The sequence below is a fragment of the Peromyscus leucopus genome, chromosome 6, assembly GCF_004664715.2.
Source record: "Peromyscus leucopus breed LL Stock chromosome 6, UCI_PerLeu_2.1, whole genome shotgun sequence".
Lineage (NCBI taxonomy): Eukaryota > Metazoa > Chordata > Mammalia > Rodentia > Cricetidae > Peromyscus > Peromyscus leucopus.
The window spans coordinates 112,644,989-112,933,346 of NC_051068.1; the positions used below are offsets into that span (position 1 = coordinate 112,644,989).

The 288,358-nt window shown below is 38.3% G+C and overlaps 1 protein-coding gene across 4 annotated transcripts; it reads right to left on the reverse strand.

The window, feature by feature from the left end:
* Nucleotides 1-4,085: 4,085 nt before the first annotated feature.
* On the reverse strand, nucleotides 4,086-242,827 carry Bmpr1b (bone morphogenetic protein receptor type 1B). Of its 4 annotated transcripts, XM_028855394.2 has the most exons (13): nucleotides 242,744-242,827; nucleotides 160,454-160,518; nucleotides 150,168-150,263; nucleotides 52,117-52,276; nucleotides 40,773-40,875; nucleotides 40,177-40,279; nucleotides 33,619-33,715; nucleotides 32,540-32,678; nucleotides 24,189-24,381; nucleotides 23,121-23,418; nucleotides 11,138-11,313; nucleotides 8,962-9,092; nucleotides 4,086-4,460 (listed from the first exon to the last, which is right to left on the reverse strand). In XM_028855394.2, exons 4-13 carry the CDS (start codon nucleotides 52,257-52,259, stop codon nucleotides 4,335-4,337), a joined length of 1,509 nt encoding a protein of 502 aa, XP_028711227.1. In that variant the 5' UTR covers nucleotides 52,260-52,276; nucleotides 150,168-150,263; nucleotides 160,454-160,518; nucleotides 242,744-242,827; the 3' UTR covers nucleotides 4,086-4,334. The 4 variants fall into 4 exon arrangements, with proteins under 4 accessions (XP_028711227.1, XP_028711228.1, XP_028711229.1 ...); XM_028855395.1 differs by lacking the exons at nucleotides 160,454-160,518; nucleotides 242,744-242,827 and adding an exon at nucleotides 150,411-150,500; XM_028855396.1 differs by lacking the exons at nucleotides 150,168-150,263; nucleotides 160,454-160,518; nucleotides 242,744-242,827 and adding an exon at nucleotides 149,909-150,161.
* Nucleotides 242,828-288,358: the final 45,531 nt, after the last annotated feature.

Consider the following 288,358-nt stretch of genomic DNA (forward strand, 5'->3'; position numbering starts at 1 on the left):
GTCCATGAATTTAAGACTACCATCTCAGATGACACAGTCTACCTGTCCTCAGTCCAGCTCTTCAAAATCTGGATTTCAATCACACCCCGTCTCGGTAAGCACTAGCACATTGCACAAGCACTATCAGATGCAATTTCTTTCTTCTTAGTGACTGTGCCTTAGGCCCTACTCTGGAGGTCCATGACACACAGCCCTTTGGCAACAATTCTTCTTTTCCTGGGCACACTGATTAAACGCTAAGATGTTGTCTCTGTACCTCTATCTGGAGTAAGATTTTAAAAAAAATCACAAGCAACCAAAGCAAGGGGTGCCATGAACCTCTACTAAGAACTGAGAATAGCGGAGTGCTTACCTAGGCATCTGTGCAATAGGTGTTACTGTTGGTCTCAACTTCAAGGGGAAGAAACAAACTTCAGAAGTTCAGACTGAACCCTATTCTCACAGCACTGGCTCGAGAGTGAGCCTTGGTCCTCGTGCAGCTCTGGGATCTGCTGGCCCACATTTAGGATTAACAACCTCTCCTGGTCCTCAGTGTCGCCCACGGCCAGCTGGCTGCTTCCCCTGTAAGCTGGAATTTTCCACAGGGAAACTTTACACTTTCTTCATTTCTCTCAAACCACCAGCTAGCCACCCCACCCCCCACCAGACGACTGCGTTTCCTTAACAGAGAGAGTGGAAGGCATCCGTCCACACTCCCCTCCTGCTGCACAGTGCACACACTCGTCTGTTCTGCCTTCTTTACTGCCGCCGCCTTCTCCCTGGCGGTCATCGGGTCATTTCAAAAACAAAGACAAGACACAACTATGAGACAACAGTCATAGTTCTTCTATGGGGGAATGACACCATTTATTGAAGGAAATATGAAAACAGCTCATACACAATTTGTAACAAATACAATTGTTTGTTCCCTAACCCTGAATAATTACAGTATATACAAATTCCATAAGGCACTGGTTCCCCCTAAAGAACACAAATGAGACTTCTTTTGAAAAGAATACCCCCATATGGTACCAGCTTTTCTCCTTAAAAATACGGCATTAGTTTATGTAACAATTCATTCTAATTGTTAAATAGTGTCATTTTGATGCAGCCACTGTTTATGGGACTGGGGGTTTCTGAGGTGGTATAACCCCCAAAACATGTTCAAATTTTTTAAAAAATGTATTTTTCTCACCGCCTTTCCATCCACAAAGTGTGAGAACAGGTGAACAATATACAATTCTTGATAAATATACATGGCCCTAGGAACTTTACCGTCAGTCATCATTAAGTACTTGTTATCCTTGACTACACACCAATTGAAATGTGTCAAAGAATTCCCTGCAAATAAAATCCCACCATGTCATCTAAGAAGGTTTCTGCTTGAGGAATATAAAAATGGTCAGGAGTGACTTCGGGGTGGGGTACTCTGTCCAAGAGATCAGACATGGAGCTCACTGCTCTTCATTTGTGAGTTAACAATCTACATGCTTCCATAAATAAATATTAGGTTCCATTTAGGACTTTATCATCCATAATATTTTACTCTCTAATCCACAAGTTACTAGAGTTGTGCCAGACTCCAGGATGAACATATTTACATATACATCTATATTTATATAATATATACACACATACATCAACCATAAACTTGAACATACAAAGCTTATCTAACAATAATTTAGGATTCCTTTTGGGGGAGAGAAATTAGAAGTAACTCTTACTCTTTGAAAGAGCCCTGAAGGTAAGCAGCAGTCAATTATATTAATAATTTGCAGGAAGTGAAAGCAAAAGATAAAATAACTTTAATTTCTGATATGCTAGAAGTTTAGAAGTTATCATGGATTATTGGGAAATTAACAGGTAGCCCTTAACAACAACTTAGTTTTATTAAGTAGATTTTCATAGGACAGAAATTATATTCATAAATAAATTATAAATTCTTACTTCATTGAAAATTGGTAATAATTGAGTGGATCTTTTAAAGTATCTCAATAATTGCAAGATTTTCATATTGAATAAATAAGGTTGATAATTAGAAAGTAAGCCGTGATTTTTCCCTAAGCAACAAAATGAACAATGTGGATGAGATCTGGGCTCTCTTAAGTTTCTCCCCATTCTTCACTGGAACCTTAGAAATCTAGTAAACTTTATGTCATTAACAGCCTCGCCACAAAACATTCTGGTTTGAAGTTATCCACATTTTAAAAATCTACTGATAAGAAAACACAGCTTGACCTAAGAGGTCCCCACAACCTCAATTAAACCTAAGGAAAACCAAGAAAAAAAAATCAAGACATACTCAGTTAACTAGCAAAATGCTTCCTTAGGTGTTTATAGATGGACCTGTCTAGGCACTAAGGTTTTTTTTCTCCCAGGCTCAGAGGACTGCCACCCTTAGTTTACAAATATATGGGGAAACTGTCTGTGGTAAATACAATTTAACAGAGAAATGGATCTTCAGTGGCTCAGCTTCTACTGGCCTCAGTAAGAACAAAATCTGATGACCATTAAATTAACAATGTGCTGTTTTTATTTTTTCAAATTCAAGAATGGAGAAGGTTTTCTTTCTTAGTGGAAAACAAAACATGGCTCTGTGGTACCAGGCAGTGAATTAGAACAGAAAAGGGCTCTTCTCTACAGTTTTCCCAAACTCCGAGCACTGCTCACAGACACTGTAGCTCCAGGACCTTTTCCTGATCAACAGCCTACCAGCTGAACGTCTACTCCAGAGAAGAGGGAAATATTTCCTCCTTTCTCATGCAGCTGTCAATTTTTCTTAAAGTCTCCATCTTTTCAAGCACCCAGTGGTGAAATGTTTAAGAAAACACTGCCCCCTGGAGTATTCTGGAAGGAATGTCATTTTCTAAGGCAAAGTACTTCAACATTCCTTAATAACCAGTAAGTAACTTCTAATCATTAAGGAAGAAACACAGCAGGGAAATAAATGGATAAAGTTGCAAGGGTCATGTGGCATTTTCCACTTTACTGTGATCCTGTTTCTTAAGGAATATTGGCTTATCAGTGATTTCGCTCATATAGTCAAAAGTTAAAACCTCACAGGACTGAATCAGAAGATGTTTTTACACATGCCATAATGGAGAAACAGAATAAGTTAATAGTGAAATGCACATTAGAATGAATGAGTCATACCTAAGGTGTGAAACAATTAATTAAGAGGTCCCTACCGGATCCATATCTATTCTAGAATAAATCACAGCCGCCATGGTGTTTGATGACCTTCGTTAACTTCCCTCTGCTCAACCACTTGAAGCTTATTTTTAAATTGAAGTTTAGTGATAATAACCTAACATATGCTTCCTCTATGTCTTTTAAATCTGAGATTTAGAAAAAGACAACATACAACTATCTGTATCTAAACAAACTGTGATGTGTATACTTCTTTCCTGTGTTTCTGTGACGGGCTCTTATGCATATATCAGGAACAAGCCATCTATCTACACCTTCAATATCTGCCCTGCCTTACTGGCATGTTTTCCTAATCATTTCTATTTTAAAGTACCTCGTATCTACCATACTCATGGCAGTTTTATTTAATATTGATCTTCTGATTTACGAGAACAGAAAGCATGCCCGTGCCGATTCTCTGCACATGAGGAAGCCTTTGCTTGTGTTTAATGAAATGGAGAGGATTTACCTGAAAGATCTGTCTAATACAACCAGAAACAGGTATGGTTCTAAAGAATACCCACCAACACATACCTCTATTAGTGACATAAAACCTTCATTTGTTCCACACTGGCTGAAGCTGCAAGAGGTCCACCTTCAGGATTCCAAACTGTGGTCCCAGGAAGGTGGGACTTGTATGCATGTATATTCACACTGCCCTGGCAGCCTTCAGCAGGCCTGGCCCAAACAGGCTTCGGTGGCTGGGGCAGTGAATCAGGGAAGTTGAATTCTAATCTACGTTCTCAGACTGTTTGGGTTTATAGAGTGCAAGAGTATTTTGCCAATGGAAAAACATTCGGACTTCTAGGAAATTTTCTAGAAAGAACTTTTGTTATTATTTAAACTATAGTTGTATAAACCTTAAAACATCTACAATATTTGTTTTATTTTGGTAAAATTAAAGTATCTTTTTTTTAAAAAAATGGCAATCACAAAATACAGGGCTTTCTTAGAAAGCAACATGAATCATATCTTGAACAAGTTACCCAAATGGTTTCCCCTCCTTAGAAAGCCATAAGGACTCTGTGTCTCTGGGGCCTTCTATGTCTGTCCAGCTTGCTCCCTGAGAGGGGAAGTCTGAACCCACTGGGCAGTAGGACAATGTTCAAGGCTTGGGCTACAGATGTTTCTGTAAATCCTCTTGCTCGGTCCACAAATATCCAGCATCAGAGCTTAATGTCCTGGGACTCTGACATTTTGGCAAGTGTTTTCTTAACTCGCAAGGCTGTCAGCCTGGAGGCAGGATTGTGAGCCCAACACTCTGTCATAAGCTTCCCCATCTGCCTGAGACACTGAAAGAGAAAGAAATATTGTAGTGATGTCAGAAGAATGTACTCTCGATAAGGCACTCAATATTTGGCTTTTAGTTGGTGTTCATGAAGTCTGAATATATTTTTAAGGCACCAGTATATGTGGACACAAAATTCACTCAAACTCTTTTTTTGTGTGAAATGATCATGACTCACAACAGATTCTCATATCTCCCTGTGACAAAAGAAAAAGGGAAGCTTTGAGGATATGGAAGGATGACTTTAAAGACAATATTAAGCAAACATAATACCCAGTAAGTCTGAATTTTATAACATGTTTCAATATTTTATCTAATTCTGTACCACTCAAATAAACACAGCTATTCCTATATCGCCACAGTCTTTTCTAACAGTGGCACAATGTTGTACCACTTAGCAAGATTAATGATTTGCCTGTGGTCTATCAATTGTTCCTACTACAAAGCACAATTTCCCTTCATTAGAGATCAGCAGTGAAGAGCTTTCAAATGACACCAGTACCCACAGTCTCCTTCGGAAGACTGTAACTCCAGCATCTCATAATGCTCTCTGAACAGCTTACTGGAGCATACATACACTAGGAAGCAATGCAAGAACTACACACTGAGCCAATGAACCAGTTATTTTAAGTGAATTTACATGGACAGCTTACGTGAAGAACAGTGCTCTAGGCACTTCTTTTTGGTGGGCTCAGTACATGTTTGATAAGAGTCTTCTTTATCAGAATGTGCTTCAAATGCATCTGTAACACGAATCTTAAAAGGTCTTGTTAATAAAAACAAACCGGGGAGCCAGCTATTTGGGTGAACGCTGAAAGACCAGAGAAACAGAACAAGCCACAGCCAACCTCACCTTGCCAACTCCAAGGCCAATCCTGTTTCTATGAATCTTCAGACTGAATGCCTCTGAGTCCTCACCTCTGAGGGTCTCAGTTCAACTGCTGCTTAGTTCCTGTCTCCTCACACCTTATATACCATTCTCTACCCAGCCATGTCACTCCCTGGGATTAAAGGCCTGTGTGCTTCCCATGCAAAGGCATGAGATCTCACGTGCTGGGATTAAAGGCGTGTGCCACCACTGCCCGACTCTCTTCCCAGTGTGGCTTTGAACTCATAGAGATCCAGATGGATCTCTGCCTCATAAGTGATAGGATTAAGGGTGTGTGCCACCACTGCCTGACCTCTATGTCTAATCTAGTGGCTGGCTCTGTCCCCTGATCCCCAGATAAGCTTTATTGGGGTACACAATATATCATGACACTCATCTTGAATTTTCCAACATGCCAGAGACTCAGTTGTGGGTGAGTGAAGGTGGAGAGGGGGGTGGAGAGACACTGGAACAGAAGACAAGGCTGGAGTCCACGTTTTGTCCACTCACTTGATCCAGCCCAGCAGAGCCTTCCACACATATGTGGGGTTCACATTTAAACCCTTACAGGAGACAGATTAGCTCAAATAACCTCTTGGGATTCAATTTAATACACACACACACACACACACACACACACACACACACACTCACACTATTGGGTAACCAGTTTAGGAGCTCTTCCCTAAAAAAAAACCGCTGTCATCATGGTCAGCCCTAAAATCACAGATATCCAAATAACTTTATATAGCCTAAGCAGGTGGTATTTATATGGTTAGGAATACACATACGTGTGTGTGTGTGTGTGTGTGTGTGTGTGTGTGTGTGTGTGTAAAGCAGTAATTAAAAAAATGGAGGCTACAAATTTGAGAGAGAGCAAGGAGTACAAGACAAGGATTGAGGAAGGAAAGAAAAGGGGGAAACAATGAAATTATATTTCAATTTCAAAAATAAAAATACTGTTAATTTCATTTTTAATTGTGAGTTGTGTATGTGCATGCATGGGTACACATATCTATGAGTACAGAAAGGACAGAAGAGGGCACCAGATTGCCTGGAGTACAGTTACAGGCTGTTGTGAGCTGGAAACCAAACCCAGGTCAACTTCAAACGGAGTGTGCCCTCTTAACCAGTGAGGCATCTCTCTCACCCCAAGGACCCAGCACTTTTGTTGATGAAGAGGCCATCACAGAGAGGCAGGTCAGCAGAGTGCACCTCTATCATGTCACTGTATAGAAACCCCAGCCTTCAGAAAGAAGGGCCTGGACTTACCATGAAGAAATGAATCACAGTGCTTAAAAACACACAGAGAGAAAGAAACAACAGCCTCTATGCGAACATCACAGCTGACATATGAAATAATGTTCTCTGTTATGCAGGCTCAATCTTGACCGTTCACCATGTTGCATAATTGACAAAATAAAATTTTTTAAAAAAGGAATAGATTTGGCGCAGTACAGATATACAAATACTGCAATAAGACAGCATTACTGTCACCATCAAAATGAATGTTAGTGATGCAAATTAAGAATTTTGGCAACTACCTCTCACCTGCCGTGTGGCAGCATAGACTAGGGAGAGATGCCCTTCCCTTGACCCCTACTTATCAATGCCCGAGGAGGGTGGGAGAGCTGGCCCTGTAGTCATAAGAGTGGGAGAGCTGTCTCTGACCCCCCACCAGTTGCAACATTTGGGACTGTTGCCTGGGCAACACAATGGAGCCAACCCTGTTGGTGGAGGTGTGGGTGAGTCAGCCCCTGTCCTGTGGCAGCATGGGCAGAGCAAGTTGCCCTCCTTCCCATCCCCCACCCCGCCTATCAATGCCTGAGGCAGGTGGGAGAACTGACCTTGAGGTCACAAGAGAGGGAGAGCTGTCCCTACCCCACCAGCTGTAACACCGGGGAGAGCAGTTCCTGTACCTCACAGGGTTAACATAATAGAGCCAACCCTGTTGGCAAAGGTATGGGTGAGTCAGCCCGGAAGTTGTAAACATGGGAGAGCTTCCCCTACTAGTAGTCTGTCATGTGGCGGTGTGGGTGTGGGTGGGTCAGAGATGACCCTTTCACCCCTCACCCCTTACAGCCTGCAACAGATGAGAGAGCTGACCCTCCCCCTACCAGCTGTAGCACTCAGGAAATCTGGCTCTGTTACTTGCCTAGGCAACACAACAGAGCTGGCCAGGTAGTTGGAGGTAAGGGTGACCCAGCCCGAGGTTGTGAGCAAAGGAGAACTGTCCCCATTACTCATCTGACATGTGGCAGCATGGACAGAGGAGAAATACCCTCCTACCTCCCACCCATCAACACCTGAGCCTGGAGGAGAAGCTGGCCATGGAGTCTTAAGAGTGAGAGAGCTGTCCCTCACCCTCAGCAGCAGCAGCACTCGGGAGAGTGGCCCCTGTACCTCATAGGGGTGACACAACAGAGCTGGCCCTGATGGTGCAGGTGTGGGAGAGCAGACCCTGAGGGTATGAAAGTAAAAGAACTGGCCCCACCCCTCACTCATTGCTGCAAGAGGTGAATTGGCCAAGACAATGCTGGAGAGCTGCCCCTGGTAGTGAGAACGGGAGAGAACAGGCAGGTAGACCAACCTTACAGCAGCCCAGGCTCAGAACTAGGGTTATGACTTGATCTGCCCCAACATCCACCCCATCCATGATCTGCTGGAGCACATGAAGGAACCTGACCTGCAGACCAAAAGCTTCAGGATCTCCGCAACACAGGTCAACAATAAGATATCCAAGAAGATGCCCAGTGGAGGTTAGAATTGATAGTACAATAGTAACAGAGGCCTCAAACCAGACTAATGACTCTTTGCAATGTACACTTGCAAGTAAAGTACACAGACAAAAAGGAATTTAATGCATGACTTAATGTGTTACACCACAGCTTCCATGATGAGATTTTTAAATGCCCCTCCCCCCCATGGTGGTATTGTGTTTCCCAAAATATTGTATACCCTAATAAACTTATCTGGGGTCAGAGAACAGAAAAGCCACTAGATACTTAGGATAGGCAGTGGTAGCACACTTTAATCCTAGCATTCCAGAGGCAGAAATCCATGTGTTCAAGGATACAGACAGGCATGGTGACTCATCACGCCTTTAATCCCAGAAAGCAAGCCTTTAATCCCAAGGAGTGATGGTAGAAAGCAGAAAGGTATATAAGGCATGAGGACCAGAAACTAGAAGCATTTGCCTGGTTAAGCTTTTAGATTTTGAGCAGCACAGTTCAGCTGAGAGCCATTCGGATATGAGGACACAGAGGCTTCCAGTCTGAGGAAACAAGATCAGCTGAGAAGTTGGCCAGGTGAGGTTAGCTGTGGCTTGTTCTGTCTCTCTGATCTTCCAATGTTCACCCCAATAACTGGCCTCAGGTTTGATTTTATTAATAAGAACTTTTAAGGTTCGTGCTATACCCCCCCTTTTTCTTTTCCCTTTCTTCTCCTAAATTTTGTTTTATTTTGGGGGTGGTGCAAGGGTGGAGGGGAGGTGCAAAGGGACAGGGAAATGAATGTGATCAGGATACATGATGCAAGAGACACATAGAATAAATAAAAAGGAAAGAGAAAAAATAATTTTGGCAAAATAGAAATGTATCTAGAAGTCATCGATACCCTCCCCCAAGCCTGGCCTTACCTCATCACTACTCCACCGATTGGGGAATGAAGGCCGTAACTTCTTAATGCACACAATTTCTCTCATGTCCTCATAAGAAGGGTCACTGGGCACCAGGTCATGATAGGGAAGTTGGTATTCTTCCACTATACCTAAAAGCATGTTTTTTATTAATATTATTTCCTATGAACTGGTAAAAATATGCCTAACATACAACTTTCCCCAATTAACAAATCAACTATTAATATTAAATATAGGCTCTGGTTAACAATGAAGTAAATCTTGAAAAGCACCCAAATAACAACTTAGTTTACAAAAAATAATAGGAAACCCAATGACACATATTATCATAGGTCTGCAAGCCTCCCCCAAGCCAATGGCTAATTTTCAAAAGCTGAGTTAAACAGGCATACACAACATGCATGAACTAGTTACATTTTTAAGTCCATATTAAGTCTCAATGTAAAATTAGAAGACACATCTTGAATCAATGCCACATCACATGTAACTGCTTCTTATTACTGGCATATGAGACCAAGAACGCCATAAGTTTGGAAGAGTAGCCTACTTAAACAAATGTCAGATTCATTTATTTGTGTTTAATCATAAGAAGTTTTGTACATTCAATATTGGAAAGTTGTATATCCAAAAATATCATCAATGATTCATCTTAGGTTTGAAAATTATGTGATTTTCATTTTCTTCTTTAAACTTTCTATTTTATTTACCTCATCCTGTCTAATAGCTAATTTTACTTTTTAAAAATTTTGCCCTGTCCTTTAAGAAGATAGGCTATTTTAATATGTTCTTTGTCAACTTTATCTAATGAGCTCTTCATGTAAACCCTGTCCTCCAGTGATGGACAGAGTTTCTGAACAACCTCCTAGATTCTTTCCTAAGCTGCTTTTGGTAGAAATGCTGTCACTGTTGACCTGAACAGGATGAAACCATTGAGTTCTAAGATGATTTGCTAGAGCATTACATTCATTAGGATGACGGCATATACCTATGAGTACTAGGGAACCTGAGGCAGAGTTCACAGCTCTGCTTTCAAAGGTAGGCAGGACTGCATAGAGAACCAACCAGGCCAAACTGGATTACAGAGTGAGATTCTGTCTCAAAAAACAAATAACAATAAAAAATTTCACTGGGGATTTATTCAGGCAAAATCTGGGGTGTGTGTTATGCTTCTGTTTTTTGTGTTTTTGAAAATTCAAACTCATATAAAATATAAAGGACCCAAAGATTCTAAACTTTTTTCAAGCAATTCAAACTCATTGCCTGTTTGTCAGTCGTGGACACCTGCTTTGACTACACAGCATTATTGCATTCCGTCTGTGTTTCTTGTTCTTCTGTTTGATTTACTGTAATCTCAGTACCCAGGGTAATGAAATGTTGGGCCCAACTCACAAGAGACATCACTTCATCTGAGCACTTTCTAACTCTAAAGACACTGACCTAGATACATCTTGAGGGTGAAGACTGTATCTATTTAACTCATTACATGGATGGATTGATGGATAGTAAAGGTAGGTATAAAAAACTACATGAGACACAGGTAGAACCAGGGGCTGAAGAGATGGACCAGTGGTTAAGAGAACTTGCTGCCTTTGCAGAGAACCAGAGTATGGCTTCCAGAACTCATGTCAAGCAGCTGGTCTTAATTAGAAATTCTTATGCTTGTGGGAAAATCATTATGAACAATAATAATATTTTCCTTTTGACAAAAAAAAAATGAGTGTTCAGGAATGGGTGTCCTACTCTCCAGTGTCTCTGGGCTACGTCTGCAGAGGAAGCACAGAGAATGCGACAGTGAGGTTGGGAATGAGGTCCAGCAGGTAGGCAAGGAGAAGCAGAATGGGGTAGGAGAGGAGGGGCTTGATGTGTTGGAGAAAATCTAAGAGAGAAGTGTGATGGTAGAAAGAGAAGCAGAAGGTGATGTATGACAAGCCAGGGGAAGCTGGCGGTGAGTCCAGAACCATGCATTCACTAGTCAGGGTAGGGGAGGAAACAACCACTCAAAGATCGTTCTGATAGATATTTCCTGGAAGGTTTGGACAGCATCAACAGGAATAAAGGGGAAGGGAAACAAAATCTGAGACTGTTTGTAATACACCAACTTTAATCCTTTCTGATCAGAAAGGTTTTGTAAACATCTCCCAAGAGTAGTAGCTCTTCAAAGACATTTCCTTCTTACCTCCAGAAACACATCTCCTTGCAATCTCCCAGAGGATGAGTCCAAAACTGTACATGTCAGCCATGATATAAGACTGGAAATGATTTCTATTCAAGCTCTCGTCCAGGACTTCTGGAGGCATATAGCGCTTGGTGCCAACCCGTGTGTTGGGTGGAATGTCAACCTCATTTGTATCACTGAGGGAAAGCAAAGCGAGCAGGCATTGTCAGCACTGGAGAGGCTGCTGTGGCTCTCAGAAAGAGCATGTCAGTGGCAATGCAAAAAGAAAAACGTTCAGTGAACAAAACAATTCCTCAAACAATGTTTCTCGGTGAAAATTAAACATTTATAGATGAAACATACAGACCATATGCAACTAAATAAGAATGAAGCCCCAACACACAGAATTATATTGCTACAAAATTAAACTGTCAACTATTATTAAATATCTAACAAAAGCTGTGCACAGTTCTACATTCCAAACCCCTGGAATGTAGAGCAAGAGAATCAGGAGTTCACGACCAGCCTCAGCTATGTAATGAATTTGAGATCAGCCTGACTTACATAAAACCTGTCTCAAAAGATAAAATAAACAGTGCCAAATAAATACCCAAAATGTACCTTTCTTCTCTGTACATTTTAATTAGTTTCCTCTTATAACTGGTAAGTATATCTATCAACTTGTTTTAAACATCTTAATAATATTTTATGAGGGAGGAAAGTATGCCAGAAATAGGTTTAAAGGGAAGCTAGAAAAAAAGTGTCATGTGGGAAAGCATCACCTAACACACTGCATGAAACTGGTAACTCCCAAAGAACTAATAAAGAACAGTTTCCCTCCTGCTATCCCTGCTGATAACTATTATCAGTGAGTTCAAAGGGGGTATTTCATTGACATGTTGCCTGTGTGTGTTACGATGTGTCTTTTTTAATTATCAGAAGAATTTAATAGTGGTTTCAATTATGGAATTTTAAGGATTTAGACAGAAAAAAATATAGGAAAAAGGATAGCTCTAAGGGCTCTAATTATATTCAAGAATATATACTGAGAAAGGAAAGCAAGAATCATCTTAGGCTAGGGCACCCAAGAGTGGATCAGGAGAGCTGGAGATATTCTGGCCCCAGGGGGTGAAGATTTTTGACAGCTCCACTCTTCTAGCTCCTTTATGTCTATTTGGATCTAGAAGGATGAGCAGTGTTTGGGGAATGTGTGGTAAAGATACATATCTGCTGGGAAACTGAAATGTCACTGCTACCAAACAACACGAGTAAGATCCATCTCTAGACTCTTCCCCTTCATCTCCAACTCTTCCCCTGTCAACTAGTCCAACTGAAAATGATCAAGGTTCTCAATGTCCATCATCTGCAGACAGCAGTTCCTCCCACATGCTTGGGATGGCCATTCCTTCTCCATTTCCTTTGCCACCCCTGTGTCTCCCAATAGTATTTGAATAGCATCTTCCCTATAATTAGCAGAAAATATCTTCCCTAGAAGTATCTGGATAAGTATCTAACAATGTAAAGACTTTAAGTTCCTGTAAGTACTGAATATCTGCCACAGTCATTTGATATGACCCTGAAGATGAATGCTCTAATTCATTTCACTCATTACAAAGCTTACATGCAGTAGGGAAAAAAAATGAACTGGGAAGAATGAAAAGGCCTGCTAACAGTAACCTTTGCTATGGATAATTTAAATAGAGGTATAAAACTGCAATATAAAAACCACAAAAATGAATTGGAACTTATATCCACACAGATAGATGGAATTTTATTGGGCAAGCAGATTTTGTGAAAGATTACTATTAAGATAACAATAAATGCCTTTACCACCACATTTAAACAGCAAACATGCAAATTGTAGGTAACTCCTTCTGGATACCATCAGATTTCATATTCTCTAAGACAGAGTTCTGCCTCTTCCATCGGGCATGTTTCTATGTTAGAAAGTATAGTGGATCAGGGACTTGCTGTGAGATTGCATCTCCTAGTAACATCAGAGGCTATACATCAAGCATGAGCTGAACAAGGATGACACCAATGAACATGCTAAACTGGGTGGAGGAAAGTCCATGGAGCCATGAACCATACACAGAGTAGTACAGGCAACTGAGTAAAGTTGGGAGCAGGAGAGGTGGCCCTCCCCAGGCTAGAGTATACCAACTGGTTGTCCAGTTCAAACTGTCAGTCGTGAAAACACACAAATAACGTTATATGGACTCAATAGGTCATATTTAGGAATATATATGTATATATAAATATATGTATGCAATAACAATCAGTGGGGGGACAGGGGGCAATATTTTGGAGAAGAGTTGGTATGGTATATAGGAAGGGTTGGAGGGAGGAAAGAGATGGAAGAAATGCTGTAATGAAATTATAAACTCAAAATATACAAACAAACAAAAGAAATCAATTAAGGGATAACCTCTTTGACATTCAGTAGGATCATACCTGTTCTCAAGTAATAGAAAAGAAAAAAAATGAGCTTCTATTAATCTTTAAGACCAAAATTGGAAATCAAGTTGACCACTGATGTGTCAAGAATAAAGGAAGAAAAAAGAAAGTGGATTCAGAAGCTGCTATGCATATAAAAAGAGGGTAGAGACAGGGTCACCAAAAAAAGTCAAAGAGAAAGAAGGGAGCAGAGAAGGTCAGGGGCCTTCAGCTTATTCTAATCTCCTTTCCTATGGAGGAGTGCAGAGCATTGAGCAACAAAGTCAGCAAGAAAAGATGCACATTGTAAAAAGGGTGCAGGAGTGGAGAGACTAACTCCAACCCGCGGGGTGACTGCAGGTGCCACTGTGGCTACACATGTGAGCTGCCAAATCATCGGACTGGACATAGGAAGTATAAACAGGATGTCGGTTACTTCTAGGAGACAGGAAAAGGAACAAAACAGGGAAGGGAACAATTGACCTTTGAAATGCCTTATGTAAGTGTATAATATATTATAAATACAAATATGCATTATTAAATATACCATAAGTATATTTAATATAACCCAGCAGGATCAATGACTAGAAAGGGTATATTTTAAAGACTAAGGATAAACTATAGGCATAAGACCTTGAAATTCAAAAGTGATTTATTAGATAAAATTAGCTAAGAAAATGGATGTCTGCTAAGAACTGAAAATACTCTGTCATAAATGTGGGTCCTGCGTTAAATATCAAGGAAACATGAGCTCTTTACCTTTCCCATGGAGAAAGGTGGGAGGTTCTCTTTACCTTTCCTGTGGAGAACAGTGGGGTTAATCCCAGAGGCTGGTGATGGAGGCAACGGCTTTAGAGAATTACAGGAACAGACTGTCTCAGTTATAATTTCATAATTAATATCCCCACTAGACCCAACCAAGCTTTTGTTCTTCTTAAGGTGTATACCAAGGAGTTATAAACTTAAGCAGAGTTAGAAAATAAATGTGACTTGAAGATTAATAATGTCGATGCAAAAGCCACAGCTTTCATCTTGAAGGGGAAAGGGGGGTTATTTTGAATGACAATAACCCAGGAACAAAGATTTAGGTTACTCCAAACTCCATGTTGCAACATGGAAGTGGTTTCATGAAGTGTCACAGTTTTGCAGAACAAAAAAAGGGCAAAGGTCAAGGCCTGTTTAGAGTACATTAGTAGGCACACCAAAGACAGAGTAACAGCAAGGTGGGGGAAGCCTTCTATCAAGTGTGTGAAAAGTGTAAAGAGGGTATGTCAAAGAGGAGACAGGTCCTGAGAATCCCGACAGGATGTTCCAGATAGGAGTGCAGAACATTTTTTTTTCTGTTTTTGATTTTTTTTTAAAACAGGGTTTCTCTGTATAGCCATGGCTGTCCTGGACCTCCCTCTGTAGACCAGGCTAGCCTTGAACTCAGAGATTAGCCTGCCTCTGCCTCCCAAGTGCTGGGACTGGTGTGGGTGTGCATGAGCCAGGGGAGGGCTTGAGGGCAGGAAAAGTGGCCCTGCCTCTTGCTGGTCACCAACAGCATACTCTGGAGAGTAGGTCCTGCACCTTACCCGAGCAACACAGTAGAGCTAGCCCTGGTGCAACGTGTGTGGGTGAGCCAGCTCTGAGGGTGAGAGCAGGAGAACTGGCCATGCCCATTGCTGCCCGCTGCACTGGGTGAGCTATCTGGGGCAGGGATAGAGAGCTTGCCCTGCTGGTGAGGATGAGGGAGAGCTCACAGCTGACCAAACCAGCTACCACCCAGGCCCAGAAGCAGGGCTGAGTCGGTCCATCCCAACATCCACCCCATCTATGAACTGCTGGAGCATCTATAAGGGGGCCGGTCCTGCAGATCCAAAACTGCAGGGTATCCATGACAAAGGGCAACCACAGAATATCCAAGAAGATTCCCAGTGAGGGCCCAGTTAATAGTATAGCAGAAGCCAGAGGCCTCAAACCACATCAATGACTCATTGCAATGAAGACTTGCAAGTGAAGATGTATGAACTAAGGGCATACTGTGTGACTCACTGGTCCACACTATAGCTTCCATGATGAGATGTTTTGTTTTGTTTTCTTTTCTTTTCAATTTTAATTTTTTGTGGGGGAGGATTGAAATGGCAGAAGACAGATGAGAAGTGATGGGCAGATGAATGCTATCAGGGTGCATTGAAGGATCCAGGAATATAGAAATATAAAATCATAAGCCTAAAAAAATAAAAGCTGACAGTCATCAGCTCTAAAGGCTAACTTCTGACAATGGCTCTCTGCTTTACAGCCCGCTCCTCTGTCACAGCCAGGGGTGAACTTTTAACTCCCTAGCTCCTTATAGCCAACAACTGCCTGGACTAAAGTTAACTTTTAATAGTTGTTTCTACTTGACTCCTAGCATACACCCTATGCCTGATGCTTACTTTATAGAGGCTTGAAACCCACCCCTGGGGCCACAGGTTCAGAATCCTGAACTCTGGCTCTGTTCTCAGCTTGCTGATAAGCTTTTGGTGCCCCTTGGTGATTTTCTTTTCTTTCTTCGATTTTTCTGGAATAAAGTTTGCTTCTGGTTTAATAGACTTTGGTGGTCTGTCCCCATTATTTCGTGACCCTGGACCCAACAGCATGATGTGAAATCCACACATACACAAAAAAAAGCTTTAAATTAAAAATGCAGAGGATAAAGACTCATTTTCTAATATTTAAACAGAAAAGGAAATATATGCAAGGTGACCACATTGGGAAGAAGAACAATGAGATCCAGCAAATCTCCCAAGCCCATCTCTAAAGTAAGATCTAGTTTAAACAGAGGGCCAAGGATGTGCACATCTAAGCAACTGTTCAAGGTGTGGTATCACTCACTACTGATCCACTCTTGCCTGGGCTTCATTCTGATGAGTTGTTAGAATTCTTTAAAAGTTCTTCCTGGAAGCCAAATTCCCCTCCGGCTCTAGCCCTTTCCTTCCCCCAGCATGAGATTCCTGGGTAAATTCCATTTCTTTGGGGTCAGTCGTTTCAGTATTCTGATAGTCAGGTTTAAAGACACAAATTTCTCTTTAGAAGAGTTTTTTTTCTGTCAGGCCTTTTACAATTCTTCACTTTCTGTTTTAGCACTTTGATATATACATATATTGAGTGGAATACATAAAGGTGGAATATAAAACTCATTTTATTTGAACTTCAAACTACCGAGGTGGCCTCAGGAAAGACCAAGGAGCCAAGTTTGCATTTCTGACTGGCTAGCAATGTTATGACAGCAAAAACAACCAGCGATTCACTCACAGGGATGACAAAGGGCTTCCGGAGTGTCTGAAATCAAGTGATTCTTCGAGCCCAGGCCAGGATGATGACAATATGGTGATATTTTAATTGTACTGAAATGTGATTTTATAAATAAAGTTGCCTGAGGGTCAGAGCTACTAGCAAGCCATAGCAGAAACTGGGCGGTGGTGGCGCACACATTTAATCCCAGCTCTTGGGAGCCCGAGCCAGGCAGATCTCTGTGTGTTCAAGGATACAGCCAGCATGGAGACACACACCTTTAATCTCAATACCAACCATAGAAGACCTGGAGGTCTGTACAGACAGGCAGTGACGAGGAGGTCATGTGGTTGGGTTTACAACCAATGAGAAGGCAGAATAGAAAGTCTATTAAAAGACAGACACTCAGGAAGTAGGTCTCTTGCTGAAGAGGAGAGCTGCAGAGTGAAGGGTAAGGTTTTTAGCTCTGACCTCTTGGGCTTTCATCTCTGCATTGGCTCTGTGTTTCTTATTTAACAAGACCGTTCATCTACAGAGTAAATGTGAATTCTCCTGGCTACTGCCTCTAGTAAGGAGGGAGACAAGGGGGAAAGAACTTGATGCTGTGTGGGCTCAGCCGAGATGCAGAGAAAGACAGGTAATGATGAGATATGAGCAGGACAGTAAGGTGCCAGGCAGGACTACTATGCCAAGAGGATCAGAGGAACCAAGCCCACAACTGGGAAATGCATGTGACCACTGGCTTCATTTAGAATGCTGCCACACTGGGAAAATAAAGATTGAAACCTTAACTTGCTGTGGGACGGTCTATATGTCAAATTGCTCTGATTGGTCAATAAATAAAACACTGGTCGGCCAGTGGCCAGGCAGGAAGTAGGTGGGACAAGGAGAGAGGAGAATTCTGGGAAGTGGAAGGCTGACGCGGAGAGACACTGCAGCCGCCACCATGACCAGCAGCATGTGAAGATGCCGGTAAGCCACCAGCCACATGGCAAGGTATAGATTTATAGAAATGGATTAATTTAAGCTATAAGAACAGTTAGCAAGAAGCCTGCCATGGCCATATGGTTTGTAAGCAATATAAGTCTCTGTGTTTACTTGGCTGGGTCTGAGCGGCTGTGGGACTGGAGGGTGACAAAGATTTGTCCTGACTGTGGGCAAGGCAGAAAAACTCAAGCTACATTAACTGGCTTCATTCTCTTGGGCAGCCAGAGCACTCTTTTACCCAGGCTGATTCAATCCCAAGTACACTACCTGCAGGGCACCCTTGAATACCCACAGGCTTAGTGAGTAGGTGTATCTAATGTGTTCAGTGCATGTTTAAGGTCAAGGGAAAAGTTTGAAGGTAGAGAATAAGGGGGTTTTAAATGATATCTCTGCTAGCCTTAATATACATTCAATATCTCTTGTACTAATTATGCTTCCCAATCAGAAGTCTGAACCAGCAATTCTGGCAAGAAGAGTGAGTCATGGAAAATCCTGGTCAGTAGCTCACCGCAGTGCACACTCCCCAGGGACACAAATTCTGGACATGAGTTTTCTAGACTGGGTTGATTAAGGTGAGATGACCCCACACTACATGTGGGCAGCACCATTCTATGGGCTGGAGTCCTGGACTGAACAGAAAGGAGTCAGCATCCATCTCTCCCTGCTTCCTGCCAGTGAGTGGAATGTGCCCTCACCTCCTCACCACTCTGGCTTCCCTGTCATGGTAGACCGACCTTCAAACAGTGAGCCACAATGAGCTTTGAGTTTCCTTTTGTCAAGTACTATACTGAAGCAGCAACAACAAATAGAACTAAAACAATGTTTCAAACATCAAATTCCTAAATATCTCAATGCATTTCAGAACTTCAGAACTAAAACTCCAAACTCCAAAGAAGGGAAGATGGGGACACCTGCTAAGATATTTACTGGGAGTGTTGACAACATCACTAATGAGCTTAGTTCTATGAATTTGATATCAGGATTTAAAAAGCTATAATAAATACACATATTATATATATATATAATATATGTTCTGTACATATGTACATATGTATATAATGCATATGTGTGTATAAGTGTATATATATGCATGTATATGTGAATGTGTTATGTACATACATTATATATATAATATATATGTATCAGTGTAGAAAATGACATCATAAGGGCTCAGAAAATTCAGTATCTGCTAGGTAGAGTCAATCCTTTTCTGTATTTGGACAACTCACAAGCATCAGTGGGAAGATCTATAAAACAGCCCAATCTTGTCACTGTAGGTTTTCTGTTTAAGATTTAACATCTGAGAAGCCCTGATCCAGGATTTATTTCTTCTATAAGAAAATGTTGTATTCACACAGTGAAGGACTGGGAATCTGCTTGAGGGAGCAAGTCACCCAAGCTGTGTGCATTCCTTCAAGGCAAGTCATGTGACATTGCTTTCCCTCCCCAGGGACATCAGGGATCTTCAACATCACCTGGATTACATCTCCTTTAAGCAGGAAATGTACCAGCAAAAGAAGCCAATGAGAGCAAAAGTGTTATGTGAACAGAAAGTCCCTAGGGCACCAACGGAGCTCTTTGTGATTCTCAAGTTCCCTGGGAACCTTCCAGAAATTACCCCAAAGCCTAAGAGACCACTTACTACCTATACAGAAACAAGAGTGAAGATTGAGTTCTCACAGGAAATTCACATATGAACATGGGTTAGCTTTGACTCCGTGTGAAATAAAATACTCTATACAGCTGCACGTGGACAGATACCCAATGCACATCATTATGAAGGGTAAAAATCAGAGAAATATGTAAAGCAAGGCTTGTACCCAGCACTATAAAAATGGAAGATGTCAAAACTCTGCCAGAGAGAAAATAAAAATGTCTGAGATCATCCAATACATCCTACATCTGCCTAGGGAAATGAGTCTGTGAAGCCAGCCTCCTCATCCTCTCCTTTGATGAATAGGACATTGTACACCTAAGATATCTCAAGTTATCCCTTAAGAGCCTGCTCCTCTTCCTAGAGTCAGGATCCCCGTGAAATTGGAAAGATCATTTAATTCATTACTGTTGCTGGAGGGTTTCTCTCCAGGTTCCCCAAGCCCCGCAGTCCCACAATCCACTTATAAAATAATCACTCAGATGCTTATATCACTTATAAACTGTATGGTCGTGACAGGCTTCTTGCTAACTGTTCTTTTATCTTAAATTAACCCATTTTTATAAATCTATACCTTGCCACGTGGCTGGTGGCTTACCAGAGTCTTTACATGCTGCTTGTCCTGGCGGTGGCTGCAGTGTCTCCCTCCTCAGCCTTCTGCTTCCCAGAATTCTCCTCTCTCCTTGTCCCACCTACTTCCTGCCTGGCAACCTACTTCCTGCCTGGTCACTGGCCATCAGTGTTTTATTTATATAGAGCAATATCCACAGCACATTACTCTAAACAAACATAAATTTCAGAAACAAAAACTCAGTTTACTTTAAGATCCACAAGGAAGGTGTTACTTTACTGTCCTTACATTTGCTGATTTAAAACAGTAGCAGTAATTCTCTATGTCATGTCAAAAGGGAAATTCATGGTGGATTTGACATGGCTTTGGTTCTCAAGGTACCTATGAGTAGTAGGAGAGATGAGGCATACTCTAAAGTAACAATAACTGTAGGTAGATATGGGCCAGAGAATTCAGAAGGTGGTTCCTCTCCTCTTAGGTGTGGATGGGTGCACTGACAAAGAGTCATTTTGGAGACTTGGGAAATGTACACGGAAAGACAGGATGCTCCACGCTAGGGACTCTATATGTTTTCAAAAGCAAAGCATCAGGCAGTATGGGTATGTGAGGAGAAAACAGAGAGGTTCAGTATTGCAAAAGAAAGACAAATCAAGTATGGGTACAAAGTACAGTTATGAAGGGCATAGTCCAGAATGTGCAGATTCTCTGAGGCTAGAATAACATGCTTTTCTTCTTTACATTCAATTACCTAGTATGCAAAACTTAAACACCTTCACAATCATGGCAAAGACACTGGGGATAGAACCTTGACAGACATGTGCTCTGTTTACTCTCTGCCAGGAGGGAGAGATAAGAAGCCAACAATCACTGCAGCAGTGTGAGAAATGCCTTGACACTCGGTATAGGGCCGCTTATGAGTAACAACAGATGTCCGTGCACTCTGAAGATCAGTGGTGGTTAAACAGAAAAGGGATGTAAGTTATACAGATAATATGAAAAACAGCACTTGAGGGTGTGAGAAGCAGATTGTGTTCAGAAGCAGCATGGTGGGAATAAATCTTGAGAAAAGCCCAACATCAGAAAAGAGTTCACCACAACAAGGGACCCTAACTACATTTTAACCCAAGGCCACAGGAAACGGTGAAATTATGATGACATTCAAACTGCACTTCGAGGAAATAAATTCTGCAGCCTGAAGAAAAGACTGGAAATCAGAAAGACAGAAAGGAAGTAATTGTACAATGCCTTACCCAAGGATGTAGGTGAAATAGTATAGTGCGGTGAACCATAATACTAAGGTCAAGCATGAATTCCAAAAAGATAGAACTCACTCAACTGTACAAATAAAAATTCAGGCACTCTAAGTTTTAACCTGGTTCAGTCAAATTCGAAGCTAGAAAAAAGGTGAGACATAGTTTGACATGTCACACAGGGAAATATTTAAAGGTGGAAGATGAGTAGAAGCGGTCTCAGGAGAAGAGGCAGCCTGAAGCAGAGAGACACACTGTGCAGTGCTGAGAACTCTGCGCTCCAGGGACAGTGGTGTCACAATGAGCGAGGGCTTCTGGTTGCACGGCGATGGTTTCTTAATAAAGCAGGCCAGGGGAGGGGACAGCAGAGGACTATTACCCCTTGGAACTGCGTTGGAGAAAGTTAACTAGGAGAGGAGTAGAGTCTGGGGACTAGAGGCACACCAGATGAATTACTTATGTACGTTTGCTTGGCTGTTGTAGAGTAGACTTCAAAAGGGTTGCTGTTCACAAAAATGAATTCTGAAGAGAAACTGGATTTCATACATTAAATCGTTAAATAGTGTGAGACTCAGGCCTCAAACTTAAATTTATAGCACAATTCACTTTCTTTGTTAAGTTTTCATTTGTCATCTCTACATGGTGAAGCCCTCCACTTATGAGCTCGTTATTAAACCACGTCTCAGATTTTACATTCAGGAGAAAAATGGAAACCCATTAGCCCTTTCTTGTAATCATCTCCCCAGCTTTTCCTTTTGTCCTTCTCTACATGATCTAGAATCTTCCTTAGGAAATATTCAAAAGTAGAGTCAGAGATGTACTCCAGGGTCAGCCTGGACTGAGTATCCTAAAGTAGTTATGCAATTGTTTCTTCACTACTAGTTCCCAGAGGAACCTTTTTCTTTCCAGGCTAGAGGAGCCATTTCCTCTAAGTCACCCCCACCTGCTGTGTCCAACCTCTTCCCATTGTAACAAGATGTCTGTCGCCATCTACAAAGTTCAGACTGGAGAACTGGACAACTGAGTTACAAAAACAAAAGTGCAATGAGAGCAACAACATTTTAAATGTGTGGCTTGGCACTGGGTTACAGGGCTGGACACATGTCCTAGGTTAAAAAGAGCTACACTGATTAAAGAGAGATAGAGTGCCAGCTCCAGTGTGAAACCCTCTCTACTCTATAGGGGCTATCAATGTACCAAGAGGCCTGCAGGGTCTGCATACCACCACCAGCAAGTCTGGGTATGTGTGTCCAGGTGCTATGTTCTCTATTTAAGCTACATTATAATAGTGCTTTGTTCCTTAATAGTTACTAGTTAACTATTATGGTTAATAGCACTCCTCACAAACATTTATGAAGCTATCCTTACAGTACACACAAGTAAAGCATGGCTTTTCCCACCACATAGCTACCGGTTCTTCCTGAAATCTACCCTTATTTACAAATGTTATGCAGAACTCTGGCTGCAGTTTCTCAAGCATCATCTTAGTTAGGGTCTCTATTGAAAGCAACTCGAAGAGGGAAGGGTTTGTTTCACCTTACAGCTTATAAGGCCATTCAGAAAAGTCAGGGCAGGAAGTCAAGGCTGGAACCTGAAGGCAGTGACTGAAGCAGAAGTCATGGAGGAGAGCTGCTTACTGGCTTGCTCCCCATGGCTTTCTCAGCCTTCTTTCTTATGGGACTGACCCAAACACACCATGCTACCAAGAAAATGGTAACATTTTTATCTCTAAAAGAGTTGAAGTCTATGTTATGCCTCAACCACTGAGTTATCCTAGGACAGAGGTATAGAAAGTAACTAGAACACTCAGAAAGCATCTTAAAGTGGGCATCTGATGACTTGGATGCTAACCTGATGAACTTGACAGCCAAGCCCAGGTCTGCTATGCAGCAAGTCCCGTTTTTCTTCACCAGGATGTTCTTACTTTTCAAGTCTCGATGGGCGATTGCTGGTTTGCCTTGAGTACTGAAGATTTCCGTGTGTAAGTGGCATAGGCCACTGACGGAAGAGTAGGCTAACTTCAGCATAGACTTTGCATCTAGGGTGGTGGATTTCAGATAGTCATAAAGAGAACCATTTTCATGATAGTCTGTGATGAGGTATAACTGAGTCCAAGACCCAGTCCCTTTAATATCTGCAGCAATAAACCCTAAAAGACAAACAGTAAAAAGGATTAGATGTTTCCTGGACAGAATGAGCAATGCTTCATATGCTCAAATATTCTCTCTCCATATTCTTTGGTTTAACATCTTGCTCAGTTTTCTGACTATGCCTATGAGAGTGTTAAATTACTAATACCAAGCAGGGGTAATCAAAATCAGAGGGAGAAAGAAAAAAACAAGAGTTTGGATCTGAAGCCACTCTCTAATCAGTGGTACTGAATCCCTTTATGGTATTATAATAACAAGCAAGGCATGTTATATAAAATGCTTGAGTCAGGCCTTCTACTTCACTGACTGGGTCCTTTCCTATTCAAATGACCCAGGCAGATCACGTCTAGCCCAAGGAAAGGAAAATAAAATCAATTCTGAACATAAACTCTTACTACATATAAACTCTGCAAATAAAAATGCCTATAACTTTTCACAATATTTAAACCCAAATGTGGTCCTTCAAATTCATTTAAAAAAAAAAAACTTAAGAAATTCTAGTATTTCATTTGTACTTCCTGTTTCTGAAGGAAAAAAAAATATCACTGGTGAGTATTGCATTTCCAGCCCACCACCCATGCACAGAAGCACCACAGTCATGCTTCCCGTGACATCCTTTGTCAGAAGCTTATGGGCTCTGGACTCATGCCAAAAAGAGTGTCTGTAAGTTTCATAACAGGTCTAGACAGATGAGTTCATATGCAGATGTGGAGGGAAAACAGAAGAATGTGACAAAACCCCAACTATCGATGTGTAGACTGTGACTCACCCAGAATGTTTTCATGCCTCATCAGGACCGTCTGATAGATCTCTGTCTCTCGGAACCAGCTGGCTTCCTCGGTGGTGAAGAACACTTTCACGGCTACCTTTTCTCCACGCCACTTTCCCATCCACACTTCCCCATAGCGACCTTTTCCAATTTGCTTCACCATCTGAATTTGCTTAGCTATTGTCCTTTGGACCTGGCAAAACCCAAAACATGTTCTTAGTATATTTATGGCACTGCAGATATGTCTAAGTTTTTCTCCAGGGGGAGGGTGGGGGCAATGACTGCATGTAAAAATATGTAGTCAATATTATTATTTATACACATGAGTTATTTGTATTTATTAATTTGTGCTGTTCTCTTTTAAGTGTATTTCAGATGGATGGTTGCCAATTTTAAATCATCAAATACTGCTACCAAATCAGTACATGTTCCATTCTACCTACTGCAATTTTCATAGAGAAAAAAGACAAATGGTTTCACAGTAACTTATACCCAACAGAACAAAGTGTTCTACTGTTATAATTGATTAAATACCCTGAAGGAATTCTTGCCACCATATAACAAATCATGAATCTGTTAAATAAGACAAAAAATATTGGATGCAAAAGGAAATTTATCAAAATTCCAAAAATGGAGAAGAGCAGAGGAATCCAAACAAACAACAAAATAAAAACAAAATGAGGGGATAAAGGGGAAAGGAGAGCTCATAAGAAACAAAACAAAAAGAAAATGCCACTGTAAATGAGACTGAGCACTCCCAGCCTGGCAGGCTTGAACCCCTTTAGGTTACACAGTGGAATTTTTAGTTACAAAGTGCCAAGTAGCTGTAGAAAATGTTTAAGAAACTAAATGAAGACTAGGCAAGCAAGGTGAGATAGGCGAAAACTGTACATCTGAAGTGAAAGAGGCATTTGTTTCAGTGAAAAAAATGCAGACCAGAGACACAAAATAGTAGTCCATACAGAAGAACTGGCAAAAGCAGGCTAATATGCTGGAGAGAAGGCTTATTTAATACTCTATAAAACAGAGCTGAAGAATTACAAAATTCATAAAAACAAAGGGGGAAACATTGAGTGAAGCAGCATGGAAATTAAATGACTCTGTCTTCATGGTATTTACACCATCTGTACTTTATCAATGGTTTCCTGTCTGTAAGGAGTAACTATTTGAGGCAAGTTACATAATCTTGAAAGTAGAATTAACAGCCAGGACTGGGGGCACACACCCATAATCTCAGGACTCAGGAGGACAAGTGGGTAAACTGGGAATTGACAGGCAGCATGATCTACAGAGGAAAATCTGTCTCAAATAAATAAACAAGGACACTAGCACATGATACTAGCAAAATCCTACCATAATAAATACAAAGCCCTCTTTGTAGTGATACATCAGGTAAAAGCTTAACGCTTTCCTTTCTGTTTCTGTAATTTCTAAGATCATTCATTTGTGATAATCAATCCACATAATCTAGAATTCTCTCACTGCCTAGTCCATGGGCTAGCAGCCTAAATCTCTCCTGCATAACAGATTCTAAGAATTAGGATACGGATATTATTCTGCAGATTCCTTAAGTAGGATTCTTCTGTGGTTTCCATGATGGGTGATAAAATCTACTGAAGAGGCCCCAAGTTCATTCTTAGAACTGTTAGTGACACTGATAACAGAATGAAATCCTGTTGCAAAAGGGTATTTTTTTTTTATAAAGTTAAAGTTTTAAAAATTAAAGAATTACTACTGGTCTAGGAAGCACAAAGTGAGGTAGAAATAAGCAAACAAGCAGATGTGTAAAGTAGCACTCCTCTCACAGAGTTAGGCATTCGGGATGAGACAACCTTTGGTAGACTATATGTCCACTACTCCTGACAAGATGAGAGAAGCATCACGAGAGCACTAAGCAGCTGAGAGGCAGCTGCGAAGCACTTAGTTATCCACTTGGAGGGAAACCTACCATAGTTACCAAAGCATATTCACTTTACAGATGCATAAGCATTGCTCTGTGAGTCTATGGAATCCTGCCTAACAAACAGCTCTGTTTCTTTTCTAGCAATGAGTGGTCTTCTCTAGTGAACACATTGGCAGCAGCGGCAATGTCAGGGGGACAAAAAAATGGACCTCCAAGACACTCAGTCATTAACTTAGACTTGGAAATGGAATTTTACTCACATTTTAGGATTATATCATCAAAGAACCTGAACATGTCTTTAAAATTTAAAAACTGATTTTCAGTCTTTGATTTCACCAATGTTTCTTCTCTTTCTGCACATAAATTTCCAATCTAAATCATATGCACAATTTTTTAAAAAGTTGAGTGTGCAGCTAAAATTTACAAGAATTTCCTATAATTTCTAACTGAAGGGTCATTCAAAGGTCTGAGTGCTCAATGTTTGGTCTCCAGCTTGGTTCAAGTATGAGCAAGTGGGAACATTAAGACATGGGGTCTATCTCAGAGGAGCTCTGTAGGTCACAGGGAATGTGTCCACAAAGAGAATTATAGGACTCTCAATTTCTAGTTTCACTTCCTTGCCATGAGATGAACAGTTCTGCTCTGCCAGGAACTTTCACCTCAGTGGGCATTCATAAACCCAAAGAAAGAGAACAAGCAATGACAGACAAACCTCTAACCTTGCAAACCCAAACAAAGCTTTTTTCTACATTAGCTGGCTATCTCGGCTACCTGCCATAGAAAAATGACCAACATATGTCTGGAATATTTAATTATTGTAATTGTGATTCTAGAAAGAGAATTATATCATGTGCACTGGCTATAAATTATACACACACACACACACACACACACACACACACACACACACACACATCACTATTCCAATATTGTCATTTCATTATTTCATTTTATGGTTAGACATCTGTGTACACACATGAAGAAAAGAAAACAAGTTGTTATAAACCAGCATTCGATATTCTCTATCACTGAGTTAGCAACACACGCAAACATGTGTGTGTGAACAAACACAAATATACACATATATTTGGTTTAGTTAGGCTGAACTAATGCATATGGGAAAGACTTTTTACTAGGCTTCATTCAAGAGCTTTAATATTGAGCTGGCAAGATGGCTCAGTAGTTGGAAGCTCCTGTGCCCAGGAATAATGATCTGAGTTCTATTCCTAGATCCAGTGAGACAACAGGAAAGCATTTATTCCTGACAGTTGTCCTCTGACCACTTCATATCTGCCATAGTACATAAGCATGTAGCACATGAGAGCCTGTGCTTGCACATAAAATTAAAATAAATACAAATTTAAGAGTTTAATGTTGAGTAAAGAAACCACCTTGCTTCTACAGCCATACAACCCTGAAAGCGCCCAGTCTTGTCTGATCTTGGAAGCTAAGCAGGGTTGGGCCTGGTTAGTGCTTGGATGGGAGACACCTCTCCCTCCAAGGGATGGAGAGATGGCTCAGAGGTTAAGAGCACTGATCGCCCTTCCAGAGGACTAGGTTCGATTCCCAACACCCACATGGTAGGTCACAACTGTCTGTGACTCCAGTTCCAGGGGATCCAACACCCTCACACAGACACATATGTGAAGGCAAAAACACAAATGTATATAAAACAAGAATGAATGAATGAATGAATGAATGAATAAACAAATAAATAAACAAACAAATAAATAAATAAAAGCTGGGTTACTGTTTAGGGAAAAAAAGAAACTGCCTTGCATTTCTGTATAATGTCAACTAATAGGACATAAATAGTAATATTTTATTAAATAACATATACCATATATAGACATGTAAAATACTCCAAATGTTATATAGTAAATGTGTATATATACTACACAGAGAAGAAAATCATATTATATCTTAATTCTTCAAATAGTTCTATTATATCACTTCTTTTTGAAAAGAGAAGAAAAGGGCGTGGGGCACGCTTAATAGCATTTGGAGCAGAGCAGGCAATCTCTTGAGTTCGAGCAGTCTGGCTACAAGTAGGAAAGTGCAAAGCTACACAGAAAACCCTGTCTCAAAAAAAAAAAAAAAAAAAAAAAAGAAAAGAAAAGAAAAGAGAAAAGAGAAGAAATAGAAAGAGAGGTCTCCAAAAGTAACTTGGAAAATACTATGTCCACGTATATGTACATAGATGAAACATAAAAATTTCCCACTGTGTTAAGAAAATAAGTAACCAATCAGTTGTAAGGTATGAGCACCATTCCCTTAACAACACCACTACCACTCTGTTCTGCTGCCAATGTTTATCTCAAGCTCACATCTTAAGACTAGATATTTTAGCCATGATGCTTAGACTATATGACTTCTTTATGGATCTCCATCTCCCGGGAGCCTCTTTTCTATGATGCTATCCACATGTATTTCCTTATTCAACTAACATTTACTTCACATATTAAGAATGTCAGTAACATGGATTCTAGAGGCTCACAGTCTGAATTGGAATTTGGCTTCTCCATATACTAACTAATTGACTTAACTGGGTCTATATCCCTAAATTAATGCAAGGATATATTTCTAGTCCAGTCAAGTGGTACATAGTTGTTTGTTTGTTTTTTGATCAACCATGATCTGTATAAACAATGATGGTATTATAAGATTAAATTCCCTAGTGGTAACAGAACTATAGTACTTTGTGTAAAAATAAGCCTTTATGTTTACATGGCAATAAAATTGACTAGAGATGCATTTCTTAGACTATATCTCCATCATAGTGATCACATGGCTTTTTATCTAATGTGGCTACTACAAATAGTTAACAGGAACACATTTATAAAGGATAATCTCTGGATTAGACAACCCAGCCAATCTAGCAAGAAAAGCAATACTATTAACCATTCTAGGACACCATCAGAAGAGAAAGGCTGTGGTGGTATTGTGTTCCCCAAAATATTGTGAACCCTAATAAACTTGTCTGGGGTCAGAGACAGAACAGCCACAATATTAAACATGAGGATAGGCAGTGGTAGCACATGCCTTTAATCCTAGCATTCCAGAGGCAAAAATCCATCTGTTCAAGGATACAGCCAAGCACAGTGACTCACACCTTTAATCTCAGAAAGTGAGCCTTTAATCCCAGGGAGTGATGGTAGAAAGGAAAGATATATAAGGCATGAAGACCAGAAACGAGAAGCATTTGGCCTGGTTAAGCATTCAGGCTTTTGAGCAGCAATTTAGCTGAGACCCATTCTGGATGAGGACTCAGAGGCCTCCAGTCTGAGGAAGCAAGAACAGCTGAGGATCCGTCGAGGTGAGGTAGCTGTGGCTTGTTCTGGCTCTCTGATCTTCCAGTGTTCACACCAATAACTGGCCTCAGGTTTGATTTTATTAATAAGAACTTTTAAGATTAATGCTACAAAAGGCAATCATCAGTAATTACTAGCTACAAACCCTGTCGGCTACAGCAGTGACCTGCCTACAAGATATGCTGGTGCAATGGTGGCAATGTTATGGGAGTCACCAACAACTTTCTGATGGAGTTTAAGGCCCATTCCATGAGACTGAATCCACACTGGCCACTACTGAAGTGGCCAAGGATCTCAAGCTAGGTAAGGCATGGGCCTAGGGGAAAGCCTACTATTATTATTCCACCAGAGGAAAATTAACAAATTACTCCTAATGACATATTTCTATGCCCATAAATAACTATGTCACTCCACTCTCCTCAGAGAAGTTTCTTCTTGAAGTAGATGGGAATTAACACAGAGAGCCACAACTGGACAATATGCAAAGTGAGAGACTTTGGAGCACTCAGTCTTAAATGGAATATCTTCATCAAACCCCGTTACTCAGGGCTGAGAGATCTATGTGGAAAAGGAGGCAGAAAGATTGTAAGAGCCAAAAGTGGTGAATTACTTCAAAGAAACAGTGTCTTCAGCACAACATATAAAGTCACAGAAACAATAGCAGCATGCATAAATTCCAGCCAGACAAAATCCTAGCACTAAGAATAGGAAGTGGGGTGGCGCACGCCTTTAATCCCAGCACTCGAGCAGACCAGCGATCTCTGTGAGTTCAAGGCCAGCCTGGCTACCAAGTGAGTTCAGAAAGGCGCAAAGCTACACAGAAAACCTGTCCGAAAAAATCAAAAAAAAAAAAAAAAAAAAAAAAAAAAGAATAGGAAGTGGATACAGGGTCACATCCCTAACCAAGAAACTATTTGCAATTGATACCTACTGACAAAGGAAAAATCAGTTTTCTCCAATGGAATGTCACTGGGTATATCAACCATACTCCAGGGCAAATCCCAGGCCTAAGAGTTATTGTCCAACAACAACAACAACAACAACAAAACATAGTCCATAAATTTTTTTATGGGATTTTGCTTTGTTTGGGTATTTTGTAGTATTAGTTTTTTGTTTTGTTCTTTTTTGTTTTGTTTTCTGTTTCAAGAGAGAACAAGAACAAGAGAGAACATGAAGTTGGGTGGGTAAGAAAGTAGGGAGAATCTGGGAGGAGTTGGAGAGGGGAAAACATAATCAAAACATAGAGTATGAAAAAAATAAACAAAAATTAAGAATTCTTCCTTGAATTTGTTTTTCTCCAGTATTTTACTGCAGCAATAAGAAGCAGATAGAGAGAGAGAAGCCAAACATTGGTGATGGGCTGGGATATATAAACAAGGTCCCTGCGGATGGTAAAACTCTAGAGCTGAAAGCTTTTTACATCAAATGACTGAGCATCGTGTTTAATGGGTTGGAGAGACTCTGGGAAGGATAGGAAGTGAATACAAAGGAGTATATCCCACTCCCAAGTAAGGTACATCATTTAAACTGCAACATTATTAGTAAAAGGACAATGTCATGACGAAGGATACCTGGACTCTAGGCTGAGATAACTGAGACGTGCTGAGAGGTAAAATGAAGGAGGCCTTGAGCCATAAACTAGAAGAATGTTCCACAAAGTGATTGCATTTGCAAACATAGAGACATGTGTTTTATTTGGAGGAGAGCTGCTCAGAGGCAATGCTGGAGCTAGGGCTGCAGGCAGGGGAGCAGGAAGAAAGATCAGGAGTCAGGTGGAGTTTAAAAACTCTTCATATGAAGCTGAGAAAAGAAGATCTGCAGACGGTGGGAGGTGTTATTGCATCTGGGCCAAGATTAAAAGCAGCATTCAAAGAATATAGAAAGGCAACAACAGCTTCATAGGAAAAACTTTCTTAGGAAAAACTAAGCTCAAATCAGTAACATTTCCAAGAGGGATAATTTAGGGATATAGACCCAGTTAAGTCAATTAGTTAGTATATGGAGAAGCCAAATTCCAATTCAGACTGTGAGCCTCTAGAATCCATGTTACTGACATTCTTAATATGTGAAGTAAATGTTAGTTGAAGAAGCATCTAAGTCATTCGTACCAGTGGGTTTCACTATTTGTACTTAAAAAAAAAAAAAAAAGAATACTACACTAAAGAGTTACAAATACTGCAGTTAGAATTGCTACTCGTGAATTAAATCATAAAAATAAAAAACAGAACCTGGGCAATGTTTAAAGTCCTAAGTACTATCATTCTGCTTATCGTGACTAACATGGCTGCACATGCAGAGGTTGTTCTCTGTTTGATCTCAAAACTGAACTATGAAGGTAAATCCAAGATGGTCAGATGAAACAAAACAAGTCCAGAAGACATGCAAATCAGAATCAGAGCCTGAAGTCAGACAGTCAATCTCCAGTCTCTAAGGGGCCAGCAAGATGGCTCAGTGAGTGAAGGGGCTTGCCACTGAGACTGAGTTCAATCCTCCATAACCCAATAGTGAGGAACCAGTTCCTACAAGTGGACTCTGACTTCCACTCAGAACTTGAACACCATGACATGTGTGCACCCACACATGTTCATATATGCCCCACCTCTCTCTAAAATAATAAGGCTTCCTCTGTGGTCTATAGAAGAATCAAACACTTTTCTTAGCCAAGAAAGTGACCTGGATTTTTTAATGGGTATGTTGGATTTGGATATGTTCTTGTTGAAGTTGACAGTCCCTACTATCAGAAATTCAACCTCTCCTGAATGGATGACACAGACCTCAGCCTGAAACCTCAGCCTGCAGCTGAAATGCAGCTTTCCTTCTTTGCAGATGTCGGGGGTAATACTTTTGCCTTCAATAGCCAGGTCAAAGTACAGTAAGGCTATCCTCACCAAAAACATTTAATGTTTCTAACTCATTCTTCATCAGGATGTCTGAGGGTCTGGCTTTAACCAGACACATATTAAAGAACAATAAGCTCACTGTCTGTATGTCAAATGTTATCAGGAAGCCCCACAGCTAAGATCTGACACCCAAGGGCACAGAGCCTTCTTGTCTACTACTCTGTAAGAAAGGTGAAGCAGACAGACATTCCCCTCAGAACACATTTCCTTGGAATTCGTGTTATATTCTTCTCCTACCAGCAGAGGGAGACCTGATCCACTTCCTGAGCTCTGAGACTGCTCGATCAAGTCTCTCAGGGACTCTCCAGGAGGAATGTATGTCTCATCTTGCTCTAACCCAATGCTGTACCGAGGCCTGGCTTCTTGTCTTTTATACCTAAGCATGGACGAGGGAGATAGTATTAAAAACTTAAATGCAATGACAGATATAAAACATCACAGACAATCATGGAATTTAGCAATAAACATAAGATCAAATGCTATTTGCTACCCTTGGAATGTTTTTCATTCAATCATGTATAGGTTTTCTTTTCTATGTCTGTCAATTACTATACAAGCAGACTACATTCTGTTAGTATTTCCAAGTAGCTCCAATATCTGTTTCCAAGAAACATTTCCTTTATGTTCTCTAGGTAATTAAATATACAAGTTTTTTCATTTATAAAAGTATGTAAGGAGACTCTTTCACATACAAAAATGTACAAGACAATACAATAACCATGACATGAAGTTAAACTTTAAAACATGCTATTGTAATGTCTTCAAAAATTTATTTTAATCAACTAATTTATGAACTTATAAAATGTTATGGTTGAATATTAGGATTCTCAAATGATATGGACATTTAAACCTTTATATTTCACAAAGTAGAAAATAAGTTCTTGACTAAAAAACTTTTATATAACTAAACTTAGTTTATTTTAATGTTTGCTCTATAAATGTTATAATACTAGAGGAATTTTTTCGTCAGGAAATAAGGAATTACTAAAAGCACTCAGACTCCCATATGGTTTCTTCTTTGCTTAGAATTAAACCCAAGTCATAACTAGTCACTAAATTTTCCATTTATCCATGTTTCCTTAGGGATGAAAAATTTATCTGAGTGGTTGTGGTGTCTGAAACAGAAATGAGACAGCATCTATTTATAGCTTCACTCGGATAAGTCTTTGTTAATGGTAATAGACATTTTCAGATAAACCTACAATCTAGGACAAAGAAGGCCATGATGCAAAACCCAACAGGCAACAGCAGGAAAAAACACTCATGTAAGGATCTCATTATGCAGGTGAAACTCCATGTATCTGTCTAATACTTACCTGAAGTAACAGAACAAAATAATGAGGACCAATAGTAAACTACAGACAGTCACAGATATAAGTAAGGCCTTGTGGTGAATAGGTCCATCAACAAAATCTGAAAAAGAAAGCCACAAAACAGCACATATTTTTACTCAAAAGGGATCAACTCTTTCCCCAAAGTTGGATTAAAACATGATAAGCAAAATACAGGAAAAAAACCTTTAATATGCTATGAGAAAGCACACAGATATACTTGACATAGTCATATCTGAATGGAATGGCAGAAGTCATAGCACCAGCACAGCTGCTTGCCGAAGATCTAGCAGAGCTGAGTGGCCGGGTGGCCGCCATTCCTCCTTTGGTTTTCATCTTCGCCTGTTGTATACTTGAGGCACTTTTAATATTTGTACAATTTGGGGATGTTGGATTGATGGAAAATTCCTTATGAATCATTTATTCCTTCTCCCAGGAATGCTGCTTTTAAGTTTCCCCAGGAAAGTCCTGAACATACTTTTCCCCGGTTTTTAGGAAAATATCCTTATCTACTTGAAGGTCTTCCTTACACCTTGATGGTTGTGACACATAAAGAAGCCAGAGGTCTCTTCATGAGGCTATGAAACATTCTTGAAACACCTGTCCCTGTACTTACACAGGAATAAGTTATTCAAAACAAGGTAAACTTTAAAAGGTCAATAAGATTTGGTAGGCTAGAGGAATTGGCCACAGTTCAAATTAAAAGCCTCTTCCCACTGTACAACGAGACAAATCCATGGCATACAATTCTGCCCTACATAGAGGCATATTGATAAAAGTATGGAGTGCAAAGATGATAAAAGTATGAGATGTCAGGACCTCCCTCTCTTAGAAAGTTAGCACATACAGAGTCACAGTAATGTCATATGACCCCTTGGTCATATGTTGTTCCTTAACAACAGATTGCCAGGATTAGACATATAGACAAATGTTATAAAGATATAAACATTGTGTTATCCCAGAATTTGAATAATAAGTGTAGCAGTTTTGGCCTGAGGATTTTTTCTTGGGCACTCTGACCAAGAGTTATTAATAATAATAGTATTAAGAGTTAATAATACACTACTTGGGACATAGCAATGTGCCTGTAGAAGCTTGAAGATTTTGTTTTGGTCTAGCGTCCTTGAAGTAACCAAAGCTACCAGCCTAAGTACAGGATGTCATATGCCTTTGGATTCTTAAAAAGTGGGTTATAGGGTTAATGAGTAAGAATGATAACTCTGTTAATTAATGTTGTCAAAACTTGAGGAAAAATTATTGGAAATGGTAACTGTTCTGTCATAGTTTATTAATGATGACTAAAAATGAACTGAAACATATGTCCAAAACCAAAAATGATTATGGTTCTATGTTTTGGAATATCATTAATGTATTCCTGCTTACTAAATTCTGTATAAATAAATAAACACTCTGGTTGCTAGTTAGTCAGGCTGCAAGAGTCTCCCGACCACCATGGCCTGACTCACTTCCTTCCCCTGCTGACTCCTTACAACCTCTGCTGGGACCTGTTCCACTGGGGATGACTCCCGTATGCTTCCTCTGTCCATCTCTCCTAAAATGAAACTAAGAAGTATTCCATGTCTGATTCCTCCATTGCTGCTCTTGCACCCACCCATCTTCAGACTCTGCCCTCATCCAGAGCTAGACTCTGGCATGTACTCAAAACTGTGTGACTAGCTATGATGAATCCACTCAGCTAGATGTATATCTCAACAACATGAGTCTCCTCTATGGAAGGAACTGACCTGACACAGAATAAACCCACAAGAGGAATATGAGGAGCAAATGGGTCCCTGAGCCTAACAGCCAAGCAGGAGCTCATGTGATCCCAGAGTCAGGTTTGTAAGCGCTTCTCATCTAGCATCTGGAATATTCTTTGGATAGGAAACAAAAACAAATCTATATTCATTATAACCAAAGCTGCTTTCTGATGAATGCAAAGCATAAGGGCTCCTCAAATGTTGTACATTATATTAATTATATTGTACAATTATATTAATTTGTACATTATATTGTATATTATATTAATTATGCCCTTTAACAAATATAACTTAATTTTTCAAAATGGAATAAAACATTAAAATGGAAATGTCCGATTTAAAGACTGTTCAGTGCTCTTAAGCTATGGATCATTAAATATTGCTCATTTCGTATCAGCTCAAGTTCTTGACAAATCAGATTTGCTTAAAGCAAGCTTTCTCAAACATCAAGTGAATGTCTTAAGATATCAACGTGTGTTTACTGACATCAAGCCCAGAAATATTTATTCAAAATACCTTTTTGTGACCGAACATCCCAGGTGATTTTTATTCAGGTGGCTCAGGGTATTTAAACAAAAATGAGTTGAAACTAAGCCCAGTAGTACAGTAACATAATTAGCAGCTTTAGGAAAGGTACAACCGGTCCCTGAGAAAAGTGATGACTGCTACATAGCTGAAAAGGTAGGACTCTAAGGGATGACTTGGACCAGTACAAGAAGATGTTTTCCCAGCTGTACCCATATATAAATAGACATATTCAAAGTTTGGCAAGAGACTTTCTCTCACTCCAAATGTGATTTTTGCAATAAAAAGTAGTATATGCTCCATGAAAAAAGTTAAAGGACCAATTGACTAAAATAGATGAAATCATTACATCCTTAACAAGTAGTAGATGCTCCATGAAAAAAATTAAAAGACCAATTGACTAAAATAGATGAAATCATTACATACTTAACAAATTACTAACAGGAGCTGCATATGTACCATTACAGTTTCATTTCAAAGAACAAAAATGTTAACCAAGAGTATTTCACAAAGGATATGGCATCATCTTGTAATTGGATTCTTTTCTCTTTATTTTATGGAGAAAGCATTGCTATATAACCCGGGCTAGCTCAAACTTCAAATCTTTCTGCTTTAGCCTCCCAAGGGCTAAGATTACAATACTCCCACTATGCTGGTTAAACTATTTTTGTTTATAATATTGGGAACATTTCCCACAAGTTGTTTTCAAAGATGACACAGTACGTTACATAGAAACATCCTAATTAGAAACCAACCTTCTGTTGTGACATTAAGAAATTTTGTTATAATGCAGATTTTCTATAACATATACAATTATGTAACAAATAGACACACATCTTTGATTATGACAGTATCTACTATTCTTAGATGTCAAACTATTACTTCAGAGGACAGATATTATAAATCTTCTCATAATACTATCAAATATCCTTTAAAAAGACCAAACATTTTCTAATTCATTATCAATATAATAGTTTTAATTATTTTGAAATAATTTCAGCTTTGGACAAAATAATTCCAATATGTCCTTCACTCATAATTCTCATTACTTACATTTTGTCATGTGTGTTATAATTCTCTTGCTCTCTGATAACCCCTTACACAAAACTGTTCTCAGATGCATACATATGTACACACATTTGCATTCACATTGCTTTTCCATTATGTATTTTGAGTGCCTGTATTAATTTAGGCCATTTGAGGTTGCAGGACAATGTTGATATCCATCTTTAAATAATTCAGAGTTCTTATTACAAATAATAAGAACAAGGATACTGTCTCATAAATAGTTATATAACTGTAAGAATTGGGATAATAACGGTTGAAAATAAACTTACTTTGCAATTTTGCATAAAATTCTTGGATCAGTTATTGTAAACTCTAACCAACAGATCTTTACACTTTTTCTTGACAAATCTGATAACAGTTACTGATATCTAAAATATGTATTTAACACTTATGATCCATATACTACCTGCAAATATAAATGAAAGTAGGCTGCATCTCAAGAGACTAAATGGAAGTCATCAGAAAGTAGCTTTTTTTTTTAAATTATCCAGTTCAGAATTGTTATAAATGTCCCATAAAAAAAGAGTATAGAAGCTTGAACCACTGAAGTACTGTCCAAAAAGCCATCACAAACAGGAGTAAAAATTAGCACATACATTGTTTGGAACACATTGCTTAAAAAAATGTCAAAAATAATTGATAGGTCCTTAAAAGTAAATAGGCTACAACTGTATTAAGTTTCTTTCTTTTATGTCCTACATATACATGTAAAGACTGGAATCTTTGCTTATACTGGAAAACACAGCTTATATTCTATTTCCAATTTTAAGGACAACTCTGCATTTTTAGGAATCCAAAGAGAATATTCCTTCACTAAAATTAAATCTAACCACAGGATCACAATGAATTTCCAGCTCACGAACCCAGAATGTTTTCACGCTGATGCTATCATTTGGCTAAAACTGTTTCTCTTTGCCTTTTTATGTAGATGCAGAGCTCAGACTACACTGTGAACTGCTGGCCATGTGTTTATTACTCATTACATTTCTGACTTATGACAGGAATAAAACCACAAAGACATAAGGAAGTCTTTCTTTACCATCCAGCACTGTATTTAAGGCTAGCATTATTCTGTATTTTCCTTTTCTTTCCCACAATAACCCTCTTTTGCAGTTAAACCAGCTGCCTACTTCTCTTGGTTCATGAACTATGGATTCTTATCAATAAACCTGTATCCGTTGGTGATATTAGTCTTGTGCTACTCTGTCACTGTCTGCACTTGGATATTAACATGAATATTCCTGGGAGGAAACCCTTTCAGACTGAGGCCCTTCTGGAATAGACCATTTCTACCTACGCTGTCCCTCCAACTTCTCAGGCAGTGGAACCAACTGAAATTCTGCAGGCAAGTGGAGATCCCTCTGAGAGACAAGTAAGGATTGCCACCCGTTTCATAACAAAACTGAATCCTGTTACACTTTTTATACTGCAGTTTTTCATCTTCAAATGGGAATGTCCATTGCAAACACCTCATAGGGTTGTAAGACTCAAATGAGTTAGTTAATGAAACACCTAGTATAATACCTGGATACGTTAGTCATCTTCATTTTCATTTAACATTTTGTCTCACCCAATTAGTAAATTCCTGTTCATCCTTGACTCTTGTTCAGGGGTCACATCTCTAAGGCTATTGTGCTACCCTGTCATTTGATGCAGAACTAGCCCTATTATGTTCAGCCTCACAGTCCCACTGTCTATGTACTCTATGTATTCTGGAAGCCAAAACAAGCTATATCTCTGCAAAGTTGCCTTTTGTCAGGATATTCTATACAACAACAGAAAAGTAACTAACACAGAAATTGGTAACAGAGAAGTAGGTTTGTTTCAGTGGTGAAACTGACATGATGTTTTTCAGAGAGATGTGAAGGATTTTGGAACTTTAGACTGAAAAGTGCTGTGGGCAGGGCTTAGTGGGCCATTCTTGTGAATGCTTGGAAAACAGGAAGGTTGAGAGTAACATGAAACAGTGGAGACAAATCTCCAGAAGTTTCAGAGGGTCACAAGGATGCAAATGGCAACTGGACCAGTGGTCATTCATGTGATATTTTGATAAAGAATCGGCTGCATTCTACACATGTGCTGAGAAATTATTTGAGGCTGAATTTAAAAGAATAGGCTAATTTTTATGGCAGAGGAAATTTCAGGCAGCATAACATGGAGTCTGTGGCATGGTTATTCTTGATTACATTTGTGCATGTCTACAATAGAAAAAGAAAGCAAATAGGGCAAAAGAAAGTTTAAAATGTGCAGTTTGGGGGAGAAAAAAAAGTACTAAAAAACTTGAGATTTCAGTCAAGCCATGTGCTGAAAGGAGTCTATCACTATTCCTAAGAGCATCACCATTGACAAGAACCCTCCTGTGCTACACTGTAACAACAGGAAAGGTGCCCTGGAGACAAGATTCTACCAGGTTAGAGGCCCAATTTCTGAAAGGAGAGAGCCCAAGTGGTTCCCTACTCCAAAAAAGCAAATATCCAGGGATAATTTTCAATGGCCTCAGCATACAAAATCTGCTACAAACATAGCCCAAGGACATTAGGCTCCATCCTTAGCTGGTAGCAAAACTTCACATCCACACTTTACTTCTTTTCTATGCATGAAAGATATAAATATTGAGGATGCCATGGACTCTTCCACCAAAATTTCAGAGAGTGTCCAAGACTAGGCATCACAACAGAGTTAAAGTCCCTGTGAGGAGGCTGCAAAGGCCAATGCATAAAACTGTGAAGATGACGCCTATGTTTCCATGGAGACTCCAGGCTAGTGGAGATGCCAGAACAGTGGGATACCTGCCAGAAGAGTTGCATATGGGTGTAGAACCAGTCCAAGAAAGGGAGATATGCTGCATGTTGCAAAGCTGGAGGGGTAGAGTCATCTAAGCCATTTGAAAGAGAAGCCTGGTGGCTTTTGTTCTGCTGGGGTTTAGTCTTGCTTTACTATGTCCTGATTCCTCCCTTTTTGAAAGGGAATGCATACTCTATGCTGTGGATATTGAAAGTATATAATTTGGGTTTGTTTGCATATTTGTTGAATGACGTTCATGATGTCAGCTTGCCTCAGCCCTCTACTCCAGCAGTGGGTAATGAGACAAATTAAAGGCAAAAATAGCCATGGCACCAATGAATTTGTCAAGGAGAAAGAGTCCAGTGCTCGTCCTCAGTAAGCCAAAGCCCCTCTTCACCTGCCTTACCTCTGTTCTTCAGTGGAGGCAGAGTAGGGTGAAGGTCTTTATTGCATTCATTCCTTTCCGTGCAGCATTCGATTGATCTTCTTTGATGAGGGATGGGAGTGTCCTAAAATGGAACGCAAAAACTGTTAATGGGTTTCCTCTAAATTTCAATATCATATCATCTAAAATTTAACGGATTGTCACTAGAGAACACATTTAAAGTTCTAATAATTTTGCTCAAAATCAAAAATGTTACTTTCCATCATGAAATTTATTTCAAATTATCATGTACCATTACAACATTTCTGTTTCAGTATAAAATATTATTGTACTTGTAGTAAACAGCATACATTGAATAAAATAACCTAGTCTCAGTTTAAACAAAAGATAATCTGGATTTAAAGATGGTCTATATAGAAGCTAAGTAAGATGTTAATAGCTCATTTGAAAACATGGTTTGAAAATGAAAAGAGAATTGGCTAGTAAGAGTTTTCAACTATTTTACAGACTATTCAACATGGGATAGCCACAACAAAAGGATTGTTTTATTTTGCTTGAATACTTTTGAAAATTTAGTCAATGTAGGTTACAAAGTAAATTCAAGTTATCTTCCTTACGCGACATTGAAAATCTGACCCTTCTAGTCCTAGACATCCAGAGGTGACAACAGGCGTCCCAGAGTCATCTTCTTCTATCATTGTGAAGCAGTACCCATCTGTGCTAAAGACCAAACAGGTACATCAAGAGTGAGAAAAAAACAACACACAACTTAGGAAAATAAAATGAACCTAATACTATTGGCTTCATCACAAACAGGAAAAAGTGATTTTTTTTTTTTAAGACTACAAACTGTTGAGGACATCTCAATATTTGAATCTATGAAAGTGGACGCACCAATCATTAAAAACATATGTGAAATACAAATCTAATTAGTGTTATCAATAAATACTAGGAGACAGATATCGGGGTAAAAACCTGAAAGATTAGAGAAGCAGGGGAGCAGCCAATAGTGACTTCTTACCTCTGTTCCTCCAACCAAAAGATCTTGTCTCAGGCCTGCCTTACCACTTCCTGTCCCTCTCTCTACAGTCCTCCAAACCTCTATAGTTAGCTAGTGGATAGTTCTGCCCTCTGACTCCATTTGTCAGAACCTAATCAAAATATCACACAACACATATGGTTTCCCCCTTCACTTATAAACTCAGGAGAGAGAAAAATCAAAATTTCCATGTGTCATTGATTACCATTAAAAAGCATTTGCACTCTTAGCAAACTTACCTTGGCCCTATCATCTTTCCAGACAGACAACCTGAGGAAAATAGTACTATCCTCATCCTTTATGTGAGGAGACTAAGGGTGTGTGTGTGTATGTGTGTGTGTGTGTGTGTGTGTGTGTGTGTGTGTGAGAGAGAGAGAGAGAGAGAGAAGAAGAGGAGGAGGAGGAGGAGGAGGAGGAGGAGGAGGAGGAGGAGAAAGAGGACGACAATGTTGGAAACTATGTCAGTGAATGCAGGGGCTGGCTCTCTCATTGGGTGTAGTGCAGTATACCCATCTAAGGCATGGTGTTGAAGCCAGGCAGTAGTGGGGTCAGCTACTCCTGACAGTGGAGGCAGTGAAGGCTTGGAACTTGGTGCTCTGCTTTGGGCTGGGGGCACAGTTGATTATGGCAGCAAACACTGTTGGACATGGATAAGAATGGACAATAGGAAGAAAAGGTTTGACATAACAAAATTTAATGTTTCTCTAGATAAAATAATATTCAATTCTTCAATGATATTTAATTTTCTTACCAATAATTAGAAAAAAATAATATTCCTATTTTACACACAGGAGAATTGACTTGATTAGAAAATATGACTACTTAAGGTTGAATAGAAATAGTTACATCAGGCTTTGAATGGAGGTCCTCTTACTTCACTCCCACTTGTTATCTGCTATCCTGGGACTAAACTAAAAATAGTAACTGGTTTACACAGGACTGCATACAAACTGCGATGTTCTTTTCATAAATCAGCACTTATATTGTGGATTCTCAATGTAAGTCACAAGCTGCCATCTGTGTCCTTAGAAATAAAGTATGAAGCCACATCTCCCATCCTCTTCTCATCCATATGCATGTGCAGTGTCCAAGACAAATATGACAATGGAGTTCGAAAAGGTCATGGGAACAAAGCTGTGAGAACAGTATTAGCCATGATTTGTAGGTCTGTCTACTCGCATTAGTGGTAGCAGCATTCTGCCATGCATTAGCCCTTCAGTTATCATCAACATCCTTACAATTGTTTACTTAGTTTCTAAGTCTCAAGTGATCCGACATGTCTCAGTTTATAAAAACTAGAAGGGCAGAGTTGAAACATACTAATGAATGGCTAGGAAGAGCCAGTGATAAATCTGTGTTAGACTAAGGTCAAATGCATGAATACTGTTGAAGAAAAACTGCCTCTGAACAGCCTGTGCTCAAATTCTTTGGGGCTTCTTAGTCAACTCACTGAAACCTCAATGGGAGTGTAAAACACACAATACTTAAGGCAATAAATAAGACAGACCTTCACTCCAAACAATGTGAGTAAATACTACTCTTGTGAGTTTTTGATGTTTTTTGTCTATTTATTCAGACTATTAGTGTAAAGTATTTCTCATTTCAAATTCCTAGGCAGTAGAGCAGTCAACATAATACATTATATCTGAGATGATTTAATGTATTGCTCAAAATCAAAGTGTATAGAAATGAGTATCAAGGTAGTTCATAAGAACAAAGACAAAAGAAAATACAAGGAAAGAAGAAAGGAAGGAAGGAAGGAAGGAAGGAAGGAAGGAAGGAAGGAAGGAAGGAAGGAAGGAAGGAAGGAAGGAAAAGAAAAAGAGAGGGGGGAATAAATTTGTTGGTAACTTAAATACAAACACTAGGAAGAGTAAATCAAGCTTTAAAAATATACAAATCTGTTTGTAGACCTGAGATCTAAGGGAGGCTAACAACATGGCTCAGCAATTAAGAGCAACTAGCTTCTCTTCCAGAAGACCTGAGTCCAATTCCTATCAAACACACAGTAGCTAACAACATCTGTAACTTCAGTTCCAATTATCAAGAACCCTCTTCTTGCTTCTCCTGGAATTGTATGTAGGTGTGGTACATATACACACATGCAGGCAAAATATCCATACACATAAAATAAAAATAAATTTGTGTATGCATGTATATATTAGGGATAGAGAAGATAAAGGTATCCTGGAGAAAAGGTTCACTACACCATAAACCATAAATTCATGTAGAATTCAAATATGTGGAGACTAAAAAAGGAAGAGAGAGCCATTTCATTGTTTATCATCTGCAACACAGCAAAGGTAATTTATAAACTTATCAACTTCACACTGAAGTTTCTGTCTAGCACAGGGCATTAACTGGAAACAGGCGGAACAAGTCCAGAAGCCTAAGCACCACTTGAGAGATTTTAACTCTGTAGCAAGCTCAAATGGAAACAAGCAGATCTTGAGAGTCCAAGATGGCCAACTCTGCCCACCACCAAGATGTCTATATAGGTGTCATAAAGGACAATTACCCCCCATCAGTTTTTTTTTTAAATATTCTGCTGCCTAGGTATTCAAGGCTGTGTCATCATTCCCATATTGGAGGAAGTGATAAGATTAAAAATCATAAAGAAAGTCAAAATAGAAATATTTTTAAGAAGTGAAACACATGGATGAATGTAGGATGAATTGTCTGGCTACAGAAATGATTTTGAATGAGAAGGGCAATGGCACAGAATCAATTAATAGAAGTGTCAATTAATGTGCTGACCTTCTGTGTCACAGACGGGGAAGAACCAGTGACAACTGGACTGAAAATTGGGTGCATTGTCTACCAAGAAAATCAGTCATGGATTCTGGTATTCCTGTAGTTACTCAATAAAAATGCAAAACACTTGGCAAGTTAAAGGTTACATGAAGTCAAAGTAGTGATACCATTTGTTGCAATCCTTGGATAGATAGGTCTTCAGGTTCCTGTCTCTTTAAATTTGTACAGTATTCCAAAAGCAAAGGAATGTTTGAAACATCTAGAAGGTGGGAAGGAGACATTGCTTTAGATTTTCAGTGTCACCCAGTGAACTCATACTAGCAAGAAGGGGGTACCCCTGCTTTGAAGGTTTGAGGAAGTTAGTAACCCTTTGCTGGTAGGCATCTAGGAACTGCAAAGATTTTTAACTCCTCTCATTTCTGTTCTAAATGGGTTTAGAACAACCCCCTGGAACCCAGTTCCTCCATGAGTTATTGCTGAGGGAGAGAAAGCAATTTTATAAGTCATCTAAAGTGACAGCAACAATACCTTTATTTAAAGTGAGGGAAATAGGGCTAGGCTAGCAAGATAGTTCAGCAGTTATGAGCTCATGACTCCAAGCATTAACAGTTTTCCTCACTGATCAATACATAGCCCTGCACATTTTAAAAGCTGTACCAAATTCTCAAATCCTTGAATTTCCTTTGAGTTTAAATTTCAATCAGAATCCATTTTAAAGGGCTGACTGACTGAGAACACCCTGTCTTTGAAAATATCTATTTCACATTCAAGGGAACAAAGTAAGTTTTCAAAATTTGCAGCACAGGTAATCTTGTGGTACACAGTTTGTGCAGCTGCTGTTTGATCTTGTAGATGCTTCTCAAGTAGCCAAAGCCTCATGCAGCTTTGTTCAAGGCAGCTCTTTTCATTTGTGGAGCTCCCTCAAGCATCAGGGACCAAAGGAGGTCACATGAGGAAGAGGCAGTCTTGGTTTGAGGAGCACATGGATTACACAGACTCTGACTCTACAGGAAAGAAATTCATCAGCTTCAAGCAGCAGGGGTAGAAATCAGAAGCTGCCTAGTGTTCTCAGCTGACTGAGCATGAGCAAGGAATGAGGAGCAGTGGCAGTTTCCAAAGGTGCAGATTTCTAAGGGTTTTACTGATCCCCTCCCCAGCCTCTAAGATGAGTTGATTCCCACAGAGTCAGAAGGAAATGCAGGAATACTACTGTCCCCTTCTTTGTCTCTTCCTGTGGGGGATGTGAAGTTAACAGCATGGATGACAAAGTCTCAGTAGGAGTGCTTCCTTTGATTCTGTCCCCAAGAACAATGTCTTTCTCTATACAGCATCCTTCTCTAGCACTTACATTGATGATTTAGGGATGGGCTTATTGTTCTACAAAACACACATTTTTTAACACTGTCCCAATTGTACATTCACTAAATATCTCACTACCCTGTACAGACCCTATAATCTCTAAGAGCCCTTTAAAAGGACTCCTCTCTCCCATCTTTGAACTGGTCAATCTGTATATTAATATTATTGTCTGAGAGATATGGCATTTTCTTTTTCTGCTCTGAAATCTTCAGTGGATAATCTGAAGAAGTCCAATTCATTTTCAATTAAACTGGACAACAAATTGGTCCGTTTAGTCTTATTTCTGATGATGAGATGTACAAAAATAGTTATGCCTTATAAAATCTTCTATCATTGACTTGGAAATATAAGAGTTATGGCTAAATCACAGGTTCTAGGGAAGGAGTCAACATTCTCGTAACTATAATTGAAATCAACACCTCCTACTAGAAAAGATAAACTCAATAAACCTCGGTTTTTAGTTGGACTGACCAACACTGGAAATATTGGATGGCTCTAATGACATTTAGCATGGCCATTAGCTTTGCTTTCACTCTTATGCTTCAAGATATACAGTTAGCTAGCATCTGGGAGGCAGAAGTAGGTGGATCTCTGTAAGTTCAAGGCCAGCCTGACCTATAAAGAGAGTTCCAAGCCAGTGAGGGCTCCATAATGACAGATTGTATCAAAGGAGGAGGAGGAGAAAGAATGGGAGAAAAGTAATGGAGAAGGAGATGAAGGAGGAAAAAGAAAAGATGATGATGGATTTTTTTTTTTTTTTTTTTTTTTTTAGTGGCACTCTTACTCCCAAGGAAAAGTCACAAAACAACAGAATCTACTAACAAGAGTTTTATTAGGACAAGGAGAAAGGGATAGATGTGATCTGGCCTGTGGAAGGACATGTGAGAAAGGAGAAGGGAACATGGGGCCTGCCTTTTAAGGGCCAGCTTGCACCTGCGCACTCAGGCCCACATGCCTACTCCACGCATGTGCATAGAACACGTGGTCGCCTTGCACCATTATGCGAACAGGCAGCAATGAGCCATGGGTTACCCAGGACATATGACCGGAAATGACTAGGCAGAGATGACTAAGTGTCCCACCAGGCATACACAACCATGGGGTTATGGCTGGAATTCCTACCAATGATAACAACTACAATAGACACAAAGACAATAACTGAAAACATATCTACTTCCACTTTGAAGTAGCTAGTGTCATTTCTACATTCTTTATACAAACAAGCATGTTAACTTATACCTAAAAATTGCCCACATAGGAGAATTTCTAATCAGAAACCAGTAATTTAAATGTGGAAGTATTAAAAATCATCCCTGAAAGATAAATCAACAATAGCTATTACAAATGGATAGACACGTGTAATGGATTAAAGGAACTGGAGGATGGTCATGAGGCAGGAACAAAAAAGTGACTATCAAAGGCCATATCTAAAAAGAAGGGATTTAAAAACCAGGTGAAAGTATATTTAGAAAAACCATAAGCAATTCTGAGACAACATTTGTTAGAATGGGAAAAATGACACAGAGCATGACATGGTGAAAACCACCTAAGAACTGTGTCAGACTTTGCAATTCTCGAGGCTAAAGTAATGATCTGCAGTCCCACCAACAAAATCAGGAAGCAGAAGGACTACAAAGCAACATGACATCTGGAAGCATATTTAGAAGACAGACATTACCTTAAAGGAGAAGTCTCAATAGCTTTGCCCCGAACTTGTGATTACAGATACAAACACTGTACTCATACTAATGTTATAATCAGTCATGATTCTTTTGTCTTTTCTTGCTATACAGGCCAGGCTGATCTTGAGTTTGCAACCACCCCCCTACATTTATTTATCTAGTACTGGGATCAAAGGTGATCACCACACATATGGCTCAATAACTATCTATACATGCTAACTAACTACATCCTCTAGCATGCATGCCATAAGCAATAGAAGTGACATGAATTTTGGTAGGAGACACATCCCTACCTTTGACCTTGCTGTTGTCTGGTAAAACAACCAAGAGTAGTGAAGAATTTACAAACCTCTAAACTCCACCTATGTTTTCTAACAGCTTGTGAGATTTCACAATGGCTGTTAAGTATAAAGGATTCTTGGTTCTTGTCTCCCTTTTGGATTGCTTTCTCCAGGGTGGTGGAAGTGATGTTGAATAAGAAACCTACTTGAGACATTCAGCTTGATGGAGGGAGGGAATTTTGCCTGGTACAAAGTGTGATATTTTATTTGTGCACCCCAATAAAGCTTATCTGGGGATCAGAGGAAAAAGCCAGCTACTATATTAAACATAGAGTTCAGGCAGTGGTAGCACACACCTTTAATCCTAGCATTTGGGAGGCAGAGATCCAACTGGATCTCTGTGAGTTCAAGGCCACACTGGGAAGAGAGCCAGGCGTGGTGGCACAAGCCTTTAATCCCAGCACTAGTTAATCATAGAGGTCTGGAGGTCTGTACAGACAGACAGGAAGTGATAGAGCTGTACAGAAAGAGGGAGTAATATAGCTGGGCAGAGAGAGGAAGTAAGATTGCAGGGCACAGAGAGGTGTATAGGTGTGAGTATACAGGAAGTAGCTCTCTCTCTGGAGGCTGAGGAGTTAGTAAGGTGAGGTTGGCTGTGGCTTATTCTATTCCTCTGATCTCTCAATTTTCACCCCAATATCTGGCCCTGTTTTTTTTTTTTTTTTTTTATTAATAAGACCATTTAGCAATTCATCATACAACAACGCCTCAGAGTACACAACATATACCAGATTTTACCTAACTCATCAGATACTTAAAGCTGCTTTGCCTAAGGGTCCAAGAGTCAGGACAGTAAGTTGTTCCCTGAAGGTCTGTGAAGAGATTGAAGCAGAAATGGAAACTTGTATAGCAACTTGATATGATAAATTCATATCTGTTGAAACTTACTAAAAAATTAAAAAGGACAAATAATTTACAAGCTTTTAAATGGATGGTTTTAATAATACATCTTGAGTGTACTTTAGGCAAGTACTCATGCATAACTTTGTGTGTGCAGGGGGTATCTTTTAACAGAAAGGGCTTGGAAGTATTGCTTTGGAAGGAAAGAGTAGATTATGGGCTCATAGAACTGAGACAAAGTCACGTGCTTCTTCTTGGCCTTCGACAAAGAACAAAGGCAGTCCCTGTGATCCACACATGAGAAAATTCAACAGGACTCAGCTCCTCACTAACAAAATGAGTATCATCCTCAAGAGGGAATGTCCTCAGAGAACCTAACAGGGTTGGCTGCTGACCAAGAATTCATAACTTGGAGTCTTGGCCAAATTTTTATCATATCATCAAACTGACTAAGGGTAACTTAACCTTTCAGAACTTCACATTTCTTACCTGGAAATAAACAGGAACTACTGCATTCTTCACAAGAATTTTGTGATGATTTAGATAAGTGAAAATAAATATAGGATAATTCAGTAAATACTAGGTTTCTGTTGACTTTTACACGTCAACACATCAATGCTGACTGCAGTGGTATATTCACATTGTTTTGAGAGATTCTGTCACTATTGTTATGGAGTTTATTTCTGTTTTCCTTTGCTAAAATAAATCAAAAGTTGACAATCACATAATTAAAATCCCATATCAATCCGTTATTCATTTCTTCTACCTTAATATCTCTACCTTGCTCTGATTAATGTTATCAGTTCTGATTTCCACTTCCAGTCCCTGACTTAAAATTGCATTTAATGTAGTTGACCTATCTCCCTCTCTAACCTTAGTTTCCATGACTCTTATTTCTGTTTTTCCCCTAGTGTAGATGTAATAGTCTTATTAAATAAGAAACACAGAGCCAAATGCAGAGTTAAACGCCCAAGAGGTCAGAGCAGTAGCTAAGAGCTGAGACTTAAAACCGCCTTCTTACTCTTCCTGCCACTGCTGTCCTTCCCCTCAGAAAGAGGCTGACTCCCTGTTTAGCTGCCTTTGAAGAAAAGGGCACTGTACCTTTTCCAGATTACAAAGGCCACTTCAGGGATGATGCCATATTGTCCTGGCCTCAGAAGATACCTTTTGTTAAAGCCACAACCACACTTGTTTTGGCAAGAATCGGTAGTCCTTTGTTTAATGTCCTGTCTGTCCTGTTTGTCAGCAGTTGATTTGAGGATACTTTGTTGTTCGGTGGCTAAGTTTTGCCACAATGAAAGTTAACTCCATATGCAATTTCTTCAATGCCCATATTGGAAGGATGGTAGGGGCAGGAAGGGTAAGAAGGTGGTTTTAAGTCTAAGCTCTTAGCTACTGCTCTGACCTCTTGGGCTTTTAACTTTGCATTTGGCTTATTTAATAAGACTATTACATCTACACCCTAGGACATTCTTCTTGACCCACCTATTCAATGTCTCATCTGTTCTGCTCTAGTAGACGGTGTTCTATTACTGACCCTTGTCCATAAGCATGGCTTCCCTTTGATGTAAAGCTTCGTTCTACTACTTTATCTGGTTAATGAACGATCAAAACACAGGAGACAGAGGCTTTGGGAAGTTGTTTACACTCATAATAGAAAGTATGTCCTATATGTCTGGCTTTGCTGCTGTCCCAAAAGAAAGAAGAGATGTATGGCAAACCTGAGTCTAACAATCACCCTCAAGCCAAGGTTACCCAACCCAGCAAAGCTCAGCACCTCTAAGTGAAAAACAAACATTTCATTTGTAAACCTCTATGTTTTTAAGGCAGTGTGTTCCCTAGCCAACACTGGCCACTGCTCTATTTTGTTTTTCTTTTAGAGTTTTAGAATATTTACATATTCTTAATATGATATCTTGGGAATGGAACTTATATCCAGCCATGAAGTTTATTTATATCTTATGTGTCTTATATAAACATAGCAGGGACATAATTTTAAACAATATTTTTGGTGTGCCTGCATTCTGGCTGTGACCTATCACATGAAGTCAGGTGAGGAAATTTCCACTAGTAGCATCATGGTTGTGCTTTGAGAACATTTTAAATTTGTAATTTTTGGACTAGGGATACTAGTACAGCAACCTGTATTAGATTCCCTATCATGATAAACATTATAAAAGTTCTCTACAACAGTGGAAGCATTCAACTCAGTTTGATATGTCCTCCTTTCTGATGACGATCTAAGCAGTTACCCAGATACTCTTTCTGGACTCCCAAACTTGGAATCAATGGCCATTCCTTATGAATGCACACTCTGCTCGGACACTGGCATTCCCAGGAGCCATGATGTGTGGGTAGCAGAACCCTTTCTCTCTTGTCTTGCTTTGGTCTCAAGAGGCTATGGCTCTTCCCATACTCTTCCCTTACTCTAGAAGACAAGCAGATATCAAAGCCAGCAAAATGGATGCAGCTGCATAAAGATAAGTACAAAGGAAAATGCTTTACATGATTTGAAACTGAATTCTTCTTTTATAAAACGTTCCTGGAGGCTGCATACATATGAAGTAGGAATTCAGCTGACTATGACAAAACTATACCTGGAAGAAGCCAAGGACCTTTCCAGAGGATAAACCCAAGTTTTAAGGAATTTTGGTGATATTGGCTTTGGAATATTAGTTGTTTCCTGCTATGAATTTCTTGTGTGCTATTGTAGCTTTTCCATCCCTAGAACAGTGTGTGTGATCATTCATTGGGCACAATTTCCCCTATACAATTAAAATATTCGGATATACATTTCCCAACTGTGCTAAAAGCAGTCACACAGCCAGACCCCTAATTTCAGGCCTTTCTGTAATTATCATTAGCAACACCCGGCTAGGGCCATCTCTAAACAAAAGCATTTTATCTGAGATATTTCTCAATTCCTAGGACAGACTACAGACAGATAAACATTCCAGACGACCTGCTAGTCTCTTGATAAAAGGTAAATACTCACATGGAGACAACTGCCAAGGTCAGGCAGATGTTAGGTACAGAGTTTTGTTTCTTGTGCAAATTAAGCTTAACCCTTCTTTCTCTCATGCCTAATTGGTAACTAAAGACTTCCCCTTTAACAATTAACTCAGAACAAAAAGGCTTTTACATATACCAGGTACATCAAGCTATAACATAGGCTTCCTACCTACCAAGCTGACTTGCCCCACACAAGCAGAAAGCAGAGAATTGCACATTGTATGTGTATTTAAACTGGACTAGGGAGAAAGGAGGGGATGAAGATGGAAGGAACTTAGGTAGAACAATGAGAGGACCAGAAATGAAGGGACAGAGAAGAGCTAAGTATGAGAGCAGAATTGAAGCTGTGTAGAGAGAGCTGACTCAGAAGAATAAAGTGAATGGACTAAAGAGTTTTGTGTGTAAAGATTTATTAGAGAATCCCTCAGATTAATTAATCTGCTCCTAGTAGTGTCTCTTCTGGAACTCTGGGAGATAACTATAGAGGGGCTGGACCCCAGTTGTCTTTGTTAAAATAGGTTTTCAAATTTCATATTTCCAATTTTCTATTTCATAGCTATAAGTACTGTAACAATGTGTCTCCTAACATTTGTTGGATCAGAAAACTGCTTTTCAGAGCAGTTTATTAATCTGTTAGTGCAAAATATGTATGATGAGCAGTTAAGACAAGATGAGCATATTTACATGAAACTATGTTAAGTGAATATGGAAAGCACAATAGTTTTTGTTCATTGTTAAGGGGCCTGAGACCTGTGTTTTGTTTATGTTTAGGTAAAAGGGATGTCTCAAATACCATTTCAGGGTAAAATAAGATTAGATATTTCTCTAAATACAGTACCATCCTTCAGATCATATTCTTGGAAACATTAATGTATGTTTAAAATGGTATGTGACCATTTGTGGAAGTGAAGTTTGAACTGTTTCTATCACCAACCTGCAGATATTGTTGACTGAGTCTTCTGGACAGTGGTGGTGGCATTTACAACGCAGGACCTTGGGGCGAGGAGTGGGGGCTGTACTCTCGCCGTCCTCTTTCTTAGTGCCCACATTTAATTTTCCTGAGCTTCGTAAGAGCATGTTATCAATGGACTTCTCTGTAAAAGAATAAAGAGTGAGGATGAGGACAGCCTTTCAGCCTTCTGTCCAAGAAATAAAAAGACATTAAATTAAAATGAAAGTATTTGTGACAAAAGACAGATATTTTGGTGTTTTCATAAGAGTCTATTTATATTTCATAGGATATCTACTTATGTCTCATAGAGAGTAATAAATACAAACAATGCTTTCAGAATACAATTTTATCCATTAAATTAGAATAATTGTATTTAGTTGAATAAAAAGATTTCAATGAAACAGTACTGTAGAGAATGTTCTTAATTATTAATATTAATATTAATGATGAATAATGTGTCTCATTTTTCAGATAATAAATTCAAATCTTGAATTTTAACTAATTAATCTGCACACAGTCAAATAATGAAGCCAGCATTTAAAATCCAGATTGTCTGAAACCTAGCACTAGTTTTTTTTTTTTTTTTAATCATATCACAAGGTTGATCTGAGGCATATCATTGTATTAAATTGCTTTCTATAGTTGGGATAAAACACTGACCAAAACAAACTTGGAGAGGAAAGGGTTAAATTCACCTAATAACTCTGGGAATTGCAATCTATAACTGAGGAAAATTGTGGCATAAACATGGAAGCAGAAACTGAAACAGTATCCATGGAGAAATGATGGTTTCTGCTTACTTCCTCTGGACTGTTTAGCTACTTTTTTTTGCATAGCCCAGGCCCACCTGCACAGGGACAGAAACTCCCACAGTGGTTCAGAACCTCTTACATCAATTATCAATTAAGAATATGTTTCACAGACATGTTCATGGGACAAGCTGAAGGAGACAGTTCCACAATTTCGGTTCTCTCTTCCCTAGTGACAGTTTGTGCCAAGTTAACAAAAACTAACCAGTGCACTTGTCCACATTTAATATGCAAAACGTCTAGAAAAATAAAAAATCAGAAACCACATATCTCTTCTCTGTCAGCTTTTACATATGAAAGTGTTTATATTATTACAGGGATTCTTCTACCATCTTTGATGGGAGACACTATCTACACAGGAATGGTTTTCTGGGTTTAATAGCAGGTATTCCTATCTTCCATATAGTTGCCTTGGATAACTTTATAATACTCTGCAACACGTTTTATTATTCTTAAAATCATGATTATATCTTATCTGAAGAGATCAGTATGTGTATGTTACATGAAAAGAGCATGCATTAGTTAATATCTGTTATGCTTCAGGTAATGTGATCAGAGCTCTTACATACCATGTCACTGAGTAAATTATCTCCTTACCAATGTCCAGTTAAAAAATTCCTGTCAAACCACATCTGTGTGGACTGTAATTGTACCAAATTTCAACAAAATATTGACTTATAGATTGTTTGGTTAAAAAAACTAATGTTACATATCAAAAACAATAAATGTAATATGGCAACATATTGTACAGAGTATATTTGTTAAATTTTTTTTTACACGAGTTGAATCAGAAAATGAGGAATTTAGGAAAAATATATGTGATAACCTTCCCTATACTTTCTTACATTTTACACTAATTAGTCAAATTTTAGTGAATAATTTGTGTAAAAATCATTAAAACATGTCAAACCAAGTGGTCTGGGCAGATGGCTGAGTCATCAAAGTGCTCACTGGGCTAGTATGAGCACCTAAATTTGATCCCAAGCACCTATATTAAAAATGTGGTCACGGCTGTGCCTATAATCTTGGTGAGGGGGAAACAGAGTTAGGAAGACTCCCAGGGCTTGCTGGCCAGCACTTACTTAATCCATCCATATACTAGATTTCAGGATGTCCACATTCTTCTGTATGATAGAGGACTTGCCTGCAAGCCAAATTCTGAAGTGCAGTGAAATTAAACAGTTTCTCTTAACACCTCGTCTTGCAAGCCATTTGCTAAGAGTCTATTTACACAAGAATGTGGATACCTGTTTGAAACAGTCCATGTAGCTATGTCCACATATCACCCTGTCATAGTAAATTCATTCTTTGTAAATCTGGCTTAAATCATACTAACTTGATGACCTAAGTTGCCTCTAGGGACAACATGATGAAAAAGAGGATGCAAAAATATTACTTCCTGCTTCCTCCCATAGCAGACTGTTTTTCTTAAAAATTTCAAAACAAAACAATAAATATTCATTCATTATGCAGATGCCCTCCAGTCTAGTAACCATTCTCTCCCACTGCTGAAGGAGACTGGGAGCAGAAAGCCAGTGCTTACAGTACTAGACATTTTATTTTCCTTTTCTTCCCTACAAGTCAGGGACTTAAAAAACAAAGCCCAAAGAAGGTGGGAGTACTAGTTCCAATATACTGTGGACACTGAATCCTTCCTGTCTTCTTTCCCCACCAGGCTTTGCCTTCTTCACTGGGGAATTTAAGCAGGTCAAGAGCAAGCCAAAGGCTAAAGAAAGAGCAAAACAGCTCTCTTCCCCTTTTATCCCATAAGTGAAGGATATTAGTGAAAAGTTCTATCTGGAAGCTTCCAGGCAGTTCTTTCAGTATGACATACTCCCATGCATGAGTCACTAGTTCAGGGCCAGGAGATATCTGAGGAGAACCTCAAACATTGGGGGCCGAAGACAAAACAAATATACAGGAAAAAAAAAAAACTAGGAAGAAATAGATTCATGTATAAAGGCAAGGAACTGTAAAAACAACTGTTGTCAATACTCTTAGCTTGTTAATAAAAATAAAAAATAAACATGCCAGCAAGACAAAAGAGCATGGCTGTGAAAGGGGCATCATAAGGGAGGAGCTCCAAATGTATGACTGCATCGATGAAAATCTCAAAAGATCAGCTCGAACATAAGCGTGAGGAAAGTTATACAAAGAGACAAATACAGCAAGGAAGTGGCTCAGGGATGTTGTGGATATCAGCATGAGAAAATCAACACAGGAGACTTGAGAACACAGTAGCTCAGCAAATCAGTAAATCATGCACTGGCTATCACGAGCTTCAGTTTGAAAAGACATGAGTATAAGAATAAGACTCATGGGGCTGGAGAGATGGCTCAGAGGTTCAGAATGCATACTGTTTTGCATAGGACCCTGGTTCAGTTCACAGTGCCTACATTAGCTCACACCCAATTGTAGGAATATATGTGGGACATGCATATATATAAGTGTAGATAAAACATGAAATATATTTAAAAAAACTTTTTAAAAAAAGTACAGACCTGTACTAGTTAGAGTTTCTATTGCTGAAGACTAAAAGGCACTTGGAGGGAGGGATGTCGGGGGGCAGGGGAGATGCGGGGGGGGGGGGGGGGGAGGTATTTCATCTTTCAGTTTATAACTCTATCCAGAAAAGTCAGAGCAGGAATTTGGAAGCAGGAACTGATGCAGTGTCCACAAAGGAATGCTGCTTCCTGGCTTGTTCCTCATGACATGCTCAGCCTGCTTTCTTATAGCACCCAGGACCACTCGCCCAGGGATGGCACAGGGAGAGGCAGAAAAAAATAAGGGTCATTTGAGGGGCAGGATAGAAACATAATACAGAAGAAGTTTCCTATAAAATATATACATATATGAAGATGATTTAAATGAGAACATCAAATAATGGGAGAGATCAAGCCCCAACTGGCCATCTCTTGTCACCAAATGAAGCTTCTAGTACTGGGACTGGGTTACATCTATTTTTGACTTGTTGGCTAAAGGGGTCCCATGGGAATCACCAAAGGACCCATGTGGTTGCCATGACTATAGGTTGCTCTCCACAAACTGACAGGAAGGCCCCACTGCTGAGGACAATACCCACAAAATTCAGAGAACATGGAGAAGTTGAGGTGGTGTCTACATGAAGAACACAATCCCTACTTGTTCCTGTCCTTGAATCATTTGTGTGCAAACAGGAAATTTCATGATATAAAATTATTCCTTCAGAGATAATCTGCAACAAGTCAGATGTTTTATATATTTCAAGTGTATTTACATAATGATGTGAGGCCATCCATGTCTCCCACATACTTGTTTTAATACAATATAAAGATAACTTTCGTTTTAAATAGTGCTTTCAAGTTCTTTCTTCTCTCCAGTAGCAATGACATGTATGTCTCTTTTCATTCCTTCTTTAAAACATTCCCTCAACATCATGAAATCATGTTTGTACCAGTATCTCCTGCCTTTTGGCTTTCCATAATGGAAAGGGTAATCGCGCCCTTTCTCCCCACTTTGCTCCCACTATCTACACACATGTTTCTGCCTGCCCAGATGTGCTACTTGACTAGAAATATCAATTCTCATACTGTCTCATGTTTCTATCACATATTCATTTTCAAACTTTCAATCAGCACAAATGGAAAATGCATGCATCAATCTGTTAATAGGATATCATGAAGATTTCTGTCTCATGGTCTTGTGACCTGACTCTAACTAGGTATTAGATCTCATCTTACTGACTTACATTATGGGGAATACCTTAACTTCCTTGAAAGTTGGCAAAGGCTTATTCCTTTATTTAGGCCTTACATCGATGGACTATCTCTCCCAATAGATTTTTTGAGAAAGGTACATAGAAATCACTTTACTGATACCTTGAATATTAAACTACTTTTTAATGCCTTCACATTTGATTTATATTTTGCCCGCATGTTGATCTTTGCATTTTGTATACTTTTCACCCAAAATTTGTACCATTCTTTTTATTCATAATTCCATTTTTATTGTTTAGTTTTATTATGTATACACACATATATCTATACACATACATACAAATGAGAAAGAACTTAAAAATACTATTTAAAATGTAAGTGTCTCTACACTGTATTAAAACAAGTATGTGGGAGACATGGATGGCCTCACATCATTATGTAAATATACTTGAAATGTATAAAATATCTGACTTGTTGCAGATTATCTCTGAAGGAATAACTTTATATCATGAAATTTTCTGTTTGCATCCAAATGGGCTATAACATCTGTTTCTACATCTAAACGTATCTGTGGAGTAGCAAATCAGAACTGATAAGAGTTAAGAACTATTTAAGTGAATTTGCAAACTGTTTTTCTGTTCAAAAGAGGAAAGAATTTGTTTCACATCTTGATATGGAATGACAAACACCAATGAAAAACAAACCAGAAAACCAAAAACTTCATATTCAAGAAGATCATGTTTCCTCGTCCATCTTCACTTCTGGGAGTCATTGCTGAGACACTGCAAATGCCTTCTTGGCAGCGACACTAAGAGCACTAATGTTTTAATACCATGCTTTGCTTCATTTTTTTCTTTCTTTTCTTTCAAGATAATGCCTCATTATATAGCCCAAGCTGGCCTTGAATTCACTCTGTAGCCAAAACTGTCTTTAGCTTGTAAAACTCCTCTCTCAGCCTTCTGAGTTCACAGACTACAGGCATGGGCCAGCCATTCCCAGTTAGTGACCAACTTTTGTGTGCTTATGCGCATGTTCTCCAAAATTTTTGGAAAATAAACATACTGCATTCTATCCTGTTGATTTCAACAATCTATTTGTTTCAGGTTAAACATTCCTGAAAACTCCAAATCTAAAACATCTTCAAATTCCAAATCGTTTTAATGTTTAAATGCTTTCACATAATTCAATGTCTATAAAATTTCATGTAAAATTATTTTGAAATATTTTATAAATTTACTTTCAGGCATTTGTACAGTGTATAAGTGAAACGAAAGTTAATTATACCTTTAGACCTAGGTGCCACTCCAAAAGTATCTTGTTATACAGAAGCAAATATTCCAGAATTAAAGAAAAAAAAAAAGAAAAAGACTCTTAGACCTCACATACTTCTGTCCTCGAGTACCTTAGATAATAAAATCTCAGCCTGTAGCATTTTACAGATAGTCTTAGGTTAACCATTTCTGTTTACTAAGGACAAATACACAAGTCTAGTAACTCCAAGCACCCTTTTTGATCAAAAGCTGGCTTAGAAACATTGGAAAAATCAAGTAAAAGTTAACCCTCACATAAAGATGATGAAGATAAATTATTACTTTTAATATTTATGCGGGCAGAATGCAGGCTATTTTTAAACCAGAAAGACATTCATAAGATCAAGAGATATATCACTATCACTAGCTCATAATAGAGACAATAAATACTTCTTTAAACTTAGCGGTCAACCATTCTGAGTGAACATACAAGGTGGTTTTTATACAATGTGAACCAAGTAAACCAAAGAAGTGAGATGAGAAAATGACTTCTTCTAATTAGATTCACCAATAATCAAATGGTAAACTGACAATCTAACAGAACCAGGGAGAAGTTTCTTGTTTCTGTCAAAATCATGAGGGCAAGGAAGTCATTGATACACAAGTATGCAGCTGCTATTTATTATTCTATATATAGTTAATTCTGTAGGAATGAAAATCATTATATCACAGTTCACAGCCACCAGAAAACAAGGGACAAACAGTATAAACCAGAATGCAATACTGATAATATGCTTGGAAGAACGCAGATACAAGAGTATAAAGCATCAATACAATGAACAGACTACTAGACCCCTCACATGCTAAGTGTGGCCAAGAAAGGCTGCATGGCCTCTGAATAGCCATCCACAGAGGTGCAAAACAGTCAATTAGAAACTGCACGGCTTTAACATTATAATTGTGGGAGGGGATTTATAAAAGGGTTAGTCTCATATATCATATTACACTAAAAGCAAAATCCAGCCTCAAAGATAGAAGACAGGCATTCAGGGCCATAAACAAAACAGTATATATCAACTAATTCTTGAAAAGGGAAATTGATTAGATGCATATTCAAAGAATAATCATTTTGTTTAGAATGTAAAAATTTTGTTAGCAATGGTAGTAATGCTGAAATAAGAAACATAAGATTAAATATGTGAATATTCAGATGAACACAATAGGAATAATGAAAACGCATCCCAAATATCAGATGTTTCATTAAAAGAACATCTCAGCACTCATTAGATACCTGTAGTTCTCTGCCTAAGGGTTCGACTCTGTGAAATTTTCCCCCTCCTACATTAGAATGTCTGCTGTCCTTGTTCAGGTCTTGAAATGCTGACTGACTTCACTATTCTACAAGGTCTGCACTAGAGGGCAGGCAGGAGCAAGAAGAGAGGTGGAAAGCAAAAGTTTTCAATTCACTTGGGTAAAGAGGTAAATGGAAGAAAAAGTTAAAGCACTGAATCACTGGAATTTGATAATAATCCTTCTCATTTCCATTCATATATTTAATGATAATAATGTCAATAAATTTACATTTTCTTTTCAGTCAGCTATTTAAGTACCTGTTTGTTTTTTCGAACGTTTATTTATCTAAAATTCAGGAAAATGACAAAATGGAATTTTGGTTCCAAAATGATGAGGAAAATTAAATGTTGGAAAAATCTAGAAGCTTTCTTCTAAATACCCAGAGTCAAATGGGAAGATGTTGGTTCTTGGGGTGCTGTCAAGTGACAGATGTGGTCACTGACCAATGGAGCCTGACAAATGGGATCACCCCTCTAGCAACCTCCTTACTAATTGGCCTTAGTGACTAACTGAGCCTTTTTAAAGATTGTAGCAAACAGCAAATTGGTTGGCTAGAGCTTTAAGAGATGTGCTGACATTATAAAATAGGGCATTACCATTAAGTACCTATGCACATCTCTATTCCTTGACAATAGTTTCTTTCCCCATAAGTTCATACCCACATTACCACACCACTCAGGTTGTGTTGGATGATTGAAATGTCAGTGTTATTTATCACTTAAAAACCTGTGAGAGACCCCAAAACAACTGAAAAAAATTAAAGCTCTGGCCACTATTTTGTGATGTCAGATTATAATTTAAGTAAATCATAAAGAGATTAAATATTCAATCAATGTCAACCTACATTTGCAGCTACTTGTTTTGCATGTAACCAATGCAGCATTATGAGCCCAAGTTAGCATAGAAGGTACAAAAGAATGTAAAAGTATTTTAGCATCCCTCTTACGAAGTTTAAACAGTAGCCAGGCCTTTCTCTGGGCTTTACAGTACTTTTAAATTTAGAGAAATCCAATCAAAATGTTGATTTCAATAAATCATTATGCAAAATATTTTAGAACATAAATTAGTTATAAGCATTTTGGTAAAATCTTCAACATAATGAAGAGAAGAGGCAGCCAGGAAGCCACCATGATGTTTACAGACATTAAACATCATGCTGACTCCATATGTATACAGTAGCACAATCACTAAGATAAAAACCTTTATTTGTCTCTGTATTTTAAACTATTTAATATGTCAAGTCAGGTCAACAGTGTTGGAAAAGAAACTGAACCATGGCCTCTCTGATGTTCATGCCAAGGAATCAGCTAGATCTGGGTGGATTTCCATCTAGGAGCTGTGGTTTGGTATGTTTCCATCAGTGCTCTGCGTCTCAGAGTTCTAAGGCTACCAAGGTGGATGTTCAACTTGCCACTGTACCAGGTCTTATGCTGTGGTGCCACCAAAAATGCCCAGGACATCTTCACATATAACACCAATTTGAATAGGTTATATATACATATACATACACACACACACACACACACACACACACACACACACACACAACACACACACACACACACACACACACACATATATATATATATATATATATATATATATATATATATATATATATAAAGTATAACAATGGAGCCAGAAAAATAAGATGCTTGCCTGCCTTACACCAGATACATATTTCTCCATACAAACAAGTCCCCAAGAAAGTATTTAAGATCTTTAAGTTTCTAATCCTTAATAGGATAATTCCTAAAGGACACCATAGTTACAGCGCATATTGACCAAAAAACAGAAATATATTAATAATTAACATATCTAAACAAATATATCATAAGCTGGTACATGTATGTATATAGATAAACTAATCTTAGAGTTTAACTATTAACTACAATCATTACCTGTGCATTTAGCAGTTTATTTATGATGAAAATTAATTAAACAAAATTAGAATATTCAAAGTGCATGATAGAGTCTCAAGAAAACTCTGTAAACTAAGCAGTTTAGAATCTGCATGGCTATGCATAAAGCTTTGTTAGTTTTTGTTTCTTACTTACACATTATACCTTACAGAAAATTGTTTTAGAAACTAAACCAAAAATGGTGTAAATTACTAAAATATGCTTGCTTTTGTTTTTCTGAGGGTATACATTTTCTTATTAAGATAAATTATAACCATCTAGATAAAAATTGATTAATTACTAGTTTTTCAAAGCCTTTATTTGGGATAATATCTATGTCATTATATACACGCTTTTAAACTTTGTCTGTTAAAACCTCATTTGAAGGCTGGGAATGTAGCTCAATTGGTAGAGGACTTGTCTGGCATTGATGAAACCCTAGCATCAGATATAAATGGTCACTGTAGCCAATGTCTATAATCTCAGCCCTCAGGAGGTAGGGGCAGGAGAAGGATATGTTCAAGGCCAACCTTGGCTGTATAGGGGAGGGGGAGAAAGAAAGAAAGAGAAAGAGAAAGACTTATAAGAATGTAATTCTGACATTTATATTCTATAAATTGAGAGTTGAATGCCACACCAATAAAAGAACTTAGAATGTCAAAAACTATAAATAAATGATGCCACAAGGACTTTACACAACCACAACAGTTGACTTTAAATACTTTGGATAATGTTTGGCTAATGGTAGTGTCAGACCAATACACTCAATATTAAAGTTGAAATAATGTATAATTCAACTGTCATAAAGTAGAATAAGCTATAGACTGCCAGGGCAGAGCAGTTAAACTGCTCTCTCTTGTTGTTTGGATTTTGTGCATCAGATTTTTGAGTCCTCTGAAATGTTCCATTCCACCTTCTATGCCAAGAAACAAAAAGTTCAAAAGAGTGTGCATGTGTGAGTGTGTGTGTGTGTGTGTGTGTGTGTGTGTGTGTGTGTGTGTGTGTATGGGCATGTGCCAGGACTGCCTTTGTGGATCTTGTTTACATTTCTTGGAGAAGGATGCAAGAAGCTGTGAGATAGAAAACTTCTCTCACTACTACTCACTTGTGATTTCTGCATGCTTGATATATGGTTGCCAAGTTTCCTGGGCTGAGAGACATGAAAAGGAGGTACAGAATTACTAGGGTTCCCACTAAAAAGCCCAACACCGTGGGCAGCACTAATCCTGCACCTGTGATGTGTTATTCAGCAGTTAAGAAATGTGTCCCAGTCTGTGGTTGCCTAATGCAGCTCAGCTGTCTCCCTCAGTCCTCCCTTTGATTATGAGCTGGCCAGAAAGATTACTCCAGTCAGGCATTGAGCTATGTTCAGGATCCACAGCATATGACAGTGGAAAGGTGAAAAAGAAAATGCGAATTAAAAAAAAGGAAAGAAAAAAGAAGGCAGGCAATGACTACAGGGTAATATTATGCCTCATTTGCAGATTCCCAGATAGTTAAAAGCTTTCTCTGGCTTTATGAAAGTCAGAAATTAATTTGAAATTTGTCATTTAAACATTATCTAGAGGTCCACAAGGTTTACCTTTACAGGTCCCTTCTGTAATTCTAAGCCTTTCACACTGCTGGGAAAACTGAAGACGGAGCAATCAACATTGTTTCTATATTTTTAAAAATCAAATATAGTGTATCATTTGGTTTGACCCATTGAAGTTTTGGGCTATAAAAATTATATTTCAGATTTTATTATCCTACTGATATATAAAGGTGTGAGAAAGACAGAATAAAATACTGTAAACATTCCAGGAAAGCTAGAAAAGCCAAATCCATTTGGAAGTATCCATCATGCACAACCCATAACCAAGTACTGCAGACCTGAAGAGATGAAGAAGAAATGGCCACTCACTGTGCTCACAAAGCCTTAAGATCCGACTTGAGAGTGGCATACCTGTCCCCAGTTCTGTTACTTTTCTTTGGTCCTGGTTATATTCTCTCACACCAAAACTTTCATGGTATTCTTTTATATTCTGCACAAATGCCACACCACATTTCTGAGGCTACTTTCTGTGCTGCATTTAACAGCTTAAGACTTAATCTAAAAACCATGTATCTTTTCCTAATAGCAGAGGACTAAAAAAAAATTGTAGGCACAATAAAAGCCTGAAGAAAATGATATCAATTCCAAAATGTAAGTACAATTTATATGTATATTTAAAAAAATTGTTATTTTTGGTTTTGTTTAGAAACAAATTTTGCTGTCAGACATAACATATTTTTATTGAGAAAAGATTTCTGTGTATACATAGCATGTTTATAGAAGAATGATAAGGTGGAAATTATTCCTGTGTCCCCAAGAACATTCTTTGTTATCAGCATTAGACAAGTCTCAGCGGTTTTCTCTTACATGCAGATAGCACTATTAAAATACTGTATCATAATTCCCAAGCAACTCTGAAGGAAGACATGTGGTGCAAATGTTAGTTTTCTCCTTACTTTTCCCATGTATCCATGCAGAATGTACAAAGTAAAAATAAGAATAGTGTTATGGATGTATAAGGCTAGAATACATAGCTTGATAATTTCAGAGGGAAACAAAACACCATTTGTCCCCACTAATTATACTAAACTGGCTATTAAAGAGGTTCAAAAACTGCTCCCCACCACCATCTTGATTTGTGGGAAGAAGATTGCCAAGCAACAATTGTGCTGCCTTCTAGGCAGAAGCACTAGGGATGATCTTCAGTGAAGTTATGTTATTATAAACATTGTGCTATCTTAAATCTGTGTAAGGCACACACTGGGACGTTCTGGCCTGATGCTGCTCAAGCTGTCCTTCTTTTGATAAAAATAATTTTGGTTTTCAAAACATTTTCCAAAGTACTTTCAGTTTTGTTTTGCTTTGCTTGACTGTGTAACCCTCAGTGCCTCAGTGGTTTAGTCTTTGAAAGTCTCCCTGAATTTCTTTCCATTTCCTTTCTTCACGTATTGTTTTCATTTTAAAGGCAAGACTTCATGTTGCAGTCTAGGCTGGCTTGAAACATACTGTGTAGCCAAGACTGACTTCAAATCCAACAATCCTCCTGCTTCAGACTCTTTAAATGCTGGAATTATAGGAGTGAGTTACCACACATGGCTTTTATTTATTTTTTTATTGAATCCCCATTCTTCCATTTATGCCAATAGTATTCTCACACATTTTGCTCTAAATTAAAGATGTTTCCTTTCTTCTTTTCAAAATTATCAATATGTGGGTTATTATAATACCTAAACCACAAAAAAATGAGTGTAGGCTGAAAAATAATTGCCTTTCATAACTTTTCTTTCCACCTGTTTATGTATTTTGACTCACACCAACCTAAGGCAGATAACTTATATGTTGTATTGTTTCACCCTGAATATATTGGTAAATTGAGTATATAATCTCAAATTTCAAATGAAGGAAGAAGATAGGAAATATACACTTAGCATACTTTACATGAATAACGGAAGTAGGGGCTTCCAAACTATCATGATTCTAATAAGGGAAAAAAAGACTGGCTGTCTTCAACCACCACTCCAGTCAGAAGCTCTTTCACAGGCACAAAACCATGTGATGGAGAAAAATTCCTGACAAAACGTATCACTGGTATTTCAGCTATCAAACCCCAGTCATTCTATTTACTGGCAACTGTACTCTGTAAAAATCCAGCAAAGCAGGACTGGAGCAATGATTCATTCAAGAGAGTACTTGCCTGGCAAGAATGGGGACTTGAGTTTAGTCCCCCAGAACCCTCATCAAAAAAAAAAAAAAAAAAAAAAAAAAAGAAAAGGCAAGAAAGAAACGAATAATGATGGTATACATTTGAACGTGAGTGCTGGGGGCATCTGATGCCTAAGGCTCACTGACCAGTCAATCCACCTGTACAGCTCCAGGACAATGAGAGACTGTCTCAAAACGCAAGGCACCTGAGGAATGGTAGCCAAGGTCCTCTGGCCTCCACATATATCCCTGTGTGCCTGTATACTCCCTTACACATGTGTGTATGCATACACAAATCAGCAAAATTAAAAGAGGTCGGTAAAGTCTCTCAGCTCTCCTATACAAGTTGGGCTTGCTGGTTTAAAAGAACAGAAGTGGTTTGTTTAGGACAGTTGTTTTTGTGTCTCTAAAGAAAGCCTATGATGCCTTTCAGAACAAATAGACCCCTTAATAAGCGATAAGTTCACAACTGAATATATTTATTTTCTTTCTATCTTTTACAAGAGAGAAAAGATTTACTTTCATCATTAAAACCATAATAACTCTTTGGTAGTGACATGAAGTGTCTCCCTTTCTATCCTCATATTAATTGGCCTAAGAAGTATTAAAATAGCATTAGTTACTAACTAGGCAACCTGGAATAAAGTATATCTCTGCAGTTACTTCCTCCAAATTCTATATCCTACTAGCTCACTGAACATGGCAGCTTTGTGCATGTGAAAACCATGGACAAGATTTCCCTCCCTGCTTCCTAGCAGTGAGGAAGAAAGGAATCATTCTAACAGGTACCCGACCAACCACCTACCCACCCCAACTGTGCTAGGCTCAAGTCTCTGCTAAGTTCAATGCCTTCTCTCCAGCAGGGAGACAAAAGCAGAGAGATCATTAGTTACAGCATGAAGACTCTAGCTGATAATCTTGACTGTCTTTGAGAAATGTTCCACTGTAAACCATGTGCTGAAAGCCATTTATCTGCATTTTAGAATAAACATCAGAAACTACTCATTTAAACAGATTGTAAGAAATCAACCACTGGTGCTAAGAAAAAGGCAGCTTCATTTTGGAAGGAAGAATCTGTCAATTTAGTAAAACCCAGTGTGGGATGCTGAAGTACAAAAATCTTCAGTATCTTGTCACATAAAAATACATGTAACATACCGCCCATATTTTAAAAGGGCCACTAATTCAGTTATAAGAATTATTGCCGAGTGGCTTCAAACTCAAAGTACCTTTACTGAAGTTTGAACTTTGAAAATGACCCCATCGAAAACAAAACAAAACAAAAAAACCATTATTCCTCTTTTATACCTTACTATAAATATATTTATATGCATTTACCTATCAGTAACATGTTCATTCAATGCTTCAAGAAAACACTACACAGTTAAGTAGAACCTACCTCAGAACACTTGAGGTTCGATTCTGCACATGATTTAGCACAGTATGGAGGTGACAAAGGACCTTGTCAGAAGTAGTACATACAGGGACAATATGAACTTGTCCTGTCAGAAGACAAACAGAAATCTGCCTTTTCCACACATCCGCTGTCAGAAGCTTTTTAAAACAATTCTGAGATCAGAGAAGAGAACACACAGGTGTGTATTATGCCAATGAAAGGACCAGAAGGTGAGGGTGCAATCTGATCTCTGCTCTAACACATTCTTGTGGGCATTATAAACACCCTTTGAAAGAATAGTACATTAATGCTATTTTTTTAAAAACATCCCAGATAGCATGAGATCCATTCCCTAGCAATATTGTTCAAAGAAGCTCTGTCTCCAACATCAAACTTGCAGCCAGCTTCAAACAAACCTATACTATTTTCTCCAATGTACATCATGAACAATAAAATACTATCAGCACATACACTTTTGTTATATCACAAAAACTACAAAACTCCACAGGATTAAGTAGCAAATGCTTGTGAACTGGTTCATGCCAATGGCCGTAGGTTCTAAGGAAGGCCTGGTGCTCACTCAATGGATAGCATCATAAGCCTGGTGTGAAAGATGACAGCCAGTGCTTGCTAAAGTGTAATTACCAGTCTTCATACATAAAACAGCTGTCAGTCACCTTTGATTCAGCAGCAGTCAACTCAGAAGCCTCCACTAATCTGTGGTACACATCAGACATGGAGTAGAGAGGAATCTTTCTTTTTCAGTACATTTGAAGAATGGGTTTTTTTTTCCTTTTTAATTTTAGATATTTTCCTATCCCATTTTTTTTTGCATCTTGTCTCCCAACTCCAAATGGTTCCTCAAAAACTTAAAACATTCTTGAAAACTCAGGCTTCAACACCCTCTCCTCCCACTTGGTCTTAGAGCCTCAGAAACACCAGGTACAAAATGCCCTCCAAATGTTCTCTTGCCCCATCCTCTCCACAGCAACTCCTACTTGTGAGCTGCCTTTCATTTTCACAGGCTGTCTCCGGAGCTGTCCTGCCTGCCATTTGGGTGCTGGTGCTCTTCTCTTCTCACTCCCAGATTCCCAGTTAGTATCCCCTCCTGTGTTACATCAAAAGAGGAAATGATCCAGCCTCACTCAGCCCAGCTGAAGCAAAGCTTTAAGGACAAAGAGAATGTGAGTTTATTGGGAAGAAACAACAAGCGACCGCTGAGAGTCGGAGAGGTTTCGTTTACAGCTTTATATTAGAATGTAGAAACGTACATACAAAACACGTAACTAGGCACCACCTCTTACAATAGACCAAGTCACACGTGTAACAGGGTAACTAAACTCCAAACAGGTGTAGGAATCACGATTTCTAGCCTAAGCTGTGTCACTGACTTGGGAATCTACAGTATGCATTTTTTTTGGGGGGGGGTGGTGCGGGAGCCAGCACGAAGATGATGACTAAATAAGGCCCAGGTGGCAAGCACAGCGTCTCAGGAAACAATGGAAGAGGTCTGTCTATGGAATACTTATTGACTTCATTACCTGACTTGGGAAGACTTGGCTAAACACACCAGTCTAGATTAGCACTTTGGTCTGCAGGAAATGATTCTGACTTTACTGGTAATCCCATTCCCTGGAGGGGCAAATGAAGGATGCTAATGGAGGTCTCTAAAGAAGGGAACCACATGTATAAAGTAGGGGCTGTTCTGGTAACTTCCTTATATCCCCTGACATTCTAACACAGTACACCTCCACTTCCAAGCATGAACTTGGGGGAAGAACACATAAGTCTTCTAATATCTAAAATCACAATGAATAAAAACAGATCCAAATATGCCTGGCCCAAAGCTCAGGAAAGCATTTCTATTACACATATGAGATCGTATGAATATACAGGGTTCTTAATATATATTAGATACAGATGTATGTGTATGTGTGTCACTTACTTGACCCAGCAAACTTCAAGCAGATTTTAAAGTTGTGGTCTACATTTATTTTTTTACAGAATATTATGCACATTTCAAATTATTTATGCTTGTAAGCTTGCATTATTAAACTTAATCAGATGGGGATAAAATGAACTGAATGATTTTTGTTAGAAAAAGTGAATTGGGAGGGCAGTACATATAGCCATATTAGAGTGGCCTAGAAATAAGGTGTTTTAGATTATTTATACTAAATGTATTTAAATAAAAGTCATATTTTATTCTGATACATATTTACTAAGTTGATAATGTTTTTCTACTTGGTAACTGGACAGACTATGGGGTAACACAAAAAGATGAGAGAAATACTATAGTGTGGTAAACTGAAACCTTAACTCCATCCAGCACAAGGAGCTTTGGGTTGTGGGTAAAGAGAATAGGTCTCAATATGCAGAGATGGTACTGTGACCCAGTATTTAGACCCCCCAAGAAATGCTGTTTTGTTTCAAAATTATACTAGCCTGTACTGGAAGAAAAAAAAAGGTTGTCTGATCCTAATTATGATATGTACTTTCCTATTCTAAACATTTCCAGTTTGTTTTGCTTTCTAATTTCAGTACTGGGACTTGCAATCAACTCCAATTTTAGCTCATATAAAGCTTCTAAGACCTACAAGGTTTCTAAGGGCTGAACAAAAAAGAATAGAAGCAATAAAAAAAATCGGTCAGTGATCTCAGAAAGCCATGATTATCTACACGTGGCTATTTACCTTAATTTTTCTGCATTCATTGTAATTTGGCTTTTTGTGTTATTTTCATAAGCATCTCTGTGTGATGGGTAAGTAGAGTTCTTGCCAACGATTTCTCATTGATTTTGGTCAGACTACTGGAGGAAAAAGTCAAGAGAAAGAACAATTACATTAAATATGCTGCAGGTCAGGCTGGATGCACAGCTCAGTAATAGAGTATTTCTCTTTCTTGTGCAAGGCCCTGGGTAAAGTCCAGAGCAACACAGCATGGGGTGGTAGGAGTACTTCCAAGTCCCAGAATTAAAGCAAAATATTTCTCCGGGTTTTGATAATGTCTAGTTCACTGTGTGATGCCGATGAGTTCTGTGAAAGAGAGCTTCTCAAAATCTTACTTTGTTTTGGGCTTGGGGGTTGGTGTGACCATGCATCTGGAAGACATTGGTGACCTTGGGTATCTTCCTCAATTGTTCTTCTCCTTATTTTTCCAGACAGGGCCTCTCAATGATTAGACAAAACTAGCTGGTCAGCAAGCCCCAGGGATTCTTCAGCTTCATGCCCTCCATGCTGGAATTACAATACAGGTGCATTTGCCATGTCTGGCTTTCTAGGTTCTGAGGATCTGGAATGGGGTTCTCATGCTTGAGCAGAGAACACTTTATTGACTGAGTCATCACCACAATCCTCAAAATCCTGTTTGTTCCTTGGTGGTTTACACTTTGTCATTGGCAATCAGTAGTGTCATTTTCCTGGAAGTGACAGGCACTTTATTCATTTTGGAGGATACATCTATAAATAATAATTAGCACAGCCATAGTTCATCAGTCATTCTTCCCTGGAAACAGTTTGTTCCATGAAATCAGTCTTAAAAAAAAACCCTGATCTTCAGGATACTGAAGAGTTTCATCATACATATTCCATATGTCTACTGGCAGGAGAAGGTGGCATTCACTTAAGTGGATTTTAATAAAATTAATGTTTGCTGTTCCACTTAGGACATCCTTGACTGAAGCTTCTCTTATTTGAATTGTGTGTCATCACTAAGTATGTGCTGCAATGACGATGACATTTTGGTGGTTTGCCTTGCTCTTTGCCAAGGATCCATGCATTACTGGTTGTATACCGGCATTGCAAGTGTTAACACATCTTGATGCAACTATATTTGTGAATATACTTCAAGCCTTCTAGTCTTCAAAATTACAAATATAAATTTATATATACTTAAAGGTGAGTTGAGAAATATTAACTATGGAAGACACAGAAGTATAATGAGATTTGTGTGTGTGTACCACTACAATCACACACATATGCACAGGCCAGTTGAGTACCTTCTTCTGTCACTGCCTATCTTTTGGGTTGGTTTTTGTTTTGTTTTGTTTTTTGAGACATCTTTCAGTGAACCTAGTGTTCACCATTTCAGCTATTTTGTCTAGCCAAGAAGCCCAGAATTGCCTCTCTGTCAATGTCCTCCCCACCCCCAGAACCCGAGTTATAGATTACACACAGCTATGCCCAGCTTTTATGTAGATGCTAGAGATCTACATTCAGGTCCTCATGCTTGCTCAGCAAGCATTTTATCTACTGAGTTAACTCTGTAGCCCCAAGGCTTATTCAATGGAGAAAATATAAATTCAGGAGTTGGAGAGATGGCTAAGTGGTTAAAAGCACTGCTACTCTCCTAGAGGAGCTAGGCTCAGTCCCTAGAACCTATGCAGTGAATCACAACTGTCTTTAAATCCAGTTCTATCCAGGAGGTCCAATGCCCTATTCTGGTTTCCAAGTGTACACCATGCATGTGATGCATATACCTATACAGGCAAAATACTCATACATATATAACAAAAATGACTGTGGTGGTTTGAAAGAAAATGGCCCCCAAAGGGAGTGGCACTATTAGGAGGTGTGGCATTGTTGGAGGAAGTGTGTCACTGTGGAGGCAGGCTTTGAGGTCTCATATGCTCAAGCTATGTCCAGTGTCTCATACCATTTCCTGTTGCCTGCAAGTCAACACGTAGGACTCTTATCTTCTCTAGCACCATGTCTGCCTGCATACCATTATATCATATGTACCATGATGATAATGGACTAAACCTCTGAAGTATAAGCCACCCAATTAAATGTTTTCCATTATAAGAGTTGCCATGGTAATGGTATCTCTTCACAATAATAGAAACTCTAACTAAGATGGAAGTTGATACCAGGGACTGGGGTATTGCTGTGATAGTCCTGACTATGCTTTTGTTTGAAGGAATATGGACCTTGGCAGTGTGGAATAGAAAAGTAGTTCAAAGAAACTAGAGCCTTCATCTAGTGACTGATGGAAGCAGATATAGAGATTGACAGTTAGGCGCAGAGTCCAGCTGAAGAGAGGGTGGAGCGATTGTATGCGCAGGGAGGAGGTCCAGATCAAGATGGGGAAACTCACAAAGACAGTAGATCCCAGCTAGAGGGAGCTCACCGACTCTGGATGGATGGATGGGGAATCTGCAGGGGACAAAACCAGGCCCCCCTGAATGGGGATGACAGATGCATGGCTTGGTCTGTTTGTGGGGCTCCTGGCAGTGGGACTTGGAGTTATCCCTGGTGCATGAACTGGCTTTTTAGAGCCTACTCCCTATACCTTGCCTTGATGCAGGGGGGAGGGGCTTGGGCCTGCTTCAACTTGATATGCCAGACTTGTTGACTCCCCATGGGAGGCCTTACCCTCTCTTTAGAGTTGATGGAAGGTGGGGAGATGGGGGGAAGGGGGAGCAGGAGGAGGCAGGTAAGGGAAATTGTGGTTGGTATGTAAGAAGAATATATATATATTTGAATACTTCAAATGATGCTTAATGGGCCACACTAGTAGGAACATGGAAGACAGTGGTGCTGAGGGTGATTTGATGAACTGTGGGGGGATTACTCAACAGGTTTCAGAGGAGAAAGATATTGATATGTGGCCTAGAGACTGTTCTTGTAATACTTTGATGAAGAATGTGGCTGCTTTTTGTCCTTGTCCAAAGAGTCTGCCTGAGCTAATGTGAAGTTTTGGATTAATTCCTTTGGCAGAAGAAATCTCAAAACAGCCGAGTATAGACTCTGTCATATGGTTACTAGTGTTCATTCATGCTTATAAATATTTATAATGAAAAGCAGCAAGCTGAGCAGGGCAAATTACCAAATGTAAATTTTGAGAAGGAGCACCAGGAAGTAGAATAGAGCTAAACCCTGTGTTCAAGAAGATAAACAGATTAAGAAATGGAATAAAGGGAGTGATGATCTCAGGGTATGATCCCACCCAGCTAAGTTTCCAATTAGTGAAAAGGAATTAAAGAAAAGCTTAGAGCCAGGTGTGGTGGTGCACGCCTTTAGTCCCAGCACTCAGAAGGCAGGGGTTGGTGGATCTCTGAGTTGGAGGCCAGCCTGGATTACAGAGCAAGTTCCAGAACAGTCAAGCTTGGACAGTGAAGGACACCATGGAAATCAAAAAGCTGGTGAAGATATAATTGAATGAAAGGACAATGTTCCAGCCCCAGCAAGCAGCAGAACTTGGCAGCATTGGCCACATGCTTTTGGCTTTAGAGTGAAGGATAGAAGAAAGCGGTTATGGAATCTCCCTCCAAGACTAAGAAAAGCCTCTGAGGCCAGGAGTGTGTCAGGGGTGTCTCTAAAAGGAGGCCCAGAGAAACCATTGTGTGCAATTGTGAAGTTAAGGTCTGGATTGCCTTGGAGACTCCAAGATGTTGGAGGTGCCAGAGCCATGGGATACCTAAAAAGGAAAGCTGCTACCAGGGAGTAGAACCAGCCCAAGAGGGAGAATTATGTTTCAGTCAACAATGAAAGGAGTTGGAGATTCGAAGAGCATTTTGACATCAGACATGCAGATGGAGAGTTTCAAGTTTGCCCAGGTGGTTTTCAGTCTTGCTTTGGTCCAGTATTTTTTCACTATGCTCCCTTCCCTACATTTGGAATAGTAATGTGTATCCTGTGCCATTATATGTTGGAAATATGTAATCTGTGTTTTTTTAATTTTAATTTTACAGGTGATTACAGTTAAAAGATTATATGAATCTCAGAAATGACTCATAACTTTAGACTGTTAAACAGGTTTGAAACTGTTGTAGACTATGGGGACTTTTGAAGTTGAACTGAATGCATTTTTACATTATGATATGGCTACAAACTTTTGGGGATTAGGGAGTAGAATGTGGTGGTTTGAAAAGAAAAAAAAAGGGAATGGCACGATTAGGAGGTGTGGCCTTGACAGAGGAAGTGTATTACTGTGGAGGTGGGCATTGAGGTCTCATATATGCTTCAGCTATGCCCAGTGTCTCAGACTACTTCCTGCTGCCTGCAGGTCAAGATGTAGAACTCTCAGCTTCCTCTCCAGCACAAGTCTGCTTGCATGCCAATGTATAGCACTAGGATGATAATGGACTGACCCTCATAACTGTAAGCCAAGCAATTAAATGTTTTCCTTTTTAAGAGTTGCCATGGTCATGGTGTCTCTTCAAAGCAATAGAAAACTTAACTAAACAATCATCTTCTTTAAGAGAAAATAAAAATTTTGAGCCTTCTTAAAATATAATTATGTCTTTCCATTAGAAACCACAGATCACTGATAAAACTATTAAATGTAGCCGGGCGTTGGTGGCGCACGCCTTTAATCCCAGCACTCGGGAGGCAGAGGCAGGCGGATCTCTGTGAGTTCGAGGCCAGCCTGGACTACCAAGTGAGCTCCAGGAAAGGCGCAAAGCTACACAGAGAAACCCTGTCTCGAAAAAACCAAATATATATAATATATATATATATATATATATATATATATATATATATATATAAAATATAGTAAATGCACTGGGAAAAATCATGAATGAAAAGCTATGCTCTTGGAATTTTAGTCAGTCTTTAAATACTAAAATTAAACTACAGGTACAGAATTAACCCATCACCATTTACTTTCTTCCAGTTATGAAATTCTGATAAACCCTTAAGAAAGGATCCAATAGTATGAGAGTGAATCAAATACATACAAACATTCCCATTCTAAACGGTCATTTTAAAAAGGAAAAGTTCCTCAAATGTGATAGCAGTTGTTGATGGTGGAGGGAGTTATTTGTTTATCTGATAAGTTTTGGGGTGAATTTGAAGCTACCAAAGGGAGCAGCATCTTATGTTTCATATATACTTTTCCTTATTTGAACATCAAAGGACTAAGATATTGAGACAGATTTTCTTCTAAGTTTATGTTTGTGTTGACTTGCACTTAGTTTAAATCTTGATTTCTAAACAAAATTTAGTCTTTCAACTGTGCCTCAGGAATGTGGCTATTACATTGTATGATCTCCAGATCATGAAACTAAGAACAAAAGATGAGAACACAGATGAATTTTTCTCCCTTCTTTCTTTGATCCAAAATTTTCAAATTCAAAAACTGCAGGTTTTGACATAGATAGTAAATTGAATCATATTTTAGGTTAGAGAGCTGAACACTATATATAACCTGAGTTGGGAGAAGAATCTGAACAGTCTCCAAGGCCAATGAAATCAACTAGCACCTTGCAGAAGGAATCCCATAGGCTGCAGACCACGTCTAGCTCTGTTGATTAGTGGCTGCATGACTTCTGCAGCTAGCTCCTCTAGACCCTAATTTCTCTACCTTGAAAATAGGGACAATGATGAATATTTCTTACAGGTATGTCACTGAAATAAGTAGAATATTGTATATAGCATTTAGGGCATGGCCTTATGCACACAAGAGTATCTTATAAATGTCAGTTACTTCACTTACCAGAAAATACATGGTTTAACTTTTGATAATAAAGTTTGACTGTAAGATATGCAACTGCAGAGTGTTCAAATTTCACTGCAAGTTCATAAAGCTACAAGAATCCCGAATGAACAGAAAATGACACACCAGTTAAAGATACACAGGGAGAAGAGCACATTACAGAACGGGAAAAATTACTTCTTTATATGTATTATTGGTGATAATTAATACATAATGTATGTCCAATTTTCAGTCAACTTTAGCCATTTTCATGACAAGTACGTGTGGCATGATAGGAAAAACCAATACTCAAGCTGTGGTAGTGAGTAGAGTGCTGTCTCTGCAAACTGCATTTGGATCTCCAGAACCCATGTAAAAGCTGGGTGAGATGGCATGCACCTGTAACTCTAGAGCATCAGGGGCAGAGACAGGAAGGTCGATGGGACTTGCTGCCAGACAATCTAGCCAAACTGGTGAGCTCCTGGTTCAGTGAAAGACCCTGTCTCAAAAAATAAGTCAAAGAGTGACTGAGGAAGACTCCTAAGGATGATCTTTGGCCTAAACAAGTATGGAGGTAGGGAAGAAAGGGAGGAAAAGACAGACAGACAGACAGACAGACAGGTAGGCAGAGGGAGAGAAGAGAGAGAGAGAGAGAGAGAGAGAGAGAGACAGAGAGACAGAGAGACAGAGAGACAGAGAGACAGAGAGAAACACCAATACTGTAGAGCATAATGTATCACATAAACATACCAATATGACTCACTTACATTTAGGGCTCATTAGTATGTCATGTCAACTTTGTCTCTGGAGTACTTATAATCAGCAAGTCCTACATGCCATACACAATACACCTTATAAGACATTATGAAATTCTATATAATAACATTAGCTACTATTTTTAACAGCATTTAAGTATTTGCATATCATACTTATGATTTGCAAGAAACTCATATGAATATATACATGTATGTATTAAAAAGATACAGAAGTCATACTTGGATAGATAGTATATATCTACAGAAAGTATAAAATAGATTTCAAAGCTTGTCTTCATTTAACCATGTATAATAGCTCTCCCATAGATACAGCAGTCAAGCAATGCAGTTGAGTAATTTTACTGGATTCTAACTTCCTAATTTTAACATGAAGAAAATATAAAGATATCATGGATATTCTCTTCAAAATGTATGAATATATCATCTCAAAATTAAATATAGAAAACTTGTTGTTAATAGACCCTTTGTTGTATCAGGTCTACTGTGTTTAGCATGCTTCAAGCAGGAAAAATAAAAATTTCTGAGGTAATCCATAAATGGAAGAATGAAAATTACTGTTCACTAAGTGTCTGCCACAGGTGAAATATTGTGTTCAGATCTTGCATGTGTTTTCACATTGTTCTTACCACAGCTTAGGAAAATAACTACAAGTACTCTGACTTTTATAAATAACTGAGGCTCACATATAAAGTTTTAACTTCAAGCCAAGAATCTCACTACTCCATATTAATGTTTGAACTAGACCGAATTACAACAGCATCATTCATCAACAGTAGGTATGTCCACATTCTATCTGTTTGCCCCAACTTCTCTTGTATAAAGAAGACAAGCTCTTAGTTTTTGCTCTTCCTTTCTACCCATTTGTCCCAGTCCCTAATCAGTCTCCCTTTGAACTCCTAGCCCTCCCAATTCTACTGATGTCTTTAAAAAAAAAAACACAGCATACATGTATATATTTAAGAAACCAAATAAATAAATAAATAAAGCAAAATAAGCAAAGCTCCCATCTAAGGTTTAGAAAAAAGTCAAATGCAATTGTTTTTTTTTTTTTTTCCTCTTTGCTCTTTGGGGGCCCGCCACCCAGCTCCCAAAGACTTATTTTTTTCTTGTGAATGCCCGACCTTAGCTTGGCTTATTTCTAGCCAGCTTTTCTTAACTTAAATTATCCTGCCTACCTTTTGCCTCTGGGCTTTGACCTTTCTCTATTCTATATACCTTTCTTTACTTCTTACTCCTTGGCTGGCGAAGTGGCTACTAGGTGGCTGGCCCCTGGTGTCCTCCTCTCCTTCACCTTTTCTTTCTCCTCCCTCTTCCCGTTCTTCTCCTCTAGCCTAGATTTCTCCTATTATTTATTCTCTCTGTGTGCAATCCCCCCAACACCCATCCTTTCTCCTGCCTTGCTATTGCTGTTCAGCTCTTTATTAGACCAATCAGGTGTTTTAGACAGGCACAGTAACACAGCTTCACAGAGTTAAACAAATGCAACATAAAAGAAAGTAACACATCTTAAACTATATTCCGTAACAGTCAAAGGTTTTTAAGAACTGATGGAACCCATTTTTCTATCTTGATCCCCTACCCAGCATGCTCCCTGTTCATACCTTCTTATATATACACCACAGTTTTTATATTCTCATATTGTTGCTCATGATATTCTTTATCTCCAACAGCTTTCTTTCTTTTCCCATGCATGTTACAATTCTGAATCAGATGTATGTTTTTGTTTTAGTGTTTCCATGGAACTTTATCATGATATATATTTTATAATAACATTTTCAAAGTTGGATAAATTTTTTCTGGCATGTGTGTCTCTTAGTGAAGTTACTATATTTATCAACATATGAGTTATTCAAGTCATTATTAATTTGAATTAAATGTGTGCATTCAAACAAGTTATTTAGCTGAAATGAATAGTCATGTCCCCGTGTGTAAATGAGAATGAAATAGTCCTTATTTACATATATAGAAACCTTAGACCAGCATGGATTCTGTTTGCACCATAAAAATTGGGATAGTTCATATAATATTATTAGGCGCAGTATGCGAACAAAGAGTTCTCATTCTTCAACGTTAACTGGCCCACTTAAGGATTCAATGATGATTTAATTCTCTGCAAAACTTTTGAGACAATTTTAAATAAGTTTTGCATTAGCAATGTATCTACTGTCATAGTGTATGGGAAGACAACCTAAGTATGGTGTAAGACCATTAAAGAGCATTTGAAATGGATTCCTGCAGGGTACAAAATAACCCTGACCCCTCCAACAAAATGGTCAGTGTGCCTTAGAATTTTACTGCATATAAAGGGTTACAAATTCAAGGTAGGACTTGGGGAGGAAAGGCTCATTAACTGTGGTTTTCCACTTCTACACACACTTTGCAAACTCTTTTTGAATGCTTTCTAAACATTTTATAATTTACAGTATAAGTTGCATCAGACTATGCATCTTTTCTTCCTCTCCTATCTTTGTATGAGTCAACAACTCTGATCTTTTAGCTGTTGGTATTCATAATTAAATCCAAGTGGACATAAACTTGTGACAGTGACTGGATAAAAGAAGGGAGCAATGGAACACCCTGAGTTGGCAAAGAGAAGTCTTAATATAACACAGCAAAAAGCCAAAGACTAATGATCACGTATTTGAGGTGGTTTGAAAGAAAATGGCCCCCAAAGGGAGTAGCACTATTAGGAGGTATGGCCTTGTTGGAATGGCTGTGGGCTTACTGGAGTAGGTGTGGCTTTGTTTGAGGAAGTATGTCACTGTGGGGTGGGCTTTGAGGTCTCCTTGGCTAAAGCTACTCCCAGTGAGACAGACCACTTCCTGTTGTCTGCAGGTCAAGATGTAGGACTCTCAGTTCATTCTCCAGCACCATGTCTTCCTGCACTCAGCCATGTCACACTCACCATGACAATGGACTAAACCTCGGAAAATGTAAGCTAACCCCAATCAAATGTTTATCATTTATAAGTGTTGCTGTGGTCATGGTGTCTCTTCATAGCAATAGAAAAGCTAACTAAGATAATACTTGAATGTGTACTTGAAAAATGTGTAGGAATTAGTCATGTTCTCTAATATCTTTCCACTTTAAATTAGAGACTAGGTGGTAAGAATTATAAGGCAAACTTAGCCATAGTCAACAAGTAGAGTGAATATCCAACACAGTTAAAAGATGAGAGATACAGATACTGAGCTTTCATCAGGGTCATGTACATACAATAATAATGTGACTATAACAAAGTGCTCCTGAAATGCACCCAAAATAGTGATGTCTAAATCATAGAATATAATATAAGTACTTGGAACTCCATAACTAGACTATTGTTCCTAATAGGAATTACTGGAAAGAAATGTTTACTTAGTTCCTATGAAACAGTTGCAATAATTTGCAAAGACGCAGAGGAGCAGATGGTGAAAACGAAGATTCCAATGGAAATCATGACTGCTGTTAATATAGGAGGCACATCTTAAAGAACATGTTTGAGTTCAATAACACCTTCTTGCCACTTTACAAGTATAATCTCACAACACTATCTTATGTAATGTAGAATGGCCAATTACTTAAGAATAAGTAGTATAATTTTTAAAGAAATATGTTTAACAACACAATAACCATTTACTGGTTCCCAAGGCCATGATTATTTATACCAATGTAAAGTTTCATGGAAAAAGAAATACATAAATGAAGTCTCTATCACTTCTTTGTTCATCCTAATACATACTTCTAATTCATAAATGTTTATAAATTAGTAAGCAGACAAATAACTATACAGACCACCATCTGGTCACACCCAGGCATTTCTTTATTTCTATTTCTAAACAGGTGATTTGCATTCAATATAGAAACAAAACTAGCCAACAACCCTGACTTCAACACATTTTGTATTATATAAAGGGTGTGGCTTTGACAACATCTTAATATATATTTAGGCATTCTAATGGCATCCATGTAAATTTTGAGCCATGAGAAATGCTATAGTCCAGGACATCTGAAAGCATAATGGGAATAAAAACTCAGATGAAAGAATGAAATGAAGGAAACTAAGATATTACCTTATAAGGTGTTATCAGTGTGAGGATTTACTATACACTCCCTTGCATCTCTTCAGAAAGAGGAAAATAAGGATTTTTCCAAATGGTTGCAGTGTGGGTAGCTTGTCAAAGAGTTGAAAATGACAGGGAAGATTTCTCAAGCCGGAGAGGCAGGTGTGTCACTATTCTTAGTTCTGTTCATGTGTTGACTCAGATGATTCTTCCGAGAAGACTGTGGTAATGGCCACTGGTCTCTCTCTACACCACCATGCAGGAGTTGCTCTAATCAGAATGTGCTAAAGGTCACAGAGCTAGAACGAGTAGGAACTGGGATTTAAACACAGAGAGATTGTCTCCAACCCTGACCCAGCATTGAGAGGCGCCTTCTACCAAGAGTCTTTTTTCAAAGTGCATTTGTTGAGTGTTTCTGACCTGACTATTTCCAATGAAAAAGAATTTGAGTTCCTACTTGCCACTGCATTCTTTTTTGGTCTTAAAAGTGTTTTTATCTCTTCTTTTGAAGTGAATTTTAATGAGCCTTTAATTGTCAAAGGCCTGCATAAATATTCATTACACATTAAGAGCAGTTCTTTCCGTTGCCCGAAAGCTGGGAGACAAAAACAGTAAGGCTCTGAGGCAGAGCAGATGTGGAGTAAGATTGTGAACATTCAGATTTAAAGTCAGTGTTTGCCTCAATGCCTCATTATTATCAGAACACTTAATGATGTTTAATAAAAACACTCTGACTTTTGCCTTTATAAGTTGTCCTCAAGAAATATTGGTCATTTATTTTATCTTCCATCCAGTTCTGAATGGTCCAAAACTTTTAGGCAGCTTTTTCTAATGCCCTTTGTACCAGTGAATAGTATAATGGTTGTAATGTTGGGAAAAAACAGGTTTGACCTAAATCAACAAGGCAAGTCTTGCCACATGGATCTGGGTCTCCTAGGAAAGTGTTAATCAAAGTGTTGCATGTTCCGTAAACCAAACAGAGCAGTCAAAAGCCAGTTTCACACTCTTGCTTGGAGTGAGACCCTGGCTACTTATAACTGTCAAAGGGTAGGTGATGCCCACTAGGGATCCTGGCAATGCCCTGCTTCCTGAGGTCAGAGTAGGAATCAGCAACATTTACTCACTACAAACAAATCTCTCTGACCTACCTCCTCTGATTCACCACTGAAAGCAACCTGGAAAAGAGAAAGCCGTGTCTGTGGTTTCCAGCTGGACAGCAGTGACTTCCACTGAATAATTATTTGGTTTCCCTGACTGAGAAACATTGTGGCTAGGTGTCTATAAATGTATATTCCAAAAAAGACTGAACTTTTAATGAACTAGGTTATCACTGACATGTAACCAGGAATAACAAAATATTCAGTGAGATTTGGATTTAAGATTTGAGGTTTTTTTCCAACAGTAAATTAAGAGTATAACTATGTAGTTTTAAATGGATCCCCACTTTTATATAATAAGTTCCATTATAAACCAAATATAGATTACTTTAATCTGTTGTGGCATTAAACACTTAATTTAAATAAAGTTGTTAACCAAATAATTTTTATTTTGTCTTTTACTCTAAAATGATTAGAATCAACCAAACATACTTTACATTTTGTTGTCCATACATTTTTCATTTCCATGAGTTTGGGTGGGATTGTAGGGACAGAAGTGTGCCAGTAATGATACTTTAGTAAGATTAGTTAATTACATTCACAAGGGTTCTTCTCCATGCTGTCTTCTTTCCTCTCTTCCTTCCTGCTTCCCTCCCTCTGGTTCCATTTTTCTTTTCCCTTCCTTTTTCCTTGCTGTTCTTCCCTTCTGTTCCCTTTCTGATCCTTTCCTTTCTTCCTCCCATGGAAGTCTCTCACCTCAGCCTCCCGAGTACTAGTGCTAGAGAAATGCACTACCCTGCACAGCCCATGCTGTCAAATAGAAAATAAAATCAAACTTTGCTTACCTATCCTAACTAATAAGTAAAGAAACATTTTATAGTGACTATACTCAGAAACTAAAAACAAAGGGCTGCAAACGTAGTTTAACATGCAATAAATCTGAGAGATTGGGGCAGGAAGATGAGAAATTCAAGGTCATCTGCTACATAGCAAGTTCAAGGCCATCCTGAGATATATGTCTCAGAGAGACAGAGATAGAGACAGAGAGAAAGAGAGGGGAATGAATGAATAAATAAATCTAGGCAAAAACATAACACAGTTTGCCTGTTTCCTCCAAAACTAACTAAAATGTATCTGCCATTGTAACATAAAAAAAAAAAAAAAGAGTGAGCTTTAGGAGACATTTAGGACTCTACCCTCATGACTACACTAAGACCATTATCTCAAGAGATGAATTACTGTAATCTTTTTTACAGTATTTTTATTTTATAATTAACTTAATTTCACATATCAGCCAGATTCCCCCGTCCTCCCTCCTCCCACCCCCCAGCCCTCTCCCCCAACCCACCCCCAACTCCCACCTCCTCCAAGACAAGGTCTCCCCTGGGGAGTCAGCCCAGCCTGGCAGACTCAGCCAAGGCAGGTCCAGTCTCCTCCTCCCTACACCAAGGCTGAGCAAAGTGTCTCAGCATAGGCCCCAGGCTCCAAAAAGTCAGCCAGTTCCCCAAGGGACAGGTCCTGGCTCCACTGCCTGGGGGCTTCCCAAACAGTTCAAGCTAATCAACTGTCTCATTTAACCAGAGGGCCTGGTCCAGTTCCATGGGGGTTCCTCCACCATTGGTTCACAGTTCATGTGTTTCCACTAGTTTGGCTATTTGTCCTGTGCTTCCTCCAACCATGGTCTCAACATCTCTGGCTCATGTAATCCCTCCTCTCTCTCGCCGATTGGACTCCTGGAGCTCCACCTGGGTCTCGGCCGTGGATCTCTCCATCCCCTTCCATCAGACATTAGATGAGAGTTCTATCATGACAGCCAGGGTATTCGACCATCTGATCACCAGAGTAGATCAGCTCAGTCATTCTCTTGACCATTGCCACTAGTCTACAGTAAAGGTATCTTTGTGGAGAGATGGCTCAGCCGTTAAAGGCTAGGCTCACAACCAAAAATATAAGAGTTACCGTAATCTTAGTCAACTTTCTTTTGCAGTTTCCCACTGTGATGCCCTCTATGCTACCACATAGCCCAAAAGTCCTTTCTAGAAGTCAGTACCTGACACTGGATTCCTCAACTGAACTCTTGTTCTCTTGCTTACCCACAAACACTTTAACCATTGAGTCATCTTTCTGACCCTTCACATTATTTTTAAGACAGGATCTCTCACAGGTGCTTTTCTTTACCAATTGCCCAATATGGGGTATTCTGTTGGATCAACATAAAACAGACAGAAACCAGGCTTTGTTGGCTCATGTTTTATGGTTAATATTTGCTGTTATATTAAGAAAAAAATCAAGGAGGTTTTTTTTTAAGTATATATTTTCATGTTGGCTATTTAATAGATTATATTCAGATTAAACTTAATTTTGATGCCAGATATTAAGCTTCTTCACACAATGATCTTCTATATCTTTATGGATATTTTTGCTTTTCAATGATGTGGCAACATGTCCATACAACCATTTCACTCCTCACTTAGTACAATATTCAATAAATTATGAGACATTCAGTGTTCAGAGGCGCTTTGTGTTAGATGATTTTTCCTGATGTAAGGGCTCCAAGCATGATGCAGATAGATGCATTAGACTAAGTCTAGATGTTTGGTAAGTAGAGTACATTTTCTACTTATGATGGACTTAGGATGTAACATTCTCATAAATTGAGACACATGTGGATGGAAAAAAGTCTTGATACAACCACATAAATCTACTTTTAAAAAAACTGTCTCAGCCGGGCGGTGGTGGCACACGCCTTTAATCCCAGCACTCGGGAGGCAGAGGCAGGCAGATCTCTGTGAGTTCGAGGCCAGCCTGGGCTACCAAGTGAGTCCCAGGAAAGGCGCAAAACTACACAGAGAAACCCTGTCTTGAAAATCAAAAAAAAAAAAAAAAAAAAAAAAAAACTGTCTCTATTAAGGATTCATGACAATTGTCTTCTATTTCTTTGTATATACTTGAATATAATTAGTATATGTGTGTGTGCATATGTGTATGTGGTTGGGTATGCATGTGTGTCTCTGGAAGACAGAGGCCAATCTTAAGCATTTTCTTCAGTTGTTGACTATCTTGTATTTTTTTTATTTGCATGCATGTGTGTTCAGGTGCCTATACACAAGTGTGTGCCTGCCTGTGGTAGCCCAAGGTTGATAGGAACTCTTTCTCCTCAGTTCTTCTACCTTATTCTTTTTAGGCAGGATCTCTCAATTAAATGCAAAGCTCATCCACACTGAAGGTCTTCCTAGTGAGCTTGCTCCATTGATTCCATGTCTGTCTTTCAAGGCTGGAATCATAGGCAGGCTGTCACAGCCACAAAATTGCACATGGATTCTGGGGATCTGAACTCTTGTTCTCTTGCTTACCCACAAACACTTTAATTATTGAGTCATCTTTCTGACCCTTCACATTATTTTTAAGACAGACTCTCTCACAGAAGCTGGAGTTTGTCAAATAAGCTAAACTGGGTCACATCCTGCTACCACATCCTGCTTTTATGTGGATTCTAGGGAGTCACACTCCAGTCTTCAACTTGGATGATAAACACTTGACTGATTAAACCATCTCCCTAGCTACTTCTGTTTCTTTAGAATATCTGAGATGTTCTATCTCTGCTGAATCTATATATTCCTGCCTATAACACTTTCTGACTATATAAATTTGAGTGGATTTTAAATGGGTTACTTAAGGCCAGCAAGATGGCTCAGTGTATAAAGTGTTTGTTGCCAAGTCTGGTGACCTGAATTCAATTCCTTGAAGCGACATGGTATCCAAGGATAACTGGTTGTCTCAAGTTGTCCTCTGATCTCTGTGTGCACACATAAACACCAAATAAATGCAATAAGATAAAATACTAAAATAGATTATTTTAAAAATTAATTTTATGATTCAACTTGACTAGGGACAGGAGTAAAAAGAGAGACCTTAAAAAATTATGATGGGCGTTGGTGGTGCATGCCTTTAATCCCAGCACTCGGGAGGCAGAGGCAGGTGGATCTCTATGAGTTCGAGGCCAGCCTGGGCTACCAAGTGAGCTCCAGGAGAGGTGCAAAGCTACACAGAGAAACCCTGTCTCGAAAAACCAAAAAAAAAAAAAAAATTATGATGGCTTTTTGGAAGGTGTGATTCCAGAACACATGGTCTGAAAATTGCCAGTAAATGCAGGTGGAAACAGGAAAAGATTTCCAATGTAGTTTCAGACATATCTACCACTATTTACCAAATGGTCTAAAAGTGTGATTGGATCAATAAAAAAAGGTTGAAACATTTGACAAAAAGGCTACAGGTGGGAAAACACGCCTTCAAGGATGCCAAGATCTCAGATCAACTGAAAGCCAAGGATATGGGTGATACTACCATTGCCATCTCTATGTGGAAATTTTAGCCTAGAAAGTATTATATGACTATACGTGATACCTAAAGACACAGAGACAATCAAAAATGTGAGCATAGACGCATCACAGGCTGGCTGCACTTTCCTGACTGTTGTTGCTAAAGTTCATGATGTGAAGTAAAACAAATACACTCACATGAACCATGTTCGTCTGGCTTATAAATGGGGCATAAAAAAATCATCTAATAGTTCGTGTAAACAAAACGGATTCTATTGATCCACCCTATAACCTGAAGTGATGTAAAGAAATCATCAAGGAATTTACTACACATACTAAAATTAGCCAACATACAATACAGCTGAGCCCACAGCAGGTTCTGGCTGCAATGGTGGCAGCATGCTGGAGCCACGTGTTAACATCCTTCGCTCAAAAGATGAAGTCACATAAATATTGCAACGGCAGTAGAACTGTGCTGTGTGAACCTCAGAGTTGTGTTCTGCTATGAGTTCCAACTGATGAGTTCTTGGGTCTGTGTATCTACCAAATTGTTGGTACTGGAACTGTCTTTTGTAGTCTGAGTGGAGACCAGAGTTCTCCAACACAACATGGTGGTCTCCTTGCTCTATTCAGTATCACAAGTTCAAAGTTGACTAAAGTGTACCATAAAACATGGAGTCAAACTCTTCTTGGGGACTACATGGGCTTCAATGTTAATAACAAGCCTTACTAAACTAACTCGTTGATGTAAGCAGCTTCACTGCTCAAATGATTTATTCTGGACCATCTAGGGCAAATGGATGCTGGCAATGTCTCTGCACTGGATTATCATAGAGTTTATGCTCCAGGGGAGTTTGCTGAGATAAACCAAAACACTGCCGGATATGCTAGAGAGAAGCTGGAGATGGCCAACTTCTTACAAACTGTAATGTTGTCCATCATAATATATCTACATCAGTGTATTGAGATTTGCTCTAATCATCATCTTTTGGATCACTCTGCAGTCCATGACATGAGACAATTCCTGTGGGTATCACTGAAGCAGTAGACAAAAGACTGCCAGAGTTGCAAGGTCACCAGGCTGACCCAGAGAGCTGCAAAGGCTAAAAAATAAGCAGTATTATTAACACCTGCCACCCCAGGATCTGGGAGTGGTGGAAAACAGCTTGTTCCAACTGGGCATTGACATTTAATACTAACTGACTGCCTAAGGATAATAATGCAACATAAAATCTTAAAGGAAAATACTTGTGGGTCATTTGTGTGGCAAGTCCTAAATTAGTTTCTAAAAATCAGTACCTCATAAAGGAAGCAACTTGATTAAAAATCTGTCACAGTATTTTGAGACCCATTAAGAGAAATTTAGTAAAGGGGTAGGATTCTGAGCATTTCTATGGGGTGTTACTGTTTTTGTGTATGTGTGTGACTGGTGCAAAGGTCAGAGATCAACATCTATTGTCTTCTAAAATCACTCTCCACACACACAGGATTTGTCATTGAACCTGGAGCTCACCAATTTGGCTTTATTGTCTGGCAACCAGGCCCCTAGATCTGTTTATCTCCACTTTCCTACACCAACAGTGGGGTTATTATAGGAGGGCATCACAACGTCCATCTTCCCATGGGTGCTAAGATCTAAACTCAGGGCTTCATGCTTCAGTGCCAGTCTCTCTCTCTCTCTCTCTCTCTCTCTCTCTCTCTCTCTCTCTCACACACACACACACACACACACACATTAATAATAAATAAATATTTTAAAATACATTTTTTAATTCAAACTTAAATCTTAACTGTCCTGGTCCTGGTCCAGACCTGCTGGCCTCTGATATAAGCCACAATTTTAGACTTTCTGGGTCTCCACTTTGCCATCCACAAATACTGGGACTCATTAGCTTCTAATCATGTGATATAATTCCTTATAATATCTTTATATAGATACACACACGTAAGTTGTCTATGTCTCTGAGACATCACAAAAATGCAGTTATTCTAAGTTTAGGAAGTGTGTTAAATAGCCAGGTGTTTTGAATTTTAATTAAATATGAGCTATGTTGGATTTCTGAATTATGGGTCTCACAATTCCTCCCAATATGAAATCAGTAACTGTGATTTCCCCACTAGTAATAAACCAGAACCATGCTTTCCTGATAACAATCTAGAAAATATAGCTTCTGTGGCTTCTGAACCCCACTGAGTCTCCTATGAATGGCAAGAAAGAGAGAGTATTGACATCAGAGCTTACTGCAGAGTAGTGGTATAAGATGAAGGCGGAACATCACAATCAGCTATCGGGTCAAGGATGTCGTCCACAACTCAGTTGCCCTTATCAACTGAGAGATGATCATTGATTAGACTGGGTAATTTTGTCTTCATTTCTATAATTTTGCATAAATATTTCTGTTTCTATTCTGGCCCAGCATACCTCTGTATGAGGTATGAGGTAACCTTTCCAATAGCATGGTCCCTTTGAGAAATCAAATCGTTCAATAAATTTCTAGACTGAAGACCATTTCAAGATGCTTAACTCTCCTCTACTAAATAAGGGAACAAAAAGCACCAGAGGGATTGGCCAAACTTCAGATTCAAAATACAGAAAAATGTGCTTGTGAAGAACACAACTATTAATAACTGGGTATTGTTAACATATATACATGCCAAGAGATTTCTTGGAATACATTTAAACCTTTTAAAAATTGCATGTATTCAGAATGTTTTGCTAAAGAAGTTACTCATTCCAGTGAATCAAGGAAAAATGTACTCCAACATGTTTTCAATAAAAGATAGTGATTATAAATAAAATCAAAACACAGGGTTTAAGGCTAGCCAGACAAGACAAAGGTAACTTTTATGTACTCTAAAGGTACTTAGATATTGCATCTGCACATGCTGCTTCTTCATATTTCCATAGTGTAGCAAGAAAAACTAAGCAAGGAGAAAATATTAACAGAAGAATACAAATTTGTTTTCTCTTTTATAATAACATTTATATTACTAATATTTTAAAATATAGGCTAAGGACATATAAGTATGCCAATGATTGGAAATTCTTGCTCTGATATGAACATATGCTATGAGGCTGCTGGCTTACTCGAGGCTTTCCTCCCCATCATGATTAGGTTACCTGGGCCCGAGGCTTTATGTATTCAATTAATTTAACACTCAGAAAACTCAGTTATACATCAAAACTAACAAAATATCTGAAGCCATTCTTCCTCCTTCCTAATGCCTCTCTCTCTTTCTGAATCTGTTTTAAAAAATTCTTAGGGTCTCACTAAGTTGTCCACACTGATGTCAAATTCACCATGCTCCTACCTCAACTCTGCAAAATGCTGGGAATACAGGCACACACCACCATGCTCCATTTAATCTACTTTCTTTAGTATTCTTTGATGCAAAAAGCCATCATTCATCCACCTGTCAATGCCCCAAACCCTCAGAGATAACTCCCTTATCATTTTCACTAATTGTCCAGAATATAATAATTTCATCTTAATCTTCTATATATTTTTGTCATTCTTTCTTGCCTCTCTGTTGACTCTACTGAAAGGTGCCCTCATCATTTCTGCTCTGATGGTGATAACTAACATTTCAGTATTTCTTCTCTAGCCCTACCTCCCCGTAACTATCTTTATACTACAGTTAGAATTACATTTCTTAAAATATGCCCTCCCTCAATCTAGGCACTTTTTTGACTGAGCACTTTCCAAATTCCAGAATGACTACACACTGTCCTAATCCAAAAACATAGGAAAATAATCAGCATAATTCTTTACCAACACAGAGCTTTCAGTCACTGCAGGGAAAAAAAAAGTCAGAATAACATGAACATATGTAAATCTTTGGAAGTGCTGTGGAGAGAAAATAGAGAAAGCAGACAAGGCATACTGGAAACTGTTATTTCAGAAGATTTTTAGAACTGTCTCAATATTAAGTCATCTCTGCAAAGAAAGATAAGAAGGACAGTGACCCATGAAGAGAAGTAAGAAATGTTCTGGAGAGAAGACTAGCAAGCTGGATTGCCAAGTCACACCTGTTTATAAGGGAACAGTTAGGCCTAACTTGTTCAGCAAGAGGAGAAGTGAGATCAGAGGAGACATGGAGAGCTGATGTGAGAAGGCCTGTTGGAAACAGTCACTCTGACTGATGGGATAAGGATACAGGAAGCAAAAGCAAATCAAAAGCGGACAGGAGACTACTGCAGTCATTGAAGTGAGCGAGCACTGTAGAGCGTGTGTGGGTGGTAATACAAGATGTGAGGAGAACAGATTCTTTTAAGAACTCATTTTGAAGCTACTGTCATAACCTTGGTTTCCCAAAATATAAAAACCAAAGTCAAGTGCTTACATAGGGGTACTTTATTTGGAAATGCCATTCCAGGATGGCACACGAATGAATAGGTTGTGAAACAAAAAAGGGAAAAAGTAGGAATTAGGGGCTACTATCTAGTTCCTCTCTAACTAATGGTACCATGACATTTCTCAGTACCTCCATCCGTGACTACCCCTCATCCCCTCTTACTCCCATTAATCAAACTGCCCCAGGACCATTTTCTGTCACTTCTTGAAGGAGGTATATGGCCATGGGATGGTTTCTTCATGAGCTGTGCATGCTACATAAGAGGGGCAGCAGGACTGGGTGGTAAGAGGGAAGACAGTCCATTCCAACCTTCACAAAGCTGGCCACTGCCATCACAGGATGAATTGCTGCAATCTGGGGGCTGCAAAGCACAGTGACTGAAGACCCAATTTGGAGCTGTTCAAATAATTTTCTAATCAATTATATAATCATGCAAGAAGAAAAAGAAGGGTTAAAATGATGCCAACAGTTTTGTCTTAATCATTTAAAAAAGGTGGAACTGCCATTAACTTAAAGAGGGAAACAATGGGAACTAGAATTATGTTATTTTGCCTATAACTTATTACATGGTTCTATGTGACCCATGAGAAAAGTGCATGCTTCCTAATGTCAGTCACCACACACCTTCTCATCTGTCCCTGCTTTACCATCTCAAGTCACCTGCCCTTCAACAGCACTGACAACTGTTCAGTTCTCCCCCTTGCCACAGCTGTAAGTTCTCTCAGCTCCTGCTTGCGTGAGCCTTCCCACCTGGAATGTATTGAATTCTGTTCTTTTTCAAGATAGTGCCTTGCTAGCCTTTAGTTCTCAACTGGGTTGATACTTTCTTTTCAGTCATTTGTACACTGCTCTTTTCTCAAACTATTCTCTGTATTGTTATTCTCTCAACTAAACAATGTAGTCCCACCTGGGGCTATCTTTCATGAATGCACAGAGCATACAACAACATTAGAAAACTGTCTGTGTTGTAATGGCCTGATAAATGAAGAAAAGAGCTTCCCGTGTTTTAAAGACATAGTCATACTGCCCACAACTAACTTTTCATATGAAACATTTCAGTATTTTTATCTCAACTAGCAAGAGATTTTAACAGAGATATCCAAACACATATAAGTACTTAGCACCAGAGGGCAAACATAAAAACTAGGTTTTCTTATTCCCATCAAAAACATATACACCTTTCCCCCAAACCAACATCTCTTAGACAAGAGCTAGGTGTATCTAGCTCTTGTCTAGGGCATTTTGTAAGATTAGGTGGATCATCTAGGGCATTTTGTAAGATTAGGTGGATCAAGAAGAAAAGTGCCTACTGTATCCTAATACACACTGCCTATTGAAACACAATAACATGGCCTTCTGGTGGTAAACAAAATTCATTCTAATTATGATCAAACTACTATGATCATATTTTCATGATCAGATTTTTGTGAAGTCACCCCCACCTCAGGTCTATGGATAAAAGACTTCTTATTTTCCTGTAGGTGTGATGACCCATGTTCTGCCATATTAGGTACTCCAGAGCTTCTGGGAGGGCTATTTGATCATATACATTTAAGATCAGTCTAGTAGCAGGACTCCCGTGAAAGAAATAATCCCTTTTCACACACTGTCTCTTATCTACAGGACTCAATGACAAATTTTGGTAATATTTACTCAATGCTAGTACTCTGTATAGACTAGCAAACATGTGACATTAATTCTGATGAAAACTGTGACCATTAATTTTAGATTAAGCATAGGTTTTTATTGGGTAAACATCTTGGCTGACTAAGTTTTTTGAGTCTAGCCATTTGCATTTGGAACAAATGTGTTATTCCAGAAGATGCCAACACATCATGTGTTCTTGATATGTAAAAAGATTGCCAGAGAAATGAAAATATCTAAAATGCAAAACATATTTGGGAAATAATTACACAGTAAAATGACCTGAGGAATGTCCTTAGCTATTTTTTTTTAAAATTATTAGGGTACCTTGAGGATTTAAAAGCACGATCAGGTCTAAAAAAATACATAAAATGCTTTACATTTAATAAACAAAATAGCACACAAAATAAAGTACCTTTATAGCCAATAAAAATTACTCCTCTGAAACTTCCACATACCTACACAAGAATCATTTAATCAAAAGAAACTACAAGCCAATATCCTTTTTTAAAGTATATGAATTAAATCTGATCACAAATATTGTAGCATTTTTATTCTTATTCATATTTAAAACAGCAATATTTTCACTAGAAAAAATTAGGCAGAAGACTCTCTTCAACTCTATAGTAACCTCCTGAAGCACTCTACAGCTGCTCACAAACGTTCCCAGAATTCCCACTGCCTGTGGGATGAAGTACAATCTTTGCACCTGACACTGAGATTCCAACATCATCCAGGCAGGTACTTCTCAAACTTTACTGTGTGCCAAAATCACCTGTTAGCCTATTAAAATGTGTTTCTGAGGGTTTTAAGACTCAATAGATCTGAATTAGGATCTCAGAATTTCTTTCGTCAACTTAACAAGTTTCCATGTAATGTTGACAGTAGGACATGATTTGAAAGGTGTGGTCTTTTCACAGTCTAGTTTTGATGGCTTCCAGTTCCCCTTACCACATAAACCTCCAGCTCCTAAAATTCTCCCTTTTTAGCTTTTGCTCACTCACTCCAACCACTCTCTCTACAGGTACAACAGTGAGAAGGAAAGCACTTAATCTGCAGTGTGTAGGGTAAGTGCATTTCAAAATGTACCACACAATGAACTGCATTTCTGTATGAATGCTGCCACACTTGAAATTCAACCCATTCTGAGACAGCTTCAGTACGTGGTATGAATTCTCTGATACATAAATTTGAAAGCCCAAGGTTGATTTCCCTTCCTACCCATGGTCAATGCCATGAAAGAGAAAAGAATAAAAATAATATTTTACAAGAAATATATTTTTGTTATGACTATGAGATCCTCCAATTTCAGATGGGCTTGTCATTGTGGATGAGTTCTCAAGCAGGCACTATTCCATATGAAGGAAAAGGCAATTCAACTACATCACCAACAGAAATGAAATGAACACTCAGTTCAGGAATGAGCCTTCCCTCAGATAACTATTTCAGTGTAGGTTGAAGAAGCCATGTTAAAGGCTGATGGGCAAGTTAAATGGCCAGATTCTCAGTTACAAATAGCAGCTATCCAGTGAGATACTGTTTCCCTTGACCTGAGCAAGACAGAACAATTGCAGGCAGACTACTCCTGGTATATTAGCAAAGGAAAACAAACAACCTGAACCAAGACTAACAACTTAGTCAAAAACAGTTTTTGATATAAACTAAGTAATAAAATGATAAACTATCTCACTAAAATTTGAATTTTAAATATAAAATATTATCATTTATATCACGAAAAGCAAACAGCAGTCAAGGTGGGAACCCTAATTCAACATTTTGGTGTAGACAATATTTGCTAGAACACAGACTTCAAATAATAGAAAGACAAAAGAGAAAAAAACTCATGTTTTCTGGCTGACATGGAGTAGGAGACATATCTACTTGATTTCATTTCTAACTCTCTCCAATTATATAAAATTCTACAAATGTACAAAAAAGATCCTGTAATTATTTAATCTGCTCACCATGTGATGAATATTAGGGCTGTCTACACTTTGCAGCTATTTAGAATAATGACACTGAACATTCACAAACATGTCTGAACATACATTCTTATTTAGCAAACAACTTGATCACGTGTTAACTGCAATTTTATTACAATCATCCTAGCAGATGTGGAAACAGTATCTCACTAGGGTTTTGATTTGAAAGTCTATAATAAATAGCAGTTCTGATCATCTGTTCATTTATTGGCCACTGTATAGGTGTCACATTAAAAAGTTGTCCAATTTGACATAGAATAATTCTTTGTTACTACTGATTTGTAGGAATTCTTCATATCATTTAAATCAGTGTCTAGTATCACATGTATATAATTTTTAATCTTTTCTTCAATTCTATGAGCTATCTTTTCCCTTTCTTGGTGATATACTCTGAAACACAGAAGCTAATTTTAATTGATCAGTTCCATTTGTAAATTTTTATTATTGCTTGTACTTTTAAATGTCATTATCTTAAGGTTTCTTACTTGGCCTATGATCATTCTGCACAATTTTGATAACTGTGAATGACTGGTCACTCTTCAAACTTGGAAGAAAATTTATAGCTAACATTATTAAAGGTTTCAGTTTCTTCTCAACTTGCCAAACCTTGGTAATTCCAAACTGTTAATTACTTTGTCAGATGGCTTACTGGAGCTTGGTATTTCCTATTACTTGAGCTTATAATTCTTTTATTTAGCTGCTTGCCATATCTACATTCATCTCCTGTGAATAGCTTGGTCATGACTTTTGATGTTTACGTTGTTTTGCTTTCCATTTCTGTCCTTTTAAAGACATAGACAGCTGACAGTAACTCTGTTTCATAAGCCATGCAGCAAATTTTCCAAGAGGAGGACTATCTTGCTTTTTTTGTGGTTTGCTTCCCTAAACTATTAAGTTCACCATTACAGCATTCTAAAAATTTATGTCTTACATTTTTACATCTTCTTTTAAGTTGAAATCATATAAATAGTTTTCTTTAACACATATTTACAGTGTAGATAACAGAATCGACACAGTAGTCAGGCCATCTTAACCTAAGTACTACATTGTATTAACTTTATGACCTCCTTTGAGGCTCCTTCATGATTTATATAATGAGGTAAAAAAAGCACCAATGCTTTATCTTAATCCATAATCACATTATGTTAATTAGTAAAGCTATAAAAAAGCAAAATTAGCATGTTATTATATCTCAAGGGAAAGTATTCTTAGTTTTCTTTATGCCTGACCTCTAAAAATGGCAAACACGGTCATATTAAAAGAAATGGTTGACATGTGTATCCTTAAGTTGCAAAAGTACCAATGAATTATGTCAGTTATTGTCTATTACATTATTAATATTTAATAGAGCCATAAGTATGCTTTATTTTTTTTACTCTCAAACTCTTGATTATTTTGTAGATAATAAGGTAATGGTTCATTTAAGCATGAGAATAATAAAACAATCTATAGACTAAGAAGTAAAACATTATAGAACTTCTAGGGCATAATTTTGCCCATGTGTCTTATAAAATAAAAACAGATGATATGACATCTTCAATGGACCTTTAAAAACCTTTCTGGAGCAGATGTAAGAATCAAAACAAGCCACAGAACAAAGGACGAGTGTTCTCATTCAGCTTTCAAAACCAAAGCGTACACTTACACTCACTGGATAAATAATCAATGGAGAGGTAGAAAAATAGGATAAGCACTGCAGCAATGTCACCTACTAAAAACAATGGAACAATTTTCCCCAAACCTTCTACCCCAGCTGCCCAATGCCGTAAAATCAAATGCATAACTTTAGAGGGTCACTGTACAAGGGTATTCAGCAATGGAAAGGAACAATGACTACATAATTCTGGCATTAAGAAATGAATCTGTAGAGGTGTTAAAATTCACTCCCCAGGAGTAAAGCCAGAGATCAGATGTCTCCTTTGCAGGCAGAGATATTTGACATAATTTGTGAGCTACCTCAATAGACAAGTATTTCAAGAAGAGAAGAGAAAGCTGCTCCACCCTTATGGGTGGGTGGTATGTAAATTTTCCCCCTAGAATCCAAATGTGGTCTTTAATATTTTTATTATAGATACCTGAATGTTTATGAACAGAAAAATCAAACAAATATAAAAGTGCTTTGTCATGAGCACAAATGCTTTGAATAAAGTAGAATATAATGAAATAAAGAGGATAGGCAAAACTGAAGTCCCTGGCTCTGTTTCATTCAGACATTCAAATTGATCCTCTGAGGTGGTCATGTTTGTGCTGTAACCCATTTGTTAGATGCTCATGTGGCAAACACTTGCTTCAGATTTCTGTTCTGCCTCAGCTGTAGTCCTAAACTGAACATGTAAATTCCAAAGAATGAGAACTAACATTCTGAGATTCCAACTCTGCTCTACCTCTAGGAACAACAGTAAGACTTTTGCTAAGTCCCCAAAAATATGCACACCACTTGCCTCTACCAAAGATAAAGACATAGAGGCAGAAAAGTTTACAAGGACTCCTTCTAATAAGCACGTAAGTACCTCTAACATACCTTGCTAATGGGGTTGTTTTGAGATGTGGGGATGTTTGACACACATAATAGCACTTTATTTTCTGTTAAAGAAAACCCTGCGCTCCATCATCCCACACACAAACTACTTCCGTTCTTACTTGAAAGGAAATTCCTTTCAAGGTTCACAGTGCATTAGAGACAGCTGCATTGCTCAGCTCCCTGCAGAAACTTCAGAGCGCTGCAGATGTGGTTCGTGCATGACATGGATCATGGAACAAGACAATCCCAAGCATTTGGTGTCTCTTCTCTTCCCTCTTTTAATTTGATATATAAAGTAAGTGTAGGGTTTGTCTGAGTACTGTAAGTGCTGTATGCATGGGCCCTGAAGGAATACCAAATCCTGAATGCCTGAATGCTAATTTATAAAGCAAGATAAGGTTAAAAAGAGCACATTTCCAGTTAATGACATTTTAACGACATTCACTACCTATTAACTTCAAAGAGACAAACCTCACATCCACACAAACTCCCCGGGTGTGTTTCCATATTGCCCTGGAACTCAGAAGTGTTTGTCTGGAAAACTCAACCCTGGACTCAGAACCAGCAAAACAATACTCAACTAAGGTAGTAGGAATTCTGGCACAGGACTTTTCCAGTAGAAGAGAGTTATGACTTGATTCCTTCCCAGAACAGTCCTCAGCACTGCTAGACAGTGACAAACACATAAATTATTTTCATTGGGAACATGTTTAATGTGAGGAGGGGTGGGCACAGAGCTAGAGACAGTCAGCAATATGATGCTTTCTGAAGGAGTTCATGGAACTTCATAAACTCTGAAGACAGCACCAAGAGCCAAACAAATGTTTAATGATTATCAGGAGGGAGCAACTGATTTCATATGTGTGTGTATATCTATATACATATATGCATATACCTATGACTTTATATACCCACCCACACATTTAAAAAAGCAAGAAATTTTGGATTCTCATTTGATTTCCCTATCTCAGAAATCCCTCAGGTCATAATGAATTGTTTCAAAGGAACCAAGGCTTGCTACATATACCTTTTTCATAACTGAGGATGATATTTTAATGATTGTGAAGAGCTGTTTTTATCAAATAATAGGTCATGCTCAAGTTTGATAAAAAGCACTGTAACCTGGATAAGTAAGTTACTTTTCAAATCAATTCTATTCTTTTTAAATGCATGTAAACAAAACAGTTACATCTCTTGGAAAGGGGGAGGGACATCTAGAGATCATCTCTGCGGGAAAGAATGAACAAAATCTCCAGATTCATTAGAGAGAGAGAGAGAAAGAGAGAGAGAGAGAGAGAGAGAGAGAGAGAGAGAGAGAGAGAGAGAGAGAGAGAGAGAGAATGTGTAATACCCAGAGAAGTTATCACATTGGTTCTGTCCAGAGTTAGCACTCAGATATTTGCTTCATAAATTTGAGATCGAATGTTGGCACCTATATCTTAATGATCTATGGTGATTCTGAGGCATGAAACAAATAATCCTGCTGTGAGAGCCCACACTCTGTGCTTCAAGTTACCAAGGTGGCTGTCTGTGGCTCAGCACTGATTCCTTCTCCACAGCCACTGTAGCAAGCCTTGGCTAGGAGACAATGGAACAAGACAATCCTAGGCATTCAGTGCCCCTTCTCTTCCCTCTTTTAACAAACATACATACATACATACACACACACACAGACACACACACACATATATACACACACATACATAGACACACACACACACAACACACACACACAGAGAGAGAGAGAGAGAGAGAGAGAGAGAGAGAGAGAGAGAGAGAGAGAGAGAGAGAGAGAGAGATTTGTCTATGTACAGTAAGTGCTATGGGCATGGCTTCTGAAGAAACTCACCTGATAATACCTTGCCTCCCACTACTACTCAGGGCAGAAAGGGGCAGAAAATCACCTGCTTTTGAACTCAGGACTCCTCTGCCACTTTTAACAAAGCTGCCACAAAGAAAACACACTGGCCAACTGCTGTATTATTGTTGGCAAGTACCAAAATTTGCTTAAAACCTTTACAAATGAAATCCAGCTGCTTAAGCTCAGTACCAGATGTCTTCAACAATGTGTGGCTTTGATAGATTAAATTGAGCATAAGAGAGAGATGAAATATATGAAAATCTAATTTGCAAGATGTTTGTCATTAAGTCTATTTTTAAAAAACACAGAAAATTACATTTTTCACTGAAAAGGCTAAGTAGTATAGATTAACAACACATATAATTGCCAGTAAATTGCTTGTGCTAGGAATAAACTGCTTGGTATATACTCATAAAACCCAGGCCAAAAAACAATTGAAGGAATGCCACATATCTGTGAAGAAATGGTGATTTATGCTCTTTTTTTCTTTACATCCAGGCCTCATAACATGTTTTCACTCAGGGCATAGGAAATTAAGTAGGAACTATTTACTGATATTGTCTGACTTCAATAAACTCCAGCAATCCTATAAAAACAAATGTATAAGAAACACATGTGTGGATATGTATACTGTTTGGGATAAAGAATGTGATAGTAAAGGGTAATTTGTCAGGAACCTCAGCGAAGTGCCATCTGCCTTTGTCTGTGACTGTGTCACATTGGAGTTCCTCTCAGGCTCTTTTCCAGGTGGCTGCTCACCTGATTTCAAGAGCAAGGCTATGTCTAGAACCACTCAAATATTCCTACAAAAGCTGCCAAAACAGCCCCTAGTATTTCATGGGTAAATACAGTGTGATACACATAAAACATCAATTTTGTGTGTGTGGGTGGGGGGGGGGTTCTTTCAAAACAGACACATAAGAAGACTGTTGCTTTGCAATGGAATAATAATTCAAACATATTAACTTTAACCAAGGTAAATGTACTGCTGAGAATGTGTCCCACAAAATTGAGTAATCACTAAAGTAAAACATAGCCACACAAATCAGAAAGTTCTTATCCTTTAGATGTGAAGAGAGTATTCATCTAAAATACTGATCTAATTTTTCATTTTTGATAAAAAGGTAATCTGTTAGAGAGAAGTCAAAGGTTATCACTAGATGGAATATGGTTATGTTATTCAATTTTATAGCTGAATAGTTCTATAAACATAAAGAAAGGTAATTTCTTCAGCTTGCATACCCTGTCTTACTTATACATACATGAGAGTCAACAGAAATAGAAATATATTTATTTCTGTCATGTTCTGTTGTCTCCCTTGTGGCTAATATTCCCTATTGGTCATATTCCCACATTGTTGAGGCTCCACAGTTAATAAAAGGGTAGTCTAAGTCATGATTTCCACACACACATGAAACTTCCACTTAAATTAAAAAAAAAGATGATTATGGGATATTGTGTGGAACAAATACTTAAGAGGAGGAACTAATATGGACAAAAGCCATTTCAACACACACTCAGAAAATTTGTAGTGAGTGTATTAGACACATGTTAATTTTCATCTGGACCCAAGGTGGGAAAAGAAGCAGTTTCAGATACTATATCCCCAGAGTCTGCTCAAATGAGAGACATACAAGACCATCCCCAGAGTCTGCCCAGGGATCACAAATGCCCAGTATATAATGTGTTTCCTGAGACATCAAGTGTGTAACTACTGCTTTAATCGAGAGGTAAAATTGGGACCTACCAACCTGACAGGACCATTGTTTCTCACAGCTTTCTCACTGCTGTGTTCATGGATTATTCTTTCCACCACCATCTAGAATTTCATCTTTTTTTAAAGAACAAAAAATATTACATACTACACATCTGTCAATATAATTCTGTAGAAACCACTGAATTGTGATAGCATTAAAAATTAGTCTCTTGTTAATTAAGTTCAAGTAAGAACTATCATTATTTAAAAGTATACTTAATAAACACACTGCTTAGTGGCTAATAGCAATCCACCAGCAACAAGGGGATTCTGGGAACCCTCATAGTACTACAAGTGATAACAACATGTACATTAAATACTCCTTTTTGAAATGCTGGAGTCAGTGTCTAGGGACTACAACATGCTAGACACGAGATCTTCCACTGAGCTACACTCCAGGCCCGAGGTGTTTCTAATTCTAAGTTAAAACTAAAGCTTCTTTCACAACTGTATCTGCGCACAGTGCCAGTTACTGCCAGGCCATCTCAGGACTGGGGGATAAACATTCAAGCTGGGTTCATCTGACTGTTCTAAGGTCAGTAGCTAAACAAATTTCTCTCTCCAGATGTTAAAAATGAAAGACACTGAAATATTTATCAGTTAGCTCTGCAGATCCATGCTCCCCAAAATGACTTGCAGTACCAGTGCCTCTCATCACTGTAGGCCACATGAGAAATGAGGATGTCTAGCAGGGTAGGTACCTCTATACACCATGCAGATGCTTTGCACTCAAGAGATAGCTATGAATATAGGACACAGCTTTTCCTCTGAGATGCATGCTCCCATCAAGGAAGTGCATATGTAATGATAAGTCATATGTTAAAAGAAAATGAAAGCCTACAGCGGGGGATGATATCAAAGGACTCATTTAATTTAGACTGTCAAGAAAAAATTTAAAAATTAACCGAATGACATTTAAGCAAACAGGCACAGGCAGAGCAGAAAGGGGGAGAACTTTCCAGGTCTGTGTGAGAAAGGGGTCTGAATTTTCAGTATTTGGGTAACGGGCAGACAATGGAAAGTCTAAGGGTCTGATGCCCAGCATGTGAAAGCGGCTGCAGAGACTGAGATGAATTGTGGGCTTTCTGGTTCCCCTGCAGACCTGTGAGCTCCCTTTAGGTGTTTGCCATGTCTGCATTCAACTTTTCTTGTTTACTAAAATGTCTGTCCTTTATGACCAAAATATTAACACAAATAATGTGGGGTGAGCATGTGTGTGTGTATGTGTGTTTTCAAGCACATGTGTGAAAGTAAGTGCATGTGCATCGGTGTGTTTACATGGGGAAAGCAGATGTCAACCTCAGGTTTCTTCCACATGTACCATCTACACTGTCTTTTGAGACAGGGTGTATCACTGTCATTCAGCAGGCAAGGCTGGCTGGACAGTAAGCCCCATGACCTTGCCCCTTCCTCCACTGCACTGTGATCACAAACCTGTGCCATCATATTCAGCATGGTTCTGGGGCGTAAATCTTGTACTGACTCAGCAAGCACTTTACCCAGGAACCCATCTTCTCAGCCTAGTAATGTGATGTTCTATGGAAAGTTAAGAATGTGACTGAAGAGAGTAACTGAAAAAATTAGTTCTTACTAAACCATATCTTTCTTTCACAGTTAAGAGAATGGCGGAGGATTTTAGAACATGGAACAGGGTTATTCTTAGTGCAGAGTCACAGAATTACCTATGTGTTTCAATACTAAGTTTTCAAAGGAACTTATTAAAGTTGCAAAGTCACTACTTATACATGAAACCAGTAGAAGATGAAGAGTTCATCTAGACCTAAGCAGAAGAAAATCTGACCAACAGAAAATTTAGCTGACTAAGACAATCTGTAGAGTTAACTGTCGTCCCTTTTATTTATTAAAGATATGCTCAATTTCTTATATTGATTGAATATAAATAAAATAAACATATGTTTGAAAAGTTATGGAAAAGTATCCCCACACACCTGCTCCTGAAAGCTCTCAATAAATAAAAGATTTTTAAAATGTCACTTTGTATTCACTGGCTTCCAGAGGACAAAACGGTGCTCTGGAGTGCCTAATTAGTCTCTCAAAGGTTTTCACTTAGTTGTGATTGAACGTTTAAGATTATGTATGCCCACACATGCATACATATATACAACATGTATGGAGGTCAGTACTTTTTAAAGACTGCAACTTCTCATGAAAAGATGAAGCGAAATTATTTGACTCTATACCTAGCAGTTGTTAACCAATCCATGCTGGAGAGTTTAAGTTGCAAACTCTAGTTTGGTCACTTTCCTCCCAGGTAACTTACCACGGATCACGTTACTCCCATCTGTGATTTTCACCACAACTCACAGTTACTGCCAATTAATAGCCCAAGATTAATCTCTGGAAATGCCGCACAATAGCTCCCGTCGAGAACACTTTAAACACATGTACGCATGTGACAGCTGTGTTGGTCTAACAGTTCGGAGCTCGCACTATATTTCGCCATATGGTAACAAGGATCATTTTTCACTTAAAAATATGACCAAAACTTGGTCCCCAAGCTCCTCGTTTGAGACCACGTGCATGGCCATCTTCACTGCCCTCCTCCTGTTAGACTCTCTATTTCCCCCAGTTTTGCTTCAATGTTTCATAACATATTTTTAGACTATACACTAGTGTCAGCAAGGTCAGATACAAATATCTGACACTAGGAAAACCATATAGTATTGCCTGGAAGTGAAGAAACAGGATGTAAAATCTGGGTTATATAAAGTTATTGGGACCTTGGAGACCAAGATCTATTTTTACTCACTGGGTTTGGGAATATTTTGTATTAAAAACCAAAAACAAAATGACAAAAAAAAATCGCAATTCCTACTTCCTATCTTGGTTCTTTTTTTTTTTTTTTTTTTTTTTTTTTTTTGTCTATAACTGTCTTCAATAACATAGACATCCTCTGGAATTAAGTGTTAATACCCACTTTTAGTTTAATTTTACTGATATATAACCACACCAGAGAGGGAGAAGCTGTCAGAATTCTTATATAACCATTAATCAGGGATATGAATGAAAATTTTACCTTGATGCATGCTAATATGTGAGCCCAGACCCTGTCAGGAAGGGCACATGCTTTCCCTCCATGTGTGAAGAACAATAAACAGTCTACTGTTAGTTTTTAGGTCAGGGAATCTAGCATACTTCTAACATCACTTAAGTCCTTCAGCAGAACTTTTAGAGTGGCAGAGACCAAAGTAAGATTTTAATACTGTTTATATGCTGTATCAAGCCTTATGGTGTGGATAGTTCTTTAGTATGTTTTGACAACAAAGGTCATGGGGTGTGTGTGTGTGTGTATGTGTGTGTGTTCCACTCTAAATCTGTTTGAAAAAATAATGAACACCTCAGATTTTCCCATTAAGGGTCATATCTTCACTGTTAGGAAGGCAATATCACATTGAAAGGCCCACTAGCTTTCAAAAATTCACTTCTGAAACAGCCACAGTGTCCCAATTTAAAAGCTATGGCGTTCAACATCTCCACCAAGAACTGTCTTGCTTCAGTTTTCCTAAGCCTGTGTCAGCTCAAGTGGAATATCTGAGCTAAGATTTAAGTGCTGGGAAGACTTAAGCTGGTCAGTTACCCTACACACAATCCACCCACACCACTGTTCTACTTACAAAAGTCTTCACTCTTTCACTTATTCTGATTTCACACAAGTTGCGATCACCTTGGGGAGAGTAGCAAGGCTGTACACATCTTTTAGCACTTGCCCTCTTCAGACATCACTTCTCATCATTCTGAAACAGCTACTTTAAATAAAGATTTAAGATCTCAGCACATTAATTTTGGCTTTGCTGCTGGCTTCAGAGTCATGACCACTTCACGGATCTGTGCTTCACAGCAGTTTGTGTGTGTGAGATGTCTTTATTATCAAATGACTACAGAGTTAATTACTATAAAACATGTAAGTTGTCAAGAAATTTTGAAATTTAGTTTCTCAGTGGTTAAATTCATAACCCTTATCTCAATCTATATTCATCAAGGCAAAACCATTAGTAAAATGAAGTTTATTTTATACAATGTTATTAACAGAAAATTCATCATAAGAAGTTAAAGTTAATTGATGACTAATCTGGAAACATCGATCAGGATTTGGCATGTAACACTAAGATTCTTCACAATTTGGTCTTCACAATCTGAAATTCTTCATATTTCCAACTTGTTAACTTCCTATTCTTGTATAAACTAATTACTAATGATGAATTTGATAATTATAAAACTCCTGGTACTATTATACATTAAGTATTACTCTAAATGATTGCACATGCTCATTAAATAACTAAACCAATCTTGTGGGAGACACAATTACTAGCCCCATTTTATAGTAGAGAAAACTGAGACATCATAGTTAGCTATGGGACATGACAGAGCTAAGATTGAAAATGAGGCTTGCTAGAGCTGAGGTCCATATCCTCAGTTACTGTACTGCAAGGTAAGTGATTGCTCAAACACACACACACACACACACACACACACACACACACACAGATACATGCTTACACAAATACACATGTGCATGCCTGAAACACACACAGACACAATCACAGGCACAAATGCACATGTGCAGGCAGGAAGGAACCCTGGACAGGGAAGGCAGGATGACCTTGAAGGCAACAGGGACTCTCTCTGAGATTCTGCCTCCTCACCAGAGAAACAAGAGAGCATTTTTATACACGAAGTTACATTCTAAACTAGTAGTATATGGTTAACAGATTCTGTGTATAGCACATGGTCTCTTCTTTTTCTTGGCACAATTTGATGCCACATTCAGGTATTTATATTTAGAGAAAAATACTAAAGGAAAATTAAAAATTAGCTTTAGGCTGTAAGTATTCCCAATTTGAATAGAGGAATAAGAGTTCTGCCTCATAGGCACCATGCTTAGAGCTTTCCAGAATTGTCATAAGCACTATGTTTCCTTAGATTTCTCTGTTCTCTTCAAGGAATTATGAGATTATAACAGCTTTGGGAGAATGAGCTACCAAACTAGATAGATGATAAACCCAACCTGCCTTTACAACAATAGATATAACTGCTTTGATTTACATCATCCACTCCTTTTTATTTCAGAACATTTTTTCCTTAGAGTCAGGCCATAAAATCTAATATTTTTAACAGAAATGAAAACTTGGTGATTATAAAAGAAGTAATCCTGTCCATTCCTATTAAAAGTACAAGATAATCAATAAGAGATACTTATATGATGGTGTACCCAAATTTGTCCTATAAACAGCAGTCTAATTGTGTGAAGTTGAACTATAAATGCATTTCAGTCTTGCTCATAGTCCCTTTATCATTTGACTTCATTTTACAAAGCCATTATTTCCTCATAAATCCATCATCACTACTGTCAGCAGCATAGGGCAGTAGCTCATATTCATCAAGTTGCCTTCCTTCTTACTTAAAAAATAGTTTATTCACTCTTAGATTCTTTCACTCAAACAATTAAAACATTTTTAATTACTATATTTTAGCTACCTTGATGTAAGAACAGTTCTGGATGAATTATTATACATCAAACCCCGTTTTCAAATGCAGAAAAATGTTTCACACATTCACAAACTGTAACCACTGCCATTGTAAAGTCAGAGATTTGCTTAATGCAAACACACAAAAATTACTCTAGCCTTCAAGGTTAATTTACCAACCTACAAATTCTAACAGAATTCAAATTATAATGGTCAAAACAAAGTTTATTAATGCTGTCATGGTCTTAACTTCTTCATATACAAAATTTCATAGTTTGCTGGAAATTAGGCTCCATACTCGAAGTTTCAAACTGGACTGAAAGTAATTCTTGTCAGAAAAAAAAAAAAGAGAGAGAGAGAGAGAAATTTTAAATCACTTTACAATTATTCTAATAAATTACCTAGAGGGTTACTCCAGAGAAAGAAAGTAGTAAAAACACAGAGCAGTTGGAGGATGGGGGTGGGAAGTTTTAGCCACTGAACTTCTGCCCTTCAGTGTGTTAAAAGCCCCGAAATCACACATGAACTCAGCCCCTGCCAGCACCGCGGTGTGAGACAAGGATCTTACCCTCCTGTGCAAAGGCAGAAGAATAATCAAGGAACTGAGCAGCTGCCTGGCCAGATCTGGGAGCCAGCCCACTGTAGGAGAGCAGCCGCTGCAGGAGAGCAGCCGCTGCAGGAGAGCAGCCGCTGCGACCTGCTTGCTCTGTCTGCAGCTTCTTGCCTGGCCTCTGTGGATGCTAGTGTCCCTGCAAGCCGGCCAGCAAGCCTGAGACAGACCCAAAGACAAGCCTGTTACAAACCGGTTTTGTCACCACAGACTTCTGCATCACCTCCTGGAGAGGGCAACAAAGGCCGAAAGGACCCCTCCCCGATTGTTTTCTAAAGAAAGGAGTTTGACCCAGACGCCCACACAGGGCCAGTGCACAAGAGGCTCCACCCTGCCCAGGCAGCACCCCAGTCCCCAGGCTCCCACAGCAGTGAGGGAAGTCATGGCAGGCCATACCAACCTTTCCCTGTCACAAAAAAGTTTATTTCCTCCTTCCAGGCTTCTTTTTCTAACTAAAAAGTGTCACATTTGAGGGGAAAAAAAATGTGAAGACAAGAGGAAATAATAGTGTTCTTTTCTTGGATGAAATGACAGAGATAGTTGAACACATCAAAGTGATACTTTCCCTCAGTTTTCTCACACTGCGTCAACATTTAAATAGAGCAAATGAGTGGAATCTAACCCACAAATAGGAAAAGGGTCCCATACTGAAGATATCTTAGCCAATACTGCAAGTTGCCATACTCTGGCTACCTACTCATTTGTCAATTTCTCTAAATGGATATTGTTTCATTACCTGTACAGTACTATGAATATTACCAAGCTTATATACAAAAATAAATCTGTTAATTCTTTCATTTTTTTTTCATTTTAACTGTAGAACATTGTTTTTATAGATATTCATTTTTTTTCCAGGAGGCTGAATAAACTTCTCACAGAGAGGTTCTGAGAGAGAGAGAGAGAGAGAGAGAGAGAGAGAGAGAGAGAGAGAGAGAGAGAGTCTTGTTTTCTTTTGTTCCGAGACTGTTAATAAAACCAAGAAGTATAAAGGAATTGTCAGAGCCCACGGTGTCTGCCATGTTAAAATAGGTAGGCACAACAAAACCTCATCACTTTACTTGATCAAGATCTATGAGAAGAGCTGGGAGATTGTTCCCTGGGTAAGAGCGACTGTTGTGTAAATAAGAAGGCCTGAGTTCAAATCCTCACACCCAAATAAAAGCCGGGCTTGTCACAGGTACCTGTGGTCCAGCACTGTAGGGAGAGTCTGGGCAGTCAGATCAGACCCTTGGTTTCTCTGACCAGCCAGGCTGGCAAACCTCCAGTTCCCTGGGAGCCCTTGTCTAAAGCAGCAAGATAAAGAGCTATAAAATGATTGACATCACCTCATAACATGAAGAGTGACAGAGACTCTGACCACCACACTCACAAAGGATCAATGAGTGAATAAACTTCAACTGCTTCATCTACGACATCACCATGATATGTTGGATACTTTATGGAAAAAGTTTAGAAGAAAAACTGTCACCTTCCCCATCCCTTCCTGAGAGGTAAGGACTGTTGCTGGAGGAGGGGGTCATTGTCTTTAACTGTGTGGCTGCTGGAGGACTAGATGGGAAGAGGCGGGCTGTGGAAAAAGGAAGGGGGTACAAGACGGCAATAGGGCATGGGTATAACCCCAATATATCACATGTGTGTATAATGAACATGCAAACGGATGGGGGCCATCAGGAAAGAGGGGGAAGCAGACAAAAACCCAAGCAGTGGGATCTCTTCAAACCTTCTCTGCTGGGCTCAGAGCCACATCACCCTGTGGGTCCGCTGCCAGTTTGGAGCTTGGCCTAAGCTTTGGGCAATGACTGAATGGCTGAAATGTGGGACAGCTCCACTGTCACAGTCCCCCCCAAAAAAGGGCAAAGAGGACTTCTTCAGAGCATAAACAGCCCCCCACCAGAACTCCACTTTCTGAGTTAAACCCAGCTTATACCAGCAGCCATGTCTGACTTAGAATTAAATGCTGACTGATGTGGATGTACTAGCAAAGCAGTCAACACCACGGGAACATAAGAGCTATGAAAACAAAGACAGGGCAAAAGTGAAGCATTTTAAGACAATCCCCACCCCCCAACACACTAGCATTCATAGAAATTCAGAGTGGAGGATGGATTAGGATGGGCTGCAGATCACTGAGCTAGTATGCAGCAGCAGAGGAGACAGAGGAAGAAATTAAACGAGCAGGGCTCGAGTTGAGGATATTTCATTTGTGAAGCAGCATGGGGACAAGCCTTACTGGAACGGGCAGCTCCCATTCAAAAGTGGTTGGAGAAAAAGCCAGACAGAGTGGAACCAGCATGTGCAGGACTCTGAATGCAGGTTACAAAGTTGAGTCTATATATTAAAGGCTTTTCAGCAGTTGACTGGCTTGATGAATAGAACATATTGGGATTCTGGTTGTAGGGTACCGTCAGTTTCTGACTATGTGGGGAGAGATGATAATTAGATTTAAAATGTGAAGTTTCTATTTAATCAAGATTTTGCTAATGTAGATTTCACTTTAAAATATTAAAAAACTCACCCTGAATCTACCATTCTACATTGTTTTACGTGTGGTGTGTGCCAACAACAAGAATGTTCCTAACATACACAATCAGCTCCTAGACTACAGGGCTCAAAGAACAAAAATCTAATGAAACACCCACGCTTCTCAAGAAATCTGGCTCAGCAAAACCTCTAGACTTTTATATAATTTAACCCATTCTCCCTAAAGTATATCATTTCCTCAGCGTTCACATTTTAGTTTGCAAAGTCCAATCTAATTAAGCCTTTTCTATTTCAGCTTTTTCGTGGCTAAAGCTGGATTCCCCCTCTTCCCTAAGGGTAGTGCTGACAGCCACTGGGCAGCGTGCACTTCATGACTTTTTTGCATATTTCCTTATGAAGCTGTCATAGCTAACTCTGCTTTTATTTTACCTTAAAAAGAAGCTAAAAACTTTTTTTTCAATCTTATCAACAAGAAGGAATAGCAGAAAAGAGAACAACCATGGCTTACGTGGTAGGTGTTCTTCAGCTTCTACTAACAAAAGCAACTTTACTCTGCAGTCAGTTTACACACTGAGGGTTTGATAAATGCTCCAGAGGAAAAGATGATTTTTAAGATCGCATTTTACACTGGGCACCTCAGAGAAGGGCAAGGAGAGGTGTGCGGTTAGCACTGCCAACATGAGGGCCTGTCATCTTTCACATCTGCAGAATTGTCGTACAGAAGGACACACTCTAGACATATGGCAGCCCTGCACTATAATAGGGAGAGTATGAATGTGTTACCTGCACAACCCAGAGAAACTGTTCATACACTCAGGAACAGTGAGCTCTTGGGTCAGCTGTGATGACTGTTACAGTCAGTGAGCAAGTGCATTAGTGCACATTCCTAAGTCCAATGTGAATGTAGGAAGGCATCAGGGAGGAGCAGCAAAGTCCTGATGACGATGACTCTCACTAATCACTCTTCTGCCCACTGACACGAGGACTTTCACTACCCTCCTTTAATAGACCAAGACCCGAAGTTGCGCTGGCCACACTATTGCTGTGACAAGGAATGTTATTGTTAAAACAACACAAAATATGTCTTATTTTAAAATCAAGTTTTAAAATAATTCAAATTATACTTGGAAGAGTATCTCTTTGAATATACTTATTTTGGCTTAATTAATCAAATATTCATATGTTTGAAGCAGAAGAGTATTTATAAATTGAGATTACCTTGTTACCAATTTCAATTTGTAGTTTATTTTCACTTGGAAATTCTATCTTCCTGACTATGTTACATACATGATATAATGTGATATCTCACACTTTGCTGGGGACTTTTATTTTTCTGTGTGTTGCCTAGTGGATATAAGGACAGAAAAAGTCAACACCTGCCTTCAGGAAAGAGCTTCCCTCATCCTATAATGGGAGGAGACACCAGCAATGAATATGCAGCACAGATTCATGGTGCCTGAGGACAGGGCTGTAGTTATAGAAAGAGGCTTGAGAACTGGGTCTCCAGGGACTGGGAAGTTGGTGAACTGGCTGTATCACAGCACAAGCCTGAGGAACTGAGCTCTGATCCTCAGCCCGACACAGTAACATGCATCTACCTTTAACTCAAAAGCTGGGAGAAGGGGCACAAGAGACAGCTGAAATCTAAACCTCCTGTCAGAGAGCAATGGGAGAAGACACCTGACACTGATCTCCACGTGCAGGAACACACACCTCTCATGCACACCCACGCTCACACATACATATACCTAAATGAATGAATGCACACACATACACAAATAAGGTAAGGCTGAAAAATAAAATAGAACTGTATCTGCAAATATATTTCAAGTATAAAGAACTCGTGTGCAGAGAAAAAAAATGACACCAAATACATCTATGCATAAATGTTAGAAGTCACATCTGAAGGAGCTATGAGAAACTGAGTAAGTCCAAAGTTCCAGAGATGGGGGGTGGGGAGCAGCAGCTAGCAGAAGCCAGGAAGGGCTTTGCTTATACCCTAAAGTGGAAGCTTCGATTTCATCCTATATGCTTGGAAAGGAATGGTGCCATACCTGCAGACATCAGTGTGGCTCATCCTTCATTTCTCTGTTGCACAAACTGACAGCAACGATTACATTTTGTAGCTGATTGTATTTTGAAGCAAAGCACTAACTAAGATGAAGAATACTTTCTTCTCTATCTACAAGAATGTTAACAAAATCTTTCATTATTCTTAGCAGGAAGAATAAGGTATGTGCTACTGTAATTATCATCTGAACAGCTGTACTAATGTTGCTGGTAATACGATTTACTTAAATATAACTTCCAGGACACAGGTGCATCAGGATTATAGAAACTTCTATCTTCCTTTTAGAAGCTTGAGCACTTTGGACCACTATGATTCCATGAAGTTTTGTACTACAATATTTTTTTAAATTTGCATATGTGTTGCCCCCAGGACAGTACTGGTAACACACTGCATTATTCTTATTTTTAACTAACCATTTAATTCACATTAAAAAAAGAAACTATTAATATTCTACCATGAGAGGAAAATGGAAAGCAACTCAAGGAACAAAAGCATGTTCCCTGACTTTGGAGTTGTCTCTGGCCTCCCGCCTCCCAGCCCTGTCCTAATTTGCAGCATTCCACACCACTAGTCACTAACAACCCTGAGCTGCCTTCAGCTGTTCAGTGAAAGACCAACCATCACATCCTGACAAATACACAATCCCTTCCTCCCTCGCAGAAGTGACACATTATTCTGAGCACGTCTCCGCTCCGCTTTCATTGCTCTGCCAAGGTCCCCCCGAGTGGGAAGGGGTAAAAAGAAGAGAGCAAAAGATCCCACAACTTGTCTAAGCTGTTCAGGGGATGATTTGTGCCCTTATTTACAGGATCTGACTGTCACTGCAGATCTGCTTTCAGGCCTCGATTACATGTGATAAGGGCTGACCTTCTTTACGTATTCACACATTATGAACTCATGGAGAGCAGGCAGGACACAAAAGTCCTTCAGATGTTCTGGACATCAATCAAACTCACAGCATGGAGCCTGGAAACTTTTCTTCCATTTACTCAGGGAGAGGAAAGGGGACAAGGCAGACTTAATAAAGTTTAAAGCTATGCCACACTACATTTGGGAAGACTATTGTTATTAAAAGGGTACTGTTTAAAATAATTCTCTATAGTTACCACTAGCAACAACAAAAACTCCACACACAAATATAAACAGACAACCAGACTTTGTCCCTTCTTTAAGATCTCAAAACTTACTCTAAACTAAATGTCAACAGCCTTAGCAGATGTTTTTTTCCCCCTTTAAGACATTTTACTAAGGATATATTTAAAAAACTAAAAATGTAAATTTTCATTTAAAATATCTAAACTTAAAAGGTATCTGAAGACATTCACATAGGTAACAGAGAAAACACACTTTTAGGAAATACTTTGAACATATTAATATAAACTGGGCCAGCAGTCCATAGTCTGAATTGTTTTCCATTTAAAACAAATACTGTCCTTAACATTTAAAAACTCTAGTGGTATGGAGTAGTTATAATACACCCTCTGATGCAGGATGCTGTGTTGTTCTTCTACCATAGTACCCCATCACCACACACACACACACACACACACACACACACACACACACAAATTGAGGTCAATTTTGAAAAGAACAAATGAGTACCAGACTGTGTTCTATCATGTCATAATACATAGATATTGGGAGTGAATAATGTCATCAGCAGCACAAGCAAACTCAAAGATGCTTCAGTTAACCAGTGATAAAATGGTATCTCAAACCAAAATCATTTATCTAGAGAATGTAGACTACTTTTTGAAAACCAATGTCATGCTATGAATATGCATGGTCTGTGAAACACGCCCCCCCATATATACACAAGGTTTAAACAGCCACATATGAGTAAACAAAGCAATGGATATTTAAAAAATGGGAAGAAAATTAAAGGCAACTAAGACGATTAGACTATCAATTACAATTAACAGAACTAACTTGTTAAGGAAAACGCTACAGAAGAAACAGCCAACTCCAAGATGCATCTACATGCACAATCCATGTGTAGGTGTTTAATCTACCATTTCCTGTCAGTGTTACTCTACAAACAGCCTATGAGGGCAAATTTGCACCCTAATCATAGAGAATCAAGTGAGAGGTGATATCTGAGACCATTCTTACATTAATCACTTAAGGGAAAGCTCTCCTCTCATGAAGTGCAATTGAATGGGAGGAAGGTATTTTGGCAAGAGCCTGGAAGCAAAGAACCCAGGGAAGACGAGTTTACAAATCCCCAATCGACAATGTAACACGTGGAGGATGGTTATAGTCTGTGCTTTATGGGGAACTCCAGCTATTTGTTAGGCCCCATATTATATCCTTAATATATTTCCACATCTAGTCCTCACCTCATGTGGTAGGTAATCACACTTCCGTTTACAAATGAGAACACTGTGATTAAACAAATGGGTTCTGCAAATAAGTTATGATGAATAGACGCAGACACCCATGCTTCACGGGTAAGGATCACTACGCTTTTGTTCTGCAGAAGTAGTCAGTTCAGTAGGTGGAGGCCCCAGACACTCTGGGAGGCTGGTGAGATCCAATGATGGAACACAACTGATAGAACTAAGATCTGGAGAAAGAAAGGTTAGATAATTGTAATGAATCGAGAGGAGATTGCCACCAAACCCCTGGAATCCAGAGTGGTGAGACAACAGATCGAACCGTTCAGATTCATTTAGAGCTGGAACTCTTCTCCACAGCATGTGAATTATTTACAGGACTAATTGAGATAAAATACTTATATTATCTTTTGCTTGAAGACATTTTCTGTAAGCATTCTTTCCCATTTTCTCTTTAGCCATTCAATCCACCACACTTTCCAAAGGAGAGTGGGACTTGGGGTTGAGGAAATGGTTTTTTCTTCCTTGATTTATTTGTGTGATGGGAGAAAGTGAGGCAGCACTCCAGGCTTGGGGGAAGAAACAAGACAAAGTCTCCAGTACCAGGAAGTAGTTCTTTCCCTTGTCTAGGAAAGGATTTTCTGAGGATACATTTTGCTTCACTTCCAGAAAACTAACTCATAAATGACTCTTAGCTGTTGTCTGTATGCCTGTCTGTCTAAAAAGTGTTAGGTGCACTGTACCTTCCAGTACTTTGGCACCTGAACCCTGGAGGAAGCCTACTATGGGAACCCCAAGTTTCTGTGACAAATTGGCTTTTGAGAAGCTCTATTCTAAAAGGTTTCCAAGGCCTTTGTCTTTCTTACAAAACAGATGTCACAGCATCCTTGCACAGAAATTCAAAATCTCCAGTAAGACCTGTTTGCTTCTGATGTTAGTCAATGACATAGAAGATGAGCGGTCTCAGACCCAAACCAGTTGCTTAGGATCACCATCACTTCCTCATCCTAAAGTCATATATGCATAAAACTCACGGAAATCCAATGTGCACTGAAGAAGGAAGCTAAAATCAAACTTTAAGTGGGGGTGATACTATCAAAAGAATTCCATTTTATATTCTGTGTTGTCTGCAGCTGCCTTTGAGTGGGCTTTAGATATAAGGAGCAAGCATTCAACACACCAGTGCAGTTCTTGCTGAACCTACCCTACAAGGAAGAAGCTCGGGTTGTCTATCCATATACCATATGAAGATATCACCTAGAAAACCTGTTGTTTTCACTAATAGGAAAGTTCCTAAATGTAAGAAGTTTCTAAAAGTAGAATGAAAGACATTAGTAACAATGAAATTTTGTTCTTATTTAGCACATACTGACTTACATATTTATTAGTAGACTTGATTCAAAAAATTAATACTATGAAAAATATAAGGATTTGAGAAAGCTAATTTTTTATTGAAAGCTATGTTGAAACTCTCTGTACATAAAAATGCTTTCATGTGGAAGCAGCAATGATGTCATAATTCTTGGTTTAGATTTCTAACATGCTAAACTTCTTAATATTTCCACTGTCAATTGTCTATATTAAGATATTTTCCTCATGGCAGATGGGTGACAGCTCAAAGATGCCTAAAAACATATGGCGTCTCCCTCTTCAGCAGGTGTGCATGTGACACACCCATTCTCACAGCTCCCCTTCACCTGTCTCCAGATTCAAAACAGAACTTTACACAACCTCAAGTCTTTGTATGAAAAATAGCAGTTCTTGATAACCTTACTAAAGCCTTTTTACTAGATTCCATTGCAAGAAAAATTTAAACAAGGTTGAGGATTGGCTTAGTGTTTACCAAGCAAGTTTGTGTTTTGTTTTGTTTTTCAAAGTATATATTTTACAAATTTATATTTTAAATTTTATAAATTTTATTCCACTCATAGATTTTGTTCCATCACAGAATATTACCATAGGGGGAAAACCAGACTTTGACCTTAGTAGAACTCAGCACTCACCTGACATGCTGTAATGCTTTCTGTGCCAATGGCATTACAGTAACATCAGAAGATACTCAACATGCACAACATGGTAGAGGCAAAATGCTTGCTTACATTATGGAACTACGGAAAAGAAAATCCAGGGATAATGACATCAGATACAACTAGTGATGTGTCGACATGAAATCAAATCTCAAGTTGTCTTGGGGGAAGACAAGAAACTGAAGCCCCATTCGTGTCTCATAAGCAGCCTGCTACACAGTCATTCCTTCACAGATCAGCTTGCTCCAGCTTTCACGCAGTCAGCACTCCATGAGGTGACGACTCTCAAGGCCAAACACCCAGCCAGAGAGTCAGAACTTAGACAGGCAGTGAGTTAGCCTAAGGATTATGCCAAATGAAACATTCAAATTCAACCTTAACCAAAAGGAGTAAAACCTGTATTTATCCAGATGATTTAAGGGCTATTAAGACAGCCACGTGATCTAAACTATCATCATCACTTTGACTTGGAGGTCTCTCAGAGGTTTATGGTGGAAACTCTTCAAAGTGCTCAGCACATCTCATTAGCACCTCCTCCAAGGATGTGTGAAGAAAGAAGAACACAGAGGAAGTTCAACAGCACTAACTGCTTAACATTTACTTGCTTAAAATGTTGTTTTCAATGGACTGAAATGTAGATGAGTAGAAACTGACAACAGAACAAAACTGTCTGCTTTGCTCTGTGAACTTGGGTCACAATCCTTGGCCTTGTTTTCTGTGATCATAATACCATCTCTTTGTGCTGATCTTCACTCTATCACTTTCTAGAAAAGTACAGAGAAATGAAGCTTAAACCCTTCTGAATTGTGTATTTACATTAACTTCATGTTGAGCTACAGAAAACATCAGAGGGATGCCATTCTACCATAACTGCTTATGATGCCCTTGTAAAGTCCTCTGGTGGACTGGTGGTGGTGAGGGCTGCTCCCTGTGGTCTCACTTCTTCCTCTTATCAAATACATCCCTCATGTTCTAGCACAAAGCTTTGTGACAGAAAGTCCTCAGCCTAAAACTCTGTTTCCAGATCATATAGCATTCTTCTCATCTCTGCCAAATTGGGTTTCAATATAACCTTCTCACTGATGTCTACCTTTCTACCACCTTACATCACTCAACCATTCTCTACTCAAAACTTTAACCCCCCTTACCTCTTCACTGTTGTTTTCCATAGCATAAAATACCTAATCACTGCATAATGTATTTATTATGTGTTTTTTTTTATTGTTTGCAATACATCTCCACCCAACCTCAATGGAAGATAAGGATACCAAAAGCATTCAGACACAGTAATGTAGCAAGTGTTCAATAGGTCTCTGACATTCTTTTGTTAACTCCCAAGATTTTGTGTCAGGAATTATTCATATTTCAATTACTTTTCCCTTGCAAGTTCCTACTTGTCGTCTGGTTTCTTCCTTTACAAGTCTAATGAATTTCTCCATTATAAGATCCAGAGGTCACTTTTTCCTAATTCTCATGCTGTTCAAACCAGGCAATACTGTGCACAGTAATTACTTCCCTCCTCAAGATTCTCAGTCATTTGAAAGTAAACTGAACAACTTCCATGAGCTTGCATCCCCTAGAAGCCTTTCCTTGGGATTTTCATGGTGAAGACCTATTTATCCAAGCTGCTTCTTCCATTCACCACAACACAGATGATTGTGTTTTTTCCAAAAAAAAAAAAAAAAAAAAAAACTCTTCTCTTAAGGTTTATTCGCTTACACTATCTGGCTCTAAGTTTATATCACATTAACTACTGAGCTAAAGCTTTTCCTGAACGAACACCTCCTATTTTCAACTACAGCTGGAGATCTAAATATCCCCATTTTTCCTACAGCGGTTCAAATCTAATCTCTGCCAGTAAGTAGTTACTGACATTCCTTACAGCATTTTTCTGAATGTGGTAGACTTTTTGTTTAGTTAGGGCACAACTCTGAAAGCACAAAGGCTAAAAATGCCAGGGCCTCATTGTCCTTACCTCTGTATTTAAGACATGAGAACAGGACTGAAACCCTCTGAGTGATGTGTATCTGTCCCTGGCTTTGGAGCACACTAACAAGGGCCTTAGTGTGTTCATTTTGACTGGTGATTGTAGAAGCAGTGGCCACACTCCATGTCTAAAGAGAGCACAGACATCAGCTCTCAGCATGACATAAGGCACAAAGTAAAAGTAACATCAACTGAAATGCCCAAGAAAAGTTCTAGAAACTGTACCATTCTTAAGGGAAGGGAGTTTCATTATTCTTTTTGGGTTTGTTTCTCCCAAGCTTGGTTCTCTTATCTTTCCAGAGATTGTATGACCCTGCAAATATTCTCTGCATAAGCTTCATTTATACTTAAATCTAACATGATTGATTTCTGTCACTTTCAACTGAAAGATTTTAAAAGAAATACCCACAAAACAATTTTAAAAGGAAAGGAGTTACAGTGACTTTCTTTGATAATGAAGATTAGTAATAATTTGATAGTAGAGGGCAAAACTGTAGAGGCTCTTGTCTTTTAGTCCATCTGCCACTTTAAATGTAGATAACATTGCCACTTTCCTGTTTCATAATTAAAACTTCTCCTGCCATTTAGTGTAAACACAGTTCCAGCACAGGAGACATGAATGACCAGTTCAAGTTCAATGGTTCATTGCACATGAATATCCATAAATACCTCTTGACAGTCTTGGGAGTATAATGAACCTTGCAATTACTCAGCAGGCCATCACCACAATGCATGAACATAATGCTTCCAACCTCAAAAAGAAATTATACAAACAACACCAAGTAACTATTAAAGTTCACAGAGAGCTTTTGGAAGCTAATGAAATTCCAAAAGTTCCTCTTAGACATGTATACGTTTTTAGGCAGTTTCCCCTTATGCAGCTATAAGTATGGAAAATAATTAATAGAGAAAGGTGTTGGCATTATATACAATCAGGAGATTCCAATTAGCAGACCACTCCTTCAAAATGACACCAGTTAATTCCAGCATGGGCTCTCAGAGGGGAAGCGCCTCCCTCTTAGGAGAATGCCACCTCTGTGCTGTTTTTAGCAATGTCTCCCACCATCCTGTTTGACCTCCCAGGGAAATGCCCTGAGCTTTCTGTTGCCTCTGCACTAATGAGATCTTCATTAAGCAAAATAATTTAAGTAATAGTTTGCTTTCTTTAACTCTGGGGCAAAGTTATGTCTGCCGCACTTTGTGGTGTAGTTGAAGTCATCCAGTAAAAAGTAATAGGCAGATCAAAGACCATGGACATCAACACCAAGAAAAAGTATAGAACACAGCAAACATTCCATGTGTGTATCCATAGACAGAGACATTCCTCCCACCAATTTAATTATCTGTGTGTGGAGATAGCACAAGACATACAGTGAAAAGAATTATATTCTATTTAAGATTATTTATTTCATCTCCCAGTCAATAAGTTAAAGGCACCCCAAATGTCAAGGACACTGGATAGTATTCAACAAGTGAACTCAGGGTTATTACATTGTAAATAGTTATCCTGCGCTATTTACATCACAAAGAGTTTATAGTATGATGGGCAATTTTAGAATAGGCTTCACATTTATCTTCCAGTTCAGAAAGAGAAATGAATAATAAAGCAAGCAGAGAAGAGCACTCAGTATGCCGTGATGAGAAACGAAACTTCCATTTCTCCACCACACCTTAATCAGACGGTGGGTTTAACATTGCAAATTCCAGGAAAGCAACTCATAAAATGATTGCAATTTCTAAGTCTCACCAAGTTTTGATTCTTTTAGAACAGTGTTTACTTGACTATTTTTTTAATTTAAATGTTTTTCTGAAAATTTCATATATGAGCACACTGTATTGCCATTATTTCTACCCCTTCCTTTCCTCCCACCAATTCCACATATGCTCCCTATCTTAGATTTATAACCTCTTATTATTGACACATACATACACACATGCATATATGCACACACCTACTGTTTCACATGTCTATAGGTTTAAGGCTGACCACATAGCATTGGATAGCCTATCAGGGAGCTCATTACTGGAGAAAACTGATTCTTTGTCTTGGCAGGCATTAATTAATTGTTGCTCTCATTTAGGGATGAAACCTTGTAAAAATCTCCCCATCCATGCCAGCATGTCAACTGATGTAACCACCATGCAGTTTTGTTTAAGCAACCATATTGTTGAGATTTCATGAGTGCAGTTACCCTGTCATGTCTAGAAGTCACTAAATCCCTGATCCTCTGGCTTCTACAATCATTTCATTCCCTTTTCTGCTATGTTTCCTAAGCCTTAGGCATAGGGGTTCTACTGTAGATGTATCAGTTGGGATTAGTCACCCCATCAACACTTAGTCTCTGCATTTTAACAAGTTGTGGGTCTCTGTTAGAGCCTTCATCTTGATTGAGGGGGAAAAAAGGCTTCTTTGATGAGGGATGAAAGTTACACTAACTGTGGGAATAATGGCTCAGTGGTTAAGAGCACTTATTATTCAGCCAGAGGACCCAGGTTCAATTCCCAGCACCCACACAGCAGCTCACAACTATCTGTATTTTGAAAGTGTTAAATATTATACTAGTTTAGAAAAAAAAATGACAGTAGTAGTTCTCCTCTGAGGTCTTATGGCCTCTCCATGGGGAGTTGGTTATGTTTACAGTACCAGGTATGAATTCTGCCCTATGGATTGTGTCTTAAGTCCAATTAGACAGCTGTTGGTTACCCCAAAATGAAAATACCACTGTTGGACCGCTGAGGATATCTTGCTAGGCTGATCACTGCTGTGGTTTGTAGGCTTTACAGCTGGTTGGGACCATTGATTTCTTTACTCTCTTGACATCTTGAATAGTACCTTTTGGTACTGTGAGAGCTAATCCATAGAGGATCCATTCAGGACAGTTCCAGGTGTATTCCTCCCATAATCCTATGTCCGAAGTATGTGGTTTCTTCAGCAATAGGGCCTTACCTTCAAGTTCTGGGCGGTAGCCAAGGGCAATCACAATAATCTGTATTGCTTTAGGAGTCTATTGGAAATCCCCTGACCAAAAACTAACTTGAAATATTTTTATTTTGTTTTATTTTTTTTTAGGTACCATTATACCTCATGTGGTATAATATCATTGCAAATATATATGCATATGTGTATATATATGCATGCATATATGTATGTATATATATATATCACATATGTATTGTTAAGCTTATGAAATAATGTTTTCCCGTGAATTTTCAAACATTGTTAGTGCTATTTATCCCTCCTCCCCTCCCCCCAGGTAAACCCCTGCCCACTTTCCCTTTCCCTTCATAGTACCAGTATTCTAGTACCCCCCCCCATTGATTTTTAATAAAGGAACTCTAAAGAAAAATAGGAAACATTATTCTAAGTTTGTAGATAATTCTTTTCATCATGTTCTACACACAAGGTCATTTGAGTTCCTGATATGAAAGTACAATTTTTAAAGGGCAGTCATAGAAGAAACAAAGTTGTAATATAGGTAACTCTAAACAGTAATGTTATGGTTTAAATGCTAGTGGTCTCAAAAACATATTAATACTAAATTTATGCTGTGTTATGGTTTGGAGGTAAAATATACCTATGGCTATGGGTTGAGGGCTTTGTACCCCACTGGTATTACATAGTTGGCGAAGTTCTAGAAGCTTAGGAGTTGGGACATAGGCAGAGGAAGTAGCTCATTAGGGATGAGTCCCTGAGGGTGTCTTGTCTACTGTGCCTCCATGTCTGTTTCTCTGCTGCAGATAGGAAGTGCTCTGTTCTACAACTTCCCATCATGATAGACTGATACCTTTGAAATCATGAACCAAATAAATAATCACTCCTGCTAAGTTGTTTCTGTCAGGTACAAAGAAATGATTAAAATAGTTTGGAAAACAAAAATAAGTATAGCACATTTGACAATATTTAAGAAAATCATGATTAGAGATAATTCTCATAATTACTATCTTTGATCCAAAATAATGGAAACATGGTGAAAAGGCTCGAGGTCTCAAAAAAAAAAAAAAAAAAAAAAAAAAAAAAAAAAAAAAAAAAAAAAAAACCTTAGTAATATTAAGGGGAAGTTTTCCTCAAGAAAATAAAACATACTAGTAATAATATTGAGAACAAAGCATACCAAATGATAGGAAACAATAAGACTCATTTAATGTGAGCAGTCTGTAAGGAAACAAAGGTGTTTTGTAAGAGGCAGAGATTTACAACTGTATTCTGAGGCTTCAGCTTCTTGTAATTGAATGGTTAATATGGATGCTGTAATTTAAGATTGAATCATACATATGACTCAATATGATAAATTAAGATATTAAGATATAATACAATAAGTTGTGTTCCAAGTTCTACACAATGAACAGACATGTTGTGCACATGAATTCAAAAACAGCCCTGGCATAAAGACACATTTATGTGTATCACGTAAGTACAATAAAAAACTATGCTAACTAAAAGGAAAAGTAAGCAAATTTTAAATAAATTAAATATCTGCCAACTTGGCATTATTAAAATCATATCAAGTCTTTCAAATTCACAGCAAAAATAAGAACCATGTTCTTTATTTTGATAAAGTATTCTGTGATATATAGACAGTTAGAAAAACATTCCATGAAATGAGACTGATCTAAGTTCTATCACATTAAAAAAAAAAATGACACCTGAACATAATGAAGACAGTAACGTGTTGAAAATCACTGTAAAATATAAATGTTGACTCTAAGTTTCTTTTTCTCATTATCCTGACTGGTCCTGAAACATAGTCATGGAGTAATTGCTCAGAATTCAATAAATATGGTAAACAAGAAATGTTCTTCCTCTCTCAAGTCTACTAGGGATTTCTTGAGGACTTTTCCTTTTCTTGGGTCTCATAACCAAGCTAAGGTATCAAGATTAATTAGCACTGAATCCAAAGTGAATTCCATACTTAATCAACAATACGAAAACCCTAGACCAAGTCATCGTCAGGCAGAAAGTGCTTTCTCAAGGCAAGAAGAGACAGTTACCTGAGCCTTCGTTACACGGTATGCAGTGTGCAAATATAGACTCTAATATATCAGCTACAATTATCACTGTTCAGGGAGCTAAGTGTTTGAGCTTCAGGGGCAAAGTTACAGGATCAGTACTCCTAAATTCAACAAAACTATCATTTAGGAATATCACCCTGCTGGATTTTAATATATATCTGATGTGGCTTAATGGAAAATGCCCTTGACCTGTGGTCATAGAACCAAATTGTACTGAAATTTTGAGTAGGTCAGTTAATCCCCTTAAGCATCAATTCTCGCCATAAAACGAAAATCCTCTTATGCTTTGCAATACTTCCACACTGAACAACTGAGTTCTGGTTGTCAAAACATGCAGTTTGTTAGATGTCACATAAAACTGAAGTTCACACATTAAAACTTACATACTCACTCATGCATTGTATAAATTTGCATATATTAAAATACCATTGAGACGAGAAGTTTCATTTGTGAGCCCATGTTTCAAAACCACATCCTAAAAATATATTACACAATGCATATAAACACATTTAAAAAGAAGTGAGTCTTGAAGCCCTGCCATCACGGCTTCTAGGTCTGAGTCAAGTTCAAGTCTCTGTGACCTGAGAGTTGGAAAGAACATACAAATATAAAACATTTTACCACACTAGAAGGTTTTTTGGCAGGCACATGCTTAAAGGAGAAGGAAGAAGTCTCTGAGGGGTAGGAAGAAAATTATAGAGAAAAGCTTGGGACTGGATGGGTGTTGAAACAGGAAAGATGTAAAGTTATGTGAGTTCTCAGCCCTGTGAGCTGTGCTACCAATGAGAAATACTCTCACATTAAGAAGAATTAAACTGGGGAAAATTTCAATATAAAGCATAAATATAACCACACAACTCTCAGCTTGTATTTTAAGGTTTTCCGATGAAAATCCCAAACCCAAATGTTATAAAAGTGAACATTTTTTGAGCTCTGACATGACACTGCAAGTGAAAATTCCACACATGGAATTCTGTGATGGTCTGCAGTCACTATGCAGGTGTGCAAGAAACGCTGTAGAAATTACCTCCGGGCTACACGTATGAGGTAGGCACGAAGCACAAATAAAATTTCACGTTGGGACATGATTCTCATGCTCAAAATATGTCATTATCTATACATGGATATTCCAAAATCTAAAGGAATTCTGAAACATGCCTGGTTGTGAGCACTGGGATAGAAATAGTCAACCTGCTCTAAATGTAAGAAGTAAAGAGATCATTTGTAACTTTAGCGCATAGCCTGGATGACAGGGTGGTTTTCAGTTTTTACCTCTAACATGAATTCCCACAAATGATTGGTGATCTATAGCAAAGCTTTCTAAACTATTCTCACTTACAATACCTTTATCCTGGAAAACTTTTACATGACTCACATATAGATAAAGAAATATAAAACAGGTATATCATAAAATCAAAGAATTTTATTTTGAGACAATTCTTAGGTATGTACAATTTTACCATCTATTAAATAGTAAAGAAAAATTGTATACTGATGAAACAATTGAATATATTTGCATAAGAAATTAAATACTAGTTGATACTGCAGGATATGGAGTCAATATTTTCAGTGTTTTTCAGATTTGGTTAGCATTTTAATTATATAATTAATTGTTGATGCTGAGATGCTATTTTCATAAATACACAGCACAAGGTGGCAGAAGTACACTTAAGAGTTAGAAATTGTTACATTGTTGCTTTGTTAATTTGATTAATTAAATTTGATAATTTAAATGACATTAGAAAATACTAAAACTCTTTCTTAATTAAATTCCATCTCTATAGGAGAAGACATGAAAACTGCCCCCATTCACAGCACATGAAAGTCTTGAATTTGAGTTCCGCTGTTGAAGGCATGCTTATTGCCACTGCCGTCATGACACCATCCATGGTGCTGTGTGCACATGTGCACTGTGTCTATGTGCACATGGTCTGTTTCAGCTTCAGTAAAGTCACAGGCAACAACAATGGTGCACCCTGAAATCAACACCTTGAATTCATTACATGTTTGATGCTGAACTCATTTTGATGCTTGCACACTGAGAAATCTTTTACTGTTACCAAGGTTTCATGACCCCTACTTTCAGTTATATCAATATTTCTGTGTTCAAGACCGAGTCAGAGAGCTTGCACAGCTTGCAAGTCTTTCTTGCAGCCAAATAGACAGAAAAAATGTTTCATACTACATCATTCTCTGTCACTTAATCTAACAGAAGTTTCAAGAATACACTATTTTAACATCGCTTTCATGAAGTTTTAATTAAAAATTTAATTATAATAGTCTTTTCCTAAACTCAAATTTTAGGAATTATATTAGTGCAATTGATTCTCGGTACATGAATTTGTAAATGTCATAGAAAATACACTTTTCCCATCATGTAATATAACATTAATATTATGGACTAGGCTTGTTATGTGAAATGTTTAAAGAAGTAACATCCAGGGCTGGAGAGCAGCTTGGTTGGTTAAACAGCTACTACCCTTACCAAGAACCCAAGCTAGCATCTCAGCATCCAATTCAGGCTGCTCACAACGGCCAGTAACTCCAGCTCCAGTGGCTCCAACCCCTGCCTTCAGCCTCTGCAAACACTATAAACATGTACACAAGCCCACACTCAGAGTCACAGGTATAAACATGATTAAAAATAAATCTGTTCAAAGAAGAATTAACACACAAAAACCAAAGGTCACATAGAATTCAATTCCACATCTTATGTCTCATACTGAACATCTTTCAAAATCCAGTGGGGGAAAAATCTGTGCCAAATGATTGCAATGCCCTCCACAATCATTCAAAGAAAAGCACACTCTCATAGTACTGTAAGAATTATTAATAGAGCCAGTAGTTACTTATTTACTATGTTCAGAAAATCCCTGATTTGGAACATTTACCTACCTATGGTGCCTCAAAGACATTTTCTAAAAGCTAAGACTGCCTTGTGTCCAAATGGCGAGGGGGGGGGTCATATTTTCTTTCCCATTAGACAAAGTGTTCCTTTAAAAAACATATGGCCCTGTGCTCTAAAAGAAGTTTCAATCCACATCTATTTTTAGACACAGGTTTCCTTATAAAACGCACCACAGCCACAGAGCTGAATGAGCCTCCGTGTTCCTGTGAACAAAGCCTCTTGCCATCCAAGTTCTTGGGGGCGCCCCTAGCCAGGAGCATGTCTGATTTCTTCTCTCCCAGGGATAAAACATGAAAACACACTAAGCTGTTTTCTGACATATTATTCTTCATTACCTAGCAAGCTATTTTCAGAAATATATATGTGAGAAAAGCCCTTCCCATCACTCATATGAGTCCTTAAAAATAGCATGCTTCGCCAAACGCACCTGAGAAGGGGCCCAGCCAAAGAACAGACATCTGTGACTTTTTCAGTTAAGACTCTCAGTAGGGATGGGGTTCATTCTACAATCTCACATATTGTAGACTCAGAAATAATTTTATAATTTCTAATGGACATGTCATATACACAGTGTACATAAAATACTATACACTTTGTTTTATTGTTTCAACATTTCTGCTCATTATATTACTCGCCAGGTTTAAACTCCTCTTAAAAACTCCTAATATATAGCTACTTTACAGCAATCAAATGATGTAAAGCCTCATTAAACATCTAAAGGCCTGCAACAAGACACACCATTGCGTTTAGACTGTACTCTTCCCAAGCCAAGCCAGTACTTCGTTTCCTCCCATTGTGCATATAAATGTAGTGGAAAATGAAAAAAAAAATCCCTATAAAGGATTTGTAACTGCTATTTCCATGATACCTGAATTTTCCCTTCCATGAATAACTTTTTCTTCTGAAAACACAACTCACAAGAAAAAAAAAAGGCATCTGGAATGTGTTCTTGTTAATGAGTCCACACAGCCCAACATGTGCTCACACATAACATTCTTTTCATGGATACCATTTCTTCAGTGAGTGTTTTCATAACCCAGCGATCATGAGTAAGATGGTGTTTTATCAGAGGGAGCATCATTACAGAGATCTCTCCGTCCCAGCATCAGTGGATAATTTTTGGAAAGGGAATTGTGTTTAGCACTCCTTCAGCAGATTTCAGTAGAGCACCTCCTTCACAGTAAGAATCTTCAGACAATGCCAAACATCCCTCAGATGGGCAGACTACTCCCGGACTTGAAACCACAGACGTGGGGTAATGGATTTTCATTTTAATTATAAATGTAAATCAATACATATCGAGAGTCTTTGCTTAATTTCAAACACTGTCACATTCCATTATCATGCAATAAATTGCAAAGATCATAGCATCTAAGTCTATATAATATTTTCTTTATCATCAATTTTTTAAAAAAATTTATTGAAGTGCCAAAAGTAGAAGTAACTATTTTTGATTCCCAAAAATATTACCTAATGAAAATGTCACTCTTTCCTATTTGAGAAAAATTTGTTTTGGGTTTAGTCTGGCCCAAAAGGAATAAGCCTAGGGTGTTTGATCTGAAAAGTGAGCATGAACCAAGTCTTATAAATGGGTCCTCGTGCCATTTCCTATCGCAGCTCCTGTTTGTTTACATTGGAATTCTTATAAATGGAGTGTTATTTCCTTTCTACTAAGTTTCAAGGTATTAACAACCAGGGAGAGGGGTGTTTTGTTTTGTTTTGTTTTGGTTCCTCCCCTTTTTCTCTCACTCTCCACAAATAAATAATGCTTTGTATGGGTCACAATTAAGACTTGTTACCAAATTTCACAGCTATTAATATCATGAATTTATTTCACCTAGTTCTATTCTTACATTTGAGAGCATAATAATGTCTTTAAAATAGAAACAAGAAAAATATGCACCTTCTGGTAGGTCCCTCCATCCAAGAAGAATCATTTATCTAGTCACTTCACAGCTCAGTCCTGAAAATTCCTAAGCAAAGTGGGTCCATTTATTTTGACTTCCTGCCGAGGTGCTTCCTTCCAGAGAAAACATCACTCTAATATTTTCATCCATTAAGGACTCTTAAGTTTAAATATCTCTATTCAAACAAAATTTCTCATTGCAATCAAGAAAAAAAAGTACAACTGTAGCAATATGCTTTCATTCTCTGGGTTGAGGTGCAGTTGTCTACTTCTTTTTAAACAAGCACAAGTTTCATTCATTAGTCACTTGCAAACCTAGGACTTAGTATCTGCAGTGGCTAAGAAGGAAAAGAAAAAGAAAAAAGGCTAACTTTGCATGCAATGTGTAGCAGGGTCTGAGAGTTGAGAAACTGCCCTTGTCCAGTGAACCTCCAGTGAAAAAAATCTGTAGGAAGTTCATGCACCCCAACTGCACATTTCATTATAATTAAACAAGAAGATTATACAGGTCTTGCTGATGAGGATTATCAAAATAGAATGGGGCCACCTGCCCCTTGTTACTCCATTAATTAGCGTAGAGTCTGAAGTGGCAATTAACAATCAGCCACACAAAGCCCCAGCTAACAGGACACCAGCTGAATCTGAAAATTAACTCTTTGGTTCAGGATGCATTTCTAACCTCTACTGCATTGATTTTTCTGTGTAACCCACAACTGCACTGTAGGCTGGTTTCTTTTGGCAGCTTTGATGAACAGAAGTTCTATATCTTTAGGAGAGCTTTTCAACTGTATATAGTATCTTTGCATTAAATTAGAAATCTAATGTGGTGAATATGAACTCTAGGGAACAACTAGAGTATTGTGTAGTTAGCACTAACTAGTGTTCCCTGGCTACTAAACAGAATTTTATAAGCTTAGGCGCACACTTTTTAAGAAGTGAGCAAGTGGCTTCATTATTTGTTTCTTGAAATGATTATCAGTCACTTTTAAATCTGACCATTCACTCCTTTTAAAAATTAATTTTGAAAACAATGTATTCAATCCCTAGTTTGATCCACTGTCTGTTACAGTGATGTAATTCTAGTCTCAGATGACATGTTCTTAAGAAGAAACTCTAAAAATGTAACATACTAGCAAAAGCACAATGTGAAGCTCTTAACATTGTTATGTACACAAAACTTTCTTACATTCTTTAATAATTATTTCCTATTTCATCAGTAACTTTAACTTACATAATAGCATTTAATTTACTAAATGGGAATTGATTTTATTGAAAAAACAGTATTTTAATCAAAATTTAGAAAGGATTTTCCTCCACAGAAGGCATCACACACTTTTCAAGAGAGTAGTAGTTTTATGTCAGTGTAAGTGCATTACTCTCTAGAGGCACACTGTACAGAGTTCCAACACTGTAGATCAGGTGTCCCACAGCAACACTATGTGCAAATCTTGATGGATATGATATAGAATTTTGACCTTAGGAGAAAAATTATCCCAGGGCCATCTCAAGACCACAATTCCCCATATGAGTTATAGCATGCACTCTGAAAACTAAGAATATCAAACTCAAAGAGTAGCTAATAGTTTAGATTACATGTTTTACAGGATATTTTAAAGGGCACACTTAAATTCAGATGTTAAGTAGGAAGATTCACCACCTCAAAAACCCTCCAAAATGACCTGTGATTGATAGCACCTTTAACTGACTTGGTAATACAATGCTTTCTAAGCAAGAATCTGGGGGGGGGGAGCCCATGAACTTGAATATTTAATAATCACAGTTGATGATTCTAATATAGCACAGATTCTATTTCATCTATACCAATACTGGCCTTGGTTACAGTCAAATAAGGTCTCTATGCTGAGGTATGAATTTTGGAGATAATGGCTCTAACACTCTTTGGTTAAATGCCCCACCAACTTCCAGGTCCATGGAAGCAAGGACCACACCACTCTAGATTCTACCATTTTTCCATTCAAAAACTCCATTCAGGCCTGAAAGCCTAGATTTTTTTTTTTTTAACCAAAGAACTGAAGTGCACAATCATAGTCCAAAACATGTCAAGGAAAACTTGTTGGTGCCCATCTGAGAAAGATGTGTCCATATCCATGCAAAAAGAAGTTCCTTGTGGCTCAGTAACAAGTCAGTTGAAAAGGAGATACAGAGCACTGGACCATGATCCTGAAAGACCAGTAGTAACTTCTCCCAGTACCCATTCCAGTCCAACTGGGATCGGGCCTTTTGACTTCATTTTCCTTTAAGACACTCAGCACTTAAAAGTTCACTGTTGCCAGGGAGAAGAAATACATGCCTATCTGAAAAATGAAGAGAACCCTTGCCCATTCCTTCTTTGCGTATCTTTGGGAAAGTGTGCACAAAGAGTTTGGGAAGGACACAGAGATAAGTAAGTCTTGTGGGGACAAAACAAAGACCAACTTGACATAGAAAATAAGTGAGAAGTGCTTCCTGCAGATTTACCAAATGATTTGAAGAAGAGGTTGAAGAAGCAAAGAGGGAAATAAATCCATTTTCTTACTCATCTGTGTCTCACTAAAGCCAGTAGAACTCTCAAGAATAAACCATAGTCCTCAGTGGATAATGACAATCATTTTGAACTCTTCTGCTCTCAGTTATTTGCTAGAAAATGTCTTACATGTATTTTTCTATTGTGGGTAAGACTGTATACTTGTCATCAAAAGAAGAGAACTATTTTGTTAAGCATTTTAATGGTGAGTTCAATCTGTCTAACTTCCAAATGTTTTAAAAATGATCTCTAGTTCTCCATTGTACTCTTGCCACAGAACTTGGAAAGGTTAAGGGCAAGAGTACATCCAGAAACCGCTTTGAGAAAGCATGCTTCCCCCGCCCTTGTCTGTGTATAAGTGTATACATTCAAAATGCTTCATATAACCTACCTAGACCACATTCAGGATAGAAGAGTGAGAAAAAATGTTATGCTGACTCAAATATATGCTACTCTCCAGCCAGAGAGCAAGTGAAAAATACAAAAAAAAATGCATTTACCCTGCAGAAAAGCAATTTGTAGAGAAGCATATATATCTGGCAGTATAGTACACAGCGTCTATCCCACTTGTACATTCAGTATGCTGTGTGAGGTTGTGTAGTTTTAAGTAATGAAGAAATCCTAACTCCAAAAGATAGACAGTGGTAACAGGAACATTAATTTAATAGTGTGTCAGAGAGTATGGATATTTTCCCCTAATACTACTACAAAATTCAACAACTGAGAGTTTATTTAAGTACTTAGGATGTACACTGCAAAGCACACCAGTGACTATAATCTGTTACATCACAATCCTTTCAACTATCTTACACTTTGAATGGATCTGTGATCTCTACACACTGTTGTCAAGTCATGGTTAGATCATCTGGAAAATATCAGCTACTGAGTCAAGAGCTTCCAAGAAGAAATGCATTTCCTTATGCAACAGAAAAAGCCACATCAGGTAATGCCAGTATGGATACCATCAAAACGATTTTAAATATATGAGCACTCTCAAGGTCCTTATAGCAGCTGTGTGCATTCCAAAGATGGGGATTCTACTTTAAACCTCACATTTTTTAACAGTGTAAATACTGCCACTCATTTTTCTTTTGTCATATGTCCATCTAGCTCATTATCAGAAAATATCTACACAATATCAAAATATGAACTGTCGTAGTTTGTCAGCCATGTTTTCAACTTAATGTCTTCTATCGAGAAGGAACTAGTTTAGCAAGAATTTTCTGAGTAAAAGCATTGTTCTTTAATGAGTAGCAAGAAGACAACACCTATTTTCACTTCATCACATGGAATATTAAAAGGACAAATGACAATAAATTGGATGTATATTTTATAAGGATATTTTCAGTTAAAAGTCCATTTTCTGACATTTTTTATTTCTGTTTTCATATTAAGTGACAGAATATCAAGGCATACAGTGTGGCTTGGTGCCAAGACTTTGGTCAGTGCTAAGATGCCAGTACTGGAACTTAGTGCAACTCTTGAACTATTGAAGCAAATAATAAAATAGTGAAAAATTAAATGTCATTGAAAATTTTTTTATTAAAAAAAAAAGAAACAGTCTATAGGCTAAAAAAATTCCCTAAAACATTCTAAGATACCTCTAACAGCCTTTGCTCTGAAGTCTTCCCCCCAAAACACTGAGGATCTCAGGGGAACAAATAGATACTCCTGTACAATACAGAAATGCCCTGCTCTTAGTAGGATGCCTTCAGCAGTGTTTGATGGAAAGACAACAGGGAAATGAAATCATTTTGAAAGCACCAGCACTGAAATCAGGAACCTGGTGGTAAACTATCCCTGTGATAACAATCTACAAATCTAACTTCATTTCTAAGAGTTAATCTTCCTTATAGCCAACACAACAGAGAAGTAACAACAATTCAAAAGTACCAACACTGAAATCAGGAATCCGGTGGTATATTATACCTGGTAATAATAATCTACAATTTAATTTCATTTCTAAGACTTAATATTCCTTATGACAATCAGAAAGGAGACAGTATGTCTTCATTTGAATTCTGATGACAAAAATTCATAGTATATCCGTACATAATACAGAAAAATAAATCTGCCCCAAACATTACTTGACAGCAAGGTTATGGACTCTCATGTTGTATACCCTACAATATAAATTGAAGAGGAATTCTGACTGCTTTTGTTAGTTTAACATTAGTTGAATTTTGACATAAAATTGGCAAAAATCCATCAACTTAAATAAGTGAATTTCAAAAATTATTTCTTAAACAATAGTGACTGAATTCCAGGAAAGCTTATCTTTCTCAAACTAATTATTTCTTTATAGCTTCGCATCTAAATGTCTTGGGTGGAATTAACCCCCTGTAAGATAGCCTAGCTTCTGAATTTGGAGACAGCTTAATATTTAATAAATCAACAAATATTTATACTAATTAAAGAATTTAAAAGTATGAGGCACTATAGCATAGATTTAGGAATGGATGGCCAATATGCCTGATACTTACTTGTATCCTCAATTGTTGCAAAATTATTTAGTCATTCTTTAAACAAAGAATTATTTACTATTTACAATTTGCCAGGCAGCACCCTGAGGTTCAGACATAGTGTAAAAATCAAGACACTTACTGCCTAATTAATTCATCACCATAGTTTTTCTAACAACACAAACCTAGCAGCAGAATTCTCAAAACACTATACCAATTAGCCATTACTTATAAAATATGTTACCTAGATCTGGTGTGATATCTCTACCTGAAACTTAGGAAGTATCTGATACGATATTCAATGCTGAAGTCAAAGACAGTAGTTTCCACAAAGACAGAAAGCTAACCACATACATGAAGTAAAGAGTACAAGATATGTTAATTTTACAACATAAAATAAATACAACATACATCTCAGCGTGGATGCAGGGTAAAGACTCCAAACAGAATCTTCTATTTCATTACTTCTTTGTCCTTTCTTATTTCTTCTATTTTACATACCAATTGTACCACTCTAGCAGTGAGCAGTCTCTAATCTCTCCTTACCATCTTTAAGAACACTGTGTGCCCCTATAAAAAGAGTGTGTAAGACCTGAGAACCAGGGCAGTTTCAGTACCTGTTTCCTCATGCAACTTAGTCTTTGCATAGCACAAAGAGCTGGCCTGGGAGGCTTCTCTGCATGGGGTGGGCTCTCATCTGTGAAGCTTATTCATGTGGGTCTCTCAGTACTCACCCGTACCTGTAAGTCAGCCAAGGAAGAAAATGTCCATGTTTTCTCAAAGGAAAATCAGATAAAAATGATTTTATCCAAAACAAAATCAGCTGGAGGAAATACACTGGGAATTGGCCTCTCAGGGCTCAAAAAAAATTAACTATAAAAACAAAAGTCTTATTTTACATAATTGAGCTGGACAGATATACAGTCACTGTTTGGGAGAAAAATAACCTTTCAAATTCGTAGTTACTAAGTCTGTTTCTCTACCTTGTGTATCGTCCTAACTAATTTTAAACACCATACAAAGTTTTGTTTATTTGACAACATTCCATAATTTAGCACAAGACAAAGACATTTAAAAAAATCAATAACTTTGAGTATACAAAACATTACTTTTAAGATCTTCAAAATTATTTTAAGTTACCTCCCAAGAGCTCTGTCAAAACTGTTTTCTTCTTCTATCTGAAAAGCACCTATTTCTTTCCATGGGAGAGAGGGTTACTAACCCAAACCATGTTAATTATTAAGAAACTCTTCTCAAAGATTTTAGTCCTTCCTCCAAGTAGTATTTCATTATAGCATTTTTGTATAAATACTTATAACCCTGTCTGAGTTATAAAAGTCTATATTTAAGATATAGTAAATGAAAGACAGATGTGCAAAACACTGGGTTCACAATGAAGTTGTAAATGCTGCTAGCACTATAAATTCTGTGATTAAATTTAGTCTATTTATGCAATAAGGGTATTTACACAGCTGGCAATGTACCAAAAATAACTGTCACTATGCCTATATCAATTCCAAATCAATATTAATTATAAACAGCATGGGTACTGTTATATCAAAGTTCATAAAGGCTAGATGAAGTATGCAAGCTTAGAATGAAAAAAAAATGACTCATTCACATACGTGCCAAGTCATTCTCTCTTGAATTAGTCACACTGTGACTTACTGATATAATTTATAATTTATTCACCTGTGAACCTGGACAAATTATTACCTCACTTTCTCAGTTTGCCTAAAACATATACCTCTCTGAAAATCCTAAGTTTTGGGGTATTTTTGTGCATTCTGACACACACTTCTTTCATTGATTGCTTAGTTCAACTGTCAAAGATATTCAGGGGAACAGATATTAAAACCTTGTCAAGGACTACATATGCTAACTGGATGTGTTAAGAAGAAGAAAAACAGCAGTGGCTTAAAAGATATATTTAAATGGTTAATAGACTGGATTCTATGTGGATTGCCTTAGGATGAAGAATCGACACATTAAATTCATGACTAGATGACACTGCTCATTTTTATGACTTACCTATGAAATATTTCTATCACTAACCTATACATAAAAGATGAAGCAGATCAACCAAATTGTGACCCATCATCCCTTCTCCTTGGCAACCTTAATCTGGTCTTTCAGGGTAACAATACTGGCTGCTCTTCTAGAAGACCTGGTTTCAGAACACAGGTTGCAGCTCTCTGTAACTCCAGTTCTAGGGGAATGCAACACCCTCACACAGACATACATACAGGCAAAATACCAATGCATGTGAAATAAAATAATTTTTTAAAAAGCTGAATAAGAGAAAAAAATCATAATGTGGCCAATTGATTAAAAATTGATCAATTAAATGGGAGGAAAGCTAAGTTCAGAAACATCATACTGCTGTTTGATAGGCTAGTGGGGAGGATGATAGGAAGAGACCAGTGGAACGGCTGCACAATCCCTGACCTCTACACTTGTCTCTATATAGGAAGAAAGCTTCTATTGTATCCCACGATCATTTCCACTTTGTGTTACTCCCATCTAAATGTAAATCCCTACATAACAGGATGTGCATTTGCATAATATGAAAAGTCAAAAACATAAACTATGTTGCAGTGTTTCATGAGAGTGACCTGAACATCTCTAATGTAGGAATCTATTAAGTAATTTGATCTGTGTGGACATCAGAAATCCTCATGGAACAAGCCTTTCTTAGCTACTATCGAACATTGAGTGGAAATCTTTAAAATAAAACCTAGGCAATTCACACCAACGCTCTGGATTAAAGGGTGACTGCACCCTGGCTTCCTAACAATATTCCTCCCAATCACTAGAGCTTTAAAAGCTATTCTAAGAAATGAGACAAACAAAACTTCATATGAATCAAGCCACTTCCCAAGGAGCAGAGACTCTTAACTCCACTCTCTTTGAAGTTCAACAAGTACTGGGCTTTTTTTTTTTTTTTTTTTTTTTTTTTTTTTTTTTTTTTTTAAGTCAGTATGAACGTCTGAGTGCAAAGAACATCAAACCATTACAGGAAGGGAAATGGAACCCAAACCAGACTGTTTGAGGGCACTTGAGTACATACCTGTTACATTATTGCATATGAATAAACACATTTTATGTTTTAAAAAGGCAGTCTAGACGGCCTTTAATCAGTTACAGTCACACCCACATGAGACGATTTCAGTCAATGATGGAAGGCACAGAAGACGGTGAGCACACCAGTTACAGCCCTTCAGGAGAGCAAGCTTACACTGTGCAAACACACTTAATCATGTTTGCACACTGGCAAGTCGGCCATCTGTACACTTCTGAGAACACACCCCATTATTAAGGGACCATGGCTGTAGCACACTTGCTGACAGAGAAGTTATGTTTTATCAACATAACAACACTTAGCAAAGTGAGCTTGAGTCCATCATGGTGTCAAGGTTTATCACAAACTCCCATTTTATATTGGAAAGTAACTACTGTTCTGGCCACCATCTAGAAAAGCAAGTCAGCTGTGGTATCATACATCAATAATCTCATCACATGGGAGGCCCACGCATTAACACTACCCTCTAGCTGACTAGTGGGCAATCAGATTTATTTAAGGCTAGAGGAGCCATCTAAAAATAATTCGTCTGATCCATATAACAGTTCTTAACTATGTATCAAGACTGACCATGTAAGACTTTAGGGTGTATGGCATATGTGCATTAAAAAAAAAAAAGGAAGAAGGGAGGGAGGGGGAATGGAGGGAGGGAGAGAAATAGAGAGGATGAGATTGAGATTCTCTGAATAATAACTCATTATTATCTTACAGGCTAAAGCAACAAATGAATTGCATAGATTTTTTAATGCTAATTTTCAAGATGGAAATAAGAACTTAAAAAAAAGAGAGAGAGAATTTGCTCTTGAGGAAGAAGACAGACTTGGCAAGTTGTACCTGGCAATAGGACTAGAGATTCTGACACTGAAGGTTTTTGTTAAAACTTGATAAATGTCCAGGTAACCCCTCTGGTGTATCAACCTTGCTGGCAGACATGTCCCCAGAGAAGACAGGTACAACTAGAAGACAGGATTCTATTACCGGTAACACTTTAGGGCCTAAGCAAACATACTGGAAAACTTCAAAACAAAAGCTAGTCACAGCAGGAAAGCATGTGTCTGTTTTTCACTTTGCAGAAACTGTGCACTGTCAGGGCACAAACATAATGGAAGAGTGATGAGTACTGGACAAGACCCCACGGCTCTTAGTCCACAAAGTTACCAACAGCAGCAGTAAAACCTTGAGCATCCCGGTTAACTGCAATGACTCTAAGCATCATCACTTCCCAGCTTAAGGAGTAGGAGGACACCAAGGATGAAGGGTACTGAAAAACCACAGCGTCCAGAGTGAACAAAAGGAGCCTGGGAGAAGGCCAGTGCTAGCTCTGGGGTGGTGTGTGTGTGTGTGTGTGTGTGTGTGTGTGTGTGTCTGTGCGCGCATGCGCGCGCATGCACGCGCACACATGCGGGGTGTGTGTGTGTGTGTGTGTGTGTGTGTGTGTGTGGCAGCATCTGAGGAGATATGTGGGGGTGGGGGGTGGGGAGACTGCACTTAAGAAATGAGAAAGCCCTCTGGGGATTCCCAGAAACAGTATAGGGAAAAAGAAAGCAGAAAGGCAGACTCAAGGGTCCTGCAGCTGGACTCAGGAGAGCTAAAGAGCTCAAGAAATCTGAGTCCATGAAGAATCAAGTGAGGCATGGGCACAATCTTACCACACTACTACAAGAACAAGGGTCAGGGCATGCTACGAAATCAATACTAATTAACAGAAAATTAATTAACATTAAAAATGGATCTTCTAGACAGCTGGCAAAGGGGCCAGGCTATATACACACTGCAGGAATCCAGCTGACAAGCACCCACCCAAAACAAGGAGCATATTGAGAAAACTTAGCTTGAAATGTTAAGACTTTTGCAGAAAGATCAAGTTAAGACATCTTTTCTTCTATTTGCATTCAAGGCTCATTGGACCTCACAGAACAAGTGCTGGTTGGTTAGTGATGGCCTGTGTGGATGCGGCATTACAGTCGAAGCAGAGAGTATAACATCACAGATGGATGAAGGAAAAAGGGCCAAAGGGATATCGGGATTTTTGATAAAGTTCACATAAGCTTACACATCTCACTATCCGTACCTTACTGCCACAGAGGTTGAGGTCTTTAGGACTTGGTTGGGATTTCCCTGTGTTCCTTGGGATTCTTTGCTTACATACCAACACAGCTTATGCAAATCTTTAAGGAAATATTAGTTCTGCCCTACATTCTATTAAAAACTCTATGTGATAACTCTGTGGCTCTCACCAAAGTAGACTCCCACCAAATTCTCCACTCTCTGTACAGGTGTTCTCCCAGTAGAATCATGACATTCCTTTCTCAGTTTGCAGGAAAAAAGTATTAGGTAACATTCTCAGAACTTTCTTAATGATCTGCATTGATTACTCGTTATGTTACTGTATATCTTATCATAATTGATTATTTACTTCTTCACAGTTTCATATACTGTAATTGAGATGACCAAAGTTTAGAACTAACCAGTCATGTCAAAACACATGGCTTTTTACCCTGCCCTATCTCTTGCACTGTAACTTTCTCATGCATGAAATTCATACACATGCTCACTTCAAAGTATTTGGGGTCAGTGAGATCAAAAGAAGTAGTTAGTGTGAACATGATTTCACAATGACACACCTTCCAGAGAAGCCACAACATACAGCCATCTTAAATTATTTCTTTTAACTACAGGACCAAAACAATCATGGGAAAATCAGCAGATCATTTCTTCATTTAATCTGTATTTTTATTTATTCCATACCTAAGTTGTTTCCAAAAAAGGCAAAAGGTTAATGAATTGTATGCAGAAATAAAATTTATTTTAATGTCATTTCCTTTCTCACATAATTGCAAATATAGTTCCTGGAAAGCAGAACAGGGAAGAGATTAAACTATAGATAGGAAACCTCCTATCTGAATAACATAATGTATCTATTTTTATATTGATGTATTGTAAAAAAAAAAAAGGTGCAATATATTAGTGTGACATCATTTACATAAAAGACCAATAGAATCTAAGTGAAATTTTTAAAAAGCAAAATCTCTGGATAGAAGGTGAGAATTTAAACTACCTCAAGAACAAAGAATTATCTGCAAGAGCAAGCTTTCCTGGGAGGTTTTCGTCTGGCTGTACAAACAGCGAGCAAGTTACAAAAGTGGGAAATGCTGTGGGATGTTCTGTATGTCCTGTGGGAGCCCTTCTTGGGTTCCTCGTGGCTTTACCCAGCAGGTCCGCATAGAGGATGATTAGGACCATGGGTCTGAGTGCAGGTGTCTGAGATGGTCTGCACTTGGCTGTGCTGGGGGATGGTCTGTATGTCAAGTTGCTCTGATTGGTCAATAAATAAAACATGATTGGTCGTGGCTAGGCAGGATGTATAGGCGGGACTAACAGAGAGGAGAAATAAAAGAACAGGAAAGCAGAAGGCGGGGGTGGAGAGACACTGCAGCCACCGCCATGACCAGCAGCATGTGAAGATGCCGGTAAGCCACCAGCCACGTGGCAAGGCATAGATTTATGGAAATGGATTAATTTAAGCTATAAGGACAGTTAGCAAGAAGCCTGCCACGGCCATACAGTTTGTAAGCAATATAAGTCTCTGTGTTTACTTGGTTGGGTCTGAGCGGCTGTGGGACTGGCAGGTGACAGAGATTTGTCCTAACTGTGGACAAGGCAGGAAAACTCAAGCAACAGGGAAACGTGTCGAATAGAATCAGAATAGTCTACCTAGAGATGTATTCATTCTGTGGGGACTACAGACAAGGCCTGATCCTTCTTACAGAGACCAGAGCTGGGATTCTGGAGGACTGGATTGTGTGCCTCATCTGGAAGCCTCTGTACTGCTGTGTGACTTCTCAGAATGTTAGCATGATTAGGAGTAGGAAAGTTGAATATTTATTTTAAAACAAACTCACATATCAAACTGTATGTTTTCTGGAGTCAGAAAGAACTGGATTTCATTCTTACTGCATGTACTTTCCAAGCTGTATAATCTTACGCACTGGAGTTTAGCCTTCTTGAACCTCTATTTACTCATCTTTAAAGGAGAGATTATAAAGGCCTTTCTATACAATTAATATTTATATGTGTATTAAATGAAACAGTTATCCTGTGTAAAAAATATCTATGGCATAATGCTGATCAAGCTGCTATTAATTATAAAATGAAAGAATGGATGACTTATGAGCACTGAAAAAAAAAATGGCAATTGTGCCTGAATTTCCTATCATTAAAGTTTTTCTGCATTCTAGATATTTAATATCCAATGTTGAAAATCAAGAATATTTTCTTTAATTGCATAAAAGAACAGCTTTCTGATACAAGAAAAGAGGAAAGTGAAAGTGAAAGATATAGAAAAAGTTAAAAGGAAAAAATGAAAGAACTAGGGATGCGGCTGGGAACTAGAATGCTTGCCTGGCATGCAAAGAACCATGGCTTTAAACCCCAACATAGTGTAAACCATTGTGGCAGCATATGCCTATAGTCCCAGCATACAGGAAATGAAGGCAGAAAAATCACAAGTTTCAGATCATCATTACTATAGGGTGTTTGATACCAGCCTAGGCCAAAAGAAAGAATAGAAAAACTTTTTTAAATTAAAAAAATTATAAAAAAAAATCAGTAACAACTTGGTATCAGAGATAACCTACAAAACAACAAACATTAAAGACTAAGAAAAAAAATGAACTGGAAAGAAAGTGGGGAGAGGGAAGAAGAAATAATAAAGAATAAGAATAATCAGAAGTAGGAAAGAGCAAAGGAGGGAGAGGGATTGAGAGCACGCACTGTCCAGCTGGTACATGATTTCAAGCTGGCCACCAGCATATCCCAAAGCAAAGCATCTAAGGAAATGCCCAACGGATAAAATATGTCAGAAATATAGTAGGAGGGGAAATGTACAATTGGCCAGCTGTGTACTCTCTATGTATTAGGAAGTATTTGTAAAACAGTGTTTGATTTCATATAAGGTTTCTGGCTATTGGCATCAATTACCACCAGTAATACAGTTATCAAACAGAAAAATGTCTCACAGGAAGTAACTTATTAAAACCTAACCAAAAATTTTCATTGATTTGCTATCTTGCCAAGTGCTTATAGTTTTAAGAAACTGAAATCATGTCACTATCAGTATCTCATTTCTTTTCTACCAGATGAACATGATGTAAACAGCTGCAAATGTACCACGGAGGCATTTGCCCCTGCTCATGTGAAACTTACATTGCCTTTGGAATCTGACACACAGACTGCAGCAGCAGAGACAACAAAGGCATTCTAAATAACTCTATCTTCCAGAAACAATTCCAAAGACCTGCATGCAGGGTCTCCAAATATTTCTTCCCAATACTGGGCTTACAGACACAAACTTAATAGTAGCTATATTATTCATGCACAATTTCTCACAAAGATAATATTTCTGTAAAGTCTGTTCTAACATAAGTATTATGCATATATTCTCTAGTCTACAAGTATTTTCAACGGCCATGCCACACTGAGTCCAACACAGCCACCCTAACATGATCTAATGCTTAAGCCTCATTCAACAAGAAACATATTTTGGCCCATACTTATAAAAGGGTAAACGCAATACAAGCTGAAATGTAGCACAAAGATTTAAAACTGCACTATAAGCTCATGAAGCAAAGATGGCTTCACAAAGGAAGTGGAAACGGGTAATGATCCAAAAGAGGTATGAAAAAGCCTTATTGATAAAGTCTTTGTGGACCACAATGTCTGCGAACAAAGTCAATGTCACTATTTATGGATATAAAAGAGCTTTCCATGCTTCAATGAAGATGAAGAACATTTTAATTATCTCTGAAAATAAAGATATTCCAGGAGATATTTCAAAACAGAGAAATTGAATTTTTAAAGTAATGAAAAGCATATGAATGCAGTTGCTAAGAAAGGATGTCCAAAGACCACTTAGATTTGGGATTATCTGGTTTCATCTAAAAAAGTAACTACTGAAAATGAAAAAGAGAAATACAACTTCTTCAGAAAGCATAAATAGATACATAATAAAGAAAAATTGTAATTACTAGTAAGCCCCCCAAATTCAAGTTAAATAGTAATGAAGACACAAATCAAATTAAATTTAACTTTTAAGATATTAACACAGATTTTAAGAAGAGTTATAAGGACCTTCAGGAAAGAATTTTTAAAAGGAGGCAATTCAAACCCAGTGCAAAAGGCAGCAATCCACTGAGATGTGTTTACTCAAGGGTCATGAAACTTTCTTCAGTAATCTGGGAGGGATGGGAAGGAAGTGAGTTTGATTCTGTAAAGGAAGGACAACAGCAGAATGCACAGATTACTGGCTAATGTCGGACTTAACCTTTAGCTACTCATGAGACAACTGCTCCACAGGTGACTAGAGCAACACAAACTTGTAATGCCAACACCGGGGATAAGAGGACAGCAATATCAGGGTCAGGTTACACAGAGAAACCCTTGACATGGAGACCCTATTGCTGTTTGGGTCGTAGAACATTACGAAATGAAGCTGGGAAAGGTCTCAAAGTTTTATCCCTAATGATTAGCTTTCACTGTGCTTGAAGATGTTACAAAGCTACTGGGAGAGAAAAAGTAATCACCAATCATGAACACTGCAAGCTGAAATAATGACTGGTCTGGAAAGATATACCCACTTAAGCAACAGTAACACAAGCATCATTTTCTGATTGGACTCGAGTTCTGCTGTACAGGATAAAAGTCATACCTGGCACCAATATTAGCGTAAAAACTTATGGCTTGATCGGACATAGGCACTAGGAAAAAACTTACAAAACTTGCAATGACTTATTGTTATACCCACAGATGAGTGACTCTCTCATCCCTCATCTGAGAAGCTTCTATTTACAGTAAAAGGGGATGAACACAGTGCCCCAGACTGTGGACAAAGACAGAGTGAATGCAGAAGGTTCCGACCTTAAAGAATATATAAGTCTCATTTCTTCTCCCAAGACTCAGATATCACTGCTTAGGAGAAAGTAGGAGTGTTAAGAGCTTGCAGTGGTGGATGACTACAAAGAAATACCTTCCAAGCACAGCAGGGCAGCTGCACATATGAATGCATAGAAATTGTGGCAGCATGCACAAAACCTGTACAAGCTCAAGCCAGACCAAATCCTATCATGGAGAGAGCACACAATCCTACCCTATGTTTGACCGTTGACCGTTACTAGCTGCTGGGAGAGGGAGACAAGAGTTTTCTATAAGAGTGTAGCTCCTGGTATGTCAACCACTCTCCAGCAAAAGATCACATATCCAAGAATATTTGAACACAACAGTGGTCTTAAAGGACACAAGGCTGTGTGGGTATGGAGGGGCAGAAAACTGGGAAAGGTTTGAGAGAGCAGGGAAATATGATCAATGAATATTGAATGAAACTCTCAAAGAACTAACAAAAAAGAAAAATTAATTCACTTTTCATACCATCATCATTATAATAATAATAATTGCCGGGCAGTGGTGGCGCACGCCTTTAATCCCAGCACTCGGGAGGCAGAGCCAGGCAGATCTCTGTGAGTTCGAGGCCAGCCTGGGCTACCAAGTGAGTCCCAGGAAAGGCGCAAAGCTACACAGAGAAACCCTGTCTCGAAAACCAAAAATAATAATAATAATAATAATTATTATTATTATTATTAATAACATCTACCTCCTACTATTTCCCTCCAATACCCTCCGAGACACTCTCAACTTTATGTCATCATTTAGTAGTAGTCTCCAATTGGTAGCATTCAATCAGTGCTGACCAGGTAATATGGGTCTTGGGCCATCCACTAGGGCATGGGTAACCCACCTGTTTCACAGCCCCAAAGAAAGATGTTTCTCCTTCCCTTAGCAACAATCAACTGCCCAAATATCCTCATTTAGGAATGGAGACTCAAGTTCCCCTCTGTTATTCATGCTGGAATTTTGACTGGCTTGATCTTGTTCAGGTCTTGTGCAACAACCACAAATGCAGTGAGCTGATAATATGCCATGTCAAAGCCTTGCACCTTATCCTCCAACTCTTACATTCTTTCTATCTACTCTTTAGGACTGTTCCCCAAGCCTTGGATGGGGGAAAGTTGACACAGATGATCCATTTTCAGGTGAACATTCACAATTATTTATTCTCATTATAAGTGCCTTTATTTCTTGAGGAGCAGAAGAAAATCACTTTCTTATGCCCATATCTTAGAGTGTTTTCCTAATTGTTTTCAGAGTTCCAGGCTATATTAGAGCACTTGATCCATTTGGATTAATTTCTGTGTATGGAAGGAGATGGAATCTAGTTTTAGATTTCTGTATATGGGTATCCAGTCTTGATAGTACCATTTAATAAAGAGACCATCTTTCCTCCATTGTATATTTTTGACATCTTTGTGAAAATTAGAGTGGCTTTAACTGTGTGAATTTTTATCTGGATCTTGTATCCTATAGATCTGGATGTTTGTTTTTTTGTGCCAGTAACATGTTGTTTTGGTTACTGAGGCCCTGTTATATAACTTGAAATAGGTATGGTGATATCCCCAACATTACTATTATTGCTCAGGATTGCTTTGCTGATCCAGGGTCTTCTGTACTTCCATTTGAAGTTTAAAGGTTTGTTTGTTTTCTACTTGTGTGAAGAACATCATTGAGATTTTGATGGAGATTTCACTGAATCTATAAATTACATTGAAAAAATAGTAATTTTAGAATAGATTCAATAAGCATGAGAGGTCTTTCCATGTTCAAGTATCTTCTTAAAATTCTTTCTTTAATGTTTTAGAGTTTTCATTGTACAGGACTTTTACACCTTTTGGTTAGGTTTATCCTGTGGTATTTTATTTTATTTGAGGCAACTGTGAGTAGTATTGCTTTCCTGATTTATTTCTCAGCATGTTTGTTACCAATTTACATGGATAGTGATCTTTGCATGCTAATTTTCTGTCTTGCCATTTTCCTGAAGGTGTTAATCAGAACTGAGACTTTTCTGAAAAAGACTTCTGGGTCTCTTATTTACAGAACTGTATCATCTGTAAATGAGAGTACATTGACTTCTTTCTTCCCTTTTTATATTACTGTTCTAGCTGGAACTCCAAAACTTAAAACTGAAAAACAAATGAGAAACTAGACAGCTTTGACTTGTTCCTGACTTTGTTGGAAATTCTGAGTTATTTTTTTTCCCATTTAAGATAATGTTGACTACAGTTGGCATTATACAGCTGTTAATATGTTGAGATGTGTTCCTTTCATTCTTTCGGGGCTTTTTATCATGAGAGGATGTTGGAGTGTGTCAAAGGCCTTTCTTTCATCTATTAAGAAGAACACTTTCTTTCTATCCTTGAGTTCAACTTCTGTGAAGTATTGCATTTGCTGATGTACATTTGTTAAACTGCCCCTGCATTTTTGGGAGGAAGCCAATTTGACCATGCTGAACGATGGTTGTTGATGTATTCTTGAATTCTATTTTCAACTGTTTTCCTGTCGTTTTTTAGGTTTATTTGCCATATTTTCATGTTGCAAAAAAAGAGATGGACCTTTACGTTTCTTTTCTGTTATTGTTGCTTGTGTGCCTTTATCTGGTTTTGATATCAGGGAAATTGAAAAACACACTATTGAATGATGAGTGAATCATCAATGAGATCATGGAGAAATTTTTTTTTTAATTTAGAAATCCTAGAAACAAGAGAAAATTAAAACACATCCAAAAACCACAAAAAATGAGGGAGAGTTCATCATAAATGAATCAGAAAATGTAATACTTCCCATGAAATGAACTCAAGGAGAAGTAGAATAGATAACAGATCATCTAGGTAAAAGTAGAAAAGGTTTTAACATCCTCTAACATCCTTGAAACTAAAGTAACCATAAAAAGGAAGTTTAGAATATTAGAGATATCTCAAATAAATTAGAATATTAGAAAGATCTCAAATAAATCACAATACCGTAGAATCTTGGAAAAATAAGAAAAAGTCAAATTCCAAATAGTAGACAGAAAGGAATAATTAATATCAGACCAGAAATGAATCAAACAAACAAAACAAACAAATACTTACAAAGAATCAATGAAAGAGTTGGTTCTTTTAAAGATAAACAAGGTTCACAAATCCTTAGTCAAACTAACCAAAAAAGAAAGTAATAAAATTAGAAATGAGAAGGAATTACAAGACAAACCAATGTAATTCAGAAAATTTTAAGGACATACCTTTCAATCTTATATTCCACAAATTTGGAAAATGAAAATGGAATGGATGAATTTCTAGATGCACATGACCTCATGAAATTAAGCCAAGATAAGAACATGTAAATATATCTATAATAACCAATTAGATTGAAGCATTTTTTTTTTCCAAAATGTCTTAGTTAAAAGCACAGGCCCAAATGTATTCACCGCTGACTCTACCAGTCCTTTAAAGAATTAACACCAATAATTCTCAACTACTTCATGAAATTGAAAAGGAGTGCTAGCTAACTCATTGATGAAGCCAGAAATTCGAGAAATGCTTTTCTTTCAGATTCTTAATAGAATTCAGTTTAATCTAAAAAACATGTTTATTTTTATTTTATTAAAAGCTTCTACCAGCTGATAATTCAAAAAACAAATCAAAACAAAATTATAAATATGATAACCATTCACTCCCCAATAGATTTCCTAAGCTAAAATCAAAATATATAATTTTCATTACCTTTATTTTAGGTTTATTTGCCATATTTTCACATTGCAAAAACAAGTTTGTAGGATGTAAATATGACTGTACTACCAAGAAAAATAGGGAAACCAGAAAAGAAAGTAAGGGAATGCCATTCAAAAAAAATATTTTAAGTATACTTACAAGTGGAAAAGTACTTTAGCTCATGTGAGGACAGTAACTGCGATTTAACTTTCAGAAATTAATACTACAAAAGAGTCTAATACAGTGTAAAACATAGACTTAAACAAATTAATTTTAAAATATAATATACAGAATAAATATGGAAAAAGTAAATCAAATGAAAAAAGGTTGTATACTTTCCTTTGTGATTTATTTTTTAATTATATACTTTAAAATGATGTTTGTCAATTTTTGTTACCCATTTCTCATATGTTTGCCCATTTTTAATGTAAAAGAGTTCCAATTTAAAAGTTAATATATTTTATTTTATGAATTGCATGCCACACACAGCTACAGAAGAATATTGACTAGCAAGGCAAACTGCTAAGGTAATAATAAATAAGTAGTAAAGTAAGACTACTGATTCAGTAAAAATCCCTTTCTGCCCATTTCAACCACAAAGTTTTTTGACCTTTTCTCAGTAGCAGTGGTGGAGTTTTGTGACTTGCTTTGGCTATAATCTTTGAGATTATATTGAAACAAGCTTATGTTTCTGTCTTTGCTGAATAATGGGAAGTAGGTATATGTCTACATCCATGATCTAAGAAACCTCTATTCTCCCAGCCATCTCATATCATCTGATATTCCAGGAAGATCTATCAAATTTATAGCAGTAAACTTTCTGAAATGGTACCAGTTCCAATTCCAACTTACAACAGGACAGTTACGTGGACAAAATATATCTAAAAAGAAATTTCAAGCTGACTGTGGTCTATTCTAAGCAATTAAAAACTTACCACATTCTCCTATGAAATACCAATATTGTATTCATTCCTCAGACAGATACAAGTCAAGGTTAAGCAAACAAGAGTCATATTCAATGTCTGGAAGAGGCTTTTAAGCCTTAAATAGTAGTGAAAACAGTGATAGAGTAAAACCACTCAGAATGGTGACTTCCCATTGCTTGAAATTGTCTACCAAGCTTTATGTTTGTCACTGGCATAGGAAGTAGCTCTGGTAACAAGTACGTTATGTATTCTGGGTAAACAAAACAGAATTAAAAACGAAATAATTTTTATTTTTATTGAATTTCAGAGCTTAAAGAAACAGCTGTTATTTCTCAACTTTTTTAAACACTGACTTCCTTTTCTTTCAACATTTCTATTTTGAGAAGTGAATTCTTTGGACTTAAATAGAGTATCCCCTTTCGTGTTTGAGAATTCTTCAGCCATGCTTTTGTGTTATTTCCTTAAGTCCCTAACTGTCTCTGCAAGAGTAAACACAACTGAAGGAATGCCTTTACTGGGATCACTGGGAGCAACTCCATTCTGCAATTCTCATTTTCTCTGACTCATGAGGACAAACCTACTCTCCCCTGAAGCTTTCTCTGGGCCTTTGGGAAATGGGACACTGTTTACAGGGGAAATCATTTACTGTATCACAGCATTCAACACTGCAGCAGCAATTTATTGATTATATTATCAAATTTGGTCAAGATGATTGAGCAAATATTGGGGGCACATTCTGGATTTATATTTGATAGCCAATGTAATTTTGTACTTTTGTTCAACAAATATCTACTTGCTTGGATATAGCCCCTATACATGATCATAAATGATCACTATCTCTCTTCTCTGTCTCTGTCTCTCCCACATGTAATTGGTGCTAGGGGGGAAAAAGTACAATATTGTTACTGCCCTTAAAGTATTTATTCCTTCATGAAGAACTTTCTGTCCCTTCACCTAATCAATATTTTTAAAAGTATTAATATAAGAGGGCTATTTTTAAATGTATGTGTAAAATAAACATATTTTATTTCCTCTAATCGTGGAATATTTGTTATATTACAGGCATTGGAAAAGAACATAACAATAAATTTTAAATCCCAGACACAACTCATTTAGTCTCATAGAGGACACAAACACTGTAATCTGAGGTTCTTCAACCTAGGTTGATATGGAAGGCTAAGGTGACCCATGAGATTCCTAGACAGAGATGTTGCCAATGAGACTAAAACCCAGGAAAGGACTTTCAGGATGGAGTGGCAGCCCAAGAAATTCTTGAGAGAAACAACGCGGGGTGGACAATTTTGAAAAATATAAGACTTATTGCTAGAATAATAAACAGGAAAAGAGGGATATTCTCCTGGGTAGGCAGAGATGTAGATAACATTCCAGAAAGAATGGCAGAAGGTGAACATAAAAGTGTTAGCAAGATCAGAAAAACTCACAGTTCCAAGAATTGTGATCTTTTCCGAGGACAATGAAAGACCAGGGACAGGAGGAGTTTTGCTGGAATGTGCTGTTTATCAGAGTGTGGACTAACCCCTCCAAGGGGAGCCGGGCAGGCGCATGTGCAGTACAGAAAAGAAGACTGGAGGACTGAGAGCCACTAGAAGTGTCTATTAATATTTTGTGCCTACTTCATTATTGCTTAAATAGATGCTTACTACGTGAAGCAAAAGGCTCCAGGGTTTTTTGTTTGTTTGGTTTTTTTTTTTTTTTGTAATATGCCTATATTAAAATGGCATTTAAAAACATGATAAGCAACCAATAGCAAAATAGCAAAAGCCAAAAATAATATTCAAAATGTATCTCACATTTTAAAATACCCAACTAGTCTACAAATATAACCTATTTTGGCATCATCAACTAGTATCATGATTTCTATTCTTTTCTCCTAAACTGAAAGTAAAAAAACCTCTCTGCCATTTTTGTTTATTTACTTATTAGTAGTGACTTATTTGCCCTATTTTCTTTCAAAAAAGATTCAACATGGTGCTTCAGAAAGAAAGCCATAAGGAGGAGTGAAAAGAAAACTTGTTAAAAGGGATTAAAACTATGGATTCATGTAATATAAAAACAAAGCAGGATACTGAATGAAGAAGAAATTAGGATCTTCACCATGTAGCAAAGACATTTATTGATGGACTTACTCAGTTTCAATTTGTCCATTCTAGATCAACTATGATGCATTTTCAAAATAAACAATGTTAAAAATATAAATGAAAACTATTTACAAGCTGAAGGAGAATTTTCAAACAAATATAAAAAACCTGGATTATAAATAAATGACAAGCATTAAATGTTAACATGAACTTTAAGACCAGATATGGATTATTTCAGCCTCACAATTAATAAAGAACTTCTAAACTGGGCCATGATAGTGCAGGCATTAAGAACAACAATTTGCAAATGAAACTAAAGAGTTCTGCAGCGCAAAGAACACCAATATTCAAGTACAGAGGCAGCCTAGAGAATGGGAAGAATTCTTTACCAGCGATATATCTGACACAGGGTTAGTGTCTACAATAAAAAAAACAAATCTAAACACAATGAAAATGAGAAATCCAATTAAATCACATGGCATAGAACAGAGAGTTCTCAAAAGAATAGACACAAATAGCTGAGAAATATTGTAAATGTTCATCATCCTTACCAATCAGGGAAACACAAGTTAAAACTACTTTGAGATTTCACCTTCCTCCCATATGAACGGCTAAGCTTAAAACACACACACACACACACACACACACACACACACACACACACACACTCACACAAAGCTCACTGGAGTGGATGTGGGGAAAGCAAAACACATATTCACTGTTGGTGTTGATGCAAACTGGTACAGCCATGACAGAAATCAGTGTAGAAGTTCCTCAAAAATTGAGGAAGACATCTGTCAATCTGTCACATGATACAGGCACACCACTCCTAGGTATGTCCCCAACAGACTCTGTATCCTATTATAGAGATATCTACTCATCCATATTCAGGGCTGCCTTAATCACAGTAGGCAAAATATGAAAAAAGCCTATATGTCTCTCAACTGATGATCTGAAATCTTTTAAAAATTATACAAGTAGCCAGGTGGTAGTGGCACACGCCTTAAATCCCAGAACTCAGTTGAGAGGCAGAGGCAGGCAGATCTCTGAATTGGAGGCAAACTTGGTCTACAGAGCAAGTTTCAGGGCAGCCAGGGATACACAGAGAAACCCTGTCTAGAAAAAACAAAAACAAAACCCCAAGTTATGCATACACTTTAGGGTATGGTGACTGACACCTGTAATCTCCCCCAGGAAGCTGAGGTGGAGACCAGTGTAGCATGAACAGCAAGTACCAGACCAGTCAAGGCTACTACAAAGACCCAGTCTCAATAACACTTCTTAAGATTACATTAATCAAAGTGATTCTGCATAAATTCTGTCCTCATTCAAAGATGCTTACATTTCATTTAGAGCTATTCTAGCTGCTGTTTTGATATGGCACATCATATTTCAAAATGAGTTGCTTTTGGTTTGATAACCCTATGTAAATCTGTGCCACATACTGCCTCTTCCTTGTGTCTCTACTGGCACATCATTTAAATCCTATAGTAGTATAAATTTTGTTTTCAATATAAATATGTATAGCAATAGTACAGAAAACTCACTGGAACTCAAACCATCACCTAAAACATGGCATACAAAGTTTAAATTTCATGCAAGTATTTGTAGTTCCACAATCTAAAGATCAAACCAGTAACCTCCCATTGTATCCACTATATTATATTGCTAGCTAATTTTTCATGTACTTAATGCCATAGTTGTAATGAAGCAAAATCCTGACTCTCTAAACTACATACAATAGATAAAAAACATAAAAGCATAAACATTTCAAGAGTATTCTAAACAGGAAAGTACACAGAAGGTGGTTTCTGTGCTCTTAAGTTTTGTTGCTTTTAGTATGATCAGAGATAAGCATAATCGAGCATACCACAGCAATACGTATGTACACACAGGGAAACTTTTTAACTCACTACCTGCAGACAGGAAAACACCAATGCAATCCATAGCTGGAGATGCTGACTTGGGTTTAATATTAAGAAGGGGACACAGTTCATAAAAAGTCCAACAGCAAGTCATCTGGACAAGCAGGGACTATCTCAAAAATGCTTGTCTTTGATACTCTGTATAGGGAAGGCTATTCTTGTCACTCCAGGTTCAATCCCTTCCCCAAGACAGCAATAACTGTTTCAGTGAAGTTTTGTTTTGTCAAAATGACCCTATGTTGCCCATATCCCCTATCTCCACATTCTGATACTGTCTAGTAAGTACATCTCTACAAGTTGACATGCATTTTCTATATTCCATCTTTAGAGCACAAAACTTAACTAAGACTAATGCCTTAATATTATATAAAGTTAAATAGGAAGTTACCGACTGGCAGACTTCAGTCTGACAGAAATGAGAGAGCATGAAATCAATGTTCAAGCGTGGCTGCCACCACTAAGAAGGTCCAGGCATTCTCAACAGGAATACACAAACCCACACTGCCTCCAAGAACATTCGTAAGAGCAGGCAGCCCCTCCTTACAAGCTGTACCGAGTCCCACAGCCCTTTGCCCACTGATGCAAGGCAGCCAACAGGGAGATGGGCTTTACAAGTAAAAGCCAGCCTAAACTGGTTAATTACTTACCTCTTCACGTATGGCCCCGGTTGCTCCTTTAACTTTTTGTTTCCTCTCTTGTCATAGCTCAGCGCCAAATGGTTGTGATTCAGCAGAAGTTTGAACCTGACAGAAAGAAATTTTCTTCAGAACAAACATTCAAAATTAAAGTTCCCTCCACTGTTGTCTTCCCTGCCTGGCTCTGGGTGTGTGTGTTTCTCCTTGTCCCTCTGCAAGGCAGCTACGTAGTGGTCTATAAATATTGACCCTCACACTTGCTCAGAGCTCTCCTTGCTCATGGCACAGGTCTGTGTTACTGAACACCGTGGTAATACTCCGGCGAGGTTCTCAGCTGCTAGGACAAAGCAGTGGATTGGCTCACTACCCAGCAACCCTGTGCTTGCCTGGAAATACCATTTCGCTGCCAGCTTTACAGATGCGACGGGCCTTTCCTGAGCCCCAAATCAGGCACAGAGGGGCAATTATGAGGCTTGTCTGAAGAAATACAGCTTTTCTCAAGCAGGTGGAGAGAAGAGGGCCAGGAGGAGGGGAAGACAAGAAAGGAAATACTGCCTTTGTTCTGTCCAAACAACACCATCTCAAACCTTTATAAAATTCTTACCTAAATGCCATTCAATTAAACTTTGCAAAACTTGGCTATACATAATATGAATGACCTAAATCACAGGAAAGCAGTTTTATAATTGTTTTAATATTGCTTCTTATTTAAAAGGAAAAAAAAAGCTGCGGGGAATGAGTAATTGGCCACAGAGAGATTTTTTTTTGACATATGTTCACTTGCAGAATGATAGAAATGCATTGGAATGTATTATATTAAACAGATAAATTATGCATTTGGTGAAAGAAACTAAAATGTAATCTAAACATTATGTGAATCAACATGCTATGTTAACGTGTAGATGTATAATCCTGACAATTTGAATTATTTTACTTTGGACTCTTAGATTAAGGATAAACTAAGCCATCCCTATATGTAGACTGTGGGTAATATAAATTTCCTACTATCTATAATATGTAATATTCACATTATAAATGATTAGAAAATATATCATTCTATATTTTCATGCTTTTGCCAATAGATAATCACTTGTTTGTTTTGTTAAATTGTATCACTTAATTAAATCAAAGATGAGGGAATCTTCAGAAGTGATCTGGTCCTGCTCTTAAAGATCCACCCTCATCTAGTCTGTTAGTTTATTCAGCAGGTTCATGTGGCAACATAATAGCAGAGCCAAAACCAAAACCACAGCCCTTCCTTACTACTCAGATGCTAGGCAACTTTCACCAGGATAGTGATTCTCAAAACTCATCTTTAGCTTCATCTCTATGTGAAAACTTCCTGAAAGTCTTACCCATAAGAAAATATATTCACAGCCAGGTGTGGTGGCACACCCCTTTAATTCAGGTGCTCAGGAAGCAGAGGAAGGCAGATCTCTGTGAGTCTGAGGCAAGCCTGGAGTACATAATGAGTTCCAGGACAGCTAGAGCTACAAATTGAGATCCTGTTTCAAAACAACAAATGAAAACAAAAATTCATAGGCACAAAATTAGTGTAAAGGAGACAATCTGTTATAAGTAAACTGCCTAAAATTGTTACATACAATTAAGTTTCTAACAACTGAACCACATTGCCCATGCTTAATTCGGTAATTAATATTTTCACTAAGTTAACTCATTGCTGGGAGAGGCATACAGCTAGATACAGAAGCAGCAGCATTTCTGCTCTCAAAGTCCTTATAATGTAAGTTAGAGGAGTGGCTAGCTGCTAGCCAGTGCATGAGCTAGACAATGAAGAGGGAGGGGCAACTGAGCAAACGCAAGTAAGCAGACATGCAGCTAGCATTCCCTACCACAGAGAGCTTGTCATGTGATACCCCAGGCAAAGTTACTGAGGCACAGACAGGATAACAAGGTAAAGAAGGGCAGGAAAGGGATGGTGCACATGTGCACATGCACACAGCTCCTTCTGATTGGGGTACAAGCAAACAATACAAAATGTTTAGGGAAAATATGCAGTAGAGAAAGAAGTATGGACTCTAAAAGTCACGTTAGCAAACTTGGGGTTTCTATTTAGGGTAGGCTCCAAGATTTAGATATTTTTCACATATATACACAAAGAATTTTGAAAATGATGTAATTCTCATGCAATCACCAAGCTTATATCTTTAATTTTTAGCAGTAATGACATGATTACTTGCAAAGACCTGATTTTCTACTCTTCTAGAAATAATGACATTTTTAAAATAAAATTCAGCAAAAATACACACTCAATCCATTGTAATTTAAAATAACCATTGTCTATTTAGAAATAAAAAGATCTATTTAACAATTGTAAATTTTGGTTTTTTGTTTGTTTTGGTTTGGTTTTTTGTTATGTTTTTAAGCCATATTTAAGCACAGCATAATTTTGGAAAAAAGTGTTCTGATGATAATTAAACAGTCCTGTGTGTACAACAAAGCTTAAGACATCTTTACATTGAAACTCTTTACAAAGTACATAGGGCTTCTTCCATAAAGATGAGTACTGTTGACTCTGAAAGAGTGCTCACACTTTAGGGTCTAGGGAGAATGACTGAGGTAAACATAACGCTTGTGGAAGTCAAGATTGGCATGGCCATAAGATAGCATAGAAATCACTTGGGCTATTGTAAAGGACAGCCTATAAAATTTTGTTTTATATTTTATTTTATTGACCTTTTCACCATCTCATTTCTTCATAGAATTTTTGTGAAATACATATAACAAAACATTACTAATTTCATACATTGCTTCAATAAAATTTAATGTATCGGATTTTTAGTTATTAAATATCCCATGACTGTGGTGCACACACCGTGACACCACAGTATGATTTGGAATGGATGAGGGTTTCTTTTGCAAAAGAAATGCTTCCATTAGTAAAGCATTGCTCTTAACAAGATCAATATTAATGGAGTACAAGTAGATTTTGAGAAGGTAGACACTCCAGTGAAACTATCCATTCAGTTGCTAAGAGAAAAGAACTAGTGTTAAAAGTCTCCACAGCATGTGATTCCAGCTGCATGACATTTGGGAACAGGAAACAGTTCCACGGGTTACAGGCTTTAGGGGTGGGGGAACAAAGAGCACCAAGGAGGATACTACTCATAGAAGCACAACCACATGGAGGGATGTAATGGTGGCATGATGTCATGCATGTGCCAAATATACAGACGTTTTTAACACAAAGAATGAAGCCCTGAGCTGGAGAGATGGCTCAGCCCTTGCTATCCTTGCAGATGACCAAACTTTTGGTGTTTTCATGATAAAGAAAATAAAGCTAGGTTATTAAGTGGTTTGACAGAAGTCACATAACAATTCAGTCATAGAACTGGGATTGAACACCAGTCTATGACTGGACTATAGTACCACATAACACCTAGCTATCACTTTGTAAAACTAAGAACAGATACGACTCAGGCTAGAAAAAGAAAGGAACATGCCAGTAAAGACCAAATGGGCCTAATGAGCTTCTCTCAGAGAATGGAGAGAATTTTAATACTGAGTACTGAAAAGTGGCAAAAGGAAGGGACTAGCCAGTTAGAGGGTGGCCAAGGAGCTCAATTGCCTTTTCTTCAACTTGGCAAATGGGAAAAGAGCCTCTGAAAAGTCAAGGCTGGCTCTTCTTTGGGAAAACTAGGTTGTTGCCAAGCTAGGTTACAGGAAAAGTAGCAAGTTCACAATAGGGTGCTGGGAAAAGAGGGTAGTTTTAGTTTTAGTCACAATGAACTTGATATGTGTTGAATCCTAGTACATGATTAGTAGATGTTCAAATATGCTGGTCTATGATACAGGAAAACATCTATTCTTTTGCAATTCAAATACCATTAGCATATAGTCTCCATCAGAAACCATACAAGTTACTTAAAATACCACCCAGATCATACATTCATCATCTGATAAATATTTGTACTGTTTCCTCATTTTACTCTGTAGAAGCAATGGTCTGTAAATCCGTTTGTTCTTCTCCATCAGTGTGCCTTAGACAGTAGCAACCACACCTCTCTGTCTCTGCAGCAACTCATTTACCCTTTGGGTTTTCCTTACACACCTTTCCCTTGATAAACTTCTATGTGCATTCACCTTTTTGTATGTTCTTCCTACAGACCCCTTCTCAGCAAATCCCATTACTGCAGTACTCCCTAAAATGGGAAACTTCCTTCTCTGCCCAATAAAGAACAAGTCAGGTGACAGCACAGGTTTCAAGTTTCTAAAATGAGCCGTATATAATAAATACACAGTATTTGCTGGACACATGGCTGGAAAGACAATGGCCAGCTGTATGCCAACACAGTCATGAGATCTCTCAGTGTCACCACGTATAATGAGAGTCAGCCAAAATTGGTATCTTAAGGATCTGCTAAGGAAGAAAAGTCTAAACACACTGAGAACCTGAGAAAGAGAAAGGGGCTCATGACTGGAGTAATAAGGTGGGCGAGGTCAGCAATGCAAGAGCTTTGGACAAATCCAACATGGCAGGAACTGAAAAGAGCTCATCACAGAAAGTAGAGAGGTTCATGGCACGGAAGCCACTAGCATGTGCAACGTAAAAGCATTAACATGCTACATGGGCTATCTTTTGTGAAAAAGCTATAAAAGAGGAAGCATTGGAGCCTAAGCTGTTTTCCGAGGGATGGGAGGTCAGTGTGCAAAATTAGACAAGTGAAACAATATTCTTTTAAAAGCTTTCCCCACATGGAGGAGGGAGAAGGATGGGGTGATGTTTTAAAACCGCAAACAAGCATGGCAAAGGAAGCAGAACTTCCTATGGGGGGGGTGTCAAGTCTAGGGTCACCTCTCAAAGTGGATGGTGACCTACACACACGCCTTTGCCTCTTCGTTATTAAACTGGGATTACCATAGTGTGAGAGTCATTGAGATCAATTCATATTATTAAAGAATAGTGTCTCATTATACAGATATGCCAGAGTTTATATAACCATCCCTTAGCTGATGGACTTTTGAGCTGGATTCCATTTGGGCACCATTATGAAAAAGGATATTATAAACATTCAGGTTCATATTTTCTTGAACTTAATTTTTTTATTAATATTTGGTATATACCAATGAGTGAAAATGTTGTTTTGACTTTGGCCCAGTGACCGCACCTTAATCTACTACTTTTTCAACCACCAATTGCAACTCCATAGTTAACTAGCCTGCCCTGGTCACTCAGGCTGCAGTTCGGCCTGAGTTCTGTTCCCACAGATACTGGCTCTGTCTCTGCCACTAAAGGTAGCTTTAACTAAATTTCTATCATTCTATTTATAATAAGACTTGAGATTCAAAGGATGGGGTGAAAATCTGCTAGCTCAGAGAGGTTGAGCAGCACCTAGCTGACCTTCTCTTCTTGCTGGCATCTGTCAAAGAAAGCATCATTCTGCTCCACCAAACCAAAAATGTGCCACTCCAAATCCCTCCCTCCCCCTTCCAGTACATCTCTCTCTCTCACTCTCTCCCAGATGCCTCTGACGCTCTATGATTACTTTGTCAACTAGTTGCTAACTCAGCCTCCTGACCCAAGGTTAATTTTATTTAATTAATGCAAGTGCAAACTCCGGGTGTGATCGAATATCCCCCAACATTTAAAATGCTTGAGGGGAAAAAAAACATCCTGTGTGTTAGAACAAATATGTTCTAACATAAAAAAAAAAAAGTCAATTTGTTTTCTAAATAGTCTGTATCATTTCACAGCATGGTCAGGAGCTGGATAAAGGTTTGAATTTCTCTACACCCTGAAAAGATCTGCGGTCATCTCTTGTTTTTCATAGTAGAACTAGTAAATTTGAAGTCCAATCTCCTTGTCATTTCTATAGGGCTAGTGATAATTGAGCATCTTTTTCTATACTAGACATCCACTACATTTCAGGTGATACAGACCAAACAAGTGTATTTTCACGGCTCAGCAAAGCTGACCTTGCACAGACAGCACCACTCAGTTGTTAACTAAATAATATAGAAGATACACCAAAGATTCAACAATTAGAATTTTTTTATTTATGTATCGCTGTGCAATTTTTAAAATAAATTTAAATTTATCCACAGTTGCAGTAGACTATTTTGTAAAGGACAAAAGGAAATCTAATCTTGTTCAAAAATGTCACATTTACATGCTACTAAAAATATTTAATAGAAAAAAACTGTGATGAAGATATGGTTTTATTTATTTGAAAGTTTATTTATTTATTTGAAAGTTTTTTTTTTCTTTTACACTAAAGTTTATGGAAATTGAGAAGAAAACAAATACAGAGAAAATTAGTTAATTATATCTTCAGAATTGTAATGACCTATATGGACACATTTGGTTTGCTAATACACTAAAAGATAATGCTAGGAAACAGGTATTATACTCTGGTTGTACTAACACTTAAATTTAATGTTTCCTTAAAGTTAGAGGCTAGAAAAACAAAAAGCTAAGCCATGAATAATTTTGAATTATTTTGTTGACAAACTTAATCGGATATGAACAATACAAGTTTTCTACCCTACATAGGAATGAAACATATCTCAGGGGCAAACAGCTACAAGCAGAACATTAGTAATCCAAGACTGTACTCATTTTACACCTGAGAGAGTATGAGACTTTCAATATAAATGACAGGAAGAAGAAAATGCACAGTATACTTAGTTAAAAGGAAGGTGTGAGCTGTGTTCTCCTTTCTCTTTCCTTTGGGGACCTATTATTAGTCATATCATATACACTGTGACTTACCTTGAACTCTAAGGTTCTTTGTTCTCAAGTAATAAATACTTTGTGCTCCCAGGACCCCACAGGAAAATCACACATGAGTCTACTAACCTTTACTGCTGTCCTTTATTTGAGCATTTATCCATTATGAGTTGAAGAATTATTGGCTGCACAATTGGTAAATAGGCCATTTGTTCCTTTCAACTGGAACCATGTCATACATAAACGGAGATGGAAGAATATCCTAAATATGCAAGCCATAGCAAAGAAAGTGTGCCCTTTTCACTTTCGTTTGGCAGCACACCAAACTCATGCCAAATCAAAATAAAGCACCTTGCCATTAGCAAACAGAAAATGATCTAAACCCCACAGTGGAGAGAACAAACATAACCAGAACCAAAGCATATGCTCAACTGTACTTAGTTTAGCAAATCTGTAGCAGTAAAAACAATCAGCAACATTGTTATTGTCATGTTACAGTTGTTGCTACTTGGCTATGGTGCCAATTTCTCTTCTTACTTATTAATTGTACGTTAGGTATCTGTACCTAAGCTTCAAGCTGATATGGTTTTCTGTTTTTATATATGAACTTATAGAATACAAAAGGATTAATAAGGAGGAGGATCTCAAAAAGTGTTGTTTAACATAGTAAGCATTTATCTGCAATATAATTTCAAGCAGTTCCTATTTTTAAAATTTGCAATTATTAAAATATAACAAAGTAGGCATTTCATAAGAAACTATTAAAATTATTCCATACTAATTCAATATTGTTTACAACGATTACAAAATAGAAATTAAGTCCATGTGACAATAAGGCTCTAAGAAGAGTTTTAATATCCAGATGGTGATGGTGATCTGGCCTGACAGTAAGCTGTTTCTTTTTATCATAAGGTGAAGCTCAACTCTTGATATTGGTTTCTTTTTTTAAGATTTATTTTTATTATTTTTAATTTGTGTGTGTGTGTGTGAGAGAGAGAGAGAGAGAGAGAGAGAGAGAGAGAGAGAGAAAGAAAGAAAGAAAGAAAGAAAGAAAGAAAGAAAGAAAGAAAGAAAGAAAGAAAGAAAGAAAGAAAGAAAGTGTGTGTGTGTGTGTGTGTGTGTGTGTGTGTATACATGAGTGCAGGGGCCAGTGGAGAACAAACTATCATATCCCTTAAAGCTTGAGTTATAGGTCATTGTGAGTTGCCTGACATGGAAGTAGGGAACTGAGCTCAGGTCTTCTACAAGAGCAGTATGCATTCTTAACCATTGAGCCATATTTCCAAACCTGATGCCTTTTCTTTAGAAATGACTCATTTGAAGATTCTTTCATGTATATATACATACCCATCATTAGAAATGTACCATTAATCTGTTTTTCATTTTTTATTTAAAAAATATATAACATGCTGTGATTATATTCTTTCCCTACTCCTCAACTCTTCCCAGGTACTTTTCACCTCCTTAACATCCATTGACTTAATGGAATATTTATTTTTTAGAAAAAAAATCTGCACTTTATAAGGAACTGCAATCAAACTCAGGAGTAGCACAGGTGTCCTTTTCTACAGCAGGAAGGTCACAGAGGTCATCCTGAAGCCACCCATAGAAGACAATCTATATCAGCTCAAGGAAAGAAACAATGCTGAGACACTCCCTAAGCCAACTGGCCCTTCCTCCTCCAGCCAGGAGAGAGCAAAGACACCAGCTCAGCAGGGAAGGCCCATCTACAAAATTAATGTTGACTTTAAAAAATGTATCTATTAATCACCTAGCAGTACCTCATAAAAATATCACTGGATGATTAAGTTCAACTAGGCAGTGAAAATGGCAATGTAAATTAAGTCTAATAATTCATGAACAAAATTAAAACAAAAACAACAATGGTTTATTTTACTACTTCATAATCAGCATGCTTTCATTTGGTGGGATTGAAAACTACAAAATGAGAATCATCATCATTCATTTCAAGGCCAGTTTTTTCTAATCAAAATATATTTCAAAAAAATGAAGAGGAAGAAAGAAAGAAAAAGAGAAAACCAATTTTAATAAGAAATGAGTGAGCCACACTCTACTCTTTTTGATTCATATACAAATGTAATCTTCTTTTAAATTAGCTGCCCTAATAGACAAAAGCTGAAGCAGTCTTAGGTGTAGACAAAAATGACCAACAAATAATGAAAGGACAAAAGATGGAGAATCTACCTTATAGATTCATTAGAGCTGAAGGCTGCTGCATATAATACTGCTGTATATCATACATTTGCAAGAACTAATTAGGTTATGAGGTAAGTTGATGTGATCTTTTCCATTTTCAAGGCATTTGAAGACAATTTTGGAAGTGTTCACAATGTCACAGAGGTAGATGAATATGATGGAAAAATACACTCGGGCCTTTTTTTCCCCTGACCTGGTTGGTTTCATCATGAGGGTCAACCTTAGCCAACAAGAACAGTGCTGACACTGGCCTGAAGGCACGTGGCTAGAGGAGCACATGTCAGATGAAGAGTAGGATTACACTTAGTTTTCCATGACCCAACTAGAGACAAAATAACACATCTTATTATTAATTAGCTTGTTCACATTTTTGTTTTGTTTTAAAGGCCTTTTATGTCCAATAACTGAATAAAATAGTCATTTTACATAAATATTTATATCTAGAAAAATAAACAAACTGCATCCCATACTTGATACTTTAAAAACACCAGTAGAAAATATGAGAGAATATTTCCAAGTACAGAAAACACAAAATATGTTCTTAGGTTAATGAATTACAACTTTTCTGTTACTGGCCAGTTCCAAGTGGTGTAAAATTCTAGTAACTCACAACTACAAAGCCCTATATGTGTTTAAGAGGTGTAGTCCCCCATATCATCTCATTTTATGTTCATAACCAGCATAGTTGCATGTATTTCTATTTTATACACAGAGAAACTGAAGTTCAAAGAATCAGGTAAGCTAATAAATCATAGTGTCCAAGATTGAAAGAAAATCTCAATTCAGGCAGTCTCACAAAAACTCATGGCCCCTATAAATCTTCTAGTGTAGGAAAATATCTCAGTAGAAATGTTTTTCCTGTGATATAATATTCTAATTTGAAGCATGCTGAGCTTGAAATTGGCAACACACAGGCTCATATATCCACTGTTCCCCATTTTCAAAGAGAATCCAGAAAGTCAGGCTTCCCTTTCACATAATCTCAACAACTGAAACGATCCCCTTCTAGTTCCTGTCACCACTTCCCTTTTTTCCTTCCTCAGGCTTCCATTCTGTCGCTAAGCCTCCTCTGACTGACAGAAGGGTCAGACTTCTCAGTGCGGCGTACAGCCAGCCCTCTCCCTGATCACAAATGGATCCTACACTTTCAGCTTCATTTCCTCTGTGCCCATAACAGAAACCCCATGTTACACTCTAACTCTCCTCCACACTCTGTATTCACTTGAAATGCCACGTGCAGCACTGCCACACTGCTGTGCCTCTCCACATCCCCTTCCTACTGTCCACTCCTACGGGCTGTATTTTAAGCCAGAACCAAGACTAGCTCCAACTACATGTTAGTGCAGGTGCAAATTAGAAGAAAAATTTCCTGGATGCTCTGACTTCTTACCAAGGTTTCTCGCGTTCCTCTGAGGAATGTGGCAAACTGCTTGGCTTGCACTGATGTACTGTCTCCTGAAAAATCAAAGAAAAATATAAATAAAATTTCGTACATCTCACAAGCTCCCAGGAGCAAAATTCTAACATCACTGCACCTCTCAGTATGCCTTTGTGGAACCTAATGGTATAAAAAATAAGGCAATAAAAATATGACCATATGGCAGTCTCTGAAAAATATTGCTGCCACATAAAACCATGCATATAGTGCTTCTGAGCTTTTGAAGCGAAGACCAACTGTTAAGGTGATTCTAACAGGTATTTAAGTGCCCAAAGCATAACAACTGTACCTATGAAGCTAACAAAGCATCTTTATAGAGAAGTTTAAGTATTTACGTGTCCAAAGGTTGCTGCCTTTTTGGGGGGAGGGTGAGAGAACAGCAAAGTTCAAGGTACAGTGCTGAAAGTCGTCATGAGCTTATGAGTAATCAATAGCAATTAAAAGCTGCATTTTAAAACATGTGTCAGGTGTTACCGGAAAAGACATCTGTCTGAATAGCAGTTATTGAAAAGTTTATCAAAAATAGTAAATAATGTATAAAAAGTCCCAAGTGAGTGCTGAAAACCTTATTCAGATGACAAGCTGCCTATCAGTCGGAAGCCAGTACTCAGACTCATTGTCTCCAATATTGTTTCCACAATTTCCTAAGAGTACATAACATCACACTTCACTCTTTGGCTTAGGAAACCCTATTTATTGCACTATACTATTAAAAACTACTTTGACTTACTTATACTCCCAACAAATACCTTTTTGCAATCTTAATTACCACTTCTAATGCTTCTTTTTTAATTTTTTATTAGTTCCCTGAGAATTTCTTACATTGTATTTTAATCATAATCACCCTCCCCAACTCCTCCCAGGCCCTCCAACCTGCCAGCTTTGTGTCCTCCTTTATTTTCTTTATAGCCATCAAGGATAAGTTGTGCTAAGCACATATTCTTGGAAGTAAGGCCCTCAACTGGAGTGTAATCAAGTAATAGGCTTTAAGAAAACATTTGTGTTTACTGGATGCTTTCATTCAGTCAACATCGCTGAGTACCTGTGATGGGGTTGGTCACAGAGATACAGTCTTCTGACTCCAGTGGGTTTAGTAAGGGAGAAAGATGATGAGCTAATTCCAGCAACCACCATGATGCAGCAATATAAGTAAAGATGTAGCACAGAAAATATCAAAGTACTGGAGACAGAGCTCAGAGGTGACGTTTTTGAAGAGAAAGTGATTATCTGGATTCTGAAAATAGTGTCAGATAATCAGAAGCCAGGGAAACTTCCAAACTTTAAACATGCTGCAGGTGATGGGAAGACTAGGAATGTGGCCATTGGAGAGAGGAACTCCTCCAGGGGCAGTAATCAATCCAGTCATGATCACTGCCCTTAAACTTCCAATAATGGATCCATATTTTCTAGGTTTTACTCGTCTCTGCCTGTTCACATTTCCATTCATTTTAATCTAGATCTGTAACATTTAAAGTATTATCCCATGCTGCTTTTTTAGAGGAGTGAAAATATAATTATGCGTGTTACCATTATCACTTCTGCATTGGCATTTATCTTCACCTATTCAGAAGTATTTATTGACAACTGCAATCTAACAGGCTTTGTTTTAGACCTCAGAAAATGACAGGGAGCTAGTTGTCTGCCTGAGTTTGTATTCTAGAAAGAAGTGAGAATCAAAGAATATGATAATATCTCATAGCAAAGTATAAAACAATGAAAGCAAAACACAATACTGTGTTTTGAAAAGCATTATCTTAAGCTGAACCCATAGAGGTTCATGAAGGCATCATCAGCTCTGTGATGATATCAAGAAAGGACATTCCAGACAGAAAAAACTGCCCATGGAACATTCCACGGGAGAGAATATTCTCCCTCCACATGATAAGAAGGGTTGAGGTGGCAGGTGGAAGAGCACGTGAAGAAGTCCAATACTCGAGGCTGAAAAATGGAGTGTTTCCAGCTAGTGGTTCCTAAATATGCAACACATTAAAACCACCTGGAAAGTTTTCACAAATGCAGATATCTGAGTCATACCCATAAATGAACAGGCCCAGAGTCACTACAGTGATCCCAGATGCTAGCACTCTCTGAAGCTCTCCAGGGGATCCAGATAGATGGCCCAGCTGAGACATACTAATCTAAGCCAACATAAGAAATTGAAATTTTAGTTGAATGACATAACTATCCACTGAAAGGCAAGTTTCACTTAAAATTTATTGTTCACCAAATTATTTAAATTCCATCTAGACATTTAGTTAAAAGGAGCATTATACCTTAGGAATATATTTCTTTCTAAACTAAATTATCATTCAGAATAAAAATGACAGAAAGCATTGACTACTTTTCTAAATAATCAAATAATTTGGGTAAATATAGTTCCTTTGGATTGCTCAATGTAACTACTGGCTTTTATATATTCTTTCTGTAGATTTCTAGAATATACTGGCTTGTAATTTGTAAATAACTTTGTATCTGTTGAGAAGGATACACACAAAAAAAATGTAAGATACATTTTCCTTACTATGACTTTCTTTTTCAGAAGTGGTATCTCATTATGTTGCCCAGGCTAGCCCTGATAGCCTAGGCTCAAGCAATCCTGCTGTCTCAGCTTCTCAAATATCCAGAACCATAGGTACACATCTGTTGTAGAATACTATTTTAAAGTGTGTTACTTTTGTTTACGTTGCATTTGTTTAACTCTGTGAAGCTATGTTACTGTGTCTGTCTAAAACACCGATGGTCTAATAAAGAACTGAACAGCCAATAGCAATGCAGGAGAAAGGATAGGTGGGTCTGGCAGGCAGAGAGAATATATAAGAGAGAAATCTGGGAGGAAAAAAAGGAAGAAGAAACCAGAGAAGGAGGAGAACTCCGGGGGCCAGTCACTCAGCTACATAGCAAGTCACGGAGTAAGACTAAGACTTACAGAAGTAAAAGAATGGGAAAATCCCAGAGGGAAAATGAAGATGGGATAATTTAAATTTAAGAAAGCTGGCAAAAAACAAGCCAAGTAAAGCTGAGCACTTATAATTAAGAATAAGCCTCTGTGTGTGATTTATTTGGGAGCTGGGTACGGCCTCCCAAAAAGAGCAAAAACAATAACAACACACCTCAGTATCCAGAACTGCTTTTTAATTATTCATAACTGCTAGAGTAAATCTGCCATTGTGGGTTAGGTATATCAAGTGCAGGTCACATCCCAAGAAAAAGACCTATCAACTAACATCTGCTTTCACTACTACAAGTTCCCAGTGCCGCAGCTCCTAGATCTATTACTATGGCAAAATACATAACTACCTGAGGGAACATAATTAAAAATTTGCCCACTCAATGCAAGATAAGACTATGATACTACTCTTTACCCACCAAAACACATTTTACTCAAATTGCCTACAAGCTTGAAGATAATTCAAAAATCTTTAAAAAATCAGTTTGCAATTAATAAACAAACCACATGGAAAATTCCACTAGCATTCATAGTACATTCACTAATACCTAGGTTTCACATTACATCACGGAGCATGAACTGTTAAGGCAAGTTGCATCCATGACCTGGACTAAACAAATAAATTAAATCCTAACTTACTGCACTAGATCATACATTATTCCTTCTTTAGAACGCATTAAAACTACAGCTGATTATCTTAGTTTTGCTAGAGACATTGATTCATTTCTGATATGGCTGAATTATCATTGTTAGTAGCCATATCAATAGCCAAGAAAAGTGACTTCTTCAGTAAAATAATCATTGTGAACTAAGACAATTTACCCTGATTTTCCATTAATTTTTGCCACATTTGGTTCATTTTAAAGGGCTTTCCAAAACATGGTCCCTTGGAAGCTCAGAGACGTTCTGTACACATTTCACAAGTGTAGCCATTTTCTGGATCTTGGATCTTAAATGCTGTTGTATTCTGGCTCTCCCTCATAGCAAGCTGGGTGATGCTATTGCTGAAAGTGGAGAGGAATCCAAGGTAATAATGCAGTGAAAGGGCTCAGCCTGTGCAGACTAAACATCTAAAATAGCCCTAAATTTGCCAAAGCACACGTAGCCCACACACCCCTAGGGATAGAAGACCAGCTAGGCTGGCGTGGCCAAGAGTAAAGAAAGGCACACAGTTACAACCTCATCAGCTAAATGAAGGTTTTTGTGGCTCACATTCATGAAATTCAGTCACATGCCTATTGATACTTTACAAGATTAATTTTAGGAATCACAGGGACCTACCACAAAATAGCAATGCATATGTAGATTTTAGGAAGAGAAATAATTTTTCTTCTTTTTGAGTGACATTTTCCCTCTTTTCTTAAGGTTTTTTTTTTTTTTTTTTTTTTTTTTTTTGTTTTTTTTTTTTGAGTAGCTAGCCAAATAAAACTATTACCATTCATAAATTCTGTGTGGCTAAGAACTTAATGTAATTTAAAACATGTGCCACCCACAATCATTATTTTTGCTTTGGCAAAAGAAAAACATAAAAGTTAGGATACCATTAGATGCTATAAATAGAAATTGAATGTGTACACAACAAGATTTGATTGTGAAAAGCAGAGAGTTTTTCTTTTAACACAAAATTAGGTAATCAGCATTCTAAAAACTTTAGTTAACTTGTAAAGTGGATATTAAGAAATGTGGAAGATTTTTTATATTCTTATTCATTATGAATTCATGTAATGTATTTTGATTATATCCACTTCTCTCCCCTAACTCCTTCCAGATCAGCCCCCACTTCCATACCCACCCAACTTTATTTCCTCATTTTTTAAGCCTATCACTGTGGCAGAGTTTTTTAAAGATAGCTAAAATGATTTCTCCCACCCAGAACATTCTTACAGCATGTCTTTAAGGCTCCTCCCATGGGCAGGTGGGGGGGGGAGGTGGTGGGGAGACTGTCAGTTCCTTTTCATTCAATCTGGGAATTTATTACCAAGGCAAATGTGACATTCTATGACTTTCAGGCTAGATCATAAAATTTGATTGATGTCACACCTTACTCAACAGAACACAGCTCTGGAAAGTTTTAGCATTTGAACAGCACCCCACCCCAGAGGATACTATGCCATTACAAAGACCAAACTACCAACATGCAGAAAACAGCAAGTACCATGAGTCACAGTATGACTGGACAGCTCCTTGCAGCTTCAGGCCCTCCTGGTTCTGCCTCCAGACTACATCACTAGAAGGTGAAGTGTGGTGATAATTTGTGCTCTCACAAATAAAGCTTGCCTGTAGATCAGAGTGTAGAGCTAGCCACTAGAGGTCAGGCAGTGGTGGCACACACCTTTAATCCCAACACCTGGGAGGAGAAAACAGGAAATGATATGGCTGAGTGGAGAGAGGAACTTTCAGGCTGAGTATTCAGTAGAGGTAAAAAGTCTCTCTAGTAGCTGGTTCCTTTACTTTTCTGACCTTTCAGCACTCACCCGGATATCTGGCTCTGGGTTTTTATTATTAAGACCAATTAGGATTCATGCTACAGTGAAGTGTTTTTTAGAGTGGAAGAAAATTTAGTAATAAGTGCAGCCTAGTGACATTTGAAACAGAATATGTACCTAATGGGCTCTAGATATTCAGCTGAGGAGATGCAGAAGCAGAATCTGGGAACATTTGATTTCTTTTCATTATGTCATGGACAGAGCTGGGTAAGTTAAAAAAAATAAGCTGTATATTTTTTTCAGCAAAACTTAGAGAAACTATGTAAAATAAAGACAGGTTTGTTGGGTTAAAAACCACACTCTTCTGCACCCGTTATCACACTAGAGACGAAAGTGACAGCAAGTACCGGTGGCATTGACAGAAGACAAATAAGGGTGAGATAGTAACTCAGACAGTGCTTAGTACACAGGAATATGAGAGTCAAGACTAGGGTGCTGCAATGTGTTTAAAAGGTCTCCTATGACCCTTAAAGACACAAGAGCTGACTTTCTCTACTAAACAGGGCTACTCAGAATCCTAGGGTGCTGTTAATGCACCATCCTCACAGCAAATAATCCCGATAAAGAAGTAATTACCTCTAAATTAGGGGTGTGTAGCTTTTGCTAATACAGTTAGTTGTATTATGGTGTATATGGTGATTTATAAATTGACATATAAGAAACCCTAAAGATTGTTAAAGAATCATATTTTTTGGAACTTAAAGGCAAAGGAAGAAACAGAGTCATTGGTGGTAAACACTGGCCACACCTTCCAGAATAAAACTGATAACCCAAAGGATGGAATCCAGAGCACAGAGGTAAGAGCCAAGAGTCATCAGGAACAATTTCAGAGAAAGCCAGAGCCTCACTAAGCAAATGGCAATATGGCCAACAGGGTGGTTATTGGCTCTTTTCTCCTGTAAACAGGAAGAACAATTGGGATTTCCATAGCTGTCTAACACTGAATGTATGAGGAAGACAGGGAATTTTTCGTGTCAGCTCAAAGGTAGTCACAAGCCCCATCAGCTCAAAAATTTTCAGCACTCAAGGGCGCTTTACCCCTGCTTGCACCTTCCCAGTACCTTGGACTGAAAATGCATCTAATCACAGAAAGAGCCTGGGACTATGAAACAGAAACAATGACGTTTTGTCTACAGGAGAACTGTGAGTAGACGTGATCAGAGGATGGAAGATCACGCTTTCCAAAGATGAACACAGTAATACCCCTGTAATACTCCTTTACCATATGCATCCCTCAACTGGAGTTCTTGACCATAGTGTAGGTGAAGTTCTCTGATTTCATGAACTAAACAAAAGGGCAAGGAGTTTGCACCTTGTTCATTGTAATGTTTTCCCTGAATCAGTCAACTACTGCATTAGCTGCTGACTCCAACACTAGGGAGTAACCTAAATTAACACAGTAGACAAGCCCAGGTTCTACACAGAAAGAAATTCCAGATTGTTAGCGATCCACCCCCACCATGCACAGCCTCATCTGCTCCATTCCAATGCTGACCAAATAAATGCATGGGAAACCCTGACCAGATGCAACAGCCCAACTCTCCACCAATTCCTACCCAGCAGAAACTGCGAGACCAACATATAGGTGTAGATCTGTGCCACTATGGATTGCAACAGTCTGTTACATAGCTAAAATAATAGATGAACAAAGCAAGAGAGAACCTACCATTTGGGGCACATAGAAAAAATGTCACAGAAATTGCTAAAAATAAATATTCTGATAGAAAGTTTTCAAAGACAAAAAAAATTGTGATGGCTGATATAGATTGTCAACTTGACAGGAGACAAACTTATGTGCATGCTTATTAGGGATTATCTACAGTAGATTAACTGAGGTGAGAAGACCCAGCATAAGCCATCTATACACAAATGGAGACAAAACTAAGCATCGGCACTCATCTCTAGCCACTTCCTGGCTGCACACACAATGTGATCAACTGCCGTGAGCTCTTGCCACGACCATGTCCTGCCAGTATGACCTGTAAGTAAAAACAGAGCCCTCCTTCAAGTCACTTCTGTCATAGCAACAAGCTGGTTAACTACTATACCTGCCTATCAGTCTTTAAGTTAAACTACTAAGTAATATAAAAATGAGGCCATGTATTGAAATCATGTGATATCAGAGAAACATGGGCCTGCATAGCTTAACAGCTTTTATGCACTATTACCATCAATAACATTTCTACCTGAGAAGTCAACTAGGGGATTTCAAATGTGAACTCCCAGTTGTTTTTTTGACATTTATAGATATTCTTTTTTTTATTTAAAGTACAACTAGAAAAACAAAATGAAGAATCAGATATAATTGAAAGTCTTGTAATTCCAGAACACAGAGACCTGAGGCAAGAGGATAGTAAGTCCTAGGCAGGCTGGCATACTCACTGAGAAACTCCCAATAATGGATGGACAAATGACCACAACGTAATAAAACCCAGAATATTTGTTCCAAACCAGCCACAGAACGGATGCATGAGACCAGGAATGAGAAACCCTGGAGTTTAAGTGTAAAAATGCTGGCAGTCAATGCAGGAATAAATAAGATTCCATGGGGGAGAAAAGATTTCAGAGTTTTTCTATAAACCTTCTAATAATAAAATTAATTCAAAACTATGAATATATTTATAAAAAGGTGAAAGTATTAACATGCTTAATATATGAAGAAAATATACAAATTAGTGAGGAAAAGTGCTTCATAAGCAAAAAGCATGAAATATACAAGAGAGACCAGCAACCATGGCATTAATCTCAATCTCAATGAATGTGAGAAAATGGCAAAGGTCACATGAGACTGACTTGAGAGAATCAATACTAGCTGCAATAGTGTTCAGTTCTAGAAAGGGCTGGGAAAGAAACTCTCTTTTACACCACTGCTAGCAGTGTGAACTGACACAGGAACTCTGGCCAATAACTTGGGTGTATGACTAGAGTATTTATAAGGTCAGTGTCTTGAAGAACTTTTTCTCAGTGATTATATTTGTGAAAGTTTATCATGACCAACAGTTATAATATCAGTTTAAATTTTGTATCAAGTTATGCCTAAGCAAAGAGTAAAGATAACCAATTACTATCATGAAACTGACATTTATATAGAATTTACTGAGTTCTTCAAAGATGTGTGACTATTTCTAATGTATTAATACTTCAAAGTCACTAGCTTCTCTACTTTTTTAAACAGAGAGATTATAAACTAGTAAGTCCCCCAAAATATACCTAGGATAGAATCCTGCATAAGTCTGACTCCAATGTTTCTGCCCTGTCCAGTATATTTTTATTCTCATTAATTATCTGTATGTATCTGTAAACATTCCTGAACAGCATGAGATACAGAATGAAACCCTATTTCCAAACACCAAAACTAAAGTACATGAATAGATCAGACGTTTTAAACTCTTGAATTTTGTTATTAGACAATTAATAGCATCCTAATAGTGTTAAATGTTGACAGCAATAAATGTGCCATAATAAGCCGTGAACAGCCTTGGATCTGACTCTAGTGTCACTACACTCACTGAGACCAGGAATAAAGCAGGTGGGATAATGCCACTGTCTGCAGCTGATATTAGATCCACACTGTGCACTTTTATTGACTTAGTCCAAAATCAACTGAGATCTCAAATACCAGCAGTCCACAGATTGTGTGCAACCAACTACCCAATCCATGAACTGCTGTCAAGTTTCAACACAATGATCCCAGCTACCACCGATGGAGGAGAAAAGGCATGTCATTGTCCTGTCTCATAGGCACTCACATGCCTGACAAAGAAAAATCCCTAATTTTCTAAACAATAACTAAAACATTGTCCAGAACTCAATACATTATTATTCTTCTTAACTTGGCACTGTATTTTTTCTAAAAACCACTGCACTCTAAATCTTGAGGCAGAGCCTTACAATCCTCTCCCAGGTGGAGGCTCAGTTTCATCCAGGTCTTGTCAAGGAGAGGACTGGGGACCTGGGACAGGGTGCTGTCACCATTGCCAGCAACTCCTAATCATTTCCATTGTCAGTTTATTAACTGCCTGAGCAAAGAAAGCAAAATAAACCACAGAAATATAATTAAGTGGCTGACTGGAAGGATTCCAAAATGTCTGAAGGAAAAAAAGAAAGCTCCCTGAATGAAAGGCCACACGTGTGGCGTATACACATGTCGAAGCATGAGAACTACCAGCACGCTATCACCACCACCTTTTGTTGATACCTTCGAGTAACACACAAAAAGACAGTGATTGTTTAAGAACATGTGTGACCTCATGTGCTCGGAGCTATGCTCACAACAGTTTATACATTCTGTTTTAAGAGCTAGTCAATAGGACAATCCCTTGCTCTACAAAAATGCTATGCAATTACTAATGCAAATAGAACTAGTGTCCATTATCTGTAATGAGAGAGCTTGGTCTGCAGCAATCTCGGCTTTCTGTCTTGTTCTCTGCAGCTTCTCTATTTAATTTTTTGTCGTCATTACTCTGAGAAGATGTCAACTGTGTTTCTATTCTTATTTAGCAGAGTTAAAAAGTATATGATGTATCTTAAAAGGCTTATTGTTGGTGAGAAACATAAGGAGGGACTACCCTTTAATTCAATGCCCACCCCCAGCTTACAGGGTTTGCATGCAATACAACTTAGAGATATTCTGTCATGGATCCCTAGCTCCCTCCAATGTAGATACATAAATACAGTAGAGATACTCAAGTCTTCTTGCCTCCTCCCGTCACCTTCCCAGATAAAATAATTGTTCCATTCCAAGCTGGCTAATAAATCTTCAAGGTCCCTCTCTCCCTTCATGGAACTTCAACAATCAGCCCTTTAACTCCCCTAAACTATCTCTTTGGGAACAGCTGGCTCAGTTCATGAAAAGTTTCCAATATAAATCTGCCCTTTTAAATAGTTTCAGTAACTGGAAATAACAAAGTTAGTCATCAAACTTTGAGGTTTTCAACTTTTATGTCCACTTTAAATTTAACTAATAAAATGTAATACTTTTTCATGCATGAACATCAAATCATAAATCCTACTGAAGACACCTATGTCTCATATACATAGCCAGGGGAGGCCCTGAAATTACCTAGGTTCTGGGAGATTTTCCACATCATCCCACTAGAGTTCACTACTCATGAAATATACACTGTATAAAGGATGATTAGCCATTGAAAACATAACATTATGACCAATTTAAAATTGAATTTTTTCTACAATTTAAATATGATGATATGTTTGTTTTCATGCTGTGTGCATGTGTGTGTATGTGTTTTAGGAGTGCTTAAGTGTTGCATTTTCTTATAAAACTTAACTGTCGTGCATCACAATTATTCCTTTTTCTATGATTGCAGTTTTTCTGAAAAGAAAAAAAGGACAAATCTCTACATTCAAACGCAATTTAAAAACCCAAGCAATTATAAGTCAGAAATATCAGATGTATTAGGTAAGCTGGAAGCTAACTTTAGCTCCAACATGTGTCATATGTAATGTCTGCCTCAAACGAGAAAAGTTACCAGGGTTGTAAATCAGGAAAAACATGGTACTGGTTATCCAAAAAGGTGGTGGTGTTGCGACTTAACATGTGGTGAGAAAGATACTGCAACATGGCACAGATCAAATTTCATCCTCTTTCAAAAGTCAATATTTAAACTAAAGAAGCCCAAAGCCAAGATTTTGTGCTGAGAGACTGTTTGGGTTTGGTTTTTTTCTGCAGCTGTGTGGTCGCATGTCATTCTCTAAGTGCTCTCCTGGCTGATGCTTCCCCTAAGTGCCAAGGAACTCACTTCCCAATGTCCCTTTGTGTTCTCCAGCTCCACAGATGCTCCGTTGTTGCACCACAGGGCTGTTGCTTTATGATCAGAGCTGTCCAGTGATGTCAGATGTGTTTGCCATATCAATACCCCGGTGCGTACATGTAAACATGAAAACAGACACGCACAATTTGTTCTTTCAGTCTAAAGGACAAATCAGAATATGTTTTCTTTGAAACACATTCAACAAGAAGAACACTTCTCCAGTGTGCCACCAGATAAATCCAGAAAACTCAGTCTTGCAAAACTGGACCAGCTTTAACCAAAGTTACTGTATCTTTGATTTTTTTCAGTGTCTTTTGATGTGTGGAGCCAGAAGAATATTTGTAGAATTAGAAAAGAATAATATCCTGTAAATTTTGCAAATTCAATTCAAAATATTTTACATAACTCAGGTTAGAAAATAAATGGATTCGTATGGACTTTAAATATCTACAGTAGATAGTGCCCACCACCACTCAAGCTTAGAGAAGGTACTACAGATTTCTTGTGTTTTAAGAAATAACATAAAATAATCAACTCTGGTGCAGTTTTTAGTATAAGTCAGGTATCTAATACATGTTAGCTCAACTGATCTTCACAATAATACTGAGAAAGGGGTCCTTATTCTCATTTTAAAATGAAGATTTTCTTGGGATACTGAGGCAGAAGGATCATAAGTTAAAAGCTAGTCCAAACTATAAGCAATAACTTATCTGAAAAATAAATAAATAAATAATAACAAGAATAAGGAGTCTACACATGAACATGGGTCACACATGTAATCCTAGGCACAAAAAGAGGAAGGTGAACCTAGGTTAAATAGTAAACCCTGTTACAAGACAAGTGAGCGTGGGGGGGCAGGTATGACTAAAAGTGTGTAGACCTCCTTCCGATTCACATGTTTACATTCAGATGTCTGACTCCAAAAGCATGGCTCTCTTCTGCTCTAACAAAGGTAGCTAAAGAAGAGTCTAGTGAGTTGTTTGCTGGATACAAACTGGTCTACATTGCTATCTGGTCACAAATGTTCTTTTTTTTGTTTTTGTTTTTGTTTTTGTTTTTTCAAGACAGGGTTTCTCTGTGTAGTTTTGCGCCTTTCCTGGAACTCTCTTTGGAGACCAGGCTGGCCTCGAACTCACAGAGATCCGCCTGCCTCTGCCTCCCAAGTGCTGGGATTAAAGGCGTGCGCCACCACCGCCCGGCCACAAATGTTAAAAGCATACTTTCCTCTCTTTTCCATAACTTGAGCAACTCAAATCAATCAACAAGCAAGCAGTCAATGAGAGGCAGTACATAGGAATACAAGAAGAGGTTTCTGTAGTTCAGCAGATAAAACTATCAAAACCATCAATAAAAGAACTTAACACAAGCCAGGCAGTGGTGGCACACACCTTTAATCCCAACACTGGGGAGGCAGAGGCAGGCAGATCACTGTGAGTTCAAGACCAACCAGGTCTAGAGTGAGTTCCAAGATAGGCTCCAAAGCTACACAGAGAAATGAGAAACCATGAACAACACACTATTACAATAGATCACAAATAACTATCAAAAGGTCAGTAATAACCATATAGAAGAACATATTTTAATATTTTGAAATAATATTAGGAGCTTACACGGTATTCAAAATTGTATGGGATGAGATCTTCCTAGTTGCTTAGTAAAATGTGCACTGCTAAAGGATTTGGGGAAGATCTGTGCACCAGGGCATAATTTCCATCCTGAGGACAATAAACATCCATGCTAAGAACAACAAACACAAGCATAAAAGATGTCCTGGTGAGGTAGAAATTAGTTTGTTCTTACGAAATATTTTAGTATTAGAAGGAACAGAGGCAAGGCCCCACTAGTGATAAAAATGTGTAGCCTAGCTTCGATAACAAGGCTCGGCAAAACTGGAAATATTTAGATACACTTTCAAAACCAGAAAGAAACATGTAGAATGAATCTCTTATTCCAAAGATAAGGGAAAAATTAAAGTGTTAAATGGTTTGCCCAAACTCAACAGCAAAGTCAGGGCATGTGCCACCTGCCATAGCAGCCAATTCTGTATGTACTGTGATGTCCCACACACTCTTCGTCACAAGGGATCAGGGGTTCTATAAGTCATCGTAAGGGCATCATGGGTAGCTGGGGCATAGACGTTCAGCTATGGCATTTCTGCTCTGATCACTTTATGCACTGAACTTCTGACAGCACTTATTAAAGAAAAGAATACTTCCATATTAAAAAATAAACACTTCCTGGCTACATTAATTATGATCAAAATTGCTGACAACAGAAAAGAAAGCCTTTGCCCTCAACAAATTAATTAATTCAACTATCAAGTAACAAATGTTCAGTATAAAGAGTACATGTCAAAATCCCAGCTATGCATTGGGTGAGTAAAAATTGTCAGTCTGTTTTAGGGTTAGATGGAGGTGAACTAGAAAGTAGAAATCATTAATCAGCTATTAACACACACACACACACACACACACACACACACACACACACTGGCGTCATCATGAGGGGAAGTTACAAAACCAAGAAAATATGGTGTGTGAAGATGTCAGTCTAGTAGAGCTAAAGTGACTGCATGAAGCAAAATCCAAAAATAATTAAAAATGTCAGTGCCCAACAACCAAGCTGAGTCTGCAGAGCAGAGCCCATGAAGAACTAAGCAAGAGGAGGCAGGGTCATCGGACAGTAAAAGTAGCATGGGTATCTATCTAGGAAGGCTTCATAAAACACAGTATTATGGCCGAAGAAGTTTGACAGGAATAGTAGGGGTAGGGGAGAAGACTATTTCAGGTAAGAAATATCAACAAAGAAAAAAATCCTGGGTAGAAATTCCAGAAACTGTGAGTCTATTCAAGGACAGAGTAAAACGTGACTGATTCACAAAAGACATGTTACAGGTGGTTGCCACATCACACAACAGTGTTATATGGTGTGCCAATAAACTGATATCAATCCACATGACCTGCAGGGTGGAAGACTAGGAGCCACCAAGGGCTACAGTTGGGAGTGGCAGAACGGACCTGCCTTCAGAGAGCAGAAATGGGAAGACAGCTCCCAAAGCAACCTGGCAGAAGCTACTAGTTTGCAGACAAAAGTATTATATTTTTCTAACACATACTGGGATTTAAAAATACATCAAATAAGCCTATAAGATGAAGAGAAAAACATGTTGGCATGCTCGTATAGAACAGAAATACTAATAAGGATTTGTGAAGCAACCAGCTGAGCAAATAGAGGCACTGGCCATGCAAGCCTGTTGAGCTGAGTTCAGTGCTGTGAAGCCATAGGAAGATGGGAAAACCCGACTCCACAAAGTTGTCTTCTGCTCTCCACACTGTGCTGTAACAGGCATGAATATGAAAGTGTGTGTGCACACACACACACAGACATACACACACACACACACACACACACACACACACACACACACGCATACAATGATTACTCAATATGGTTAATTTTTACAAATATTAAAACAATTGAGAATCATAAAGGCAGGCAAAAACATACTATAACCTACAAGTGTAGGAACCAGGAAGTCACTTGAGTTTTTAATTTAGGAGTGACATCCTGTGAATGATGCTTGAGAGAGTTGAACATAATACAGTTTTTCACATCAAATAGGGATAACATTATGAATGATTTAGGAAAGCTTCTAATCAAGCAACTGAAGTAGTTTAGGTATGATGTGGGAAAAAAAATAGCCTGCTAAGAAGTAGTACAAACACAAAAGAAGACAAGATTTTTAAAAGGCTTTTCAAGGAAAATAAATGAAATCCCTCAGTTGACCACCCCAGGAATAATGAAAAATTTGCACAAGTCTGTAGCAGCGACAACACAGAAGTTCATTTTTCTCTTCTTCTAAACAAAATCCACAGGTAACACGCTGGTTTGGTATGGCTTCTCCTCAACGCTAAAAAGGCCCACACTCCTCTGTCATCATTGATTTGTGAGACTTCTGGCCCCTGTAGAAGGGTGTCTCTTAGCCTTTCCACAAAGCAAGGACGATTGGTGAGGAACCAGACAAGCCCTCTCTTCAGGGAAAACTCCAACTCACAAAGCCTTCCTACTTGCTTAGCTGTCTGCTGCCACATAAAACCCAGAAAAAGACCACACTTGTTAAAAAGTGAATGTCTCAGTATCTTAAGGTTTTATCACCCATTCTAACTACAGAAAGAAATATTTTCATACACCTCTTTATTGTTGGCCTGTATAAAATTTCTCACTGACTGAAAGGTCCTTCATAAACTTTCTCCTTCTGTCTGTAGTAATAAAACTATACAACACTATAAACATTTTCCATGTTTAACTCCAAGATACGTGGTTTTCTGGCTACAAACAGTGGAGCTTTTGTTTTTTTTTTTTTTTTTTTTTTTTTTTTTAAATTAGAGCAAACCCTAAAGCCCAATTTGTCTCAAAATGCCAAATATTTTCTCTTCTTATGTTCTAATGTGACTATTTCATATTCCAAGAATGTGTAGCTGTGAGAGATACTCACTGCACTCTATCTCTGCTAGAAATGGTTCCTTGACTTAAGGAATAAGACAAACTATTCTGCCCATTGAGAAAGACTTTAAAAATAAAGTCCAATCCAGAGGCTGTATATGCTACAAAGAAATGTCTACTAAAGCAAGAGTTAGAGTACTTTAGCTATAATGAGGAGACAGTTCTCTTAGAACTAGTAAATGCCCAAATAATGTTTACTTCTATTGGGTCATAATTTGACTTTCAAAAAAGAAAATGACATAAAGGACTGGAGAGATAGCCAACTGGCTCAGATAATACACGATGCCATCATGAAGATGAGAATTCACACCGCAGCACCTATTAAACAAACCAGGCATTCAGTGAATGTCTGTAATCCCTATGGATTATTGTGGCATCTAGCCTAGTCAGGGGGAGAAAACCCGTGAGTGCCAGGTTCGAGAAGAGACCTTGCCTCAAAATGAATAGGCAGAGGGTAATAAATGGGGGCATCTGAAACTCTCTTCTGATCTCTGTGTACACACACATATATAGGTATGCACACTGGCACACATGTACATACACTGTCACACAGAGACACACACCATAGTAATAGTAGTAGTAGTATTTAGTTACATGACTACAACAGCCATTAGTGTTTGTTAGTGTTATTGTGTTGGGTTGTATGAGGTTGTACTGTGCTTGAGATAGGTTCTCTCTATGTAACATAGAACTTATGATCCCCTTGTCTCAGTCTCATGAACACATTCAGCACACTACCCAGCCTAAAACTGATACCTTAAAGATTTGCCTCATCTCTAACCCTTCATATTTGCAAAAGAAAATACAAATTTAGCATTCTAAACCATTTTAATGAGGTAAAAGAGGTTATTGGTTTTTATAACCCTGCAATACTTCAACATGTAGACACTAACCCTCCAGTTAACACTACTTCAAAGCCTATTAAGCTTTTGACATGGAAAGCATGCAGACAATTCAATTAACATTTAATTCTTTGAAAATGAGTTTTTAAATTATCTTTCATTTTGACCTTTTCATTTTTTTATTTTTAAGAAGACTTCAAAAATAATAAATTCACAAAACTTTTCCAAGCTGCAACTAAACTCATACTCTCTACTCTAGATTTTATTGCAGATAGGTCTCAACTCACATAATATTTTTATTACCTGGCATTTTAATCAAAGATCAAAAACTTCACTGGCCAAAACATTTCCAAAACTCTGTGAAGTAAATTAACTTTATGAAATGGAACCCAACTACATATTTTCTAATGAAATTTTATATTACATTTCAAGAAAGAATGTTGTCCCTTATAAAGATAGCCAATGTGGCTCAGACAATAATAATGACAAAAATATTTAAGAGAAATGTGAGAAGTAAGAAATGTTTTAATACACCAATCACAATTTCAGAAGATTCCATAAAATGTTTACAGACTCTCTCTCAGGGGTTACTGGGGTGCAAAATGACAGGGTCTGGAAGGGTCCTCTGATCCTATGTTGTCTCTGAGTGTACAGCTGGGCTGAGTGATGACTTGAGAGATTCCTAATACCATAAATGCCTCTTAGCATGGGTTACCAACAAGATCATTTCAAATGTGGTGAAAGACACTGGTTTTAATCAGGTTTGCAACAGATGAATGTAGAAAGTGTATGCCAACCACACAGAAGCCTGTGGACTAAGGAACTGTGACTCCCTCAATTTTTTTTTCCCAATAATTGTCAATAGATGCTTCCTGGAATGAGAAAACCCCAGCCTTTTTCTGCAGAAAACAGTGGTGTTACATACATTGCTTGTTTTTACACCAAAAGCATGACAGAGTCTTCATATTAAGCAATAAACACTTTTTTTTTTCCTTTTATTTTATTTTACACTACCATTCAGATCTACATATCAGCCATGGATTCCCTTGTTCTCCCCCCTCCTGCCCCACTCCCCTTTTCCCCAGCCCAGCTCCCATTCCCACCTCCTCCAGGACAAAGCCTCCCCTGAGGACTGAGATCGACCTGGTAGACTCAGTCCAGGCAGGTCCAGTCCCCTCCTCCCAGAAAGATAGCTAACACTGCAGACCTGATGTTACGAGCTGAAATCTCTAAAATTCTTCTACTGAAATCCTCAGTGCCTCCGAATGTAACTGGGTTTGGAGGAAGAACATTTTAAAGGTAATCAGTTAAGATGCCAGTGGGGCTCCTATCAATATGACTGGTGTCTTTATAAGAAGAGACCTCACCAGGGATGCTAGAGAGATACAAACGCAAAGCTCATAGAGGACCACTCATGTGAATAGGCAGCAAAGGAGCTTCCTTTTTCATGGCAAGAATATGCCCCTACTGACACTATAATACTGGATTCCCACCTAGCTACCACAAATGTGAAAGAGTAATTTATTTTTAAAGCTCCATGCTCTGTAGTATTTTATTTTCTTTTTTAAATCACAGCCGTTGTTTTTAATTGAAAAAGACTTTCATGCAATATATTCCGAACATGGTTTCCCATCCCCTAAACTCCCTCAGGTCCTCATTCAACCACCCACAACTAAACAGTGCACAGAGAATGAAAAGTTTGAGAACACTCAGTCCTAAATGGGATATCTTCATCAAACTCCTCCATCAGGGCTCAGGGAGCTACGAAGAAGAGGAGGCAGAAAGACTTTAGGAGCCGGACAGCAGGAATGACTGGACGGAACAGCGTCTTCCGGACACAAGAGGACTGAGCACATATGAACTCACAGAGACTGTCGCAGAATGCAAAGAGCCTGCACAGATTCAAGTAAGGCAATGTCTCAGTGTTGAGAGGGGAAGTGGACATGGGCTACTACCCCTAAACAAGAGGCTATCTCCAACTGACATCTACTTATAGCATTTTCTTATGTCAGTACGGGAGTCTCAATAAATGAATATATAGTACCACATACTCATATAAATGTATGTATATGTATATGTGCATATATATATGTGGGGGGTATATATGTGTATATATAAGTGTACACAGACATATATACCATGTGAGTGTGCGTGTGTATATGTGTGGGTATGTGTGCGATGCTGTGGATCAAACCTGGGGTCACACACATGACAGGCAAGTCACTCTACCATAGTTAGATCCAAAGCCTTCTATTCTATATTACAATAATTTAATTCCCAACATTGCTCTGTGAATTATATGCTTGTCATAGGATGAGAAAACTGAAATAAATTATTTCATTTGTTAAAGATCTTACAAGTAAAAACTAAACCTAGGTTATGTTAAACTTACTACATGCAAATTCCCTAAATAGAATATTCATATTACTCTTACCAGTAATGTTTTTTTCAGAAAACTACTGAGTGATAATTGACTGAAATTTCAAATATCTCCCTTCTTTTTCTTTTAACTCTGTTTTCAAGAACATGGGTAGCCATATCAAGGAAATTTCTCTTTGTAACAGATAAAGACCGTTACAGAAAACCACAACCAATCAAAATGCAGAGGTGTTGAGTTCAGTCCCAATGGACACATCTGCAATACAACTCCTGCACCTAGGGCTCGGGGATCAGGCACATGGGTAGAAAGACTGTAAGAGCCAGGGGAACAGAGAGTGTGCTGGGAGACTGTGTCGCCTAGGAATGTCAGAAACTATACTCAAAAAGTTTCACCAATGTGACTGTCTAAACATGGACTGAACGAGGACAACAACAGACATGCTAAGCTCAACTGGGGAAAGCCTGCTCAGAAAACGACAGGAAACTAAGGAATGCTGAGAGCGGGAGAAACAGTCTTCCCCAGGAGGAGCACACTCAATAGACATGGTCTGCCCTGACAACATACGTACAAGAAATACACACACTGAGCAGGTTGTGTTTATGTACTTTGGAATGTGTATGTGTGTATGTACATATATTATGTTTCAACAATTACTGCAAAAAGAGGTCATGAATTTGAAAGAGAGCAAGAGGGAACATAGGTGAGGGCTAAGAAGGAGGAAAAGGAAATAGGAAAATGATGTAATTTCAATCTTAAAAATAAAAGAGATATTTTTTAAGGACATAGGTAGTAGCTACATAGCAAACTACTTCTGGATGTTGACATTCACGTGGTGACCTTGGCCCTATATATACTTTGTACTTCATCTCAAATATCAATATGACCACACAGTACCCAGAATCTAGTTAAGTTTGGGTAAGTTACCAGAATTTACTAATGAAAAAAAAAATCTTCACTTTGGCACATTTTAGCATCTTTTGGAAAGAGCTATCTTATAATTAGTCACACTGACCATGATCTTAGGAAAACTATAAGACATCTTCAGTAGAGTTATGAAAATTTACTACACTAAAGTTACATGCTACTTCATAGATTTAACATGAGTGCTCACAAGTTCATCTAGGAAGCATACATGTGATGGGTGAAAGAATACGGGGGGAGGGGCAAGACACAGAAAAATCAAGGAGCAAAACTAAGCGGAGCAGCACAAGGGGAAATGCCATGGTCGTGAGGAGCTGGACCCCAACATCCTCCAAGAAAAGAGATAAGAAGAAAGAGCCACAAAGAATTCCTCTACACACTCTTGCACATGAACAGTGAAATAGGATCGTACCTCTCTGGAGCCAGACGTCATACAGTATGTCCATAAAGTGGAATCAGTCTCACACTTCGCAATCACACCTCATATACCGCCAGGGAAGGCAGGCCTCCTAGGCGAGGCATCACGTTTCACAGCCACACTCAAATACAAGATTGTTAACACTAATCCACAGAAAGATCTGTGAATGAGCAGGGAGAATGATAGGCAAATACTCACATGCAATAAGGCCCCAATTAGAGAACTCACACTTGCCCTGTTGATTATCTGGTGGTGTGTTATGAAATGAATACTACAGTAAAAATCAGAGGATTTCAAGTGTATGAACACAGAAACCCGTAACTTAAAAGCCTATCTACCAACTTCAATCATGATAGTCAATATTCATCTTTAGTTATTTCTTAAATAATTGTTATTTCTAACAGAAATGGTGATTTTTCTTTGAGTCCACAGAAAGTACACCTACATCACATGAGAAAAAGATCTCCCAGGGGGCTGTAGAGATGGCTCAGTAGTTAAGAGCACTGGTGCTCTTTCAGAGGACCCAGGTTCAATTTTCAGCACCCATATGGATCACAACTGTATGTAAACTCCAGTTTCAGGGTATCTGACACCCTCACAGAGACATACATGTAGGCAAGAATATCAATACACATAAAATAAAAATAAATTAGAAAAACAAGATTTTCCTTCATACAAATCCGATTGAAACTGACATAGCCCCTTTGAAGAGTAAAAAACCCATACATTAAATCTTTAGTGATTGTTATAAATTTTTCATTTTAGTAGCAAGTATTATTGGAGAAAATGGGTTTCATTATCCATAGTTCACACATGTATACAATAGACTTTGATTATCTTCAATCCCCTATTATATCCTACCCCCAGATCATTTCCCTGCCTCTACCTCCAAGCCCTCTTTCATTTTCATGTATTATTTCTATTTAGCAACACACACACACACACACAAAATGTTTGTATTTTGTATTTCCATCAAATACTGCCTCCAAAAAGTTCAGATATGCTAAAAACCCTGCAGTTTACATGTTAAAATGTTTCACAGGATCACATTATCAGTCATTACAAAGAGAATTCTGATTTGTTACTGTCACCCAGGAATGCTATAAAGCCATCATAAAACCATTTTGTGAACTTGGTATTTTGTCATTTGCCATTTTTTAGAATGTTGCTCCATACAACCCTCCTAAGAACTTGATATCCTCATCTCTCCCCTTAGCCAATTTCCTGGTTACCACTGCATTGATAAGCACATAAATAGCATCAAGATAACCTGGAATTAAAAGACATCACCTATTTGTTGTATTTGGAATTTCTTTCCAGGTTTATTCAGAATATGTGTCTTACTTAAGGTTTCTATTGAAGAGACACCATAACCACGGCAACTCTTATAGGGAAAACATTTAATTGTGGAGGCTCGCTTACAGTTTCAGGGGTTTAGTCCATCATCATCATGGCAGGGAGCATGGCGGTGTGCAGGCAGACATGGTGCTGGCTACATCTTGATCACAAGGCAACAGGAAAATGGTCTCAGACACTGAGCAGTATCTTGAGCATAGGAAACCTCAAAGCCTGCTCCCACAGTGACATACTTCCTCCAACAAGACCATACCTATTCCAACAAAACCACACCCCCTAATAATAGTACTCCCTATGAGATCATGGGGGCACATCACATTCAATCTACCATAATATGCATCATTAAATCTCTAATTTCCATTGATGATCACCCAAATTTTAATCCCAAATTACTTTGTACTTTGTTATCTAATGTTAGGACTTTCCCCTGAATCTGACCCTTTGAATATGATGGCAAAGCTATAAATATTAATTTCAAAATAAATCATTTGAAAATAAGCATTTGTTTCCTAATGTTGGCTTTTACTTGGCTAACTAAGTTAGTAACTGGATCTGAAAATTATAAAACTGAATTAAGGCCTGCCTGGTAACCTGGGTGAGCAGGCGCTACTATGATGAACAAGTATGTAGTGGGAGAGGAGGAGCAGAGTGGTTCCTGCAATGTGGAAAGAAGAAAAACTTAAAATGAAAAGGTGGTAAGAAACAGGCTGATATGGGTGGCCTACGCTACCACTTTGGGCCTCATGATGTCCAGGTCTGTGCTGCCATAAGGGCCATGTCTGGGTATGTGGCCATACTGCAGCTGGGGAAGATATTGATATCCGTGGCCTGTGATACCACAGAAGGCTATGCAGATGCCAAGGATCTGGACTGCCACCTAAGACCATGTTGGTATCTAAGGGCCACGTTGTTGCTGATGCCATACCAATCTGAGTGGTCTGCACTACCACCCAGGGTCCATGGTCCTACTGATGCCAGGTTCTGTGTCTAGGTCTGTGGCCAGTGTTAGCACCTAGGGCTATGGGAGAGCTGATGCCAGTAGACTAGGCACCCAAGAACTAGTCCCACGCCCCTAGATGGCCACTTCAGAGGGAAAGCTGCCCATCCATTCCTGGGAGATCTGGTCCCAATGGCATGGGCTTGGAGGAGCTAATCCAGACCTTTGACAGCCCTGGGAGAACTGCCTTCCTCCAGGCTGCCACAACAGGAGAGCTGGCCCCACCCCTCACCATGTGCATGTCAGAGCTGGCCAGGTTGTCTTGGGCTCAGGAAAGCTGGCCCTGAACAATGCCTGAGGCGGGTGGTCCCAGTGGAGGCCCAGACTGACCAACTCGGCTACCACCCAGGCCCACATCCAGAGCCTTGAGTTGGCCCACCCCAACATCTATCCCATCTATCACCTGCTGGAGCGCATGAAGGAAATAATCCTGCACAACCATAGATGCAGGATTTCCATGACTGGGGCAAGAGCAGGATATCAGAGACAAGTTTCAGTGAAGGTCCAATATTGATGGTGTACCAGAAGCCAGAGCCTTGAATCAGACTAACCACTCATTGCAATGAACATTTGCAGGTAAAGCTGTTTGGGCAAAAGGGTATACTGCATGACACACAGCAGCTCCTAAGGCTGCTCAATAAGTGATGGAGAGGCAAGAAAGTTAGAGAAGTAAAGTGTTCTTCTTTTTTTTTTTAATTTTCTATTTTAGGGGAAGCCTACAAGGGTGAAGGGTAAACATGGAAGGACTGAGGAATGAGTGAGATTTGGGTGCATGTTGTGAAATTCCCAAGGAATCAATAAACAGAATGATGTGTTGTGGGATACTATTTTAAGGTGTGTTACTTTTGATTATGTTGCATTTGTCTAATTCTGTGAAGCTGTGTTACTGAGCCTGTCTAAAACAGCTGATGATCTAGTAAAAAACTGAATCACCAATAGCAAGGCAGGAGAAAGGAAAGGCAGGGCTGGCAGGCAGAGAGAATATATAGAAGGGGAAGAGTGAGAGAAAAGGAAGGAAGGAAGGAAGGAAGGAAGGAAGGAAGGAAGGAAGGAAGGAAGGAAGGAAGGAAGGAAGGAAGGAAGGAAGGAGACAGAGAAGGAGGAAGACATCAGGGACCAGTCACTCAACTATACAGCCAGCCACCGAGTAAGAAACAAAGAAAAGTATACAGGAATAGAGAAAGATAAAAACCCAGAGGCAAAAGATAGATGGGATAATTTAAAGTAAAGGAAAGTTGGTTAGAAACAAGCCAAGCTAAGGTCAGATATTTATAATTAAGAATAAGCTTCCATGTGTGGTTTATTTAGGAGCTGGGTGGCAGGTCCCCAAAAGAGCAACAACAAGCAAGTATGTTAATAAAAAAAAATAAAACTGAATTAAAAATCTTAAGCGCAATGCTAAAGTATCAATTCTCTATGGCTTATTTAAAATATGGCAGAGTGCCTTTTTTTAATAACACATTTTTTTCTTTGAGTAATTTTTTTCCTGGGTTTTAGATGTCTCACCTGTAATATCCTTACTTCAAATCAAGTGACATACAACAATAATGAACAACGGATACTAGTTTAGACCCATTCTTCTCTAATATGCTTGAGATTTGTTGGTCTCAACCTTATGGTCCTCCTGCCTCTTACTCCAAGTTAACCATCTGGCTTGGATTTAAAACTTGATGCTTTCAAAGTTACGATTTTCCTTTTATTTACAATAGAAATCTGAAAAAGAAAAATAAGCATTTTATATTCTTTAACATAGTCAAAAAGAAGTAATCCTCGCCTAACAAAAACAGTAACAATAGTCAATCAGAGTACATTGCGAAAGATTGATTAGAGGCAATAAATGTACTCAGCTACCTTTCTGTAGGAACACTCACTATATTCACCAAGGACTCAAATAACAATTGGTGAGATCACTCTTACTCCGAGTCTAAATTTATAATTCAATAGGCAATTACAAAAAGAATTCTTCTAAGAATTTTCCAATCTTAGGAATTTTGATCTGTTTAAAATTTTCAGCATAATTTTAAATGCCCCAGGAAAAGATATTAATACAAAATTCTACTAGACTTTTTCCACATGGATGGTATATAGCTTATACCACAAGTCACACTATTATTTAAAAAAGAAAAACTTGATGAGACAGACCTAGCATGCAAAGAAATTTCCAGGAGGTCTATAACAGCTAAACAAATTTCTTGGATAAAATATTTATTTTTGCTTTAATATAATTCAAAACAGAAACAGGTATGCCCCTTCTTGCATATCTAAATAATCTATAGATGTTGAACCAAAAGATTATTTCCCCATCATCAGAATAATAATTTTTTTTTTTTTTTTTAGTTTTTCGAGACAGGGTTTTTCTGCGTAGCTTTGGGCCTTTCCTGGAGCTCACTTGGTAGCCCAGGCTGGCCTCAAACTCACAGAGATCCGCCTGGCTCTGCCTCCCGAGTACTGGGATTAAAGGTATGCACCACCACCGCCCTGCCAGAATAATTATTTTTATAATAAGAATAAGTATGGTGCCTCCTCCAACATAGGAGGAAGTACCATTCTTATTCTGCTTAAAAGAAAGCAAATGAGCATTAATATGTAAAGAACCTGATCAAAATTTTCAAATTAAATTCAGATGAAGATATACCTCATTCAGGTATGTGTATTAGGACATGGGCACAAATTGTAATCCAGTATTATTTTAAGAAGGTATACTGAGCAAGAGGGAAAGAAAAAACTTGTTAGTCAATGTGATAACTAATTACTTCCCACTTCCACTGGTACATTGTGACATGTTCCACCCATGGAGTCATTTCATTACTAGATATGTTAATGCTTTCATAGCTCAGAATCTGGCTTCACTTGTTAAATATCAAGCTACCCCACCACTTACATGGAGCTAAGCAGTTGCTATGGTTCAAAGTGTAAAATGCACACAAGTGCCAGCTGTCTGTTATAATAATGATGTCATGGAAAAAGGCTCCAGTCTACTGCATGTCCCAGACAGTCCAGCCATTCAATGAATACCTCCATTCAGTGGACGTACATAAGTTGCACCATAAACATTATGGTAGCAATACAATAAGTTAATAAGTTCATTTAAACAATTGCTGTAGGCAAGTGATTGGGTTCTCTCAATAACTGCCTTTAACAATCTCCCTGGACACTACTAATGCCTCAAAGTAAAAACATCACTTCCCATTGTCTGATAAGCTACTGTGACAAGCTATGCCAAACTGACATATAAATCATTAAGCTTTTGAAAGATGAGTGTTTAAGGTCATCTGAATACATTACCTATATATAGGAACATATTATTTCATTATATATCTACATAAACATAATCAATTGAATCATGGTCTCCAAAGAAATGCAAGGTAATCATGCACTATTTCTTTCAAGAGCATACATCTACGTATTAAAAACCTACTAGATTTTAATACTACATCAGACACTGATGTAGAAGAAGAGTCTAGTTTTCTTTTTCTAGATTCTTCCATAAGAAACCATTGTCTGAGTTCCTAAAAAACTTTAAAAATACAACTATTAAATATTTTTGAAGATTTAATTCATATTTAGCTCTGTGTATTTGTGTGTATGTGAACAGGTATGTGCCCATGAGTGCTGGTGCCTATGGATACCAGAAGATGGCATGGAAAGATTCTCTTGGAGCTGGAGTTGGAGACAGTTTGTAAACCTGATGTGGATGCTGGTACCTTCACTCAGGTCCTCTGCAGTCTACACTCTCAACAACTGAGCCATCTCTAGCCCCTAACCATTTTATTATATACAAATTTGAAGAATTTTAGCTATACAAATCAGAAAAGGAAGAAATTTTGACAGCCAAATATGTAAATCATAACTGTTAGAACTATGGTGGTTTTATTGCAATAAAGATCTAATATATTTAAAATAGGCTAAATCTTGGTCTCAAAATTGATTAAAAAAAAACTAGTTGTTCGATATTCTGAATCAAGAGTAGATTAACTATGAAATTCCATTTCCATTGAACTTTCAAATGAAGAGCATTTTTTTAAAAGCTATAAAGCCTTGCTCTTCCATCACGGTAATTACAACTGATACCTGTGGTCTCAGTGTGGGAGGACCAAGCATTGTAAGGATGACGATGATAGCTAGGCTTCATCTCATTAAAGTGGGACAATTCTCTAAGCATGGCAAACATACTAATCCATTTCATCTTCAAGTAAACAAATACACCGGCTGCCAATATTATCCTCATAGCTAAAGCTCTCCCATTGCCCCACAAGTGGAAAGTGGAAGAGAAAGACACAAGTAGCCAACAGATTCCACTACCTACTAGCCGGACACTATACTAGACTGTGCACCCAAAAGGGCTGGACCAGAATTGGTTCACATTGTGAAGGTCTTCAGATTTTGGAATAAATGCATAGAATTTTCAAGTGATAGTTGTGGTGGTTTGAATTAAAAAAAAAAAAATAGCCCCCATAGGCCCATAGGCAGTGGCACTAAAGGGAGGTGTGGCTTTGTTAAAGAAAGTGTCACTAAGAGTCTCAGAGGTCTTTGAGGTCTCAGAAGCTCAGGTTGGCAAGTATATCACTTTCACTTCCTGCTACCTGCTGATCCAGACGTAGAATTCTCAGCTACCTCTCTAAAACCATGTCTTCCTGCATGCTGCCATGCTTCCTGTCATGATGACAATGGATTAAACCTTTGAATTACAAGTGAACTCCAATTAAATGCTTTCCTTTATAAGAGTTGCAGTGGTTATTGTGACTCTTTACAGCAATAGAACACTAAGACAATGGTATTCAAAAACTATGAGATGTGGTGATATTGTGTTCCCCAAAATATTGTGTGCCCTAATGAACTTATCAGAGAATAGAACAGCCACTAGATATAGAGGCCAAAAAATGGTGGCACACACGCCTCTAATCCTAGCATTCCAGAGGCAGATATCCCTCTGGATCACTGTGAGTTCAAAGCCACACTGGAAACAGCCAGGCATGGTAACAAGAGCCTTTAATCCCAGGAAGTGATGGCAGGAAGCAGAAAGGTATTTAAGGCGTGAGGACCAGGAACTAGAGACTGGTTAAGCTTTTAGGCTTTTGAGTAGCAGTTCAGCTGAGATTCATTCTGGATGAGGACTCAGAGGCTTCTAGTCTGAGGAAATAGGATCAGCTGAGAAATTGGCAAGGTGAGGTGGCTGTGGCTTGTTCTGCTTCTCTGATCTTCCAGCATTCACCCCAATACCTGGCTCCAGGTTTGTTTTTATTAATAAAACCATTTAAGATTCATGCTACAATCAGATTTGGAAACCAGTGGTGTAACTCATCAGCGGAACACTTGCCTACAGAGTACAGATGTGCAAAGTTCCCTATATCCTAAACTGTTAAATTGTGTCTACAAAATGCAAATATCTCTGCAACTCTCGAATAGACCCTAATTATCTGACTAGTTGTACTCTAGGTTTTGCACGCAACTCTAACACAATGTTGTTTAATGTGTGATATCACTTGTATTAATTATAAAATCAGAATTCTGTCCAATTCAGGTTATGTTACAAGGTAACAGTGATAGTTAACCCACCATAAAATGATATTTAAATATGGCATCTCTTACCATGTTTGACTGTATAACTACAGTTTAAAAATAAAATGTTCAAGTATGCTTATTTATAGCTGAAAGCAAGCCCTTTTTACCAGCAAGAGAAACAACTTTTATTTGGTTTCAACTGAGAATTGTTCTGTTGATTAATTACAAGCAAACAACAAAGTTTTATCGCAGTAGTATGAAGCATAAATATCCAGAAGTTCTGACGTCTGCTTTAAAACTGTGACAAAAGAATGATACATTCATAAAATTTCCTACTTTCTCCCAATCATTCAGGATTATAAACCACATAACTTTGCAGACAGAAAATGCACTGCATGTTTATTTCATCAAAGATCAAAAGTAGAAGAAATCTATATTCCATTTGAATAGACCATATACCTCTAAAATTTCTGAAAACTCAAGCTGTCTTTCACTGTGTCTTCATGCAGCTGTGAAAATAAAATTATTCTGACTCCTTTTAAATTACTCCTTGACGCAGCATAAACACTCCTGCCAGAATACACATTTTTTAAATCCATTTATCAGGACCAGCACTGCACACAAGGCAATCTCAGCGCCTCTGCTTCCTGCTTCTGTAGAAGCACTGGAAACGCTCAAATAAAGCTCAGCTGGCCTCACTCTTCTGTCTTTGGGGCTTTTGCCTTGTGTGTAAGAACCATGTGATCAGAGAACTCCTGCCATAAACAACCACAATAAAAGGTTAGTATGAAATAGACTCCAAACCAGTGGAAATATTTGGACAGGGCTGGCATTGACACCTTTTACAAAGAGATATGGTGATTGTGACACAAAACTGTAGATGGACATGTGAACATAACTTTTAGTACACATTAAAATTTTTATTTAAATGACTAACTAAAAATAGATTAGAATTAGATTCCAATTTTATTTTTCTTCTTGAAAACACACAACCATCCTTTAAAAATAAGAACTGAGAGGCTGGAGGGATGATGGCTGTCTGCTCTTCTAGAGGTCCTGCGTTCAATTCCCAGCAACCACATGGTGGCTCACAACCATTTATAATAGGACCTGATACCCTCCTCTGGTGTACAGGCATACATACAGATGAAATACTCCTACATATAAAATACATAAACCATAAAAAAGTAAGACCTGAGAAACAAATTTTTACCAATTCAACAATCCCACTCATGTTTAAAAAAAAAAAAAAAAGTCCTGTAAGACAGCAGTAGTCAGGCTAACATGGAAGAGGGACTGCTTACTAAACTTAACCCCAGACAAAGAACGACAAGCAATAAGGAAGGCAGAGAGCAGGAGAAGAGCTTTCCCTGGGGAAGAGTACACCAAATGGTTTTCTAATACCAAAGTTCAGCCCTGAAAACATACACATACAATTAACAATATGCAGACAGAGAAAGCTGCACTTATGTATGGAAGAACACACAAACAGATACAGATTCATATATAGGCATGCTCATATATGTAACAACAATTAAAGAAAGGTCATGAATTTGATAGATAGCAGGGGATAGAGGGTACATGGGAGAGTTTGGTGGAGGAAAGAGAAGGGGGAAATAATGTAATTATAAGCTAAAAAATATTAAAGTTAAAAAAGTGCTGTAAAAAGAGTACTTTTCTTTTTATTTGTTTATATTACCCGTACAACCTACTACTCTTTTATAATAACTTTCCTAATTTTGAATGTCTAAATATATTTCAAAAATAAATTAGAAACTGAATATAAAGGAAATAGTAATTTCAAGTCAATACTCTTTAACTTCCCAGTACTGATATACTCTAAGTAATTACATAAGTACTTGGTACTTTTTTGTCTTTTCATCATCTGTAAGATAGCAAGTGCTGGCCTAAGTACCTACGACAGCCTAAGTACATACAGTACACAGAGAAAGGACCTCAAGGGTTGAATAGGACTTCTCATCAAACCAGAAAAATGAACCAGGCCATTAAAATCCTCAACATCTCAGTAAAGTATCCAACTTTCTGACCCTGGGTACTCATTTCTAACCACTTGATAAACATTTAGTTCATCCTTACAATATGCTATTATCACACACTTCAAAATTCAGTTCAATTTTCCTGCCAGAGAGAAGTAGGAAAAAAAAATGGAAGCAGAGAAAGCTGTCATAGGCTCAATTGAACATCAGAGGCAGGGACAAATCCAGAGCTTGTGCATTGCTGGAGACAGATACAGAAACACTGAACTGAGTAACATGCAACCTGACAGCAATCCAGTGGATTCGCACAAGCACAGCCTGTAAGCACAACTCAGTGAGTACCACTTACTCCAAGTTCAACAACTCTCAAATGGACCCAAGCTCCAAGACCTTAAGCTCTGGCAAGATGGTAGAGATATGTACACCCAACAACTATAACATTTGGAAAATTCCACAAGCAATATTGAAAAATCTGAAATTTATGACTATGTCAGGTAAGACACCAACTAACCAAATTCGGTGTCTAACTGGATTCTGACAGTTCTTGTTTTATGAGTTAACAAATAACATTTGATTTCTGCAGCATAATAACAACCACAAAGGCACAGGGCTGTTGGTAGTTCATAGATAAAGTGGGGAGGGCATAGAATAAGATTAACATGTTCTAACATCTGATGTACAAAACAATTCAAGTCAACAGCACTAGCCAAGGAAGTCAGTTACTAGAACACTGCTGAAGTCCACCAGCTAATTCCAGAAGTTTGCTTCAACTGTAGAAAAAAAAAAATGTATTAACATGGCTCTAGTTTCAAAATCTGCAAAAATAAAAGGAAAATATCCCCTAGATCACACCTGGAAAAATTGGTAATCGAATCATAGAAATCAGGACATATAATCTCTATCATTAAACTTGGAGTATAATAAATGAAGCCTGCTTAGTGACATGCGACACTACAGGATTGTTTCGTAAAGGTTTTAGCAGAAAATCCTAACAAAGCTACAGTGGGCTATCGCATAGCCATCCCCATCAGTTGTCTCTGGGCCCATCTTTCATTAACAAGTTTATGTACTTTGCAAACATGACACATCCAACACAAATTGGCACCAGTTTCAAAACAGACACACACAATAGGCGCTGGAGCCTTTTCTGTGGACTGCAGACTTAAGTGTCACATCAGCCTGCTGTCAAAACCATTAAACTGTGTGGCAGAGTTTGGTTATTGTTACGAATTTGACCCCTAGCCTTGGACTGCTACTTAACTACAGTAAATTAATTCTAGAAAATTAAAAATTGCAGATATGCCTCTTTTTGAATCACAGAAGTTCTGAAGCATCTAGATCCTGTTGTATGATAGTTTGTGTTCTGAAAAATAAAGCTTGCTGGAGATCAGAGGGCAGAACTAGCCACTAGTTAACCATAGAGGCCAGGCAGTGGTGGCACATACCTTTAATCCCAGCACTTGGGAGGAGGACGCAGGAAGATCAGGAGTTCAAGGCCACCCTGTGTTACATGAGAATTAACCAGTCTAAAAGAAACAGAGCTGGTCAGTGAAGGCTCACACCTTTAATCCCAGCCCCAAGGAAGTGGAGACAGGAATATAAGGTAGAGACAGGATCAGCCCATTCAGTCTGAGGATTTGTAGAGACAGGATGTCCCATTAGGTCTGAGACTTCATAGAGGTAAGAAGAACTCTAGTGGCTGGCTGCTCTTACCCTGATATCTGACTCCGGGTTTTTATTGTTAAGACTAATCAGGATCAAGCTTCAAGATCTATTCCTGGTTTCCAGAATCTGTTGGTGGAACTGGGGATTCCCAGTTGGAATAATAGAACCACAAAAATAACAGATTCGCCAAATGGCACCAAAGACACACGACTCAACATTCCAATTATGGAATCAGAAAGTCCAAGACTACAATTCTCCAAAGAGACAGCTCTATGTCCATTTTATATCTATGTCAACTTCATGGAGGCTGTTCTTAAAGTGCCTTAGAAGCCCAAGAGATGCTGGCTCACTTTGCTTCTGCTTGTCTATTTTCTCTAGAGCATAAGTGATGTGCTAGCCATGGCCCTTCTGATCTCAGTATGTATTACTCACAGCTATTGTTTAGAAAATAGTCAAAAACAAGTCTGGACATCGTATAATATTCCTCTAACAGTCACCTATTCCATTTCCTGTTTAGAATTTTTCTTCAACATTTAGTCATTTATCACTGTGAGTTCATCTCTTTCTAACACATAGTATGAACTCTGCTCATATCTCAGTCATAACGTTACTTGCTACCTTAGTTCCCTCATCTCCCACAGGAACACTACCTACTCCACAAGGCCTATTTGCCATTCCCCACCCATATTAGGTGTGTACTTGTGTGTGTAAATGTCCACATGAAATTTCAGGTTGCAAATGACTTACTTGTACATACTGTACTGTGCTGTGTTTTGTGACTGCAGGTTACTTCATGTGTTTAAATCACATATGCCAAATGAAAACACAGCCTTACTGAGAACAGAAATCAACTCATTCTTATGATTCTTCTTCACACTATAAATTGGGTGATGCTAATCATACAGAGTAGACAATTTATTCATTCAATGCATGGTAATTAACTCCCCACCATGAATGTGCTGGGATCTAGAGGTGAAAAGGGAAAGAGAAGGCAGTGTCTAATAAAGGGTTTGGGATGAAAACACTGTGAGCAACTTCTAACAAGACTCTCCACAGAAAGTCAAACTCATTATTAGTTCAGGAAAAATTGTTTAATTGTTTTTCTCTCTTTAAAATGGTACTTCTCAATGTGTAAACAAGAAACAGATCAGGATTTTAAGGCCTAACCTGGAAACCACTCATCTACCTATGATCTTGGAATGTCTTTCAAACATATTAAGAGACAAGAAAATTCCATGTCCCTGACCCGTCTCTTCCCCTAAACCCCATCAATACAGAGAGAAGGCAAACACATCTACTCATCATGCTTTCTTTGAAGAACAGAAACAAAAATGTAATCTGAAAGCAGAAAAAGAAAATCTAACTGGGTCATGCTGTTTCTGTGGCATTTAAATTCCTGACCTTCTCTTGGAATCCCTTGACCCTGGAGTTCAAATTGCTGTTTTAACACCTCACCTGACTTTTATGAGCAAATTGCCACAGATAACTTAACATGCAAAATGGTTTCATGGCTTTCCATCAATGTCATGTGTCAATATCTTTGAGCAATATTCACACAGCAATGATTTAGATTATCAAGGAGAAAAATACTCGGATATCTGCAGCATCATATGCTGTAGTAAAAAACAGTCTTCAGTCTTTTCTTAGTTTATTCAAGTGACAGGCACACTAGGAACAAACCCTACTCTTCTATACTTCGAATCCTATACGTTCAGAAACAAATGATGGGTAGTGGGGAGTCAAGTGTGATACCTACATTGCAGTTTAAAAACAACAACAGAAGGAAGTGTATGTGAAGTCCATATCTCTCAGTGTGTTACAGGAAGCAAGACAGAACCTTCAGAAGGGCAGGGTGTTTTCTCTTTAAGTCAGATGCCCACATTTATCTACAATGTCCATCCTATAGTGAGAAGCATGTGAAGTCTTGCATATTCTTCAAGTAAAGTTACTACAGTAACTGCATTAGATCAACATGTACCCAGAGGCTCCCATCTCTCAGCTGAAACCTCAGATATATTTGACCACTTAATTTGACACCTCTAGTACCCTCACACACCAGTTACTCTATACCTTTGCTCCATTTCACTGTTTGAATTTTATGCTTCATTATTATGTGTCTTGTTGGTGTGTGGCTTCCACTATGCAAGCCTCAGCAGATGTCAGTCTTCACCACCGTATCCACTGTACATGGAGGAGTGCCTGGCATGGGCTCAGCAAACATCTGTGGATTAGTGAACATTTCTAAACCCAAAAACTACTGAAATGTTAAGGCACTGTTCTAAATAAAATCCAAACAGTAAAGTATTTCATCAATATAGGGAGATACAGTTTCCATAAGAAGACAGGCTGATTTGAATAGATTTGTTCAATTTAGCTGCCATCCAGCAACATGAATTCTATGGCCTTCAAATGTCAACTGCTTTCAACTACATTTAAAGTATTTCTAAGATGGAGAAATGAGGGAAAGAACATGAAACAAAACCAATCTCCTTGCTGAGAAAAGCATAAATTCCATGATGCCATAGTGAGAAAATCATCACACAACCACTTTTAGAGGTGTCCATCAAGCTTCCTGTTCATATTTTTCCCCCTGAGTTACAGTGGTTGTTATGAGAACATACCATATCAGAATAGATGATACAGAAATCATGATATTCTGATAATTGTGCTCCCCTGGAAGTCAACACCTTATTCATGTTTAGATCATAAACATGACAGTTTTATTTGTTAATATTGTAACCAGTAAAATAAGGGAACTGAAGCAACAACAACAAAAATCACACAGCATCATACAGCACCATACTTTCAAAAGCATGCAATGGAGGCAAGTTCCTTAAAAACCCATTTTCTAAAAACAACCCAGTATTCACTGTATGTTGGTAGAGAAAGAACACAAAAGTTGCATTTTCCCTACTCTGGATCCCAGGCTCTGGGTTCCATAGTATAGGCTGTTGTGTGTAATTCCCAGGTCAGGGTGCAGTAGACAAATTAATTAGTCTATTAAGTCTCGTTCATATCCTGGCACTGATGTTTAGGTTAGCACCTTCAGCTACACGTTTCTAATGCTTAACTGTGCTGCCATTTGTTCCTGAGAGAAATTAGGAATGAAAGGAAAAAGAAAACATGGCTGGGACAAGTTCCCACTGACCTAAAGGCAGAAACATGCATGTGAGTCAGAAGCAGATCAGTGTGTGCATAAAATGGAGAAAAACTCCAGTTGATAAGTTGGTGTTACTTTAAGTGATTAGGGGAAAATAAATGGCTTCGTATCTAAGGAAGATTTAAATGGCACTTAACACTCTATGAAATCAACCTGAAAAGGATGAAATAATTTGCTGTGAATTAGCACCAAAGTGAATGAACAATTTCATATGACAAACTCTGGAGCATTTCATGGGAAGATTATACACTATATATTTGTGGATGGTACAAATGACTAAAATGAGCCAGATCGTGTTTATAAAACATCCATATACACATAAGCTTACACACACACACACACACACACACACACACACAAACACACATACAAAAAAAATTAGGGAGGGATGGAACTCAGTTATCATGTATCTCACCAGTCACCACTAGCTACTGCATGTAAAAGAACCACATACCATACATAGCTTAAAAATTTAAAACTCAAGAAATGCAATGTTTGTTGACTATCATACTACACAACACCTTTGTATCAGCAGGCAGGCAGGTTCTCTTAAATTATCCCCTTCTCTTTTGTCAAGGGAGGGTATGGTACAGTGAAATGTTTTCACCATATCACTGACCCAGAAGTACACAAAAGATCAGGTGCTCAAAGCCAGTTTACGCATATGAAAACTGGGTGTTTAAAGATTCTTGAATACCTCTGAAAGCAGCAGTGAGAAATAAATAACAGAATAAACAGTAACTCAGTTTACAATGGCACTATCTCTCTCTCTCTCAACAAATATCTGTTACACAATAGAGTGGTTACACAACATGAGCACATACTGTAAAGTGATCCCAAAGTCTAAGCCACTTGAAATCCACCCAACATGTAGGGTTGCTCACCCAACATCAGGTTGCTAAAAGGCAGCTGCAAAAATGACAACTCAAGCTTTCTCCTGAACAACCTATGTTGGTGCTCAAAAGCTTGAGTTTATCTAATGTTCCACAGGATTAGGTCCATTACCTTGAAGATTGCTAAAGCATAATTTCTTGAGTTTCTTTTTCATAAAAAATCAGAAACACAAAAATAAAAAGTAGACTTTCAAAGACATTTAACACTTGAAGTGCCACAAAAATTAAAGCTCATATTCTTCTAATTGCTCTTCACAATATAAATAGCATGATGCTAAACATACAAAGCAAACAGTTCATTCATTCAACCATGATTCATTCTCCATCAGTTAATGTGTTGAGAGCTAGGGGTGGAGAGAAAAAGAGAAGGCAGTGTGTGCCCATGAAGAGTTTGGAAAACACTGCAAGAGAGCAATGTAGTCAGTACATTAAGGTATTAATGGAGAAAGTGGAACTGTATTACAGGAATTATGGAAAGACAGAGAAAGTGCCTAACTTTGCCGGAGAAGCTATCACAGAGAAAGAGGCATATTCCTGTAAACAGAATTATGGAGGGAATAAATAAATAAATAAATAAATAAATAAATAAATAAATAAATAAAGTCTTTGCCAGGGAAACAAGGGAAATGACAGAAGTGGAATTTAAGAAGCAGGAGGAACAGCAAATGCCAAGTAGATGAGCTTGCAGACATTTTTCAAAAACATGACATTTAATTAATTTAATATTCTAATTTACAATTTACTGAACTCATGCTTTTGAGAAATACTTACAAGATATATAATTTAAAAAACTCTTAGATTATGCCAGGCACACAAAGAAGTGTTAAATGAAAGAAATAAAAATATAGTTTATAAACTATACACATAGCTTCATTCCAATTTTAACATCTTGTGTATATTATATAGAAAACTTTTTGTATACAACATGAACACTCATACAAAGAAGAGAGAGAAAAATCAATCCCAAGTTGCCACAAATATTATTTGCATATAGAACTACACACAACTAAAGCAGTGGCTTATTTTTATTATAAAGCCAACATGTGTACCAGTTTGGACCAAATGAGGTTGCCGTCATTGAAGGTAGGGTTTCTCATGTTATCAGTGATAAGAGAAAGGGTGCCTTTCTCACTAATTGCTAGCTAAGACTCTTAACTTTAATCAAATCCAGCAAGTCTTCATAACCCCCAGGTAAATAAACATACCTCCTCCAGGCATAATTAATCTCTGTCCTAAAACTACAGTTTCTTAAGCCAGACGAGTGCTTTAATCCCAGCACTCGGGAGGCAGAGCCAGGCGGATCTCTGTGAGTTCAAGGCCAGCCTGGGCTACCAAGTGAGTTCCAGGAAAGGCGCAAAGCTACACAGAGAAACCCTGTCTCGAAGAAGAAAAAAAAAAAACAAAAAACTACGGTTTCTTAATAACATACATATTAATGCATTAGCTTCTTATATATGATACACGCTATTAAAATGTCAGTATTTCACTATCTAAGAATCTGGATTTTTTTTCCTCTGAGGCCAAAAAAAAAAAAAAATAGTAAGAGAGTGTGTGTGTGTGTGTGTGTGTGTGTGTGTGTGTGTGTTTGACAAACTCATTTATTTATGACAAATTGCCTTAAACCTGTTTCACATATGGCCATGGGTATTTTTACAAGCTCTGTTGAACAGAATCCCATCATTCAAATTGACAGTTATAGTTTCCCTAAAATATGTCATTTTGAAAGTTGGTTTTTAAATAGCATTTTGAATCAACATCGCCAACTTTCTAAACTGTTTCAAAAGATGCATTACACTCCTGAGAGCAAGGAGCATTGTTACATCTGCTTTTATAATCCAAACTGTTTCTTGAGCCAAGGCCATCCCTGTCTATTTCTCAGAGACACATTTCTGTACCATTGTCTCTCTACCTGTCTGTTTCCCCATTTTCATCCATCCTGATGAAATCAGAGCAAACAGCTCTTCTTTCTGCTCCATTTCTGTGGTTACTAGGGTAGTGACCTGAATTTTACCCCTAGGCTAAGCTAATTAAAGGTGGCAGAGAGAAGTAAGGCCCTATAGAATGCAAGAGAATGTTGAGGCAATGGTCAGACCTCTAAATGTTTATTTCTCAACTGAAACAGTCTTTTGGCCAAAATCTACAAAACTCTGACCTGCCTCAGGCGTCCTGATATGCCAGCCATTGGCATTTTGATGTAAACCCAATGACACTGGCAACACCCCAACTTCACCCTGACTCTATGAAGTGTTAAATTTCTGCTTCCCACCAGCCACCAAGTCACTATCTTGCATTCCCCTCATCAGATCTGGCTCATAGCTTTGTTCATAGACATGCACCATTCTGTGGGTGCTGGCATTTGATGGAAAACAAGTGAGATTGTACACAGTACATGGAGCTTGCCAAGCTCCCACGTATCTTTGAGTTAATTCCATGTGGAAGTAAGGAGAGAAGCAATAACAAAGGAGATACACACTTTCTATTTCTGTGGGTTTTCTTCGTTGTCTAAAAGGTAACTTCCTTGAATATCTGCACCAAGTAAGCCAACAATTTTCAAAATCATTCTTTTAAAATAAGAAAAAAATAAGTATCTCCCCTAGGTGGGAATAAAGCAGCAGGTATGCCTACAGCTTCAGCAAGATCTTCTCCACAAAGATCCCCAGTGCCCTGAGGGATGCCAACCATTTGCCCTGAAAACACACATACAAGTAACACTAGGCAGACTGAGCAGGTTATAGTTAGAAATATATATACATATACATATATGTATGCAATAACAATCTTTAAAAAGAGACCATGAATTGAGAGGAGAGTAGGAGAGGTATATGGAAAGTGTGGAAGGATGAAAGGGAAGGGAGAAATGTTGTAACTATATTAAGCTCAAAAAAAAAAAAAAAAAAAAAAAAAAGGTTAAACAGTTAAATAGAGGCTGTCCTGGAAGTCAGGGTGAGTGTGCAGTGGTGACAATGATAGCTACATCACACTCTCATTTGTAATTTTAGTGTCAGGAGTCACTAATTATTGTTAACATCGTTTTGACTCTAGATTATGAAGACAATTATGCCACAATAGTGTTTAATAATTGAGAGTCCATGAAGTTACAGGCCCAAGTTCTTAAGAGAAGTTTTTCTCCTAAATTGCTTTAAAGGGTAAAAAAAATATATATTTGTGATTAGCTCTTAGGGAATTAGTTAGAAAAGAGGAAGTCCAGAGATGAGAATTACTTGAAACTATTAGATATAGAAGTTGTTTTGAGAATTTCTTAACTGAAAAGAAAAAATAAAGTCTCCAATTTCATAACCTGATAAATGGATGTTCAGACACATAATGTATCCTACCTGGCTTTTATTTTAGGTTCCCCAAAACTAACAAAAAACGGGGCTCAGTTTTAGAGAGTCAAGGGACAGGCTTTGAGATACCAGCATTCAACCCTTTCCTGCTGGAACATGAGTTTTAGTGGCTTCTACCACACTATTTTGCACTTGTCTGTTGGTGGCTTTTAAAATTAACTTCACTTGAAAAACTTCTTACTAGGCAATGAATTTGCTTGAGAATAAGATTCAGGCTTTACTGATCTTTGTTTACTCATTAATTTATTAATTTATTTAACATTTCCACAGAATGACAACTAGCTTTATGCTAAATACTCATGATTATACATATATATACATATATACATATATATATATATATGATGAAAAAAAGCAAAAAAGGTCACAGTGCCTAGCCATAAAAAAAGTGTGATGCAAAGAACAAGAAATAGAGGGTTTTAGAGTCCAGCAGAGCAAACCCCTGGAGCGGAGAGATGAGAGTCTGCTCACCTGCACCAGCAGGCAATGCAGTGGATTCTTGCTATGGCGGAAGCTTTGACTAGCTTCTGAAGATGCTAGGAGTTACCCCTGGACTGCGTGATAGAATATACAGCAGATTCCAGTGGCATGACAGGTTTAGAAGTTGCATGCACTCCACAGAGAATGTTGGATTTTATTCTGAGTAACCACTCCAAAACAAGGTTTGGAAAGCTCATTCTTAACTATGAAACAGAGACTAGAATGCCAGAGTAAAACCAGGACAAGGAAAAACTGCTAGGAAGACATTATTGTGATCCTGGAGCCCTAAATAACCTTGGCTGGCAATAAAGAGCATGGTAAACACACCTAAGAAATACTGAGGAGATGGAACACAAGGACTCAAACTCCAAGTGAGGAAACAGAAAGCAAAGAACCGTGGGTATGAATAGGCTCCTCCTCATGGAAGATATCAAAACACCAGTGCAGTTTACCCATCATGCAACACAAGAAGAGAAGGAGCTCTGATGGAGAAAGGAGAAATATGTTTATTTCAGAATATTACACATATCAAGCTTGGCGCTACAGGACTTGCTACATGAGACGTCCTTTTCATGACAACCAAGGCAGACCTAGCCAGTGTTGTCACAAAATAGTCAGAAATTTAGAGATTTCAATTCAGATTTGCTTAGTTTAATACAATTTAAAAGTCTGCCTTTCTGTACAATAAACACAGGTGCTGCACAGAACTCTAGGAAATCTGTAAAGAACCTCCCATATTCATTAGAAAGACTTGCAGATGCTATTAAACACATGCTTAGTCATCAAATGAGACTTGTGCTTACTAGAGCCCCTGGTAAAATAGCACCTATGATGTCTTTTTCACTGAATTCCTACATGGTCCTCTCCAAAACAGCTACTTGCTCTGATTTCTTAATTTCTGTTAAAATTACAAAGATATTCAGCCTCCAAATCCCAGAATTATCTTTTAATTCCAGCCTCCCTGATCCTCTATATCCCATGAGCTACTGAACATAATGGATTCTACACACCAAATGAGCCACACATTGGTCTTTTTCTTTATGGACCTCTTTGCTACATACTCCTGTGTATCTTTTCATCCCAGGTCTGCCAAAGCATAGTCCCAAAGGGTCTCCACAAAAAACTCAGTACAAGTAACTGCTCTTCTTCTCTCCAGGCAGGCTAAGGGAATATACTCAGGACAGTTGTTTAAACCCCATTCCATGGCATCTTCTTCATGTGTGAATAGAAGGCCTGCTATTCCAGAGTCTCTCTCTGCCACCTCCCAGTCTCTGACCCTTTAACAGCATCCATACCATTTCTGCCATTTCTCTATCCCCTCTCACCCACATACTAATTCAACTCTCATAATAACCACAAACCTGGGTCCCTTCATAATCTCAGACACTGATTCCTTCATGATTTTATTTTTCCTCTTCTATCTCTGGCTCTGTATATCTGAATTCTCACACAGATGGTGCTTTATATGCTCCCTGTGTTATGTCTCAAATATTGTTTATTTTTGCTATTGCCTTATTTATGCATTAGTAATCTGGTCGCTCTACAGAAGAGAAAAATGTGCCATAGTTATTTCTCATCTAGAGGTACCCAAGAATTTGATCATAGCAAACACTCACTGTTTATTGAACTTAACCAAAATGTTAATGTGTTCATAGTTTTACAGCCAAATCAATTCATCAGTGACCCACTAGGAATGAACAAACTGGTCTGTACACAAGAGCTGTAAGTGTCCCCTCCATATTGCAAGCCTGTGATGTGCACTTATGTCCAGATCATTGATTTCATAAATCACTGTTGATATAACTTAAGAATTTGGGGAAATGGACTATATAAAATATAAAAATATATATTTAAATATAAAATATTTATATATATAAATATATAAAATATTATATATATATCTATATAAAAATAAGTTTTTGGATCTTGGGAAAAAATACATTTTTTAAAGTAAATCTTACAATCCTACCAAAAGTGAAAAATACCCTTTAACTTTCAAAGTAATGTGAAATAGCTTAATTGCACTTTATAAATAAATAAATAAAATATCAGAATGTAAGTTAATTAGAGATAATCTGTCTTCTCTATGTTATCTACTGGATTTTCACCTATGCACACCATTCAAAGGTACTATTTTTCACTATGTTTTTAAAACTGCAAAAAGCAAAGGTAGCCATTTATAATTCACATGCATACATAAACAGAGAAACACAATAAATCAATATAACACCAAAAGCTTCAATGAAAATAGTGACAGTTTTAAAATATGCAACCTAATATATAGCCAAATAACTCACAAAACTCAGCATGCATTGCTGACTTTGGACATGATCACCAGATTTAACAAGGTGTTCTTGAGAGAAACAAAATAAGGAAGGTCCCTGGAGCATCCACTCAAGATGGCAGATGCATCTGAACTCGAGGGCAAAATCCTCTAGGCTAATATTGTGCTTGGCACTAAATAAAAATTGTAACATTTAAATATCTTATTTAAGTAATACTCTAGAATGTAGAAAAGCACTTCTCAAAATGCTGAGCATCAAATATAAAAGAAAAAAAACAAAAGAATCCAATGCCTAGAGATGATTATACAATTGCTATGCATAAGAAAAAGTAGAATATAAAATTTGCAAGCCTATAAAAGATCTATGTAGATTAAGAACTATTAAGTACAATGTGATGAACCTGCAGGAGCACACCTATCTTTCATCAATAGTGTTTCCCAAGCATTCATCATGAAGCCATACTTATCAAAGATGTAATTTTCAGAAACACAGATGGGAGGAAGAGAGGAATTTGTGCCTAGCAGGGAATCTCTGCTGCATGAAATCAAACTGCCGCCAGCGACATTCACTGAATCATTCTAAAGTCCTGAATACTGCCAATCAACATCTGGAGCAACTGAGAAAAGCTATTTCCACCAACATCCATCACTATCACATAATTCACCTTTTAAAATCTTGGAGTTTTTTTTTTTTTCCTGTATCTTTTTGAACAGATGGATAGAGTCCTTATAACTACCCAAACTCCCAGTAAGACATCCTAGTACATGACCAAGTTGAAAAACATTTCTGTGATTCTCTTTACATCTGAATTTGATATGTGCTCAGAATGTTTAAGGCATCAGTTCTAACTTGTTCTAACACTGGGTGAAAGGTTTGGTTGGTCTGTGAAACTATTCTCAAACGATGTTGTTAAATAAGAAGCACAGGCTATGGCTGGCTAATGTTAGGAAACCAGTACACAATCAATAGAAACAACAGTGAAGCCCAGCAAAATGGCTCAGCAAGCAGAGGCACCTGCTGCTGCCTGGCCTGAGTTCACTTTCCAGAACTGACATGGTCAAAGCAGAGAACAAACTCCCTCAGCTTGTCTACATGCAAGCCATGGCTAGTGCAGGCCTGAACATAAAAAATAAATGTCGAGAAAAAAAATGGGGATAGGCGAGTTCACCAAGATAAACACTTATCTTCAATGTCATTTATATTTGTGCCTTATTCCTGGTTACAGGTCAATGGGAGAAGGACTAACCAGCACTCCTTTGCCTCCCCCCTTTTTCACAATGCCTATCATTAAAAGTCATATTTCTCAGGGCCGGGATGGCTCAGTTGATAAAAGGCTTGCTGCACAAGATTGAGGACCTGAGTTCAGATAACAACTCTCATATAAAAATCAGGTGTGATAGCATGCACCTGTTATCCCAGAACTATAGGGGGGGGGGGCAAAGACATACTGACCCCATAACTCTACAGCTATCTAATCTAGCTAAAATAGCAGTTCCGAGTTCAGTGAGAGGCCTTGTCTCAAAAAGTAGAGTGGAAAGCCAACTGAGGAAGATATCCCAGTCATCAACCTCTTGCCTCTATACAGGGCCATGTGAGTGAATAAACCCACACACACCCATGTGGTACATGCACATGTGTACACACACAATCATGCGCCAATTATATTTCTGGAGTAAAGTGAAAAAGAAAAGGTAGATATGGACTGTGAGAGATTCTAAGTGTATCTGACTCCTATGCTGTTGGTACTGGAAGGACAGACATCTCTAAGTTCACTGGGGTCTGGCTGATGGCAGTGTTATTAGGAGGAAAAAGTATAGTACGTTTCTGACCTAATAGATATGATGGGCTTGCAGTTCTTTGAATCACAGTGAAAAACAGTGAATTGTTCATCCAAGAGTAAGGCAGTAGACACTAGGTCTTTCTTTAGGTTCTCAACTCCTTACAGTCTCTTAGGGATGTAAATGCTGAGAAAATATTTATAATACAAACACTTTGTTATTAATACTGGTTTTCTCCAATATAAGAGCAAGATCTGCCTAGAATTCTAGGTGGAAGAAGTCACAATATAAGGCGCGGTTCAGGCAAAGTTCTAATTTACCTTGTGTATCTCATGAAAACTGAAATCAAACAATTAAAGTTGCCAAATAGGAGTGATCCATGTATGTTAAATGAATGTTTTGAGTGCCTAAGGGTAGAGAGAAAGAAAAAAATCTCAGCAAAACTTTCAGCTGAGGCAGGTCCAAGCCCTCCCACTGCATCAATGCTGTAAAAGGTGTCCCACCAAAGGCAATGGGCTCCAAGAAGCCAGTTCACACACTTGGGGTATCTCCTACCTTTTTGGAGAAGGGGATGGGGGATGGGCTGGGGCAGAAGGCTGGGGAGAAGCAAGAGAAGGGATGAGGTGGGGATCTGTAGTTGGTATGTGGAATGAATAAAAAATTTCTTAATAAGGAAAAAAAAAGTTCTTAAAGGCTAAAGAAAAAAAGTCATTCTCAGAAAGGCCAGGAATTTCTTCCAAAACTGAAAGCAAATACCTGAACCCCCAAAACAGCATATGCTAGTCAAGACATAACAACTTTAAAGTGGATGCCATAATAATAGGAAGCAACTCCATGCCAAAGGCAGTTTACTCGTCCTTATATTAACTGCATACTATATATTTTACCAAGACCAAGTCTGAACATGAGTCAGACCTTTACAAGATTACTAAAATCTAGAACATGAATTATCTTTGAGCTGAGTGATAATCTAATCAAGTACATTTCAGACTGTGCCTAGGGTGTGGTAACTAGAGACACCCTCTCCTACTATCCCAGGTCCAAGGAGAACATATCTGATTTTATCTATTATGTAAGCATAGCTTCTGGAAATCTTAATGAAGATGACTTCATCTGAACAGCTTTGTGACTAAAAGAATAATTGAACTAAACTCATGATTATTCAGTTGGAAAACAAATCCAAGAAGGTGCCCTCATCTAGTGGAACTCCATAACTTGAACTCAAGCCGTATAGTTCATTCAACAATTATTGACCACCTACTATTAGCAGGTACCACCTAGAGAGGGGTCTGAAGACACCAATAACCAACAAGCTCAGCATCAAAATAATGTCTTCAATTTAAATACTTCCTCTCAGGCAGGAGAATTGACTCAGCTGTTAAGAGCATGTACTGTTGTCCTTGCAGAGGATGCAGGTTCTGTCCCCAGCACTCACATGATATCTCATAATCATCTGTAACTATACTGACTTGACATTTGATTATAATATAGGTATCCAACTGTCTTAAAACTCAGATTTCTCAGGGGAGTCCTTGCTTTGGAGGTGGGAATGGGGTGGGAGAGCAGTGGGTGAGGAGAGAGGACAGAGGAATCTTTGGCTGATAAGTAAAATTAAATTAATTATAAAATTAATAATAATAATAATAATAATAATAAATAAAGGTCAAAACACACAAAAAAACTCAGATTTCTCATCTACAAATAGGAATAGCATATGCTACTCCTACAATACTAATAGAGATAACTATATAAAGTAAATTCATGAAGCTACTGTATATGTACAGGCATGTGTATTCATCACTGAAATCATATTATCTTCTAATTAATAATTTTAACTGAAGATTTTTATGCATTCAGATACTAAAGACACGAAGTTTTGTATTCATCATAAAATTTCACCACCATGTCCATAAAAATACACAAAAATCCAGTCAGTAATTATAAATCCAAGTGAATAAAAATTAGTTATACAGAAAGCTAAATTGCAAAACTATGGCACTCTAGAAAACCATGGTGGGAAATGTATCAATATCACAGCATTTCTGGTGATCTCATTGGGATATAGGGACCAAACCACAACACACAGCTTTGTGTGTGCTCTTCAATTTGTCCTTCAGAAACCAAAATAGAGGGGAATTTTTAGCATAGCCTAAATAAGTCACATAAAACATAAAGCAAGGCATGAGTTGGGTTTGAATCTTTAGCAATTTAAGCTCACAGAAGTTGGAAAGGTAGCTTAATGTTTATCATAATAAAGACTATTAAGTTTCATTTTATGGGCCATATTATAAAGTTACTTCTTATTCAAATAAAGATATATCAAGGAACCATCCAGAGATAAAGTGCTGGTTTCTAGTACTCATCTACTATACAGTGAAGAAGAGTATGCCATCTAAACATCAGAGTTTATGCTGCATAATATAACTGAGATGTAAAGTTCCCTACAGCACAGTGATGTATCAATTACCACCATGACTTTCTCCCTAGTTCAGATTCTATAATCTTAGATCCAACTTTGGAAGGACAAAAATGATATTTAGGCTAATAGAACAATAACAAACCATTTAAATACATTCTACAGTCTGAGGAATCAAACTAATTTAGCCCTTCACATGTATCATGTTATCCACATCACTCATTGCTGTTGAGTTAGTTGTGTAACAGAACAGCAGACAGGCAAATCACCAACACACACTGCACACATTCCAGAAAGAGAATCTGTTATGTACATATATAAGGGAGAAGGCAACAAAATGCCAATGACAAGTGTTTTTCATAGCTAGTATCCAAGATTTATTTGAAATATTAGAATTTTTTAAGATTAGCCTATATCATCTACTTTAAAAACTGTACTTTTCTCCTGTACTAATTTCCTCATATAATACATCAAACTTTGCAAAAAGCATCAATGTGTAATTTTGTTTGAATGCTAGCATTCTATAAGGAGACTGGATGTATTCCTTCTTCTCTTAGAAAACAGCATTACTATTTCAGATCTACTGAGGTGTAGCACTTAAATTCTGATCACATTTCAACATTAACCAAGCCAACAACACCATGCTCCACCTTGAGAATATCTGTCCTCAGTGGATAGAGGACAGACAGGTTTAAAATGCCAACTAGATGCCAAGATAGCCTGGAGAAAATCAATGTTCAGCTGGGTCAAGTAGTATAAATTTCAATTTGACCACCACAACTGTGTCTTAAAAGTTCAAGAAAGTTACTTTTAGAGTGGATTGTGGAATAGAATGGTTAATAACTCAAAAATATGCTTCCTTAACCTTCTCTGAAGAAAACGATAAGGAAAGCACACAAATTTGAACACATTGTTCCAGGACTAAATGTTCACAGATATCCACAGTGAGTTCTCCCTCCTTGAAGGAACAGATAAAAATATTAGTTAGTTGCATTTTTTTCAACCACTTGGAAAATGGTAACTCACCAGTACTAAGCATAAAGTATATCACAGTTTCTGATTTCCCCAAAAATGTAGTCCAGAGAGTCTCCTCTCAAAGTGGAGTCACTGTTTAAAATCAGGTGGCATCTGGCATGTTTTGTGGCTCTGCTTTCACTCTTGGCAACAACACTAGCGCTCCCTAGGATTCTCTAAAACTTTCTCTCTGTGTTCGATATGTCCTCACTCCCCCAAGGCTCTGCCATAGGGCTTCCCTGGTCAGGGATGCCGATCCCACATGGAGCCCATAAAACAATGAGTGGGAGGCCTTGGCACTGCATTCAAAGATCTTTATAAAACAGCATAGTGCACTGTGTGAAATGTGACATGTGGGGAGCCCCTGTAAAATACTTTAATAGAAACCCAAGGCTTCTCTGGAAAAGGCAGGAAAACAGGCACTAGTTTGACAATTACTGGGGCTAGTTAACAAGAGACAATAAGCATTTAAAAATAATCAGAAAGCAATAAAACTCTTAAAAAAAACTCTAGGCAATAAGTTTATGTTTGTAAAAGACAATAAAAACTACTCATTGTAAAATGAAGCTTTCCTTATATATTGAACAAAAGTACAGTTGTTTTTTGCCTCTATTTAGATGTGTCAGAATACCATAAAAGTCACATAGAAGAAAAATGCATCTCCTTTCTCTACATCCATCACATCTGTTTTTAACTTCATATTAGACATAATTGAATAATCTGCCCACTACGAATAGTAAAAACATGAAAATGCATATTTTCTCCACTAGGGGCGCCATAATCCACCATGACACTACAGAAATGTATGAAACTTTTAATATCTTAAAACAAAAGACTATTAATGTCAAAGAATTAAACTAACAAATGACAACACTATCTCTATTTTTATTAACTACCATTTGACAGAGCTGAAAAAATTGAGTCAGGAAATCTTATTATAGTAACACAATCTTAACCTTTAGCAGGTAGCATTTTTAGAATATTAAATAGTTTTATGTCACATGTCCTCATCCCCCATTCCCATGTCAAGGGCTTGATGTCTGTATCACATAATTTATTGAGAGAAAAGACAGTAAACTAAACACTGTTCGTCGTTATGGAGAAAGGAAGGCTGGGTGTGCAAGAAGGAACATGGTCATGGGAATCTGACAAAGACAGACAGAAAAGGAAATCGAATTTAAGTGACCCGACAAAATCTTCCTGACAAAGCTGAACCTTTGTAGGGACTAGAAGACTGTCTCTGAAAAATATCTAGCTTTTGTCAAATTTATTATAATAGAAGATAAAAAGTTATGCCAAAATAGCAAGGGTGAATCTGTGAATAATTTATTTCTGCTAGGTTTGTGTACAAGGCTACCATGCTGTATTACAACTGGAAATGTTTTATCATTTATAATCATTTCTGAAAATCATATTCTGAAAATAATTGTCCTAAGAAAAGACTGAGTGTCAGCACAATTCTTTCCCTATAGGACAGGGAATGTTAATGTTGCTTGGAAGAGGGGCATGACAGAGTATCTCACACAATATATCTGAAGGGGTGACTTGGGTATAGATTTAAAGGATTTAGAATATCTCTTGTGGCCTCCTAGAGTATAAAGACATGAGAAAGCTGTCAGGTCTCAGAGGCACAAGAGCCAAAAGAGAGTGGCATTTTTCAGGTTTTCAAAGCTAAAAACAAAGAGCTAAGATCATGGGCTTCAGTATTATGTCCCTTCATGATGATCCCAAAGATCAGATAGGACCAGGTTCATTTCAGCAGACATACCTAAAATCCCCTCAAGCCATGTTCCCAGTAGCAGGGGAACTGCATCAGAAAGAACACTGCAAGGACTCACTGCAACACAGGTTCCCTCTGATAGGTACAGATGGCAGAGTACAAAATGGCACGAGAAATGCTAAGAGAAAATACAGGATGAGCATTTTGCACCTAAGAAAATTAGCTACACAAAAATGGCTTGATCCTAAAAAGACTAAGCTACCTAGCCAGTAAAGTTATTATTTGAATAATCAGCTGCTCAACAAATCAAGCTTGAGGGAAGGTAAATCCATTAATACAGAAGTCTCAGTTCTTCACGTGAAATAATGAATGAAATTACTCTTGTGGTACTCACCGTTTAAGATGAGTCTATATGTGAGAATAAAGAACTTGATTTCTTATTGCTACTGTGATGCAAGTATATTTCTACAGTTTTTATAAAACGGCTTCAAGACTTCATACCAGACAACAGGAACTGACACTCCCCAATAATTTAATTGAAAATCCTTCTGCTGCTGCTATTTGTAGGTTACTAAGAAAGCAATCAGTTGTGACTACATAGAAATACAAACAAGTAGCAACTGTGAAGTACTAACTAGAATTTCTAACTGAGAATTGGGGTTGTAGTTTGTATCATCCCTTTAATTGCTTCATACTGTCAAGTAAATGTCTTGATTTCATAAGTAGCCATTTAAGAAGAGGACATAACATTTGTCAAACTGAGTAATTATATTCAATTTTAAAATAAATTTTGAAACTTGTCCTAAAAATCAAAGGTCAATCTGGGTATACTTTTATGCACCATGGAGGAAGGGATAAGAATTAGTTACAATGACTCAAAATGATTGTGATAGCTATCTATTTTTCTGCAGGTATTAAATTTTCAGTGGCTTTTTCAGAACAGAAATCAAATCACTCATGTTCTTTCCAGGCTATGGTTTTAGTTAATTATAAAATGAAGAAGGAATAATGGCAACTAGGAAAAGTCAATGATCATGAAGGATGATGAAATACACAGTTTTAAAGATTTCAAAGCATGGCAGTTAATTTTATTTCTAATGATGCCTTTGAAGCTACAAATGCAAAAGTCAAGACATTTCACTATGGAAACCTGTCAAGGTCAAGAGGTCACACATATTTTTAAATGTATGGGTTTACTATCATCAATCATTTTTAAATGACCTTCTACAGCAAATCTTCCAGTTTTGAATAATCAAAATCTTCCTAAGAAATATGTGATCATTAGTTTTACTATGCACCATAATAAGAGTTTTGTATAATGTATTGCAACATAAATATATGTGCACTATGAAAGTCATCTAACACTTCACAATGCTAACAGAACATATAGACTTTTTTTTCAATTACCTTTTCCCTAAAAATAAGATTAAATATTATTTTCACTTTAATTATTCTATGTTGTCACAGTCCCTAATCTCCATACTATACTGTCAACTTTATTTGATCACTCACTCTAATAATCAGGTCTAAATCTTATCATCAACCCCAATGTTCTACCATTTGCATGAGACAAAATGAACTTATTCCAATATATTATTCCAATATATTAGAGAAACCATCATGTCCTCTCATTACAGTCCGCTCATCCAACTGTATCCACTACGCCTATCCATTACCCATACTGGAATCTTGGGTTTAATCCACCTCAATTCTCACCACATCCATAATCTTTCTCCTTCCTTGTGGATTTATCTGCCACTAAGCACCAGCATTCTTTAGCTCGTTACCAGGACCTCTGATCAACTAAAGCTAAGTAAGCATATCACTGCTAACAGCTTCAAGTTACCTAAAGCCTACGTCTGAACAAGATCTGTCTCCTGAATTTTGGGCCTGTACATTCTAAACCAATGTGACAAGACCTAAGTCATATGTTCTATCTGAAAACCCAGGTCCTTTTTCAGTGTTCTCAAACCCCTAGCTCCAACTCACTTTTATATTTTTTTTATTATTAAGAAATTTTCTGTTCATTTTACATACCAACCACAGGTGCCCCTCTCCTCCCTCCTCCCACCATTTCCCCAGCTTCTCCCACCCCAACCATCCCTCATTCCCACCTCCTCCAAGGCAAGGACTCGCATAGGGAGTCAGCAGAGCCTAGTACATTCAGCTGAGGCAGGTCCAAGTGCCTCCCCCTGAAACAAGGCTATGTAAGATGTCCCACCATAGGCACTGGGTTCCAAAAAGCCCACTCATACAGGAGAAATAGATCCTGATCACACTGCCAGAGGCCCCTTAAGATCAAGTTAAACAACTGTCTCGCCTATACAGAGGACCTAGTCTAGACCCATGAGGGCTCCACAGCTATTGGTCCAGAGTTCATGAGTTCTGACTAGTTTGGTTTGGTTGTCTCTGTACATTTCCCCATCATGATATTGATGCACCTTGCTCATAGAATCCCTCCTCTCTCTTTTTGACTGGACTCCTGGAGCTCGATCTGGTGCTTGGCTGTGGATCTCTGCATCTGCTTCCATCAGTTACTATATGGAGGCTCTATGATGACAGTTAGGGTTTTCACCAATCTGATTACTAGAGTAGGCCAGTTCAGGCACCTTCTTCACTATTGCTAGCAGTCTAAAGTGGGGTCATCCTGTGGATATCTGGGAATTTCCCTAGCACCCTCTTTCTCCATGTTTCCAGAACATAAGTGTGACAAGACCTAAGTCATATGTTCATTCTGAAAACCCAGGTCCCCGAAAATTTGTGCACACTAATAAATTTATCTGGGGTCAGAGAACAGAACAGCCACAATATTAAACATAGAGGATAGGCAGTGGTAGCACACGCCTTTAACCCTAGCATTCCAGAGGCAGAGATCTACATGGAACTCTGTGTGTTCAAGGATAAAGCCAAGCATGGTGACTCACGCCTTTAATCCCAGAAAGCGAGCCTTTAATCCCAGGGAGTGATAGCAAAAAACAAAAAAGGTATATAAGGCGTGAAGACCAGAAACTAGAAGCTTTTGGTTGATTAAGCTTTTAGGCTTTTAGCAACAGTTCAGCTAAAATCCATTTGGATGAGGACTCAGAGGCTTCCATTCTGAGGAAACAGGATCAGCTGACGAATTCGCAAAATGAGGAAGCTGTGGCTTGTTCTACTTCTCTGATCTTCCAGCATTCACCCCAATACCCAGCCCGGATTTGTTTTTTTTAATAAGACCTGTTAAGATTCATGCTGCATAAGGGAATGGGATGGTTGAGCTGGAACAGGGACAGAGTGGGAGAACAAGGAAAGAGATACCATGATAGAGAGATCTACCTCATTTTAAAATGACTGCTATGTTATATTTTAATATCTCTTTATTCTCAAAACAGCAATTTATTTCCATCTCTATCATTCTAAGCCTTTAATGATACCCTACAGATTAAACCCAATAAATTCCTATAGGTATTTAAATTTTTCATATATAACCATTTTGGAACACTTGAAACTTTAAATTTCTGTAATGTAATTATTTTCTCACTAGATCTGCACTATCCCATAAGATTTCCACCAACCACATATAGCAATTCAAATTAAGTAAGACAGCTGGGTATTGTGGCTTGTGCCTATAATCCTAGCACTCGGGAGACTGACGCAGGAAGAACACCACAAATTCAAGACCAGGTTGATTAGTAAAGAACAGGAAAGTACTCAAAAGTCTTCTGTTTCATTGTGGATGCATCTAAAGTCCCAAAGCAAGCACTGAACCGTACTATCACCTGAAATACATACTGTAGTTTTACCACAGGGAGAAAACACTGCAGATAATAATGTAAAATGAGACATACGTTGAAGTAAAAAAACTTTAAACGAAGCCAGAAGGCTCTCAGGGGAGAGATGATCCTGTGTTCTTGCTTACCTCAGGCTTCCTTAAAATATACTTATCTTAGTGTTTAATGTGAGACACGCAATCTAAACGCAATTCCAAAATGCTTAAAGAAGTCACCAGGAGCTGATTTCAAGAAAAGGTTTACAAATGTAGCCAGCTTTGTAGAGGCTTCTAAAAATTACAAGGAAATTTTAAGTACAGGGCACTAGTGAATAAGAATATAACTCAAGGGATTAGGTCAAAAGTTCATTTTTCAAGCCAGAAAAGTAGCTTGAAGACAAATTTGAAAATTAACTAAGATTCCAAGATTCTCAGGTACCTGGAGCCATCAGGAGTCACAAGAGGCTCCCCATTCTATAACTATTCCATTATGCAAAACTTCTAAGTGGGTCAATACAAAATCTGTCAGTACATCTACGGTGTCTGCTCTGCCACTATATGCTCCTTGCAGCTCTCACTCATGAACACAGTGAGAAAAAGAAAGACCCAAATATGTAAAGTCAAGAAAAGGAACAAGAAGAGATGAATATGGACAAAGTTTTCAAACATCTTTATGAGCCTAGTAAGCAAACCGAATGGGTATGACAGCAGATGTCTTCTAGAAGATGTCATCTACATGTTTCTGTGGAGGCATCATGCTATACACAGAACACACATGGGATTCTTTTCATCTGGACACTGGTTTCAATAGATGGGTACCCTTAACTATAGGAAGCTACAGCATAGGCTGATAACTAACTCACCCAAGGCTACACACACACACACACACACACACACACACACACACACACGAAACAGAATCTGGGAACTGTTTTTTCCAGATTTTACCAGGGTTATCCACTATACCTGCCTCACATGCAGGGCACTTTGGGAAGCATTAACTTAGAAAGTATAGTAGATCCATTCTTTGGTTGAGTGAGATAACCCAGACTCAGAAGGATAAACAGGGTATGTACTCACTCATAAGTGGATATTAGGTGTAAAACAAAGGATAACCAGACTACAACCCACAGCTCCAGAGAAGCTAGCTAACAAGGAAGACTCATGGATCACCCTGGGAAGGGGAAATGGATAAGATCTCCAGGAGTAGACTGGGGTTGACAGGGGCAATGGAGGGTAGGGGATGGGGAAAGAGAACATAAGGGAACACGGTGGTCGAGCTGGAACAGGGACAGAGTAGGAGACCAATGAAAGAGATACCATGATAGACAGAGATATCATGGGGATAGAGAGAAACCAGGTGCTAGCGAAGTTCCCAGGAATCTACAAGGATGATCCCAGCTTAGACTATTAGCAATAGTGAGGAGGATGCCTGAAGTGGCTTACCCCAGTAATCAGATCAGTGAATACCCTAATTGTCACCATAGAGCCTTTCTCCAGTAACTGATGAAAGCAGATGCAGAGATCCACAGCCAAACACCAGGCTGAGCTCCAGGAGTCCAGTCAAAGAGAGAGAAGAGGGATTCTATGAGCAAGTGCATCAAGATCAGGATGGGGAACTTACAGAGACAATGAAACCAAACTAGTGGGAACTCATGAAATTTAAATCAACAGCTGTGAAGCCTGCATGGGACTGGACTAGGCCCTCTGCATAGCGAGACAGTTGTGTAGCTTGATCTGCTTGAGAGGCCCCCTGGCAGTAGGATCAGAATCCATCCATAGCATATAAGCAGGCTTTTTGGAGCCCACTACCTATGGTGGGACAACAGGCACAGCCTTGAGGCAGGGGAGGAGCTTGAACCTGCCTCTACTAAATGTACCAGGCTCTGCTGACTCCCCATCGGAGGCCTTACCTTCTTGAAGGAGAGAATGGAGGGTGTGTTGGGATGAGAAGACTGGAGGGGTGAGAAGAGGAAAGATGGTATGTAAAATGTATAAAAAAATTTTCTTAATAAAAAAAGTATAGTAGAATAGTGTCGTCCCCCACCAAAGGTTGAGTCCACCCAGGACAATGAAATTATGGGGTCTGCAGATACAGTTATCTCAGATGAGGTCATATTGAATAGTGTGAGCCTTCAATTTTTCTTCTGAGAAGAAAAGAGAACACACAGGCAGAGACTGGAGTACTTCAAGCACAATACAAGAAAAACCAAAGAGGGCTGAGAGCCACTGAAGGTAGGAAAGGCATGAAAGTGATCTACTTTAGGGTCTTCACAGGAAGTGTGGCCCTGATCCTGCCTGGGCTGCATACTTTCAGACTCAAAGACTGTAAGAAATGTCTGAGTTAAGCCCCCATGTTATGGTAATTTCCCACTGAAATCCATGACTGTAATACAGAGTAAGGTCGTGAAGAGCAGATAAGAACTATGAACAGTACTCAGCTGATAAAGCAAAGAATATGAGGCTTTCATAATACTGTTTAGAAATTCCTGACAGGAATGTATTAATGAGGCACTACGGAAAGTGATGAAAAGTCCTACATTCAGTCACAGAGATCCATCAGTCACCTTTACCCATGACCAAGCTTTTTGAAATGAATCACTATCTGTAATCAAAAGACAGAGCTGAAGGTGAAATGTTGGGATCAGTGATGCGTGGATGGCACAGAGGCCCTAGGAAAGGATGATGATATTAAAGATAACAGTACAGAAAAAGAGGAGAGGTTGATCTTAATATAACCTTAAGGAGTTCTGCCTTAGTGATGAGGAGAGCACAAAGGAGGGAGGGGCTGGATGTCAGCTAACTGGAAGAGAAGAAAGCCCCATCTGTTTGAGCAAAGCAGATCAAACGCAATCATGTTCCCCAAAGGGCTTAGTAAGAGACTTCAAATGCAGTGTGTAAAATATCATACAGATACTAGGAAATGGTAACTTCATTCGAAAGGATCTGGACAAACTATTTCAATCGAGAAAATGTAATTCTTATAAAAGGCACCCTGCCTATTGTTAAAGAACAACTGAGATTTCTGTAACTTATTCCAAGAAGACACTTCCACAAACCTTTTTTAACCTTTTAACTTTTTAACTTGTGATGACTCAGACATGCATTCCCATTAAGTATAATTATAAAGGTTCCATTGCCCAGGGATAACAGCGAACCAGGCTAGTAAGTCACTAGCTCTTCCCTGAATGAGTTCATAAGGTTAATGATAGCCAAGTAAGTAAGTCATCACAAGCAAATACACACATCATACATGACACACAGATGACAGCAAAGAGCTATGGATTCTAGAGTAAAATAAAAGTAACCTCTAATTTGACCTAGATGTTCTAATATGTTGTCATTGAGACAGTTGTCACTGTCAGATGAGTTAGGAAAAGAAAGTATGGAAGAGAGAGATGGGAGGAAGGAGGAGAGAGTGAGAGAAGGGAGCAAGCATATGCACAAGAAATCACCTTGTAAGCGGCCTTAGTACTCCTGAGACATAAAATGAATAACAAATAAATAATTTAATTTCCTGTTAACATAGTGTAAATTTCCTTTCACCACTCTGTGCAATGTGATTCAGTCAGAAACCACCAAAGAGGCTTTCCCCTCATGTAGAATAGGTGTGCTGCCAATGACATCAGTTGGCTTATGGCACATTCAAGAGTTGTGTGAATAATCTATCAAACAGGAAGACTTTCCTGAATGCACATGCCTTTGGTTCTGCCTAGATGGACTGCTTGAGACCTGAAGAGGCAGGATCAAGAGTTACCTTGGAAAATTTCAGTATCTTTTGTCATACACCTTTAACAAATGCATACTTTTCCAAGGTATGACAGATTACACACCCCGAGAGTCAGTGAGAACACTGCTCCAAGAGGTCCTCAAATGTGACAGCTACGAAACAGTCTGAGCTATTCACCTGGAGATGAGTAGAAGAAGCCTGGCAGAGATGAAAAATCTAAGAGCTGCTCTGTAAAACCCACCAACGGACCAGGTTACAGCAGACAATACAAATGATCTTTTGTAAATGAGGAGACAATGAAAGCTATATGACTTCACAGTAGTTATCAGGCCAGAGGGAGATGGAAGATGAAAGGAGACATCTTTCTTTCAAAAATCATGAAATAATCCTATATGGTTTGCTGCCTCTGAAGTATGAATATTTGCGTGAGTTTTCACTATATAAGATATAGACTATATGTCTGGTCTCAGTATTTAGAATGGCCTATTTTATTTAACAAATACCAAACAAGACAAAAGCTTTAATTTTAATTTGTTCTTCAAGAGTATTGTCAAAGCTTTTACAAGGCATTTGGGTTCTTAAGTCAACCACACTTTACCATAAAGTGATTGATTTATCAAAACACCTACAAGAATATATCAATACAAGAATTGTTTGATGTTCTCAGCCAGGAAAAATTAGAGTCACTAGAAAGGATGTGAACTACATCCAAACACTATTCACTTGGCTGAACAGAAACTGAGTATCCTAGATAGGAACAAACATCAACTATGAACCACCTCTTTAAAACTCATCAACACCACTTTCCCTATCTTATTATCTATTAAGCATGCCTTTGTGATAGGAAACCTCCTCAAAAGGGAAAAAATATCTGTCACTATTACAGAAAAAAATCTATTTAAATGGTAAAATACATCATGTATCTCTCAGTAAATATAAAACTACCAAATTTAAAACCAAGACAGAGCAAGTTCAAATAGACATGGAACTGGTGTGCTCAGCCTGATGGTGATAACTCAGGGAGCAGTAAGGGATGGATAGCCGGCAGGACATAATTCCTGGGCTTCTGTAAGAGAGACATCGGTACTGCACCTGAGGGCAAAGGATGGAAGAATCTCCAACATAACCACAGTGACTATCATTAGGATAAGATATGAACAAAGAAGGGAAACTCAAGGAAAGATAATGTAGGTGTAGTATTTGACGGGTCAAAGGAGAGTTATTTTCATAAAACTCAAGCCAACAGGAAACAAAAGCTAAGTGTTTGCTAATTAGATGTAGAATAACATGGATGTTATCACAAAATTTAGACTATCGGTTAACTATAAAACCTCTTTGAAAACTATTATAACTTATTCTACATTAGTAACCATGTCTTTACTGCAGAAGCAGCCATAAAAGAAAGTCTATAGATCCTAAAATCAATTAAAAATTAGCAGGTCACTGTCCATCTATCCAAAGCATTAAAATGAAAATGAAAAAGATATTTGCTATTTAATAAATAAATAGTGAAAAAGTCATTTATTTTATCCTGTGCTGATCTCAGATAAGGAATTCATGGTGACAAATATGCTCACCTTAGACTAAAGAAAATATCACCATCTTTGAACAATGTGCATAAAGTGATTCACAAACTTAGCATGACTCAAGTGAAGAAATCCGTTCTAAAATAATTTATCCAAAATAATTCATATAGTGCCTGCCAAAACATGAACTAAAAATTCCAAGGTTTTCAAAGCTGAAAGCTATTAAAAATGAGCTATTTTAAACTTAGAGTAGAATGTGCCATACAAAATACTGCTTTTATTTCTCTTTTAGCGATGACCCATAGAATTGTGTATGGGGGGGGGGGTGCATGTGAACATGTGGGAAAACTAGCCATTGCATACATATGGAGGACAGAGCAGGATGGTGGGTGGCTGCTTCCATCTTTCTCTGTCTTGTTGTTGTGAAGCAGGGTACCTTACCCATCCAGAGGCTTGCCATCTGCCTTGGCTGGGCTGGCTGTCCAGTAAGCTCTCGGGATCCTCCTATGTATACCCTCCAACAGTTGGCTTGTAGGCATCTATTTATTACCATGCCCAGTTTTTAGATGGGTCCCAAAGATTTGAACTTAGGTTTCATGCTTGCACAGCAAGCTTTCTTACCCACTGAGCCACCTCCTACCCCTCCCACAGAATTTTGAGAGGGAATCATGTAAAAGAATGTAATAATCCATGTCCCATTTCTTTGACATTTACTATGTAGAGGAATAAAAAAAGTCATTGCTAAAAAGACATTTCAAAACAAGCCTTTTACATGCTTAAGTTTTTACAATGTAATTACTTTAAGACATCATGGTAACCATCTCCATATTCACTGCCAGAGGAAAGGGTTTGCAGTGTGTTCCATTTTGAAATAAGCTAAAGTATATTTCATAACATCGAATTTTCATGGGCTGATTTTTTCCCCTAGAAAATCACTACAGAGACAATGCAATGAATTAGACTAGCAACTTCAGCAAAGACAGGAACTGAAACAGTTTTGTTTTTCTAAATCACTGCTATTATTTAATATACACTGTTCAAGTTTAGCAGAAGGGGCAAGTGCTGGGAAAAGGGGGTTTGAAATCATCGCCATAGGCACAATTGCTATGAAACCGCATTGCCAGGAGCTATGTGGCTGCATATTCTGGGAGTTCCCATGAACTGCAGTCATTCTCAGGCAAATAATCACTGTCAGATTGTTATCATACATGATACATGATGATTATGCAAGACATAGGGGATTCACAAATATAAAGGATTACTACACAGAATATACATCTAAAACTTCTGCATTCCCTTGATGTGCATTTACATAAGATAGAAATGACAAGTGGCTATATATTAAGGTTTCTAACACATTAATAGAATTGTTTTCATAGACAATAATGTTCCTGTGAAGTCTGTTTCTCTTAAACAACAAAGGTGATGATTGCAACTTGATGATTAAGTTTGTCTGCTTTTCTGCAAACAGAACTGACTACATTTTAAGTTCATTAATATTCCAAAAAAAGTCTTAACAATAGCACTAGATGGCATGAATCAGTATATAACATAAGTATGTAATATAATATTTCTGACTTCACTATGTGACAAAAAGGTACAAAAAAGGGTTATTCATTTCTCAATGTCAACTGCTTCCTGAAAACACGCAAATCTGTAAAGCCCTCCAACAGTCTACTGTCAAAGCAGGAAAGAAAAATCTCAGACATGTATACATGGATTTTTATATGCCCCATAACTGTTTCATAAATAATATACAGAAAGGGAAGTAAAGTTGAATACTCCTGTCCAAGTACTCTTCAGTCCAAGCAAGAGAGATTCTCCATGACAGATGGAGACAAGACAAGTAGTCATGGACATCTTAGGTCTCAGACTGCACAAAGTTTCTCGACTTTTCCAAGAACATTCAAAGTTTTTTCTCAGAGAAAAATGATTCCTCTTTTTGCATATTCTGAACCCAGTTGGAGAGAAAAGATATATTTTATAGATAAAATAAATGGATAATTCAATGCTGCTTTAATTTCTATTTGTGGTATTAGGGACAACTTTTGTAGCTAGCTGACTCCATAATTTCATGGAATTGGATAGTTGGTCAAGAATAAAAATGGAATCTCTCAGTCTTGGTGAATGTGTTTTTGTAGCTAGAGTTTTCCTGCCTGGCCCACAGTCAGGACAAATCTCTTCTGCCAGTCCCATAGCCGCTCAGACCCAACCAAGTAAACACAGAGTCTTATATTGCTTATGAACTGTATGGTCATGGCAGCCTTCTTGCTAACTGTTCTTAAATCTTAATCCATTTCTATACATCTATACCTTGCCATGTGGCTGGTGGCTTACCTGCGTCTTCACATGCTGCTTATCCTGGCAGCGGCTGGCAGTGTCTCTCTTATTCAGCCTTCCACTTCCCACAATTCTCCTCTCTGTTAGTCCCGCCTATACTTCCTGCCTGGCCACTGGCCAATCAGTGTTTTACTTATTGACCAATCAGAGCAACAGATTTGACATTCAGACCATCCCACAGCATGTTTTCAGGTTCAAATCTTTCTCTACATGCTGTTCCTATATTCATTCATAGAAAAAAAAGCAGTCATATGGTAGGTTAACCTTTTCAAAGATGCAAACATAAAGGCCTGGTGGTACATGAGGAACTGTGTCCAGAGTAATGAGCTAGTTTTAAAAAGGTATAGATTTTAAAGCATCATTCATAATATAAAAGATCTTTAAAAAAAAACACGCCCCTCCTTGGTGGAGGACAGTAAGACAACATGGCCCACCAAATCAACTAAGCAGGACTCATCTAAGCTCACAGAGACTGAAACAGAAACCATGGGACCTGCATGGGTCTGCACCAGGTCCTCTGCATATATGTTAGGGCTGTTAGCTTGGTGTTTTTGTGAACTCCAAATAGCAGGAGCAGCTGTATCTCTGACTCTTCTGTCTGCTCTTGAGACTCTTTTCCTCCCACTGGGTTGCCTTGTCCAGCCTCGATGTGAGAATTTTTGCCTTGTCTTACTGTATCTTGTTTTGGCCTGTTTGGCTATAGTCTTTTGGGAGCCTGCTCTTTTCTGAAGAGGAATCAGTGTGGGAGTGGATCTGGAGGAGAGGGGTATTATGGCGAGGGAAGGAGGAGTGGAGGGAAGGGAAAATGTGGTTGGAATGTACTGTATGAGAGAAGAATCTATTTTCAATTAAAAAAAAATTAAGAAAAACTAATCCCACATATATGTCACTGCTACATTCTATTTTATTTTGTTTTCATGTCATTGCTAGTTGAAACCCATTCGATGAATGCTAAGGTATAAGTAACAAGTCTCCTTCCAACACTGAGAACATGGGCTCTCTCTCTCTCTCTCTCTCTGATGCTCAATGCTTAGGAAGGGGAGAGCTCTTTTGAGAATCGCCCCATAGATGAGGTCTCTACTTAGAGCACTGATGGCAATGTATCTAAGCAGTCGTCTGCCTACGGCCACCGAGTTCTCCATGGGATAGACAAGCAAAGTTTCATAGAAAATTGAAACTCTTTGAGTTTTCTAAGGGTTATTTTAGGTCTTTGGGAGGGTTTATCTTTACCTTTTTTAGCTTTGGTGATGGAAAATAAAATCCTATTCCAGACGTGAACGGGCCAAGAGCATATTTTTAATCTCCCAAGAAGCATACCCTATTTTGTAAGGTATTTGAGTTCCCAAAATTTTTATGTAACAACATTTTGACTTCTCCTGAAAGTAATAAAACATCAAGTTACTTGATGTTCCTGTTATTCAAATCATGTGGTTTCAATGCTTCCCAAATATTGTATTAACTCACACAGACAGGTTTAGGATATCACTCATTTTAAATTGTTTTTGTTAATTTTTCTCTTCTGAGACATCTGCCCTTGCTTTTATCACATTTCTATTATACTGAGTTGACCCAAACCATTGAAAGCATGTGACATCATCCTAATCAAATATATATATGAAAAATTAAACCTTTACGATTTTACATTTATAAGTAAAGAACTGAACATTCCAGTTAATACTGCCAGGGTTCTATGGCATTTCTGCCCGTCTATTTTTCACTAGTTGTTTTGTCTTTTCTTTCCATTTTACTGGGTCCAATATAAAAACATACAAGCCAGCCAATTGACGTCTTAAGTTCAAGTGAGACACAAAGCCAGCACTGAAGCAGATTTGGGGACCTGGAGCACTGCACTATGGTGTCTTTCTAAAAGTGTGCAGCACTCAGCATGGAATGTTATGATTGGATACATTACAGATTTCTAAATTAAAAAAGTAACACAGTTTTCATTCCAATCTTGTTTATGTAAGCCTTCATGTTGCTTCTTGACCTTACCTTTCTCCCCTTTCCTGAGTTCCTCTTCACATTGGGTGTGCAGAAGTGACAACCTGCTTTTATCTTCAACTCTACAGTAGCAAGTCTAAGAGTAAACTCTGGGTCTGATAGAGACTGTCAGAAAAAGAAACCTGAAACTCTACCTGTACCACGCATGTGTGGGAGCCTGCAGAGGCTTCCTAGTGAGAACTTACTCAGGGTCAGAGTCTCTGAGCTTGCTTTACCCAGCAGGGCTGCATAAGAAGATGATTTGACCACAGGCGTGTTTACCAGGTGTTTAGAAGGGTCCACACTTGGCTGTATGGTGTGTTTTGATCTTGCAAGGGGGAGGTCTTTTGCCCCTCCCCTTGGCATTGTCACAAAATGCCCTTTTGAATAAATGAAGGGGTTGTTGGGTATTACCCAGCCCTCCTAAAGCTATCCTGTGTTTCTTCTCATCATCTAGGCCTCTCTTTCTATCTGATATTTCCTCATTCCTCTCTCCTCTACTTAAGAACCCTTCAAAAGGTCGGAGCAGGCTCCCACACATGTGAGCAAGCAGGGAACAACAGAAGAACTCATTCTCATTTTAATTCCAGTAAGGAATTCCCAATTCTAAAGGACAACGGTAATATGCTACTTAATGGGAGAAAAACTATAATGTTCCTCTCCTCTATGTAAGTTTTTTTTTTTTGTTTTTTTTTTTTTTTTCAAGACAGGGTTTCTCTGTGTAGCTTTGCCTTTCTGGAACTACTGGTAGTCAGCTGCTCGAACTCACAGAGATCCGCCTGCCTCTGCCTCCCAAGTGCTGGGATTAAAGGCATGCGCCACCACCGCCCGGCTCTATGTAAGTTTAAATTAGAAAATTTTACATTTCTAATGAAAAAATTTTGTAAACACACATGACAAACTATGGGACTCTCCTTTGGTTGTATCTCCAACATACATATTTTTATTTTGATCCAGTTCTGGGCTTCTCACATGCTAGAGGCATGGTTTACCACTCAAGACTCTCTATACACCACCTTTAATAGAATATCACATAATATTCATAAGAAAGAGTTAATAAGAGATCAGAGGTCTTTATGTTCCTATTATCCTATCTTCAATTGGTTATTTTACTCTAATGGATAAGATTTTTTAAAAAAAACTCAAATGATTATTTGATGTAATTTAACTATTATCATGAACAAACTGTTAGAGCAACCTGCCTACAAAGACCCTGATCCTGCATTCTGTGAGTTTAACCTTACCTCCAAAGATATATTCACTGGTGTGATCAGATTAAGGATGTGGGGACAGAAATATTATTTATGAGATTTTTCTAGGTAGACCCTAAATGCCATCCATGTGTCTCAGGAAAGGGAGGGCAGATGAAGACTCAATACACAGAACTGGAACCTGAGAAGTGGAAACTGATGTACTAAGTCCTCAACTCAAGGAATGCCAGCAGAGGTGAGGGATGAGCTGCCTCAGGGAATACCAGAAGCCAGCAGAGGTGAGGGATGAGCTGCCTCACCAAAAAGGAGAAGCCAGGAGAGGCGAGGGTGAGCTGCCTCAGGGAACACCGGAAGCCTGGAAAGGTGAGGAATGAGCTGCCTCACGGAACACCGGAAGCACAGTTTTGAGGACATTTTGACTTTGACTCAGAACTAGCTTTGAGCTTCTGTCACACTGAGAGTGTGAGGTAGTAAATCCTTGCAGCTGCCTCAGGAAACAAATACAAGTGCAGCTGTTGCCATTTCAGAATACCACACTGAAATTTTAAATTAACAAATATGGTAGAGGCAGCGCCTGGAGAAAAATAAAGGATTCCACTTGAGTATGTTGAAAAGCCTGGGAAGTAGTTTTGAAAGATTTCGATATAGAAAAATGTTTAAAGTGTGAAAACCAAGAAAATGACTAGTCCAAAGGGCAAGTTTACAGTACCATAGATCTTCCAGGAAATAGTTTGCCAAGAATTATCAACAGTACTAAAGTACTTCTCTTCTTTTGTACATTAATTTCTCTACTAAGGCTTAATACCAGGATTTGTCAAAATCAGATCAAAGTCTATGACATTAGATGCTCCAGTACCACTTATCTATAATTTCAAAATCCAGAAATAATCAAACTATCAAGTATAAAAGAGGAAATTAAACAATGTGTTTCTTTAACTTTGTCTTAAACATCTAAGGAAAATTTCCAAAAAAAAAAATTGACCAAAAAAAAAAAAAAAAAAGAGTTGTGCTTTGTAAAAAGGATCAAATAAAGAGTATGTATGCTAGTGTTTTTAATTCTTATTTAAAATGCAATGGGAAAAAAGAGACACATGAAGCATTATAGCTGGCATTTTCTTACAATTCTTTGAGTAGTTTTCTAAGACATACCAGCCACTTTGGGTAGGGGTGGGAGGATTCTATAAAAGCGGCAAGTTGACAGATACACAAGTTTTCTCAGTGTCTGGAAGATATAAGAACAACATCTTACTGCCTAGAACTCTGAGTTGTCTTCATGTACCACATTATCAATAGTGACGTTCAATGTCCACTGATCACACAGAAACAGATATTACTAGCATTAGCTTACAACTGGAAGCATCCAAAACACTTCAAATCACCTTTCATAAGCAGGAAGAATGGGGATGAAATCCAAGAAAAGTGATTCCAGCCTGGAACTTCAATGCCTCTGTCATGGTGATGAGGTAACCTGAAAGCCCAGGGGAACCATGGGCCATGGGTACAGCTTCCTATCTGCAAGCTGAAGAGAGCAATGATACAGCTTGAAACCCACTCTGTCCAGCTAATATTTAAGTCTGCACAGCCCATCAGGTTAAATGTCTCAGGTTTTCCTCCAATACTTCAAGATTCATGACTAGACTAAGGTACTGGATAAAGCAGACTTCCATAAATACTGCCTATTATATAAACATACTCAAGATCATCTTTAAAATCAGTGCCACCTATTTATCTCACTTCTCTTCATTCAGCATACAGCTGATACTAACTAACTTAATATGGTTTTAGCTTGGGCAACTAATTGTTTTGCAGAATATTCTAATATTCTAAAAGTCAGCAATTTTCTGCAAACATGCTTATGGCTTTAATTCCCCTTATAAGGAAAAAAAAAAAGAATAACTCCTACAAAGCTCTAGCAATTTAAAATCCACAAAACCTTTTTTCTACTTAGGATTATAACATGAACTCATGAGCAGCCTATGTGTGCAAACTTACCTCATGAAGTACTTTTGCACTTGAGAAGTTTCTAGTGTGAGTATAATCAAAGAAAGTATACAAGTATTTCATGAAGAAAAGTCATGACCAAATTAGGACTAATTTTTAGCTTTCACATTTGAACAGAACAAATTCGGGACATCAAAGGATTAGATACATGGAATCACCTCTCAAGTGCAAAATGAGAAGTCTCCATTCCCAAAACATTCCTCTGTTCCAGAACAGATACTTTCTGTACCAGATATTCTGATAGCCAAGTCTTGATTTAATTGCCCCGAATAGTGAGAAGTCATGGACTACACATGCAAAATTTAGTATTACTAATTTGATACATTACATCAACTTCAATAAGAGCAACAGGAAAATTAACATTTATAAATATTTTGCAAACACCAAGGAAAAAAAAGTAGTATTCACTTTTATCCCCTGAGCTGGAAATAACGAATATGTCTTTATAAATCTCTAAAGAGCTTTTACCTTTGATTGCAGGACTGAATGTAAAGAAAATCTCTAGATGAAGAGGGTTTGTAACTGTTGTCCTTGTTAGAGAATTGCAAGTCCCATCTAAGAAGTTATACTGGTAAACATGGTCACAAAAAGCATTCTGACAAATATATTTGGGTCACCAAAAGATGCAATTCAAGTGTCAATAAGCAGTTTATAGGGATATCCCACAAATAGCCACAGTGTATTTTCTCACCTTATATGATTTACATGCTGGCATAACATTTAACATTAAAGCACATAGTATAATCAATTTTGTAAATTTTAGAATGCTCACAGGATGGCTGAAGGATTGCTTTGAAGTAGCACATGTTTGAATTTAACCAATGGATTGTGTCTAATATCTCAAAAATTAAAATAATCTGACTTGATCCAACACTTCCATGGATCAACTTCTGAAAGATTCTGAACATATGATTTAATAACAGAGCTGACTTGCTAGAGACTAAATCTTCTTCATGAATTGATTTTTAGAATGGGTATGTTTGTCTAAAAAATCTTTGTATTTGTTTAAAAACTACAGACCAAGCATTTAAATTCTCTCATAGATTATAAATCAAAGAAAATTGAAGGCAGCTATATAAACAGATCGCTGCCTGCATCTGTTGTATAGACACAATGATCTCTAATGTGGAGCATTTAGCCTGTTCACCTCTCAGCTGCCATCTTTGAATAAACATGTCTTAAAGCACCATCAATCTAAGCAATGTGGGGCATTTTCCTTTCAAGAACAAAGACATTTTCAACTTTGGATTAGATGTACAACTGTAAAACCAAGCAGAAAAAGGAATCTTGTGATACAGGTTTATGTTAAATGTTGAACATGATACTACCAAGCTTTCCCGAGGAGAAGATGCCTTCAAGAACTTGGGGTATTCATTTTAACTGTTTTTGTTCCCACTGTTATTACTCTGTATCATGGTACTTGCAGAAAAACTTTTCTGCCTAATACTTGGAGAACCTGTAGGAAGAAATTAGTTTCACTGTGAATAAAAAAAGTCCAGTTATTATCAAAAGAGTACACTTTGTTTCTACAACGACTTTAAAAGCAGGCAAATGCAGAAAGGACAAAAATGAAAAAATCATTAGTGTAGAAGAGTTGGTTCTTTCAGAATCTGATGACCAAGATGATCATGTTAAAGATAGTTAAAGATTAAAATAAGGATTTAACAGTACAGAAAAATGCATGTTCATTTTTATGAAGATTTTTAGACTGTTCTACTAGGGCCAATATGTAAAACAAGTACTGTTGAAAGGAATATCTTAGGAGAATCAATACTTAAAAAATAAAATAAGGGGTCAAGTTGAATAGGACTCGGACCACATTTCCTGAGACTATGGAAATTTCCACATAAATTCCAACAAGGGCTCCCTCACTCCTCACCCTCACTTCCTCATGGTACTGTCTGCCATAATGGATGTTTGTTGAGGGAAAATAGGGTGGAGAAACGGGTTATAAATGCTTACGATTGAAGAAAAGCTGCTCTGTGCCAGTGCACTGGAAAACTATTTCACAACAGTCGGTCTATGCGAAAATGCTAACCCCTGACGTGTTGCCAAGGTCACAGAGACCGGGTGATGCCACACACAATGAATGCCACCTGAGTATGTGTAAAGAGAATGTGTGGAGAGGGCTATTTTTACATAACACATCTCACTGAGAATCAGGAAAAGAAAATGCAGAGTAGATTGTTTTTGTTTTGTTTTTTTCTTTTACATAATTTCATTTCATGATCCTTTTTGTGGGCATACTAAAATATTAGCAGTGTCCTGCTTATGAATGTATGTGATCCCTTCTAGGTAGGTCCTGGCAGCATAGTCTTTAGGTGAAATTTGAGAACAACACTACCATTCCAAATTCAATTTGAATAACTACATTATCACAAGGTTCTCAGGAATAGCCAAAGACAACAAATGTGAACTGTTTACCTTGAGTGGCACATGTCTGTCACCCTGTTCAGACAGCTACATGGCGGTGGGCTCCTGCCACCATTCTGTTTCCATTAGTGCCTCCCATGTACACTCCACCTTCTACTGCTGTTTCTCAGAGCGCCATTTTACAAGAATGGAAATGCACCAAGGAAATTTTCTTGAAGTGAGACTCCAGCTATAAAACAAGTGAACCAATTTCCTGAGACCTGAATAAAGAACATTTCTTTCTCACTGATTAGAGAAATCCAATTTCAATCTCTGTTTATATAAGACTCGGCACTCTTTACTAGCATCATAGTGAAATATGGTTCTTGAACTTAGGAAATAACAACAAAAATAAGATGCTGTATTTTCTCAACTAGCAAATGCACTGACTTCTTCACAGGAAGCCCCCACACAACCTGGTAAAGACTCCACTTCTTACATGTGTCCTCCTCACATATTTAAAGGGCATTGGGATGAAGTCTCATTAAGGACTGAAATGGCCCATTACTACAGACAGAGAGAGCCTGTCTTGGGATTGATGTAAACTTGGTGCAAAGTCCAAAGCCAAAAAGAATGATCCATTTGCAAATTTTCACCTTTTAAGAAAGTAAAAATATTTTTTCAGCCTGGACATGATGACATCTTTTTCTTTTCTAGCCCTTCAAGCTTTAGATTCATTAAAGGGAAAGATTATTGTTTTAAGCATGAATCACATTGCTATATTTTCCTTTTACTAAATTAGCAATAATATCTCAAGAAAAATCAATTTGTTCCTAAAATCATTAATAAGTTTTGGGGGATCATTGTGCTGGCTTCAGTGTTCATATCATCTTACTTTATAAGACTAATATCCCCACTTTCCAGATGAAGAAAGCAAGGCTTAGAACAGAAAACCACATATACTGAAATCTGCACTTAAGAAAAAGTATATTTACATACTGTCAACAGAATGAACCAAAGCATCCACACCTTTATTTAGGGATTTGCCTAATCATTTGGACCTTCAATGAACTACCTCTAGTAATTTATCTACTCAAAAGTTGGCAGACAGATAAAACTGAGAAGATAATCTAAGCTATTTACTCCCTTCACCTCAGATTAACCCTTGTGGGTCTCTCATGGGCTGGTTGAAAACTAATGTCTTCTTCCCCCACTGGTATAAACTCTGCTTCACTGAGTTGTAAAATTTGCTTAAATATTACTTGTGACTAAAGATTATGTTACTTTATTATATGCAGCTTCCAGGATGGTTCCTGCTACATCGTTGATAAATCCTTATGTTCACTAAATGCTTGTTAAAAGAATGCATATGTAAATAAACCATCTCAACTGTGACAGCAGGTAAAACCTCACACATACAATTATTAATACAATCCAAGCCTAATAATTAGGCTTCTCTAACTTTAACATGTATCTGAATCATGAAAAATCTTACAAACTCAGCTATCCTGGAGTGGAAACTGAGACAAATTACATGGGCATTGGTTCCCACACCACCTTCTCACTGGCAGTGATAATCTACAGGGACACAAGAATCTTGTGACTGTTTGGGAATGTGTGTGTTCCTTGGATATTGACCTCCATTCAGATCTGAACCAAACCTCTAGTTATTACACTTGGTAAGGAAAAGTATGTGTTTATATGAATTTCCCCAACATCAGTGTTCTTTCAAAAGAACCATTTTAAAGTTAGTATCTTCAGTCCTAAGGGACAAGAAAAGCAGTAGGGGGACTCATTTTAATATTAATTAAATAAAAAATTAAGTATCAACTATAGCAATTATCACTTATTATAGTTCCCTCCAACCCAGGAAAGCTGGAGTAAATAAAAACAGAATAAAGAAGCAAGCAAGCAAATTATTGTTCAGAAAGGCATCAGGTTTCTGCCCGCCCTGATTAGTGCCAATTTCTGGCTTATGATAAGAATTCTACCAGATCTGATGAGCCCTACATATTAATGAATCTGTACTGGTGTAGAGAACATACAAATGACCTCTTAGCCACTCAAATACTGAATACTTTCATCCCAACATTTCCTTTGTGCTGTGCCAGGGCTGAAATTTGTGGCTACTACTGTTTAGTCCTAAGTTCAGGAATATTGCCATCGCAAAACCACGAGTAACAGAAATACTTGTGTTAACCAAATGATGGAAGCCACTTTAATAATTCTCCATTCCCAGTTACTATTTAAGTACACAGAAAAATTAGCTTTCTGTACACAAGAAAATGGCTGAACTGAGTAGACATCACTGAAACACTGCATTCATTTCCTTGATGGATCATGTTAACAAGCTATTATTACCAGAGCCCAAGCATGCTATCAGCAGAAAAGTACATACCAAACAGGGATGTAACTATTGCATTGAGCCAAGCATTTCTGCTTTATCCCTGAACATGTCGGTGACAGGCTATAAGCTGCATGTAGACTGAGAAAGTGCTGAAAACATTCAACTTACCAAACATGAACAGACAGAATATTAAGTGCCTAGAAAAAGCAATGTATATATATTGAATATTTTAATAAACTTTAAAGAAAACTCTGACAATAAAATAGTAGTACAGGAAAAAACAATTATTCAACTTTTACCCTTAATTTCAAAATGAATAAAAGGCCTAGGAACATACATTAGGTTAAAAAAGACACAACAGTGGTTCTTTTAACACCTCTGCTATAACATGAATTCGAGTTCTACCCATCATGTGATAGTACTTGCAGGGGGAGCCTTTGAGAGGGAACAGGTTTAGATGAGATCCTGAGGGTGGGGCCCTCAGGACAGAGTGAATACCCTTCTCAGAATAAACACTATAGCATCTCTCTCTCTCTCTCTCTCTCTCTCTCTCTCTCTCTCTCTCTCTCTCTCTCTCTCTCTCCCCCCCCCATGTGAATACATAGGGATTAATGGCTGTCTACAAACTACAAAGACAACCTCACCACAACCCAGCCAGTTTGGCATCATGATCTTGGACTTCCAGCTTCCAGAACTGAGAAAACAAATTTCTATTCCTTAAACTACCCCATCTATTTTATTATAGCAACCGAAGAAAAATAATACAATTTCTCTGATTGCTGCCTTTATCTTTATATAATAATCATTCTATATCATAATATGCTCACAGGATTTAAACTACCATAAATGCTTTGATGGTACAGTAAGAGGGCTAGAAGTAGTTGGTAAATATTCATTCTTCAACTGCCAGTTGTTGACAAAAATACAAAAGGGAAAGTGAGAAAAAACACCACAATTATTTTAACAAGTAACTCAGAAATGCACCTTTGGGGTGGGGGCTACCTCATTAGCAATAAGTGCAGACATGCAGACATTCCCCACACAAAACCTCTTTCAGCAGCATCAGAAAAAGAATGCTTTCTGCATGTGTCACTTCTCAGGTCCAAGCCTCTAGCACGCTTCTTGTTATATGCAATTAGCTCCGTGCCAAGATTTAGTACATTTCATAATAAATCCCTTGACCGCATTAACTGTAGGCTTGGCAAACCTGGAAAGGCCTTATTCAAGCAAGCAGAAAACAAGCCACAAACTTATCCCACAGCAAAATGAACTTGCTAGATGCCAACACACAACACATGTCAACAGTTTGCCCTGCCCTCCTCCATTCATCCCTCCCCCTCCATGTGAGGTGGAGAAGGAGACAGAAAAATACAACCTGCCATGTGACTGTGATTAAAGAGCACACAAGAACAAACAAAGCAAGACCCTTGGCTTACTTCTTCCCCTCGGCTTCATCTTGCTACTAGCTCATTCTCCCACTCCCTCACCCCCACCCAGAACCTAAAGTCACTTCACAGATGAGAAGCAGCGTGGACCCTCATTTAAACAGTAACCATCTGTTGCTGGCAGGAGGACCATGGCTCCTTCTCAGGTTTCCAGCTTTGGAACACGAAGGCTGGGGTGCATTACGGTGGCTGTGTGGGAAACAGTCTCTGCACAGCATTAATAAGTGCTTCCTCTCCTCATGCCAAGGCAGAGAATCAGACCTTTGAGTCCTTTCAATGATCACTGTTAGTGAAAATAATCAGAACAATAGCCCTGTTGGGGGTTGACTTCCTGTTGCACAAAGTTCGATTTCAAACTTGTTTTTATTTGGTTAATTAGAAATTCTAATCTTTATCTGGGAAATGCCTTGAGAAGGTTAAAAAAATCATTAATTTTAGGTATCTTAGATTATGATATACTGACATCAATAAAGAATTTTTAATCACAAGTAAATTAAAATGAATATAAAAGGAAAGGGGTAACATATCTTTATTAAAACTTACTAAGTCCCCTTTTGCATAATACATTTCAAATACCACCACTGTGCTATGTACAATAAAGATACCTTGGGCTATTTCTCCCAGGCCCCACGCAAGAGACTTCTGGTATTGGCATACCTAACAGGTTAATATTATACATCTTTTCCAAAGATCTGATATGTACCTACAACAAGAATGAAAAGACTCCTAAAGCCTATACTTAATCTCTTTAAAAGCTATTCCACCAAAAAGGAAGAAAGAAAATAATTAAAGAGGGTGGGAGTAGCAATACAGTTCAGTCAGTAATAACACTGCAAGGGCCTTACCCCTGGCTTTGATCCCCAAAATCCACAAAGGAGGATGGAGAGAACTGAACCCACAAAGTTGGTGGATGCACAGGTCTACCTGCTGAGCTATAAGAAAATGTGTGGCTGACTTTTGTTTTTCAGAATCCGAAGATTAGTCCCACCCATTTTCTCCTTTACTGTCTGTTAGTCTGGTTTCTGATACTCGAACAAATGTCTGAGATAATTCACTTAACAGAGGGTGAAAGTTTGACAGGTTTGCTCCCATGGCCTGTAGGGCTGGGGCTGAGGATGAGAAGTTCATTTGAGGAGCATGTAGAGAACAAGTTGTCCACCTCCTGGCACTCAAAAAGCAAAAAGGAGAGAGAATCAGAGGCTAGGGTTCCATGGTTCCCTTTGCAGGAAGGGGCCCAGCATCTACAACCTCCCAGTAGGTCCTGCTACTCCACGTAGCACCAATCTGAGCAGTAAGCCTGTAACTCATGGGCCCTGATAGAACAATTCTGGGTTAACACTGTCCAAATGCCAAGAATTCTCCTTCCCTTCTTCTCTCTCTTTGTCCTCTCATAGGAAGGTCTGCATTTGTAAGGCTAGCACAGTAAATTGTTGGTATGTTTCCTAATGATACCTTCAAATCTTTCCTCATACTCTAATCTCCATCTGCCCAGTTTCTTTTCCAGTGTTTTCTGAGTTTGGTCACATGACCTGTGTTGTGCTCACTACAGTGCTTCCTTATATTCTGGCCTGTCTCTCCTCCCCACCACTTCCAATCTGTGTATCCACTGTAGCCCTCTGTCAGCATGATGGGACGGGAAGAAGGGCTCAAAGGTATTATAATAATGGTATTCTGCGTCTCTTGTGATGGTAAGGGAACTTTTACACTAAAATGTTTTCAATATAATTTTCTATCATATCATTTTTTTAAGTTACTTGGTACAAACCTGGCACTGACATTATCTATTTGGAAAGTATGTACTTAATTTTCAAAAACAATAACAATGACTTTGTGTGCTCAACTATGTAGTGTATAATATAGAGCACAAAGCCATTATATCTAATGGCTGCAGCTCAAATCGCCAACATGCTTACTGATGTTGGTCAATCAATAACAGAGACAATCACATTCGAATCTACTGTAAGCTCCATTTGTTAACCTTTACCTTCTAATTCAACTAATTTTAAATTTATTTTAAATTTTTAAACTAGGCTTTGGAGCGCATAAAATTTAGAATTTTTGTATCTCTTAGATACAAAATCCCTTACCAAATCACAGAGACCTTTTTTAAGATCCCTAGAATCTTTTTTTCATCTTTGACAGATAGGCTGGTAATTTTTTTTTCTTTTTCCTTTTAACCACTCGAGGACTTAGATTTTAGGCACTGAACTTAGGAACATCATATACCAGTTATTTTTCTTTATGAGATGCAACATATTTGTCTTTGAACAAAAAAGTACAGTGCATTTATGATTATTGTGATTATAGATATATGTAAATCCATTTGCAGTGTGTTTCTTTGTGCTCTGTTCCTTAAACTTAACCCGCTCTGTACAGAAAGCATCGTCTCCTGTATAACCTTCCCCTTGAATACATTTCTGGAGCTGTGTCACCAGAGCTCAGTCAATACAGGATTCTCTTTTATTCTGGACCAGTCATTTTTTAATATTTGGCCTCTAAAAATTTCCCTTGGTGTCTTTTCAGCTCAGTGATACATTTAAAATTACATTTAATATTAATTTGACCTTTTACTTTATATGTTTTCAATCCTAGAAAACATTTTTACAACTCATTCTACATAAGGTCAAAAATCTAAGCTGTGTTCTTTTTTATGTATATAAATTGAATAATTCCTGCACACACTATGAAACAGTCAGGCTCTTTCCCTGGTTATAAATGTGATCTCTATTTAAAAACAAACATATACTGTCTTTCTCCATTATAATTATTAAAACAATTCAGAGTAAAAAAAAAATATTCAATCTCTACTATTTTATGCCCTTGTTGGGAATGAAGATCTCCTTAAATGCTTATAAACATCAATAATTATGGCTTTTGAAATAAAGCAATAGCTTCAATTTGATGGGTTTGCTGGGTTCTTTTAGAGACTGAGTGGAAAAAGCCACAACAGCTGGGTGTCGTCTCAGTTCTCTGTTGGGTTCACTCGAGCATGTTCAGCAAAGTACAGGCTGCTGAGTCAGCAAACCTGCAGCAGGGCCTCTTAGAGGACTTTGGGTCAGCTGGCTGGTGGCTCCTGTTAAAGTTGACCTCAAATGGGTGAACTTGACTCTGCTCCAGCGGGCTGTTCACCTGATATCAGGCTAGCCTGTCCTTGTTCTTACTCGTAGCAGGGTTTCAAAAGGAGGAGAGTGGGGGGAAGCTCTAGATGCCTAGGAACTGGACAACATCACTTCTGCCGATCACAAGACAAACTCTCATTCAAGGGCTGGGGAACATACCACACCCTAATAGAGATCCAAGCAATCCTGCAGAAAGTTGAGACTGAAGGCCGAACTGGTTTTGCCAATGCCACAATATGTATGTATGAAACTTACATTTGCAGTATTGTTTCACAAAATTTCACTGTCTTTGTGAACATTCTGTAACACCTAAATAACTTTAGTTGGAATATCGGAAACCCCAGTAGAGTGATGGTAACTCTTATCCAATTGAAGGAGATGCTACAGTGAAGTAATTTGAAGTCAATTTCTTACACAAACTAAGAACATTAAGTAGTTTGCCAAAACTTCATCCCAGGGGTAAGTTAGTCTATCAAGGCTTTAACTAAATAGCTTCATTTCAAATGCATCCAATGTGTTGACATTATCTCTAGTCCTGCAACAAGGAACACAGGTAAGTATCTGTCCTTGCCCATGTTTGTTAAGCTACAATGTGTGTGTGTGTGTGTGTAATTATTCTCTATTTTAAAATAATTCCACCTATTACCCCAAATGCTCTATTACATCAGTGTGATGAATTAGAAGTTTGCAAGTTTAAATTTTTAATCACTAAATTTGAGAAGCAATCAAAAAATAAACTTGTTACAATCATGACATTGAGGCAAAAATATTTTATACAGAAAAAAATCCATGTAAATACACATCCTATATTCTGCACCTTATATTTTTTTCTGTATTTTATATGTAAATTGAGCAAACCTAACCAATAATTTTATATCTATTTTCCACCCACCTTCTAGTTATATAATGTATTTATGAAATACAAAAAGATTATACAAAATATAAGAGGTGCCTACCTATAATGTAATTATATACTTATATTACATCTAATAATATTATGACATATATATTAAGGAATATACTAAACATTGCAATCACCATTACAGTAATTATATAGTATTAGTACATGTGTTATAAAATATCGTACCTGTGGATAAAAACTAAGTTATTAATAAGCTGATCATTTTGCATGAACAATCTTTGTGAAAATAGGAAGAATGTAAGCAAGAGACAAATAAGCATTACGTCAACATGCAAAAGATCCCCTGGGGAAGGAGTTGTCACTGCTGCACTGATTGGCAGCAGAGATAGAAAATGAAAACACCTGGAGGTGTGATGAAGTGCAAAACATTCTGTCCTATCATGTTTTAATAGATGCCTCACAGACTCTGACAAAGTCAGGGACCAGAAAATTCACACACATACAAATACAGTATGTGATTTCACAGCCTACCACCACTCTGTCACAAAAAGCTACCAAAAAATTCACAGTCGCTTTTTGAATCAAGGAGCTGTGGATTGAAGTCTGGCTGAGGATGTTCCCCTAGTGAGGACAATACTTTCAATAACTCTGCAGTTCTTCAACAAAAAGGAAAAAGAAGGAAAATCAGTAGCAAAAGAGAAGGAAAACTAAGATTTGGGGACATCTTATACAGTGTGACCCAGAGACTGTGGCAGGGAGCAATCTCCCTCTTTCATAATCCTTCCATGAGAAAGTTTGGACCTTAGCTGTAAGTATCTCTGAAGGTACATTATCCATTTAATTTGTAGTAGGTACCAAAATACAAGAAAATAGTATTTGCAACCATAGTTCTATATTTATCACTATCACATCGGGTAAATGCTTTTTGGAAACCCAGTTATTTTTACCTTTGCCTCAAGATCGTAAAGGAGGTCTGAAGAATGCCATGTGAAAATTATACATGGTTGTGCTAACTTGCTTTTCGGTTGCTGTGATACACATTACGACCAAAGGCAACTAGGGATATAAAGATTCATTTTAACTTAAAGGTTACAGTCCATCATCAAGGTAAGACAGACAAAAGCTCAAAGAGGAACTACAACAGAAACCACCAGAGGAACATTGCTTACTGGCTCACTCTCTGGTTCTCTCATCATCTAGCATTTTATGCAGCCCAGGACCGACGCATAGGGATGGTACTGCCCACAGTGGGCTAAGTCCTTATTCAACAATCATTAATCAAGACAATTCCACATAGATATGACCATAGGCTAATCTGATGTAAGCAATCTCCCAACTAGGCTTGCTCAAATGACTCTAAGCTGTATCCAGTTGACAGCTGTAGCTAAGACAACAATGTAGCTTTGAAAACCACTCTTGAGTCAGCAATGTAACCACAGTCCATCTCTACCCTACCTTTTCTAGACTGAGTATCCTGGACCAAGTATACAAACCCTGATATTTTCATTTCCCTAATCTCTAAAATCAGGGCTATGAAATCACTTTCCTTTGGAGCACTGTAGAAGGTGGATAAAACAGTATGCTGAGTGTTTAGTGCAGCACCTGACAAGTACAGGTCTGCAGAAACAAGCAGTAATAATGACAGCATAGAAAGGCCAAGGGCGATTTGCCAGCCATTTCTACTGCCAATTCCCTGATGAAGAAGGCAAGACTTCTTGTTTAAAGCAGGCATATGTCTGTTTTCTTACGGAAACCTAAAATATACTTGGTGAAAGAACAGTCTATACGTCCTGAAGTTAAAAAGAAATACAGAATCCCACCATGTTTCCATTCACATGCTATTAAACATATCTTCTTTCATGGAAAGGGAGACAAAGCCATTCTGAAATTTAACTGATGGAAAAAATATTATTTCTCCAAAGCTTCCTTGGGAAGAAAACAGTGGAGGATAGCAACATGGGAGCCGTTTTCATACCAGTATCCAAACCTGAGCATCCATTAAATTCACCACACAGCTTCTTGGCAAGATACAGCCTGGAGCTGAGCCACTGTCTAGTGAAGGAAATACACTTTTCAAAGCCTCACAAATTCAGTCAGATGAACAGCCAGGCTTAAGCCACTGACTTATCCTTTAGAGTAAGACATTTATTTTCTTCTCACTTACTTAACCCCCATCATACATCAGCCTGTTTTACAAAAATTACTTTTAGAGCTGGAATCTCCTGAAGCCAGCATTCAAGGTATCACCCATTGCCACATTTCCCTCTTGAAGTAAGGGTCAAAACTTCCCTAGACACTGCAGGCCTGGACACTGCACCCAACTTTTCTCACTACCAAATCCTCATATGGTATTCTTTCCATCTTTGAACCACTAAAGTGAGACTTTGTTGTTTCTAAGAATTTGTTACAAGACCATTTTAATTCTTTGTTTTGAAGGCAAATTGTTCTGCCTTGAGCAGCCATACATTTGAAAGTATTCTTATATTCTGCTAGCTCTTGAATAAAAATAAATAAAAGATATATGATGTGCAGCTAACTTTAGAAGTGTCTTTCCTGCTGGGAAAATTCTGTTTTAGTAAATGAGAAATGCACATAACTTAAATAGAATTTAAATATTTCTCTAAAAGTCCAAGTACACTGACACAATCATATTATTTACTGTTTTTGCAATATTATAAAATAAGATAATTATCTTCCAGATACATTCATTACTCTTAGGCACTGGATCAATACCATAAACAGTAAATACCAAAAACATAAATCCAAAACAATGAAATGTAACCTAAGAACTCTAAATAATCCTCATGCTGGCTAGTTTTATGTCAACTTGACACAGGCTAAAGTCACTTGGGAAGAGGGAACCTCAACTGAGAAAATACCCCCATCAGATGGACCTGTGCGTGCCCCTGTGATGCATTTTCTTAATTAGCGGTTGATATAAGAGAGCCCAACCTCTGGGGGGGGGGGTGCCATCCCTAGGCTAGTGGTCCTGTGTGTGACAAGAAGGCTGAACACAGCATGGAAGCAAGCCAGTAAGTGGCATTTCTCCATGACCTCTGCATTGGTTCCTCCCTTGAGTTCCTGCCATGACTTCCCTGAATGATGGACTACAGGCAGATAGGTGAACCAAACCCTTTCCTTCTTCTTGGTTACAGCATTTTATCACAACTGTAGAAAACGTAACCAAGACAATCCCAACAACAAGAATAACTACAACACTATCAGACTTTATATTTAAAACTAACTTTTCATGATCTAATACAGCCTTGCCCACATGTAGAAAGGCTTTAAAATATACTTTGAGCTAAGGTTACGCAAAAATGATTTCCCAAAATGTTGGCCTAAGCTTATAATTATGGAAAAGTCTGATTACAGATCTTCTGACCAATAATCAGATGAATATAATCACTGAGTAACAGAGGAAGTAATCAATATTATTTATTTGATTAAACTAAATTTAAAAAAATTGAATACATCCAATGTTTTTCATAATGCTTTCCATTGATAACATTTATATTCAAGGCATTTTTTAAAATTTTATAATTTGATTTAATTTTACATATCAGCCACGGATTCCCCTGTCCTCCCTCCTCCCGCCCCCCTCCCCCACCCACCCCCCAGCCCACCCCTCATTCCCATCTCCTCCAGGGCAAGGACTCCCCTGTGGACTCAGCTCAACCTGGTAGATCCAGTCCAGGCAGGTCCAGTGCCCTCCTCCCAGGCTGAGCAAAGTGTCCCTGCATAGGCCCCAAGTTCCAAACAGCCAGCTCATGCACTAAGGACAGGTCCCGCTCCCACTGCCTGGGTGCCTCCCAAACAGTTCAAGCTAATCAACTGTCGCACTTATCCAGAGGGCCTGATCCAGTTGTGGGCTCCTCAGCTATTGGTTCATAGCTCATGTGTTTCCACTAGTTTGGCTATTTGTCCCTGTGCATTTTCCAATCTTGATCTCAACAATTCTCACTCATACAATACAGCCACTTTGGAAATCAATATGGCACTTTCTTAGAAAATTGGGAATCAATCTCACCCAAGACCCAGCTATACCACTCTTATATACCCAAGGAAAGCTTAATCATACCACAAGGGCACATGCTCAGCTATGTTCATTTCAGCATTGTTTGTAATAGCAAGAACCTGGAAACCACCTAGATGCCCTTCAACTGAAGAATGGATAAAAAAAATGTGGTGCATATACACAATGGAGTACTACTCAGCAGAGAAAAACAATGACATCATGAGGTTTGCAGGTAAATGGATGGATCTAGAAAATGTCATCCTGAGTTAGGTAATCCAGACTCAGAAAGACAAATATGGTATGTACTCACTCATAGGAGAATACTAGATGTAAAACAAAGGATGACTAGAACAACTCTAGGGAGGCTACCTAGAAAACAGGACCCTAAGAAAGACACAGGGATCTCCCAATGACAGAGAAACGGATGAGATCTACATGAACAACCTGGACGTGAGGGGGGTTAATGAAGGGCAAGGGTCAAGGGAAAGAGAGCTTAGGGGAGTGGGAGATCCCAGCTGGATTAAGAACAGCTCCCAAAAAAATAACAGTAGGAGCCATAAACTAAATTATTTCTACATTCTTACTTAAAATTATGCACCCAGGGGCTGGAAGGATGGATCAGCGGTTAGGACCACTTGCTGCTCTTGTAGAGGACCCGGGTTCAGTGCCTAACACCCACATGGAGAATCACAACCATGTGTTAACTCCAGTTCCAGGGAATGCAATGCCTCTTCTGGGCTCCATAGGAACCGGGCATGTATGTGGTGCACATGCATACATGCAGAGTAACACCCATACACATAAAATAAAATTCAATCATTTTTATTTAAAAAGTATATAACCAGGGAACTGGAAGATGGCTTAACAATTAAGAGCAATGGTTGCTCTTCCAGAAGACCCAAGTTCGATTTCTACCACCCATATGGCAGCCAACAACTATCTGTAACTCCAGTTCTAGGGTACCCATCACCCTCTTCTAGACTCCATGTGCACTGTACACACATGGTACACAAACAAAGGGCCACCATCTATATATATAAGTAAAATGATAAATATCTTAAATGTATGTAACCAACATTTCTTGCAGTCATTTTAAAAATTAAAAGCTTTGATAAATATGTACAAGTATCACTCAAAAACTTTCCTGAGTATATTTACTTTGATTTAAAGGTTTAAAAAAGTGAATCTAAAGGGCAAAGGTACATTAAAATGCATAGTTTTTGCCAGGAATGATGGTTCATGCCTTTAATCTCAGCACTTGAGAAAAAGAGGCAGGTGGAGTTTGAAGCCAGACTGATCTAGAGAGTGAGTTCCAGGACAGCCAGGGCTATATAAAGAAACCCTGTCTCATAAACAAACAAACAAAAATAAAAAATTTTAAATGCATAGTTTTAATTTTTCTTGTTCTTCTTCATTTCTTGTTGGAACAGATATAAAAAAACAAAGTATTAGAGATCATTATTATGAGCCAGTTCACCTTGCAGCATTCACATAAAACAAGCATCAATAGAGTCAATCAGTATGCTCCTGATCTATTGTCCTTATTTATATTCCTCTTAATTAAATATAAACTGGTTTAATCTCACTGAAGCACCTAGGAATTTTTTTCTATTAATTTTTGGTCATCTTTAGATTTTACTTATCTACTAATCCTCTCCCCCCCCCCAAAAAAAATCAAGTAATCCCTCTAAATTGACTCATAAAAATCTGGCATCCTGATTCTTAAATATTTTTAGTTTACATGCAGTGATCTTTTCCTATATTACATTGTATGAATTTGTTCACGTGTGGTATAGTCCCTTGAAAACTGTGAGATTTATGTCTGAAGCCCTCTAGAGCATTTTATTTCCTTTCTCAACTAGGGTTATAACTTAGGGAGTCGCCCCCCTATGGCTACCTTTGTTACAAAAAGGACAAATGCAAGGGACAATGTTTTCAATAGTTAATTTTGTTTATTTTATTTTATATGTATGGATATTTTAACTGCATGTGTGTCTGGTGCCCAGAAGGAGTCAGATCCCCTGGAACTGGAGTTAGATAGTCATGAGGTACCATCTGGGTGCTGGGAGTTGAACCCAAGTCCTCTCAAGTAGCAGCAAGGACTCTTAACCACTAAACCTTCTCTTCAGTCCTTTTGAAATGTGTAGGCCAAATTCACGCTCCTCCTGACTCCACCTCTTCAGCATAGCCTATTGATGATGTCATAGCCAGCATGAAGCATGTGCCACCCACTTCACACTTCCTTCTAAAATTAGTGAAGCCATTGGAACCATCAGCCTTAAAAGAGTGGTGGAATAAGTTTTTATGAAAGCAGAGTAATTTTGTAATCTAGTTTGTTCTTACCTGAAAAATGTTGTCAAAATGAAGTCATCAATATTGGAGAAAAGTCATGACTGAGTGTGTAAATGTTTGTGGAACAGACTAAGTGTGTAAGCCAACATTACAAGGGAAAGAAATGAGCTTGCTCCTTGCAGAACAAACCCACGTCTACTCTGTCACATTGATATACACCAGTTTTCCTTATCTTGTGTACTTTTGGTGATAATTAGAGCAACAATCACACATTCACTCATTGTATAAATTGTATCTTTCTCTTGATTTCAGCAGACCATAAAGTAAATATCAAAAAGCAATAATGTCACCTACCAAGCATCCCAAACTCTTTAATAATTACCATGACTTTACCTTTATCAGCAAGGCATTGAATGATCCTCACTTCCTTTCACATCTAACGAGTACCTTGAACTCCAGCCTGTCAACAGAGGATTAAAAAATTGAGTTTCTATTTGCTTTAATCTGTTGACTTGCAGAAAGTCATTTACTAGTACATCTGCAGAAGGAACAGAAAAGTAGACACACACCATGAACCTTGACATTCTTCCCTAATCCTTTTGTATAGGAAAGCATACTTTATCAACACAACAGACACCACATGTTGTTTTCTTTCTGAAAAACAACATGAAGTCTAAGTGGACTTGCAAATCCTGGATGCTTTAATATGAGGTATTATGTAATGAAAATAGCACAGATTTGTGAATACATATATAAACCACATATTATCCACAATATTTTCTAACCAAATTTATTTAAGCTTAAATATATATACTTGTTTAAATATATATATTATATATAAAAAACATATATTGAATATATTAAACAAATATACATGGGAATGTATGAGTATGTGTATTTATGTATATATCTGTTTGTGTATGTATCATATTTTCACAGCCTTTGAGTATTCACAATAAATTAATACATTTTCTAATAAACTATATAAACCACAATTAGATCTTGATTGGATAAGAAACATGTTTTTCTGTGTATTCATATAATCCATGTTTTTCTATGTTTTTAAAACTTAAGAGAATAAAGTGAATAATAAATATAATAAACTGATGAATAAATATTATAAATAAAAATAAATAATAAAATGAAAAATAAAATAAACACTAAATAAAGAAGGCTAAATACAGTACAACTATGTCCCATAGTAAGGTTAAAAAACACACAAAACAAAGATAAGATTATAATACTTTTCACTCTATTGCTGACAGATCAAGTTGTCAAGGGATTATCTGGATTAAACTGCCAAAGTTATGACTCCCACATAGTTCCAAAACAAACTAAAATCCACATCATAGTTCAAAAGGAACCCTAAGATTTTGTCAGATACAAATGTCTTTAATCAAAATCAGGGAATAACTTTGATTCACAACACAAAGCATTTCAATAGCTTGTAAAACAAATTGTCTAGATTTTGATGGCAAATATGAAATTAGATGATTTTTTTTGGTGCTGCAATGTAAAACAAATTACAAGTTTTAAGGGCCAAGTCACATTCATGAAAAGGTGGCTCAATGGGCAGAAAGGCTTGCCACATGAGGATCCTGGGAACCCTTAAACACTAAACATGGCTGTGTATGTCTGTAATCCCACAGCTGGGACAAGGAGATAGGGATTTCTGGGGCTTGCTGTCATCTAAAAACAGTAAGCTCCAAGTTCCGTGAGTCTGTCTCAAGGGAAAAAAGTGGGTCATAATAGAACAGACCACCTGACATCCCACACATGCATGTGCACACACAGACACACACACATACCACTATCACATACCAGGTGCCTTAATAAACAGCACAACTACCATAAGTTACAGCACTCTACAAGATAATCAAATTGAGATACATCCTTCCATGGCAGTTCTGTCTGATACTAACATGAGAATGTGTTTCAGTTAGAGCATCAACTTGATGCATAGTAACTAATGAATAAGAAATAATAATAATAAAGGAATCAATGCATTGATAACTGTAATTCATCCCGGATTAGAGGAGTTATTGACCCTCCTCAATGGTTTAATTCCTTCATCTTAAAACAATATAATGTATTGAAATGGCCCTAACAGCCAGTGAGACCTTGATGTTACAGACAGTATGAACAGGGCAGCATGTTAAGTAATTTTAAAGTATGGGTTATAAACAAAATTTTATTTCCTTACAGAAAATATAAATACTGAGCATCCACACTATGTCAAGGATTTTCTTTCCAAACAGAATATCCAGCCTTGTAAATGGGGAAATAGAAATCAACCTTTCAAAAGGCAGAATATGGGACCAGAGAGGTAGTTCAGCGTGTAAAGGGGCTTGCCACCATGACTGGCAATCAGAGTTTGAACTCTGGATCCCACATGATAAAAGAAGAGATCTGATTCCCACAAGTTGTCTCTGACTTCCACATGCACACAAACACACATGCACAAATATGTACACACACACACACACACACACACACACACACACACAGTATTTTTAAAGCAAGATAGCAGATTTTATTTGCTATCCTTTCAAAATATTTTATTCGACAAGAGGATAATGCATGACTCTCAGAGGACACAAATGTGTATTGAGTGTGTAAAAACATGGAGCCATCACCAATATGATACATATAACAATGTGAATTTTTATACCCACTTCTCAAAAAAACAAAAACAGAAAATGTATCCTCCTCCTGGAGAGAAATGAGAAGTGGCTTAGAGCAGGGCCATGGATCTCCTCTAGATATCATCTCATAAACATAAACTCACTACAGATCAGAAGTTTTATATACCAGCAAAAAAAAAATCTAAAGTAAAATTAGGGAGTGATAAAATGGTCCTGTTATGTTGAGAGCTGAGTGCTTGACCTCAGGAATCTTTTTAGGGTCCACCTGCTGCCATGACAGCTCTCAGATATTAGAGTGGAAAATTTACCCACAAATTTGCCTCAACACCCAAGCAAGACAATAGTTCCTAAGTCAAAGACGAGTATGACAAGGAAGAGAATGTTGATGGATCTACAGATTACACCATAAAAGGAAGTACCTAGTGGGAACCATGAGGATGCAATCTCAGGAACCTTACAAAAGAATTCCCACAACTTCGTGGTGAGAAGCACCGTGTGCAGAGACTTTGAAGATCAAGTGCACACCTGGCTCCCTCACCAGAAATTCCTAGATTAAATTATGTTTGAATATGAAAAATCCTCCTTAATTAGAGTGCTAGACTACACTGAAGTGAAACCAGAGCACACTGTTCATGCTTCCTTTCCCCGAACAGTCCTTTGGTAAAGGCAGGAAGGCTTTTGAGTAGGCTGACCTTCCTTTTCAAATGCTACATTATAGATTTTATTATTTTTTTTTTAAACAGGATTTCTCTGTGTATCTCTGGCTGTCCTGGAACTTGCTCTGTAGATCAGACTGGCCTCAAACTCAGAAATTCCCTTACCTCTATCACCCTAGTGCTAGGATTAAAGGTGTGTGCCACCAGCACCAAGCAAGATTATGAATTTTTAAAAAATACCCACCAAAAAGGGGGGTGGTGTTTAAAACAAGTGGTTAAGCAGTCTAAACACATAATCTATCAAAAGAATATTTTCTATCTTCTTACTTCAAGAAACTTATTTATATCCTTACCAAAAAAAAAAAAAAAAGAAACCAAAAAAAAAAAACCAAAAAAAACAAAAAAACCACCTCCAAGAATTCTATTTTCCTCTTGTAAAATATGTATCATGGTTGGTAGTTGCTTATCTTTTATTAAAAGCTCATTTAATACATAGTTACATTCTGTCACAAATGAAAGGCTTTGTATAATTTAACTCTTCTTCACACTCCCATCATCGTTTACTCAGATTGGAAACTCAGTACAAAAGTAGGTTAGAACATTAATTCATCTAGCATTTTCTAAGTAATGATTATGAGCTAGATATCACAAGATCTCAAGGAAGGACAAACATGAATAAGCTATACACGACATCTATTTTTAGAGACAATGTTCTGAACAGTCAAAATAATTCTGAAAGAACAATAAAGCTGGACAATTTATAACTCTGGATTTCAAAGAACATGGTAAAGGTATAATAATCAAAACAGTGCCTTGGTGTCATGAAGACAGACATACATGTAACTGAGGCAGAAGAGACAGCAGAAAGAAAAGTCTCACGTGTCGCCAAAGGTAGTCTGACAAGGGGAACAAGAGCATTCAAAGCAGAAAGAGAAGATATTTCAACAACAGATCCTGGGAAAACCAGATATTCGCATGTCAAAGAAGGTTAGACTCTCACCTAATACCATCTGCAAAAACAAATAAGCACTGGATCAAAGATTTAATTCTAGAGCTAAGGCTCTAGGAAGCCAAGAAAAAGCTTAGGAAAGGAGAGTTATGATAACAGATTTGGCAATGGTTTGAAAACAAAAAAGCAAAAGCATGGAAATGAGACTATTAAAGGCAAGAAAACACTTGATTTAAAAAATGGGTAGAGAACCCCAACACTACTCCTGCAAAAATGGCCAGCAGCTTTGTGAAACCATGCCCCATGTCTCTAACTGACAAAAGCTGAATCACAAATGTTCCCCAAAGGCACATAAGTTGAGCTTTGGTTTTATGGTGGTACTATTCTGAGGTATGAAAACCTTTTTAAGATCGGGAGACCATTGGGTCACTGGGCAAGTGCCCCTAAATGGGCGTGAGAGACCCCAGTCCTCTCTTCACCCCTAACTTAGGGTATTTGTGGTTTGCTTTTACCATGTGTCCCACCATGTGCTGCATTGCCAAAAACCCAAAGTAATGGAGCCAACTGATCATGCGCACAATTGTGCAAGAATGTGAGACATTTTCTCTTTATATGCTAATTAGCAATGACATTTTGTCATAATGATGGAAAGTGTTAACTGTTGGAGTAATACAAAGCTATGAGAGATCACCTAACACCTAATTATAATGTCCACTATCAAATTCTGGGATGCTGAGGTATAGTTCAGTGAAAGAGCATGCATTTAGCATTGTAAGTCTCTTAGTTTGATCACTGGGAGGGGATGAGGAATATGGAAAGATTAAAACCCATATGCACTGTTGGGAGAAATGTGAAATGATGCAGACATTATAGAAAAGAAGATGGTGGCTCCTCAAGAAATCAGTTATAGAACTACCAGGCAGTCTAGTAATCTTACTTTTGAGTGTATATCCCAGACATAAAAAACAATGTCCAAGAATTTAAAGAAGGATCACAGTAAGATGCTTATACAATGTCTGATCATAGCAATACCATCTAAAATAGTCAAGATGTGGGAGCAAACAAAACTATCTAATGAAGTTTGTACAGATAAACAAAATGTGGTATATACAAAGAATGAAATACTATTCAGCCTTAAAAAAGAAGGAAAGCCTATTTCATGCTACCACATGGGAACTTAAGAATATCATGGTGGTGAAATAGCCAATCCCCAAAAGATAAATAGTGGGTATCTAAAGTAATCAAATGCATAAGAACATAAAGCTGCAAAGTGATTGCCAGAAGTGTTGCGGGGAAGAGAGCAGGGATTGGGAGCAACCATATAATGGGTATAGTTTCAGGTGTGCAAGATGAGAAGCTCTGCAGAGCCATTGCCCAGCAGTGTTAATACTGCTAATACTCTAAGGCACATTCATAAAAGTGGTTATGATGGGTAATTTTTTTTCTTTTTTTACAATTTTATTTTTTTGTTAAGAAAATTTTTTCATTCATTTTACACACTAATCAAAGCTCCCCCTCTTCCCTCCTCCTGCCCCCCATCTCCCCCTCCCAACCCACCCCCTACTCCTCTCCCACAAGAAGGCAAGGCCTCCCATGGGGAAACACACTCAGTAGAGACAAGTCTAAGCCCTTCCCCCTGCCTCAAGGCTAGACAAGGTGTACCATCATAGATAGCGGGCTCCGAAAAGTCCCATCATGCACCCAGGTTGGATTCTGATCCTACCGCCAGCAGGCCTCACAAGCAGATCAAGCTACACAATTGTCTTGCCATGCAGAGGGCCTAGTCCAGTCCCAAGCAGGCTCCACAGCCATTGATCCAACTTTCATGAGTTCCCACTAGTTTGGTTTGGTCATCTCTGCAGGTTTCCTCATCATGATCCTGATGCACTTGCTCATAGAATCCCTCTTCTCTCTCTCAGGCTGGACTCCTGGAGCTCTGCCTGGTGTTTGGCTGTGTATCTCTGCATCTGCTTCCATCAGTCATTGGAGAAAAGCTCTGTGAGGACAGTGAGGGTATTCACCAGTCTGATCACTGGGGCAAGCCGGTTCAGTTCAAGCACCCTCTCCACTATTGTGGGTAAATTTTAGTCAATGGCTCTTTCCATATTTTTATAGTCAATAAGGCATAAGTAATGAGCTATACACAGGAAGCTACAAGACAAGCATGTATAACCTTTGAGTGTGGATGAGATTTAGACAGATGAGGGTGGAGAATCTAAGTAGAAAATTCAACTAAAAAGTCAACTGCGTATAAGAACAAACCTGCACCTGACAGGACTGAGTGACCCAGGTGGAACCAGAACAGTATGTGGAACTTCATGGCATATGGTGGTCAGTCAGTCCTCAATGGAGAGTCACCAAATGGCCAAACACACAAAGCTCTGACCACACAGTGCAGGATGAGAGAAGAAATTGGGGTATCTGCTACCACTCAGCACTGACCCTGGAAATCAGAACCAGTGTGAAAAGAGCTCAGGTGGAGAGTTTTTCAATACACCAGGTACATTTGATGTGGTCTGGGGACCCTGCAGACAACCCCATGATCTAGATCCTTAAATGGAGACCTAGATACCTTTCGAAACCCCACATAGACCCATGCTATGTATGAACTACACCCAACTGAATTTTCCTGTCTTGAAGCCTCTGAGCAGACTGTGCCTAAGTACATCTGAGGTTCACATTAAGACTCACAGGGTGCATTGTACATGTAGCTGTTCTTTTATATGACTGATGGTTATATTTCATTGATTTATGTTTTCTTAAGTAGCCCCCAAAATAGATTCAATTTATATATGCCATTTATGAAAGACCAAGGAAAAATTCAAATTTCTCATCTATAAAAATTAACAAATTCACATACTTTTAAAACGAAGACAGAATTTGAAATTTTATATTTCAAACAAATATCAGCAACTAACTCTCAATTGTACTGATAGGAAAATTTCAAACTATTGTTCCTAAGTTTAAAATTAATTTTTCCCAATATTTTTGTGCTTTCCAAGACGATTTTCAACTACTGCTAGTATTTCAGAGCTATTTCTACAAAGGGTCACACTCTCTTTTATTTAAATTACCACTTCTGAAACCCCAAGCCATATTGTAGGCCTTCAATGACAATGCTATGAGAAGCTGAAATATTAAAAAATAACCTGTGAGGTCACAGAGGCTGCCACTAGCCAGTAAAAGAAAACAGACCTCATTGCCAGGATGTCAATTACCCAGCCCTGGGCACTGGCTCACAGAAAGCCACAGCTTAAAATCATTATAAAGATAGCATTAAGACAATTAAACAAATTACTTGGGCTCATGAGTCCTTAAAATCCCTTCCTAACTTAAAAAAAAAAAAAAAAAAAAAAGAGGTACCAAAGGACCACCTCAGAAATTGAGGTAAATTACAGAAAAGTGTTACAGCATGAGCAAGTGCTCATTTAGTTTCCTCTTGCAATTTAAAATTTTTCCAAGCATTTTAAAATCAGGCTTTGGGGTATTTCAGCAATGCATACAAACTAAGCAAGTTGTTTAAGTATTTCAGCAATATGAGAACTTTCAAAATAACCAGCACACATAGGAGGTAAACTAAGCTTATGATTTTTTGACCATTCAGAATTATCATCTTCTGAGGCAGGGCCTCATCTAGCCCAGTCTGGCCTAGAATTTCCTCTACATCCACAAACAGCCTTCAATCCCCACCCTCCTGCCTATCTCCCAAATGCTGGAATTATAGGCATGCATCACCATCCCCAGCTCCATTCAACACCCTCACTGAAGTAATCAATCCTCTTCTATATGTGTCAACATTCTATTAAGTAATAATATATTACTTAAAGAAATAGAATATTAAAGATGCAACTCTCCTTTACAAAATTATAATTATTAAACTCTAGAGTCCAGGAAATATGCAAAGAGATCCTGGTAAAGTTACTAAGCTCATTATATTTTCAAAACAAAAATTAATGACATATAGGAGAGGGAAGAATATAGATTTCCTTCCCTCAGGGTAAAGACTTAAAAATTAAAATAACTCGAGCATTTTGTAAATCAAGAGACATGACTTTGACAAAATACTAACAATCCTATATGTATAAAAGTATTTATATAAAAAAATTAAGAAGTAAATGTAAATCCTAACATAAGAGAAAGGATTAGTAACAGTTCCAAGCTCCAGGACATACTTTTTTTGTCATATCAAGAGTAATAATAGCCCACTATGCAAGGATGACACATTAGCCTCTTCAATGCTGTCATGAACACACAGCACTTTACATACAGCAAAAGCCCACAGCAGTGAAGAGCCAAGTCTTTGAGCTCGACAATCCCTGGATACAATTGTAGCAGCATCTACTGTTTGGGAGATCCTGAGCAAGCTACTGAACTGATCATAGCCTTGGGTTCATCATCAGTAAAATGGGATAATGCCTAGTGCATGTTTACTGTAAGGATTAAATGAGGTAGTATGCATGGAACATGTGGCAGAATTCCTCTCACTAAAAAGAAAAAAGAAGTGTGCCTGAAACCCACAGTTAAAGACAGCACTTGAGACCCCAGGCAAGCCAATTTCTCAACTGAGGCTGTCTCAAACACCAGAGCTCCAGAATGACTCTCAAGAGTCTACCACAAACCCCTTGGAGTGGTTGGAAATCCCAAACATCACCTGCTGTTACCTTTCTTCATATCATTTTAGCTTCTAAATGAAGGCCAGAAGCCATAGTGAAACTTTCAACAATACTAGGGCAACTGGTACTTGGTGTTGCTAATAGAGGCCACTATGTTGGGCATCTACCACGTGAGGAAAAAAGGAAAAGCCTCATGGTAACCAAGCTTTTAGGCTGACTCCACTATACTGAAGCAAAGGATGGACTACTACCCCCATATCCATTATTCCTAATCCTTGGTTCCCCAAGGTATGATGAATGGAGCTAAAAGGACTTAGAAAATAAATAGTGATCTGATACGAAAGCACTGATCTGAAACCTAAACAGAGAGCTCAAAGCTGACAGTGTCTATGAGGCAGTAATCCCCACAATCACACAACAAAAGCATAACCATACAGTCTACTCTCCATAAACACTAAAAATATAGGCTCCTTTTCATTGAATGTTGCAAAAGTTCTTGGACTGAAATAGAGAGAAAGGGAACATAAGGAGCAATCCATTGGCAAGACACCCCACAGACACAGAGGTGAAGAACTACTGTGTGGCTGGAATGGCCTGAGAGAGCTAAAGGCTGCTTCTCGAGACCACAGTGCAAGTTGAATGCAGGAAAATATCACAAAACAAACCAATTACAACACTAAGTTCTCATTGGTACAACCCACATGGTATGAACTGTCACCCAAAATAGTTTAAAAGCAAAGTCCGGTTCAGACTGATCATAGTTTATAAAAACAGAACTTCAAAGGCAATGTAAGACAGCAAGATAAATTTATTTTCCTTAAAGCCTACATTTCTTTATCCCTTCCCTCATGTAAGCTTTTAAACCTATAGATTACATACATTTTCAGCCCCATAAAGCTTGTTAAATAGCCCTTGAAAGAACTATTGACTTACTAAATCCAAAAGGTACTTGTTATGCTGTGCACAAATACCAATCAGACCTCATAGGAGAAAACAGTGCTTCTATTTCTTAGAGCTGCTTGATGGCACACTCAGAAATGTAAAGGCCACATGCACATCAATCTGGGATAGTCCATAAAGACTGAATTCTTAAGTGTCTGCAGGATCTCAGGGAAAGTAACAAATTAAAATGTTCCCATGAAAAGCATGTGTACACACAAGCACACTTTAACTCATAATGGCTGACTGTAAGGGGTGATAACACTTCTAATTCCACCAAACTTAGGAAAAATAAATAAAACCTAAAGTCCACAAGAAAGCTGAAGGTTGAAGATGCATGTCATCCAAATAGACACATTTAGACAAAACAGCTCAGATTAAAGCACTGGCTATGTGCACTTGAGTCTATATTTCACTGTCTGAGAAAGACCTCAAAGATAACAGAATAGTAATTCAGTATGTGGTCTGAAAGAAACTTTAGCATCACAGGAAAATAATTCTGACTTTCTTCTTATATTTACTAATCTAAATTTAAAGGGGTTGGAAAAATAAGTGTAAAAGTGTCTTCACATAACATATGTGAATGAGGATTCAGAGTTAAAAACACTCAGAGATTTTGTCTTGTACCTTAAAGAATAAATGATATTCTCAAATTATCTAGCAAAGGAATCCAAGTTATCACTGACATTTCTAGCATGGGTGAGAGGTAATGAGAAGTTAGAAAGACTGCTGTATCTTGAAGAAGTTAAAAGACAATCTTTGATTTCTTTGGCATTGCCCTGGATGTCTAAGACTCTCCTTCTGAATGGTGGATCTGCAGAGACAAACACCACCATGATTATGGATAGGAGAGTTAAAATCCAGCTATCTACAAACCTCTCATACAGTCCACCAGGATAGGAATAAAGATAAAATACACAACATGATGTGACTCATGAACATAAAGCCATCCTCCCGTGAAACACCTTTGATGAGCAGGGAGTCAAATGGATGTTCATAAAAAGTCAAACATTTCGCCCCAGAAGTCAATGATACCTTCACTCTACCTCATCTCACTGTGCCAAGCACTGGCTTCTGCCCTCTCTCTGCTTCCCACGGTTCTTCCCACTGCCCAAGCCCTTCTCATCCTTCAACACTGGAGACAGAGGGTATTTCTTTACCACAACTCAGGGTGTGTGATTCCACTTATTCTCCCCACACACAACTATAACAGTACCCATTTCTATTGAGTAAGGAAATGAACTTTAACCCTTATATGCTGCTAAATATAATATTCAACAATACAGTCAGACTTAAACCATAAACACTTATTGAGCAATGTGTTGATTGTGGTTTGAAAGTTTGAAAGACTTACATTCCCTCAAGGGTTCACAGACCAGTGTTTTCAATTTGCTCCAGGAAAAAAAAATATATTTATCACAGTGAAGATATATATGCTTCTATTAAGTTAAATAAAATGAAATGGAGAAAAAGGAAAAATAAAAACCAAAGATAGACAAAACTAGAGAGGCAGAGAGAGCAAACTAAGGATATTTCAGATAAAAATTGAAGCAGTATAAAACTGAAGCTCTTAGATAAAATAATAAAAATAAATGAATGATTTAGAAGTCATTCATTCTGAGATTTCTATTTTAATTAGATATCTTTGTGCCTTGTGATGTCAAAATGTGGATGTCACTCAAAAGTAATAGGGTAAAAGGACCAAGTTTTATGAGACTGACAAGAAGTATAAAATTGGATACAAACAGTTGGGGAACACACAAGAACACTTAAGCATTTTAATAAGCATCAAGACTTCAGATCAGAAACTTGCTACAAGCATGTCTCTTAAAGTCAAATTTGTAAACGGTATGTGTCTACTCAGAGACGAGTCAATCCTGCTAGAGTGACAAAGGAGATCCTCAGGACCTCAGATAACATAAGCATTTAAGAGCTTTATAAAATCCAATTAAAAGCCAAGGGGAAGGAAAAAACATAAAAATAAAAAAATGTACAAGTAGAAATTTTCATTCATTTAAATAACATTTATTCTGTATTCATTATGGAACCCTCCAGAGTACAGTGATGTGGAGCCTGAATCGAGTGTCCAAAGGACCAGGCAAGGCAATTGTCACTAACATATAATGAAAGCATTTCTAGCCACATACTAAAGTGACATAAACAATGGATGGGTGGCAAGGAACACAAGCTCTGGTGGGTTGGTTGTTTGTTTTCAGAAGACCTTGGAGCAGGTCTAAAGGCTGACATTGGGCCAGGAAACAATTTTGCTAACAGAAACATTTTTCAAGGAGTCAGCAAAAAGCAAAGGAGGGGTGAGGAATTCTGAAGAGAAGGTGAAAAAGAGATATGACTGAGTATGACTGGAGAAAGGTAGTCCTTACTCAGCCTTGTAAGACAGGAAGGCAGTGGGAACACATGAGGACACAGGGAATCCCTCTACAGTGCAGAAGGCTTGTGGCCTGTATCTTCTTAGTTAGAGAAGGAAATGTCCACCCTATGAAAATGGACATGGAAATGCTAGTATAGAGAAATTGAGATTATGGGTGGCAATGTGATGTATCCAACAAACAGACTTTTAAAATCATGGTAGGCATTTCAAAACTCCTAACAGAAATCACAAAACAGAAATCACATGGTTAATAAGACAATTACCCTACTCTATAACTACCCCTAAAAGTTTGCAATAGTCTATCACACAATGCATATTCTCAGCACGTGAATAAAGGAAAAAGACAAGGCAGATACACCTGGGATGTTCACTGCCCCTTGACGGTAACTGAAGTCTCTTAAAAAATAGAAAATACAAGGATCAAGTTCACATTAAGAGTTGTGTACTATAGACTTGTGTTCATATTAACAAATAGTTAGGTCTGTTTTTTTCTTAACTAATCTAGAGTAAGTTCATTAAATTTGAAAGTGATAAAAATCCATAAACTATTGCATTTTAATGGACATTTGGAAGTATAAACAAGCTATCTACCTCTAAATACTAAAAACCTTTCCCCATGTGTATTATGAAGATATCTCTTAGTAGAAAAGAACAAGTTGAAGATATCTTCCCTACAGGTCTTATTTGCCCTCTGAAATCTGATTAAACCTAACTAAAAGGTAAACATGAGTCTAACACTTTGTTGACTTTCAGCCTCTAAACCGAGCAGGCACCTTGAGCTTACACCCTTTATCAAACATGATGACCTATGTTAAGTCACATTTCCAATCTACACTCATGAAGTCCTAGGAAATGACCTCCTTAAATACAAAATCCAAGTCCCTTAATATATCACTGGACCTTATCAAAAGACATATTTATAAAAGAAACAGAAAAAAACATCTTAACCATAGGATTCAGGTCACCTTGATACTCAAGCTGAGCTTAAGGTCCTTTGTTGTCCCTGCCCAGCCCCACCTCAACCTATGAACATTACACGGGTACTAACTGTTAAATAAATCTTAATAACTGTTTAATAAATCTTACCCTGATCTTTACCTGCCTTCTCTCTTCCTGCCACCAATAACCCCATTTGCCATGGAGGATATACAAAGTCTGAGCGGTTACAATCCATGGGGGCTCCAGCACAGGCTCTGTCTTTTGAAGAGTAGATTGCAGCACTTCACACTAGTGGAGGCTCAAGCTATAGTCCACACTGTTTCTCTGCATTCATGGTCCCCAGATCCTTTTTATTAACAATCCTGATAACTGGGATTGCAGTCTTGTGAATCATCTTTTTTTTTTTCTATAAATACCAATGAGAAACCACTAAAGCCTACAAAAACTAAACTCTAGTTATTAAAGAATTAAGTATTCAGTTCACCATGTATGTTGTGTTCCGTCTTCCATTACCTTTAATCTCATGACCAGACACTAGTTACTCATGCAGTCTTAGGAGGAAGCCACACGGACCTGTAGGAAGTTATATTTAATTAAATAAGAAAAACCTACTGAATTAGAAGATGATGTGATTATTTATATACAGTTTGAGGAATAAACCCAGGAGCAACTCTTGAAACACATAGATGAATCAAGAAGATATGCGCCTCTTTTATTTGTATAATTAACACTATTTCTGAATAGTTTCGAGTCTGGTTCCCATCACAAATGATTCCAGTAAATAAAACGCAGCCACATTGTCGCCTAGAACTTAGGAAAAGGCATATCATAAAATGTTATCCACAAGAAAAGTCCTTTTTAAAACACACGGTGTCAAAATGAAACATTAGAGAAAAATATGCAACCAAAATTAGAAACCAAAGAGCGACTGCCAGCTAAACACAGAGAGCCATGATTTTTCCACCTTTCACTCTGAACAGCCTGGAGGTCTCACAGAGACCTTTAGCCTACAACAAGCTTCTGCTTCTGTTTCTAACCTCTCTAAGCTGCCATTGACCAAGTCAACCACCTTACTTTATTCCCTATCTGACTACCCCTAACTAGTATACTCCAGACCCACACAGGATCTGGAGAACCCTGGAGAAGCACTATTTCATATCAAGTACAAACTATCAAAATTAATATCATTAATTAAGAAAAGTGTTTCCAGAATTATGTTTGAGCTTCTTACAATCCCCTCCCCCTCTGTATTTTTTAAGGCTTTCCAATCAAGATTAGGCATTCATAAGTAGGTCCTACTTGGAGTACAGTATGGTGCAATGCCAGTCACTGTTATTCCCATTGAAATGGACAGTTTCCTCCTGAATAAACTTTAAAAACAAGTACATATCGTGTGTCATCTAGATACAGTTTAGCTTTAGACTGATCCCATTTCTATTCAATGTTCAGGGAATATTCAAAGTGAAACTATCTCTGATAGTTTGTAATCTGTCAATTATAGTTGGAACAATACTATTCTGACCTGTATCCCGTCATTCATAAATTTCTCCTTTGGAGAAAATGAATTAGCAGCATGAGTAACTTTACAGTCAGCCTGGTTTTTTTGTTTGTTTGTTTCTTTTTTGTTTTTTACATTTTTTCCTTAGTTCTGTGATAAAGAATGGTTAGCTAGGTAGTATAACGTGTAATTTCTCTCTCAACTCTCAACAAGTGTGCAACCGAGTGTGACAGGAGGTATTCACTATTCCTTTCTTTTGATAAGCAGAAGAGGGTGAGGGAGGAAACTCAGCCTGTACTCTCATGAATAATTTGGCAGCTGAAGCAGAGTACAGCGTGTTCTAGGAACTCAGAGTGCAGGAATGTATACCAAGGAACAGTCTATACTAGGCCAAACAGAAATACAAACATCTACCAGATCAGCAAACCCCTTGGGCAGAACAGGCAATATCAAGCCTAAACAGCCTGCAAGCCTCACAGAGGAGTTTACATACGCACCAGACACTGCTCTAAGCACTCCGAGCATACTGCCACATGTAATATCCCAACACTCTAGAAAGTAAACCATGTTATCATCCCAATCACGCACTTCAAGAAACAGATACATAACAGGATTTAATCGTTTGTTCCAACTCACATCCAGTGAACAGAACTGGATTTTGAAGCCTGCTCAGCGGCAACATTGTTTCATATCACTACCATCTCTCAGAACACTGCAAGAGGCATCTGCATACCTCTGAAGGAAGAAGGACTGGAACTGAATGAAATGAGATTCTGCAGAGTGCAAATGCCAACTTTTAAGTCAGCCCAAGAACTCCTTGAAGGATGGAATGGAGGCAGGAATGCCTAGAATCAAGATAACACAGGTCTGTCCTGCTGCAGAGTTTGATTTTATGTTATGAAACAGTAGTGAGGGCTGGCAAGACTGAAGCAGTGACTGTAGCACCTAATATACGGGAAAGAAGAGCAGACTGCAGATCCCCAGAACCCATGAGAACCCATGTTGAGTGGGTGCGGTCCCTTACCTGTAATTCTAGCCTCTGAAGGTGGAGACAGGAGATCCAGCCTGGAGAAGGCTGGTTAAACAATCTAATCATGCTGATGAGATCTGGGTTTGAATCAAAGACATTGCCTCAAAGAATAATGTGGAAGAGTGATCAAAGAGAATATGTAGCATCAGCCTTAGGCCTCCGCATGCCCTGGTACACATGCAAACACGCATACACAAGAAGACAAGTAAACATTTTTAAATCAGTATTTTCTGTACTAGAACCTCAATGCTTATTAATGGTGTAAAACAATTTTCTAAGAACCCTTTTTTTTAGAAGAGTATTTATAATAAATGGGTCTTAAAGGATAATAAAAGAATATGCCTAGCTACAGAGACTGGGAGATAAAATCTTTGATGATGAAGAAACAAGCTAGCCTTCCTTGATGTCCCAAAGGGTACAGCAAAGTCACACAGCTTCCCCCTGACATTACTGACTAGGTAAGACATCAATCAGTTCAGAAGACCTTGTCAGGCTTACTTATTTCCAGAACAGTCCAAGACAGAAAGTGCTGGAATCCTCACATGGTCAACTCCTGAATTCTTGATTTATTGTTCGCTTTGATCAGTGTCCCGTGGCAGCTCTGGAGCCTCTCCAACCAGGTGGCACAAAGACGACGGGCATTTCTTAAAGAAGAGGGCACACTGACAAAGCAGGCCTCAGAGGGGTTCACACACACAGTTCTAACCCAGTGGAAGCTTAAGACATCCAGGAAGGTAAGAAATAAAATATTCTTTAATTTAGCATGATTGTGAGCAAATTACTAAATTGTGTATCAATGGCAAAAGGGTAATGAGGTTAGGATTTCAAAGATAAAACATTTTCACTTCAATGAAAAATCTGCCTCCCCCTGTGTCTCCAGGAGCCTAGTTAATCATTCTCAAAGTGATCAGAATCATTTTGGTAAATTTCGTCTGTAACTAATTAAAACTCAGTTGTCCGATTTGAAATTCCACCTCCCTGTCATTGGAATAGAAGAAGCAAACATTTCTGCTGCATTAGCCCGAGGAGTTGACTCCATAACACCTCCCCAAAATTGACAGAAAAGAGCTTTAATTAACAGGGTGCTACTTTATTTTGTGTCTATATTATAAACAAATTTTTTTTTTGTCTCTTCCAAGACTCTGAATAGGGGAAAACTAAAGTCAGAAAATAGGATCTCAGATGTCACAAAACTGAACAAATACAAAAGCGTGTCTAGAAACATTCACAAATCCAACACCTCAGTTTCTTCAGCTCCAAAGAAGCCCTTGAGAGAAGAGTATTAAGGTGGTGGGATTGTGGTCTTCCATTTAAATTACAAAAATAAAAGAGAAATAACTTAAGTATTCTAAAACTGGAAAGCTTCTTTAAGGAATTATTAATTATAATACACATCCCTACTTCAATATGCAAACCAGTCGATCCTTTATAGCATGAGTAGCCTCTTGAAGCTTAATCCTCTCACCTTCCAATTTCACTTGCTGTTAGTCTGATGGGACCATAGCTCAAATTCTTCGAAAAGGCAAGGATCTAAATTACTTCCAGATCTGCCTGGTAGTTTAAAATTCTTTCATTAACAACGTGATTACGGCCACAGTAAACCATGCTGGCGTGCTTATCTATTAACATAGCTGCAAAAAGAAGGGAGTGACCTCCAAAGAAAGAGAAAATTGAAAGACTACGTGAACAAAACCCTCTCTCATACTTAATCTCATCTGTAAATAATTAGAAGAATTTAAATTGATCTGGAAGATGTAGAGAAAAACTGAGACAGGATTACATCTTTCACTTTGATGTAGTAAAAATGAAGAAAATGAAGATGATCCAAAGCTCTGTTAAATATGTACACACACCCACAGCCCTCGGCCTTCAACAGTGACCAGTCCTGGGTAGGTCCCTATGGCTAGGGACCATGCAGAGAAGTAAAGCTGCATGTAATTCTTTGACTAAAGCAAAATCTAAAGCATTTCCCTGCCTAGTTCACCCCTTGCAGTGATGAGCAAGAGTGTGGCCAGTTCTGCTGCTTTCGTGTCCGTGTCCTCGGGGTCAGTTCTCCCACACCTACACCTTCAGGGCCATCTCTACTGTGTTACTCAGGCGTGGTGTAGGGGCCACTCTCCTGAGTGCTACAACTGATGAGGGGCAGGGACAGCTCTCCCACCTGCCTCAGGCATTGATGGGTGGGGGTGGGGTTAGGGAGGGCACCTCTCCCCAGCCATTGCCACTACAAGACAGATGAGTAATGGAGACAGCTCTCCCATGCTCACAACTTCAGGGCTGGCTCACCCACACCTCTGCCAACAGGATTGCCAGCCCCAGTTTTTAAAACAAGTCTTCTGATGCTATGCAGAACATACAGGGGACTGATACTGTTTCCCCCAAAATCACAAATGTCACTGCTAGAAGAATAAACTCCTTTTCTCAGGCATCAGAGATGAGACGTCCACTTTCTCAGTTAATGTGGGAAAATAGTTAGCAACATTAAGTGCTTGGGTCTGCCTTCTGAGTTTTGTTATTCAAATGGTATTTGTTAGGAACATGGCCATGTTTTCTTATTCCCTAGACTCTTGGACCACACAGGCTAACTTGGTCCACTTGCTTCTCACTGACTAGCCTCACAACACTGGGCATGTTTAAAGTACCCAGCCCCATTAATATCTCTTCGAAAATAGCAGGCAGAATCCCTGTGTATAATTCCCCTTTGTACCCAGTAACCCTCGGCAGACTGACTCAAAAGAAGGGAAAATAAGAAGAATTATGAAAGGGTATGCTGCTAGGAAGGGTACTGGGAGAGCTTCTGAAGGCCTGTCTGGAGAGTCTCTGGACGCCGCTGTAATCCAAAGCCACTGCAGCTGTGACCAAAGCTACTTGTGAATCTGAGGAAGGAAATTAGCCTCCCCATGGTCACTGTCCTTTGAAAACAGGCAACGCCTAGTTCGTCAGCGTAGCTGTCACCCCTGGAAATGGGTGAGACAATCAACTGCTGTGGGATGATCTGTATGTCCTGTGGGAGCCCTTCTTGGGTTCTTTGTGGCGTTACCCAGCAGGTCCGTATAGAGGATGATTAGGACCATGGGCCTGAGTGCAGGTGTTTGAGATGGTCTGCACTTGGCTGTGCTGGGGGATGGTCTGTATGTCAAGTTGCTCTGATTGGTCAATAAATAAAACCTGATCGGCTGTGGCTAGGCAGGAAGGATAGGCGGGACTAACAGAGAGGAGAAATAAAAGGACAGGAAGGCAGAAGGACTGGCTGCAGCCGCCGCCATGACCAGCAGCATGTGAAGACGCCGATAAGCCACCAGCCACGTGGCGAGGTATAGATTTGTAGAAATGCGTTACTTTAAGATATAAGAATAGTTAACAAGAAGCCTGCCACGGCCATACAGTTTGTAAGCAATATAAGTCTCTGTGTTTACTTGGTTGGGTCTGAGCGGCTGTGGGACTGGTGGGAGACAGAGATTTGTACTGACTGTGGGCAAGGCGGAAAAACTCAAGCTACAATCGACATAGTGTCAAACACATGTTCCTTGATCACCTTGTTCTCATTTCTCCACACATCTCACACTAAAACACTTTTCTCAGTATGAACTAGAATTCCCCTAGAAGCCAAAGCAATCCTTTGGGAATTACGTGGTTTGCACGTAACGGATAATGTACTTACAAATTTACTTTCCCATCTAGATTACCATTGCAAAGGACAATATGTGGTAGGCATATTTTAAGATTAAGAAATGTGACTCACTTTTCCCAATCATATTTAAATGTAATATAGGGAAACATGGGTAATAAGGTAGGGGTGGGGTGTTCTATGTTTGAAATCTTATCCTGGAGATAAAAATTCTCCATGAGACACTTAAAAAGGTGAAAAATGTTTATAATTATCTAAGTCCAGACTTCAACTCCATTTTCCATACACACATTATCATTATCAAAGACTTTCAGATTACATGAAATTTTCCAAGGCAACAACTACATCAGTCAAGGAGTTTGTTGTGTCAACATATCAAGTGCTTTCCTCTACAACCCTGGCATAGCCTGTTCCGAGCTGCAGACACCCCCATCCTTCTGAATCTGCCTTTGTATCTGTGCTGGCCATGGTCACAACACACAGAAGCCCAAGAAGCAAACCACATTATTCTTGGCCACACATCTCCATTTTCAGTTTTAGTGTTGAAACTGTGTTAAAGGCTTTTATTAAAAAAGTGAATGATTTTGTATATAACCTGAAGTAACCACACAAGCCAGGAAAGTAAAAAAAAAGGGACCATGTAGCAGGGCAGGGCAGGGTTCTGGAGAGGAGGGTACATCTCTGTGATGGAGCACTTCCACAGCATACAAGATTTCCTAGGTTGAAGACCCAATACCATACACAAGTACATAAATACACACACTTTCGATATCTCTAGGTCTAACATGATAGAGGCCTATTTTTTATATACAGCATGAATTCAGCATAACACATTAAAAATTAGGGTAGAATATATGCACTTTCACAACAAATGCAGCTTTGTTTCAAAGAAAAGCCATAAAACCATTTCTCAGCAAAAAAATAATATACAATATAATACATATTTATATATAAATATATGCATACATATATTTACAATTATGTAAAATATAATGATAATTTAATATAAAGAGGTAATTCAAGCCTCAATACTCTCTGTGAAGTAAACTGAGTCCGTGAGAACAGTAGTTCAGTAATACAGACCTCTAGAAGTGGCAGACTCTCATAACTGAAGGCTACAGTCCTGACTTCAAACTGTTATGAAAGTTTAGGACACAAAACAAAGTTCCCTTTTTAAGTTAAAAAAAAAAAGTTCATTTGCAATAATCAAAACCATACTACTTCAAATTATGACTTCTGACCAGGATTGTATAATCAATGATAGCAACCTGAGTCTGCAGGTCCCTGAGAGTCTGGAACCTCCAAACTGAGGACTATAAATCTACACTGTATTAACTTCTGAAAACATAAAACAAGCCCATTAAGAGGAAACCAGTTTTTCACAAATGAACTTTCAATTTTAAACCACCTAATATTTCTTTGTCTAAATCCCAGAATTTTTCCTGTAGCTGAAATTCCACACATGGTCTCCATATCCCCTAAAGAAATGCCCTTTCCAGATGAGTTCCTGAGAACAGAACCATGTTTCTTCGAAGTCAGCAAGCTATTTATAACATCTACAGTAGCCCTCAAGGGAAGATCAACTGGCAAGTATAAAATTACTTTATATATAGTCTAGTAATTACTCTGCCTTTTCTTACACAGGAGAAGACAATGATAATCAGAAAATAAGGTAGGTGAAATGTGATCATTCTAATGTGGGTGCTTGCCATTCAAACAAGAAAATGCTACTAATTAGTTTTCATTACCCTGTAAAATACCTAAATCCCCCTCCCAAACCAGCAAGTATATGGATGTAAAAAAATAATATGCTTTCCTTGCCATACTGCAACACTCCAGCCAGGTGGAGTGGCATGTACCTCTAGTCCTAGCACTGGGGAAACAATGGCAAGCAGCTATCTTTGAGTTCAAGGCCAGCCTACCCTACCTAGTGAGTCCAGGGCTACAAAGTAAGACTCTACTCAAAAAAAAAAAAAAAAAAAAAAAAAAAAAAAAAAAAAAAAAAAAAAAAAAAAAAAAAGGCAATACCAATACTCTAAATATTACTTTCAGAATGTGAAAATAAGCTCATCGATCCCTATAAGATTTATGATCCATAAATGACATTGGTTGAATAGATGCTACAATTTCTGTCATTAAAAAGTATTTTTAGTTGGCCTGAAGATACGTGGTGTATAAAAAAAGCACTTGCTGCCAAAGCATGAGGATCTGTGTTGTTCAAATCTTAGGTGGTCTTTTAATAAAAAACCCAGAGCCAGATATCAGGGTGAAAGCTGAAAGATCAGAGAAGCAGAACAGCCAGCCACTAGTTCTTATCTCTATGAAATCCTGAAGTCTAAAAAGAGTGAGTTCCTGTTTTCTCATGCCTTATATACCTTTCTCTGCCCTGGCATATTACTTTCTGGGATTAAAGCCATGTGCCTTCCAAGCAAAGGCATGAGATCTCAAGTGCGGGGATTAAAGGTGTGTGCCACCACTGCCTGACCTCTATGTCTAATCTAGTGGCTGACTCTGTCCTCTGGTCCTCAGGCAAGTTCATTAGGGTACACAATATATCACCACAATCTGAGCTTGACTACTCAAAATCCATGCAAAACAGGGTGCATCCCACTGTACTTGGAAGTTTTCTATGTCCCACCTGGCCCACAGCCAGGACAAATCTCTCACCCACAGTCCCACAGCCTTTTATAAAATAATCACACAGAGGCTTAATATTAATTATGACTGCTTGGCCATTTGTTAAGACTTATTACTGACTAGCTCTTACACTTAAATTAACTCATAATTCTTATCTATGTTTAGCCATGTGACTTGGTACCTTTTCTCAGTTCTGCCTTCACATCTTGCTTCCTATGTCTGGCTGGTGACTCCTGATTCAGCCTTCCACTTCCCAGAATTCTCCTTGTCTGCTTATCTCACCTATACTTCCTGCCTGGCTACTGGCCAATCAGCATTTTATCTATCAACCAATCAGAGCAACACACATTCACAGCATCCAGAATGACATTCCACAGCATCCCACCATTCCTATCAGGACATGGGAGGTGAACAGAAAAACCCCCAGACACATCTGGGCCAACTAGCCTGGCTGATGCAGCATCAAACATCAGACAAAGACAACTTGTTTCAAACAAAACAGAAAGTGAGGACCAATGCAAGAGAGTATCCTCTGACCTCCACATATGCACCATTGCTCACTCTCTCCCTCTCTTTCATAAACACACATACACATAATCATAAACACATGTATACATATCATACACCAAAGATTTTAAAAATGTAAATTGGTGTAAATTTTTCCACAGGTATATGTACTTTTTTTCCTACCAACACAGCTTTATTAGTTTTTTTTTTTTTTTTCAAATATCCATTTAAACCACAGGTTATATTGAAAAGGTTTCTCAACCACTGTGACCTGTGGTGATAAGAATCAAGGTGGATATACCAACCAGTGTCTACCAGGTAAACACCTCCCTGCCTCAACCACTGGGTAAGCACATGTATTTTATATTTGTCACAAATATTGATCACATGGAGTAAAAATAGGTAATAGCAAGAAATATGCTCATCTTTAGCATCAGTGGCCTCAGCGATCATTCATCTGTTTGCATTCCCCATAACCACTGCTCCTTGGAAGCTTTCATTCATTCAACACTCATGGACTGACATGCATATGCATAAAGCTGCACAGTCTATCCCAGACACTGGGGATAAGGACACGTACAGGGCAAACATATGTGTACTGTAATGGAAGAGACTCAAAGCACAAACCTTTGTTTCTGACTCCTTATTTAATCTGCAAAATGTTCCTTATGTGCCAAGCACTAATCTAACTACTTACAGTTACCTCCACTACTTGTTTAGATTTGTTTGAATATACACATATAAAAATAAAAGGCCATTCAATACTTGATCAATGGAAAGAATATATCATGACTAGCTAAGCAAATTACATGATTTGCACAAAAATACTTGTTATTAGACTGTTAGAACAACAAATTAATCTGAAAACTATGAAAGAATAAAAATAGTTTTATGTCAGGAATAGGAAAGGCATGTGTTACAGGAACATTTCCTGGAAAGACATGAACAAATATCTGTTCACCCAGATAGGATGCCAACAACAGACCAATGTAATACTTCTACCAAGGTCTAACTTGGGACCTTATTGGGCTTATTTACAAAGAATGGGTGAGGAGTTGCAGAAGTATGGGTAAGCCCCAAACAGCTGCATTACTGCAAGTATCACACCAGCCTGGATGACAACTTACTTCACCACAGGTGCAGAGGTTGAGTCCTCCTTCACCTTTCCAGAGTCTACCTACACTAGCACCTCCTGTGAACACAAGAGTAAATGCAGCTGGGGCAGAATTAGATTCTACAAGTAGGGAGGCCCAGAGGGTGTGGCTGAGACCTCAAGTAAGGGTCTTGTGGCCCTCCCAACCCTCTTTCACGGAACATCAACAGGGTCTTCTGTGAGTAGCCATAGTTTTTCTGATGAAAATAGCAATGGTTGCTATCCTGCGAAGACAGCTTCCAACAACACATTCCAACACTAACAGATAGTACATTCCCCTAAACTAAGTGCTACTGTCACAGGACTTCTACTTTTAAGGCACACTGTGTCTGCATTAATGTGCTACAACATTTAAGTCAGAAGTATGGTTTTAGACAGATGACAAAGATATTTGAGATAAGTCATATTTTTGAATTATGAATTTCAGCAAGTTACAAATCGTTTGAAGTTAGCTTTTCCATTATTGGTTTGGCAGAATCAACTTTAACTTTTCCAATCAAAGTTAGTTAAATTTAGAAATTTGGCTTATGAGAATGTTAGCCTCTGATGGACTGACTGAGAAAACTTATATATGCTCTGCTAGGTTAAAGAGGGCTTACATGTGCTCATTAATCCTATGAGGATCTTGCCTTTACCAGTAGGAACACATTCATAACATCCTGTAGCTTCACAAAAATCTATAAACATTCACTGGAAATAGAAGCATCTATCTAACAAACATGTAGTGAGCACCTTCTGCAAGCAAGACACATTTATAGAGCACTGTCAGTCATTCCCGTAGCCACCCGAGAAAACACGGCTATTTACCATGCTCAGAGGAAAGTAACATAGGGTAAATGCGAGCATAGTACAAGAAAGAAAGGAATGGGTTCCTGAAGAGATTTAAGGCTATCTGTTTTGAGTAAGTGGGTTAGGGTTAGGGTAGAAATCAGATCAACCCCAGACAGCTCTACACCCCAGCACTATGTCTGAAATGGATCACAGATACCAAGGCCTACAGTTATCCAATAGATTCATTTACAAAATGAAGAACAGACTTAGAAAAAAGATGTGTCTCTGTGTTAAAAAATACATAAAAAAAAAACTCAGCATTTCCTTTATGAATGTAGAGATAAATAACAGCTGTGACCAACATTTCCATATTTCATCTCAGTGGCTAGATATCTTGTTTACATTATTATTTTTAAATCAAGGTATTCACATGATCCATTTATTTTTTACAACATAATAAAGACTCATACATTATCATTACAATTGTACTTCTTACTTTAAAAGTTTTATTTCATTGACTGGTTTCTTTAGTATTAAGTCTTTTTTAAATTTTCACTTAAAAATAATCTTACAGAAGTATTCCCCCAGGAGTCCCTCGAATGCCAAAGGGACCCACAAAAGAGGAAGACCCCATGCTCTGAAGTATAAAAGATGGTGTGAGAGATTAAGGCAATAGGGATTCTGTTTTCATCTCCTTCCACTGTCTCCATCTTTCTCAGAGTCAACTTCACAGGAGCCCTTTGTTCACATGCTGTAACAAACTAGAGGAAGGGCATCAACATGGATCAGGATGGAGGGAGGAAATGCTCATGTGGGGTGATTCCTCATGTGCTATTTATTGGTTTTGACTGAAGGGTTGTAACAAATCAAGAAGACAGTAAGTCTGAGAACTGGACAGCAGCTGTCTACAATCTACTGGCCACTAGCTTTCACTTTATTTGGAAGGGTGCCTTCTCTCCCCAGCTCCCCCTTCAGCTCATTCCCATACCCTTTACTCTTCTGTCTAGGGACAACTCACACAAACAAAAAAAGCACACTGCTGCAAGAATTCCTTCCCTGGGGAGATACATACAGCATCTATGTTCTTATACGGCCCCAGCTATAAAGAGAAGTAGGATTCCACCAGAATCCAACCTAGGGAACAAATGAGCTTACTGGTCCGTCTTACACAACAAGGGTGGAAGACTACTTCCAGAAGCATGGGAAAGCCCAAAGAAGCCGCTGCATGAAGCTTGGATGGTCACCTCCCCATAGCCACATAGCTGGAGTCACCTCTCATTAGATTCCCCAAGCTTTTACTCTTGCCTCTCAGAGCCCTTGAGGCCACATGCAACTAGAGCAGAATTGCTTTCAAATGGCTGGGAGGAGTGACTGACTCTCCAGTGAGGGTCTAGGACCCTCTCCACTCACTCCCTCTATGAAGGAAAGCCAAGGTTCAACACAAGCCTGATCATGTTGCTTTCTTTTCAGCAGGCACAGCTGATCTAAGGAAGAAGGCAACTGTTTAGAGGACTGAGCTTGCGTCCCCACCCCAGTCTCTCTCTGTGTCTCTGTCTCTGTGTGTGTCACACACACACACACACACACACACACACACACACACACACACTCCTACTTTAATACATCCACTATACCTAATTCCCAGCCTACACCTATGCCCTTCTGCTTTATCTGCCTTCCACCCTCCCTGAACCATCTGCTCCTATACAGACATGCCGTCCTGCTATCTGCTCTAGGTCTTAGCTCCTCTGTCCAACACAGAACAATACTCAGCATCTTGCCTACCCTGCCCCTACTAGATCACTCCCATGCTATATTTACTTTCTTTTATGAAAACAAAATCAAAGTCAGAACCAGATTTTCCTCTTGACTTCATTTCCAGACCCAGCTACCATTCATTTCTCCATTCATTTTCCCCCAAAAGAACTATCACATACTTGTTCCCTACATTCCTTCCCTCCTCCTCTCCCTCTCCAGAAATCAATCAGGCTTCAGCACAATTATTCCTGCCTGCCTGTGTAAAGGTCTCCCGTAGGCCTCCATTGCTGCACATTAAACAAAAGCTAGCTGAGATTATCAATTATTCTCCTTGAAACAATTCCATTCAATGGGTGCCAGGAGGTGTGCAGATGTATGTAGGAATAGGCACACACACACAACACACACACACACACACACACACACACACACACACACACACATACACACCCCTCATTTCCTTTTTTATCTGACTCCATCGACTCCTTAACTGGCTCCTTTTCTTTTCTCCAACTTCTAAGTCCAAACCATAGAGTACCATGTGCTCAGTCTTTATATTGCTTTTCTATCTGGACTCTGTCTCTGTATCACTTCTGTATCACTGTAGCAAAAGACATGGCAGGGAAAACAAAAAGTAAACTGAGGAAAGATTTATTTAGGCTCACAGTTTCAAAGGGTTTCAGTCCACCATGGTAGTGAAAGCATGATGGAACAGCTCAATTCATAGCAATGGTAGCATGTGGTAGAAGTTGTTCATCTCATAGGGGATCACCAAAAAGAAAATAAGAAGCAGGTGTCAGATGTAACCTTCAGAGGCCTGTCCCCAGTGACCCATCCCTCTGCCAGCCAAGGCCCACTTTCCAAAGTTTCTAGCCAAAAGAATGCCACCAGCTATGAGCTGAAAGAGTGCCACCAGCACACAAACATTTCAAATTCAAACCTTAAGAGGCCCTGTGTGTTTTTGTTTAGTCTAATAGCTTTAGATAAACTGAAGACTAACAAAGCCCACTTTTTATTCTACTCTCAATTCTAGCAAACAGATTCACCTAGCAAACAGATATCTTAAAGTGTTCAAAATGAACCCACACTTTCATATCTCATCTCTTTGGTCCCATAAATAGTAACTGCATCCTTGATCTGGAAAAATCCTTGAAATTTTTTCCTTGACGCCTCCCCCTTCATTTGCTCCCCACATCCAATTCAAAGCGTTGTCTTAAAATGCATCTTTAATTTTACCTTTTCTCATTAGCTCTGTCCCGACACCCTGTCCCATCTGTAATTTCTCCAACAGTCTTCAGCAGATCTCTCCTTGCATGCCTCTCTATGAAGTCAGTGACAGCTCATGTTCCACCGTTGATGAAAACATTCCAACAACTTTCCATATCACTACGAATAAAAGTAGACTCCAGGCTGCTTACAAGACCAAGCATGATCTAGGTACATTTGCCTCTCAGAATTCTTTTGCTTTCATACTGAATCAGACATCTCCAGGAATATCAGCCTCCTTGGCCAAGTTCAATTACATCAGCCACGAGGCCACTCTGGCCATGTGCCCTTGTTTAGTCTCCCAGGAAAGTCTCCAGAACAGGAAATAAATTGTGCCTATTCCTACTCCATGGTAATCACTATCATAATGAATTCTTTAAAGTAACCACCTTTTTCTCCCTTTTCTCTGTTCTGTGAAAGAAAAGATCCCAGTTGAACATGTTGAGGGATTAACTGGGAAGAGCTACCACATATGAGAGAGCTCTATGAATGTTAATTCTCCACCTAAACATGGCCTTCAGAATCCATGAAAAGTGTAACTAAAGTACAGTTCCTCCTTCTACTTCCTAAATGACACCTAAGGGTTTAACAACCCCGACATACAGTCACTCACCAACACTTCATCTATGAAAAACAAAATAGTTTTAATGCTTAATCTAGTTGCAAGACACTTTTTAAATTTTTTTTTTGTTTTCTTCTTTTTCTGTTTGTGGTATGCACATGCATACACATGGACACACTTGTATAGATTCTCCTTATTCACTGAGGCAAAGTCTCTCAATAAAACCCACAGCTTGTGTAGTAACAGCTAGTGTTGCTTGCCAGTTTGCTCTGGGGATCCCCTGTCTCTGCTAGCTAAGGCTAGAGTTATAGGCTGCCCACAAAGCATGTACACCCACTATTTACACGGGTTCTGGGAATCACGCACTCCAGTCCTCACACTTGGCAGCAAGCACTTTAATTGCTGAGCACTGAGCAATCTCTCCAGTCCCTTGCAAAACACTTAATGCAGTATCCTCGGATGAGGACTCTTCCAAATTTCTCCCCTTCATATGTCCTGATTCTCAAAACAGCCACACCTACTTTGTTTCTTCTAAGGGATTCAAACAGCCTAAATATTAATATTTATATGTGTTCAGATCTTTAGTTAAAAGCTTCTTTTTCAGGGCTAAAAAGGTGGCTGAGCAGTTAAGAGCAGCAGCTGCTCTTCCAGAGGACCCAGGGTCGATTCTCAGCATCCATATGGAAGCTCAAAATTGTCTGTAACTCCACTTCCAGGGGACCTGACACCTTCTTCTGACATACACAGGAACAGGTGTATACATGGTACATGTACATACCTGCAGACAAAACACTCATATACATAAAAATAAATCATTTAACTAAACTACTTTTGCAAAGTTTCAGTGAAAAAAAATGCTCAGTGGAAAACTTCCTATTGTGACTGAGAAACACGTGAGGAGCCCCAGTAGCAACAGACCAGTAGTTATCAGGAGCTTGACTGTGGGAGAAGGAATATAAACTCAAGCTCACTAAGGGATAGCATGATGGCTGTACTCATATATGAACCAGAAATCTTTTTGGTTTTTTGTTTTGTTTTGTTTTGTTTTTTCAAGACAGGGTTTTTCCGTGTAGCTTTGCGCCTTTCCTAGAACTCGCTTTGGAGACCAGGCTGGCCTCGAACTCACAGAGATCCTCCTGCCTCTGCCTCCCAAGTGCTGGGATTAAAGGCGTGCACCACCACCGCCCGGCTAATACTGAGTTCTTGATATCCCACCCCCATTACAGTTCAAAGAAACACTTAACTTGGCTTGTTCTTTGGTGGTGTTTGGTTTGGGAGCCAGAGTAGGGGTTTTTTGTTTGTTTGTTTGTTTTTTGTTTTTGTTTGTTTGTTTGTTTTTGTTGTTGTTGATGATGATGGGGAGGGTTTTTTGTTTTATTTTAGTTTTACTTGCTTGGGCTCATACTGTCAATCCTCCTGCTTCAGTCCTGAGTGCTGGGATTGCAGCTGGCACCGCCACTCCTGGCATGTGAACTTTCTTAGAAATTTCTTTCATCTCACTTTCTCCATGCTAACCATTTATTCTGAACTGTCTAAAAGTTCAACAACTCTCACACTGAAATGAAATTAATTGAAGTAATACAAACTTAACCGAGAAAAAAGTCCTCTCATGTCTTTCCCAATTACTTTTTAAAGTATAAATCAAATTCATGACAGAATATGTTATCTGTTGTATATGATTTCATAAAATTCCAATTACCAACATTCTATGATTCTCTTCTCATCTCTGTGCTACCATTCTGCTTTCCTCCACTTGGGGTGACAACAGAGACCTCTTAGGAGATGCTGACCCAGACCTGCCCCCACCAGCACTCACTCACCCTTCCTCTTGGTTCTGGGAGCTTTCTTGAAGGACACAGGTGAAACTCAAGGCAGCTGTGCTCAGACCCAGCATCCCAGCATCCCAGCATCATCCTCAAAGTCAGTTAATGTCATCAATTCACACTACTGATTAGTGAGAAGCAGCCTCCTGAGGATTCCCCAGAGATTACTATGAACCTTCTTTGAAATCAGAATCACTACTACTTTTTTTTTTGTTAGTGTGTCTTTCTTCCCCAGAGCAAAATCCAACATCAGATTAGATCACCAGTTTCCCAAACTGTATATGAAAGGCAGAGAAAGACAAACAGGACAACAGGGGGGAAGCCTGTTGCTTACCTCATCTGAACTCCATCCTCCAATACGCCATGGAGACAAGTCAGGCAGACACTGACTCCAGCTCTCCCACACATTGTCCAGGACAGACCATGAGATCTTGAGAGAAGGGAGAGTGGAAGGGAAGAGGACATCTACCTGCAGCATCTGGCACCCAGCTGAGCGGGCCATTGGCTCCAGTCCTGATGCCTCTTTGTTCAACTCTCCCTTTGAAACACTGAATCCTCCCAGGGAGTCCACTTCCCTTAGAGTTAGTTTTCCTTCAGAGTGAGCTGGGACTAGGGGATAAGAAAGAACAAGCCACAACTAAAGAGCCCAAGTAGATGATCCATACTCAAAGAATGGCTCAAAATTTAAAAAAGGTTATGCTTGAGTTGTTTAATGGAAGCAGAATAATAAAAACTCTTAATATTTACTCAATACATTTCAAATATATAGATTAACTATAGTCATCATGCTATTTATTAGATCTCTAGAATTTAGCTAAATCTCTTACATTCTGAACCCTGATGACAACTAGTGTACTTCATTTCTCTAAGGTTCATTTCAAAAAGTTAAGTTTATACTAAACATCTCTTCCATGTTTGTGGCTTAGGACTGTAGCCATCAATACATTTCATTAGTCCCAAAAGTCGGAGTATACTGACGAGAGGGGAAAGCAATTTTTATGTCAGTGAAAGGAGAGATGTTTCTAAAGACTTTCTCCCTGTTGTCACTCGCTGAGATGAGAACAAATTCACTCACCATACCTCTACCCAAAAGGACAGCTGTGTCTCAGAAACGTTTCTCAAAGCTATTCATGTATGCAGCCATTGAATATTTACATATAAAATAACCAAAAGTCAATCTTAAAAACTCACTATCCCAATGAGCTAAACTTGAACTACTCTGAAAACCAACACTTCATGACCCACAAAACGAGGATAAAAGAACACAATTCCATTATGTTATTGCTGAGGAATGGAGCCATTACCATTCATTTGAAGTTGGACACCTGAAAGGAACCTCAGCAGAAGCAGCACATCAAAGGCCCAGCCAGTGATGCATGACTTCAAAAGGTACAGCCCAACAGTGGCTTCTGGGAAACAGCCTTCGGATGCCAGACTCAACTGTGGTGGCCTGACCAGCCACCTTCCATCTGGAAGGTCCATGAGCAGTGTCACCACGAGGTCTGCTGATAGCAAACTTCCACAGACTCACCTGGCAATGTTTCCTTTACTAATCTGATGAATGTGGCCCCCACAGTATGAAGTGAGCACCACAGGGAGCAGAGTCCAGCAGCTGGAGTCCTCCAGCGGGCTTCTCAGTCACATGGCTCTGTGCAAGCTATTTAATCATTCTGGATCTTGATTTCTTTTTAGGGCTAACATAGAGATTAAATGTGATTGTACTTAAATGCTAAAACAATACATGGAAGATAGTAATCCCCAATTTCTACTTGAAAATAACTCTTGATTTAAAATTGGTATGTCACATGGCCACTAAATATGGAGACAAATGAGAACCTATTTCCTAAAATGAAATACGCATACATGCATACACCATACATGTGCTATGGGAGACGGACCACTAGATTGAAAAGGTACTAAACATGACTGAGAAAAATATTTACCAATGAAGATAAATTGATTTATTTTCTTAGCTATTTTTCATCCTGCAATTACCTCAGAGGAAACCTGGGGTTAAGAGTTCAATTCTAGTTTTTAAATTATCCTGCAGCACAATTATGGCTGCTAAACACATTTGCAGACCAAACTTAATGATCTTGGTACAAAGCATGTTTTAAAAAAAAGTATTCTCAGATGTTTATTTTTATACTATGGCTATTAATATCTAATAACTGGCAAACTGCAACAATGGCATGTATATTGCTGGGGAAAAAAATGAACTATGGATAACTTACCCTAAAATGAATACTATTTTATAAAAATCATGATTTTTTTCAGGAAATTAGAACTAAGATGTTGTATTTATAAAATATTTTCCTGTTTCTATTTACTTTTAGAAGGACTGTCATTTGAGGTGGAGTTAGTCTTATCATGTAGCCCTGATTGGCCTAGAACTCACTACATAGACCAGGCTATCTCAACCTTGCAGCAATCTCCAGCCTCTGCCTTCCAAGTACAGACAGATGTACAGACACATCACACTACAGCTGGCTAAGTTTATTTTACACATCAAAAGTTTGAATGTATTAAAAAAAAAAAAACAACTAGATGAAGATAATTTAATGTCCCTTCTTTCCTCTTGGTATACCAAGGATGCAGTAGCTAAGACTGGTTTGTGTTTTAAAGAGTATTTTGACACATCTCATCTATCTCTGAGCAGGTAACCAAAACCTGATCCCAGCAATTTTCTCTAAGAACAGGAGAAGCACTACCTTCATATGTTTTCAGTTTTGTACCATGTACCTATGAATCTATTTACTCAGGAAACCAATTGGACTTTTAAAAACCTAACCACTTTTTATTCTGTTGCATAGAGACCTTCACAAAGCATGTTTCATACTTAAGAGCCCAATGAAAATGAGTTATTAAAATAATGCTCCTTGGTTTCTCCAACAGTCATTTCCTTTAGCTCATAAGAGAAGGCTTTCCATAAAAGTGAGAATCTATGTCAAAGATATTTCTGAAAACTGCCATTTACAGATAGTTTCCTCATTGCCATTAGGAAACTTGATGACTCCTAAATAAAAAATTAAACTATGGGGGCTGGATAGATATTCGGTGATTAAGAGTACTAGTTGCTATAAGAGCATGGGATTCAATTGCTAGCACCCACATGACAGCTCATAACTACCCATAACTCAAGGTCCAGGGGACTCGACATGCTCTTATGGACTCCATGGGTACTGCAAAGAGTGGTACACTTGGACACATGCAAGCAAAAGCTTATCCTCATACAATAAAATAAATACATCTTTTAAAAATATTATTTGGTATACATTTTTTAAACTTCTACTATTTAAAAATTCTACCACTGAGAACCATACTCTGTTTTCTACCTAAAATACATTACTGTATCATTCAAGCAACATTTATCTATTGTTAAAGAGATTATCACTTTGATAATCTGAAATTGTTTTGCCAACTAGTATAATCTATAGCACACCAAACAATTGTTAATCTTACCATAGTATCAATTTAAAAAAAAAATCCCTTAAGAAAGAGGTTTCAAAGACTGGAAATGGTCCATTCAATAAAGTACTTGGCTAACAAAGGCAAGGGAAACTAAATCCTGATGTCCAGAATCCTATAATCCTGGTGCCCAGAATCCCGTAATCCTGATGATGGTGAGGTGGGGGATGGAGACAGGCAGATCCCCCCCAGAGCCCAGAGATGGCTGCCTACTTGGTGAAATTCCAGGCTAATGAGACACCCTGTCTCAAACAAATGATAAAAAGCACCTGAGGAACAATGCATGAAGTATTCCTCTGACCTCCACACATGCTTATATACATGCATTTACCCATGCAAACACACACACACATGAATTCACACTATATGAAAAAATTTCAGAAAATGTTGAGCTATATAAGAAACGAATGTATATGGGTCAGGGATTCGGGTGCTGTTCCCCTCAGTAAGACACCAGAGTTGCTACTGTACAGGTTGGTGATGCAGAACCTGCTCTGCCGGACAACCAGCCATCCAGAACATGTAAAACACTCCTATTCTGGTGAAGCATTTTATTGGTTCTGGTTCATAAGAGTCTAACTATAGAGTTTTAGTTTCTATGCCAAGCTTTAATATTCAATTGGAACAGAGTCTAATGGCTGTGAATGGGCTTCAGGATTGTAAATTGGCTTTTGCTCCCTATGTCTAAGATATGGAAGTCTTCAAAGAAACAAAACAATTATTATAGTTTATATTGAAAATATACCTCCCCATGCTTTTAAAACCAAATAGGAGTTATAAAAAAAGAAAGAAAGAAAGAAAGAAAGAAAGAAAGAAAAAAGAAAGAAAAGAAAAAAGAAAAAAAAAAAAAAAAAAAAAAAAAAAAAAAGAAAGAAAGAAAGAAAGAAAGAAAGAAAGAAAGAAAGAAAGAAAGAAAGAAAGAAAGAAAGAAAGAAAGAAAGAAACCAAAACATTTCAAGCACACAAACCTGGAAAGAGGAGGGCAGAGATTTGAAAAGTGGAATAAATACAAGAAAATACACACAAGAAAAAAGAAATGACTGTAAGTACATTGTGAAAATAGAACCTTCTGGAACTAATCTGTGACTTCCTATAGACAACAGCCTCAAGGTGTTCACTTGCTGCTGTGCTCTTAGAGCACAACCAACCGGGCCTCCTAAAGCCCCAAAGCAGTCTGGGAAAGCTGTTCATGCTGAAGCTATGCAAATCCTCAGGCACAATGAGAAATGACTGGTAATGTTCACACTGTGATTAGCATACTTCAAGCACAATAAATCTGTTAATCTGTTTAGCACTATTTACAAATACAAAGAAAATAAAGCATTGAATCAACAAAACTAAACATTACACTCTGAGTAGTTCTCCAGCACACCTGAATACATTGGGGCATTTACCTTCTCAGCTTTCAAGAACAACAACAAAGATGTCTAATCTCCCATGTCAGGATTATCTGGCACCTGTGTTTCAAATTCCTCAATATGAAAAATACCCAGGTGCACATAGGCTACTTGCTCACTCATAATTCTCTCTCCTTTACACATCAGACAATTATTCTGCACCTACTATGAGCTAAGGACAATCTTGGTACATAAACCACCATGGTGTCAAAGACAAGTGATCTAATAATTGCATGGCAAATTCTGCAAGGAACAGAGTTGATGACATGGGGACAGCATCTAGGGTAGGGTGGAGACTGTTAAGAGCTGATGAGAAGGCCAGGAAAAGTTAGATTAAGGATGTAGATTTGAGCTTGTATATGAAGCTTGAAAGAAATGATCAGTCAGTCAAGCATGAGGCCAAGAGTACAGAAGGAGAGACAGTCAGGAGGGGGTCAAAGTCCCCAAAGAGTGAAGCATCCTTAAGTTTAGGGAAAAAGAGACATGTAAAGACTGAGTACTGGCCAGATGATGGGATTCTTCTAGGGGCCCTATTGAGGAGACCACCTTTACCTTAAGAATAATGAAAAGCTGTTGACAGTCAAATAAAAATGATTATTAATATTTACACATCATCTGTTACATGCCAAAGATTATGCTAGGCACTTTGTAAAACCTGATCCTCTTAATCTTCACAACAGCTTTACAAAGTAAGTAATATTTAAAATCGCATTTTATAGATGAAACTAAAATGTATGGAAAAGGTCAAAGACTTGCTCAGTTCACCAATGCTCAGGATTTGCCCCAAGCAGTAAGGCTTTCAACATCCCTTCCTAAACCTCTGCAAACTAACTTTCTCTGAGAGACTAACATGGTAGTCCAAGCAAATGGGCTGTTCCGTGGTACAAACAACAACTCTGAGGACTCCAGGTAAACCGGTAATATTAGTTCTGGACTACTAGACAATATACTTTCACTACATCTATTACAACTAATGGATGCATAACTGTCTCATATATCTTACTTACAGACACCTCTATTTCAGACAGTACAGAAATATGTAGTAGGAAATTTTCTCAAAGGCAACCCAGTAATACAATGCCTTAAAGAGCTTAAAAGGGTGGAGGAAAGAAGAACCTAATTATTCACTAAAATCATCCTACTTATAATGATGATAACTAACAGGTAATTAATGGAAGGTAGTTACTCAAAAACACCTTGAGCACTGAAACTAAAAAAATAAAGATTAATTTTACTAGTACAATATAAATGATTTATTTATTGTAGGAGCCAGAGTAGTCGAGGACACCAGGAGAATGTAGCCCACAGAATCATCTAAGCAGGGCTCACATGGGCTCACAGAATCTGAAGCAGCAATCACGGAGCCTACATGGGTTTGCACCAGGTCTTCTGTATATATGTTACGGTTGTTAGCTTGGGGTTTTTGTGAGACTCCTAACAGTGGGAGTGAGTGGGGAGTATATCTCTTGACTCTTTCACCTGCCCTTGGGACCCTCTTCCTCCTACTGGGTTTGCCTCACCAGCCCTGATGTGAGAGTTTGTGGCTAGTCTTACTGTAACTTGTTATGGCCTGTTTGGTTGATTTCCCTGGGAGGCCTGCTCTTTTATGAAGGGAAAAGAGGAGGAGTGGATCTAGGGGAGAGGGAGTATGGAGGAGTGGAGAGAGCAGAAACTGCTGTCGGAATGTATTGTGTAAGAGAAGAATAAATTTTTAAAAAAGAAAACGTATATATTTATCTCATAGAATTATATTTAAAAGTATAAAATATGAAAGCACTAAATGTAAACATATATATGGACAGAATTCTCTAATTGCACCTTTGAAATTAGAAAGTTTAACACTAACAACTTCTACTATTTTTTCTACTTGAAAACTTTTGAAACTGTCCAAATAATTAAGATTCTGTTGATAGTCACTATGACAAGTATATTAAGTTAGTATTATCATTCCTTCTTACAACGGCACAAATGCATTAGTTGTCAGAATTGGACTGAACGGCTAGCTCTAGTTTCACATTATTCATTAAATTGCATTTCCAAATTTTTAAATCCAGGAATGTTATTTAATTTTTCTTAAATCCTATCTTTAAGAGATTGATGCAGTGAACTACACACACACCCCCCCCATGATGAACTTCCCATGAACCACAGACACTTTCAAACTAACCACTAGTTTTCCTTCCCCAATATGCAAAGATATTATAATAGTCTTAACACTGTTTGGCAATATAACAAATGTCTCTTTGTTTTATTCTAGATTTCCTATGAGAAATCTTCTAGAATGCAAGGTCTAGATTATGTGCACTACTTTTCAAAACCCTAGATGTTGGAGTGCCTTTCCTGAGTGCCCTATTCAGGAAATGCCTGTTTCCTAGTCTCTATTTCCTAGCACACTGTGATGCTCAGCACTGTGCTCTTATATTTACCACTATGTGTTCAGCACCCACCAGGACCTAGCACATCCCTGCTAAGCATCAACAAATAAGAGCAGTATCAAAGGAATAAATTCAGAATGTCAAGACTCTTCAGGGACATGAGCTTATATTTCTGTGAAATTTTACATCCTGAGGAATTTTATAAGTATCACTTCTTTAAGATATGGAAGTATAAATCTGAAGTTCAGTCAGGATGTGGTATATGCGGTCAGATACATAATTGCAAACTAATGCAACTCCACTTTCATAAATCCTGAATCATAAGCTTTCAACACCTTTTTTTATCCTCCCACGCCTATTCTGCTTGGCAAGGTGCATTTTCTTGTTCTTTGACAGTTCGCGCACACACCCCACACCTCAGCATAAAAACTGCTCTTAAATATCACTACTCAGGACAGAGTGACTTTCTTTAAAGGCATCTATTTGAAATGTATTATATCTTCATTTTCCAAACTATGTTCCAGGAAACCCTGGTGTAGTCATTCCCACACATATCAGAGTCACTCACCTGGAGGCTTGTTCAAACATAGACTAGGGGCTCAAACTTCTGAGTTTCTAATTCCATATCCAGGGCAGGGCCCAAGTGGTGGCTTTGCTCCAGAGGGCATACCTACAAAACAAGTGCCTACTGTGGTGGGGACAGAAGCTGTGTGGTCATAGGTGGGGGAGAAAAGAAATCTCTCTCAAACAGTGTTTGAAAAGACCACCTGTTCTGTATGCCCTCTTACATTTTAACATGGTCATTAACTTACTATAAACTTTGCAACGTTCTGCAGTGAATTGACATGTTTTACATTGTTTATCAACCAAAATTATTTGACTCTGGAATGCTCAGATCAAAAAGGAATGAATGCCCTCTGACTGTTCCCTGTAGAATTCACTTTGAAGGGAGGGGGGAAAGCATGTATTTGACTGTTTAAAACTGTTTTCCTTAAAATATATTTCAGCAGAAAATGATTCCATCATTGGAAATAAATCCAACTTCTTACAACATATGACTCCTGTCCAAACAAAACAATAGAACCTCAAACTTCAGATCAGGCTGTTCATCTAATTGTGTATAATAATTACATTACATTAAATGTATGTGCATGTGCGTGTGTGTGTGCGTGTGCGTGTGTGTGTGTTTGTGTGTCTGAGTGCAAAGTAAATATCAAGATCACACAACATTCCAATCAGTAACACAATTAATTAGAAATTGTGCATAATTTTATACCATGTTTCATCTGTTTCTGGAAGCTACAGACCCCCTTTATTTGCTGACATTTACTAATCGAGCACTGGAGGCGACGGAGTGAAATGCTTCAAGTGTGCTCAGGCCAAGCGTTTTCTTACAAAAGATCTTATCTGAGGTCTACAACACCTGCTCTGAAGCTTCCAGGGCAGGTATTTCTCTTACCGCAGACTGAGTCACCAGCTACCTGGAACTAGGGGTGGCTGGTCTTTCCACTCACATTCCAATCTCCATTTCCAGGACTGCCTGGATAATGGCCTCCATCCTCACACTGTGCATTTTAGCCACGCTGCTCTTCCTCCTCCTTTCCACATGCAGATGTTTCATGCAAAACCCTTTCACAGCAAGATACTTTCCAGTACAGCTCCATCAGAAGCCGTGTATTGCAGGCTTCCGTAAAAACAAGGCAGAGGGAATAAAAGGCAAGGGGAGTGTGAGCAAAGATGCTAGGGAGCAGTTAAGGGACCTTGGTCAAGTAGTTGTGTGAGGGAGAGTGCCTCACCTCATGCCTGCCTCACTCTAACTAGTCTCTCATTTGTTGAATCTGGGAAGAATGAATAAAAGGCAATAATTTGAAAACACAGGAATGCAGATATGTATGAAAGGAGTGCTTTATCCTTTACAAACACTTCATTTTGAAAGGATTTTTTTAGACATCCAACGAGCAACCTGATCTTTGTTTTACAATCATAACTAGTGTCCAGACAGAGAAATGACCACCTTAAACTCACACCTGCAAAGGAAGGTGCTTGGCTGGTCAAGCCTTAGCTAATTAAACCAGAGAGCCACCTGGATGGTGAGGAATGAGGAAGGGACACCTGTCACACAGCACCATTTTAGGAACAGTTAGTTTTAATGAGCCAAATTAAGTCACATTCCATATTGTAAAAAAAAAAAAGACTTCTATTAACTTACAAGGGGTTTTGTTTTGCTTATTGTTTGTTTTAGAATTCAGTATCTGGAAGCTTATTATTGTTATTGAATCATTTTAAAGTAATGGTATGCTACAATATTAATTATATGTATTTTAATTAAGGAATTTACATCTACTTGACAGTGGCTTTAATTCCTATATTTTATGGGCAAAGTTATTACTCTTAGAGATGTAAGATTTTTAAAATCATGACCAGGGGAAAACTACCAATTTCAGTATATATATATATATATATATATATATATATATATATATATATAAATATATATATCTTGTGCAAAAGCAGATTGCAAGTTTTCCTAAACCACTAATGTCAGACTTCAGACAGGAGGCAGGACAGCAATTATGCATCTGTTTCCTTTTTTTTAAAATTATTATTGCATAGAACTTTCCAGATGTATTTCCTCCATTGGTATTCCCCAGGAAATACATCTACTAAGTTCTTTTTATAATCACCTCAGAATGGTAACAAAATAATAGAACATGAAAAGGTATTTATAAGAACCACAATGACCCCACATTTTTATAAAAAGAAATCTGAAAAAAAAAAAAAACAACGGCAACCTGCCCTGAAATGGCTCTAAGCAGTGACAGTGAGGACACAGTGGGAGAGCACAGCAGAGAGAAGGGGGTGACTCTGAAAGCAGTCAGGTCCCCAGGTCCCCAGTCCCCATGACTGACGCTGGTGGCAAGATGACCCCCTGGCTGTGGGTGCAAAGATTGCATCAGACAGGGAAATGACTTCATCAGTGTCCCCTCAGGCCTCAGTGGACCTGAGCACGAGGGGGTTATCAGCACTCCACCAGTGCATACCAGCCCAAGCTCCACATGAGGCCATGTTGAAGGTACTAATGAATCATTTATGCTTTACAAATATGCCTTCAGAGATCAAAATCCTACATTTGGTAATGACCATTAATACATTTATCTCTTGACTAGAAATTATCAAAGAAAGAAAAAGGCAAATTCATGTTCTTTCTATAAAATTATTTTTTCTACAAGTAAAAACTAGCTTCCAGATCCTATTCCAGTAGCCAATATCATGAGGAAAGAATTACCATCCTTAATACAAAAGCCTGAAAAGGGGATTGCATGCCTGGGCCCAACACTTAGACACCTTGAAAAAAGTAGATTCCTTGTTGTGCAGTTTTTATTCTTTACAACTGTAAAGGGCATCTGTGGGGCTTCCTTGACTTTCTTGTGAAAGTTTTTTGATTGATATGCAATAAGATTCTTTTTTTATTTTTTTATTTTATTTATTTTATTTTACATTACTATTCAGTTCTACATAACAGTCACAGATTTCCTTGTTCTCCCCCTTCCTGCCCCCCTCCCCTTCCCCTCAGCCCACCCCCTTTCCCACCACCTCCAGATCAAGGCCACCCCGAGGACTGAGATCGACCTGATAGACTCAGTCCAGGCAGGTCCAGTCCCCTCCTCCCAGATTGAGCCAAGCGTTCCTGTATAAGTCCCAGGTTTCAAACAGCTATCTCATGCAGCGAGCCCAGGACCTGGTACCACTGCCTAGATGCCTCCCAAACAGATCAAGCCAATCGACTGTCTCACCTATTCAGAGGGCCTGATCCAGTTGGGGCCCCTCAGCCTTTGGTTCATTGTTCATGTGTTTCCATTCGTTTGGCTATTTGTCCCTGTGCTTTATCACCAACCTTGATTTCAACAATTCTCGCTCATATAAACCCTCCTCTTTCTCGCTAATTAGACTCCCAGCGCTCCACTCGGGGCCTAGTCGTGGATGTCTGCATAGGAGACCATGGTAAATGAAGACCACATGAGAAAAGGAGAAACAAAGTGCTAGAGAGGCCCACAGAAATCCACAAAGATACCCCCACAAAAGACTGCTGGCAATGGTCGAGAGACAGCCGGGACTGACCTACTCTGATGATGGGATGGCCAAACACCCTAATAGCTGGGCCAGAAACCCCATCCAAGTACTGAGGAATAAGGTTCAATTTATCACCACACCTTAACAAGGTTTGCCTGGCCGGCCAGCATCTCTTACTTACTATTTCAAGACCAAAGAAAGTCTAAGCTAGTCATTCTTCTTCTTTCTTCTCAATGACGTGTTGAGAGAAAATGGCCCAGGTCTTGCCAAAGGAAAGGTAAGTCCACTGTGGGGCCTCTGGGAACGAGGTCACAGCAGACAGCACAGCTCCCCTGTGGAAACTTCTCAGGTCTGAGACAATGTGTGTGGGAGGCACTGACACCAGAAGGAGTCAACACAGAACGTCGGAGATTAGATATGAACTGTTCCTTCCCTCTCCGAAAGCCTCTTGGAGGTTGCTAATTGGGACAGGCATAGTTCCAGAGTCTGCAATGATATTCTGAGCCTCTCTGGCACCCACACAACTTAGTCTGCCACTCAAAGGAGATTCTATACCCCTTGGGTCCAAATCACCCTACCTGATACAATGTAAAACACATGACTGAAGGCTTTCCAGTCACATCCAAGAGTACAACTTTTAATCCCTGATGCCGATAGAAAATAGAAACTGGAAAATAATTTGAGTGTCATGTGTAATTTTATTATATTCACAGTCCACAGTCCAAAATAAAGAATTTACTAACAAAAATGATTTTACTGAAAATTATTCCAACTTCCACATTTAACAAAAATATAATGGCTTTGGTTTTTTGTTTGTTTATTGTCATTTTCTTTTTGTTTTTCAGTTTCAGTATGGTGTGTGTGTGTGTGTGTGTGTGTGTGTGTGTGTGTATGTGTGTGTGTGTGTGTAAATCCAACATTCTAATTAAGGTTTTGTCTCATTTCACAATTAAAAGTTCTCAATTTATAAACCAAAACTAATTTGATATATGCATTACACACAGTAAAGTTATTTTATAATTTATTCTATTAAGTCTCAGAAAATAACTAGCATGCTTTAAAACATATCAGTTTGAATATTTTAGGAGGATATACTATTATTGTCCGCATTTTAGGCTAAACAATGAGGTGGTTAGAGCTTTAGTACTTCATAGTCAGCTAAGACACTTGATCTGTTCAAGCAAGGTCCAGTGAAGGAATCAATGGGCTAGAAACACACTAATACAAGAGGAGGGTCTAGGGCTGGAGAGGGCATGGTGAAGGAGGGCTATGGTTGGGGCAGTGTCCTCGGCTTTCTCTAAGATCTGGGGAAAGCGTTAGCAGTAACTGCAACAAAAATAAAACAGCAAAATTTGAACAGATCAGCTTAAACTTCTGGCTGCTGAATGTGCAGCCCCATCAAACCCTTGAACGTCTACATCGCTGCAACTTTGAAGGAAATTAAACACCAAATGAGGCAGGGTTTTCTTTTTTTGTTTCCTTTTAAAACTTTTAAATACACTGTGAGTGAGTGAGTGTGTGTGTGTGTGTGTGTGTGTGTGTGTGTGTGTGTGTGTAGATCAGAAGACAACTCCTCTCTTTTCACCAAGGATTGAATTGGGGTCATCAAGCTTAATAACAAGTATCTTTGTCCACTGAGCCAGCTTGCCTGCCTGTTTCTGTTTTTTTTCTTTTGAGACAGAACCTCATAGGTCAAGCTGGTCTTAAGCTTGCTATGTTGCAGAGAAAACATGGAACTTCTGGTCCTCCTGCCTCTCCAGGTGTGTGCCTGCACACATGATTGCATGTGGTGAGGAGGATCAAAGCCTTCCTGCATGTTAGACAAGCACTCTACCAACTGAGCCATGACCCCATGAAATGAAACGATTACAGAGTTGAGGCACACTATTCTCAACCTATGGGCTGCTCATGTAATCTTTACTCTGTTATATCTTGGACAGGAAACAGACCTAGGAAGTAAATGCAACATAGGTGCTTTGTCAGCAAGAGTGGGTTGCCTACAATGTACACTCGTATTTTAATTCATAAACTCTAATCATTAATTCCTTTTTCTTGGTCAAGAGTTGCCCAGGTTGGGATGAGGGGCTCCCCCAAGCACAGTTCCAAATACCAGACTTTCCTCCAACTCACACCTGCCTATGCACAGCATCTGAAAGCCCACCAGAAGAGGACTGGGTGTGGGAAGGGGAGCAAAGCTAATTCTCGATTAAGCCAGTCTTCCACTCATCTCCCAATAGCAAAGGACCCCTTCCCTTGGCCTTGTCAAGCACAGGGTTAAGTAAACTTTTGAAAACCAACCAGCTGCATCTCAGAATTCCTTAAGCACTTCTGCTGTTCTTTGGGGTTGCTAATTTGGGATGGGAGCTGAGAAAGAACACCATCATCTCAATAATAAATTATTTCGAAAATATTTCAACAAAGCATTTTAAGAAGTTTCTGCTTAAGAGGAAGACTTGGGCTGTGGCATAAACAGTGGTTGCCTGTGGAAATGTTTGCCTAGCACTGGTACCAAAAATTAGCTTGTAACCATGAATCAAAAATATAATTCTATCTAAAGCACACTTTAGAAATACCATTTCCCATTCAAGCATAGTTATCATTTATGGCTTAGTCAACAAAAATGTTAAACCATGGAAGACCAGGAATACTAATACTAAAACAATTTCCCACTCCATGACCATTGCACTCAGTGGCCATGTGGCAAGGATACTTCTCTAGAGACCATGTAGAACATGAAGGTTGCCCAGAATCTTAGGAAGACTGGTTGCCAAGGAAGTGAGTCTATGATGGTGATGTTTGACTAGCCTTGTCAACCCATCTCAGGCCAAAGCCATCATTGCCGCTGATATCACTGCTAGATATATACAGATAAGTGTACAAGATGACATCCCCACAGCCCAAGGTACTCAGTGTCCTATTTCATGTGAAGAAGAGTAGAAAGAGGGGTGGCTGGTACTCTCCTCTCCACGATTTGTCTTAAGCCCTATCCATCTTCCTCATCATTCTTCTCTGATTTCCACATACCCCTTTTCCTACAATCTATCAGTCTATAGATATCCAACCACAGTTACCTATGTCTGATATGTTGGGAACCTTGTATTGCAAGAATAAAAGTGCTTTCTGCTTTCTAGGAGCTCTTGGTCCAAGTAAAATATTAGTTTAAAAAGTGCTATCATTTTGAATCTCTTTCCCTTCCAACATTTATGTTTAAACTTGGATGCCATTATGGTGATATTGGAAGATAGGACATTTGGAAGTTGCTTAATTCTATTACAGAAGGTTGACTCAGCAACCTTTTGTCTCATATTCATTTGGCTTTCTGCTATGTGATTACAAAACCAGAAAAGCCCCAACAGTTGTGGCCACTTCCCACCCTCCAGAACTGTAGGCCATTAAATCCGTGTTCTTTATAAATTACCCAGTTGGCTACTGTAGCATAATCAGAGTTAAGACAATAAACAATGACCCCATAGTAAATGTGACCCAACAGCCACATGCCAGAACCCAGAAGTATCTCATTATCGAGGAAGGAGTATGGAAGACTCACCACTTCTAGTCATTTTTTAAAAAATCTTCTAACTGCAGTAACCACTTGGAACATCATCTCAGGTCAAATTTTAACTCATTTGTATGTATTATATTTTGCATTAGAAATGAAGTTTAAGTTAAAAAATTAATAATTTTATGAGATAGATACACATATATCCTAACTACATTTTAACTAAAATTGCTTCCTGAGACAAGTTTGCTATTGTTAAATCCCTTTTATTAAACATCAAAAAAGCTAAATAAAACCTACCTCTGAAGTGTTTACTAACATGTACGAGTTTGAGAATATATGTTTTCAATTAGTAAGTTGTAACACCTTTTGGCTTTATTTTTGCCACAATGTTCAGTGGCAATAAATTTAATTTCAAAAGAAAGTCAATATAAAATACGGAGTTGCCTGCAACTGTGTGACACATAAATAAGTCTGAGGCAGTTTTAGAGCATATTAAGGAGAGTTGTGAAATACATGTGTAAACATGAAATTCTGAAGTGCTAATCCAGCAACACATAAGTATGGGCTCCAGTTTATAAACAGATGCCCTGAAAGCTTCCAGAGGATGGAGGAAACCATTGTGGTGTGCCCTGTCACAGCTGGTAAGAGTTAAAACACACTGTGAGCTCTAATGACCTCTCTTAGAATATATTATTCTAATTGTGGTAAATTCCATATTTCTGAGAGGTCAAATTGTAGCAACACATGTTATTTGGTTGAAGTTAGAGCTAGAACTAAAATGAGTTTTTAATTCTTGAGTCTCTGAATATCCAGTCAATTTGCTATCTTTGTGATTTGGCTAACACCTATACAGGAGAACTGAAAACATGGCTTTGTAGCCCACACTGTTATTTTATAACCTAAGGTACAATTTCCCTTTAAGACAAGTGGCCTTAAGAGTTATCATCTCATTAAGTCCTAGGCTAACAGGCTTCTGTTATAAATTGTTACCATATTTCTATGAGAAAAACGTGTTTAGTCATAAGGCACTGAGTAGTTAAAAACACTTTCTCATGGAAGACGTGGCATGGTTCTGAGAGTAAACAATAAACTTTAGTGATCGTAGAGCCATGGAGCATGTGGGATCCAATGAGAGACAGACAAGCAGGCAGGCAGTCACTCAAGTGCTCAGTTTCTGGGAATTGGGAGCTGTGTAAGGTTTTCCAAGGAAACGATGGGGATTTTGTGGATGACTTGTTCTGACTTTTAAAATATATCTAATAGCAACCAATTGGGGTGGGGATAAACCACAATCTTTGGAATCTGACCACAGAATCCAAATTCTTCATCCCCACAGTGAAGAAGTAGTACCCTAGGAGAGCCATCATGTCCTTTCCACCAGGGTATGATGGGAATTTTGATGACCCCCATGGAGGGAAGTTTAGGAAGAACA

What these genes read in the sequence shown, in the direction of transcription:
- Bmpr1b (XM_028855394.2), bottom strand. Translation starts at nt 52,259, where the DNA reads ATGCTCTTACGAAGCTCAGGAAAATTAAATGTGGGCACTAAGAAAGAG. An exon ending in GGTCAGATTTTCAATGTCGC is followed by an intron (nt 40,280 to 40,772) that starts GTAAGGAAGATA and finishes GTTCCATTTTAG; the next exon opens with GACACTCCCATCCCTCATCA. An exon ending in GATCAGGTCTCCCTCTGCTG is followed by an intron (nt 24,382 to 32,539) that starts GTAGGAGAAGAA and finishes GGGTTTTGCCAG; the next exon opens with GTCCAAAGGACAATAGCTAA.